Consider the following 288,358-nt stretch of genomic DNA (forward strand, 5'->3'; position numbering starts at 1 on the left):
AAAGGAAAACGGGTTAATTTAAAATAAAGAAGTGTTTTAATTTAAATAAAACGGCAACAAAACATAAGATAATAAAAATCTAAATATTTCAGCTCCACGTCCGAGAGCCTTTCTCAACAAAAGTAAAAAAATAAAAACTTTAAGTAAGAAAAACAGCTTCTTAAAATAAAACCATTTAAAAACAGAACGAGTAAAAAGCAAACAAATAAATACAACTCGCTTTATAAACAACTTCCAGAACTGTTGTTATTCCACTGACTGAACAAGGCCAAAACGAATGTCTATGGTGCAACAAATCAAGTGCATCGGGTCCGTTCGTCGTGAATACCCAGTAGTATTCCCGGTTGTAGAGCCGTGCAGGGGTAATACGTACATTGACGTGTTTGTCTAACTGTTTAAATTCATTGTTGTTATTGTTGTTATTCTTGGATCTATCCATCCATCTATCTATCTACCTAAGATTCATTTAGAGTGGTATATTAGATTGAAGTTTCAAACAGCCAAGGGTTTGTTTCGGTGGCGGATCCAGGGAGGCGTGGGGAGGGTTGAAGGGGATCCTCGTCCCTCCAGTATTTTTTCTGGTGCCCTCATTCCTTGTTTTTTTTCTGTTTTTCACTCTTTTTTTTAATAAATTTGTCAATTTGGTCAATTACTGTCGCCCTTGTCACTTTGCCCCCCCCCCCAAGATTTGGCTTATTGGTACCCTTGTCACATTGACCCCCCTCTTAAAAATTTTCTCTGGGTCTGCCCCTAGTTGGTTTACACCGTACCTCTGCAAAACACCATTTTTCTGTAACATCAACTAAATATTTCCTCGTAATTGAAGTGGATACAAGATGAGCCGTAATGTATTTATTTCATTTACGAAATGGGACCAAAACACTAAAATAAAGCTAAAGAGAAGATTTTTCTCTTCAACAGGTGAAAGACTAAAGGTCAATAATAGGTAAAGTCCTCATGCTAAGCCCAGTTTATCCGAATACACTCCGTTTAAGATTATTATGCGGTATCTTAAGAATTTGGTTTCTCCATGTCAAGGCTTAGAATTTAGCTTTAAACAACCGAGATCTGATTCTTAGTAAATCTCTGTAGAATAGCTGTGTTGTACCCTCTCTGCTACCTTTAATAATCAAATTTTTCTCTTGATTAAAGCTGTGCCATTGCAACCAAAACGTAAAAGAAATCCAATCCGTGCTCTATCTCCAAGATTTAACTCCTAGGAAATGAAGGTGACTACTTTGGGATGAAAAGGTTTTTGAAAGCTTTTTGATTTCGAGTCAAAAGAAATCGTAATGCCATTATCTCGGGTGCTTAGGGATCTTTATTTCATGAGAGATTTAGGTACTGGAGTTTATATCTGTATCCTTTCTTTGTTTAGAAAAAAATCTGAAGCACTTACATCAAAGCATCTCAAGTACATTATCAAAAAGATGATGTCCTCTTTGATTTTTAATGTATAGCTTTGAGGCCAAAATTCGGTTTTTGTTTTTTCGGAAAATCAGAAATTATTGATCTTCATGATTCATTATTCATGATTGATTCATGATTCATTATTGATCTTCGAAATACAGATTGTATCACAGCTTTTACAAAAATTCTGGGCAAAAGTTCTAAATAACGGCTTTTCAAGAACTCAAAGAATTGTTATTCTATCCTATGCTATTAAATCTTTCGGGAATTAGTTTTAAAGACCAAGATAGGGCCAGGAAGGATGAGTTACAGTTTATATAGTCAACATTTCTCCCTCTGAAAGGGTAATATCTTCGAAATGTGTAAGAATATTCTCCTAGCTATAGCTATTGCCCATTTCATAGTCAGTTCCTGCTTCATGCCCTTCCTATATATAACGCATGTGGATAGATAACTGCCGACCTAAGCATGGTATTTTGAACTCCATCCGATTATATACTAAGCGTAGATTCGCAAAAACACTCGCTACACATCGTCCTCTGATTATTTAATGTTATAAAGAATCTCAAAATCAAGACCCCTATCACATTTAGAAACTTCTAAAAAAGAAGAAACACAAAAAATCAGCTGATGTCCTGTTCTTTGCGAGTGAGTGGGTTAAATATTTTACGCACTGGTTTTTATTGCCTAATGCTGATCTGAAAAATAAATTTTCTATTGAGCTCGATGCGAGTCTTGCGGAATGTGAACGGGAAGTTCACATTCTACGCGCACTGAGGAATATGCATAGTAAATTAAAAGCGCATGTAAGAGTACCGTGTATAAATGCTTTAGCCCTATCATCTAGTCTTATACCCGTAGAGTAGGGAATACGCCAAGGGGCACTTACTTTGCCACCACTATTCAATAATAGTATTATTTCATCGCAAGAACCGGTTCAGTCTACATGTATCTTTAGAGGTCTCAATGTTTCGCTGATCGATTATGCCAACGACATTTTGAACGCGAGTAGAACAGTTGTAGGCATCGAAGAGACTTTCCGTGTTTTGAGTAAGGAGTACGGTAACATAGGTCTTTCTTTTAATCCCCAGAAGAGTGAAGTTTTCGTATATAATAGCCGCGTTAAAGATAGTGCACCAGTTGATGTTAAATTTCGGAACTTATACGATTAAGTCTTTGTCTAAGATTAAATAAAAAAAAACAAGTTTTTTAAACTGAAAGTATATTAGGGGGTTCACCCCCTAGCCAATACCTTGCTCTTTAAGCTGAAGTTCGAATTTTGCTCCAATTCTTTATAAATGACCCCTTAATCACAAAGGCCGAATAATTAAAACAAGATTTGCAGATTAATTTTACTTTTATTTGGTTAAATGGCTTTCTCGAAACTTGTTTAATTTTATTTACGAACGTTTATATTAGTAATAAATATACGTAATTTACGAATTAACTTACGTAACGAACTTCTATGTTCATATATTTTTAATACGTTTATTAGGGGGCTCGCCCCCTAGTCAATACCTCGCTCTTTAAGCTAAAGTTCGAAATTTGTTCCAATTCTTTAAAAATGACCCTTAATCACACATGCCGTTACTCAGAATACATATTTATTATGAAAGTAATAAAACATATTTGGCTTAAAAAGCGAGGTATTGAATAGGGGGTGAACCCAATCATACTTGTAATATTTTGTGTTCGTTTTAAGTTTTGATGTTACTCCTTATTTTCAGTTGGAAAACTTGTTTTTTTTATAATTAATTTCTGATCTTTTTTTAAATAATGCTGGGAAATCCGGCCCCCCTTCATAGCAATGTCCCTTCCCCCAGGAAAACTTCCTTCATGAAAAGATCCTCCCATATAGCCGCCGACCCACCCCCCACTACCAGATAAAATTTCCCCTGAAAACGCCTGTATACTTCCCAATAACCAATACTAGCCTATATGTTAACATTGGGTAAAGTTCATAACTTTTAGCCCTCCCCCTGGGGGCTTCGAGGGATTAAGTCATCCTAAAAGACATAGTTATAATATTTTCGATCATGCTGAACAAAATGGTTATCTCAAAATTTTGATTGGGTGATTTTGGGAAAAAATGAGCGTGGGAGGGGGCCTAGTTGCCCTCTATTTTTTTTGTTACTTAAAAAGGGCACTAGAACTTTTAATTTCCGTTCCAATGAGCCCTCCCACGATATTCTAGGACCACTGGGTCGATGCGATCACCCCTGGGAAAAATAAAAAAAAAAACAAAAAAAAAACAAACACACATCCGTGATATTTCTTCTGGCAAAAAATGGAAAATTCCACATTTCTGTAGATAGGAGCTTGAAACCTCTACAGTAGGGTTCTCTGATACGCTGAATATGATGGTGTGATTTTCATTAGGGTTCTATAACTTTTAGAGGGTCTTTTCCCCTATTTTCGAAAATCAGCCAAATTTTCTCAGGCGCGTAACTTTTGATGGGTAAGATTAAAATTAAGATTATATATTTGAAATCAGAATTAAAATCTGATTCTTTTGATGTATCTATTGGTATCAAAATTCCGTTTTTTTTAGTTTCGGTTACCATTGAGCCGGGTCGCTCCTCACTTACAGTTCGCTACCACGAACTGTTTGATTATGTACCTCGGCCTTCCAATATGTAACAATCTTAAAAAAAAAACTCGCGATTGCCTTCTTTCGTTGTTCGCTGTAGAGACACGCAGAGCTTATGGAATTCTCGTTTCAATGAAGTGCCACTTTAACCGTTTTCTACTCGCAAGGGTGTATAAAGCTTTTGTTTCGCCACATGTGCTAGCCCTATCTCGGAAAATATTTACTTTGTCTGATCACCGCAGTATTTGGTCTACTTTCTACAGATATGGCGAGTATCTTCTTCGTCTTCCAATTTGGATGAGGATTGAGGAATTCGAAAATATCACTGAAGTATAGTATAGCCGATCCGCTGATAGCTCTACTGAAGCGCCCTGCTCGATTTGCAAAGGTATTTGAACTAAGCCACTCTTCGTTATACGTCGCAATAACTTAAATTTTGTCAATTTTGTTTTTCGTCGTAGTAATTGTTGAATTCTTAATCTTGTTTTTCTGTAGTTGAATTTGCTTTGGATATTTTGTTGTTATTTTCTTTCTTTTTTTGTACTCCATCTACAACATTTTGTATGCTTAATAGTGGGTAATAAAATAACGATAATAATAATAATAATAATAATAAGGTTTGAAAGACTTCATAGAACATAAAATGTTCAAAAGAGAGACACTGCTATGTCTTGGTATTGTTTTACCAATTCTCCTGAGCACCGACACTAGCAATCGGGATCCCGTTTGTTACTTGCTGCCCCCGAATTCATATCCAAAGAGACCCGACCAAAAAATGAAAACCGACATTAGTTCAAAGTCAATAATTTCAGTTTTCAAGATGTCGATAAGATTCATCCTTATTTAACGTTACCTCAAGTCCTGAGAGGCTTACCGTTCAGGAAATGCACACACGAAGTTCAAATTGAATATTTGATGTATAATAATATTAATTGCTGAAAGATCCATCAGTTCAAATATTTATTTCACTGTAGTTTTATTTTTATTTTCAATGCGGTAAGGACTGGAAAAGAAAATATTTGTCATATAAATCGTTTTCAGTTGAGTGCCAATGACGCAGTAAGCTTTTGGTTTTTATTTACAGTTACGGAAGGGGGCCGTATCCAAACTCTTGTTTGTAGTGAAACTATATTCGTCTTGAACAATCTTCGAAGGAACTAATAAATTAAACTGAACATTTGATGTATAATGATATTAATTGCTGAAAGGTCATCAGTTCAAAATTTCACTTTAATTTTAATGTTTATTTTCAATATTAAGTACAAAAAAAAATCTTTGTAATATAATGGGTTTTCAGTAAAGTACCAATGACGCAGTAGTTTTTAGACTTTTACAGTCAGAGAAGGAGGCGATACTCAAACTCTTGTTTGTAGTGATTTTTGTTCGTTTCAAGCTTGATTTGCATATTCACTTTAACTTTCTCTCGTTTTAAGATATATTTGTTCATTTACATTAATATCTATTGTATATTTGTTTGCACTGATTGTTTATTTAATTTCTGTTCGTTTTAAGCTTCATTTAAACTTCAATAGCAAAATATTTTTTTTTGTTTTAAGCTTAATTTTCATATTCAATCTAAGCATTACTGGCTTTAAGATCTATTTATTCCTTTATATTATCACTTGTTGTATGTTTTTGCTATGATTGTTTATTTAATTTCTGTTCGTTTTGGGTTTTATTTATTCTTTAATAGTAATTTCTCGTCGTTTTGATTTTTTTTTTTAAATTAATTCCGAAAACAAATAAACAGTTACTTAGGATCTAATTAAAGGTAAAATTTCCTTTGTATCTAAAATTTTCTTACGCACCAACTATTGGATGGCAAAGACTGCATCCTTAGATGCTTCGTAAGATTATATTCTGTTTCTCCCACTCTTTGATAACATTCAATCTTTAATGAGCTTTGCGCATTGCTTCCACGATCTTCTTGCATTGAAGGTTAAGCAGTGGTGGATCCAAAGAGGGGGCGAGGGGGGAGCGCGTCCCCACCTAACGTAGTTTAAAGTAGTGTAATTTACTTAATTAACGCAGGTTTGTGTTAAATAAACTTGCTCCTAACGCAAATTTATCGGATTAGTCTATTTTGCGCCCCTCCCCCTAAAGAAAATCCTGGATCCGCCCCTGAGGTTTAGACGTGATTTGCCTCTACTAAATAACTATATCTGCCTATATGAGAAACAGCTTTTGATCAAGTCAACTACTCTACAGTCTTTTCTACTTTTCTGTGACTTTGCTGGGGTTTACTACATAGAAAACTCCACTACATGGAAGGAAGTTGGTTTTGTAAGCTGTCCAGACACCAACTTTGGTTGCACCAAGTTTTGCTTTCATGCTTGACTAGGGGTGAAGTTTAGAAATTCAGTTTGGCAATAACATCCGAATTGTCCCTATAGTACATATGAGCAACTAATTAACAAAAATAGGGATTATAGGTGGACTCAAAGATTGGATCGAAACTCAGGCCAGAAAGGCCCCTTGCCTACTAGAATTGTGATGGTCGGTAAGGAGCATGTCAAGCTTAAAGAAACCTCCAATATATTCAACACCAATGAATTCAAAGGATGCTTAGGCTTATGGATATAATCAAGAGGTTCTTTGAAGTAGCTGGCTATTCTGTGAAGTATTCATCAATACGAAGCTTGTAAACAGTCCCAATAACTACAGATCGATTTTGAAAGTTCATAATAATCCCGAGAACCCGAGAAGCCGATTGTTAATTTCGGTGTTCAAAAAAGTCAATCATTTAGGTTAGACAAAATAATAGGGATAGTGCATAAGAGGATAGTGATTAGTGCGGAGGATAGTGATTAGTGCAGAGGATAGTGATAAGAGGATAGAGGATATTGCATATAAGGAGATTGCATCCAAGGACACAGTATTCTAGAGGGATCATTATTTTCTAAAGCTGTTGTTGGAAAACGCAAGCCAGCCGTATAGATTGACGAGAATTGGTAACAAATCTTTGTTGATGTGCTTAGTTGACTCCTTCTCCCCAAAAACCTAAAATTTACAGTCAAGATTACTACTTTTAAAATATGTATACATAATTTATCCGTAGCTGTTATAACAAACAAAAAAGCAAAAAACCTGTTATAAACCACAAAAAAGCTGTTATAATCCAGCAATTGCATAGCATTACCGATTTTTGTCCTCTGCATGTCCCAAACGTCATTATTTTTCTAGTAAGTGATGCTAATGATCTTAAATCAAATTTCCTTTGTAGTTTTTCTTAATTTATAACAAACAATAAATAAAGAAATTCTAACCCTAATTTTATTTGTAAAAATATGCATACTTTTTCTTGCCCACCACTTCCCTTGTCCCCTTTAGAGGGAAGCATGCATTTTTATTAATGAAGCCTCTTTCCAATTTTAATCATAATTTTATGCTACTGAATTCTCTTATCAGCCAATTTCAATTTTAGATCTTGGATACAAAATAATTAAAACTGGCTGGTTCTCGTCGGAACAAAGACATTGATGATCAGCTATTCAATTTTCAAAATCTGATTTTTTTTTTTTAATGTTGTGACTCCTTCCCTGAGAAAAAGTAAAAACATGTTCTAAGAACAAACCATACACTCCAAGTTAATTGAAGCATTTACATTACATTACAAAAACTTGGATGGCAATGCTTTAATACGGAGTACTCCTCAAGATCGTTCGTCTAATACAGGCATACTACAAACTCACACGACCCTGCTTCCAAGTAAATGGGGAGCTCTCGTCTTCGTTTGATAATTACTACCAGATCTAAATGATTGGCCGATTCAAATACCTTGGTTAAATCATAGACATTAACGATGGATATAGTGATGAAATTAATGCCGGCGTATCAGGAGCCTCCTCTGTCTTTTCAGAACTGTGTGAACTGCTCAAGAAAAGAAGAGAGTTTAGTGTTAAGACGAAAACCTGAGTGTTTGAATCCCTTGCTCGTTCTATCCCCCTGTACAGACGCAAGACATAACCAATTAGAGTCTCCAAAAATCAGGCTCTGAATCCGTTCAATCACAGGTGCATAAGGCACATACTTGGACTGAATCTATGCGACTAAATCCCGAACGTAATGATAAGACAATGTTGTGGACAAAAGATTGAACTGAAATATAATCATTCACCACCATCGTCTATCCTGGTCCAGCCAAGCCTATCACTGGCCTGATAAATATTTTGTTTCTAGGAATCTTCGTTGTAAACCACTCCCATGCTTGAAACAAAAACGTGGAGGCCGGTCAAAATCTCTGATAAAAACCATCAAATCCAACCTCGAACCCGTTTGTGGGCTCAGACGACACAGCCGCCGATGTGACCCTTCCTGGGTTGAAGTCGTTGGCCCTTTAACCCTCGAAAACGCCTAATGGAATGCAACCGCCAGCCACTGTTAGTGCCGGGGAGAACTACTAACTTGTGTCCGGAATCAAGTAACTGGATTTTCTTTCCCAGAGCCACTTCATATAGAAGAGGTGGTCATGAAAACCTCGGAAGGGACTCATGCGATAGAAAACTGAAAGTTTCAGTGCCCTTTTCAAGAGTCAAAAGTTGTCGGTGAGCAACCGGCAGCCCTCCCACGTACTTTTTAGATGTATCCTCAAAAGACATCCGGTCAAAATTCTTGTTTCGTACCATTTTGTTCAAAATAGCTATACCCTCTGGGATTTCATAGCCCCCCCCCCCAAGGCCCCTGAGGCAAGGAATATAAGTTATGCAAGTTGCCCATTGTTTACATACAGGATTTGTTGTTGGGAAAAGGGAACATATTTCATCCTGGGTCCAAAAAGGCTTAGGGTGTTAAGATGAAATTTCAGCAGACGCTGAGGTGGATGTTGAACAAGCTCAAAACAGACTATATTAATATTGGTTGTCAAAACGGTATATAAGTAATATCTAAGGAACGGCTTGTGGTATTAATTTGAAATTTTCAGGGCATGCTGAGGGGAATGTTAAAGTGTAATCGGAGGGGAACCAGTCCCCTATCTGTATTAGATGCCCCCTTTACATTGGGAGAAATTTTGAAAAAATTATTTTGTTCAAATAGTGAAAATGTCTAATATCTATTACTCTAGAGATGCCAAGCACCCCACTGCCCCCGGGGATTGTAAATTATGCAATTCGCTCAATGTTTACATGCAAAATTTAGTGTTGGGAAATGGAGGAAAGTTTGAGCCAGGGTATTCCCGAACATTCAAAGTGTATTAAGGTGAAACTTCATGGAGGGTTGAGGGGTATGTTGAACGAAATCAAAAGAAACTATGTGTGTCTAGGCTATCAAAAAGGCGAATATCCAATATCTTAGGAACGGCTAAAGGTATTAATTTGAAACTTTATTTGTCATTACTTCTGCTACTTCTACTGTGACTGTGACTACGACTACTTGCGATTGTGACTACGAATACTTGTGACTGCACCTACTTGCAGCTGTGACTACTTGTGACTACAACTACTTGGCATTGTGACTACTTGAGGCAAAGGGTATTGAGGTGAAACTCCAGGGAATGTTGAGGAGGACGTTGAAGTAAATCAAAATAAGTTATATGCATTCATGCTGTTAAAATTCTGTATATAATATCTCAGGAACCGTTAAGGGTATTAAATTTAAGCTGTCAGAGAATGTTGATAGGGATGTTGAATGTCATAAAAGACAGTATTCGCATCCCGGTTGTCAAAACGGCGTATCTGCAATACCTCAGGAACGGCTAGTGGTATTTAATTTAAGCTTTCAGGGAATGTTAAGGGAGATATTGAAATAAATCAAAAGACACTATCTATATCCACGTTTCTAAAAAGGCGCATGTGAAATATCTCAAAATGGCTAGGATGTTAAGTTTGAACTTCAAGGGAATATTGAGAGGGATAATATGATTGAGTATAAGTAGGAATGGCAATAGGATTAGAGATATATATCACATTATATAATACCAGAATGATATTTTTTCCACGCCGTACCTAAGAAACTCTTACGTCCAAGTCACAAACAAAAGAGTTTTAAGAATTAGAAATAAAGAGTGCTGAGTGATGTCTCTGATGTATATTAAATGAAAAAAAAAGAAGTTTTTTTTAACTTAAAGCAAGGAGCGACATTAAAACTTAAAACTAACATAAATTATTCCGTATATGTAAGGGGCGGTCCCCTCCTCAACGCCTCTATCTTTACTATAAATTTTTTTTATTTTTTTAAAAAATAAAGTTGTAAGACAGAGTCAAACTTTAGCGTAAAGAGCGAGGCGTTGAGGAGGGGATAGCCCCTTTCATATACGGAATAATTTCTGTTCGTTTTAAGCTTTAATGTTGCTCCTTGCTTTCAGTTAAAAAAACTTGTTTTTTTTTATTTGATTTATGAACGTTTTTAAATTAATGCAGCTTTGATTTTGGCTCACCGTGCATGAATAATGAAAACGAATATCGAATATTAATTTTCCTTTTTTGGCTAAATGGCTTTCTCGAAATTTTGTTCTGACATAACTTACGAATTAATTTTCGTAACGAATTTCTTTATTAATATGTTTTTTTTTACGTATATTAGGGAGTTCGCCCCCTAGTCAATACCTCGCGCTAAAGTTCGAACTTTGTTCAAATCACAAACCCCTGAACCACAAAGGTCGATTAATTAGAATAGATAATTCTTTTGAAAGTACTAAAAAAAACTAAAGCGTAAAGAGCGAGGTATTGACTAGGGGGCACACTCCCTCATATACGTAATCATTTCTGTTCGTTTTACGTTTTAATGTTGCTCCTTACTTTCAGTTGAAAAAAACTTGTGTTTTTATTTAATTTCTGATCGCTTTTTAAATAATGCTGGGAAATCTGGCGCCCCCTTCATAGAAATCAGTGCTTCCATTCCACTAATGTGGGAATAAAGTATTTAAGTAGAATTACAGTAGGACATAATCCGGAAGTAAGTATGTTATCATGCTTACTATTTGAACAGGAATGTTAACAAAATTGATTCTTGAATGTTAACAAAATTGAAAAGTTAACAATATTGATATATTACCAGTGTTTCCCCTTCAAATTTTTTCCATCCCTAAAAGGCTGGTGGAAAATCCCTAAAAATCCCTATCTTCAATACCGAAATCCCTAAAAGTTTCTCCATTTTCTGACTTTTTTCCAAGTTACAAGGAAATACGAATACTTATTAGGCTGACTTTTAATAGCATTTGTTCAAGACGATTTATTTTACAACTCATGACCTTTTACGTGTATCAAAATATTCTTGTTTAGACGTTTAAAACAATGTTCTGTATTTATCGGCTAGTTAAATTCGGTTTTGATTTATAGACTTCGGGTCCAGATCCCAGATTCTGGACCATATGAATATATTTTATTTATTCGTTTCTCTTTGCCATTGTTTTTTCCTTCTCTACTACTACTTTTGCGACACCCTTGTTTTTGTTTGAATTGGTGCGAAGGATTGGCATGAATGATAAACAACCGGTCGCTTTTTCAAGCATTATTTTGTTTTGACTTTTTTTATATTGAGTTGTTAATTCGAAACAGAGTAGCATAGTAGCAAACATTAATCACTTAAAGCTTGATTTAAGGACAGCGCGTGCATTTTGATCTTTTGAATTATTAAATAAAAAAAAAAGTTTTTTAAACTGAAAGTAAGGACCGACATTAAAACTTAAAACGAACAGAAATTATTCCGTATATGAAAGGGGCTGTCCCCTCCTCAACGCCTCGCTGTTTACGCTAAAGTTTGACTTTCTCACAACTCTTATTTTTTTTTAAACAATGAAAACCTTGTTCCTGATATGAAAGGGGCTGTCGCCTCCTCAACGCCTTGCTCTTTACGCTAAAGTTTGACTTTCTCACAACTCTATTTTTTAAACAATAAAAAACTTTAGCGTAAACAGCGAGGCGTTGAGGAGGCGACAGCCCCTTTCATACAAGGAATAAGGTTTTCATTGTTTAAAAAAATAAGAGTTGTGAGAAAGTCAAACTTTAGCGTAAACAGCGAGGCGTTGAGGAGGGGACAGCCCCTTTCATATACGGAATAATTTCTGTTCGTTTTAAGTTTTAAGGTCGCTTCTTACTTTCAGTTTAAAAAACTTGCTTTTTTTATTTAATTTCTGATCGTTTTTTAGTTAATGCAGCTTTTATTTTGGCTCACCGTCATTGAATAAGTAAACATAATTTGCATAAAAATTTTACTTTTCTTTTGCTAAATGGCTGTCTCTAAATTTGGTTCTGACGTAATTTACAAATTAACTTACGTAACGAACTTCTATATTCCTATATTTTTCTTCTGGCAAAAAATACAGAGTTGCAGATTTTTGCAGATATGAGCTTGAAACCTATGTAATTTAGGCCTACTTCTTGTCTTTTCCTCTTTCTCTCTTTTTTCCTTTATTCCTTCATCCGATAATTTTCTTGTGTGTTGAGTAGCAAGGTATGAATGTTATTTTAATTAGCTGAGAGTGATAACCTCGCTTGCCCTTTCAAGCTTATTGTCTTTCTTGGCAGGCGAAAGGCGAATAGTGTTTGTTTTCTTTTTTAATAAATGTATATCTCATATCTCATAATAGGGTTTTCCGATACGCTGAATCTGACGGTGTGATTTTCATTAAAATTCTTTCACTTGTAGGGGATGTTTCCCCCCTCTTTAAAAAATAAGGTAAATTTTTTCAGGCTCGTAGCCTTTGATGAGTAATACTAAACTTAATAAAATTTATTTATTTAGAATCAGCATTGTAAGCCCATTCTTTTGATACATTTATTAACATCAAAATTCTGTTTTTAAAAGTTTCGATTACTATTGAGCCGTATCGCTTCTTTTTTTTTTGTTGTTTTTTTTATTACGTATATGTTATTACGTATATGAGGGGGTTCTCCCCTTTGTCAATACCACGCTCTTTACGTTAAAATTTAGAAATAAATTTTAATTCACAAACCTCTTTTGAAAGCACTAAAAAAAAATGTAGCGTAAAGAGCGAGGTTTTGAATTGGGGGAGAACCCCCCTCATATACGTAATAATTTCTGTTCATTTTAAGTTCTAATGTTGCTTCTTATTTTCAGTTTAAAAAACCTGTTTTTTTTTAATTTAATTTCTGATCGGTTTTTAAATAATGCTTGGAAATCCGGCGCCCCCTTCATAGAAATGTCCCTTACCCCAAAGAAACATCCTCCGCAGAAATATTCTCCCGAGTGAGCCCCTCCTGCCCCCCCCCCCCCCACCAGAAAAAAATTCCTCCTGAAAACGTCTGTATACTTCCCAATAATCAATACTATATGTAAACAATGGGCAAAGTTCATATCTTGCAGCCCTTTCCCCGGGAACTGTGGGGGATTAAGTCATCCTAAAAGACATATTTATTAAATTTTCGACTATGCTGAACAAAATGGCTATCTCAAAATTTTGATTGGGTGACTTTGAGAAAAAACTGAGTGTGGGAGGGGGCCTAGTTGCCCTCGTTTTTTAAACAAAAAAACTTTAGCGTAAAGAGCGAGGCGTTGAGGAGGGGACAGCCCCTTTCATATACGGAATAATTTCTGTTCGTTTTATAAAAACAGCAATCATGAAAAATATATACGCCATCATGTGTATTTGGATACTACATGATACTACATGGGTATGGCACAACTATAAAACTATTAGTTTTAATGTGGACACGGACTTTGCCAAATTATGGTGGTAAGTGCCTTTTGACATAGCAGGCAAGAAAACTGAAGAATATTTGCAAAATCAAGGAATTACAATTATGCAAAACACAAAAAGCAAAAAGTTCCTAATGTTTTAAAGAGGAAACAAATGAACAAATATTCATATATTTTTAATACGTATATTAGGGGGTTCACCCCCTAGTCAAGACCTTGCTCTTTAAGCTAAAGTTCGAATTTTGTTCCAATTCTTTAAAAATGACCCCTTAATCACAAAGGCCAAATAATTAAAACAAAATTTGCAGATTAATTTTACTTTTATTTGGTTAAATGGCTTTCTTGAAACTTGTTTAATTTTATTTACGAACGTTTTTATTAGTAATAAATATACGTAACTTACGAATTAACTTACGTAACGAACTTCTATGTTCATATATTTTTAATACGTATATTAGGGGGCTCACCTCCTAGTCAATACCTTGCTCTTTAAGCTAAAGTTCGAATTTTGTTCCGATTCTTTAAAAATGACCCTTAATCACAAAGGCCTTACTTAGAATAATTAGTTCTTATGAAAGTACTAAAATATCTTTGGCTTAAAGAGCGAGGTATTGAATAGGGGGTTAACCCAATCATACACGTAATATTTTCTGTTCGTTTTAAGTTTTGATGTTACTCCTTATTTTCAGTTGAAAAACTTGTTGTTTTTTTTTAATTAATCTCTGATCTTTTTTTAAATAATGCTGGGAAATCAGGCGCCCCCTTCATAGCAATTTCCCTTCCCCCAGGAAAACTTCCTTCATGAAAATATCCTCACATATAACCCCCGACCCACCCCACCCCCCACTACCAGAAAAAATTCCCCCTGAAAACGTCTGTATACTTCCCAATAACCAATACTATATGTTAACATTGGGTAAAGTTCATAACTTTCAGCCCTCTCCCCGGGGGCTTCGAAGGATAAAGTCATCCTAAAAGGCATGGTTATAATATTTTCGACCATGTTGAACAAAATGGCTATCTCAAAATTTTGATCCGATGACTTTGGGAAAAAAAATGAGCGTGGGAGGGGGCCTAGTTGCCCTCCATTTTTTTTTGTCAGTTAAAAAGGGAACTAGAACTTTTAATTTCCCTTCCAATGAGCCCTCCCACGATATTCTAGGACGACTGGGTCGATAAGATCACCCCTGGGGAAAAAAAAAACAAACAAACAAATAAACACGCATCCTTGATCTTTCTTCTGGCAAAAAATGGAAAATTCCACATTTTTGTAGATAGAAGCTTGAAACCTCTACAGTAGGGTTTTATGATACGCTGAATATGATGGTGTGATTTTCATTAAGTTTCTAGAATTTTTAGGGGGTCTTTCCCCCTTTTTTCCAAAATCAGCCAAATATTCTCAGGCGCGTAACTTTACGATATGTAAGATTAAACTTGATGAAAATTATATATTTGAAATCAGAACTAAAGCTGATTCTTTTGATGTATCTATTGGTATCAAAATTCCGTTTTTTAGAGTTTCTGTTACCATTGAGCCGGGTCGCTCCTTACCTACAGTTCGTTACCACGAACTGTTTGATTCGATTTTAACTAGTGAAGACTGCTACCTGCCTCCCAGTTTTCCAGAAAATGCCGAATGTAGACGCACTTTAATTTGTATTCAGAAAAATTTAATGAACATAACCAAATGATAAGCTTTAAGAGAAAACACTAAATACTAAGATTAATACCCCGAGTCAGCGTTATCGTCGCCATCCCCATCGTCTTTCCCAATGCCTAAAAAAGCGACGTATTGGGACGCAGTTGCATCGGATTTCACGGACTTCATTTTTTTCTTTAACCTCTCGGTGGACGTAGGGGGGTATTTGCACCTCATCCCATACTTGACAGAAATCGTCGCAGCCAAAGTTACATTTTTGAGCCCATTCATCTTTTCATTTTTTTCTGTTTTTAGAACGCTGAAAAGTCTTTCCACAAGGACATTTGAGCAGGGAAGTCCAAAAATAAACCGAATGACCTAAAGAACGCAAGTGAAGTTTATCACTCCACATGGCGTCTTGATGGATGTCACCCAGTTCCAAAAATCAAACCTTCAGTCCTTCCCCGTTGGTTATTTTGTTTCAAATTTCGCGGGTCTATCCAAGTCCGACAAAAACAAGAACGTTTGTCATCGCTTTTGCCGAAATCCCGCCGTTGTATCCAAAATTCCTATATCCGCAACAAAAATCCATAAGCTCGGCAAGGAAAAAAGCGGGAAATCCAAATTTAAAGTAGAAATAAAGTACTAAAGTAGGTCTAAAAATATTAGAGGACAAACATTCAAATAAAGTAGTCTACTCTAAAATATAGTAGAAACGGAAGCACTGATAGAAATTTCCCTTCCCCCAAGGAAACATCCTCCATGGAAAGATTCTCCCCTATAACCTCTACTCCGACCACCCCCCCCCCCCAGAAAAAATTCCTCCTGAAAACGCCTGTATACTTCTCAATAACCAATACTATCAGAGGCAACGTTGTAGCTTTGCCTATAGTAAAGGCCATAAGGCTCCAATGTTTTATTATTTTTTTTTTTCCCACAGGCACTTCATATGGAAGAGGTCGTCGTAGAGGCTTCAAAGGGGGCTCATTCGATTGGAAATCGAGAGTTATAGTGCCCTTTTTAATAGTTGAAAATGATCGGAAGGCAACTAGCCCCCCACCCCACGCCAACCATTCCCCCAAACCCAACCAATCAAAATGTTGAGATAGCCATTTTGTTCAGCATAGTTGATTTCAAGAGAGAAAATATATTTTTGAGGATGACACTCCCCCACAACCCTCAAGGCAAGGGTTTTAAGTTATGCCCTGGGGGCATATAAGGTTTTTATAGAAGGCATTGTCGTAGAAACTTCAAAACAGGCTCATTCGATTGGAAATTAAAGAGCTAGTGCCCTTTTTAATAGTCGAAAGCAATTGGAGTGTAACTAGCCCCCCAACCCCCCCACGCCCATCATTTCCCCAGACGCATCCAATCAAAATTTTCAGATAGCCATTTTGTTCAGCGTAGTTGATTTCCGGATAGAAAGGCAGGGGGTTTTAAGTTACGCCCTGGGGGCATACAAGGTTTTTATAGAAGGCGTTGTCATAGAAACTTCGAAAAACGCTCATTCGATTGGAAATTCAAAGTGATATCGCCCTTTTTAATAGTCAAAAGTGATTGGAGGGCAACTAGCCCCCCCCCCCAACGCCAATCATTCCCCCAAACACATCCAATCGAAATTTTGAGATAGCCATTTTGTTCAGCGTAGTTGATTTCCAGATTGAAAATATGTTTTTGAGGAAGAAACTCCCCCACAACCCTCAGGGCAAGGGTTTTAAGATATGCCCTGGGGGCATATAAGGTTTTTATAGAAGGCGTTGTCGTAGAAACTTCAAAACAGGCTCATTCGATTGGAAATTCAAAGGGCTAGTGTCCTTTTTAATAGTCGAAAGACATTGGAGGGCAACTAGCCCCCTACCCCACGCCCATCATTTCCCCAAACACATCCAATAAAAATTTTGAGATAGCCATTTTGTTCAGTATAGTTGATTTCCATATAGAAAATATGTTTTTGAGGAGGACACTCCCCCAAAACCCTCAGGGCATGAGTGTTAAGTTATGCCCTGGGGGCATATAAGGTTTTTATAGGTGTTGTCGTAAAAACTTCAAAACAGGCACATTCAATTGGAAATTTAAAGGGCTAGTGGCCTTTTTAATAGTCAAAAGTGATTGAAGGGCAACTAGCCCCCCACCCACCACACCCATCAATCCCCCAAACACATCCAATCAATATTTGGAGATAGCCATTTTGTTAAGCGTAGTTTATTTACAGATAGAAAATATATTTTTGAGGAGGACACTCCCCCACAGCCCTCAGGGCAAGTGTTTTAAGTTATGCCCTGGTGGCATATAAGGTTTTTATAGAAGGCGGTGTCGTAGAAACTTCAAAAAAGGCTCATTCGATTGGAAATTTCGAGGGATAGTGCCCTTCGTAATAGTCGAAAGTGATTTGAGGGCAACTAACCCCCCTCATACGCCCACCTTTTCCCCAAACACATCCAATCAAAATTTTAAGACAGCCATTTTATTAAACGTAGTCTTAAGTTCTGTAAATTAGGTCTTTGAGGATTACAACTCCCCCAAAGCCCTCAGGGCAAAGGATATAATTTAAGGATTTTCCCAATCCTTCATATTTTTTCTTATAGAAGGGATGCTCGTATAAACTTTAGAGAGGGCTCATTTGATTGAAAATTGAAAGTTCTTGTTCACTTTTTAAGATTCAAAAGAGATGGAAGGGCAACTAGACCCTCTCCTTCCTCCACGCCCTAAATGCATCAGATAAAAATTTTGAGATAGATATTTTGTTAAAATAGTTCAAAGTTCTGATAACAAAAAACTCCGCTGTCGACACAGCCCACCAGGGCGCAGGGGTAGGCTTTGTAAGTTATGCCCTGGGGTATAACTTATTAAGGGGGTTTTATAACTTATGGGAAGGGGTTTTGTAAGGGAAGAACACATATGAAATCTATTATAATTATCCAATTATAAGGTTAAAATACAGACTCTGTGATAGATGCAAAATTGCTTTGGCACACAAATTCCTATTAAGGTCAATTCCAAACAGTCGTGATCCCTTTGTGTCAGCAAGTAAAATGGTCTAAACCCCCATATTGGAGCTATTTTCAATCCATTCCTTGTTGTCAATCGCTGTCCACAAGTTATGCAAGCTGTCTATTGTTCATATATAAGGTTTTTATCAAAGAGGTAATCGTATAGATTTTGAAAAAAAGCCTCATTCGATTTAAATTGAAAGTTCTAGATCCGTTTTTTAAGACAAGAATAATCGGACAGTAAGCAACCCCCCCCCCCCATGCTATAAAAATTTGAAGCTTTTTGCAATCAAAAACGACCAAGAATTTATTTAAACAAAACTTTCCGAAAAACCACTTTTTCAAATAAAAGTAAAGGCCGTTTTAAACTTAAGCTGAGGATATAAAGATACATGTTCAAATTACAACTCAAAACGACCAGAAATTACTATTAAAAAATAAATGAAACCCAAAACGAACAGAAATTAAATAAACAACCATAGCAAAAAACATACAACAAGTAATAATATAAATGAATAAATAGATCTTAAAGCGAGTATTCCTTAGATTGAATATGAAAATCAAGATTAAAACGAAAACAAATATATCGCTATTAAAGGATAAATAAAACTTAAAACGAACAGAAATTAAATAAACAATCAATGCGAACAAACATACAATATATATTAATGTAAATGAATAAATAAATCTTAAAACGAGTGAAACTTAAATTGAATATGCAAATCAAGTTTGAATCGAATAAAAGTAACTACAAACAAAGTTTGGGTATCGTCTCACTGCAGAAGTCTAAAACCTACTGCGTCATTGGCGCTTTACTGAAAACGAATTATATTACAAATGTTTTCTTTTGTATTTAATATTGAAAATAAATATTAAAATTACAGTAAAATTTTGAACTGATGAGCTTTTAGCAATTAATATCATTATGCATCAGATATTCAGTTTAATTTATTAGTTCTTTTCAAGATTGATCAAGACAAATATAGTTTCACTACAAGCAAAATATGGATACTGCCCCCTTCTTTAACTGTAAAAACCTAAGGCCTTCTGCGTAATTGGTGCTTCATTGAAAACAAATTACTCATATATTACAAATTTATTATTTTCCAGTTCTTACAGCATTGAAAATGAAAATAAAATTAAAGTGAAAAAAAAATCTTGAACTGATGGATCTTTCAACAATTAATATCATTATACATCTAATATTCAATTTGATTTTGTTTATACTTTCCAAGATTGTTCAAGACTCATATAGTTTTGCCATCTTTTTTAACTCTGCCATTTTTTGTAACTAATCGTGTTAGTTTGTTATGAAAACATTCTATGGCTTCTAGGCATTTCTATTTGAGCGGAAAACTGCACCTCAAACTTTGTGGAACATGCATTTTCTTGCATGAAACACCAAAACATAATATAATGTCAAGTTTCGTAGTGTTCCACCACTCGCAAGCAAGTGCCATTGGTATTTTTGATTCCGCATGGTCAATTTAGGGGGTGGAGGGTAGGCTAATTCTTGTAGCAGCCCCATTCCGTCGTAGTATGGTTCACATTTTAAACACCTGGCGTCCGGACTATCATATAATCTACCAACCATACAACTACCCCAAATCAGTATCAATAAATAAATGAAACCCGAACCGAACAAAAATTAAAATAAATATTAGAGTCAAACTCAAAACGAGCATAAATTAATGTGAGTAGGGTTCAAACCCCTATGCTTTCTAAAAGCCAAAATATAATTTATACTTAACTGAAAAACAAAATCAAATGAGTTTACTGAAAAAAAATGTGCATTGTCAATTTAATATATATATGCTGATATTTATTCCCTAAAATCTTAATTAATTTTTGATTTCTTAAAGTTACAAAAGTGAAAATATTTCAAAGAATTGTTTTCAGTAAAGCGCCAATGACGCAGTAGGTCTTAGGCTTGTGAAGTGAGACAATACCCAAACTCTTGTTTGTAGTTATTTTTATTCGATTCAAACTTGATTTTCATATGCAATTTAAGTTTCACTCGTTTTAATATTTATTTATTCATTTACATTAATATATATTGTATGTTTGTTCGCATTGATTGTTTATTTAATTTCTGTTCGTTTTAAGTTTCATTTTTACTTTAATAGCAAAATATTTGTTTTCGTTTTAAGCTTGATTTTCATATTCAATCTAAACATTAATCGCTTTAAGATCTATTTATTCATTTATATTATTACTTGTTTTATGTTTTTGGCTATGATTGTTTATTCAATTTCTGTTCGTTTTGGGTTTCATTTATTCTTTAATAGTAATTTCTGGTCGTTTTGAGTTTGAATTTTAGCAGGTATTTGTATCTCCTGAGCTTAAGTTTAAAATGGCCTTTACTTTTCTTTGAAAAACTTATTTTTCGGAAAGTTTTTTTTAATTAATATGTAAACAATGGGCAAAGTTTATAACTTACAGCCCTTCCCCCAGGAACTGTGGGGGATTAAGTCATCCTCAAAGACATATTAATTATATTTTCGACTATGCTGAACAAAATGGCTATCTCAAAATTTTGATTGGGTGACTTTGGGAAAAAATGAGCGTGGGAGGGGGCCAAGTTGCCCTCTATATTTTTGATCACTTAAAAAGGGCACTAGAACTTTTAATTTCCGTTCGAAACCTCTCACGATATTCTAGGACTACTAGATCGATACGATCACCCCTGGGAAAATAAAACAAAAAAAAAACAAAAAATAAAAAAATAAATAAACACGAATCCGTGAGTTTACTTCTGAAAAAAAAGTATACAAGTTCACATTTTTGCAGAGAGGAGCTTGAAACTTCTTTAGTAGGGTTCTCTCATATACTGAATCTAGTGGTGTGATTTTCATTAAATCGTTCCATGACTTTTAGGGGTTGTTTCCCCTTTTTTCGAAAATAAGGCAAATTTTCTCAGGCGCGTAACTTTTGATGCATATAACTAAACTTGATGAAACATATACTTGAAATAAGCATAAAAATCTGATTCTTTTGATGTATCTATTGGTATCAAAATTCCGTTTTTTAGAATTTCGGTTACTATTAAGCCGGGTCGCTCCTTACTTACAGTTTGTTACCATGAACTGTTTGATTCCTTCTCCCATTCTGTTTATATTTATATGTCATTTTTTTTAGCATTCTTCCAGGAGAATTTATCGCGCATATTATTTATAATTTACTGTTGAATTAAAATGCTAGTTCAAGATCCTTTCCAAGCCCTTATAAATTTATGCAATAATTTTCTTGAGTACAATCACAGTAGGGGGAGGGGTTTGAATACAGGGGGGACAAGACCACACGTCCTATTTCTAGTTTTTCAGGGGGACAAGTCACAGTCAATCAGAGGGCTAGAATACTGCCTGTTGAAGATCAAGTGCCTATTTCCAGGCCAATCAGAGGGCTAGAATATGACCGGTACAAGACCACACGCTCATTGAATACGACCTGGTGTTACATCAGAATAGATTTTTGCATACTATTAGCTTGAATTTTACGTAATTTCTTTGTCGAAATAAACCTACGTATTATCTGTTATGTCACAATGCGCAACTAATATAAGGAAGGAAACAGAGTGAGACCTTGTGACTTGACCTAGCTTTACTTCTCGACTGTGTTCTGTATAATACACAAGTACCATTTAAGCAGTGTTGTCAATAGAAAATATGCTTTAGCATTCTAGTATACTAATAAGTTGATACTTATAAAGATGTGGATGCCAAGAAAAGAATTTTAATAAAGAAATTCAGAACAATCCTTAGAAATGAACTAGTGAGACATCAAGGATCGTAAGCACCATTGACTCTAACCATCAAAGACCTCAACCAGAAAGGGACCCCTCTCCCCAACCACCAAGAAGCGCCCTCCCTTTCACTTTTTTTTGAGGACACCCCCCCTAATTTTCAATATAGAGGCTCGATTAAGAGTTATAAATGTGTAAGAAAAAAGTTATCAGAACGTCATATCAGACCTCATCTTTTGAGACTTAGACAAGCAAATGCTTTGAACATTCAATTCTGACACTTTTTTGCTTAACATTATGAAAAAAGGCAATTTAGAATGATATCTTTTAAAAGTCCCCCATGGCCTAAAATGTTTCCTCATTATGACTTTTCTATTTACTAACCTTAGGCACTTCATCTATTCATGCAAACATCCAGCAATAAAATCAATATTGAAAAAAGAAATTACCACCACTATAAAAATTAAAACACTTCGAAACATCTATTTTCAAAGCACATTTTCTGATCGACTAATTTAAAAGCGGATAGTTTCAGTTTGAAAGTCGTCTACGAAACGTTGAATTGTTCTTTGTCCCTGAGTAATGTGCGAACTTCAGACGAGTTCAGAAGGACATTTTTTTCAAAATTAGCTGGTGGAAATATTAAACAATATAGGCGACTTATGAAAACTAATATTTTTTAGGGGGGTGGGGGATGGTCCTATTGTATTTTCTGAAATACTTGCATTTTAAATTTTTCCACTAAATCTACCAAATTACATGTGTACGATTTTTGGGAATCAAGCAAAGGTTTGAAGGCTCTACATAACCAATTTCCAATATTGGAAGCATGGGGCTTTCGTACATGCTATAATTGGCCTTAAGGGAATACCTTGTTTATGAAATTTCGGTAAACCGTAAAACTTTGGGCAAAAGCTACCTCGGGGGAGAAATTTATTATACAATTGTGGGGTGATTATGCCATTTGTTTTAGATTCTTTAATTTGGTTATAATTTTATTCGCAAACTTATTAGTATGGTCATGAGCCAAGGAAGTATATGTATTTGTGTCTTTTAAGTGTGAATAAATTTCGTTGTCGTAATCTAACGTGTCCATGACTACAAGTGAATTTCCCTTTTCTGCTTTTGTTATTATAATTGAAGGGTCTTTGCGCAGATTAGAGGAAATTTTATGTCATGCGAAATTTCTGGCGTCAAATTAGTGTGAGACGTAACAATTTTGGGCTGTTGGAAAGTGCATTAATAAAACAAGACCTTACTATAGCTTGGTTAAAAATGGATGTTTAGTGTTTATACAAAGAATATTGTAAGGAGGAAACATAAATCTGCAACAGAAACTTGTTTTGATGGAAAAGAGAATTTTGGACCTTTTTAAACAGTTTGGATTTCCTTAGATTCAAGAGCTCTAGAGGATTTTGTTTGTTGTCCTTAATATAGACCCTCCCACACAAACAGGATAATTTGGTTGCGGGGGCAACATTTTGATTTCTGTCTTGTCTTTTTCGCTTTGTCGATAATTTTAGTTTAATATTAACTTTCTAGTACCATTTCATAATAAGATTCGGGGGTTGAGTTGGAGTAATATCCTCTTATTGTTTACTAAAAAAATACCGAGGACAGTTAAAATAAAATCTGTTGTTCGAATGGGTTAATGTAATATTTGAATTGAGTATGCTAATGCGTTATTGAATTGGCTTTTAGCTATCCTTGTAGAAGTAAAATTACCTTTTAGGTTACCCCCTCCCTCCAACTTTTTCTCAAAATGACATGAAATATACTTGCGGCTGTACCAATCATACGCTATGCTTCCTCATAGACACGATGCAGTTTTCCCTGTGGTACTCTATGGCCGATTATCGAAATCACACGACTGTACCATTTGAGAACTAAAGTTACATCACACAACAACATAGCAGATTAAAACATGGATCAAAGTGTAGAGTTAGAAATATTTTTTTATTGTGAGTGTGTTATTTGTAATGGCTGCTATCATGACTTCAGTAATTCGTATGAGAGTAATCCAGCAAATGTAGAAATCATGGAAAATGAAATAGAAGAGGACAATCTGCGTGAAATGAGAAGAAGAATCTTTGATAAAATGGTGAAAAAACGGTAGGTTCATCATTTTCTGCAGTGGAAGAGAGGGGTCATTATCACAAGAAACAATACAGACAATGGACATCCTCACTATTACAAGGAAGATCAGGAGCACAGTAAAGCTCTCACAGAAGGAGGTTCTTTATAGCAGAAAAGAAAGATATAAAGAAGAGACAAAGACAAAATGGATATCTCTATAGAGGGCACTATCAAGAGAGAACACGATGAATTATTTTATGATGTAAATTCAGAATGTCTGAAGATGTTCAACAATGTTAATAATGCATAATAATGTATGAAACATATTTTTAAATTAATATTCTACATGTCATTACTTCACTAAAAATATACTATACATTACTTGGTTATATTTCCATTATTTTTAGAGTACGCTAGCACCACAAACGCTTAGAATATCTATTATAAAGTTGAAGATGTATGATATTAACAAACATGTAATATTTTATAAGCTAAGTTATGCAACAATTTCCATGTATCATTTGCATGAAATAGACACCGAGAGTTTTATGACTCCTCCCCACAATGAATTCTATGGGTTTTATGACTCCACACAATGAATTCAGATGGTTTTAGGACTCGTCCCTCTAGTCATAAGTCTTTCTAACCTTGAGCAAAGATATAAAAGATTAATGACGTACTTCTCTGCTCACATATTACATTAATAGCTTCCAGAATGATAGGACCATATGACACAGAATTTATTGGTTTAAAAAAATCATCTTGTGGTGTTATATTTGAATGTGCCTTTGTATTATTGTCTATGGAAATCGAAGAAATCGAGTGTTATCATTGGATAGTGCACTATTATATGTTTGAGTATGATAAAAGCTTATGGAGCACTACATTACGCCGTATAAACAGACTGGGATTTTACGATAGACTGATTACACCACATAATAAAAGTGGTCGAGAACTGAGAAATGTTCAGGAAGAAGTCAGTGAAATTTGCAGCTTTTTCGAGGTTGAAGCACCATATGTAAAGGGTAACATACCTAGAGATAAAGTTTTAATTCCAAACTGTGACCCTAGGATTCCACTTTTCAATTTAGAAGAATTTAGGTGTCCTAAATTTTAAGGGGCTTATCACCGTCCTGAAGAGGTGATTAGGTTCTTCGCGCAGTGGTTACCTAGGGACATACCTGATAGTGATAAGTGCATAAGACACGGTAAAAAGTATTCTATATCATGGGATCCTCGTTTATGGATGTTTAACAGTGAACTTCTTTTCAAGAAATCTTTTTTAATATGTTTAAGCAATAAATATCTTTCAGCTTAACCCGTCTTTATCCTTTAGAATTGTTCTATTCATTCAAATGAATAAAATTGTAATGTAATGTGTCATTATGAATAAAATTGTAAGTAAGTAACAAACTCCTTCTTGAATTCGCCTCTTGGACACAAAACACGGAAGTTTAATCCAGGAAATTATGAGAAAATTGAAAGTAAGTAACAACCTCTTTCCAGTTATCTTGATAAATATATTAAAATTTTTTACTTGAATTCACCAATTGGATACGCAATACCGAAATTTCATTAAAGAAATTATGAAAAAATTGTAAGTAACTAACAAACTCTTTCCTGAATTTGCCTCTTGGATATACAATACAGAAATTTTATTCAAAAAGTTATGAAAAATTGTGAGTAGGAATCAAACTCTTTCTTAAATTCGCCTCTTCGATACACAATACAAAAATTTCATTCAAGAAATTATGGAAAAATTGTAAGTAATTAACAAACTCTTTGTTGAATTCCCCTCTTGATACACAATACAGAAATTCACCTCAAGAAAATTTCTGTGTTGTTTATCCAAGAGGTGAATTCAAGAAACAGTTGGTTACTTACTTACAATTTTTCATTATTTTTCGATTGAACTCTCAGTATTGTCTATCCGAGAGATGAATACAAGAAAGAGTTTGATTCTTACTCGCAGTTTTTCGTAATTTCTTGAATGAAATTTCTGTATTGTTTATCCATGAGGTGAATTCAGGAAAGAGTTTGTTACTTACTTACAATTTTTCATAATTTCTTGAATATACTGTCCATATTGTTTATCCAAGAGGTGAATTCAAGAAAGAGTTTGTTACTTACTTACCATTTTTGTCATAATTTCATGAATGAAATTTTGTGTATGGTGTATGCAAGAGGTGAATTCAAGAAAAAGATTGTTACTTACAATTTTTCATAATTTCTTGAATGAAATTACCTTATTGTGTATCCGAGAGGTGAATTCAAGAAAGAGTTTTGTTCTTGCTTACAATTTTTTCATAATTTCTTGGATGAAATTTTTGTATTGTGTATCCAAGAGGTAAATTCAAAAAAGATTTTGTTACTTACTTACAATTTTTCATGATTTCTTGAATGAAATTTCTGCATTATTTATCCAAGAGATGAATTCAAGAAAGAGTTTATCACTTACTTACAATATTTTCATAGTTTCTTGATTGAAATTTCAGTATTGTGTATCCAAGAGGTGAATTCAAGAAAGAGTTGGTTACTTACTTACTATTTTTCATAATTTCTCCAAGGAAATGTCTATATTGTGCATAAAATAGGTGAATTCAAGAAAGAGTTTGTTACCTACTTACAGTTTTTTCACAATTCCTTGAATAAAATTTCTATATTGTGTATTCAAGAGGTGAATTCAAGATACAGTTGGTTACTTACTTACAATTTTTTCATAGTTTCTCGAATGAAACGTCTGTATTGTGTATCCAAGAGGCGAATTCAAGAACGAGTTTAGTACTTACTTACAATTTTTTCATAATTTCTCGAATGAAATTTCTGTATTTTGCATCCAAGAGGTGAATTTAGGAGAGTTTTTACTTACTTACAATTTTTTCATCGTTTCTTAATTGAAATTTCTGTATTGTGTATCCAAGAGGTGAATTCAAGAAACAGATGGTTACTTACTTACAATCTTTTCATAATTTCTTGAATTAAATTTCTGTATTGTGTATCCACGAGGTGAATTCACGAAGGAGTTGGTTACTTACTTACAATTGTTCATAATTTCTTGAATGTAATTTTTGTACTGTGTATCCAAGAGGTGAATTCAAGAAAGAGTTTTTTACTTACTTACAATTTTTCATAATTTCTCGAATGAAATTTCTTTATTGTGCATACATGAGGTGACTTAAAGAAAGATTTTGTTACTTACTTACAATTTTTTCATAATTTCTTGAATAAAATTTCGATATTGTATATCCAAGAGGTGAATTCAGGAAAGAATTTGTTAGTTACTTACAAATTTTTCATAATTTCTTGAGTGAAATTTCAGTATTGTGTATCCAAGTAGTGAATTCAAGAAAGAGTTTGTTACTTACTTGCAATTTTTTTTCATAATTTCATGAATGAAATTTCCGTTTCGTGCATACAAGAGGTGAGTACAAAAAAGAGTTTGTTACTTACTTACAATTTTTTCATAATTTCTCGAATGAAATGTCTGTATTTTGTGTCCAAGAGGCGAATTCAAGAAAGACTTGGTTACTTACTTACAATTTTTCATAATTTCTCATATGAAATTTCTGTATTGGGTATTCAAGAGGTTAATTCAGAAAGAGTTAGTTATTTACAATTTTTTCATAGTTTCTTGATTGAAATTTCTGTATTGTGCATCCAAGAGGGGAATTCAAGAAAGAGTTTGTTACTTATTTACATTTTTTTCATAATTTCATGAATGAAATGTCTGCATTGTGTATCCAAGAGGTGAATTCAAGAAATAGTTTGATACTTACTTACAATTTTTTCATAATAATAAGAGTTATAATATGAATATAAGAGTTAATAAGAGAATATAAATAATAAGAGTTAGTTATTTACAATTTTTTCATAGTTTCTTGATTGAAATTTCTGTATTCTGTATCCCTGAGGTGAATTCAAGAAAGAGTTAGTTACTTACTTACAATTTTTCATAATTTCTTGGATGAAATTTCTGTATTGTATATCCAAAAGGCAAATTCAGGAAAGAGTTTATTAGTTACTTACAATTTTTTCATAATATCTTGAATGGAATTTCGGTATTGTGTATCCAAGTGGTGAATTTAACAAAGAGTTTGTTACTTACTTACAATTTTATCGTAATTTCCTGGATGAAATTTCCGTGTTGTGTGTCCAAGAGGTGAATTCAACAAGGAGTTTGTTTCTTACTTACAATTTTTTTCATAAAATCTTGAATGAACAGAAGTATTCTAAAGAATAAAGTCGGGTTAAGCTTAAAGATGTTTATTGCTTAAACATATTTAAAACATTTCTTGAAAAAAAACACATATTTACATAAAAATAATGCTTAAAGTTCACTGTTAAACATCCACAAACGAGGATCCCATGATATAGAATAGTTTTTACTGTTTCATTTGCACTTATTGCGATCAGGTATGTCCCTAGGTAACCACTGCGCGAAGAACCTAACCTTCTCTTCAGGACGATGATAAGCCCCTTCAAATTTAGGACATTTAAATTCTTCTAAATTGAAAAGTGGAATCCTAGGGTCACAGTTTGGAATTAAAACTTTATCTTTAAGTACGTTACCCTTTACATATAGTGCTTCAACCTCGAAAAAGCTGCAAATTTCACTGACTTCTTCCTGAACATATCTCGGCTGTTGACCACTTTTATTGTGTGGTGTAATCACTCTATCGTATAATCCTAGTCTGTTCATACGGTGTAATATAGTACTCCATAAGCTTTTATCATACTCAAACATATTATAGTTCACTATCCAATGATAACAGACAATTTTTTCAAGTTCCATAAACAATAATAAAAATGAAAATTCAAATATAACACCACAAGATGATTTTTCAAACCAATAAATTCTGTGTTATATAGTTCCATCATTCTGGAAGCTATTAATGCAATATGTGAGCAGAGAAGTACTTCATCAAACTTTTATATCTTTGATCAAGGTTAGAAATACTTATGACTAGGGGGAGGAATCCTAAAACCATCTGAATTTATTGTGTGGAGGAGTCTTAAAACCCATAGAATTCATTGTTGGGATGATTCATAAAAGTCTCAGTGTCTTTTGCATGCAAATGAAACGTGGAAATTGTTACGTAACCTAGCTTGTAAAATATTACATGTTTGTTAATATCGTACATCTCCAACTTTTTAATAGATATTCTAAGCGTCTGTGGTGCTAGACTGTGTTGCCAGATGGGCTTGTTTTCCGCCCCGTGGGTTTGTTTTAGCCGTCAGGGGCGGGCTGAATTTTGGAGTGGGCGTGGGGGCCTTGGGGCGGGAAAATGGGGCTTTTTTGTACAAAAATGGACTTATTTTGGGCTTATTTTGACTGAGAGTTTGAAACTAGACAAAAATTCCAAAATCAGGGTGGCTCAGCCGTTGTTATGCACCAAAAAGACAAGCGCGTAGAACGCTTTCTATTCTGAAACGCTTCTCCATTAGGAATTTATTTCTGCATTGCTGAGGTGGCTCTGCGTTACGAGTCTTACAAGTTACAAGGAATTTTATTGCTGCTCAGATTAAGGCAATACTTGAATTTTATGCAGATCTATCCTTTTTTATATATTTGGCAGATCTGGCCCAATCTTTTTGTGGCCTAGGTTTAGTCTAAGATTGGGGCTGTTGCTACAAAATCATGTCAAGAAAACAATTTATACTTTGAAATATGCATAGGCCTATTTCCCTACTTGTAATAGTATATACCTAGAGAAGGAAACGCGTTAAGAAAACAATTCATACTTGATAATTAATATACAGAAATAATTGTTGCTGATATCTTGCTTTTAGCCCTCCTATACATTACCCCTAAGCCATCCCTCTTAATTTGCAAATACATGGCTGAAATTCATCCATTGTACGAGTAAATTTAATCAACTATGACAGAGCAAAACCAGAAAAACAAGTTACTGATGGGAGGCAGAATGCAATAGAAATATCTAATTTGGGTTATATATTTGCACGCTAGGGGAAGGAGTTATTGATAAAGTATAGCTGAGATACATGCAATATGTGTTATCTACAATTATTCTGCATATTATGAATTGTTTTCTTAACATGTTTCCTTCTCTACATGTCCTTCTCTAGACTGTTGTAATTAAAACTTTTTAACTGCAAGTTTATTATACTTTACCTCCCCCCCCCCCTAATGTGCAAATATAACAGGGTGCCCATCGGCTGAATTATAGGGGAGAGGCTTACCTGGTTTAATTGGCACTTCCACTGCTGTATAATTAAAATCTCAAGACAGAATATCATAGGCAGCACAATAGTGCTGCGTAAGTAAAGAGCAATGTGGGCACAATATATTGTTTTGTTTTTTAGACCAGGGTACTTCTTATAGAAAAAAACGTCACAGGAACTTCAAAAAGAGCTCATGGAGGGCAACCAGCTCCCCCTCCTCCACGTCAGTCACTTGCCCAAACACATCCAATAAAAATTTTGAGATAGCCATTTTGTTCAGCATAGTTTAAAGGTCCAGAAATTATGACTTTGAGAATGCCCCCCCCACAACCCTCAGAGCACTAATCCGAAGAGAATGTAACAACATCCTCAGTAATCAAATACAAGAAATATTTAGGCAGACATTGAACTAAATCAAAACAATATATGAGCATGTGGACTTTAAAAATGGTGACAAAGCATTATCTCAAGAAAAACTTGTATTAATAAGTTAAATCTTTAAGAGCACATTGTGGGGGATTTTGAACTAGCCAGAAGGCACAATGTGTGTACTTTTAGTACTGCAACTACAGTTACTGTAAATAATGATGCTAAGAGTACTAAGGTGAAGGTGCCCCCCCCCCACACTTGTTCCCCCTTATGGGCACCCATGCAAAAATAAAGTCTTAATTATATATGGTAAAATTATAGACAAGCTATTTGTTTCTATCTTGGGAAGGGGTTAGGTTAAAAAAAATAAAGCTTTCTGGGATAGGTTTAAAGACTAAAGTATGTCCTTGAAAGATATTTTGAAGTAGCCAACCCTTCTCTACTCCTTTCCCCAATAGAGGGCACTGACCTTTGATGACCTTTAAACACCTTTGTTTTATAAAAGTGAAACAACGTAGAACAGATATTCTGCTTAAAAAAATCACAAAAAAAGTGTTTTTAGATTTGCACCTCTTTTCAATCTAATTTTGTGTAGATTCAAAGATGAGTAAACACCCTCTAAAAATGAAGGAAAAAACCTTTTACGAGGTATAATATTTTACTCCTACTACAGGAATTTCTTTTAAAAACTTAAACCGTAGAAAAAGAAACACAGAATTAAGACAGGATACTGTTTTGTCAAAATTCCAACAGTTAAAAATCAGAAGAGGGTTAACTTAGTAGAATGGCAATACCTTCCCAGAGCATGTTTTTGGCCCTGGATTCATCACTGAAAGTTTTGTTTTCCTAACCGAACTCTTCCAAGATATCAAAAAGTAGCTTGTCCAGGATTTTACCTTACATATTTCATGCTCATTTTTACACTCACTCTTGTCTTAAAAATCTGGCCAAAAATTTAATCAATAATGACAAAATCAAGAAACAGAAAATATATTGAAAATATAGAATTTGGGCTAGGGTAGCCTATATTTTTGCACATTGGGGTGGGGGGAGGGAGTAAAGTTGAATTACAATCAAAATGTGTGATCGATAATTATTTAATTTGCATGGTTTCACAAGGATTGTTTAAGGTCATCAAAAATCAGTGCCTTCTAAAGGGAGAAGGAGGCGGAGGCAAGTTATTTCAAAATATTTTCCTAAGAGATTATTAATTATTATCTTGATGCATTCTTGAAAGATTCATTCATCTGACTCAAATATTTTCCAAGACAGCAAAAAGCCACTAAACTAGAAATTTACCAAAACAGATATAAAATTTTTTTAATGTTAAACTAGATCTACTGAATAAGAAACATATAAATAAAGCAATTCTTTCTTAAAATTACGTAGAGAAACTGTAGATAAGCTATTTTGAAGATACTTTTAGAGTAATTTACTCCTTCCCTTAATATATAAATATATAGCCCTATTCATATATTTCCCATGCATCACTCTTGTTTAAACCCTTGTTTTCTTTAAATCAAATAAATATTGATAAAGTCAAGAAACAGAAAAAACAGATGGGAAATATACAATTTGGCAACACATTTGCACATTAGAGGGGTGGGATAAAGTATAGTGGAAGCAACTTCAAAATTTTTAACTACTTTTTTGTTTCATATTGTAAAGGAACATTTGTTGTCTTAAAATAGCCCCAACTATAGGCTAATACCAAGTAAAGTAGTGTGTTCACTCATCCCTGTATCAACTTTTGAATTGTATACATCTTTTACCTAAGTTTATTGACCTGCCAAAACCATTTGATCTATATCTGATTGTAGAAGACTTTCAGATATAGTACATATAAAACATTATTTAAATAAATTTATGAATATAGATAATAATGAAGATGAACTTTATAATATGATTAATAAAAACATGTTGTATGTTGTAAAGAAAAAATTATGTGGTTTGAGTGTTTTTGTTGTCCTGTGTAAACATATGTCCTAGGCCTATATATGGGACTATAAGAGTTGAAAGATACATTTTTGAGTGAAACAAGTATTACAATTAGAAATAGTAAAAAGTATTTATTAGTGTTCCCCTTGTCCCTAGTTCTGATATAGAATCTTACATGTGTTTACCAAACGTACAATTCAATTCTTTCCAGTGGCATTTCCAAGTATAAAAATTGCATCCCAACCATCTGATGGTTGTCAGGTAGTGGTTACATTCTACGCTGCTCTCATAATTATATATGATCAATTTTGGCTAGAATGTCTTCCATATTGCCTCAGCCCTGCTCATCACTAATTTCTGTTCGTCATTTGTAAAATAATTAGTTATTTTAATTCTAGTCAGGAGTTGGGTTATACATGGGCTGAACACAATAAGTCTTAACCAAATTACCAGTCTAGTCGACCTAGATAATATCCTAGCCTCCTTTGAGTCTTAAATCCTTTAGTGCCTTATGGGTCTAAGTGCCTTTCTTTCTTGTTTTTGTTTTTTATCTGTATGTATTATTTCATCTTGGGATTAAGAAGGCTTTTGTATTAGCCCCGTTCTCACGTTTTTTTTTTGAGGCCTGACTTTAATCATAAAGTTATCAAATTTTTATGCGATAATAAACTAAAGATATTGTATGTCTTCGGCTTGTGGTTGTTACTAGCGTATTCATTGGAATGAGTCATATTAAATTTTAAAAGTTAATAAAAAGAGTTCACAGCTGTTTAACCATTATGATGCACAAAACTTCAGCTAAAAACAGATGAATTTTGGTGGATCACATAAATCGTTGTTCTTCCGTGAAAGTGCAGCCGGATGAACAAAGGGTAAACAAGCAAGGTAAAAGTAGAATTAGATTAGGGGCAAAACTTTTTCTGACTTTAGCACAGAAGAACTGTTTTAGCACTATTTCATCATATGTAGCACTGTAGCACGTGCTTCAATTTGTAGCACTTTCGTAATACAATTTTTTAATTTTGTCACTGACGAAATGATGAGGATTCTCAAAAAGGTTAAGGAATTAACAAAAAGTTTGGACCGCATTTTTCCGTATTTGTTTTGAGATATTTGTGCAAAGTTTTATTTAACCAGGACCACCTTTTTGCCGCTTTTGTATCGATTGGTGCTAAGTTTGAAATAACCGGACAAAAAAACTGATTTAGAACTAATCCAACTACACTTATCGGGCCATGCTCGTGTCGCGGCGCAAGCCGCGACACGCGCAAAATTTTTATTTGACTTTAGCACGGAAAATTGTTGAGAAGCACACAAATTTGGGCAATTTTAGAAATTTATGAACTGACCATGATGGCAGTCTTGGTTTTCAAAGGCTCGGGCATATTTTGGCTTTTTTTCAAAGGCTCGGCCTTGTTTTTTGTTTGACTTTCTGGCAACCCTGGTGCTAGCGTACTCTAAAAATAATGGAAATATAACAAAGTATGTATAGTGTATTTTTAATGAAGTAATGAAATTTAGAATATTAATTTAAAAATATGCTTCGTACATTATTATACATTATTAACATTGTTGAACAACTTTAGATGTTCTGAATCTGCATCATAAAATAATTCATCGTGTTATCTCTTGATAGTGCCCTCTGTAGAGATATCAATCTTGTCTTTGTTTCTTCTTTGTATCTTTCTTTTCTGCTATATCCACCCCCCTTTTGTAAGAGCTTTCTTCCGCTCCTGATCTCCTTTGTAATTGAGAGGATGTCCATTGTCTGTATTGCTTCTTGTGATATTGATCACTCTTCCATTAAAAAAACTTACGACCCAACCCTTTTTCTCACCATTTCATCAAGGATTCTTCTTCTCATTTCACGCAGATTGTCCTCTTTTTTTTCATTTTCCATGATTTCTAAATTTTCTGCATTACTCTCATACGAATTACTGAAGTCAAGATAGCGGCCATTACAAATAGTGCACTCACAATACAAAGATATTTCTTACTCTACACTTTGATGCTAGTTATAATCTTCTATGTTGTTGTCTGATTCAACTTTAGTTCTCAAATGGTACAGCCGTGTGGTATCAACATTCGGCCATAACGTACCACAAGAGAAACCACGTCGTGGCTTTGAGGAAGAAAAGGATATGATTGATACAGCCGTAAGCATATTTCATGTCATTTTGAGAAAAAGTTGGAGGGTAGGGGGTACCCTTAAAGACAATGTTACTTTTCCAAGGATAGCTAAAAGCCAATTCAATAACCCATTAGCATACTCAATTCAAGCATCACATTTACCCATTCGAACAACAGAGTTTATTTTCACTGTCCTCGGTACTTTAACAGTAAACAGTAAGTCATTGTGGGAGGATCTTACTCCAACTCAACCCCCGAATCTTACTATGAAGTGGTACTAGAAAGTATATATTAAACTATGACCATCGACAAAGCGAAACAAACATGACAAAAACCAAAGTGTTGCCCTCGCAATCAAATTATCCTATTTGTGTGGGAGGGTCTCTATTAAGGACAAAAAAAAAATCCTCTAGAGCTCTTGAATCTAAGGAAATCCAAACTCTTGAAAAAGGTCCAAAATTCTCTTTTCCATCAAAACAAGTTCCTGTGGCAGATATAGTTTCCTCTTTAGAATATTCTTTGCATAAACACTACATATCCATTTTTAACCCATATGAAGTGAGGTCTTGTTTTATTAATACACTTTCCGACAGCCAAAAAAAAGTTACGTCTCATACTAATTTGACGCCAGAAATTTCGCACGACATAAAAATTCGTCTAATCTTCGCAAAGGCCATTCAATTATAATAACAAAAAGCAGACAAGGAAATTCACTTGTAGTCATGGATACGATAGATTACGACAACAAAATTTATTCACACTTAAAAAACACAAATACATATACTTCCATGACTCACGACCATACTGATAAGTTTGCGAATAAAATCCTAACCGAAGTAAAGAATCTAAAACAAATGGTATAACAACCCCACAATTGTATAATAAATTTCTCGCCCGAGGTAGCTTTTGCCCAAAGTTTTACGATTTACCGAAATTACATAAGCAAGGTATTCCCTTAAGGCCAATTGCAGCATCTTCGAAAGCCCCATACTTCCAATATTGGAAAGTGGTTATGTACAGCCTTCAAACCTTTGCTTTATTCCCCAAAATCTTACATATGTAATTCGGTAGATTTAGTGGAAAACTTAAAATGCAAGCATTTCAGAAAATATAATAGGATCATTCCCCAACCCCCCCCCCACCCCACAATCCAAAAAATATTAGTTTTCATAATTCGCCTGTATTGTTTAATATTTCCACTAGCTAATTTTTCAAAATGGCCTTCTTAACTCGTCTTAAGTTCGCACATTACTTAGGGACAAAGAACAATTCAACGTTTCATTTCTAAGGATTGTTCGGAATATCTTTATTAAAATTCTTTTCTTGGCATCTACATCATTATTAGTATTAACTTTTTAGTATAATAGAATGCTAAAGCATATTTTATATTGATAACACTGCTTAAATGGTACTTGTGTATTATACAGAACACAGTCGAGAAGTAAAGCTAGGTCAAGTCACAAGGTCTCACTCTGTTTCCTTCCTTATATTAGTTGCGCATTGTGACATAACAGATAATACGTAGGTTTATTTCGACAAAGAAATTACGTAAAATTCAAGCTAATAGCTCACAGAAAACTAGTCTGATGTAACACCAGGTCGGATTCAATGAGCGTGTGGTCTTGTACCGGTCGTAGTGTAGCCCTCTGATTGGCCTAGAAATAGGCATATGATCTTGTACTGGCAGTATTCTAGTCCTCTGATTGGCTGTGATCTTGACCCCCCTGAAATTAGTAGAAATAGGACGTTTGGTCTTCTCCTTCTGTATTCAAATCCCTCCCCTTAGAAATAACAGCCGACGCTGAGATCATATTAAGCAAAGTAAAATTTAAATTAGAATCGGACATCTTAATTTTTAAGCGGAAAACCAGAAAATTCGGAGAAATATTAGTTATATTAACCTTTAATAAAACCTTTGCAATCAGAAACAAAAAAAAATTAATTAAAAAATACTTTCAAATTTAGAAGCGTTTGAAATAAAAGTAAAGAGATATATCAAACTTAAGACGAGCAGAAATGAAGTCCTATAGAAACTCAAGTTTAAATGAACCCGAATTTACTATCAAAGAATAAGCGAAACCCAAAATAAACAGAAAGTAAGTTAAATAATCATATCATTAACAGAGATGTTAGATATTCATAGAGATGAATAAATAAGTCCTAAAAATGAGTCAAAATCAAATTGAACACTAAAGTCAAACTTAAAATGAACAAAAATTACAACAAACAAGAGTTTGGCCAAAATTTGTCATAAATATATTATAATTATATTTATAAATATATAATAAATATGTTATAAACTATTTAAATATATATATTATAAACACTTTTTATATTTCTAAACATGAAAAATAAGAAAAATTAGGCTTGATTAAAATCTTGAATTTTTTGTGGTTTCCAGGAGTTGATATCATTATATATAAGTTTATGTTCATTAGTTCTTTCCAGTTATCTTGATAAATATAGTAATTTGTTTTTTACTTTTCGTTGATATTTTGGAAAATACAGTGTTCAAAATACTTATCGTTTTCCATAGAATGTATATGAAACAGTAGACTTCAGATTTTTTTTACGGTTAGGAGAGGTGAAGGGTCGGCAGGTGCAAAGCCCCAGTTTGCAGTAATATTTATTCATTTTAGGTTTGAATTGAGTATTCAATTCAAGTTTTAATAGTTTTAGGATCTATTTATTCGTCCTTATGATTCTCTATTTTCCTTATGTTTGGCATGAGTATTTTTTTAATTTGTTCGTTTCGGATTTCATTCATTATTTGATAGTAATTTCCGGTCGTTTTATGTTTCGATTTGTATCAGAATTTATTTCTGCTTGTCTTCAGTTTGATATGACTCTTTACTTTTCTTTATAAGCTTTAGAAATCCTCAATACCTGAATCAAAATTATAGCAGTGGACTTACAAACGGCTTATTTCTTTAATTAGCCACAATTCATTTGTAGAAACACTTTTCAATTAATTTCAAGTTGACCCATATTTAATTAGAATAATTGTGCTTTTCCTCTCTATTACCATATGTCACTGTCTTTCCTCCAATGTTTTACGAAAAGATATAGAAGAACTTACTTCCTGTACATAGTTGAAATGTTGAATAACTGAACCTCCTACCCCCCACTCTCCTTTTACCTTACAGTTTTTTAAGTTTATTTAGCAATTTTTTAGTTTTCTTTTTATAGCCTCTAATTTTTTACTTATTTTGTGTTTTTTTAGTCACAAGAGTGAATTTTTCCTTGTGTTTTTATTTGGTTTATTCCCTTTTAACCCTGTGAGTGCTAATTGTTTTGTTTGTTTATGTTTGTGTTCATTACTCGAAAGTGCGGGTTCGACCTATCTGAATTTATGATTCACATTTTTTTAAATAAATCTTATCATAACCTCTTTTATTTGTTGGATTTGGTTCAGGAAGAGAATGAGTTTACTATCATTCTAACATTAAATGTCCTTATGTCACGATGTTAGCAAAGAGCTACCTCGATTTCTGATTTCCATGAGCACCAGCCCGGGTATGGAAGAATCGATTTTGGTGAAAGACTTCTTGGGCATATGAAATAAGTATGGCTTACGGCACGACATTAACCCCTTATTTTCTTCTTTTCAAATATAATTATCGTTCCCAAAACTTAAGATTTTAGGAGAAATTAAACAGTCCCAAGAAATGCTTTTATCTTTACAAAAGAAGCTTGTCTTAAAATTTTCTTTGAGGGCATATCAGCTCATTTTTTTCAAGACATTGTCATCTTTTGTTGTATATTTATTGGCCACATTAAGCTCTAAGCTAATCTAAACGACAGTTTCCAAGGAAGCTAGCAAATAAAGGATGGTATTTAAGTCTGAGTCTCTATCTCTTTGAATTATGGTTATAGTTTGGAAAGTCCGCTGCATCCGGATTTGGACCCGTGGAACTTTCTAATCCGCCAGTTAGGGGATTTTAGAGTTAAGTCGAAATTGCCTTTGCTCCAGCAAAGGCAATAAACTTAATGGTGATATAAATCATGGATTAATCCTAAGTCTCTAGGGGATCAATGAACTGAATGAAGAAAGATATTTAGGGGATTTCTGAAAGTTTATTAGAAAGGCCTGATTAAGAACAGATTTTATTTATTGATGTAACACTACTTAGGGATATTCCATTACACAATTATCACAAACTTCTTTGGAATAATGATTTTATTTATATTTCCCTTATATTTTATTTTACAAGCTATGACAACTTGAACCTAAAAGCCAAATTTGTAATATAATTGGTAGACTCATGCTGCCACGTATGTGCTCAGAAACTTTATCAGACGTGGGGGTAGTATAAGACGTGGCCCGGATGATAAAAAAAACACAGCAAATAATTAGGTACAAAATAAAACACCTGAGAATTTGGAAAACTTAGTAATAATGTCTTTATTCTAGAGATTGTTTAAGCCCCCCTTCTTTGGAAATTTTTAAGCTCTTAGGTTCTACAAGGCTAACGTTTTCCCCGTCATAAGATGTTGTTTTTTGTCATAAGCTATAGGAAAAATTTAATTCTTCAAAAGCTGATGCTTTAAAAAATAAAACCAAAATCCAAAAATAACACAATGAGCTTATTTGATCAAAAATCTTAAGATCAGTATTCTAGTTAAGTAACAAAAGTGGTCACACCACAGCAAAGTTCTGATTTCTGATATTTTGTCGAGCAAAACAAAAATTTTGGCACAAAAACGGCTAAATTGTTATCAGGCAACAATTTTAAACTTCTATAAGGGCATTTACGCAGCTTCTCAGTCTCAGAGACCCAACTGGTCCATTGTACAATATACTTTTCTCAAAACATACTTTTTATAGAAGCGGTTATTGCAGAAATTTTATCTAATAAAAATATTGGTAATAGAGTGCTGCATAATTACACGCCACGTTTTAGATTAGAGACCAGAGATTTCTTAAGGGGAGGAAGAGGGCACCAACGACCTCAAAAAATCTTTTCTAGCCAAAATTTTCAAGCTTGCAATTAGAGGTGCTTTGGCTGGATTGGATGAATACTTAAATGTGTTCAAAGCCAAACTTTAGCATGAAGAGGGGGAATGACGGGGCATTTTAGCACGTCATATTCGGGGTAACTCCGGGTATGGTATTAACATGAAACAAAAATAAATATATAAAGAATTAAATATAACATTAAAACTTAAAAATGTGACTTTAAAACTTGAAGCGAACAGAGATGATCCAGTATAGAAGGAGGCTAGAGCCTCTAGCCCCTCTCCACTCTTTGCACCAAAATTTGATTTTTTTTTCAGTAATATTTCAAGAACTAATGTTCTAAGACAAAGACATTGTGAATGGGATTAAAAGTACCGTATTTTTCGAAACAGATCATAAATAGAAGGGCTTACTGAAGGGCTTACTGCTATACTTACTGCTAATAATAACATTAACTAAAAAAAAAATTTTTGTCAACGAAAGTAAAAATCGACATTAAAGCCAAAGACTCACAGAAATTTTTCCATATATGAGGGGGGATACCTCTTCTTCATCGTCATCCTTTATATAAGTTTAATTCTTATTTCTAAAATTTTCGCGTTTTTATTTTCTAATAATATTTTAATGAGGAACCAAAAAAATAGTACATTTTACACGTTTAAAATCGGCATATAGAATACATTTTGTTTTTGCTTGTCTTAATCAAAACTTTTTTTGTACTTGGGACAAAGGTTTTTGGAACTTGAGTTTCTGTTCACAAGTGTCGCTCTTCACTAACCGCTTATTACTTCGAACTGTTTGATTCAAAACAGCCTCTTCTAAACGTGAGGAATGCTACTACTACTACTACTACTACTACTACTCTTTCTTTCTTTCTCTCTCTCTCTCTTGCTCTCTCCCTCTCTTTCTTTTTCTCTCTCTCTCTCTCTTTCTTTCTCTCTCTCTCTCTCTCTCTCTCTCTCTCTCTCTCTCTCTCTCTCTCTCTCTCTCTCTCTCTCTCTCTCTCTCTCACTCTCTCACTCTCTCTAGCTCTCTCAGCCCCCTGCTGTTTGGATTCTGAGGCCTCAAGTATGATATGACTATCATCCCTGAAAAAGCGCACTTCTCGAAATAAATAGGAAGGAGGAATGGTCTGAAATTCAAAAAAATGATTTTATGATCAGCATTTCTATGAATTTTTTCATTTTAGAGGGCTTCGAGATGAACTATTTCTTTGGGACGAAATTTATGAATTCTTTCGAGATGTATTTGGTTTTCGATGTGAATTCTTTAATCATATCTTTTTGATGAAGTTGCCTACCCGGGACACCGGTAGGGGGACCAGGCGGTCAATGTGAGGCAAGAAGACATTAAAGAATGTAAATAAATAGGAAAGAGAGATATATACCCTTTTGAATTTCAGGTCCTGGTAGCACTTGCACTCCTCCTGGGAAATTTCCCAATGGTACTCATGATGCCCCCACCCCAACCTCTCCATTATTTTTTCGGTAGGCCCAATAATGTAAACCTAAATATTGCACAAAACTTTTTAATAAAAGCGGAGCAATCCCCCAGTAGCACCCATAAAAGCTTGGTCCGAAAACATTTTTCACGAATAAAGAGATTGGAGACTAATTTCGACAAAAAGAGACTAATATTACATCATTGAAGAAAATTTTATGAAAAATCAAGCGAATCAAATTAGTTATATCAAACATAAAAACAAATGTCTATATTCACCATTATCTTGTAAGGACTACATGACTTTTCAGGATTGATGGCTCCACCGTGCGGTATTATTTCCTCTGCAATTGGGAAGCTCGCTATATGGTTTTTTGATAATTTTAAATTGATCGACTATCTAAGAATTTCCAACGAATAGCAATTTGGTCCTCTTCGGGGTGAAATTGTAGTTATGTACCACAAAATGGCACAAAGCGCCATTTTCCCTTGGCACAATCTTTTATTCAATCAAAAAAGGCACTAACAAATTATTTTCTGTTCGTATAGGCCCTCTTCCGATTACTACTACTACTACTATTACTACTAACAACTCACCACTGCACCAAGCCGCCTAAGGCCAACACAGCTACGCACGGTCTTCCTCCACCCAATCTATTCAAAGCCTCCCTTTTTACACCCACCCACGAAGTTCCCATTTCCTTTAAATCTTTCTTTATGACGTCCTCCCACCCCAGACGGGGACGTCCTGCTTTCCATTTAGCCCTAGATGGTTGGCCGAAAAGTACAATCTTCAATCTGTCATCCTTCATCCGCACAATGTGCTCTAGCCACTTCAACATTTCTTTCATTATAGCTCGAGTGGGCGGTATTGAACCGCGTTTTCCATATAGCATATTGGTTGGCATACGGTCAGTCAACCGGGTACCCAGAACAATCCTTAAACCATTTCTCTGGGAAACATCTAACAACTCTTCAATCGTTTTTCGGAGGGTCCACGCTTCAGAGCCATATTTGACCACTGTCCTCACTGTAGCTTCTAATATTCTAATCTTAGTTTGCAGACTTATCTTCCTATTCTTCCAGACTTTTTTTTAACTGTGAATAAACACCCTGAGCCTTGGTTATTCTATTTTTAACATCTTCACTGCTCCCAACATCTTTACTAATAATACTAACAAGGTAAGTGAAGCTGCCCATCTGATCAATCTTTTCATTCTCCAACGTCACCTTTTCATCTTCACTTATTCCTAGCCTTAGTGACTTAGTCTTCCTATTATTAATTTTCAAACCAATTCTAGCCCCCTGAACTCGCAAAACCTCTAAAACTTCATTCATTTTGCTCACACTTTCATCTAGGATGCTTAAATCATCAGCATAATCCAAGTCCAGGAGAATTTTCCCTCCCCATTTTATTCCGTGGTCTCCCATTGCCTTTCCTGTGCTCATTAAAACAAAGTCCATCAAAATAATCCATATAAAGGGGGATAGAACAAAACCCTGCTTAACTCCTGATCTAATACAAAACCAGCTTCTAACCTCATTTCCTACCTTAATCGCAGCAGTGTTATTCTCGTACATAGCACTAATCACTTTAATGTATTTGTCTGGTATACCATACAAGGATAAAACCTTAACTAAAGCTCTTTTATCAACAGAATCAAACGCTTGCTCATAATTTATAAAACTCAGGAACAAAGGTGTTTGAAAACTCAGGCACTTCTCAATTATTAGCCTAAAAGTGAAAATTTGGTCGACACATCCTCTACCTTTTCTAAAACCGCACTGCTCTTCTCTTAAAACTTTGTCTACGGCATATCTCAGTCTAAAAAGTATCATATTACTAAGTAATTTACTACCTACAGAGACCAGACTAATGCCTCGATAATTACCACACTCACTTTTATCACCTTTCTTATAAAGTGGCTTAATTAGGGTTTTCCGAAAATCGTTAGGTACTTCCTCGTTTTCAAAAATCATATTCATAATCTCCAGTAACTTATTTCTATCCTCAGAGCCACCATATTTAAGAAACTCATTTACCACCCTATCAGCACCTGGAGCCTTATTATTCTTTAATCCTTTTAGTACTGTTTCTAATTCCTCCTCACAAAACGAATCTTCCTTCAAATCCAAGGTATCACAAACTTTTTCATTTTCCTCTATGTTTTTTCCTGCAACTCTATCTCGGTTAAGCAAATTCTCAAAAGGTTCGGCCCATCTCTCTTTAGTTTTTTCCTTATCGCTAATTGCGACCCCATTCCTATCTTTAACTGGGCCAAGTCTAGTACTGTTTCTAATTCCTCCTCACAAAACAAATCTTCCTTCAAATCCAAGGTATCACAAACTTTTTCATTTTCCTCTATGTTTTTTCCTGCAACTCTATCTTGGTTAAGCAAATTCTCAAAAGGTTCGGCCCATCTCTCTTTAGTTTTTTCCTTATCGCTAATTGTGACCCCATTCCTATCTTTAACTGCGACAAGTCCGGATAGACTACTCCCTCTCAATTTGTTAACGTGCAAGTACAATATTTTACTATTATGCCGTCTAGCTACATCTTCCAGGTCCTGGGCAATTTTATCCATGGCCTCCACTTCACACCTCCTTAGTTCATATTTGAATGCTTTCTCCACTCTCTTTACATTTCTTTTTGTTTTCATACGATCTATCACTCAGATAATTCTTGTACAAGTCCTTTCTCCTTTCTATTAAACATAAAGCTTTTTCACTAATATTCGTAGCTGCAGTGCTAGCTTTCTTCCCTAATACACCTTCAGCAACTTCACAAATTATTTTTCTAAAATTATTCCAACCATCTTCCACATTATCAAATTTTAAACTTTCAAGTTTAGTATTCAACTGTTCCTGGAAAGTTTCTCTCAAATTCTCATCTTGGAGTCTACCAACATCATAACTTCCCGGGAAGTAGTTACCTTTCCGATATTTCAGCTTTAAATTAACCCTTGACATGGTGATCTTTACTTTCAACATCAATAACAGCACTCCTATATACCCAAGTACCTTGTATTGATCCTGCCAGTCTTCGGTTTACTATAACATAATCAATAAGGTTTGCTGTCTTACCATCACGTGAATACTATGTTAACTTATGAGCCATTTTATGACCAAACACCGTATTGGTTATAACTAGATTGTTATACCTACAAAATTGCAAAAGTCTGTATCCATTACTGTTTTCTTTTCCTACACCAAATTTACCTAGGCTAGGATACCATCTATCCCTATTTCTACCGACCTGGGCGTTAAAATCTCCCAGTAAAAACATCATATCTCTACCTGGGACCCTATCTATTTGCTCGTGTAACTGTAAGTAAAATTAATCTGAGTCACTAGTATCTCCGTCAGTCGGTTCTATATGGGAGTATATTTCTATAACTGATACTCTCAGGTTTCTAGTCATAAAATGAACGATTAGTATTCTATTATTAATACCTTCCCAGCCTAAACTAGACTAAGCAGCTTCCCTATCCATTATTAGCCCTACTCCCTGTCTATATATCCCATCCTTACTGTCTGAGTAAACAAATTCTATATCACCTAATTTCATGCTTCCTACCCCTGGGATATGAGTTTCCGAAATTTCTAATAAATCCAGTTCAAATCGTCTGAATTCGTCAATCAAAAAGTCGATACGATGGTCATTTTTTAACGGTGTAACATTTAAAGTTCCAATTTTCATGTTTTTTAAATCATTGAAATTATTTTCGCCTCAGGAAAAGCAATGATCCCGGATACCAGTGTAGGACGGGGATCACATATCTTCTCAAGTCACACCGAAGTGCTTAAGCCGGCTTAGAACCGGACAGCAAGAAGTCCCTGGGACCTCCATGACTGGAGGTTTTGTGCAATCCTGGGCCCATCTTGGTCATAACATGGTGTTCAGCACTTGGCGATGCTCTTCTATCAACAAGAGTCGAAATCCTGCACAGACAGTCTCAAGCCTATTACCTCCGACTCATTATATATTCATGCCTACAAATATTATGCTACTACGCGGAGGCAACCCATAATAGATAAATTAGCTAGGAAGCGGTTTTTCAACCCAAAGACGCCCATCAAAACATACCAAGCCCAGAAGAATTGTCCATTAGTCAGAATCCCGTGCGAATGCTGTGTCGTTTACTAGGCTATAATTTCCTCAAGGGGCGCCACTCCTCAAGTGGATTATCTAGGGCCATTGATTCGATACAATCGACCCAAGGAAAAAAACGAACAATAGACACATAAACATGTATCTGTAATCTTTCTTCTCAGAAGAAAATGAAAAATTTCACAGTTTTGGAGATAGGAGCTTGAAACCACTACGGTAAAGATCTATACTAAGCCGATTCTAATAGTTTCAACTTCATTAAGATTACTTGCCTTTTTGGGCATGTTCCCCCTTTTGGAGGTGGTTCTCCTACATACATTAGGGCAAATGTTTGTCATTAAACAAACATTATTTTATTCTCACTATAATTTTTACGTTTAGATTCTTCTCAAAGAAGGTACAAATTATATTTATCCAAGACCATTACAATCATTATCCGAGAGCATCACAAGTATCCCGAGTTGTATGCTTGAAGATTATTTTTTCATATTGTTCTATGACTTTCTGATAAAGCAATTATTATCATCGAACAACTTCAGATCACTTAACAGCCTCTGTTTTAATTTTTAGAGCTGCAAGACTGTCCTAATTTTTTGTCTTTTTTTAAATATTCTTAGAACTATTGTACAGCTGGAGAATGACTAATTATTTAGTTTATCAAACAGTTCGTGGTAACGAACTGTAAGTAAGGAGCGACCCGGCTCAATGGTAACCAAAACTCTAAAAACCGGAATTTTGGTACCAATAGATACATCAAAGGAATCAGACTTTAATTTTGATTTCAAATATATAAGTTTCATCAAGTTTAATTATACCCATCAAAAGTTACGCGCCTGAGAAAATTTGGCTGATTTTCGAAAAAAGGGGGAAAGATCCCCTAAAAGTTATAGAACCTTAATGAAATTCACACCATCATATTCAGCATATCAGAGAACCCCACTGTAGAGGTTTCAAGCTCCTATCTACAAAAATGTGGATTTTTGCATTTTTTGCCAGAAGAAAGATCACGGGTGCGTGTTTATTTGTTTTTTTTTTTTTTTTTTTTTTTTCCAGGGGTAATCGTATTGACCCAGTGGTGGTATAATATCGTAAGAGGGCTCATTGGAACGGAAATTAAAAGTTCTAGTGCCCTTTTTAAGTGACAAAAAAAAATGGAGGGCAACTAGGCCCCCTCCCACGCTCATTTTTTCTCAAAGTCACTCAATTAAAATTTTGAGATAGCCATTGTGTTTAGCATAGTCGAAAATCTAATAAATATGTCTTTTACGATGACTTAATCCCCCAAAGTTCCCAGGGGAAGGGCTGCAAGTTGTGAACTTTGTCCATTGCTTGCATATTGTATTGGTTATTGGGAAGTATACAGACATTTTCAGGAAGAATTTTTTTTTGGTGGGGGGGGGTTGGGGGGCTGGAAGAAGGGGTTACTCAGGAGAATCTTTCCGTGGAGGATGTTTCTTTGGGGTAAGGGACATTTCTATGAAGGGGGCGCCGGATTTCCAAGCATTATTTAAAAAACGATCAGAAATTAAATTTAAAAAAACAAGTTTTTTCAACTGAAAGTAAGAAGCAACATTAGAACTTAAAATGAACAGAAATAATTACGTATATGAGGGTGGTCTCCCCCAAGTCATTACCTCGCTCTTTACGCTACAGTTTTTTCTAGTGCTTTCAAAAGAGCTATCTATTATAATTAAACGGCCTTTGTGATTCAGGGGTGTGTGAATTAAAATTTTTTTAACTTTTAACGTAAAGAGCGTGGTATTGACTAAGGGAGAACCCCATCATATACGTAATAACATATACGTAATAAAAAAAAACAATAAAAAAAAAACAAGCGATACGGCTCAATAGTAAGTGAAACTTTTAAAAACGGAACTTTCATGTCAATAAATGTATCAAAAGAATGGGCTTATAATGCTGATTCTAAATATATAAATTTTGTTAAGTTTAGTATTACTCATCAAAGGCTACGAGCCTGAGAAAACTTACCTGATTTTTTAAAGAGGGGGAAACATCCCCTAAAAGTGAAAAAAATTTAATGAAAATCACTGTCAGATTCAGCGTATCAGAAAACTCTATAACATAGGTTTCAAGCTCATATCTGCAAAAATCTGCAACTTTGTATTTTTTTCCAGAAGAAAAATATACGAATATAGAAGTTCGTTACGTAAGTTAATTTGTAAATTACGTCAGAACCAAATTTAGAGACAGCCATTTAGCAAAAGAAAAGTAAAATTTTTATGCAAATTTTGTTTACTTATTCAATGACGGCGAGCCAAAATAAAAGCTGCATTAACTAAAAAACGATAAGAAATTAAATAAAAAAAACAAGTTTTTTAAACTGAAAGTAAGGGGCGACATTAAAACTCAAAACAAACAGAAATTATTCTGTTTATGAAAGGGACTGTCGCCTCCTCAACGCCTCGCGCTTTACGCTAAAGTTAGACTCTTTCTTACAAATTTATTTTTTTAAACAAAAAAAAACTTTAGTGTAAAGAGTGCGGCGTTGAGGACGGAAAAGCCCCTTTCATATAGGGAATAATTTCTGTTCGTTTTAAGTTTTAATGTCGCTCCTTACTTTCAGTTTAAAAAACTTGTTTTTTTATTTAATAGTAACAGAGGGCGAAGAAGGAATTTAAATCCAGAGCTTGATTGACAGTACCGTGGTAATACTGAGAAAATTATAACTGTTTATATAGCTAAGTATTTCAGAAATAAACGACTCCTGAAACACAAGGGCCATTCAATTAGAATAAGAATCGTTTTTAAAGTACTAGAAACAATGATGTGAAGAGCAAGGTATTGAGGAGGGGGCAGCTCCCCTCATATACAGAATAATTTATGTTTGCTTTAAGTTTTAATGTAGCTCCTGACTTTCAGTCGAAAAAACTTGTTTTTTAATTTAATATCACAAGAGGGCGAAGACAAGTTTTTCTTTCAAAGCTCAATTGACAGTGCCGTGGTGGTACTGAAAAAATTAGCCTATAACTTTTTACAAAGCCAAATTCTTCAGAAATAAAAATTTTCATCATGAAACTGGTTGCCTACACTCAAAAGAACAATGTAACTTCTGTTGCACGTTTACTATACTAGCTGCAAATAACCCTTCAAATTCTTCTATCAAATCATTTTTTAGTGGATTAGTGGTAGTCAACTGGGTTGAGAAATTGTTTTTTTCCCAACACTTTTAGGTTTTAGAGTCATCTCGGATGACCTGTAAGTTCTAACATTTTGTTATTTAATTGCATAATACTGAATATATTCAGCTTATAGTACCAGAGGGCAATGAGCATCAAACGAAAAATATAAGAGCCATGGTGACTTGGAAGCACAGTTTATAGAATTATCCAGTAAGTTTATCGCAGATCATTTCTGGTCTTCATTCTCGGTACGAACAAAAAGCTCCTCCCACTTATTTCTACATTAGCGGGTTAGTCTGTTTCCGTCAATCAATGAGAAATGGTTACAAAGTGCATTATTCGTAATAGCGGGTTTCCACTTGTTTCGTGTCCAAGAGAAACCTGACTTGTCTACCCGTGAAAAGATCTAATGCCGCTTATGTTTATATCTGCAAAAGCGTTCTCTGGAGCACTCGCACCTTGGTCCGGGTTTTTATAATGGGTGAGATAGGGTATGATCATACTGCTAATTCTATAAACTGTGCTTGGAAGTCTGGCTGGAATACAGTGGTTAACAGCAGGGGCGTGCTCCGGCATTTTTATTGGGGGAGGCGGGAAAGAGGAGTCCACATCAAATGCGTTAAGGGGTATAGGCTATATAATATTTTTTCACCAAATTATTAGGGGGCAGCTGCAACCTTGCCCCCCAAACCGTGCCACTGGTTAACGGTACTATGAGTAACTATTATGTCTAACTAGGCCAAAAAGTATGAGTAACTTATATAAATTACCACTTATGTGAGTTACCCTTGCTCTTTGAACTGGGCTTCAACTTTTACTACCGTATTTTGTTTTGCTGTAGCGGGACCCTAGACCATCAATTTATTTGAAGTTATTTGATTTTTAGACTGTAAAAAAAAAAAAGAACTAAAAAGTGCAGAAAAGACAATCATGTTTATTTTTGAAACAACAATTAAAATTCGGTTCTTTTCGAGAATATAACTCTATAAAATGAACATTGAACACATAAACCATAAATACAAAAAAATAAATAACACTAAAAAAAAATAAGATAATAAATCTTAGGTTCCATATACCTTCGATATTAAACTTTATATCACGAATATATACCATCAACAAACAAGTGAATTCGCAAAGTTCTTTTGGAAGCGATAAAATAGGCAAACTACACGGAAACTACGAAAAAAATACCTGAAAATTCCTGATATTTCAGGTAGATCAGGCAGGTCCCAGTGCTACCTCTACATAAATCGTTCATAAAATTAAGTACTCAACCTGAAGCGCAGACAAACAAGCATGTTGGGCCTTGAGGTTAACTCCCATCACCCCTATTTGTCTTCATTCTTCTTTAATAGTTGCAAAACTATTACTGGTTTCAAAGAGAGAGAGAAAAAACAACAACTAGTTGTTGTATTGTCTAGGTTCTAAAAGTATCTCGATATTCTGGTCTGGGTAACCTTTTCCAAACATACATTTTCGTTTTTCACTTGTAGATTTAAAATTTGTAAGATCTTACTAAGAAAAAAGGTAAGAATTTCAAAATTTCAAAGTAATGTATGCTTCCGGCTCCTACTGACTGCTTGTAAATACAAGCCGGATATCCAAAATACAGGATTTCGAAAAAAGAATCCAATTTTTATGCCTGATTCCAAAATTGCAAATTTCACAAATTTTAAAATTGCTTGCAAAATTTATTACACTAAGCAAATTTTCGTTTTGGCAGAGATTACACAATGAAATTCAGTTTTTCAACATATATCTTAGAACATAGTTGCAGAGGTTCAAAACTCAAAAGGAGAGTCACGCATATGTGTTTATTTGTTGTTTTTTCCCCAGGGGTCATAGTATTAAACCGGTGATCCTAGTATACTGGGACACAGCTTATTCAAAATCCATCACAAAAAAATGCAAATTATTATTTTTTTGCACATATAAAACTTAAGTCAGCTTTTAATACTAAAAATTAAGCTTCATTTTTTTTCTGGCATAACAAGCCCCACCCCCGTAGCTTCATGAACGATTTTTAATCAATATTTTTGTCCTATCTTGTCCTATCCTTTGTTACTATCTTGCGTACTAAGACACTTATATAGACATAACTATCATTTAATTCCTCAAAATTGAACATTTCCCTTTACACCCCTTTCCTTACCATATTTAAAATAATTTAACCAATGATAAGACCCTCTCTACCACAGATCAGTCCAGGTTACGTCTAACGCAACAAAAATAGAAGCCAAACACACAGCAGTAGTTTTACAACAAAATGGTTAAAATGATAACATCAAAAACTAATTGAGAAGGAAATCAGCTCAACTTACAGTTTATCATACAGGATTTATAATCCGCATATAGGAACACACGCAACTGATGGGGGGAGTGGAGGGGGATATGTCTGCTGCTTACAAAACAAAAAGAGTTTTACGATTCTCCGAATAGTTCTATTATTACTTGCCTGTTTTTAAGGCTCTTTGGCTTTACCCCACCCCCCTAATTAATTGAAATATATGCGCCTGCCCATACAGTGCTATAATAAATTAAAATTCCATTTCTGTAACTGTTTTCAATCTTTTACACTTAGCTCTTCTATTTTTGAACCAAAATTGCACATTTTTCGGCTCCAATTTTGGAAATTTTTGTCTATATTGCTGCCTATTTAACTCATCAGTGAACCGAACAACCATGGAATGAGCAGGATGGGTGTTAATTGAAAACCAGTGTTCTAGCAATGGAACCTCGGAAACAGGGTCAATAAAAGTCCTGTTACGCTTCCTTCTTTCTTCTGATAAACAAGACAGTCCAGAAGCATTTTGACCCATTTGAGAAAAACTATTAATGTACGGAGGCATATACATCAGACCTCCTGTACTTATTAAAGGAGGTGGGCCGATAGGCACTTGAAAATTTGAATATCGTTCAATAATTTGACTATGTTGATCCTGTGAATATTTTTGTGGGCTCCAACTGGAACCTGACTCTGATTGATAGCTTCTTTCTTCCTTACACGACAAGTTCTCGGGACTTTCGTCGGTAGCTGCAGTAGTCTTTTTCTCATTATGATTATCAAAATCATCATATTCACTTTCTATTTCTGATTCATTACTAGCCCTAGAAACTCTATCATTTTCATCACATTCATCTTTTATAGTAACAACTATTTCCTTTCGAAGGTCGTCATCTGTGGTTGAATCATTCAAAGGCTCCTCCTCGTCGTTGTCAGTTAGGTCGTTGAGGCTTTTCGATTCTTCATTTTCACGTGATTCACTCCGTTTTTGAGCGGCACGAGCATTTTTAAACCAATAAACTATGTTTGGCATGTCCAATGGTTTTCGTCCGCGTCGAGACTCAAGGGAGTTGAGCTCTTGAACATAGTCCAAAATCTGAAATAAAATAGGTTCTGATTAAATTCACGAGCTGGACTTGGCACAAATTTTGGATTAAAAAAAAAAATCATCGTTATATTTTGACTTCTCAGGTGGTTGGATTTCATGTCCTTTAAAACAAATGTCTTATAACGATTGGTAAAAAAAAGTAATAAAAATAATACTTTTTAAGGCAACTGTTATTTCAATATTTCTATGGTCGACCTTGAGCCAATCTCCGGGTTGGGGAGACATCTTGCCCTAGATGGAGGAAGGTATAAAACTAGGAAAAATAGTGATCGATGACAAACAACATGGCTTTCAGTGTATCTGAGTAGATTTTTTAGCGAGGCTGGCGCTCCCTCGAACCTCACTTCTTTAGGATTACAATCATATTCAGAAGCTATAGGGTTCCCTTAGAAACTATCATTTCTGCAGGATAAAGGGGAGTTATCATCCCCTCGGCACTCATCTTGCACATGCAGCGCAAATATACTCCTCCAAATTAAAAGGATTAGGGGTTAAATTATCCCTATAGAATAGTGGCTCCTAAACGTATTTGGTCTACTACCCCTTTTCAAGAAACAACACTACTAGACCCCGCCCCCCCCCCCTGAAGTTAATTATTTTTAAACTTGAATGGCAAGTAAACGGAGATATATATGTGTCAATGTTTCTACTTTTTCATAAAACACGAAAAGAAAGATCCAAATTAGAAATATTGGTGTTTAAAATTATGAAACTACTTACTAAAGTCAAAATAAAAACAAGTATAATACAAAATACAAGGTAATACAAACAAGTTCAAAATCTCAAAATCCTCTTATTGGGAAGGATAAACTTGGTGTTCTGCAAAACTTTTAGTAGCCCTCGGCTCAATTTTTGTCAGAAGTAATCTTAAATTCCCACAATTCACTAATTTTAATACTTCTGTAAAGCACAATTTGCAATGACAGCAATAACGACCCCTGAAGTGCTGCAGCGTCCCCAAAGAGGACAATACATTGCATCACAAAATCCAAGTGAAGGGTTTCTTTATAGTTTTGCCTGTTTTCGGCATAGTATATTGCAACCCTCGAAAAAATGTCCATTTTCCTGCATTTCCAGCGGTGTCAATGCTTCTCTTGTGTCACATGACGATGATATCCTTAGTAACAGCCAAAGTACTGAACGACTTTTTGGTATTTCAAAGATCTGCAAGATGAATACCCAAACCTTGGTCTTGAATTTAACGCTGGGAGGTGTAAAGTACTCGTTTTCAACAGGCGTAAAAGCAGCCCCGTCCCATCTGTGATTAGTTTCTCTATGGTTCAGCCAGTTGAAAGTATCACATGTATTGGCCTCTCAGTGGGTTCAACTCTCTCTCTCAAACTCGACAACTTCAGATAAACCACAGTTCTCACAGAATTGTCGCTGCATACACATCCAAATATACTACGAACTTGAACTTCAACCGACGCATTCTTGCATTTCTTTTTAATCAATTTGACCTTCCTCACGTTCTGTATGTTGTCCAATTTTGGGAGACCAGGTCAGATAATAAAAAAAGTTCGTCCAAGTTCGTTAAATACCTGCTTCAATTTCCTCCATGGTCACGAAATGTTTAGGATAGTTCAGAGATTTGGAGTAGCTGATCCTGATTGCCAAAGATTGTAATTTTTGACCCTCCTTCTGGGACCATACAAAGAGCACGTAATCCCTGAACTCGGGGGAAAGAGGTCATAAGAAATGATTTAAAAGAAATTAGAACTTCCTGGGAGGGGAAAGAGTGAAGCTTTGAATAGATTGGGAGGAAGAGGAGCGTAAGCAGCTGTGTTTGCCTCGCCTGGCTTAGTGCTGCAGCGAGTTATTGGTCCTAGTAGGAGCAGTAGTAATAATAGGGCAAACGATAACTTTCCGGACAATCACTCTTTCAAAATGTAAAGATGAGTAGTTGAGGAAGGTGAACGGAAACTTCCAGTAATTTTCTGAGACGTTTTTGTTGATCTCTGAATGCTCTTTAACTTTCTTTAAAATATTAATGAAAGTTTGTCCGTGAAGCAATTATCTACCCTATACAGTGTCCTTGTCGTGTTCGTGAGAATTCATATTCAATAACTGCTCTCAATGAGGTACACCCATATATAAATAAAGTGTTGAGGCACCACTTGTGAAGGCACCACTCTTGCGAAGGCACCAGATATCCTAAAAATACTTTTATTTCACAAAATCTCAATGGGGTAGCACATGTTATTGTGGCTGTACCAGCAGTGACATGATGCGGTCACAGAAAAATTAGATAATATATATGGATTCTATGACGTATTAAAATCAAAACTTATTTTAAGAGGCTTCAATCTCATGTAAGTAAAGGGTTTGTACATATTTTAAGGAGGGAGGGGTACGCTGTGCAATTATTCTTTTTTTTAATAGCTGAATCTTTCCGTTTTTAGTTCTTACTCTTTCCAGATAATCACGTAATTCAACCTCATTCAATTCAACCATTTTAACTCGATCACATTGAAATCACCCCCGTTGAATTCAAAATATTCAACACAATCCCTATTCAACTCAATCGCATTTAACTAATCGGAATTCAATTCATCCCCATTAAACTTAACCCGTTCAACTTAACCAACTTACAACTCAACACCAGTTTCAACTCAATCAATCAATCAATCAAGTTTATTATTACGCCAAAATACCCAAAAGAATAGCACTGGCATTTCAAAAAAAAAGAAAAAAAAGATCTTACTGTGACATGTTATTATAATGTTTAAAAAATTATGGCACAAAGGAACGATCATATCGCACACTACAATTAGCCGGAGGTGGCTTAAAGTTTTCTTTTCTCCAGTTTGACCCCCGGGTGGGGTGTGGATTCTCAGGAACTGCCTGAAACTCTGGCAGGATACTACGAAAAAGATCCAACGACAGGCAGGACCTTCCAAAGGTCATGAACAACTCGTGTCGCCTGGCAGATAGTGTATTTAGGCTTACTTACTTACATGAATATTTTATTATCAAATCGGCATTAACTAAATAAGGAAATATACTGGTAAGTGGCTCTGAGTCAAATTGATTGGAGTTTGGCTGTATGGGATTGAGTTGGATGAGTGTTAAGGTGCACGGTATTGAACTGAATTGGAGTTGAGTTATATGAACTCTCCTCATATGATCTATATTCGTGCCCAAGGATGATTCGGCATGAGCGTTTTTGAATTCGCTCGATTTTAAGATCCTGAGCTTTGGTGAGTCCGGGGTGCCAAACCTGGCATCCATATTGCAGGGCAGGACGAACGTAGGTTTTATAGAGGTTGGTCAAGTTTTGGGGGGATAGTCCAAATCTTCGTAGCCGGGCAAATTTTCTGAGAAGACTGGTGCCTCTTTGAACCAATATGGAGGTTTGGGATTTCCAGCCAAGGTTATTGTCGATTATGATCCCAAGAATTTTCGCTGACTCCACTGCTTTAAGATCAACTTCAGATTCAATTTGTTCCGGAATATGCTTTGTAAAGTTCACTCGGAGGACCACACTTTTTTCAGTGTTGATTTGAAGTTTGGCCTCGCTTGCTTGATGCCGCAGCTCCTCAAGGGTGTGCTTGAGTGCTTGTGATTTGGAAGAGACCAATTGAAAGGTGGATAGTGGCAAGTCGTCTGCAAATTTCAGTCTATGTTTTACTCAACAATCATATAACTCAACTCCAATTCAGTTCAATACCGTGCACCTTAACACTCATCCAACTCAATCCCATACAGCCAAACTCCAATCAATTTGACTCAGAGCCACTTACCAGTATATTTCCTTATTTAGTTAATGCCGATTTGATAATAAAATATTCATGTAAAACTAAATTGTTGTCAGTGGGCGGATTTTGTTAAGGGCCTGAAAGTGTGCAGAACAATTTTAGGTGCCTCCGAACGGCTTAAAACTTACATCCTCAAGACCCTGGTCAGGAGGCATTAATACACGCCAACCCTTATCAAATTTACCTAGCCCAATAACTAATGAATCAAGACAGTTTCGTCGGATTCAGTTGTACTTTTATCACTTGTGACAAAAGATACGTATATTATTCAGTTATATGGTTGACTTATTTAGGGTTCAATTTTTTAAATAATGATAGGGTTTATTTATAAAAAAAAAATATACATATATAAATAACAATGTACAGAAACTACAGCCTGCAAGGGACTAAATACAATAAAAAAAAAATCAATTTACTTGAATTGGAGTTGAATTGCACCAGAAAGGGTTGACTTACAATGTGTTGGCTGAGAAAGAGGAGGGGGTGGGGTAAATTACAGGAGGGGGTGGGATGGATTTGAATAAGAGGTTGAATTGTATCAGAGTTGAGTCAAATGGCGTTGATTTTAAGGGGGATTAAGTTGAGTTGGGTTGAGTTAAATGGGGTGGGGCTGAATGGAGTTGAATTAAACGGAGTTGAATTAAATGAGAATTGGGTTTAATGAAGCTTGAGATATATATGGGGTGAAATGGGTTAAGTCAGAAGGAGTTGAGCTGCATGGGACTGAGTTGCAATTGAACCCTTTTTTAATTTATTGAAAGATCTTTGAATATCTGTCCAATTTCTTTTTTTTTCTGTTTTATTGACAAAAAGGTTTTAGAGCTCTGAATAAAGATAAAACATATATCATAAATATTTGTTTCTATTCGTACATAAAGAATAAGGGACCTTCATTTTCCCAGTATTAATTTCCTCAAAAGCTAATCCACCTTTTCGACTCCTACTTAAAAATGGAAATCCCTTGTCTTTTGTTGCTAATTTTAAGCTGGATTTAGAATTCGTATAAGTAGAGAAAAGGACTGTTCCTCTCTTTGCTGATTACATTCGTGCTAATTCACCCAACTCTAGCAGTAGAGATTAAAGCTTTTTCTTCCCTTTTGTATTTACATAAGAATTTTCTTCTTTCTAGTTGGGAATAAAATCCTTAATTCTTGCAGATGTAGGATTAAATACTAAGAAGGAAAGCGATTATTATAGTTTCTCGATTCTCACAGAAATTTTCCCTTGACTGATTATTTCAAGAGTGTTTTACTGGATATTAATCTTAAGAAAAGAGGCATAAAGAAATAATGAAACTCCGAATAAAGGACGTTTATTAAATAATTCAATTGAATGTATAACAGTTTTTAAGATTACCGGTTCTTTTTTGCTCAAGTACTTTCTGTTTAGAAGTGAGCAGAAATTTTTTTGTTTTATTCATTAATGAACAGACTGACTAAAAAAAAGTACTCAGAATTCATCTTTAGGGTTGGGGCTACGCCAAGGGCAGAGTATACACCACTACAACACGTCACAGTCTTGGGTGGAAACTGAATACTGAATAGACATCCTTCGTCTAACCATAGGGACTCGTGTGGAAGTGATGATTTATTTTATATACATATGCATTTTCCTCTTTTCTTTGTAGTATAAAAGCTTCTGCTGGAAGCTAAAAAAAGGTTCTTCCAAAACGTAATTTCCTTTTGTCTTTATTAATGTTGATGGTAGCTACTGGACACAGCAAAAGGGTCTATCATAAAGTACTACTTGGAAACTATTCGCAGCCCAGTTTTGAAAACAGGAGTAGTGTATGAGATTTTTCTATTGAATAACTTCAATAAGTTATTAAGTTGTATGTTCTTCACTTCCTTTTAAGAAAATAATTTTTATAATCATTGTAGAAAAAGTTTCATCTTGTAAAAATTATTTTATAAGAAAAAGACACATTAAAACTAATTCTTACGTGTTATTATTATTGAATGGAACAACCGTCATTGTATAGAGATAAAAAGAGCTAATATGAGCAAATAAAAAGATTGAACATGTAAGCTCACCTGAGACCGGGTAGGATGAGGATTTTCCAGAAACCATTTTTGGAGTCGGGGAAGTTCAAAATCAGGATCAAAGGTTGTTCTAACCCTTGTTCGCCCTGTTCCGAAACTTGACGACATAATCTAGAAATATAAAAAAAAATAATAGAAATACAATTTTTACAATTCAGAAATATAATCTTGAAATAAAACACTTATTACAAAATCCCGCGAAAAATTAGATTTGTTCTGAAAACAAAAACTGCTTCAAAATACAAATATAAATAAAAAAATCGTTAAATACCCATTCGCAGTACATTCCTACTCCTCCATTCCTTAAGAAATTTGTATAATAATAAAGACAGAGGGACAAACGTAAGTTGGACCCTAGGATTAGAAAGAGGAGGTCTGGCTGTAGCCCTAAGTTACAAGAAGATCGTCACTTTACTTAGAACTATACTTCAGCAAGACTCGTGCCTCCTACAAAACTCAGACCACTTTTTCACTTCTTCAAGGCTGGGAGGGGTTCTCAAAGTATTTTATTAGGGCATTATTTTCTATTCTTCTAGTGATACGTATACCCCCGTTGTAAAAACTTTCGTAAAAACAGCAGTAGACGATTTTTTTCCTTTTACAATGATTAAAGTTATATTCAATAGTTCCCTAGACGGTTCTTGGTTTCAATATTAATTCATTCTTCAAAACTACAATAAAGGTGCTGAATCTTCAGAAACCAAGGTTTGAATTATTTTATGAAATTCATAACCTTTTTTATATCCATAATAATAATTAGTTCTTTTGAGGATCCAAGTAATTAATCAAAATCTTGCCTACTTAACTTTTTTTTACTCACATTAATTCCAGCAGCAACGAAACTAAAATGAACCATAAAATAAGTGAAAAATTTGGTATTTTTACGTAGTTTATTGCATTGGGGGAGGTGTTCAAGTAAGGTATACAGAGTTATTTGTTGTACTGTGAAGCTTAAAGTTACTGTTCTACTTTGTACGCTTTAGTATATTGGTTCATTTTACATAGACGTCTGACTTTAAAATTGGCTAATAAATAATTCCCCCCATAATTGTACTACAATTACTCCCCTTCATTGTAATAATTTCAACCTTTGTCTTTTGAATTGTATCCGGTAGATCTGGGTCTCTTATACTCACAGTTTTCCAAGTTTTGCATCAACGTATTGTTGCTGAAATTAGCATAAAAAAAAAATCAAAAAAAAATCAGATCATTCATGCAAAGATTGTTACACACCAAGGAAGGCGTAAGAAGTTGGCTTTGGTCATACTCTAGTCGTCTTTCTGTGATTATTTTGTCTTTTATGCTTCATTTTCGCCTCAAACTTAAAATTGGCAAAAACTGGCTTCCTATGAGTATTAAATAAAAAAATAATTTTTTTGAACTGAAAGTAAGGAGCAACATTAAAACTTAAAGCGAACAGAAATTATTCCGTATATGAAAGAAGCTGTCCCCTCCTCAACGCCTCGCTCTTTACGCTAAAATTTTACTCTGTCTCACAATTTTATATTTTAAAACAATAAAAAACTTTAGCGTAAAGAGCAAGGCGTTGAGGAGGGGACAGCTCTTCACTTTTCACTGTTAATGCGTTTTCTCCCCTATGTCTAGCCGATTTGGCCACAGGACTTGTTTAGATTGAGTAGTACATTCGTCTGGGATCTGGAGGCTGGGAAAAGGGGCAAATGCCTCTCCCATAAGGTCGAAAGTTGCAATAACAACAGGGAAGGGGAGAAAATACCAATGAGTCCCAGTTTTGTTAGACGCCCCCAATACATAATTTCAGTATCCATCCCTGTATCTGTTAAGACATTAACCTTACCTGCGATGTATCTGAACTAAGAAGTGGATTGGTGAGACTAGAAATACTAGTTCTTTCAAGTTCAGGAACTCTTATACTTGCAGGCTGTGAGTTGTTGTTTTGATTTCTGAACCAGTCTTCAAAACGCCGAAACATTTCTTCTGTTGGAACTTCACAGCTTTTATCAGACCCAAGTTTTTGTAAATATTCCTATAAAGGAAAATTATATAAAACAGAGATTAAATCCACTAAAATTAACTGTAAGTGTTTCAACACATGATGGAAGATTCAACTGAAACATTTCAATTTGAAATCCCTTGACAATCAGAGACAAGGTTTGACGCATCTATATAAAACAAAAATTGAACTCATCAATTCACTGTTAGCTATTACTTTTAAGTGACCCTACCTCCCACCTGATACGCCTAGCTCTATACTCCAACAAATGAAAATTAATTGTCCGGTACTGTTTGCATGATTTACTCAGTTTTTAGCACTAAGATTTATCGTAAGTCGTTTTTCTCACATTTCACTCAATATTTTAATGAAAACGCTTTGGAAAGTATTTGGTGTTGAACTTAGTTTGTTTTATAGACTTATTACTTACTTACTTAGATGTAGTTCCTCCCATGCCAAAGTTTCAAACGGTAAAGTCTGACTGATTGTGAAAACAATAGAAAATTTTAGCGTAAAGAGAGAGGCATTGAGGAGGGGACAGCCCCTTTCATATGCGGAAAAATTTCTGTTCGTTTTAAGTTTTGATGTCACTCCTTACTTTCAGTTAAAAAAAACTTGATTTTTTTATTTAATTTCTGAACGTTTTTCAACTAATGCAGGTTCAAATTTGGCTCACTGTACACGAAAAAAAATTGCATAATAATTTTGGCAGATTTATTCCGTATTTGAATGGTTGCCCCCTCCTCAAGACCTTGCTTTTTGGGCTAAAGCTGTTAACACTTTTAAAAACGCTTCCCATTCTAATTAAACGGCCCCCGTGTTTCAGTTTTAGTAAACATTCAAACTTTAGAGTGAAGAGTAAGATATTGATGAGGTGGAAACCCTTCAAATATGGAATAATTTCTGTTCGTTTTTTCAAATAATGCTGGTAAATCTGACTCACCCTCTATGACATATACCCCTCACCTTCACGGAGAACTTTTCCGTGGAAATTTCATCCAATGTAAAGTGCACCCCCCCCCCTGTCAAATTCCCTCCAGAAAGTTTCGTCCTCACTGAAAATCCCCCTCCCTGTAAAAGTGCTTGCGTACGATTCAGCCCGAAAAATTCTCTTTACCATACTTTAACCTCTAATTCGTATCTCCGACACTCCAGAAATGTCTCCTCCTGTGGAAATTATTTCCCTATAAAGAAAAACGTGAAAAAAAGCCCCTGGATAATTTCCCCAGAACATCTCCACATGAAAAATTTGGTAGAAAATGTAAGACAATTAAAAAGAATTTCGTATAGTAATTCTGTCAAATCCCCTGGTGCAACATATCCCCTGGAATATTTACCTCCCAGAAATTTACCTCCCCAAGGAAAATTCTCCCCAAAGATATCCACCCCAAGCACCACCATCCCCGCAACAAAGAAAACAAACTTCTGTACTTCCCAATAACAAATACTATACGTAAACAATGGGCAAATTTCAGAACTTAAATGCCTCTCCCCATAGACTGTGGGAGGTCATTTTACACCTAAAGACATAATTTTTTGATCTTTCAACTATACTGAACAAAATGGCTATCTCAAAATACTGATCAGATAATGTTGGGAAAAAATGGGCGTGGGAGGGGGCCCAGTTGCCCTCCAATCTTTTTGGTCACTTAAAAGGGCACTAGAACTTTTACTTTCCGTTCAAATGAGCCCTCTCCCGATATTCTAGGAGGACTGGGTCATTAGGATCACCCCTGGAAAAAAAAAAAAAAAAAATAAATATACATGCATCCGAAATCTTTTTTGTGGCAAAAAATACAATATTCCACATTTTTGCAGATAGGAGCTTGAAACCTCTAAAGTAGGATTCTATGATACACTGAATCCGGCGGCGTGGTTTTCATTAAGATTCTTTGACTTTCAAGGGGTATTTCCCCCTTTTTTCGAAAATAAGGCACATTTTCTCAGATTTGTAACCTTTGATGGGTAAGACTAAAGTTAATGAAACTTATATATTTGAAATCAACATAAAAATCCGATTCTTTTGATACATCTATTGGTATCAAAGTTCCTGTTTTTAAAGTTTAGGTTACTATTGAGGAGGGTCGCTCCTTACTTACAGTTCGTTACCGCGAACTGTTTGATATTATGTATATGGCCCCGAATTTGCTTCTTGCAACAAATGTATTAGCTCGACATCCTCAAACTTAAAACCAAATTTCTACTTTTATCACTTCCCTATTTTCACGTCTATCACTATTCTATTTGCACTTTTTCTTCCAGTAGCCTATTCGTGTTTGAATTTACCTGAGGATAAGGCTCATAAATTCCTTCAAATTGAAAACTTAGGGATCAAATGAAAAGCCATGACTGGAGAGTTAAACGTCTTAGTCAAAATCGCAAAATCGCAAAAACGTCTTAGTCAAAATGTCAGCGAAATCGCACCAATATTTTTCAAGTATTTATGAACTTCAGTATTTCCAGTTCACAATTATTCCTCTTCACAATATTTCCAGTTCGCATTTATAGTTTTGGTTCTTATATCCGCATTATGAAATTTTAAAGTTTAATATGTTTGAAGATTTATTTGAAATTGATACTAATAATGTAATTTGTTTATTGACTCTGCAACGGTCATAATTTGTGCAGAACTATTACTTACAAACTACTATTCACTACAGAGGAGACTGAAAGGGCAAAGTAGTGACTGAAAGGGATAAACGCTATGATTGAAACTTGCCCATAACTTAGGCTGTCTTCATAGATGGAAACATGTGTTTTTTTTTCCATCCTTAAAATTTTATACCATTCTCTAATTGAATCATATCTTAAATATTGCCCTGTAATCTATCTTAACACATTTATGGTCCATCTGCAACTTCTTCAGATAATTCAAAATGAGGCAATTAGAAAATTCTGGGCACTTTTGTTCATCGCCCTGTGAGGCTTAAACATCTCTCGGAAACTCAAACTTTATGTTTTTCTCAATATACTTAATCTCAAACAACTGAAAGACCTGCATACAGCAATGTGGTATTGTGATATCCAATCTTCAACAAATTATTTCCAGGATTTGGGTATAATTGAGACTTTCACTTCCACTGCCCACCACGTTTGCTCCAAGAAGCATCGCCTTCCCCCAATTAAATCAGAAAGAGCTAGATTCTCAATCAGATACCAGATTCTTCATATTTTAAATAAACTTAATTTAGTAGAAATGTTCCCAAGGTTCAAGACCCGATTTTCTTTGAAAAAACGTATTTCAAAAATAGTTCTTTGTCTAGATGTTGTGATTGATGAATGTTAGATATTTATATGAATTTTGTTGTGGTGTTCTCGTGCTGGGGTAGCCTCCTCTGTTATCTCCTACCTTGTATGTTTTTTTATTGATACCCTTTATATGTTATTGTGGCATTTTCTCATCACTGTTTATGGCCGAAACAACGTGCCCTCCTCCTTTCTACCTCCTTTTTAGAAAATTATTTATCATGTAATTTGTAAATAAAAGATCTTGTCTTCTCTACTCTATAATATCCCCCTCTACTCTATCGCGGAATGACGTTATTTTAATGTCATCAATTGGTGTTATTTTAAAATTTCCAGTCGATATTAAATATTGGTGTCATAGTATATGTATTATATTAAAATATATGTATTATATATGTATTATCATAATATATGTATTATATATGAGTGTATATAAAAAATACCATCTTTGACAAGTTTACTTTCTTAAGAAAATCCTTTACCTCATCCAAGGGACATCCTAAACTACTTAGCATCTTCCTCGATTGGGGTAACAGAATTTTTAGTAGCTTTTCTTTGAGCTCTCTGGCAACTTTTTCGCAATTCCTGAAAAATTGAAAGTAATACAACTTAGAAAGTATGTCTTGGAACTGAATGTTTTTTTTTTTTTGGGTACGAACAGAAATAACTAGAATAAAACTCACTATTAAATCAGTAAAAACGCACTATCACGAGAAAATGTGAAATATCATAAATGTAAAATGTCAAAAGAATTATCGAACGAAATTACCGAAAAATTACACAAAAAATTACCGAAAAATTACCGAAAATCATTTCTGATTTTCTTCCTTCTTACATCTTTCATTAAATTATTTTTTATCATCTAATAAGGTTTTGCTATATTAAAGCGCTTTTTAGCATTCTTATGATTCATCAATTTAATGCTACTTTTCTGCAGAGGGGAAAACCTTTTACCTATTTTAAAATTGAAGAAATTTATTTAGAACAATAGAATTTATTTCATTTCAGTGTAATATTTAAAATTAAAGTAAAGTCATTCTAACGATTAAATACAATAATAAATCATTTTATTTAATACTGCTTTGTTTTGCAGAATTAAAGCATTTACCTTTTGTAAAACTGAAGAACTTATTTCAAATGTATTGTAAATTATTTCAACTTAAGTAATTATTTAGAATTAAAGTAAAGTCATTCTAGCCACTGACCGCCATTCTAACCATTCAGTCATTCTAACCATTTCATGCCATAAAATGTCAATATAAATTTAGTTCGGTTTCTTTGTTTAGAGAGAAAGCACTTAGTTATTGTAAAAATTGCAGAAACTAATTTAGAGAAATAGGATTTATATCTTTATATTCTTTTATTTTCATTTATGAAAATAAATGAATATAATAAACGAAACTATTCATTTATTTTAAAGTAAAAAAGTCGTTCTAACCAGTGACATTTTGTTTCAACTTATCTTATATGTAACTAAAAGAATGAAAACAAATATTTTATTTTTAAGAATACTTGAGTAACTGAGTAATTTCTTAGATTATTGCTTGTTTACAGATTTCAAAATAAAAGAGGAAAAAGACTTGGTAAGACTGCTTTCTTAGGTAAATATTACAGAGTGCTTTTCCGAGCAAGGGTAAGGGCACCGAAATGTGCCCTCCCCTCCCACCGATTTTGAAAGTTCCGCAAATATTGAAAAAATAGAGCAAAAGAAAATGAAAATTCTTGACCTAGATTTAAAAAGCTTGGTTGCATTTTGGGATAGTGTTATATTTCTTTACTGAAATAGGTTTTTAAATTTTGAACATCAGGTTTTAGGGGCATATTTTACAATTCCATGTTATAAAACACTAAAATTTTGACTCTCCCCTCCTCTCAAGACCTTATCTTTAATTTGAGTCGCCGCATCTTTTCTTTGCCTAGCAGGATATCATTGGCCACTGTTTTCAGGCTGCTTACTTACAAAATGGAAGAAGCAAGAGGTGGAAAGACCTGAAAAGGTTGTTTTCCATACATAAACTATAACGTAGGGCCTTCCTGTGTTTGGAAATGGCAAAACCAACAAAATTATGCCTCCTTCATTGGCGTCTAAATGACTAGATAGTAACATCCAATGGTTATTAATTGCCCCCCCCCCTCCATCCGTTTTTGAAGGCAAGACAATTTAGAAAAATATTCCTCTTATGCAAAAGTATGATGAGATAATTTTTCGAGGCACTATTCACAGCTCCCTATTGCGAAACAGTTGAAATTTTGATGAGCTATATACCGTAATCCCCCTTTCTTTGCTTTGGAACGAAATATTTTGGATTTTCGGAAAGACAAAAAATAAATTACCCGAAAAAATTGTAATACGACATATTCCAGTTAAAAGTCGCTATTTCATTAGTTTGCTTAATAGAAAGTAAAATATTTTTTTTTTCTTTTATATATTTGTTCATTTTTGACGAGATTAAGCAACAAGGAAAAACAAGATTAAAAGATAATGTCATAAGTTCAAACTGATAAATCTGGTGTCTAATCCTTAATTTGCTAAATGAATTTATCAAGACTGACTACTAAAATCAACAAAGTGTCAAACGATGACAACTAATTTGTTGTTGAAAACTATTTTAGTAAATTATACATACCAACAAAGGAACTGGTTATCTTGACTAATTCGATGAGAAATTGGGAAATTCGTGTACATTTTTGTTGTGTAATCAGGCTATCATTCCTTCTGATATTTTAAGCCAGTAAAAAAATTAAATCACCTGATTGGCTCTTGTGTGTGAAATTTTAAGCCAATGAAAAAAACGGAAATTTTTGCAAGTAGTCCCTACGTGGTAAAATTGTCAACCAGTGACATTCAATTTGCAATTGAAGATTACTTTAGCAAAAGGATATGTATTAAAAGGAATTGTTTTTATGATCGAACTATGTTGATTGAATATTAATATTAGTGGGAAATTAAGACACAGCAAAATTAAAAGATTACACATTCCAAATTAGTAGAATTCTAAAGTTAGATTATTTTTTTAGTGTCACATTTTATTTAAATTTCTACGAACTCCACGAAGATTTTTAATGATAAAGGGAATAAAGAAATATTTTGAGAAAATTACTTTTGAGATAGCTGTGATTAAGGAAACCTGAATATTTTCGGGATAGGAACGAGATGGCCAAACCCTAGAGAAATTCCTTTCTCATAGTTCCGTGGTAAAAATTTAATTCCATTGATTTACTTCTTTGACTCAGTTCCGAGATCTAATCACATTATTCTTTAAGCGTACATAAGAAATGAGGGAAAATTTAAATCACCTGAAAGCCGCCCCACAACTAATTTGTCATTGAAAATTCAAATAATAAACAAATATATTAACATAAAACAAAGGAGCCATCTGTATTATCGAGTAATCTTGTTAATAACCACTTTTGTTTACAGTTTTTTTCTGTTGAAACGCCTAACTTATCATCCCTACCATTCGTGTAACGCCTAACTTATCATCCCTACCATTCGTGTACGTGACTATGTTCGTGACTAATGTTCTACTATCGGGTTATCATTATTTAGAAAAATTTCAAGGTTATATTTAGCCTTTCCTTACAATTTAAATATGATAGTACTGATTAAAAATTTATATTTACAAAGGTTTTTTTCTGCTGAAGTAACTAACTTATCATCCATACCGTTCGTGCACTTGCGGTATTTTTTGCTAATTTTGTATTATCGGGTTATCTTATTTAAAATAATTTCAAGGTTTATATTTAGCTTTTCCCTATTCTTAAAATAAGACATTATTGATTAGAATAGTGTGTTTGCAAAGTTTTCTTTTTTTTCTGCTAAAGTGACATGACTTTGCCATTCATATAATCCATGTACACGAGAATTTTTTTTTCTCTTTTGACACTGAAGAGAGAGATAGTCTTAGGTAGAAAACTACAAAATTGCTTTGAATCCAGAAAAATGTATACACAAGTGAGAATGTTAACAAATTTAATAATTTATCGGTGAAATACAAAACCAAAACAAACCACATTAACCAAAGATCAGCCGACGGCAGGCCAGGTTGTGATCAGTAAGTGCCGAATATCGAAGAAAAAAATTCGCACCATTTACAAAATAATACTCCATTTAACAAAAAAAAAAACAAGGAGAGTGAAAACCAAATAACACCAAATCTAAATAAACCAAATTGGTTCTGTATTCTCTTTCCAAGCAGTTCTCCTTTTCTAGTTGCGTTTTTAGGGGGTTGTAGGATCAAGAAACAAGGGTTTTTCCAAGATTTTATCGAGTTTCATGATCTACCTCGAAAATGTCGATCTCAATTGGTAAAAATGGCTAACCAGCCGGTAGATTTCTTTGCCACAGTTTCTGTACTCAAAGAAAGCTATTAAACTGGTCACGCTTCTGAACCAGAAAAGGTTAAATTTTCAGTTTTTTACTAAATTCCATTAAGAATGATCTGTTTAAAGGTTTAGTTTAATTCTAATTCACCTTTTCATTTCCAGCGACCCACTCACTCCCGCTCACTTCCGCTCACTTCATTTTCACTCCCAAAATACAGGCCCTGCAAAATAAGCTGTTGTATACGTACCTTGCTGAGGCTATTAAAAACCATAAATTTGATTTTTTTAATAAACGTGAGCAATTATACAGATTGTTGTTGATTAACACTTTCTGTGATTTGAAATAATTAATAATATTAAGCATTGCCTTATCAAACGTTCCCCCAATTCCCTTCTTTTTTTTGTGTCTGAAGGGCAAAGAAAGGGTGCGAGTAAAGAAATGGGGGAAACTTGAAACTACCCAGAAGTTTATAAAATTTATAAAGATTTATAGGCAATAGTGTTGAAATTTTTTTCATGGAATGGGAAGTCCATTAGGCCAATTTCAGGGGAGAGGATTTCCTCCTAGCTCTTCCCCTTATTTTCAGGACGTTTGGAGTCTATTCTAGTTTTAAAATTTTACGTGTACACTAAAAGACATTTAAATTTAATTGTGGCATTAATATTATTGTATTTATTTAATTAATTTATACTAATTTAAATTTAGGAGACCACAGCACAGGACTGATGTTCATGAAACCATTCTTTGAATACGCGTTTCATGGCAGCGACTGCCTGAAGATGGCATCCGTGCCAGCGAATGCGCAAAATTAAGCTGGCTCATACTTATGTGTTTTGATTTGTGAATCTGGTAATGACAAGGCTTTGTTTGACAGTATAGTAGTATATGCAATTATAATCTTAAAAAACAAAAAAAATATCTCACCTTTTAATATTAATCTTCAATGTTGCAATATTTGTCATTTCTCCCAAGATCCGTCCAACATTATCGGTGGGAAAAGCTATTTGATCCAAGTGCAACGGTTTCCAATTCTTGACAACGAGTTTTGCTATAAAAGGAATAGAAAATAAAAAACTAAATAAAACATTTTAGACCAAAGTTTATTTATAAATAAAAAAATTCTTACCGTTTCACACGAAGTGCTGCCCACTTCCGAAAATCATGTACGCCACGTGCCACGCGTGGTTTAAGTGTTCTGCAAGTGATGCAAGGAGACACAGCGGGGCAAAATTACGCCTATGCGTAGCGGAGAGTGTATCAAGCGTGGCGCAACAACTGACACGCTAGGATGTACACTCAGCTGTCGAGAGTGGATAACCCTCACCGCTTTACAACTAACAAGAATAGTGAAACCCAGAACAAAATCATAGCTATAGGTTATCAAGCCATTCTTGATGAGGGGGGCTTAACAGTGATGAAGGTTTTTATATGGTCTGGTTTACCTGTTCTTAATACGCTTATTGTTTTTGTGGATTTCTACGGTTTAGTGTTTTTATTTAATCCAGAATTTACAGATTCTGGATTAGATTATAGGGTTATAGATTTTGTTCATAGATTCTGTTTTTTTTTAACTATTTTTGAAGTTTTCATTCATTAGTTTATATATACAAGAGAATCGCAAATTTTCAAAAGTTCTTACTTTTAATTCATAAAATCACATGGTTATCCATTAGAGTTTTCACTAACTTCAGTTTTGTTAAAGCAGTTTAAATCATAAAAAGAATATTTTTATTCTCCAGAAATTATGAGACAGAATATACGCGATGAAAAGTTGGACGCTTTTAATAATGGCGGGCTCAAAGCCTCCTCCCAAAAAGTCCCAAATAGCTGTCCCCATACTTTTCCACACTGTTGATTCTATAGCTGTGAATAATTGTGCGCTGATTAAATGTAAAGTAACTTTCAACTATGCAAAGTTGTCAAATTTCCAACCTAACAAAAAGGCCATTTTCTCAACTTTTACCGTCAAAATCTCTCACTCTTAATTCTCGAAAGTTTTAGGGTTTCCAAGCAAAGTGTCGTTACATTTACTTACTTGAATTCTGTTTAAATTAAATAAAAAAAACAAGTTTTTTTTTAACTGAAAGTAAGGAGCAACATTAAAACTGAAAAGGAATAGAAATTATTGCGTATATGAAAGGGGCTGTCCCCTCCTCAACGCCACGCTCTTTACGCTAAAGCTTTTTTTTGTTTTAAAAATTATATTTGTGAGAAATAGTCTAACTTGAGCGTAAAGAGCGAGGCGTTGAGGAGGGGAGAGTCCCTTTCATATACGGAATAATTTCTATTCCTTTTCAGTTTTAATGTTGCTCCTTACTTTCAGTAAAAAAAAAACTTGTTTTTTTTACTTAATTTTTGAACGTTTTTGAATTAATGGACGTTTTGATTTTGGCTCACCGTACATGAATAATTAAAACAAATTTGCATATTAATTTTACTTTTATTTGGTTAAATGGCTTTTTCGAATGTTGTTTAATTTTATTTACGAACATTTTTATTAGTAATATATACGTTACTTACGAATTAACTTACGTAACTAACTTCTATATCCATATATTTTTAATACGTATATTAGGGGGTTCGCCCCCTAGTCAATACCTCGCTCTTTAAGCTGAAGTTCGAATTTTGTTCCAATTCTTTAAAAATGACCCCTTAATTACAAAGGCCGTTAATTAGAATAAATAGCTTTTATGAAATTACTAAAAAAATCATTGGCTTTAAGAGCGAGGTATTGACTAGGGGGCGAACCCAATCCTATATTTAATAATTTCTGTTCGTTTTAAGTTTTGATGTTGCTCCTTACTTTCAGTTGAAAAATTTGTTTATTTTTTATTTAATTTCTGATCGTTGTTTTAAATTATGCTAGGAAATCTGGCGCCCCCTTCATAGAAATGTCCCTTCCCCCATGGAAACTTCTTCCATGGAAATATCCTCCCAAATAACCCCCACCCCTCCCTCCAATACCAGAAAAAAATACCCCTTGAAAACGTCTGTATACTTCCCAATAACCAATACTATATGTAAACATTGGGTAAAGTTCATAACTTTCAGCCCTCCCCCCGGGGACTTTGGGGGATTAAGTCATCTTAAAAGACATGGTTTTCATATTTTCGACCATGCTGAACAAAATTGTTATCTCAAAATTTTGATCGGGTGATTTTGGGAAAAATTAAGCGTGGAAGGGGGACTAGTTGCCCTCCATTTTTATTTGTTCACTTAAAAAGGGCACTAAAACTTTCAGTTTCCGTTTGAATGAGCCCTCCCACGATATTCTTGGACCACTGGGTCGATACGATCACCCCTGGGAAAAAACAAAAAACAAATAACACGCGTTCGTGATCTTTCTTCTGGCAAAAAAAATACAAAATTCACATTTTTGCAGATAGGAGCTTGAAACCTCTACAGTAGGGTTCTCTGATACGCTGAATCTGATGGTGCGATTTTCATTAAGGTTCTATAGCTTTTAAAGGGTCTTTCCCCCTTTTTTCGAAAATCAGGCAAATTTCTCAGGCACGTAACTTTTGATGGGTAGGACTAAACTTGATAAAACTTATATATTTGAAATCAGTATTAAAATCTGATTGTTTTGATGTATCTATTGGTGTCAAAATTCCGTTTTTAGAGTTTCGTTTACAATTGAGCTGGGTCGCTCCTTACTTACAGTACATTACCACGAACTGTTTGACTAGTTTAAATCATAAAAAGAACATTCTTTTAAGAGTTACAATGTCAGAAATTATGTAGCAGGATGTCATTTGGAGAAGAAGAGCGGGAATGTGAACGGAACTAAGTGAACGGAACTAAGTGATGAGTGTAAGCAGGAGTCAATGAATTTCTATTTTATAACTGGGAGCCATTCTTTCTCTCTTAAGTTTTATATTTTTCTGTATAAAAAGGGTTGGAAAGAAAAAAGAAAAATAATCACTCCCATATTATATTGCATACAATCATCGACTCCTGCACACACTACCCTTCAAGAGATCGATATTTAAGTAGGTAAAAACCCAAAAGTCCTGGCAATAATTATCTTAATTATCTTATTAAATTAATATTATTATTGCCAGGACTTTTGGGTTTTTACCTACTTAAATATCGATCTCTTGAAGGGTAGTGTGTGCAGGAGTCGATGATTGTATGCAATATAATATGGGAGTGATTATTTTTCTTTTTTCTTTCCAACCCATTTTTCTATTTTTTTTTTTTTAATATTATAATTTCAACGACTCATACCTCTTTGCAGAGCTAAATACAGATTAGTTCATGACTAGGCTTATTATAATAATTTTACTCCATTTTCTGTTCCTCTTTCCGCTTTATTTTCCTATTTCTTTTCTTCGTTTCAATATTGTCGAGATGAAGGATTCTCACGCCAATCTTAATATTTGAGCTTATCTCCTCTTCTCCCCATTGTTACTACTTGCGCGTATTATCGGGGTGGTATTTAGAACCAGCCACAGGCAGGGGCGGTTTTAGGAGGAATAGAGGGGGCACTTGCCTAAGGCACAGAAATTTTAAGGGCGCGAAAATAGATCAACTATGGGCCAGTGGCGACTAAATGATTTTGCGTTAATGAGTAATGAACGCGAAGAGTTACAAGCTTTCAATCGGGACGAGATAATTAATAATTTTACAGAGAGTAAAGTAAGAAAACCCAGATTTCTATAAATGGAGAATTTTGTCAATAAAGGAAAATTTTAATAAAACTTGGTCTAAAAATTTTTGGGGGACAGGGGGGGAGTTAATCAAAGTTTTTCCCCTGGCGCAAGAGAGGTCAGAAGCGCCACTGAGCACAGCCTTGTTCTATACAATAACAGGACACTTAAACGTATAAAAAAAGCAGAGAAAGAAAATATGCAAAAAAGCTCAAACAAAAGAAAAGTAATACGAAAAGCACATCCAAAAACTACAAACAAAATATGAAAAGATTGCAATTTATTCTCTCGCCAAAGACATAAATTAAGAAATCCTAGTGACATATTTATCAAACGAGGCCTTAGAAAAGCTATCCGATTACTCGCTTAAGAAAGAAATGCCTAAAAACATGTCACAAATAATAGAAAACTAATCACAGCTATATATTATTTCTTTAACAAGATTGGAACTTTGTATCGTCACCTGAGAGAAGACATATAAATGGAACAAAACTCCACTAATGTAATTAATATCACAGCTCAGGATTTTGGTTCATCGTAGGAAGTTAGGGTAAAAGTTCCAATTAACACCACAATGTTAATCGATTATTAGTATCACTAAGTTTCAAATGTGTTATTCGATAGAACGCGGCTATTGATGTTGCTTGCCCTAAATCTTAGCAAGTATTCCTGTAGGTAGGACAAATAGGTGGGGAGGGGAATTGGATCGAACCAATTTGTTTATAAAGAGATTTGATAAGAAAATCTCATCTCCGAGTTCTATACACTGGCGGTTTTAGGCCTGGACTGAGGAGGTACAGCTGCCCCCCTATTATTTCTGACATCTGACATTAAATTAATTTTATCTTATAATGCACTTTTGTGACATACCTTGCCCCCCTCCCCAGATTATGAGGGCAAAAACCACTACTGGATTTATATTAAAACCGATTTTAAATAATTTCTCTGAAAAGAAAGTACAAAGAAATATACAGAAAGAAATATACAAAGTACAAAGAAAGTACAAAAGAAATATACAAAGAAAGTATACTTTCTTTCTCTGAAAGAAAGTATGTTTATTTCGAGGTAAATGTATTGAAGGACCAAAGAAATTAAAATAACATATTTATAACATATATTGCCCCTTAAACATATTTATAACATATTTTGCCCCTTAAACATGTTTTGCCCCTTAAACATATTTATAACATATTTTGCCCCTTAACCATATTAATAACATATTTTGCCCCTTAAACATATTTATAACATATGTTGCCCCTTAACCATATCTATAACATATTTTGCCCCTTAAACATATTTAATAACATATTTTGCCCCTTAAACTCATGTTAGGTATATGCATACCTGAAACTCGCGATTTCCTATGATTTTTCACTGGGTTGTTTCAAAATTAAGGAAGCAGGACAGAATCGCATTTAAATCAGTGTTCGCAAAAACTAATAATTTAAATTTGACAAATCTTTTCGTCCGTGAAAATTCAATTATAACAATCTGACGATTCCCAAAAGACAGTTACAACTTCAAAGAAAAGCTACCCATTTTTAAGCTGCTGGGTGCTATATGTTTTTATTTATTTTATTTTTATTTTTGCAGATTTTTCGTCCATCTTTCTTTCTTTCTTTTAAATTTAGCAGCCGCTACTATAAAAAAATGCACTGTATACGGAGCTCTTTTCAATCAAACTTGAATTCCTGATTTTTTCCGTTTTTTAAAGAAATATTTGGATGTGTAAGTTCCCACTTAACCCATTAAAAAATTCCGATTTCATTGTCACTGTCCCTGGTATTTTAAAGTAATTAGCAAATGCCTATGCAAATATAAAAGAAATAATGGTAGCCTAAGGAGTGGAAATTGAAAAATTGCAAGGAGACTGGTGCGAAATTGGGTAACACCCTTTACATTTATAAGGAAAAAATAACAACAAAAAAGTAAGATAGGTTTTTTACCTTTAGCTTAGCAAGATTTTGATTTTTTTTTTTTTTCAGTCACAATCTTCATTGTCTATATTTTTTTAATACTTAAAACAGCTCTACTCGAGTCTTCTGAAATCAGGGCAGCAAAAAAAGGTGATACTCAACGGCCTGATTGGTTTGAAACTTAGTATGTTGAAGAACTCTACAGGCGTAGGAGTCGTCTGTAACAGGGACAAAATTTGGGAGCGAATCAGCGACATTACCACCTCGTACGCAGGAAAAAAAAATTTAAGAAAGCCTAGACAAAGGCTGTCTTGAAAGGCTTTACGTCTGCCATATTTTTAAGACCAAAAAAGAGACGAAAGAAAAAGATGATGTTTGTCTTTGGTCACTGCAAGATATTAAAAAGACATTTACTTTTTAAATTAGCCCAATCTGGACTTAACCAATCCTCTATTTAATTTACCTTAATTGAATCATCTTTATTTTTAGCCTAATGCGTTACAAATGTCAAAGATCACTTATTCGACAAGAAGGATAAATTATCCCTGCCGTTTCTTGGCAAACAGGATCGATTCGGATCAATCCTTGATAATACCTGAATCCTCAAGAAAACGATAATTTATCCCATTGATTATCCAAAAAGGTTGGATAGACTAAGGATCGATATAGATAAGTAATCTTTTGAGCCCGGGGACAGATGCTAATATCGGCTTAAACATGCCTGGGATAGAGCAATATTATAATAGGCTACTAATGGTTGGAGATAACTTAAATGTAAATTTCTCGAATTAGCAAAAAAATTTAAGATAATAAAAAAATAAATAGATAAATCAAACAAAATTTGCGTGCGCGTGGCTTCCGCCGCGCGCTTGGTCCGTTTCACTATTCTGAGCACTCATATGTCGTTTACAAATAATAATAAGTTACAGGTTAAGACCTGTAGAGAAAATACACTCAGCTTTCACTCTCAGCAAATACTGTCATGCATACCATCTTCTAAGTCCAAGAAGAAAGAAGAGGGTAGACGTAGTAGCTCAGCAATACCTTTGCAGGGTATATTTTTGGTCCCAGATTTATTCTTAAAAGTTTTATTTGCCTAAATCAACTACTTAGCAAATTTCTAAGAAGCCTCTAAACTAGAATTTTACCCCATATTCATAATTTAAATATTTCTGTCATTTTGATAGTATGGGCCACATCCAAACAAATTCTTGCTGTTAAGATATTTGTTTTTGAAAATTGGCTATCACAAGCAGAGCAGGACCAAATTCGCACTTTAAAATGGTGCATAAAGTTTTTGCAGAATTTTATCAGTTTGAGAGTAGACATTGAAAAGGTTGGTCTTGGTCGTTGCTTTTCCATCACCTTTCTGCATACTCAGTTTTCCATTCCCAAAAAGAATTTTTGGGAATGCAAATTCCCAAATTCCCAAATTCCCAAATTCTCTCTCTCTCTCTCTCTCTCTCTCTCTCTCTCTCTCTCTCTCTCTCTCTCTCTCTCTCTCTCTCTCTCTCTCTCTCTCTCTCTCTCTCTCTCTCTCTCTCTCTCTCTCTCTCTCTCTCTCTCTCTCTCTCTCTCTCTCTCTCTCTCTCTCTCTCTCTCTCTCTCTCTCTCTCTCTCTCTCTCTCTCTCTCTCTCTCTCTCTCTCTCTCTCTCTCTCTCTCTCTCTCTCTCTCTCTCTCTCTCTCTCTCTCTCTCTCTCTCTCTCTCTCTCTCTCTCTCTCTCTCTCTCAACACTATTCACAAAAAAGAGGCACAAGGCATGACTATACTAATGCTGATTTACGCTTAGCACGGAGCTCAATACTATCCAAATGATGGAAAGAATCCCGGACATGGAAATTCTGAATTATTTTTGAATTACTGTGCCTAGAAGGAAGATATAGGAAATATTTACAATAAATAAAGTAATTTTTTTTTCTAAGACGCGACATATATCTTCCTGTCGGGAGAAGGAGCACTCCCGACAAACACGAAACGTGGGGCGCTACACAAGACGAAAAAATCTTTCCAAGATCTTTCCAGCAAAATCTATCCCGATTTGGTACAATCGAACCGTAACTAGACCGGAAACGTTCCACTATTTAACAGCATATTGCCTCTCTTGTCTGATGTAACCACTGTATATATAATTAGGTTATATATAACCTATTATATATACAGTGGATGTAACGTACAAGCGAACCATACTCCTAGATACAAAAATGAATCAACGGGAGAAATAGCACAAGTACCGATAAAAACAGAAACTGGATAACCACAGTTAAAAGCTAAAAATTCACACTTTGAGCTATTAATTCGCAGACCACTACTAGAAAAGCCATGCAAGAGCCTATCAAGATTAGATTGAAGAGCTTCGCGCGTTCTACTAATCAGTAATACATCGTCAGCATACGCGAGATACGTTATCTCCACACCGTTAAGAAACGAAGTAGGCAAAAGGCCATCAAGAACATCAGCAATAGCCGACTTAAATATGCTGGGCGAAAGCACACTCCCTTGGTGGACCCCACTTTTTATTTGAATTGGAGCATTCTGCCTCGAATTCCATTTAGCAAAAACAACACAATTACAATACCAATAAAGAAGCGTCACTCATACATTTTTATTAATTCCCGTTTTAATCAAAGAAGCAATTGCTTGATGATGATTCACAGAATCAAACGCCTTCGAAATATCAACTGTACTAAGGAACACTGAATCATTATTGGATTGCGTGTCAACAGGGATGTTAGACAGAATTTGATGGGCCTGTTGACAGGCAAGACCCTTCGAGAAACCGATTTGATTTGCACCGCAATCTTCAACAGAGGTATTTGGCTATATTACACACTCGATCACTTTAGTCACATTACAAGCAACTGTGATTTTTGATTCACAAAAACCTGCAGATATACCTCTGTTTAGCACAGACGTTATATGATGGCCAACTAGAAAACCATTTGGAACGATTCGATTGCATGAAATCATTTGAAAAATCAACTGGAGGTGAGAATAAAGTTCATTCGGTGCTCTAACAAGGTGTTCGGAGCTTTTGAGATATCGTCACAAACTTTAGAGAATCGGGTAAAAGAAATAGCCGTGTGGTATTCAGCGGGGAATATAAACATTCACAAGAACCATTTTGCAAATATAGCTAGACCATCGGAGGGGGGCCCGCTCGTCTTCATAGCTGCAACAAGAAATACTTCGTTGAGGATGAATCTTCGGAGAAAATTTAAATTGTCCTTTGTCAAGTGGTGCTCCGGAATACAAATGACGTCATATACACTTAATAAATCGTCAATTACTGTGTCCTAGTCTTTGGTGCCATTAATATTTAACGAAATAATAAATAACTGGGCGAGAGAGGGAGTTAGGCTCGTCATTTCTGGTTCTTCATTACATTTTACAGAACAGGGCATTTGAAACTGAAGCTGGCATGGTCCTTACCACAGTTTGCACATTTAATGCTGTTCGAACAAGGCGCGTGGGTATTAGCCCTATGATGTATTCTATAACTGTTTTTCCCCTGTGCATTTCAAGATTTTCCTAGAGTATCGATATATCGATTCTATACCGCTGATTATCAATACTTGAGGTATTATGAATGGTCCAGAATGGTTAATAAATTATATACCCAAAGTTTGGTACTTGTCTGTTATCAAACAGTTCGAGGTAACGAACTGTAAGTAAGGAGCGACCCGGCTCAATGGTAACCGAAACTGTAAAAAACGGAATTTTGATACCAATAGATACAAGTACCATACAAGTACCATACATCAAAACTAATCAAAAGGAAATGTACAGTAATCGATAATGGGGTGTAACATTTCCATGGCAAAACTGATCAGCAATAATCAGTTTTTCCATGGGTAGTAAATTTCACATATACTTGCTACTCCATTCATCCCTGTACCTCCTCGTATCAAACAGTTCGTAGTAACGAACTGTAAGCAAGGAACGACCCGTCTTAACAGTAACCAAAACTCCAAAGATCAAGAATCAGATTTTTATGCTGATTTCAAAAAGACAAGTTTCAAAAGTTTAGTCTTACCCGTCAAAAGTTATGCGCCTGAGAAAATTTTGCTGATTTTCGAAAAAAGGGGGAAAGACCCCCTAAAAGTTATAGCACCTTAATGAAAATCACACCATCATATTCAGCGTATCAGAAAACCTTACTGAAGAGGTTTTAAGCTCCTATCTACAAAAATGTGGAATTTTGTATTTTTGCCAGAAGAAAGATCACGGATGCGTGTTTATTTATTTTTTTTTTTTTTTCAGGGGTGATCAGGGGTTTCAGGGGATATAAAAACTTTATATGCCCCTAGGGCATAACTTACAACCCTTGTCCTGAGGGCTGCGAGGAGGTTGTCATCCTCAAAGACCTAACTTCCAGAACTTAAAACTACGTTGAACAAAATGGCTATCTAAAAATTTTGAGTGGATGTGTTCGGGGTAATGATGGGCGGGGGGGGGGCTAGTTGCCCTCCAATCACTTTCGACCATTAAAAAGGGTACTAGCCCTTTGAATTTCCAATCGAATGAGCCTGTTTTGAAGTTTCTACGACAACGCCTTCTATAAAAACCTTATATGCCCCCAGGGCATAACTTAAAACCCTTGCCCTGAGGGTAGTGGGGGAGTGTTTTCCTCAAAACCATATTTTCTATCTGGAAATCAACTACGCTGAACAAAATGGCTATCTCAAAATTTTGATTGGATGTATTTGGGAGAATGATAGGCGTTGGGGGGGGGAGTTAGTTGCCCTCCTATCACTTTCGACTATTAAAAAGGGTACTAGCCCTTTGAATTTCCAATCAAATGAGCCTGTTTTGAAGCTTCTACGACAACGCCTTCTATAAAAAAACCTTATATGCCCCCAGGGCAAAACTTAAAACCCTTGCCCTGAGGGTTGTGGGGGAGTATCTTCCTCAAAAATATATTTTCTATCTGGAAATCAATTACGCTGGACAAAATGGCTATCTAAAAATTTTAAATGGATGTATCTGGGGGAATGATGGGCGTGGAGGGGAAGCTAGTTGCCCTCCAATCACTTTCGACTATTAAAAAGGGAACTAGCCACTCCAATTTCCAATCGAATGAGCCCTATTCGAAGTTTCTACGACAACTTCTTCGATACGAAGTGCCCGGGTATGGAGAAACCAAAAACACATTGTGCCCACATCGTTCTTTACTTAGGCAGCGCTAGCGCGCTGTCTATGATATCAGCATAATTAGCACTGTCATACACAAAACACGCGTCCATGGAAAATACCTTCTTCAAACATAAAAATCTATTGTCAGACAAAAAGTCAAAAAGAATCAAAACCAATGCAAGTCACATATGAAATAATAAATACAGTTACCATATGGTCAAGTCTAATACAAACAATTTAGAGCATAATCGATTTATTCTTGTAACAAAGGCAACATTTTCTAACCATTCATAGAAAAAACATCTCAAAATACTAGGTGGCAATATTTAAGTTTATTCCAGACTGCCAAGTGCTCTGTGACATTTTGAAGACTCTAATAATACTGATCCTTTGTTTTAGCACTTTGTTTTGTCTTAGTACTGAAATTGCTCATACATTTTACTTCGTAAAAACTGTTTTGTACAGAGTAGTATTATGATTTGAGTTTTTGATTTCAGATTTAAGTTTTCAAGATAACTTAATAGTGAATAAGCCAAATGAGAAAGTTTATTGAATGATAAACCTAAACTAGTGTTGTTTTATCGAAGTTCAATTTTTTAATTTTCTCTTGTTTTATTTTTGAAAGCTTTTATGTAAGTTCGTCAATTTAGGTCAAAGTATAAGAAAAGAATGGTAATCTATTTTTCATCTGCTTCACCACTAACAATGTGTTGCTGTATTTTCATCCGAACCCTTTGAGGGTTTTGAACAAGAGGTGCACGCCAAAGCGAAAAAGTGAGATTACTATCCCGTACTTATGTTTTACAAAAGTTGTTTTAACTCAATTGGCTTACTTTTGCGACGTCAAACATCACATTTTTAAACAAATCAGATTATTTCTGTTCCAGTCTTAAATCTAGTGACCGAAATTGATTGCAAGAATTGTGAAAGGCGATCTTTACATTTTATAGGTTTAAATGTTTAAATTATCCAGTTTATAATAAGTTTCAGAATAGGAATAATAAAAATGACGAAACTCTAGAAGAGTAAAATAAGAATAGTAAAAACCGTTTCATCTAAAATGTGCTAAAAAACTAAAAACAAAATTGTTTCATGCCACCAAGACAAATCCAAAATTTTGAAGACTCAAAACGAAATCACGGAATGATCACCCATGTTTCCATTTTTAATCTTAATTTTTAGTTTTTAGTAACATTGAAAATTAGAGCTTAAAAAAAAAAAAATTGGGTTTCATTATCTTTTGCTTGTTTATATACAACTGAATTTATATATCTAGACATATTGTATCAAAGAACTTTCATCCAGGGTCATTGAAAACAAAAACGAGGATATCCCATTCGAAAAACCAAAAGACCGATAAAGCTTAGCGATGTGTTGTACTTAAGTTATCTGCTTCCAGTGTTAGAGCAGATTCAAAAGAATTATTGTTCTTAGCGTGAAAAAAAAAAAATTTAAGGTCACTAGCTTTCCTGGCGGGAGGGGGTGCTCATTGAACCAATCTTTGAGTTTGTTTTTTAAAGATAAGCACCTTCTCTAGTGTGTCGGGAAACCTACTTAGGATTAATTTGACATCCAATTTCCAGTTAATATTTACCTGTTGCTTCATCAAGGCCAGCTTCATACCTGAGTTTTCCAAAGAGGGGCCTTGAGGCCATTAACCCCCTCAAAAACCCTTCTTATTCTAATTATCAAATATTTTTTTTGCCCCCCCCCAATAAAGATTCCTGCGCACGTGCCTAAAAATATGATTCTGAGCACGGGGACTATTATTTTTTGCGTAGAAAAAACTTTACCTTTAGTTTACTAATTTTTCTGAGGGGGGGGGATCAGACCGATCTTTTTATCTTCTTCTCTTGCGGGTATACCAATTCTCTAGTGTGTCAGGAGACCTAGTTATGAATAATTTATCATCCAATTTCCAGCCGATATTTACCTGTCGCTTCACCAATATCGTCCTCATATCCAAGTTTTCCCATAGCTACTGGAATGATATCTGAAAATGAAGTAGTTGCCGGAACCATCACATAACTATCCGCTTCAAGAGTCGGTAGAACATCACAAGAACTATTGATTCTTGTTTCGATTTCCACGACGCAATGAACTGGTATTAGTTTACCTGAAAGGATGCAGAATTGATTTTTTGAGCAACTAAAGGTCATACGCTGGAAATGTACAGAGAAGGCAAGACCAAGCGGGGTTTAGCCCACCCAAAAACTGAAAAGTTATATCAAACATACTTACTTTTCCATTATAGAATATCCATGAAGACGTAAAAAGTGGCGTTTGAAATACTTGAGACCCGCCTCCCCTCTCTTCTTCTAAATGGAGGTGCTGGGTATAGTCCTGGCCGATTTAAATAGGAAATTATTGGGGAAGGATCTAGAAAAATAAAAGACCGAAAATAGGCAGTAATACGCAGAATAGGCATTAATATAAAAAGTCAAATATGTACGTAGACTTTCGGAAAATCATAAGAATCTTGATATTCACGGAGGAGCATGCCCTACCCCATCATCTTCTGCGTAAATGTGAAGCTCTGGCTACAAACTTGGAATTTAACAGAAGATAATTTCTACTCCAAAAAAGCATTCTTGAGCATTTAGATCCAAAAAAAACGTTGAGTACAGAAAAAAAGAACACTGCAGAGGTCTCGGGCATAGGTCCACAAAAAACTACGCTTTTTTCGAAGGAGGGACAGGAGGGCCCTTCTCCTGTGAACAGGAGAAGGAGATCAGCATCACCAGCAAAATAATCTCAATTGCAAGAAAGCGCGAGGAACGGCAAAAAATTGCTTTCGGAGAACAGCACTGATAGGCAAGGTATGGCTCTATCGATATAATGCTTAATGAACAAACGGGGGGTTTCCGTCTTGGAGAAATTACAAATAAAAAAAAATGCAGAAAGAACAAATGAGCCATTTTTCAAAAATATAGGAAATTTCAAAACAAAAATAATACAATCTTGAGAATTGAAGGAAAGCCAAGCGTTCGTTAGAATCCAAACATTAACGATCTGTTGATTGCCAAAGACAACTACAGCTTCTTAAATTCTTTAGTAACACATGTTGGCTTATCTTTTGATAATTTTTTACCACCTTTTCGTTTTTTAAGAGGATTCGGTACCTTAATCATTATTTTTTTAGCCTCAACGTCGGCTGACTGTCTCAACGGCAAAGGATTCGTTAGCGAATTCCCCCAGGGGACTACTTATCATTGAAACCTATTGAGAGTTTGTGATTTGATTATGAAAATTGATTGAAAAGACAATGGAATTGTGTCAATCAAAGCGGGTTGCAGTTTTCAATCAAAGCGGGTTGCACCATAGAAAATTCGAAGAACTGTCAAATTGATCAAATGGCTTTTCCTTTGAGGTGATTTTTGGCATTTTTCTAGCAGGTATATTAGACCGTTTTTAAGGGCAATCCTTTCCTGAAATTTATAAAGAAAAATCTGTTCCGTTTGATCAGAAAAACAAAAATTTACACTCTCTAATGATATCAGCTTCACTAAAACTAAATATATCTATCTCTGGCACAAAACAAGTGTAGTTATAAAGTTTTTCTAAGATTTAGCGGAAAGTAGATGTCGGCATTTAGTTTTCTGCCGCTTATTCGGATCGCTTATCCATGCTCTACAGGTTATAGCAAGATCGCCCAAACATTGCTGACTGGTTCGACTACACATACTAAAAAGTTTATAATTGAGGAGATATTTTGAAGATATAGATAGTTGTAACTAGTTTCCACTTAAGCAATCCTAATAATAAGACTTCATTTTTACTGTCCTTGGTACTTTACGGTTTGATCTGTTCCGGATGTATTCAGGAGCCACATCAACCATGATATGGCAGAGGGAGTTCTGAAATGAACATCAAGACATTCAGTACTCAGCCAAGGAATTAAATGTTTAAAATATGGCTGGTCCTGTTCAAAGGTTGGTCCATATTTTTTTCCTATGTGTGGAGGTTTGAATGAAAGTATAAATCACTTGATGAACGAATGTGAAGAACTGACTGATTGGAGAATTGAAGTGTTTGGTAGGGAGGATTTTGATTCTGAGCGGTTGGTGACAGTGATCATGGTTGGTTGGTGAGAGTGATCTTGCGATGGATCATGGAGCTAGGTTTCTGTAAGAATATGTTAGGGTTTTGCTAATTTCTGTGTAATGTTTTGTGTTTTATGTCTTTTGCCATGGTCTATGGGCTTTCAGCGCATATAAATTATAATCTATCCTATGGATTTTTTTTACGAACTATTTACCATATTTAAGGGAATTCGGTCCCTCTCCCGTTGCCATCTACGAATTTATTTTGCATATTCCTTAAAAGACCCTTCCACCCCGAATGAAATACACCATATCCCAAAAGGATCCAATGGAAATATCGGTGCATCTATGGGTCAGATCGTACTTAATGGATTACTAGCCTCATTTATTTTAATTACGCCTTTTGGTATATCTGGCCCTCATTATTCAACAATAAAATAAAAATTCAAAAAATCGCATGTTCTATCGAAACGCTTACCTCACATTTCACAATTATTTACATTGCAGACTTCTAAAGTTAACAGAACTATCATAATAATGATAACTATTGATCTTTGTTCAATCAAATAAGTATAAAGAGACCAACAGATAATCGTAAAAGCGCCTAATAAAATCTTATCTTTTTAAAGTCATGTTTACTTTTTGTAACTAAAAAAGGATAAACTTCCTTAAAAGCCATAGTAAATTGCAAAAATTTCATAATCTTAATAAATGTAAAAAACTTATTACAAACCTACTGACTTCATGTATAATGAGAAATACCTACTTAGCTTCAGGTACCCATTGTATACAGCTATGCGTTTGTTTTCGGAGCTGTAGACTAATGATTGGATGGGAATTATGGACACTTACCATATACATTGGTAAATTTTCCTTTTAAAATGTATTTAAATTCAACAACGAGTTAGACTTTAGATAGTTTCAGAAACCATATTTTTCAAACGCTATTCTAACAGTATTCTAATATTCCCAAGTCGAAATCAGTATTTTCTCTATAAAACTAGCCTGTATTTTACAAATTAAACCATTTTGTCTAGATGACTTAACTACAGCAAGGAGATGAGTTAAAACCTTAAGACAATTTCCTCATTTATATTGGCATCTCTTCCACGTTTTATCTCATCAAGAGTTTTAGGCGATAATCCAAAATGATTTGGATTTACTTTGAATTACGTCATGGAAAACATTAGAAACTGGGGTTTATATTTTTAGAAAAATAAAAGCAAGGACGCGTTGAAACCAATTGGGGTTTAAAATTTAGACAGGGTTCATATAGTGTATAGCAACATTTTTACTATTTACGGAATTGTCAACAAAAAGTTTTGGACTGTCTGTTGTCGGAATACAAAATCTTTTACCCCAATAAAGAATGCCACCAACATATTTTCTCAGGGTGGGGGAGAGTAAAAATTTCGCTTTTACCAGGATTTAAACTGGAGCATTTCCAAATTTCCTCATTTGATACATTTTTAAATGTTACGTTTCCCAGGGGGAAGGACTCCATGGCGGCGTATATGCCTTCAGTCCAACACTAAAATCTACTTTTGCGGCTAAAATCCTTCTCTGGTGTGTAAAATAGTTTAATATGTAACACCAATGTTCGAATAGGATGTAAGAAACCAACGTCTAAAGCATTTTGTTTCCATTATGCCAACGTTCAATGTTCTTTTCTTCCGATACGCCAACCGTTCATTCTCATTTAAAAGAAATGGGGGAATTTAACCCATTAAAAATGTCAAAAAAAAACATAACTAAAAGATAAGTTCGTTTTTAGAAAGATTGGGAGCATATTCAATACTACAGACAAAGTGTACTCAGAAGCTACTATTTTTTATTTTTCTATTGAACGCCTTCAAGAAAATAATATATCCAATCAAAAAACCAACTTTTTTAGAAATCACGGAAAATAATCAATGCAGGCATTGATCTTTATATGCTTGCTCTGAATGGTCATTTATTTATTTATTTATTTATTTTTTTTTGCATTGGGACTGTCACTGATAAAACCGTAGACAAAATAAATACTATTTTATATAACATTACAACAAAAACAATTTAAAATATTGCTCTTGTTAATACTTCTTGTTTACAAAATTATAACAACTATAATTTTTTTCAGTGTTTGGAATTTCAAAAGATTGTAAGATAACACAGAATATTTCTACGTAGGCTACTATTATAAATTCCCGACAGCATTAAACTTAAGAGGTCGTAATGGTGTCGACCCCTTCTTCTACATCCAATTCTACTACGAGTTTTTGCTTTGGCCAACTCCCCCAAATTTGGAAATAAATTTATTCGGTCCAGCATTTCTCGTGGGATTTCATTTTACCCTTCTGCCCGTATAGAGAATTTTAGGCAGACTTTTAAGACTAGATTATAGACTACAAATAGTATATTATCTAAATATATAGCTTTAATCTTTATCAGTAGGCTATATTAGGTCGATTTGCTTTTGCAGCAGCCGAAGGTGGTCTATTGCCTAGTAAACGACATATTTTCAAGTGGAACTGACAACAGTAAAAATTGCACCATCACGAATCTGAGTTTCTTGTCTTTAATTTAGGAGAGCCAGAAATAATCTTTAAGCACAGTTTTGTGCAGAATTATTTAGATTTTTTGCCAAATTCCCCTACATTTCCTTATTAAAAAGTCGTTTCAACAATTCCAAATCTATTTATCACAAAACTAATATTCTGTAAACCAAGCTGAATTTCGTTCATAATCTTACAAATCTATCATTCTCATTCTCATAATAATTCTTTCTCGTTATCCAAAAAATTAAACAACAGTTTCAAAATTTTTATGATGTTTCCACAATTGCAAAGTAAGTAATCCTAACTTTAGTTCTTTCTTAATTACAATGCTCCTTCTGAGTTTTCTATGGATTAGGACCCCCAACAGCTTCTAAATGTAATCCCAAACTTGACGTAGCCATAGCAACGATTATCCCTAGCATCCGAGGGGATTATCGGCAAGCATTATTCTTCCCATATTGAACGCCTTCCAACTCCCCCAAATAGATTATTCACTAATCCGGATTATCTCGATGGAGAAATATTGATCCATACTTCCCCAAACAGAGTGGATGAAGCGAAGATTTTCTTTTGAAATTGAAGAATGAAATTGAGGGATTTCCGTACTCTCCCCTTTTACATAATAATAAAGGCAACTAAATCCCCAAATTTGATACGTTCTTTTGGGGATATTTGTCATTTAAGCAGTATTTATTTAACCCTTTTCGCTTGAAAATACGGCTTATAGTCCGAAAAAGGAAGAAAAATCTCAAAGCATCTCAGAATTAATCTAAAAAATAAATTTCTATCAGTTGCTAGTACTCAACTAGAGGGTTATTCTAAAGGGTGTCATCAAATCTTCCCCTTGCTCACCCCCAGCCCCCAATAAATCTTTGCTTTGGAATATTTTCGATTCATACTTGTATTTTGCGAAACGATCAGTCTCTGATGGCACATAGTGATAACGTAAGGAAAATGATGGAGGGTATCGGAATATCTCTTTGGGAGGGGGGAGTCTTATTAGTCTTATTGAGTCGTATTAATGCTGAGGGAGTCGTAAAATTATTACTTTTTGCCTAAATATTCCAATTTTCCAAAGTGAGATGTTTTAAATCGGCATTAAAAGAGTAATTCCCGAGTCCATCCTATACAGGTATGGATTAATAAGCTACTATATTTCCTAATCGTCCTATTTGTGTGGCACTATAGATCAAGCCCTATCTAGGGGGAGGGATTAACGTAACAAAAAAATTAATACAAGGATTTTTGATGTTTTTTTAAGTTTTTGTAACCCCCTTCCCAAAATGAAATCCTGGATACGGCCCAATTTTTTTTTTATTTAAACAAATATATATTTAAAAACTCTCTAATCTGTAGATTAACTAAAACAAAAATACCTTTCAAAAAAAGACGTAATACTTTAATTTGAAGAGTCTCATTTATAAAATATTATATCAAGACCACATCTTCTTCTCTTTCAAACAACCCATAGCCATAGGACCACCTATATATGATGAATACTGTAACATTAGAATCAAAATATATAAATTTTAAATATTAAAAATAGAGTGGATGAAGCGAAGATCTTCTTTTGATATTGAAGAACTTCATAAGAAATATAAAGCTTTTCATTAAAAGAAAAAAAATACTTGAAAACGCTTTAATCTGCAAATGAACTAAAAATAAAGATATTTTCTTTCCATGCTTAATTGCAACGAGTTATGCTTTGAACTGTAGAATCTTGGATGAAAAACTTTATATCCAGACCTCAGCTGCTTCTCCTTCAAACAACCCATTGCCGTATGACATAGAAGAATTGATCGTCGAAATATCTGAACTTAAATAAAATCTTTTAAAAAGAAAATTGGTTCACAGCCTATTGACATGCCAGCGCGCACGCGAAATGTGGGGGATTCTTCCTTAGCATCCGTTAGAAGATGTTTTTGAACAATCGGATCCAGCCAGGAGTACCAAATCACAAAAATACTGGAGGGTTGGGGAATGGATTTAAAAAATTCTAGAGGGGGCAAGTTTGTTGCTTTGTCTTCGATTTTTTCGACGAAAATATTAAAAAAGATATCATTTATGAAATAGAAAGAAACACGTATTTTTCAATATTTAGGGGACAGGGTAAAGAAATATAGGGGGCAATACCTACATATCCCCCAATTAGCACCCCTGTCATATTTACCAATAGCCCTAGTAGGCCACTGGCCTATGGCTACCAATATCTCAGGACCCACTGAGGCTTATCTGCCGCACCATATAGCAGACACGTAAAACTCATTCATTACGAAGGGCTGAATCAACTATCTAATGAAGTAGCAAGTCACACTACGAGACATTAAATGAACTATTTGTCATTTAGATTATAGTCGAAAATAAACTTCAGCACACACAACTCCTTACCATGGTCAAAAACAACCTAGAACCAAAAGAGTAAAATTTCCCCCCTTTTTTTCTTTGTAATGTTTATTTAATGTAAAATTTTTATTCCATTATATCAAACAGTTCGTGGTAACGAACTGTAAGTAAGGAGCGACCCGGCTCAATGGTAACCGAAACTCGAGAAAACGGAATTTTGATACCAATAGATGCATCAAAAGAATCAGATTTTAATGCTGATTTCAAATATATAAATTTCATCAAATTTAGTGCTACCAATCAAAAGTTAAGCACCTGAGAAAATTTGGGTGATTTTCGAAAAAAGAAGGAAAGACCCCATAAAAGCTATAGAACCTTAATGAAAATCACACCATCATATTCAGCGTATCAGAGATCCCTACTTTAGAGGTTTCAAGCTCCTATCTACAAAATGTGGAATTTTGCAATTTTTGCCAGAAGAAAGATCACGGATGCGTGTTTATTTGTTTTTTGGTTGTTGTTTTTTCCAGGGATGATCGTATCGACCCAGTGGTCCTAGAATATCGTGGAACGGCTCATTGGAACGGAAATTAAAAGTTCTAGTGCCCTTTCTAAGTGACCAAAAAATGGAGTGGAACTAGGCCCCCTCCCACGCTCATTTTTTTCCAGAGTCACTCGATCAAAATATTGAGATAGCCATTTTGTTCAGCATGGTCGAAAGTATGATAACTATGTCTTTTAGGATGACTTAATCCCCCGAAGTCCCCGGGGGAAAGGCTGAAAGTTATGAACTTTACCCATTGTTAACATATAGTATTGGTTATTGAGAAGTCTACAGACGTTTTCAGGGGGGATTTTTTCTGGTAGTGGGGAGGGGGTCGGGGGTTATGTGGGAGGATCTTTCCATAAAGGAAGTTTTCATGGGAAAAGGGACATTGCTATGAGGGGGCACCGGATTTCCCAATATTATTTAAAAAAAGATCAGTAATTATATATAAAAAAAACAAGTTTTTCAACTCAAATTAAGGAGCAAAATAAAAACTTAAAACGACAGAAAACATTACGTATATGATTAGGTTCACCCCCTAGTCAATATCTAGCTCTTTAAGCCAAAGAGTTTTTAGTACTTTCATAAGAGCTATTTATTCTAATTAACGGCATTTGTGATTAAGGGGTCATTTTTAAAGAATTGGAACAAAATTCGAACTTTAGCTTACAGAGGAAGGTATTGACTAGAGGGCAAACCCTCCAATATACGTATTAAAAAATGTATGAATATAGAATTTCGTTACGTAAGTTAATTCGTTGGCTACGTATATTTAATACTAATAAAAACATTCGTAAATAAAATTAAACAAGTTTCGAGAAAGCCATTTAACCAAATAAAAGTAAAATTATTATTGAAATTTTGTTTTAATTATTCATGTACGGTGAGCCAAAATCAAAACCTGCATTAATTCAAAAACGTTCAAAAATTAAATGAAAAAAATAGGTTTTTTTAACTGAAAGTAAGGAACGACGTTGAAACTTAAAACGAACAGAAATTATTCCGTATATGAAAGGGGCTGTCCACTCCTAAACGACTCGCTCTTTACGCTAAAGTTTTACTTTCTCACAACTCTTTTTTTTAAACAATGAAAAACTTAAGCGTAAAGAGCGAGGCGTTGAGGAGGGGACAGCCCCTTTCATATACGGAATAATTTCTTGTCGTTTTAAGTTTCAACGTCGTTCCTTACTTTCAGTTAAAAAAAAACTTGTTTTTTTATTTAATTTCTGAAAAACTTGATATTTTTTTATATAAAAAATACATTTCATAATTGGCTGAACTTGTTACGCGCCTTCTATTTAATTTAATCTAAGTGCACTGCTTACGTATATTGACACAAATGTAGAAAAGTGAAGAAAAAAAACACACATAAACAATTACTGAGCCAATATCGGTCAATCATTTTGATCAAAAGCTTCCATCAATCAATTGATTAAAGCATGATTGACCGTCTAGGAACCGATTGAGTCATTCAAACTTTCTATCAATCACCGTCAACGCTTGACTCAAGTGTTAAACAGGTTCTTAGATCGTCAATCATGCTTTAATCAATTGATTGACGGAAGCTTTTGATCAAAATGATTGACCGCCTAGGGTGTCCTTAACAGAATTCTTCACAGGCAAAAAAAAATATCTGGTACTTGTTAATAATATAGAACACTCCCAAGAAGTGAAGTTAGGTTAATCCTAATGGAATATAACCTTCATATAACCTATAGTTTGTATAATAACATAATTTGAGCTATATATTTGCACATTAAGGGGGAATTGTTTGGACAGCGCCCATAACCTAACCTAACCCCCCCTCCCTAAATGTACAAATATATAACCCAAATTATATAAGGTCCAATGCATTGTATGACCCGTCACTCGTCTTCGTGGCTATGAAGCTGGTTTCCTGAGATCTAACCTAGGCGTAATTCTTGAGTGTGTTCCGTATAGTTAACAAGTACCAAAGATCTTTTTTACAGTTTATAACCCGTCTCGGCATGTAAAACCATATCTGGAACAGGGCTAACTTTCAACTTTCAACAGTCAGGCTTTATAAATCATAAAGCCACTCAACGCCTAAGATCTATCCCACGCATCATCCCTGAATGATCTTTGGAGCTTTTCAAAAGATTAAGTTGATTTGTCTCATGTAAGCAAAAAAAGCTTGACTTGTAATCGGCCAATAAGCCTTCGAAAACCTATAAAGGCACCTTAGCAGAAACCAACTGTTTAGCTGCATCGAAAGAAGAAAATATATCCTGCTTCCTTCTTAGCTTGCCATGACTGAATCTATTGGTTACTCAAAATGTTTTTGAAGTTTCTTTCCACATCCAAATCTTTATCTTCATTCCAAACCCCCCCCCCCCCCCAGACAACAACTCCAAAATATTTATAATTCTAGGAGTATTTCTAAGCCTTCCTTTACTTCTGTGGAGCACAAGTAAAAAAAAGAACATATTGTGTTCGTCTCATGCGATCTTTAGGGACATTCTACAAGTTTGGAGAACCCTGGTTAAGACACTCATCCCCCCCCCCGAAAAAAAGATGCCATAGTTCTAAAAAAAATGACTGTATATACATCGTGAGGTTCTAAACGTACACTAATTATTGATTACATGAAACAAAGATTGTGGGGGCCAAAATGGCACTAATAAAAGTATAAAAAATTGCCAAAAGCTCCTTTTTTGGTCCTCGACCTAGGGCCGAATGAAGAACAAGATGTCCTCAAATGTAGCTGGAAGATTTAAACAAGAATTGAAAATCAGTGCGAGGGAGCAAAAAGTGAAACTTTGAAAAGATTGGGGTGAAGAAGGAGCGTGCACAGCTGCTTTGGCCCCAGGCTGTTTAATAAATCAAACGGTACTAAACAATGTTATTAAATATGTTGAAAGAGAAAACTAAAACTTCGGCATAATATATATGAGACTATCGAACAACCAAACTCAAAATAACACTGGAACAAATTTTTAAATATTGGAATATTTCAAAGAAACTAAGTGAACTATTACGACTAACCAAAAATATCGAGACGACTATTTCATCCACCATCCTGGATAGGCCCCCCCCCCCCCACAAAGAAGATTTAAATTTGGCTCGAAGAACTTCTTCAGGAAAATCACCACTTTTTGGGTCTAAAAATGCGCTCTTAGGCTCTTCAATCAACATAAGAACATATCTGAATTTTCGAAAGAACTGACAATGAGCAGAAAATCGTCCTTTTTTATCTTATTTTTCTTTAGCCAATCATACCTATCGTATGTCAGAAAGGTAAACCAATTATCCCGTCTTTAAACACGTTGTTGTATTTACCTATTGTTTTTCTGAGCCAGTAAAAAGAAGTTAAAACCTTTTTTTTTTTTTTTTTTTTTTTTTAATATATAATTTTAAGCAAGTAAAAAGGACTTAAGTCTTTGAATGACATCATCTTTTACAAGTAAATTCTCTGTTTTTCTGTGCTGACATCTTTAACCTCTTTGAAAATCTTCGGTGACAAATAAAATAAATAAGTGATTTTAACCATGAAAGATTTATATGAAGTGTTCAAATTTGAAGGGTCGTTTAAACTTCAAGGGTCAGGATCATAGCAGTACCTTAGAACAAATTTAAACTTTAATAATTCAAGCAGAAAGGGCTTTTGAATTCCAAGCCCGTTCACCAAGACAAAGCGACTTCTTCTTCCGAGATCTCACACAAAATCTTGTTCCACAAAATAGAGTTTAGCATCCCATTCATTATATCCCCAAATGTATTGTTGTCGAGGAGGATAGGATAAGCAGTGAAGTCTCTAAAACAATGGGAATATGATAGAAGGTTGTTTATTGAGGATAATCTGCACTTGGAATTAAGGTAAGTTCATAGCTAGGAAACTCCTTTGGACTTTAAAGTACTTTTGGATGGTATAGATTATAGCATGTCATCCGAAAAAGTATGCTCAAAATGACCTGAGTGGATTTAAGGTGTATTCGAACATCCTTCCAAACAGTATTGGTAACTTATAAGATTGGGAAGTGGTGCTAGTGTTGAAAAATTACCAACGCCATCTAGTGCTTGGCATTTCTTAGATATAAGGGCGAAATTTCCTTCAAAAAATTACTTTGATACTAGCAGCTGGTTTTCCTGTTACAGAAAGAAAGCTGATCGTTTCTGTAAGTATTTACGCGTTTCTGTATAAGTACTTACATATAAGTATTTTTGCAAGAACATATTAACTTTATACACATTTGAATTTAGGTTAAACTGGTGAAAAAATGTTTTGCTGAAAAGTCTATACGAGTATGATACTATAAATAGTTTTGCCAGGAGTCAATTTCACGGCTTAAGACAAAAAAATAGTATATTGAAAAATATTACTTAAGTTACTAGCGGCTGGTTTTCCTCGTAGAGGAAGAAAACTAATAGTTTTTGTATAAGTATTTGCGCTGTACTTCTTTTTCTTTTTTCCTTAGTACGGTACTCATCAAGTTAATATTTCCTTGTATGCCAGAAGTCTGAACGGAGCAGTAAATACGCTGAAAATTACTGGAGGTAAAAATTATCCGTGGGTGAAAAAGTAACCTTTCGTAAAGTATATGCACATGCTCTGATAGCCCGCATATGTGTATTATTGTTGGAAATTCTGCAGTAAGCTGAAGGCTTTTCACAAAGCGTTGCGTGTTACACGAAAGTCATAGCCTATAATCCGCCTCTAACTTTGCAATCTGTTACTTTTGTTATGTTTCAGACTGAAATAGAAAAAAAAAGACAAGTGGAGGCCTTAAGAGAATACAGCACAAATAAGGTTTCAGAAAGAACCCAGTTTACCTCATTCGAAAGAAAGAAAGCACTTAAGTGAGGGTGGGAGTGTTGGCTTGGAGGAGTAGATGTGCTGACGACAACTGTGTTTCCAAACCTGGCAATCGATGTGATACAAGCCATGCGTGCTGAACGTACTTATGTTGTAAATTTCATACCATTAAAAAGAAAACTGCAGTAAGCCCAAGGCTTGTCATAAAGGACAGAAAAGCCTTGACTCTTTATGCTCCACGGCTTTTAGTTTCTAATTTGCTACTTTTATTTATATTATTATTTTATTATTTTATATTATTTATATTATTTATATTATTAAATATATTATTTAATTATATCATTATTATTATATCATTATTTCTTATCATTATTAGTCTAAACCATCAGGCTTCTTTAGAAGCAAAACTGTAGCAAGTCCATGGTTTAACGTTAAGGGCAGAAAAGCCTTAACTCTTTATGCTCTAGGGCTTTTAGTTTCTAATTTGCTACTTTGTTTTATACTAGAAATGTCAGAATGAGCAGTAGATACCTTAAAAGAGCTTGGTACAAATAAGGTTTCTGGAAATAAAATCTAAATTTACCTTATTTGTAACATTCTATCTTATTAAACAAACAGCAATTGTATGCACGTATATTTATTTATTTATCTGTAATTTTTTTCTCTAAAACGGCACAATATTTTTTTATGATTATTAGCATACTACCATTCTCCTATATGAAACAACAATCTAGATAGGTAACAACTTTGGGAAAATTCTTTTAGGACCCTAGTTTTGGAAACAACTTGACATGTCAATGACGTCACATATACTTGGAATAGTTATAATAAATTTTGCTGAAGATGATTTTAAAAAGATGGTTTCTAAGCATCTTAAAAAGCACATTACAATTTAATTTATTATATAATAATACCCCCATCCCAATCAAAATTTTATTTTAGGAGCCTCATTAATCGTATGCCCTGTATTAAACTGAGCGGTGTCATTACCAATATATTGATTTTTCTTTAGGTCTATATTGTATTTTAAATTCAAATTAAAATAAATAAAAAAGTTTTATTTTAACTGAAAGTAAGGATCAGCATTAAAACTAAAACGAATAGAAATTACTCCGTTTATGAAAGAGGTTGTCCCCTCCTCAAGACCTCGCTCTTTGCGCTAAAGTTTTTTATTGTTCTTAAAATTAGAGTTCTGAGAAAAAGCCAAATTTAAGCGTAAAGAATGAGGCTCTTAGGAGGAGACAGCCCCTTTCACATACAGAGTAATTTCTATTCGTTTTAAGTTTTAATGTTGCTCCTTACTTTCAGTTAAAACAAAACTTGTTTTTTATTGAATTTCTGAACGTTCTTATAGTAATGCAGGTTTTGATTTTGGCTCACCGTATATAAATAATTAACACAAAATTTGCATATTAATTTTGCTTTTTTTTTGCTAAATGGCTTTCTCGAAAGTTGTTTAATTATATTTACGAACGTTTTTATTAGTAATAAATATATGTAAATTAAGAATTAACTTACGTAACGAGCTTCTATATTCGTATATTCTTATTACGTATATTAGGGGGGTTCACCCCCTAGTCAATACCTCGCTCTTTAACGCTAAAAAAAAAAAAAAAAATCCAATTCCTTAAGAATGACCCTTAATTACAAAGGCCGTTAATTAGAATAAATAGCTCTTATGAAAGTACTAAAAAAAACTTTAGCGTAAAGAGCGAGGTATTGACTAGGAGGCAAACCCAATCATAAACGTAATAGTTTCTGTTCATTTTAAGTTTTGATGTTGAAAAGTTTTTAGTTGAAAAGTTTTTCAGTTGAAAACTTTTTTTTTCATTTAATTTCTGATCGTTTTTTAAACAAAGCTGGGAAATCAGGCGCCCCCTTCATAGCAATGTTCCTTCCCCCATGAAAACTTCTTCCATGGAAAGATCCTCCCACGTAACCCCCGATCCCTCCACTACCAGAAAAATTCCCCCTGAAAACGTCTATATACTTTCCAAAAATCAATGTAAACATTGGGCAAAGTTCATAACTTGCATCCCTTCCCCCGGGGACTGTGGGGGATTAAGTCATACTCAAAGACATAGTTACTATATTTTTCGACCATGCTGAACAAAATGGATATCTCAAAATTTTGATCGGGTGAATTTGGGACAAAAATAAGCGTGGGAGGGGGCCAAGTTGCCCTCAATTTTTTGGTCAGTTAAAAAGAGAACTAAAACTTTTAATTTCCGTTTGAATCAACCCTCCTGCAATATTATAGGACCACTGGGTCGATACGATCACCCCTGGAAAAAAAAAATAAACACGCATCCGTGATCTTTCTTCTGACAAAAATTACAAAATTCCACATTTTTGCGGATAGGAGCTTGAAACGTCTACAGTAGGGTTCTTTGATACGCTGAATCTGATGGTGTGATTTTCATTAAGGTTCTATGACTTTCGGGGGTTTTCACCCTTTTTTCGAAAATAAGGCAAATTTTCTCAGGCGCGCAACTTTTGATGAGTAAGACTAAACTTGATGAAATTTATATATTTGAAATAATCATAAAAACCTGATTCTTTTGATGTATCTATTGGTATCAAATTTCTGTTTTTTAGAGTTTCGGCTACTATCGAGCCGGGTCGCTCCTTACTTACAGTTCGTTACCACGAACTGTTTGATGCGCTTCGTAGTCAAGGTTGAAATTCAAAAATGCAAAATACAAACCCTGCCGTATAATCCTCGCAATGATGGCGGGGAGAGGACAACGATTAATTAATTGGTTGTTTTTTTTTATTTATTATATTTGGTTGGGGAAAGGTGGTGCCACGGGATTTTTTTTATATTACTGATATTTATTTTATTTATCTATCATTATTTTCATGTATATATAATTTTTATTCATTTTGTCTTTTTGTTGGTTGAGAGTAATTGTAAATAAAGAGGTTTTACAAAGCGTTGTCTTTTTAACAATTTTAACTTCTGCCAGTATGCTAAATGTGTTTCAATTATTAACTTACATAAAATATTGACTTAAATCTAGAATTGACCTCGGCTGGCAATTCCGAAGCAAGGTTTTGATGGAAATTGACAGTTTTGCACCAACACAGAAGAGATAAAGATGCCTCGATACTGGTACATTATATGGGCCTTTCTAAAAAGTCAAGTTTGGTTGATGCTAATGAAATGAAATAAAATAGGATGAATATATAATAGTTTATAAACAAATTTGGGCTATACATTTGCACATTAGGGGGGGGGTGATAAAGCATAGCATATAATAAATACGTAGCCTAACCTATTCTTGGTACCTACCCCCCCCCCCTAAACCCAAAAAAAAACAGTTTAATTATTGTAAACGCAATGAAAACCACGCTTTGCCTTGCATTACTCTATAGCGATCAATTGATTTAACCCGTCTGGCGGGTTTTTCGTGACTGGTTTCCTTTTAAAGGCCCATATAACGCATCAGTGCCGATGCCTCTAACCCACTTTTGATCTTGTACAAATTGAAATCCATTCCTTAATTCGTTTTCAAAATGGTGTCATGACTGCCTTTTCGCTGAAAAAGCGGGTCTTTTTTTCCTCCAGATTATTTTTGCATCGAGTCAGGTCTTGCATGTTTTTGACCAAAGCTATAATCTTACACTCTTAGAGGAGTCCTAGTTCTACTAAAACCTGGGTTTTGTTCGATAAATACAATGATTTTTACCGACTGGACATAAAATAAGGGGGTTTCCCAATCTTCTCCGCATGGTGTATTTCTCGGAGCGCCAGTTGTTACACTCCACAACACAAATAGGCACAATTTCACCCACATGTAGCACATGTAGCACACTTTCCATAGGCGTGTCAAGCTTAACGGGATGTACACCCTTATTAAAATTTGGTTATCCCTCGATGATGGCATAACCCTATTCTATTTTGATACAAACACACAACATTTTGTTATCAATTACATTTCGTTTTAGAAATGTTCCGTGCCTTAGTACATTTTCTGTATTTCGAGAAGATTTGGCATAAAGATTAAAATCTAAACAAAAAATATGAGCCAGATTTTAATCAGGCCCAATAAGCAGCTGTTCTGAAATTTATCAAAGTTGCAACATAATCCGCTTAAGGCTTTAAAATGGAATTAAGTTGAGAATGGATTAAGTTCGGCTAATGAATAGGACCTAGGATAAAAAAAATGCTACTAAAATGTCCTTTTAAGCTATCTTTGCAGTCGCATATTATTCACGGATAATGAGGGGGGATTAAGTACAAGCATAGATTAATAAATCAATAAGGAATAGAACCTCAGGCCAAGATGAAAAGTAAACATACTGTTTTGGTCCAAGCATCAACATTTGTCAGAATTGTCATTTATAGCAAGAGTTGTTTAAGTATTTAAATCATCTTTTTTTTTCTATAAAAATAGGAATTATTGTAGGGATCGGACACTTCAGAAACATATACTTAGGTGGGGGAGGGGTGGCCCACAAGTCTGAAAAGTTATATGGAAAATGCAACCTTTTATATAAGCAAACGTAGAAATATAGATAAAAATGTAAGCTTTTTATACCCCCTTCTAAGAAATATCCCCCCGTAGGTCACCTAAGGCTCATGTCTATATGTACCTATAAAACAAAGGGAATTGCAGTTTTATAGATTCGTTACACAAAAAAAGCAGAAAACCAGAGACATAATTTCGAGGGGAGCCTTGGGAGTGGAGCAAGGGGAGCCTTTCGACATCAAAAAGGGAAAAAATAAAGTGGATGTGTGGAAGATTAGCTTTTGCCAGCCCAGGCAGAGGCGTCACAAGCCATTATTCTTCTCTCTTTCTTTTTTTTTGGGGGGGGGGGGGGATTTTACCGACTGGCTGGTCATTTTTACCAACTGATTTGGGTGATGTTGCTATTAAAATTGGTTCTTTTTTTACCGATGGAGACTGATCTTTTTTCATGGATTTAACGCCATATGTTTCTATCAGCCCATTTCCCATATTAGAAAAAAATTCAGCAAGTAAAATTGTGGCACTTCACGCCACTATTTTACTGATTGGGATTTGTTTACCGGATGACTCAGGCCATTGGGGGGAATCCCCCTCCCCTCGGTTCGTGACGTCCCTGATCCCAAGTAGCTGTTTTGGTATGTGAATGGAACTCTCAGGACACGCTCAACGTCTGAAATTAAAATCCAAGTATATGTTCCTAAGCTCCTACCTTTTCCCTCCCGCCGTCCTTCAGAACACTAACTTCTCACAAGCTTTGAAAATATTTGTGCTAGATGAATGATACTTTTAGGACCAATCTATGGTCCTAATAAGGATTTGGGACCTCCACTCCTTGTCTATATGTAAGGCTAGAAACAGCCAAAAGACACCGGTCCTAACTTTGGAAAAAAAAATCGGCTCAAATTTCGGTTCAAACCATGGGAACCAAATCAAGGCAAGACCAGTGCGATCCTGTATTCACAGAAACTTCCAAGCGTAAAAGTGGGGAGGATTGAAGTTAGGAACGAACACCTTTTCAACCACCTAATTTGGTGTATTTTCATTCCCGTAAGTATTATCCATGCATCATTGCAACTTCCTGAGCTAGGAAAATGCTACTCATCAATGCTATTACCTTTTTCAAATACAACCAAAACACCCTTTGGAGAGGTAATGACAATTTCTTAATTTTTATAGATGAAGTTAGATCGCTTGAAAAATACTTTGCTAGCAATTAATAAATCAACAAGCATTATAGGTCGCTCGCCTTCACCCTGTACTATCTTAAAATCAGTAAATAAATGTCAGAAACATTTTTATGTGATTAGAAGGGAGATATAAAATGTTTCAATACACAGAAACAGGAGGTCTCACGAAAATGTGTACATATATAGGAAAACAGAAACATTAAAGTTTAAAATTGCAGCAACCAAAACTCCTAGTGACACTAGCCAACCCCACACCCTCCCCCCCCCCAAGAAGTTTCCCGATGAAGCTTATAATGCCCTACCTCACCTTTTCCGCTTCTTTGTCGGTAGACATGTGAATGTAATATTTTATGCTCCATAGATAAGGAGTGTCACAAAGTGAAGGGCTATTACTCCCCTCCATAGCACCAATAATAACGGCGTAGACCAAATACTCCCAGGAATTGAGGGATTAAATATCAGGGTCTACCTCCCACCTCCCTTCCCCAAAACTCATTCTATATTTATCTAAAGGCTCGATGAGAGTAAGGATTGGGCATTAAAATACACTTTTTGAGGCATATTCCTCCTCCCCTGACTACATTATGGCCCACCGCCTCTCTTATATAACAGCTGAAGCGCACTTAAACATTATTGTATATTAATTTGTTAAATGTGAAGCAAATACATTTAGTTAAATGAAGCTTTTAAACAAATGCCAGAAACATTTTCTCAATAAGAAGAAATATAGCGCATATCTGCACAGAGTAAGCTAAGAAAGTTGATGAAAAGCAGATAAATCAATCAACGTCATCCCATTTCTTGATGAAACTTTGAATTTGCTAAATAGGCCTAATAGATGATAATTTGAATAAAAAGCATGGAGGATTAGAGGAAATTTAGATTTTCGCGGAGAGTAGGCCACCCCCTTCCTCGGCGTACGTCCCTGGTTCAAGATTTTATTGCAAGGTTGATAAAGCCATATTCCCCCAATCGCCTAGCGTTAGAATCTCATTTCTTCATGTGTTAATTTTGAATAAGTTGTGCCCCTTTTAATTAATGTCAGTATAAAATGACAAATCTGGCAAACAAAGGAAAGAACGCTAAAATAGAGCAAAGGAAACAATTTCATTCTTGTAAGTGCATTAAACATACCACAATTAATTCGGTTTTCTCCTTCTTTCATATCCATAGTAGGCGTTTGACTTTTCTTAGTCATATCAAAAGGCTCGTCCTTTTTTAAGTCATTTGGTGCCACGTAAGGTTCAGCACACTTTTCGGCCAGTGATGTTGCCAATCTCTCCTAAAACACAAATAATTTTAGACCCATGAATGTCAAAGAAAGTAGAAAGTTTAGTGGAATTACTGCATTAGAAGGCAATGGCCGTGACGGGACAACCAACAATGACTAAAAAACTAGGCTCTTTAATAGAAAGTAAAAAATGGGCAAAAACATAGAAGGTATAAATTTTTAATTTTCCAAATAAAATGCAGATCTAAAAGACAGAACTAAAGGTAACGTAAAAAAAACAAGGCAGAACTTTTTTTTTATCAACACATGCAAGAAAATAGAAGAACAGAAGGAGAAACCAATGCGAGGAGACTAGAGAAATCAACCAAAATATAGCTCTATCTACTTATAAATAAAAAGAAAGTTTTTTTCAACTGTAAGTAAAGAGCAATATTCAAACTTAAAAGCGAAAAGATATTCTACCGTGGACGAGGCGATCTGCCCCCTTCTCAGCCCCTCGCTCGTTACGCTAAAGTTTTTAATGCTTTAAAATACTTGTTATTCTAACCCGATGACCCTTGTGTTTCAGGAGTCGTTCTTAAAGAATTAGGACAAAAAATAAATTTTCGTGCAAGGACCGAGGGGTTGAGGAGAGGGCAACCCCCTCATCAAGGGAATAATTTATGGTTGTTTTAAGTTTTAATGTTCCTCCTTACTTTCTGTAAGAAATATCTTCTCAACACTCTTTCCCCTGATGTGAGACACCCTCTTGAAATAGAGTATGCTATGCTTGATAAGGAAGAGCGCAATATAAAGAAGAGCGTCCGTGCTGATAAACGCCGTAGCCTTGAACAGAAGGCTCAGAAGGCTGAAGAAGCTGCTAGATAGGGAGACTCTCGGTCAGTGTACCGCATCACCAATGAGATAGTAGGATAAGTCAAAAGACAGATGGACCCGTCAAAGATGAGCTTGGACGATTTATGACTGACCCTGACAAAGTGAGCGAAGCCTGGGTGTCGCATTTCGAAAAACTTTTAAATAGACAACCACCTGCTAATCCTCCAGATATACCAAACACACCATTTCTAAATCTAGCAGTCGATATTAAAGTACCCTCTGGTGGGGAGACACTAAACGCGGCTAAGAAGCTGAAGTATCGAAAGTCCCCTGAGGAAGGCCAATTTGCGGCTGAAATGATTAAATGCTCAGTAGCTGCAAGCATAACTGTGTGGACCACTTTTTTCTCTATAATTTGGAGAACAGAAGAAATTCCTAAGGATTGGACAAAAACTACTCTCGTCAAAATATTCAAAAAGGCGACGCTGCAAAGTGCTAAAACTGGAGAGGTATCAGCTTTGTATCAACATCTAGCAAACTATTGGCGACTATACTCCTTAACAGAACCCAACCGGCTTTGAACAAACATCTCCGAGAGGAGCAGCATAGATTCCGGCCAAACTCATCATGCGCTGATCTTGTATTTACTCTTAGAATGCTGCTAGAAGAAGCGAATAAATGGCGTAATAAGCTTTACACGGTCTTTATAGACTTCGAGAAAGCTTTCGACTCGGTTGATCGCCAAACGCATTGGAAGGTTCTCCAATACTACGGTATTCCTGATAAGCTCATTCGAATCATTGAAGACTTCTACAAAGACACAGAATGATGCGTGAAGACAAGTAATGGGAGTACCCGTTACTTTCGTATCATGACAGGGTGAAACAACGCTGTGTGCTATCATCACTGCTATTTACTCATATCATTGATTGTATTCTCCGGACCTGCGATGGACATGGGATTCAGTTGGATAATAAGAGACTCGGAGATGTTGATTTCGCTGATGATATCAGCCTCCTAAAGTCCTGCCAAATAAAGCTCCAGAATTACCTTAACCAAGTCAGAGACGCTGCCGAACCTTTTGGGATTAAGATAAATACCAACAAAACAAAAAGTATGGCGAACACTGGACCTCCGCTTGACCTACGATGCAATAGCCTGACGATAGAGCATGTCATAGAGTTCAAGTACTTAGGAAGCACCATCCACAATTCAGGATCCTGTCAGCGAGAAGTCAACTTAAAAATCAGCGGGGCTAATGCATCTTTCAGGAAACTGTCTCAAATTTGGCGCAGCCAGAAGTACTCTCTCCGACTCAAGCTGAGACTGTTCAACAGCAACATCCTCTCAACGCTTTGCTATGGTTCTGAAACTTGGCACATAAATCAAATGCTTGAAAAAAAATCTTCTTACGTTCGAAAACATTTGCTTAAGGCGTATTCTAAATATCCACTGATCCCAAAAAGAAATAAACGCTACTGTACGACAGAAGACATCTCTACCACTGATAACCAAAGTGATCAAACATAGGAAGCGGAGATACCTCGGTCATGTAATCCGCATGTCCAAAACTCAACTACTGAATGTCGTCCTTAAGTGGGTGCCACGTGGTATCAGAAGAAGAGGACGCCTCAAAAATACCCTACGACGCAGCTACCGGGCTGACCTCGCAAACCTCAATCCAACCTGAATGGGAAGATATATGGGCGGCCGCAGCAATGAGAGATGACTGGCGACTCTTCTTACATGCTCTAAGCGCCTCTGGAGGCACACGAGGATCTAAAATCTAAGGTAAGGTTACTTTCTGTTAAAACCTTGTTTTCATTGATTAAAAAAAAACATTTGAACAAGAAGAAACGTGGGTGAAAGATCGACCAAAAAAAAAGTAAGAACATATGGCGCCAGCGGCGGATCCAGGGGGGCCGGGGGGGGGGCCTGCCCCCCCCCCCAAGATTTTCTGGCGCCCTCTCATCCATCGTGCAAACGACCCTTTTTTGTGAATGATTCAACTAAGGCCGACGCTAAAAAAAAAAATCGGATACGCCGTCATTTTTTACTTTCTTTTTATCACATTATCTAAAGTTCAAATCCGACACTGCACGAATCATGATTATTGGGTTTATTTTTGGGACGTGCTAAACGAGCAAAACATTTTGTGAATGCTTACGAGAAACGCATGTCTTTGGGGAGTTGCGTGGGTGGTTAGATCCAACCGGCGGGAGGCTAGGCGCGAGCGACCCTGCCACTGCCTTCGGAGTATTTTTGCTCCGTGTGTTAGACCAGTTATACGGAAACGCATTTAAAATGGATCGGAAAAAAAAATCAGGGCATGAATCAGTGCTTCCACTTTGTCGGATTTTTCCGACATTGTCAGATTTTCGGCCCTCTTGTCGGACAAAAAAACAACGTGTCGGACTTCGGAATTTTGTCGGATTTTCAGTAAAAAACGGATATTTTTCAGATTTGTGTATTTTTCTAGACTACTGGAGTCTCCAACTCCAATAAAAAAGGATTTTCAAACTAGTAAAATTAGAAGGCCAATTCTGTTAGGGATTTTCAGAAAGTCATTAGTGTTAGCGGCGACAGTTTGACAAGGCACAATTTTTGAAAATTTACACCTGCTGTGCTTCAATCTGCTCTGATATTTCAGTTAATTTCAAGATCTGAGGAAAGTTAAGGTGAGAATTTTTTCCAATGCCAGTATAAGATTAGAAAGTCTAATGCCAACATAGTAGCCTACAGGAGAGCTAGGCCAACATGGTTTAGTGACACCATGTGCTTCACAGGTTCAGAATGTTTTAAAATCTCAAAATAGCCTACTCAAAAGAAGAATGCAAGTTGGTTCTGGGTCAAGGTATGTAGATCGGTAAAAGACTGGTAATTCTGGCAATCTTCTTGAAGTCAAGTTTAATTCTAACAGAGAAATTACCCAGAATTTGTCCAGAACTGATCTGCAAAGCACACTTGAACCATCGTAGCTATCCTGAGCAGCACTATGGCCACTCAGGACAGAATAAATGGATTCTGCATCAAGCAGGATAGCCTACATCTAGCCTACGTGTACCCTGCATGGGCTGCATTTGTCTGGAACTGGGGTATGGAAGGAGAAAAAAAAAGAGTTTCTCTGAGCAGTAGGCTATAGCTAACCGGTCAGGAACTCTACGATTTTGCGATCACCACCCGACCTAGGAAACTTCCTCTAATGAGAAAATCTGTCTCTTGTCAGTAATGCCCAAAGTGAAATTATTCCCAAGCACAGCTAACTTCCACTTAGGAGAAAAATCGGTAGATCTTCTCCTGAGTGGAAATTAGCTCTCTCGGGACTGTATCTCGTTTTGGGCATTCACTAAGTAGTAGCATATCCACTTATCAGGCAAAGTTGGCTCTATTGCGCAATAGTCTCAAAAGAGTAGAGTTCCTGACTGACTATAGCTAGGGTATCCTACAAGGAAGGTTTAAAAGGTCAAGAGGGTTTCAATTTCGTTTAAAGCTACTCTCACTATCGTACAGTAGATTTACGCTGTTTTTTTTTCAGGTTGGGGCAGCCTGTGTGATAGATTAGTTTTGTTCTAATATATCAAAAAGCGTCATATGCTGTTTAATTCACATTCGTTTTTCTTTTCTTTTTTTTTACTATTGAGATTAAGAAAGCTACAATTATTCAGTCAAACTGTATTGAAAACAGCAAACTTATCATCTACAAGATTAATTCAATATCATCTATACAATTATTTAATGTGCTTCACAGGTTCATCTTTTGCTAATATCTCTGTTAATATCAAATTCTGATTTAAGAGGACCAGCTTTCAACAGTGAAGAGACAGTGAATTTCTTTCTTTTTGAAGTAAAGCATACTTTATAGATCCTTTGCTGTAATACACTTATTACGTTTTACTTATCAAGTCTGCTTGCAGGAAGTACCATCATGTCGGACAGCTCGTCATCTTCTGAAACTGACATTGAATATCTTAGTGGGGAAGAAAGGCGGAAAAGAAAAGGAGAAGAAAAAATTCTTCCCAAGAAAGAAGGCTAAGAAGAAAAAAAGCCAAATTCAGACACAGCTGGCTGAACGTCCCTGAATTTAAAGGGTGGCTTGCAAAGGACAAGTCTTCTGATGAGAAGGCTTTCTGTTCGCACTGCAGTCAGTCCTCGTGTTGTGGTAAATTCAAACTCCGAAAATAAGCAAAGAGTGCGAAGCACAGTGAAAGTGTAAGGAAATTAGAGGCTTCAAGAAAGCTCACTACAAGGATTGATCATATCTTTACTACAGACAAAAACGAAGAAGAAAGCCTAAAGGCCAAGTTGGCTGCTTTCATTGTCGAAAACAATCTGTCTTTATCATTTATAGAAACTCTTGTACCTTTTCTGAAAACTTTGCCACACAAGGCTGTTGTTGAAAAAATTAGGCTGGGCAAGCTTTGACATTTTGTGACAAATGTGATCAGACAGGCATTAGGACCGCACTACAATGAAGTACTGTGTGACCAGTTGAGATTGACACCTTTTTCTGTCAGTATTGATGAAACAACTGATGTGGCAGTAAAAAAACAACTTGCAATTGCAGTTTTGTTCTGCAATAAGGATTTCGAAGTAGAAGTCGAATTTCTAGATATGGTTGAGTGTTCCGACGGGAAGGCGAAAACTATTTTCAATCTGCTATGCAAAGTATTTGAAGATAAAAAGATACCTACGGAGAACTGGTTTGGGTTCTGTGCAGACACTTGCAATACTATGTTTGGGTGTGAGAACTCCGTTGTCAGCAGAATCAAAGAAAAATTCCCATCTGTGATGTTGTGTCAAGTGCAGCAGCCATTCCATTCATTTGGTGGCTTCTTATGCTTGCAAACAATTGCCAAAGCAACTGGAAGATCTACATCGGACTGTATACAATCACTTCAACATCAGTGCCAAAAGGCGCTCTGAGTTTGAACTATATCGGCTATTTACTGACACCCCCGTCCTGAATGTGCTTGCCCCAGGTCAGACACGTTGGCTATCACTTCGGATGTGCGTTCAGCGACTATTGCAGAATTGGGATGCACTTTGTAGCTACTTTTTGTTAGTTGTAGCTGAAGATCCCACCCACGCAAACGACTGGGCATGGCAAGCCCTAAAGAATCCACTGCTTCGGATTCAGCTTGAGTTCCAGCTCTATGTACTGGAGCTGTTTACAAATTTCAATCTTCTTTTCATTCCAAAAAATAAAATTATAAGTGGAGATACTCTTGAGAAAACTGGCCATGAAATTCATGAAGACCAGCTACGTCAGATCAACCTCGCCTTTGAATCTTGACCCTGACAACGCAATTGAATACCTTGCAGTGGAAAATGTGTACTTGGGAGTTGCAGCTCACGAGTCTCTTCAGACCTTGCAATCAGACCCGAGTAAAAAAGCAGATGAGCGTGAAGTGAAAGTCATCTATGAATGTGCTCAGAAGTTGTATGTAGAGGCGGTGAAGCAAATCAAGCAGTGATTTTCATTTGAAGATGAACTGTTTACATTGTGAGAAATACTTGACCCTGTGAAAGCTTTATATATCAGTGCTGTCACTTTTCTCCAAAAGAACCTTTAGCGGTGTAAGGCACCATCGTGGGTTGCACGAAAAATTATAGAAGAATGGCGGAGTCTACTGATCTTTGATCTTCCAGATGTAACAGACGTCTGTGATTTCTGGCTTAATGTGGCTTCTTTGAAAACTCCAAATGGTACACAGAGATTCTCAAACATAGTTGTGATTGTGCAGTATCTTTTGACCTTGCCGTTTTCGAACGCAGTTGTCGAGCAGTTCTTTTCTACGTTGAAAGACGTGAAAACAGATCATTGGAATTCGCTCAAAAGTGTTACCCTTACCTCTATCATGCAGGACAAGTCTGGCATGAAAGTAAAGAAACTTGTGGCCCGAGACTTCGAGATCTATGCTCCCCTCTTAACACGACTCATGTGTGTTAGAGCAAACACGACGGCAGACAAGTGCGTTCAGTCGAGTGGAACTACAGCTTTAGTGTAAGTTAGGTGCAGATGAACGACGTAAGAGGGTATTGAGCATAAATGAATGTTTAAGCTGCAAGTTTCTCTCCTAAAAGAAAACAGAAATCGAAAACCCTGTTTTGCATTACTTTTCCACTATTTTGGATGTCTCGTACACGGCGAAAATCGCCGGGCTGATCTTGAGAGCAGAAAACAGATACATTTTCTTATGCTTCTACAATCAGGCTTACATCGCTCGTTTGGGCATATTCCTATGAACTTGTGCAATCTACACGGCAGCAGCAACAGCGTTTTTTTTGGTTTTTTTTTATTCTTTTGAATATGCAAAACTATGGCCAAAGACTGCCATACTTGTTTACGTTAATAGTCTGATTTGTGATACCAGTTTTCTAATAAATGAATACTCATGAGTAGCTAAGCATTTTTGAAATCGTCACCGCGTTCGTCACCTTCGTAGAGAGCTTGTACTGGACTGGACCATTAGGCCCATAAGGTATAACACTGTCTAAAACGTGGTCAATATCGCCACACAGCAGCCCAAGAAGAAGTAGAAGTTGCTCTTGGCCATTTGATCTGATGGAAAAATAGGCAAAGCAGAAGGTAAAATAGTATGGAAAACAAAATAAACAGGCTTTTTTTACGCCCAGAAGAGGGATTTTGGTTCACAATTTCGGTTTTTCGGTGCAACAAATTCGGTGCAACTTCATTTTCTTCTTGAAGCGGTTGACGGCGTTTTGAAAACATAGTGTCTTGGCTAATGGTCCACGACGTCTGAACTGCAAATAGCTGCGTCGTCAGCGCAAGGAATTTCTAGCACGGCTGCGTGCTAAAAGAAGAGCCAAAAGGATGAAAGCGGGAGTAGTGGGATCGGATAATTAAAAGGCGACTCACTGCATCCTTTTCAGCTTAACACAACAGCAAGCTGAAATTGCCAAAATCATTTGCAGAAGAAGACGTTTGAGAAACCATTTTGAGCCGTTCTGAAGGTCTATAAATAGTGTAGAAAATGAGAAGCTTCATTCTTGAAGTCGGACTTTTGTCAGATTTTTCGGTTCGAGTCGGACATTTGTCGGATTTCGGACTACCATAGTGTCGGAAAAATAGTCGGATTTTCTATGGTCGGGTGTCAGAATTTTCAGGATTTTCAAAAGGACGGAACAGAAATCTAGTAGGAACAAAGTGGAAGCACTGGCATGAATATAGAACAGAGAAGAAACAAAGAATGATGGCGGAAAGCCGTAAAGGATCGAGGGACATCTCTGATTATTTTGCCAAGAAAGATCAGATTAAAGGTAAGCTTTTAAAGATAGAACAATAAGGAAGGAGTGTCGTTTAAAGTGGGTATCAACACTTCTAATTTCTATCTTTAGCCCATTGTCGGATAGCTTTCCTGATAAGGCTCATTCGTCAAGCTTCATCGCTTACCAGCTGCTGTTGTTGTTATATATTTCATACGGTCCCTCTTGTACAGTGTTCTTCGTATGCAATTTGTCCGAAGCGTTTGACCTGATTTTTACCAGCCCACTCGTCTCGCCTGACGGTTATGATATTGGCTTAAAGCAGTATTTTTACCGACACACTGTGTCAGCTCTGAAATTATCTTTCAATTTCTTGCAGTTAAAGCTCTCTCTTTAGCCTTGTAAACTTCGGTGATAATTGTTTCGGGTTTCAGCTCTTGAAAAATATTTGTTAGCATATGTCGGGGATCGGTTCTTGGGGTTGCAAATTAAATTAGTGATGTTTAGGGTGGTATTTTATTTTAAAGTCCGGGTTTCCTAGAAATAGTTTTGGAGTATGAAAGTTCAAGATTGTTGGGGGAGTTTAAAGTTAATGTTGCTGATTCAGTTTATTTTCAAATTTAGTTCCAATTCTGCCTTCACCATGTTGAGAGTTAAATCTACTAAAGCAAGCCATTATACAAAGTGTATATACGTTTACAATAAATGTCTTGTGCAAACTTTAACAGAGAAACTTTTTTTTGTTAGATGTTGAGACGACGGCAACTTCTGATGCCCACTCTGATTCGACGGTCGGAATGCACAAAAACGCATTCAGCCAGGAGAACGAACTGTCACCAACAACTCCGTCCACTTCACAGACGGCCTTCATAACAAACTTCGGCGAAACGACACACACTGATCAGCCGACTGAAGGATCAAGAAGCAGTACTCAAACCTTGGTGGTACATAGCCCAACACTGATTTCACAGTCCCCGCACCCGCAGCAGAATCAAAGCGCTATTTCTTCACCTGAAACTGACTTCACGCCGTCGAATGACTTTGGTATTGCAGTAGCGCTGAAAGAGCGAAATCAGTTGTCTTCTGGCGAAATTATGTTTTTTATGAACGAAAGGTGGAAGCCGAAGAACCAATCTGATCTTCCAGTCTCGACACAAAAGAGAAAAGGTGGCGAAGTCAAGCGTCGCTTGAATACCGAACATCTTGCCCGGTATCCTTGGCTCGCAGTGAGTCGTCATCCAGACCACGAAGGCCTTTGGTGCAGTGTTTGTGTTTTGATGAGGACCAACGAAAGCGGAGGAGGATGGTCGGCTTTATCTGGAGGCGGCGGAGGGCAAGAAATGGAAAAGTTGGTCTTGAAACCGCTAAAAGACTATTCGAAACTTACCGGGAAAGATGGTGCGCTGACAAACCATGCTGAAGCACAGTTTCACAAACACTGCCAGGAAAAAGCTGCCGCGCTGCTAACAACGTTTCAGCGCGGTAGTCAAGATCAAGATATCAGGAATGCTCTAGACTGTGAAAGGGTCAAGCAAATACAGCAGAACCGTGCACTCTTGAGAAGCGTTGTTGAAACTGTCAAGCTTTGCGGGGCACTGAATATCCCCCTTCGTGGCCACCGTGATGATGGCAAACTGGATATCCAAGACTCTGATGTCATTACAGCAGTAAACGACGGGAATTTCCGCCACCTACTTCGGTATCGGATTCAGAGTGGAGACTCGCAACTTAAAAATTTACTTGAAAATGCACCGAGCAACGCCAAATATACGAGTAAACAGATCCAGAATGAACTGATTGGAACAATTGGGGAAATGATAAAAACCGAAGTAGTGAGAAAAGCAAACAAAGCAACGGTTTGGTGTCTTCTTGCGGACGAGTCAACAGACAGGCAGACCAGGGAGCTGCTGGTCATTGTTTGTCGTTATGTGTGTAAAACCGAGCAGGGATACGTGATTCGAGAAGATCCTTTTGCAGTTGTCGATGCCTTTCAAACCCTGTCAAGACTCGCTGGAGATGAGGAAAGTGACGACGGTAGAAGCATCGAAGAGAAGCTAGACGGCAAGAGCCTCGGGAAGCTGCTGTTGAGTGAGGTCAGGAAGTCAAATCTGGATTTGTCAAAGTGCGTTGGTCAAGGATACGACAAAGCTGCTAGCATGGCAAGCTTGACAAATGGTGCTGCTGCTGAAGTTAAACGCCAGTGTGAACTGGCAGATTACTTCCACTGTGTGAGCCATGCCACAAATCTCTCATGTTCAAAGATAGTTTCAGTTCCCATTCTGCGCAATGCCCAAGACGTTGTTCGAGACACAATTTCTCACTTCAGCTCAAGTGCCAAGAGAACAAGACTTCTAAAAAGCATCTTATCGCGGACAAAGCTAAAACAGAGACACTCGTCAGTCTTTGTACCACGAGATTTGTAGAGAGACACGAAGCAATCAGCAGGTTTTGGGACTCCCTTCCGTCGATCGTTTCTGCTCTGCAGGAGATGGAAGGATGGCACGATCGAGAGGCAAGTAGCAGAGCTTATGCATTACGATCCTGCATTGAAAAATCAGATACACTCGTAGGACTGGTTTGCCTGAATTCGTTTTCGTCGATCATGAAACCTTTGGCCGAGTCACTACAACAGAAGGATGGTGACCTCGTGAGAGCCTTGTCCCTCATTAGCAGCGTGAAGGCAATGCTGGAAGATATGCGATCACATGCCGAAACCAAATTCAGACTGCTTTACGAAGATCTTCTGAAAATGGCCGAAAAGATTGATGCTACCATCAAGGTAACGCAGCCACGCATAGCTTCACGTTCTACATACCGGGCAGGGGTACCCAAGATGGATCCAGAAAGTCATTATAGGATGGCGGCATTTATTCCAGCCCTGGACGCCATGCTGCTTGATTTTACGGAGCGGTTCAGCTGCCATTTTACGAATGCTGCAAAACTTTCAGCTTTGATCCCGGCTGTGGTTAATGGCAAACGCTGGGAGGACGTTCAGCCAGGGTACGAAAAGTACAAGGAGCTGCTCGTGGGTACGGAGATAGACGTTAAAACCGAGTTCGAGATTTGGAACAAGTATTGGTCTAAGGAAACCGTGCAAAAACCGAAAACAGCTATTTCAGCGCTGAACAGTTGTCAGGAAAATGTATTTCCCAACATCTTCGCATTGTTGACAATTCTCGCGACGCTTCCTGTGTCAACCTGTGAAGCAGAACGAATGTTTTCAAAGGTTGACAGGACATGTTCATCAATACGAAGCACGATGACTGAAGAGAGGTTGGAGGCTCTACTACTCATGCAGACTTACAGAGACGAACTGCCGAAAACAGACGATGCTATCGATATGTTCGCTCTCAGAAAAGCTCGCCGATTGAGTTTAGTTGTGTAGTGTGGTACTGTTTTTATTTTATTTTGCTACGTTTTACCTTAATGAGCATATTTGGCAGTGTTTTCATATAAATAAAGAGCTATCAAATTAGTCCTGTATAATCAGTTTTTGGCACCCTGTGTCCGGCGCGGCCCCCCCCCCCCCAAGATTTTCCTCTAGATCCGCCGGTGTATGGCGCAAAACAGCTTCAGAAGGTCTAGCTTTTCTTTGTTGGTGTCTTTGTCTATGGGAATCAACAGTTCATTAAATTGAATTTTACGGACGAAAAGCATTGTGAACTTTATCGATTAGTGTTGCTTATTCATTTTCAGGGATCAAAGTGGCGCCACTGACGGAAATGTGATACTATCCCAAAAACTTCAGAATTTTGAAATAGCCAAAATGAACACATTAGAAAATCCCAGTCTTCAGGCATGAATAACCTAAGGTGGGTCCAGAGGGGGGGGGGACGAAAATTGTTGTAGTTTGATTTCGTTGGTACTTTAAGAAAGTACTCTAGATATGTTGCCACAGCAGCCTATTTGCATAAAAGATTATGCTGAAGTCCGCTTTAGCAAGGTTCAATTTAGTTCAAAGACATAATTTGAAAAAGATCTACAGATAGATGGGCCTAAACGAATGGTCAATGGTTCTTAACTAGCACCAAACGCAGTATAAGGAAAAAGAGAATTTGATGAAATAGAGGATGTAACTATAATTTGGACACAGCCAACGTTCCAAAGATAGTTGGAAGATCTTTCCAGTGATACGAGTCTGGTAATTTTAAGCAAGGTTCAGTATTTGACTGAGAAATTTGACTTGGAAATACTGAGGTCTTTACACATTCTGCTACTATTTCGTAAATTCTTATTGTAGAAGGAGAATAATTAAGATTTAGAGTGTATTCCTCTCATACAATTTCATGTAAGTATTCCTTAACTTGGCAGAGTCAAACCCTTCAAACAAACTTGTATACTTGAATTGGAAGGACTGAATCTTTTTAATACTGAAGCAATCGACCAAAGCTGATTTAAAGGGGCATTGAGTTAAACATAAGTTCAGTTGAACGGGGGTTGACCAGACGGATTCTAAATGAAAAGGTTTAACAGGGCCAGTGGATCTGCTAACCATAGCATAGAAGGAGATTAGAAGATTGTTTCTCTTCATTAAATGGGGAGGAAAACCGACACATGTACTGCAGGTCTGACATCTTTCAGCTTTAAAAGACTTTCGTAGTAGATTCTTTGCCTTTCATCTTCTTCTTATCAAACAAAACTAAATAAAGTGAAGCGGGTCCTCGGGTTAGTTTGATCATATTAAACTACATTATTACGCCTCAATAAGAGGGTAATCTCAGGGAATAATCTTCTTTCTTTTATTGTTGGCTACTTGATATTCAGTAAACCACTCATATCTGGCTTTAACTTCAATCTTGAGAAAATCTTCCTTGTGAAGTCTGGGGTGAACACAAGGAATATGAAGGTGAAGGAAGAAAGGTAAAGAGTTTCTAGCAGAGTAGACATTTGGTTGAAGTTGATGTCCTTCACCTTGTGGAATGATCCAACGGTACAACTATTTCGATATTTTTAAATACAAAGAAACACATGAAACAAGAAAGTTCCCACAAAAACTGTACACGTTTCTGTTCAGATAATACAGTAATCGATAATGGGGTGTAACAATTTCATGGCAAAACTGATCAGCAATAATCAGTTTTTCCATGGGTAGTAATTTTCACATATACTTGCTACTCCATTCATCCCTGTACCTCCTCGTATCAAACAGTTCGTGGTAACGAACTGTAAGTAAGGAGCGACCCGTCTCAACCGTAACCGAAACTCCAATAAATGGAATTTTGACACCAATAGATACATCAAAAGAAACAGATTTTTATGCTGATTTCAAAAATACAAGTTTGATCAAGTTTAGTCTTACCCGTCAAAAGTTTAGCGCCTAAGAAAATTTGCCTTATTTTCAAAAAAAGGAGGAAACACCTTCTAAAAGTCATAGTCCGTTAATGAAAATCATAAAATTAGATTCAGCGCATCAGATAACCCTACTGGAGAGGTTTCAAGCTCCTATCTGTAAAAATGTAGAATTTTGTATTTTTTGCAAGAAGGAAGATCACGGATGCGTGTTTATTTTTTTTTGTTTTTTTTTTTTTTTTTTTTTTTTTTCCAGGGTGGTTGTATCGAGCCAGTGTTCCTAGAATATCGCAGGAGGGCTCTTTCGAACAGAATTTAAAAGTTCTAGTGCCCATTTTAAGTGACCAGAAAATGGAGGGCAACTAGGCCCCCTCCCACACTCATTTTGTCCCCAAATTCTCCTGATCAAAATTTTGAGATAGCAATTTTGTTCAGCATTGTCGAAAAATTTAATAACTATGTCTTTGAGGATGATTTATCTCCGACAGTCCCCGGGGGAAGGGCTGCAAGTTATGAGCTTTGTCCAATGTTTACATAGTATTGGTTATTGTGAAGCATACAGACGTTTTCAGGGGGGAATTTTTTCTGGTAGTGGGGGGAGGGGATGGGTCGGGGTTGATTTGGAGGATCTTTCCATGAAGGAAGTTTCCATGGGGGAAGGGACATTGATATGACGGGGGCACCGGATTTCCCAGAATTATTTAAAAAAAACGACCAAAAATTAAATAAAAAAAAAGTCTTTCAACTGAAAGTAAGAAGAAAAAAAAACTTAAAAGAACCAAAATTATTGCGTAAATGATTGGGTTCGCCCCCTAGTCAATACCTCACTCTTTACGCTAAAGTTTTTGTTAGTACTTTCATAAGAGCTATTTATTCTAATTAACGCATTTGTGATTAAGGGGCCATTCTTAAAGAATTGGAAAAAAAAATGAACTTTAGCGTAAAGAGCGAGATATTAACTAGGGAGCGAACCCCCTAATATACGTAATAAGAATATACGAATATAGAAGTTCGTTACGTAAGTTAATTCGTAAGTTACGTATATTTATTACTAATAAAAACGTTCGTAAATAAAATTAAACAACTTTCGAGAAAGCCATTTAACCAAAAAAATAAAATTAATATGCAAATTTAGTTTTAATTATTCATGTATGGTGAGCCAAAATCAAAACCTGCATTAATTCAAAAACTTTCAAAAATTAAATAAAAAAGTTTTTTTAACTGAAAATAAGGAGCGACATTAAAACTTAAAACGAACAGAAATTATTCCGTATATGAAAGGGATGTCTCCTCCTCGACGCCTCGCTCTTTACGCTAAAGTGTGACTCTTTCTCGCAACTCTATTTTTTAAAACAATAAAAAACTTTAGCGTAAAGAGCGAGGCGTCGAGGAGGGGACAGCCCCTTTCATATACGGAATAATTTCTGTAAGTTTTAAGTTTTAATGTCGCTCCTTACTTTCAGTTAAAAAACTTGTTTTTTTGTATTTACCGTTAGTAAAAAGCTGATGGACTTACATTGCTTGTAAAAAAAGAAAAAAGAAAAAAAAGTAGAGTAGTTGCCTCTTACATGCCCGATTTTAAAACAAAAACCCCATCTCATTTACCAAAATCACAAAATATTCACTAAACATAATGTAAATTCGTATTGTTTTAGGCACAGGCTCAGTTTTTACGAGGACATGAAAAGAAAATATAATTTGACTGCAGTTTTACAAGTTTTCCAAGAGATAAAGTTTTCTTTTCCGGTCAAAGGAGCCTTTTCTCCCGATATTCACTGGTTAGATATCAGGACCACTGGGAACACAATAATCAAACAGTTCGTGGTGAGGAACTGTAAGTAAGGAGCGACACGGCTCAATGGTAACCGAAACTCTAGAAAACAGGATTTGATACCAATAGAAACATCAAAAGAATCAGATTTTAATGCTGATTTCAAATGTATAAGTTTTAATCAAGTTTAATCCCACCCATTTAAAGTTAGGCGCCTGAGAAAATTTGCTGATTTTCGAAAAAAGGGGGAAAGACCCCCTAAAAGTTATAGACCCCTAATGAAAATCATACCATCAGATTCAGCGTATCAGAAAACCCTACTGTAGAGGTTTCAAGCTCCCATCTGCAAAAATGCGAAATTCTCCATTTTTGGCTAGAAGAAAGATCATTGATGCGTGTTTTATTTGTTTTTTTTTCCAGGGGTGATCGTGTCGATCCAGGGGTCCTAGAATATCGCGGGAGGTTTCATTCAATCGAAATCTGAAAGTTTTTGTTCCCTTTTTAGGTCACCCAAAAAGTGGAGGGCAACTAGGCCCCCTCCCACGCTCATTTTTTCCTGAACTGAAAGTAAGGAGCGACATTAAAAATTAAAACGAACACAAATTATTCCGTATATGAAAGGGGCTGTCCCCTCCTCAACGCCTCGCTCTTTACGCTAAAGTTTGACTCTGTCTCACAACTTTATCTTTTAAAACAATAAAAAACTTTAGCGTAAAGAGCGAGGCATTGAGGAGGGGACAGCCCCTTTCATATACGGAGTAATTTCTATTCGTTTTAAGTTTTAATGTTGATCCTTACTTTCAGTTAAAAAAAAACCTTTTTTTTTATTTTAATTTGAATTTAAAATACAATATAGACCTAAAGAAAATAGAAACACGTCGGTAACAAGGATTTGCTATAATAAAGTACAGCTTAAAGTTTACTGCTTACTTTTTGGTTTATTTTTAAATCAATATATTGGTAATGACACTGCTCAGTTTAATACAGGGCATACGATTAATGAGGCTCCTAAAATAAAATTTTGATTGGGATGGGGGTATTATTATATAATAAATTAAATTGTAATGTGCTTTTTAAGATGCTTAGAAACCATCTTTTTAAAATCATCTTCAGCAAAATTTATTATAACTATTCCAAGTATATGTGACGTCATTGACATGTCAAGTTGTTTCCAAAACTAGGGTCCTAAAAGAATTTTCCCAAAGTTGTTACCTATCTAGATTGTTGTTTCATATAGGAGAATGGTAGTATGCTAATAATCATAAAAAAATATTGTGCCGTTTTAGAGAAAAAAATTACAGATAAATAAATAAATATACGTGCATACAATTGCTGTTTGTTTAATAAGATAGAATGTTACAAATAAGGTAAATTTAGATTTTATTTCCAGAAACCTTATTTGTACCAAGCTCTTTTAAGGCATCTACTGCTCATTCTGACATTTCTAGTATAAAACAAAGTAGCAAATTAGAAACTAAAAGCCCTAGAGCATAAAGAGTTAAGGCTTTTCTGCCCTTAACGTTAAACCATGGACTTGCTACAGTTTTGCTTCTAAAGAAGCCTGATGGTTTAGACTAATAATGATAAGAAATAATGATATAATAATAATATAAAATAATAATATATTTAATAATATAAATAATATAAATAATATAAAATAATAAAATAATAATATAAATAAAAGTAGCAAATTAGAAACTAAAAGCCGTGGAGCATAAAGAGTCAAGGCTTTTCTGTCCTTTATGACAAGCCTTGGGCTTACTGCGGTTTTCTTTTTAACGGTATGAAATTTACAACATAGTACGTTCAGCACGCATGGCTTGTATCACATCGATTGCCAGGTTTGGAAACACAGTTGTCGTCAGCACATCTACTCCTCCAAGCCAACACTCCCACCCTCACTTAAGTGCTTTCTTTCTTTCGAATGAGGTAAACTGGGTTCTTTCTGAAACCTTATTTGTGCTGTATTCTCTTAAGGCCTCCACTTGTCTTTTTTTTTCTATTTCAGTCTGAAACATAACAAATGGCTCACCGTCATTGAATAAGTAAACAAAATTTGCATAAAATTTTTACTTTTCTTTTGCTAAATGGCTGTCTCTAAATTTGGTTCTGACGTAATTTACAAGTTAACTTACGTAACGAACTTCTATATTCGTATATTTTTCTTCTGGCAAAAAATACGAAGTCCAAGAGAAATCTGACTTGTCTACCCGTGAAAAGATCTAATGCCGCTTATGTTTATATCTGCAAAAACGTTCTCTGGAGCACTCGCACCTCGGTCCGGGTTTTTATATTGGGTGAGATAGGGAATGATCATACTGCTAATTCTATAAACTGTGTTCCTGATATTCTAAAACCATAGTATTTTTTTCTCATAAGATATTTTGAAAAAGATAAATAAGCTTATTACAAAGAGTAGCCCTGATTCATAATCTAATATGAGAGAAAGGGGTCAGTAAACACCAGGATAAAATACTAAAAATGACTATCGGATAACTTTTGTTCTTATAATTTGAATCACCAGAGGAAAGAGCTGTCTTAATTCCATTTGGTTCTTGGTATAAAACTCATATCAGCCACTTGTATTATGCTACGCAAAACAATTACTTCTTTGTCTCGAGTTTTATCTCGTTTTATTTGTATATCTCCTAAATCTATATCTTGATTCGGGGGTGGGGCCACTATCTCTACTTTATGTAAGCCCCATGTGATCAAAAGTACAATTGTTTGGCTTGGGACCCCTCTCTGCGATTCTGTTTCAAGGTTGATGGTGGGTAAAACTGTACCTGATATTGAAGAGAAATTAAAAAATCGCTTATGCTAAGATTGCCACAAACCGTGGCCATTAGAATAGGTGGGGTCACGCAAAAATTTATTTGACATTGTGTGGCTACGCTATATCTTTGTGTCTGGGCTTTACCATTTGTTTCGCAAGAGTGATCTTGTCTAATTCGTGTTTGTGATTTTCGGTAGTCCATGTTTCTTCTTTTTTTGCCACACTCTTCTCAGAGTAGGAAAATCATTTTCAGTTTGGAATATTGATATGCCTGTTTTGTATCCTCATCAACATAAACTTATTTCTGATTCCTGCATAAGGCTGGGCCCACATTACTGCCTTAGTCGGTCATTTGATGCTGTTTAATTTTGTTATAGCGGTTGTTAAGCCGCTGTTATGTCATTAATTTGTTATTTTTGCGACGTGTTTTTTTTCTTTTATTCTCTTTTTATATTAATCTACTGTCTTCAGTTATGTCAGAGGGTTAATCTTTTAGTTAACCCCATCAGATGCCTCATGGTATGTAAAGGAGTCATATTTCGATCACTTCCAAATGTTCAATTACTAATAAATTTTGTCAGTATATGCACTTCTGATGACAGTGTAACAAAACTGCATCAATTTTACTCCTTTTACATACCCCTCCTGGTATGAATAAAACAACATAAACGGGTGACTGGGCATAGTAGAAAGCATGAAACGCTGTTGTATTTGTACAGGACTTGATAACGCATCGGTAACAGTAGTTACATGTGGCTGTGGTGCTTTGGTTCAAACCTTGCATAAGACAAATTACTACTACTGCTACTAACAACTCACCGCAGCACCAAGCCGCTTGAGGCCAACACAGCTACGCACGCTCCTCCTCCATCCCAATCTATTTAAAGCCTCCCTTTTTACACCCGCCCACGAAGTTCCCATTTCCTTTAAATCTTTCTTTATGACGTCCTTCCACCCCAGACGAGGACGGCCTACTTTCCGTTTAGCCCTAGTCGGCTGGCCAAAAAGAACAATCTTTGGCAATCTGTCATCCTTCAACCGCAGAACGTGCCCTAGCCACCTCAACCCTTCTTTCATTATAGCCCTAGAGAGCGGTGTTGAACCACATTTTTCGTACAGCATATTGTTTCAAATACGGTCAGTCAGTCGGGTACCCAGAACAATTCTTAAGCAATTTCTCTGGAAAACATCTAGAAAATCTTCATCCGCTTTTCTTAGCACCCATGCTTCAGAGCCATATTTGACCACTGTCATCACCGTAGCCTCTAATATTCTAATCTTGGTTTGCAGACTTATCTTCCTATTCTTCCAAACTTTTTTTAACTGTGAGAAAACACCCTGAGCCTTGGCTATTCTACTTTTAATATCTCCACTGCTCCCACCATCTTTACTAATAATACTACCAAGGTAAGTGAAGCTGCCGACCTGATCATCCTTATCATTATCCAGCGTCTCCTTTTAATCTTTACTTATTCCTAGCATCTGTGACTTAGTCGTTATAACATAAACTTTAAAACCTATTCAAGCACCCTGAACTCGCAAAACCTTTAAAACTTCATTCATTTTGCTCACACTTTCATCTAGGATGCTTAAATCACCGGCATAATCTAAGTCCAGGAAACTTTTTCTTCCTTGTTTGATTCCGTGGTCTCCCATTGCCTTTCCTGTGCTCCTTAAGGCAAAGTCCATCAAAATGATCCACATAAATGGGGATCGACCACAACCCTGCTTAACTCCTGATTTAACACAAAACCAGCTGCTAACCTCATTTCCGACCTTAACCGCAGCAGTGTAATTCTCGTACATAGCACTAGTCACTCTAATGTATTTGTCTGGTATACCATACAGGGATAAAACCTTTGCTAAAGCTCTTTTATCAACAGAATCGAACGCTTGCTCACAATCAATAAAACTGGGGACCAAAGGTGTTTGACAACTCAGCCACTTCTCAGTTATTAGCCTAAGAGTGAAAATTTGGTCGACACATCCTCTACCTTTTCTAAAACCACACTGTTCTTCTCTTAAAACTTTGTCTACGGCATCTCTCAGTCTAAAAAGTATCATATTACTAAGTAATTTACTACCAACAGAGACCAGACTAATGCCTCGATAATTACCACACTCATTTTTATCACCTTTCTTATAAAATGGTTTAATGAAGGTTTTCCTAAAATCGTTAGGTACTTGCCCTTTTTCAAAAATCATATTCATAATCCTCAGTAACTTATTTCTAACCTCAGAACCATCGCATTTAAGAAATTCATTTACCACCCTATCAGTACCTGGAGCCCTGTTATTTTTAAATCCTTTTGGTACTATTGTTGGTTTTTCCTCACAAAACAAATCTTCCTTCAGATCCAAGGTATCACAAACAATTTCATTTTCCTCTATATCTTTTCCTGCAACTGTACCTCGGTTTAGCAAATTCTTAAAATGTTCGGCCCATCTCTCTTTAGTTCTTTCCTTATCACTAATTGTGGCCCTATTCCTATCTTTTACTGGGCTAAGTCCAGATTGACTACTCTCTCTGAATTTATTAACATGCCAGTACAATATTTTACTATTATACCATCTAGCTGAATCTTCCAGCTCGTTGGCAATTTTATCCATGGCCTCCACTTCATACCTCCTTAGTCCATATTTTAATGCTTTCTTCTCTTTCCTTTCATTCCTTTTGTTTTCTTATTATCTATCACTCAGATAATTCTTGTGCAAGTCCTTTCTCCTTTCTACTAAACATAAAGGTTTTTCACTGATATTCTTAGCTGCAGTTCTAGCTTTCTTCCTTAAGACACCTTCAGTAACTTCACAAATTATTTTTCTAAAATTATTCCAACCATCTTCCACATTATCAAATTTTAAACTCTGAAGTTTAGTAGTCAACTGTTCCAGGAAAGTTTCCCTCAAATTCTCATCCTGGAGTCTTCCAACATCATAACCCGGGAGGTAGTTACCCTTCCGATACTTCAGCTTTAAATTAACCCTCGACATTACCAGATGGTGATCTTTACTTTTAAAATCAACGACAGCACTCCTATATACCCTAGTATCTTGTATTGATCCTGCCAGTCTTCGGTTTACAATAGCAAAATCAATAAGGTTTGCTGTCTTACCATCACGTGAATACCATGTTAAATTATGAGCAATTTTATGACCAAAGACCGTATTGGTTATAACTATATTGTTATACCTACAAAATTGCAAATGTCTGTATCAATTACTGTTCTCATTTCCTACACAAAATTTACCTAGGCTAGGATACCATCTATCCCTATTTCTACCAACCTGGGCATTAAAATCTCCTAGTAGAAACATCATACTTCTACCGGGGATACTCTCTATTTGCTCCTGTAAGTAAAATTCAATCGAGTCAGTTGTATGTCTAACAGCTGCTTTTATATGAGTAGATACAACCATAACAGATGTCCTGAAATTTACTGTCATAAAATGAATAATTACTTCTCAATTCTTAATACCTCATTAGCCAAGACAGAACTTGTCAACTTCATGATTCATTATGAATCCTACTCCCTATTTATAGGCACCCATCATTCCTACCTCAATAAACAAATTCTATATCACCTAATTCCATGCTTCCTACCCCTGGCATATGAGTTTCTGAAACTCCTAATAAGTCCAATTCAAATCGCCTGAATTCGTCAGTCAAAATGTCGATACGATGGTCATTTTTTAACGTCGTAACATTCCAAGTTCCAATTGTCATGTTCTTTAAATCACTGAAATTATTTTCACATCAAGTAAAGCTATGATCCCGGATACCAGTGCAGGACGGAGTTCACATATATCTTCACGTATACAACGAAGTGCTAAAACCGGCTTATAACTGGACAGCAATAAGTCTCTGGGACCTCTATAAATGGGGGCTGTGTGCAGTTCTGGCCCCATCTTGGTCAAAACATGGTTTTCAGCACTTGGCGATGATCTTCTATCAACAAGAGTCGATATCCTGCACAGACAGTTTCAAGTCTATTACCTCCGACTCATTATATATATTCATGCCTACAAATATTATGCTACTACGGGGAGCAGCCCATAATAGATAAATCAGCTAGGAAGAGGTTTTTCAGCCCGAAGACATTCGTCAAAACATACCAAGCCCAGAAGAATTGTCCATTAATCAGAATGCCGTGCGAATGCTGTGTCGTTTACCAGGCTATAATTTCCTCGAGGGGTGCCACTCCTCAAGTGGGAATAGAGTTGACCGCAAGGGTCGAGTCTTTCAGGTACCCCGGAAGGGCCGAAACATCCCTTTACAGAGGCTGTTGTCCGTAGACTCTGATCTTACGCCCTGCCGAAGTTGTCCACATATAGAGGATCCTTCCTCGATGAGTATCTTCATTACCATGCAATTTAACCCATTACTGGGAGAAGGTTTGTAACTCATGGGACTTGTGGAAAAAACCAGCGGGCCATTTTTAGTGTACATTCAAGTACAGTCAATCTAAGGTTTAACCTGAAACAAATTGCAATAGTTTTGATATTGGTACCATTCGGACTGGAAAAGAATTCTTTACAACATATAAAAAACTGGTGAAAATCAGACGAGGCGAAATTCACCGTTTTCGTCTTTTCTTCTACATTTGCGACATCTTAAAAAAAAACTTGATTTGCACATATAGAAAGTAGGTAATTGTTAAATCTGGTACATAGATCACGAATATGCACTTTTTTTGTTTTGAACACTCATGTTCAGCCCTCCCACCCCTCCCGCCATAAATCAAGCATCGACATAGGTGTAAGAGCAACATTACACGAAGTTGACTTCATACACTACGAAACAGGAATACAGGAGGAAAACATTATGTTTTAAACATTCAGCTTATATTTATTGGATCGTTCCAGTGATCTTATTATGGTGACTTATAATGCACCAGTTTTCAATAAAACAGACACAATAGTCTTTAGTAATTTCTGTTGGCTTTAAATTGTGCTTAATTATTCATTTTAATTTCTACTCGCTTTGTGCTTATTTATTTATTCATCTTCATCATTATCCGTTATCGTTATGTTTGAAGTGATTATTTAGTTTAAGTTCTGTTCGTTTTGGGTTTCATATTTTCTTTAGTTGTAGTTTCTGGTCGTTTTGAGTTTGAATCATCATAGGACTTTTTTCTACCGGTAATAAGTTTGACATGGCTCTTCACATGACTTTGAAAAATATATTTTTACATTTTTTGAAAAATTGTTTTAAATCAATTCCTGTTTATTTTTTATTCCCAAAGTTTGTCATTGGTTAGCATAATGAATATTTCTCCAGTTTCACGTCTTTGGCTTAAAGAATATAATATTTTATTCTAATCTATTAGTTCTAATTGGCGTCTTCTGCTAATGGAGAAAAGAAGTCTCGTCCATATTAATCCCCCCACCCTCCACCCTAAACGTGATCCCCCCGAATTCTTAGAATCCAATCAGCAACTTCTCACAGCTAGCTAAATCATTGATTTTAATTTGACCAGAACATTTGAACAGAATTAATCACATTTCTTCTTCATCTTCGATTTTGATTTGAGTGTTAGAGCAACAAGTTCCTTTGCAAAATTTGCAAGCAATGTCGTATTCGATGCCATTTTGATGACAGCTGCTTCGATCACTACCACAGTATCCCTTACAACCACACTTCACAACGGTGAGAATTTTTTTGGTGTCGCTGGAAGATCCGTGAGCATAGGGTATAACATGCCGTTCTGGAGGCATGTTGACAAAGTTCCAATATCGGTCCAAGATCTCCGAATATGTTTCTTTCTTGGCCCAGGGAATCCTGTAAAGCAAAGCGACCCCGTCTAAGACGTAGGTGCAATTCAGATTATTCTTTTCCCCAATAGTAAGTCACTTGATAGCTTTTGTTATTTCTGGTTTATTTGGCTTTCGGAACGTGTCAGGATCATCAAAAAGTGACGCAGCATAAGGGTAAAGTTCATATTTAAATGAAGATTCTTCACCCATAGTCAGTCTTTTGGATATAGTTCAAAGATCTTAAAACAGCAATGAAGGGTCTAAGCGGTGGATTCCCCCCCCCCCCATTTTTTTGCTTCGCCGTCATAAGAACTGCCTGATCCTTTTGTCTGACAGAATGTTCCTTCAGAGATTTCTCTAATATTCTGTCAAGAATCTTCTTCCCGACTTCCACTGCTTTGTTGGCGTTCAAGTTTTCTGCAGCAGGCATGCCAGTAGCAAGTCTTCGAAGTTATAGCGGATAACCCTTGAAAGGAGACGACTGCTTGACAAAGTCTTATACAAGACATCTTCAGTCCTTGCATCAGAAGATTAACGTGAGCACAGGCTAGACGTCCGATTACCGACTGAGGTCTCTGCAGTTCTGCCATTCCTCTACTTCTAGTCAATCTGGTTGCAGTTTTCAGACTTTTCATCAGTTCTTGTTCTATGACCAAATCTGTACATAAATCGGCCTAAAATCTGTCCGATCTTTTCACGAGTAAGCCTTTTTCGAAAGACCGGAAGTGTTGGACTTGTATGTTCAAGTCTGTTCATCAGCTGTAGGTACAGCCTCGCTGACATCGTGCAGGTAATGTGACCAGCTTCTCCGAGGTAAGGCAAGCATGTCGGAAATTGTTTGCAAATGAAGTTTCCAAACACCAATGTTCGAGGTGCCAGAAAAAAATTGACCTACCTAAAACAGTTATTGCAGTTTAACTTTTGAAAGGATCAATCAACCAAACTAGAATTATTCCTTGAGGCATGAAGGCTAGATGGCATTCTTACTATTTCTTGTAGAATTTTCCACCAAATGGTGTCTGAATAATTGAGAGTGTCCGGTTCAACCCCGACCTCCACTATGTAAAACTGGGTTTCATGTGCATTAGAATCTGATCGCTTTAGAGAATGCGTAACACCAATCTCTTCAGATGCTTTTAACAGCTCGCGCATCACCGCATACCGCATCTGAATAATTTATCACCGAGAGTGTTGAAGAACATTAAAGATGCGGGACAATTTTATAATGTGTGCAAAACCATTTATTTGATTGGGTGTGCATGGGGGGGGGGGAATATGCAAGATCATAGGACACGGCGTATCCCTAGCATTTCAGCATAGGAAGTGTAAATTTTCTCTGCGTGGATCTGACTTCGTGTAACATCCAACATGTATTAATGCACGCTTTATTTCGCGCGTGTGTGTTTGTGGGGAGGGGGGAAAACGACTCAGGGATGACCAAAACACAAAAGCGAGTCATTATTCGTTATGTATGCACCAGGTTTTCTTATCACCGACTTTTTAGAAGTGGAAATTATTTTATTTTAAGTCGTTATTTTGGAAGAAAAGACGAAATAACGTCAATTTCGCCTCCACTGATTTTTTATATGTTGTAGATATTATTTTCCTGTTCAAATGATACCAAAATCAAAACTATTGCAATTTGTTTGGGATAACCCCTAAAATTAATTTAGATTGACTGTACTAATTGTCTGTCTTGAAGAAGAGTAAAAAGACAAAATTAATAAATATAAATTATATTTTTCTTAGATCGTTTCCAAAAATGGATTATAAAAAAAATAGTTTTTTTTTCGATCGAGAATCTATGAATATAAGTGAAAACATAAAAAGGATTTGGCTTTACATAACATGTTTCTTTAATTCGTTTTCCTCAACTCGCTGAGTTGTTTGTTTTTTTTTCGTTTTTTTTTATTTATGCGTTTATAGCTTATTAGATCACTTTGATATCTATGTTACGTAAAGCCCAGCCCGTTTTATACCAATTCTTTCATTTATATTAATAGATTTTCGAGAAAAAAATATTTTCTATTCTTTAGTCCATTTTGAAAACGAAGTTTGTTTTATTTGATTATCAGTCTCATATTCGGTTTAATAAGGAATTTTTGAACAAGGTCAGTTTGTTCACTCCAATATCAACGAATAAAAGTAAATCTGATGCAGTGACAAGGGAGCCAGATATTAGCGCAGGGATTTACCTATTCAAGGCCGTATCCAAAGAGGGGGTACCGGGTTTGAGCCTTCCCCCTCCTAAAATTTTGTCCGACTCGTAAACATGCATACAAAAAAATTTTTCGATGTGTTTCGTAAAGTTTAATGTAAACCCCACTCCCAAAAAAATCATGGATACGGCCCTGCAGCCTACCTAAGGGCATGAAATTTTGGACGCGGTGACAAAATATAAAATACAAAAAAGGTTAAGTATATGAAAAATACATACGGGAAAAATTATAGAAAAAATGGTAAAGTTCCTGAGTGCCATTGATCCAAGTGCCCAGTACGCAAATGCCATTGGGACACACATGTTATAAAAAGTACCCCCCCCCCAGTCATATACGGACCTGGAAGGACTCAAAATCAGACGCAAGGGAGCCTATGGATTCTGAACAATCTAAATCCAAACTTTTACGATTTCAAACAGCTTCTATGTTTTTCAACTTTAGCCTACATGTTTTAGTACTCACATTGATGGGATCGTATTTTCTTAAAAGTTCCTCCTTCGTCTTTAGAATATCCAAAAATGCGCTTCTTGGAACTCGAAATTTATTAGCCATATTTACCATTCTTGTGCCTTTTTCATCTTTTCGATAATCAAAACCTGTTTCTTAATAATATACCATTTTTTTACCAAATGGATAACTAAACAATATCACTGAATAATTTCTTGGGAAGTCTGTTTCAAAGTCAAAATTCATTTGAATTAGGCTAATTGGGTACAAGATTGTGTCAATGAATGAGGCACTTTTTCTGATTTGATCCAAAATTTGATAAGCGATTATAGTAATAAAAGGTGAGCCAAAGATGACTCAAAGATGTTTTTAAGACTGGTGGCTTGTCAATGTTTTTTTTTATTTTAATTATTCGATTTTACACATTCTCATAGCCAGGGTTGTACGCAGGGGGCCTTATGGCCCATCCCCCAAGACACTTTTCAAGAATGATCGAGAAATCACAAACAGTCCTTGGAACTGAAGAAAAATTGCAAACAGGCCTCCTCGCCCTCCCTACTTGGGAAAGATTGACCATTTTTTTTTTTTTATTGTGAATATAGTTAAAAAATTGTAGCTGCTAAATTCACTGCATTCACGTTTTCAGGACGGGGTGTTTACAAAAAAAAACTTTAAAAAACGGATCAAAAATTTGTTTATACACATTTTTGCTATGTTTTTACGAGTCGGACAAATATTTCAGTGGGGGGGGGGTCAAACCTCCTAATCCCTCCGCTGGATACGGCCTTGATACTTCTGCCAAGTGATTGCAAGACTTTCACAATTAATGAGGCATATTTACTGTTTCGATCCAAAATTTGACAAACAATTAAGATTTGTTACATGTCATCCGGGAACGAGCCCTAGATGGTTTAAGACAAATTCCTTGTCAATATGTTTTATTAAGTAACTAATTTTACATGTTCTTAGGGCCAGGCCCGTAGGCACGGAGGTCTTTGGGCCTATCCCCCTAAATATTTTCTAAGACTGCAAGCAGTTTTGCAAACTTAAAAAAAAGACTAATATATTTACAGTAGTGCAATACAAAATTAAAATGAAATTCTTAGTTCACTTAAGAAAACACAATAATCTGAACAAAGGGTTTACAGTTTTGGGTTCAGGAGTAAGCATGGGCACTGTTCTGTTTTTCTGAAGAAACAGGAAAAAAATAAACAGGGCTTGAATGAAACAGAACAGAAACAGAACAGGTCAACAAAAAAACAGAAGACCTGTTTCACTTTCTGTTCTGTTTTTTGATAAAAACAGAAAACAGCTGTTTTCGTTCAAAATACAGCTGCTTAAACAGCTGTTTTTCGGACACCTAGAGCTTAAAGAAGAATAAAAATTTGTCAATTATAAGTTTTGGTTTATTAGCATTTTCTGCCAAAAGACCAGTTTTTCAATAAAGGGGCGAAAAACTGTCTGTGCATACAACATCGCCATCCTTTTTTATGGTTATTTTCTTCCATTTTCCCATTCCTTTTTTCCAAAAATGCGCTTTTATGTTTGTACAGAATCTCCTCGAATTTCCCGGAGATGCATACTAATTATTTGAGACGTTTTGAAAATAAAATAATTTCCGTCGTCAAATTGCGCAGTCAGCTCAAAGTGTTTAAGCAGAGCCCATAGTTACTTTGGCGGGGGACAGTCTCCCCTTCCAGACCAAGCTTTCCCCTTCCCCCATCCTGATGTTTGGAAGCCATCTGAAACAATGCATAAAAGAAGAATAATGCGCCGAAAAATGACACTTCTTACCACCAAATCAAAAATTTTCGTTGCCTCGCATCTTAAAACATCTTTTTAAGATTAATTATTTTCTAGCCAATTTGTGTGACAGACAAATCAAAAGGAAAATTCATGGTTTAAGGGTACTTTGTACATTTTTACGGCGCTTTGCGCTAGAAAACAATGTTCTTCACCGAATTCATTCTTAAGTAAATATGTAAAATGAAATTTCTCAGATTCTGAATTTCAAAGAAACTTAGACCCTTTGCTATACAGTACTTTCTTTGAGCACTCTCTTCTCTTAAAATTATTTGAAAAAAACTACGTTTTCTAAAGAGTTAAAGAGGCTGAGTTACCTTACAAGGTCGAACCTTAAAACGTACAGGGATTAGGAGGCACAGTTGGGGGCTGCCGCCCCAAACCCCGCTTTCGCAGCCTTTAAATAAAAAAAAAAGTTTTTTAAACTGAAAGTAAGGAGCGACATTAAATCTTAGAACGAACAGAAATTATTCCGTATATGAAAGAGGCTGTGCCCTCCTCAACGCCTCGCTCTTTACGCTAAAGTTTTTTATTGTTTTAAAAAATAAAGTTGTGAGACATAGTCAAACTTTAGCGTAAAGAGCGAGGCGTTGAGGAGGGCACAGCCTCTTTCATATACGGAATAATCTCTGTTCGTTTTAAGATTTAATGTCGCTCCTTACTTTCAGTTTAAAAAACTTTTTGTTTTTTATTTAAAGGCTGCGAAAGCGGGGGTTTGGGGGCGGCAGCCCCCAACTGTGCCTCCTAATCCCTGTACGTTTTAAGGTTCGACCTTGTAACTCAGCCTCTTTAACTCTTTAGAAAACGTAGTTTTTTTCAAATAATTTCTGCACGTTTTTGTACAGTTTATTACTTATTATTGCTTGACTAACTGTTAGCTGATCGTGTCAGGAGTTAAAGATGGGGGCTGCCGCCCCCCAAACCCCCGCTCTTGAACATTCTTGTGTTAAGGCTTTTAATTCCTGAATACTCAAATCACGTCGTACAGGGTGCCTCCTAATCCCTGTGCGTTTTAAGGTTCGAACTTGTGACTCAGCCTCTTTAACAGCCCCCCAACTGTGCCTCCTAATCCCTGTACGTTTTAAGGGTCGACCTTGTAACTCAGCCTCTTTAACTCTTTAGAAAACGTAATTTTTTTCAAATAATTTAAAAAAAAAACTGAGTTTATTTTTTAAAGTTTAAATTCAGTATATAAAAAATTTGCTCTGACGGTGAATCGAACCCGGGTTTTCCACCTGACAGTCTGGAGTATCAACCGCTGGACTAAAGAGACACAATTGTACTTGTTTTTTAGTAAATGGAAGCTATTTTCGACGCAAGCAAATTCCCACGAAACTTGATATTTGGTTTTTGGAAAACAGGGAAGGAGTGATCAGATTTCGAGGATAAGCTCCCAGGCCCCAGGAAAGCTTATCCTCTAAATTTCAGCCCGATCAGACAACGTTAAAGGGGGGGTTGTGGTGGGAAAAATTAACATGGGCTATTATAGGAAAACGAGGTTTTTCATAAATGTAAATTCGGGGGATAATTTTTTCGGTCTGAAAATATCAAAAGGCCCTAACAGGTCGAATTCTGCTTCGAATGAGTCCTCATTCACCCGGATCAGTTGCCAACTGTGGCCTGTAGGCGTGGCTAAGAAAAAAAAGAAATGATGATGAATTTTAAGTGGCTATATTTGGTTTTTTGAAAACAGGGAAGGAGTAATCGGATTGAGCTGAAATTTCGTGGATAAGCTCCCGGGTCCTAGGAAAGCTTAACCTCTAAAATTCAGCCTAATCGGACAACGTTAAAGGGGGGCTGTGGTGGGAGGGTCGAAACTTCCGGCCCAGTTTACCCCATGAAGATAAAGTCGGAGGAGGATGAAATTTTGCAAGCTTCTTAGTTTGAGCTTGGGCTACAAAATGCGATTACCGCCGTCTCTCTGCGACCTCTAGGACCTGAAATCGCTTAACATTGTGGTGGGTCGCCTCTTTATAGAGGCACAAGTGTGCCTCCTTGATAGGTTTTCAAAGGGATGCAATATAATAAAACTTGCACTTTTGATAACTTACTTCGAAAATATATTCTATTTTGTGACAGAAAAATACTTTCTCCAACACATGTACTTGTTTATATTAGAAAATAATTTAACTTCGATATATCGTTTTAAGAATACGAGTCGACATAATTCGTATTATTTAGATACGTTTTCGTGGTCCATTCCCAAAGCAAAAGGGATAGCGATATCCTTGACTATCAATGTTTGATCAAGTGTAGCTTGTCTTCGGATCGGATAGCCTGTGTTGCAACCTCATTTTTTGACTCCCAGCTCCCCACTCTTTTTCTCTATTACTTTCACCGCCCTCTTCTTTAGACACTGCATCGGTTTATTCAGATTCTTCAGCAAGTGTATCTTCATTTCCGGAGTTTTCAGAACAAGGAACAGAAAGACTGTCTCAATCGTTTTCAACAGTTGGATCGACATCTTCGACTTCATCAAAGGATTCCAAGCAATCTTCTTCAGGGATGCTTCGAGTGGACAAAATCTAAGAATGCGTGCAAAAGATGAATGAAGACAATGTTAAAAACCTGAAGTTCAGGAAAGGGCTCATATCCTACAGGCTTCGGTGACATTGTTCCCAGAATCAGTCACAACGCGGAACATCTTATCTGTCATTGAAAACTTTCTGATTGTAACTTCAATTGTTGAAAGGATGTTAGTGGTTGTATGAGTATGCTTATGCCTCTTGAAATGTGAAAGATAGTGGTGCAACCTCTGTTTATTTTTCATCTTTCTGGGGTAATAGGCAGTGATACCTGTAAAGCCAGATCCTTTTGCAAAGCAGCAGAGAAAAGTCAAGCTAGTCTGAGTGGCAGATCTTAAAGCAGCCTTCTGAACTTCTTTTTTTCTTGCAGCAAAACTTATGTGACGATGGACGGTTCCCCCAAATGGTGCTTCAAGCCCCCTGTTGTTTTTTTTAATAAGCTGTTTCATATCTGGCTTATCAAACGTAGAAAGTGGCAATTTGTCCTTAAACAAGGTTTTGCAGCAGAACATCCGCAGACCAGCTTGTTTTGATCGATTAGAAATAAAAATTGTCGTATCTCTGCTCTTCTTATTCCAAATTTCACTAATCCATTGCCCTATGTTTCACTTGCTTTACTATCTGGAGCTCTCTCAAGGGAAGTAGCCTGACTTGATATATTTTTTTAGTTGGTTTGGTTTTGTTATTTTCTGCATCAGCCGCGTATACTTTATCTTTGTGCATATCAATTGTGTGCTTCCTTTTAAGATAATGTATAAATATCATGGCAGAAATTCCCTTAAGTAGAATGCTAATAATAAATTCGCGGCCTTTACGTTCCTTCCAGTTTTTCTGGTAGGTAATTCTATTCTACAGGGGCATTACACCCTTTCAAAGAGATTTACGCAATTTAAGGACAAATTTTTCTGACGTAGATGTCTAGTTCCTGATATACAAGTTTTTTTTTAGGTTAAATCCGTGGTCATTCATCTGTAAGGTGATTAGTAGGGTGTTTTGTTTTTTTTTAAAATTGGCTAATAGGTTTTTTAAACCTATTACTACGAACGCTACATGCATTCCATTTTTGGAACTTGGAGCGAGATTGTGTAATGCAATAAGACTGATTTCGTTTCATGGGTTCGTTAATTGAAGGACTAATGTTTTTGAAAAGGGCAATTACTTCTTTAGTTTACGAGATTTCCGAATTTTTTGCAAAAAGGTATTTGCGTAAAGGTATTGCGATGGTTAAGAATTCCTCACGGGTAATTAAAGAATGAGAAATGGGATGCTATAATTAGAATGGTTTTAAGTTGAAAATTGTGACGTAAAAATAACTCAGTTATTTGCTTGCGTGTATAGGAATTCCCATGGTATTTGCTTGCCTGTATTTTGTGTTAAATAAGTAGTTTTTGTATCTTTTAAAAGAGCTTTAAGGGGTTTGAGAGACTCAGTTGCCTGATTCCGCTTGGTTTTTCTTTACTTAGTGCCCATTAAAAACGAAATTTTTATGTTAAATAAGTAGTTTTTGTATCTTTTAAAAGAGCTTTAAGGGGTTTGAGAGACTCAGTTGCCTAATTCCGTGTGGTTTTTCTTTACTTAGTGCTCATTAAAAACGAATTTTTTGTGTTAAATAAGTAGTTTTTGTATCTTTTAAAAGAGCTTTAAGGGAATTGAGAGACTCAGTTGCCTGATTCCTTGTGGTTGTTCTTTACTTAGTGCTCATTAAAAACGAAATTTTTGTGTTAAATAATTAGTTTTTGTATCTTTTAAAGGAGCTTTACAAGGTTTGAGAGACTCAGTTGCCTAATTCCGTGTGGTTTTCCTTTACTTGGTGGTCATTAAAAACGAAATTTTTGTGTTAAATCAGTAGTTTTTGTATCTTTTAAAAGAGCTTTAAGGGGTTTGAGAGACTCAGTTGCCTGATTTCTTGTGGTTTTTCTTTACTTGGCTGTGATTTGTTTTTTAATTTAATAGTTCTTTAAAGTGTGTTTGATAATAATTTTACTTATTCATTGTTATTTTTCTTTAATTGGTGGACATTAAAAAATAAATTTGTGTGTTAAATAAGTAGTTTTTGTATCTTTTAAAAGAGCTTTAAGGGGTTTGAGAGACTCAATTGCCTGATTTCGTGTAATTTGTCTTTACTTAGTGCTCATTCGAAACGAAATTTTGTGTTAAATAAGTAATTTTTGTATCTTTTTAAAAGAGCTTTAAGGGGATTGAGAGAATAAGTTGCCGGATTCCATGTGGTTTTTCTTTACTTGGTGGTCATTAAAAACGAAACTTTTGTGTTAAATAAGTAGTTTTTGTATATTTTAAAACAGCTTTACGGGGATTGAGAGACTCAGTTGCCGGATTCCGTGTGGTTTTTCTTTACTTGGTGGTCATTAAAAACAAAATTTTTGTGTTAAATAAGTAGTTTTTGTATCTTTTAAAAGAGCTTTACAGGGTTTGAGAGACTCAGTTGCCTAATTCCGTGTGGTTTTCCTTTAATTGGTGGTCATTAAAAAAGAAATTTTTGTGTTAAATCAGTAGTTTTTGTATCTTTTAAAAGAGATTTAAGGGGTTTGAGAGACTCAGTTGCCTGATTCCGTGTGGTTTTTCTTTACTTGGTGGTCATTAAAAAAGAAATTTATGTGTTAAATAAGTAGTTTTTGTATCTTTTAAAAGAGCTTTACAGGGATTGAGAGACTCAGTTGCCTAAGTCCGTGTGGTTTTCCTTTACTTGGTGGTCATTAAAAACGAATTATTTGTGTTAAATCAGTAGTTTTTGTATCTTTTAAAAGAGCTTTAAGGGGTTTGAGAGACTCAGTTGCCTGATTCTGTGTGGTTTTTCTTTACTTGGTGGTCATTTGTTGTATCTTTTAAAAGAGCTTTACAGGGTTTGAGAGACTCAGTTGCCTAATTCCGTGTTGTTTTACTTTACTTGGTGGTAATTAAAAACGAAATTTTGTGTTAAATCAGTAGTTTTTGTATCTTTTAAAAGAGCTTTACAGGGTTTGAGAGACTCAGTTGCATAATTCTGTGTGGTTCTTCTTTACTTGGTGGTCATTAAAAAATAAGTTTTTGTGTTAAATAAGTAGTGTTTGTATCTTTTAAAAGAGCTTTACGGGGATTGAGAGACTCAGTTGCCTAATTCCATATGGTTTTTCTTTACTTGGTGGTAATTAAAACCGAAATTTGTGTGTTAAATCAGTAGTTTCTGTATCTTTTAAAAGAGCTTTAAGGGGTTTGAGAGACTCAGTTGCCTGATTCCGTGTGGTTTTTCTTTACTTGTTGGTCATGTGTTGTATCTTTTAAAAGAGCTTTACAGAGTTTGAGAGACTCAGTTGCCTGATTCCATGTGTTTTTACTTTACTTGTCGGTAATTAAAAACTAAAATTTAGTGTTAAATAAGGAGTTTTTGTATCTTTTAAAAGAGCTTTACAGGGTTTGAGAGACTCAGTTGCCTAATTCCGTGTGGTTTTCCTTTACTTGGTGGTCATTAAAAACGAAATTTTTGTGTTAAATCAGTAGTTTTTGTATCTTTTAAAAGAGCTTTAAGTGGTTTGAGAGACTCAGTTGCCTGATTCCGTGTGGTTTTTCTTTACTTGGGGGTCATTTGTTGTATCTTTTAAAAGAGCATTAAAGAGTTTGAGAGACTCAGTTGCCTAATTCCGTGTGGTTTTACTTTACTTGTTGGTCATTAAAAAAGAAATTTTTGTGTTAAATCAGTATTTTTTTTATCTTTTAAAAGAGATTTACAGTGATTGAGAGACTCAGTCGCATAAGTTTGTGTGATTTTCCTTTACGTGGTGGTCATTAAAAACGAAATTTTTGTGTTAAATTAGTAGTTTTTGTATCTTCTAAAAGAGCTTTACAGAGCTTGAGAGACTCAGTTGCCGGATTCCGTGTGGTTTTTGTTTAATTTGTTGTAATTAAAAACTAAAATTATTTTTTATTTCATTATTTTTTTTATCTTTTAAAAGAGCTTTAATGTGTTTTATAGACTCAGTTGACTGATTACGTGTTGTTTTTCTTTAGTTGGTTGTCATTTGTTGTATCTTTTAAAAGAGCTTTACAGAGTTTGAGAGACTCAGTTGCCTAATTCCGTGTGGTTTTCCTTTACTAGGTGGTCATTAAAAACGAAATTTTTGTGTTAAATCAGTAGTTTTTGTATCTTTTAAAAGAGCTTTAAGGGGTTTGAGAGACTCAGTTGCCAGATTCCATGTGATTTTACTGTACTTGATGTTCATTATTTGTATATTTTAAAAGAGCATTACAGTGTTTGAGAGACTCAGTGTCCTAATTCCGTGTGATTTTTATTTAATTTTTGGTCATTAAAAACGAAATTTTTTTGTTAAATAAATAGTTTTTGTATCTTTTAAAAGAGCTTTAAGGGGTTTGATAGACTCAGTTGCCTGATTCCGTGTGGTTTTTCTTTACTTGGTGGTCATTAAAAACGAAATTTGTGTGTTAAATAAGTAGTTTTTGTATCTTTTAAAAGACCTTTACGGGGATTGAGAGACTCAGTTTTACCTTGTCACAGTTACATTTTCTTGATTTTTCAAAGTTCATTTTGAATTTCTTTCGTTGAAATGCAAGAGTTGGAATATTTCAGTAGTGTTTTGTTGTGGTTTACCTTGTCACAGTTACATTTTCTTGATTTTTCAAAGTTCATTTTGAATTTCTTTCGCTGAAATGCAAGAGTTGGAGTATTTCAGTAGTGTTTGGTTGTGGTTTATCTTGTCACAGTTACATTTTCTTGATTTTTCAAAGTTCATTTTGAATTTCTTTCGCTTAAAGGCAAGAGTTGGAATATTTCAGTAGTGTTTTATGGTGGTTTACCTTGTCAGAGTTACATTTTCTTGATTTTTCAAAGTTCTTTTTGAATTTCTTTCGCTTAAATGCAAGAGTTGGAATATTTCAGTAGTGTTTGGTTGTGGTTTACCTTGTCACAGTTACATTTTCTTGATTTTTCAAAGTTCATTTTGAATTTCTTTCGTTGAAATGCAAGAGTTGGAATATTTAAGTAGTGTTTGGTTGTGGTTTACCTTGTCACAGTTACATTTTCTTGATTTTTCAAAGTTCATTTTGAATTTCTTTCACTAAAATGCAAGAGTTGGAATAGTTCAGTAGTGTTTGGTTGTGGTTTACCTTGTCACAGTTACATTTTCTTGATTTTTCAGAGTTCATTTTGAATTTCTTTCATTGAAATGCAAGAGTTGGAATATTTCAGTAGTGTTTGGTTGTGGTTTACCTTGTCACAGTTACATTTTCTTGATTTTTCAAAGTTCATTTTGAATTTCTTTCGCTGAAATGCAAGAGTTGGAATATTTCAGTAGTGTTTGGTTGTGGTTTACCTTGTCACAGTTACATTTTCTTGATTTTTCAAAGTTCATTTTGAATTTCTTTCGTTGAAATGCAAGAGTTGGAATATTTCAGTAGTGTTTGGTTGTGGTTTACCTTGTCACAGTTACATTTTCTTGATTTTTCAAAGTTCATTTTGAATTTCTTTCGTTGAAATGCAAGAGTTGGAATATTTCAGTAGTGTTTGGTTGTGGTTTACCTTGTCACAGTTACATTTTCTTGATTTTTCAAAGTTCATTTTGAATTTCTTTCGTTGAAATGCAAGAGTTGGAATATTTCAGTAGTGTTTGGTTGTGGTTTACCTTGTCACAGTTACATTTTCTTGATTTTTCAAAGTTCATTTTGAATTTCTTTCGTTGAAATGCAAGAGTTGGAATATTTCAGTAGTGTTTGGTTGTGGTTTACCTTGTCACAGTTACATTTTCTTGATTTTTCAAAGTTCATTTTGAATTTCTTTCGTTGAAATGCAAGAGTTGGAATATTTCAGTAGTGTTTGGTTATGGTTTACCTTGTCACAGTTACATTTTCTTGATTTTTCAAAGTTCATTTTGAATTTCTTTCGCTGAAATGCAAGAGTTGGAATATTTCAGTAGTGTTTTGTTGTGGTTTACCTTGTCACAGTTACATTTTCTTGATTTTTCAAAGTTCATTTTGAATTTCTTTCATTGAAATGCAAGAGTTGGAATATTTCAGTAGTGTTTGATTGTGGTTTACCATGTCACAGTTACATTTTCTTGATTTTTCAAAGTTCATTTTGAATTTCTTTCTTTGAAATGAAAGATTTGGATTTTTTCAGTCGTGTTTGGTTGTGGTTTACCTCGTCACAGTTACATTTTCTTGATTTTTTAAAGTTCATTTTGAATTTCTTTCGTTGAAATGCAAGAGTTGGAATATTTCAGTAGTGTTTGGTTGTGGTTTACCTTGTCACAGTTACATTTTCTTGATTTTTCAAAGTTCATTTTGAATTTCTTTCGTTGAAATGCAAGAGTTGGAATATTTCAGTAGTGTTTGGTTGTGGTTTACCTTGTCACAGTTACATTTTCTTGATTTTTCAAAGTTCATTTTGAATTTCTTTCGTTGAAATGCAAGAGTTGGAATATTTCAGTAGTGTTTGGTTGTGGTTTACCTTGTCACAGTTACATTTTCTTGATTTTTCAAAGTTCTTTTTGAATCATTCAAGAAACGTGATTATACACGTTTTTCAACTACATGCTACTTGCTTGCCTTTCCGTGACACTTGTTCAAACGAACGGAGCTTCCCCACTGGTTTTTACACTTTGGAAAAAAGTGAGCTATACGACAACTCTAATTTTTTAACCCAACTCGTTTTTTTAGACAACACACACAACGAGCTAGCCTGACACGGGTAGGACCCTCACCACCAAGGTCAGGTTAGGTTAGATTAGGTTAAGTTAAGTTACCTAACATTTCTAGGTTAACTTACATCAGGTTAAGTGGCGCGCCACTTAACCTGATGTAAGTTAACCTAGAAATGTTAGGTAACTTAACCTAATCTAACCTAATCTGACCTTGGTGGTGAGGGTCCTACCCGTGTCAGGCTTGCTCTGTGGGTTTGTTGTCTAAAAAACCAGTCTGGTTGAAAACGTGGAGTTTTCGTACTGCTCACTTTTTTGCAATGGGTAGAAACCAGCGGGGAATACCCGCTCGTTTGGAAAGGTGCCAAGAAAAGGCATGCAAATAGCATGTAGTTTAAAAACGTTTTTAATCACGTTTCTTGAATGATTCAAAATGAACTTTTAAAAATAAATAAAATTTAACTGTTACAGGGTAAAACACAAGCAAACAATAATTTAATATTCCAAATCTTTCATTTAAACTAAAGAAATTCAAAATTAACTTTTAAAAATAATGAAAATGTAACTGTTACAAGGTAAACCACAAGCACACACTACTGAAATATTCCAACTCTTGCATTTCAACGAAAGAAATTCAAAATGAACTTTGAAAAATCAAGAAAATGTAACTGTGACACGGTAAACCACAACCAAACACTACTGAAATATTCCAACTCATGCATTTCAACGAAAGAAATTCAAAATGAACTTTGAAAAATCAAGAAAATGTAACTGTGACAAGGTAAACCACAACCAAACACTACTGAAATATTCCAACTCTTGCATTTCAACGAAAGAAATTCAAAATGAACTTTGAAAAATCAAGAAAATGTAACTGTGACAAGGTAAACCACAACCAAACACTACTGAAATATTCCAACTCTTGCATTTCAACGAAAGAAATTCAAAATGAACTTTGAAAAATCAAGAAAATGTAACTGTGACAAGGTAAACCACAACCAAACACTACTGAAATATTCCAACTCTTGCATTTCAACGAAAGAAATTCAAAATGAACTTTGAAAAATCAAGAAAATGTAACTGTGACAAGGTAAACCACAACCAAACACTACTGAAATATTACAACTCTTGCATTTCAATGAATAAAATTCAAAATGAACTTTGAAAAATCAAGAAAATGTAACTGTGACAATGTTAACCACAACCAAACACTACTGAAATATTCCAACTCTTGCATTTCAACGAAAGAAATTCAAAATGAACTTTGAAAAATCAAGAAAATGTAACTGTGACGAGGTAAACCATAACAAAACACTACTGACAGAGACCACCTCGATCAGTAATAGAAAAGAAATTCAAAAGGAACTTTGAAAAATCAAGAAAATGTAACTGTGACAAGGTAAACCACAACCAAACACTACTGAAATATTCCAACTCTTGCATTTCAACGAAAGAAATTCAAAATGAACTTTGAAAAATCAAGAAAATGTAACTGTGACAAGGTAAACCACAACCAAACACTACTGAAATATTCCAACTCTTGCATTTCAACGAAAGAAATTCAAAATGAACTTTGAAAAATCAAGAAAATGTAACTGTGACAAGGTAAACCACAACCAAACACTACTGAAATATTCCAACTCTTGCATTTCAACGAAAGAAATTCAAAATGAACTTTGAAAAATCAAGAAAATGTAACTGTGAAATTTTACAAAAAAACAACAAACTTATTAAATATTACATATATTTATTTAAAAATTAATTTAGACTATATGTTCTTTGTTAAATAAATATAATGTAAATGTTACATTGTAAAACACAATCAAACACTTATGAAATATTACAACTCTTGCATTTCAGCGAAAGAAATTCAAAATGAACTTTGAAAAATCAAGAAAATGTAACTGTGACAAGGTAAACCACAACCAAACACTACTGAAATATTCCAACTCTTGCATTTCAACGAAAGAAATTCAAAATGAACTTTGAAAAATCAAGAAAATGTAACTGTGACAAGGTAAACCACAACCAAACACTACTGGAATATTCCAACTCTTTCTTTTCAACGAATTAAATTCAAATTGAACCTTGAAAAATAACGAAAATGTAACTGTGACAAGGTAAACCACAACCAAACACTTCTGAAATAGTTCAATTCTTGCATTTCAACGAAAGAAATTCAAAATGAACTTTGAAAAATCACGAAAATGTAACTGTGACAAGGTAAACCACAACCAAACACTACTGAAATATTCCAACTCTTGCATTTCAACGAAAGAAATTCAAAATGAACTTTGAAAAATCAAGAAAATGTAACTGTGACAAGGTAAACCACAACCAAACACTACTGAAATATTCCAACTCTTGCATTTCAACGAAAGAAATTCAAAATGAACTTTGAAAAATCAAGAAAATGTAACTGTGACAAGTTCAACCACAACCAAACACTACTGAAATATTCCAACTCTTGCATTTCAACGAAAGAAATTCAAAATGAACTTTGTAAAATCAAGAAAAAGAAACTCTTACAAGGTAAACCACAACCAAACACTACTAAAATATTCCAACTCTTGCATTTCAATGAATGAAATTCAAAATGAACTTTGAAAAATCAAGAAAATGTAACTGTGACACGGTAAACCACAACCAAACACTACTGAAATATTCCAACTCTTGCATTTCAATGGAAGAAATTCAAAATGAACTTTTAAAAATCAAGAAAATGTAACTGTGACGAGGTAAACCAAAACCAAACACTACTGAAATATTCCAACTCTTGCATTTCAACGAAAGAAATTCAAAATGAACTTTGAAAAATCAAGAAAATGTAACTGTGACAAGGTAAACCACAACCAAACACTACTGAAATATTCCAACTCTTGCATTTCAACGAAAGAAATTCAAAATGAACTTTGAAAAATCAAGAAAATGTACCTCTGATAAGGTAAACCACAACCAAACACTACCGAAATATTCCAACTCTTGCATTTCAAGGAAAGAAATTCAAAATGAACTTTGAAAAATCAAGAAAATGTAACTGTGATAAGGTAAACCACACCCAAACACTACTGAAATATTACAACTCTTGCATTTCATATAAAGAAATTCAAAATGAACTTTGAAAAATAGATACAAAGTAGCTGGGGCACTTTATAACACAGCAAAAAACTACTGAAATATTCCAAATCTTGCATTTCAACGAAAGAAATTCAAAATGAACTTTGAAAAATCAAGAAAATGTAACTGTGACAAGGTAAACCACAACCAAACACTACTGAAATATTCCAACTCTTGCATTTCAGCGAAAGAAATTCAAAATGAACTTTGAAAAATCAAGAAAATGTAACTGTGACAAGGTAAACCACAACCAAACACTACTGAAATATTCCAACTCTTGCATTTCAACGAAAGAAATTCAAAATGAACTTTGAAAAATCAAGAAAATGTAACTGTGACAAGGTAAACCACAACCAAACACTACTGAAATATTCCAACTCTTGCATTTCAGCGAAAGAAATTCAAAATGAACTTTGAAAAATCAAGAAAATGTAACTGTGACAAGGTAAACCACAACCAAACACTACTGAAATATTCCAACTCTTGCATTTCAACGAAAGAAATTCAAAATGAACTTTGAAAAATCAAGAAAATGTAACTGTGACAAGGTAAACCACAATCAAACACTACTGAAATATTCCAACTCTTGCATTTAAGCGAAAGAAATTCAAAATGAACTTTGAAAAATCAAGAAAATGTAACTGTGACAAGGTAAACCACAATCAAACACTACTGAAATATTCCAACTCTTGCCTTTCATCGAAAGAAATTCAAAATGAACTTTGAAAAATCAAGAAAATGTAACTGTGACAAGGTAAACCACAACCAAACACTACTGAACTATTCCAACTCTTGCATTTCAGCGAAAGAAATTCAAAATGAACTTTGAAAAATCAAGAAAATGTAACTGTGACAATTTAAACCAAAACCAAACAATAATTAACGATACAACCTATATAATTTCAGCTATATAAATTCATAATTAAATTTTAAAAATAAATAAAATTTAACTGTGAAAATTTAAAACTGAGTCTCTCAATCCCCTTAAAGCTCTTTTAAAATATAAAAAAGCTACTTATCTAACTAAAATAATTCATTTTAAATTAACACCAAGTAAAGAAATACCACTCTTATTACGTAACCTTTGTCACTATCAAAAAGTAAATATAAATTAAAACAAAAAACAAAAACATAAATTTAAAAAAAATATCGATTTTATTTAGAATATATTTCTTATCCATAACACTGAATTTGGATACTTATTCTATAAAACCAATTCTAGATCTTTTAAAATTTACAAAAACTGACCACCAAGTAAAGAAAAACCACACGGAATCAGGCAACTGAGTCTCTCAAACCCCTTAAAGTTCTTTTAAAAGATACAAAAACTACTGATTTAACACAAAAATTTCGTTTTTAATGACCACCAAGTAAAGGAAAACCACACGGAATTAGGCAACTGAGTCTCTCAAACTCTGTAATGCTCTTTTAAAAGATACAACAAATGACCACCAAGTAAAGAAAAACCACACGGAATCAGGCAACTGAGTCTCTCAACCCCCTTAAAGCTCTTTTAAAAGATACAAAAACTACTGATTTAACACAAAAATTTCGTTTTTAATGGCCACCAAGTAAAGAAAAACCACATGGAATCAGGCAACTGAGTCTCTCAATCCCCGTAAAGCTCTTTTAAAAGATACAAAAACTACTTATTTCACACAAAAATTTTGTTTTTAATGACCACCAAGTAAAGAAGAACCACATGGAATTAGGCAACAGAGTCTCTTAAACCCTGTAAAGCTCTTTTAAAAGATACAAAAACTACTGATTTAACACAAAATTTCGTTTTTAATGACCACCAAATAAAGGACAACCACACGGAATGAGGCAACTGAGTCTCTCAAACACTGTAAAGCTCTTTTAAAAGATACAAAAAATTACCACCAGGGAAAGAAAAACCACACGTAATCAGGCAACTGAGTCTCTCAATCCCCTTAAATCTCTTTTAAAATATAAAAAATCTACTTATTGAACACTATCATTTCTTTTTTTATTTCCACACATTAAAGGAAAAACATAAGTAATTAGGCAACTGAGTCTCTCAAACCCTTTAAAGCTCTTTTAAAAGATACAAAAACTACTTATTTAACACAAAAATTTCGTTTTTAATGACCACCAAGTAAAGGAAAACCACACGGAATTAGGCAACTGAATCTCTCAAACTCTGTAAAGCTCTTTTAAAAGATACAACAAATGACCACCAAGTAAAGAAAAACCACACAGAATCAGGCAACTGAGTCTCTCAAACCCCTTAAAGCTATTTTAAAAGATACAAAAACTACTGATTTAACACAAAAATTTCGTTTTTAATGACCACCAAGTAAAGAAAAACCACATGGAATCAGGCAACTGAGTCTCTCAATCCCCGTCACACTCTTTTAAAAGATACAAAAACTACTTATTTAACAAAAAAATTTCGATTTTAATGACCATCCATTAACGAAGAAACACCCAGAATTAGGCAACAGAGTCTCTCAAACCCTGTCAAGCTCTTTTGAAAGATACAAAAACTACTGATTTAACACACACAAATTTCGTTTTTAATGACCACCAAGTAAAGAAAAACACACGGAATTAGGCAACTGAGTCTCTCAAACCCTGTAAAGCTCTTTTAAAAGATACAACAAATGACCACCAAGTAAAGAAAAACCACACGGAATCAGGCAACTGAGTCTCTCAAACCCCTTAAAGCTCTTTTAAAAGATACAAAAACTACTGGTTTAACACAAAAATTTCGTTTTTAATGACAACCAAGTAAAGGACAACCACACGGACTTAGGCAACTGAGTCTCTCAAACCCTGTAAAGCTCTTTTATAAGATACTAAAACTAATTATTTAACAAAAAAATTTTTTTTTTAATGACCATCAAGTAAAGAAAAACCACACGGAATCAGGCAACTGAGTCTCTCAAACCCCTTAAAGCTCTATTAATAGATACAAAAACTAATGATTTAACACAAAAATTTAGTTTTTAATGACCACCCATTAAAGGAAAATCGCACTTAATTAGGCAACTGAGTCTCTCAAACCCATTAACGCTCATTTAAACGTAACTAAAAATACTTATTTAACACACTAAAATAGTTTTTTAATGAACACTAATGAAAGGAAAAACACATTGACTTAGGCACCTGAGTCTCTCAAACCCTGTAAAGCTCTTTTAAAAGATACAAAAACTACTTATTTAACACAAAAATTTCGTTTTTAATGAGCACCAAGTAAAGAACAACCACACGGAATCCGGCAACTGAGTCTCTCAATCCCCGTAAAGCTCTTTTAAAAGATACAAAAACTACTTATTTAACACAAAAATTTCGTTTTTAATGAGCACTAAGTAAAGAAAACCACACGGAATTAGGCAACTGAGTCTCTCAAACCCTTTAAAGCTCTTTTTAAAATATACAAAAACTACTTATTTAAAACAAAAACTTCGTTTTTAATGAGCACAAAGTAAAGAAAAACCACACGGAATCAGGCAACTGAGTCTCTCAAACCCCTTAAAGCTCTTTTAAAAGATACAAAAACTACTTATTTAACACAAAATACAGTCAAGCAAATAACATGGGAATTTCTATACACGCAAGCAAATAACTGAGTTATTTTTACGTCACAATTTTCAACTTAAAACCATTCTAATTATAGCATCCCATTTCTCATTCTTTAATTACCTGTGAGGCATTCTTAACCATCGCAATACCTTTACGCAAATACCTTTTCGCAAAAAATTCGCAAATCTCGTAAACTAAATAAGTAATTACACTTTTCAAAAACATTAGTCATTATATTAATTAACCCATGAAACGAAACCACTCTGATAGCATCACCCAATCTCGCTCCTAGTTCAAAAAATGGAATGAATGTAGCGTTCGTAGTAATAGGTTTAAAAACCTATTAGCCAAGTTAAAAAAAAAAAAAAACCTTCAATCAACTTACAGATGAATGACCACGGATTTAACCTAAAAAAAAACTTGTATATCATGAACTAGACATCTACGTCAGAAAAACTTGTCCTTAAATTGCGTAAATCTCTTTGAAAGGGTGTAATGCCCCTGTAGAATAGAATTACCTACCAGAAAAACCGGAAGGAACATAAAGGCCGCGAATTCATTATTAGCATTCTACTCCCTTAGCCTTTAGAGACGCTCTTCAGAAGTTGCACCGAATACTTCCTTTGCTTCCTTTTTTCCGTAGGGTACCTAGAGAGATGTCTTGGAACATCCAAGTCGTCATCAGAAAATGACATCATGCTTGTCTTACAAAGGCTGATTTTAGGATTTTTCACAAAATTAGAAGCACCTTCCAGTAGCCTACTATTTTGAAAATTACACCTCCAGCCAAATATCCGACCTATTCCACCTCAGTGGCGTAATTAAGGGGAAAGGGGCCAATTTCCCCCTGAGCGGTTTCGTCTGCGCAATGAGCCAAGAAAACCTGTCGGCAAACAAAAGCTGTCGGCAAAATAATAAAGGCTGTCGGCAAGCTCCTAACTACGGTTTCCTAAAAACTTAGACAATTTGCAGCACAGTATTATAATATACAGTATTATAAGGTTATTTTCATTTATTATTTTTAAAGTGTATTGTGTATTAACCATGGCCCAATAGGGCTTTTAGTGTTAATAAATCATATAATATCATATTAATTTTTACGGGAATTTACTTGTTTATAATAGGTATTTAAGAGACAGATACAAGAAATAATATACTGCTTAGTGGCATTTTTTTTTAATTTATTGTGCTGTATGGCAAAAATTACCGTGTTCACCGGAAGATGTGTTATTCTACAGAATGAGAAAATTGTATCAGCATTTTATAAGACTTTGGCCAGCTAGGCCAGAATCAGCTAGCTAAGCCACTGTTTCAACTCTAGGCTTTTCCCTGAAAGGGTTTCCATTGATTATATTTAGAGATGGTAGAAAAAGTATATTTGGCATCTTGAAAACGTATATGTTGTTATGATGATGCAATAAAAAGTGCCAGAAAAAACATATATTTCTACTGGACAAGGCTTCAATACACTTACTTTCCTCTCTGACTAAACATTTAAGAAAATTTGCAATTAATAATCGGTATTTATCATGTATAGGCTAGTATGGTAATCATAGCAAATCACTGTTATCTAGCAGCATAAATTCCATAAAAACCATTGAACTGAAATTTTCCTGGTTAAAGATGCAGATTACTTCCCATGTAATGTAGAATACAGAGGCCCTAACAATAGAACCAGAATATACAGTAATAAGTGATTTGTTTGAATCCTGCTTCACCTAGACAGTATCTATGCAACTTTGCTGCTCAATTGACTGAATAATATACACTAAAAAATAAATGGTTTTAGTGGAACAAAACTGCACCTTTACCGTTCTCCCATTTACACACCTTCCTACTCTCATCTGACTCCTAAGCCCTAATTTTGCCTAGCTTAAACAATCTAGCAGCATATTTGATATGTTAGACACACTGAGTTCCATCATTTTACTTACTTCTACTTTATATTAATGCTCAAATTCCACAAACTGTATGGGGCGTAACGACGCTTCTTCAAAATATCAAATTACAATTTAAAACACTATTTTGAAGGTTCGAAATTTCTTGATATCTCATTTTCGAATCAATAAAGTAAAATCAAGAACAGAATAAAAACAGTTAGAAAAAAAAACAAAAACAGGGCAAAATAACTATTATAAAAACAGAAACAGAACAGAACAGGTAAATAAAAAACAGTTCATCTGTTTCTGTTCTGTTTCTGTTTTTTGTAAGAACAGAACAGAAACAGGTACTTTAAAAACAGAGCAGAAACAGAAAACAGAAACAGTGCCCATGCTTATTCAGGAGAGATTAGGGGTACGTATCTGAAGTCCTTTGCCTAAGATATTATGTGGGTACTTTTTCCAGTCTCCAATAAGTGAAAATGGCAACTATTTCTGATTTCCATTTCTTTTTTACTTGATATAGCCAAGGAAAAATCGTTGATCTGTCCCTCAACCCAAGCAAAGGGAGGAGGGATTTTGACAGATTCTAAAACTATAGGGCCAACTACTCATACTAACAACTCACTGCAGAACCCAGCTGCCTGAGGCCCACACCGCTACGTACGCTCCTCCTCCCTGGCACCTACGCAGGGGGTGGACCTCCGGACCCGCCCCCCCCCCGAAATCTCATGATTTTTTTATTTCCCCATAATTTTCTAATACTTCTCACAGAATAGGAGATTTGAAGGATTTGGGCCCCCCGAAACAAATTCCTACGTACGTGCCTGCCTCCTCCTTCCCAACCTATTCAAAGCCTACCTCTTTATACATTCCCAGAAAGCTTCCATTTCCCTTAGATCTTTTCTTCCAACATCCTCCCACCCCAATCGGGAACGACCTGTTTTTCGTTTGGCCTTAGACGTGCTCTAGCCATCTCAACCTTTCTCTCTTTATAGCCCTAGAAAGCGGGATTGAATCACACTTTTCACACAGTCTACTGTTTGAGGTACGGTCCAGGGCTTCCACTATCCCCGAATTTTCGGGGATTTCCCCGAAAATCTATGTGTCTCCCCGAAAAAATTTATTTTTCCCCGAATCCCCGAAATTTCCCCGAAAATCATTCAATCATGGTGTGAACCCCTAGTGACTATCCCTAGCAAACATTACTTTACATACCATAGTTTTTCACTACTCTCTTGTTCGTTAATTTTCGTCTCTTGTGTTACTTTGCCAGGCCGATACAATTTAATTATAGACGGTTCTTTATATTTTCACAAAAGTGTCATTTTCTTCTATTTAAATTAAATAATTTCGAATGCAGGATTCCAAATGCTATAAGATTCTTACATTTACATCATTCGTGGTCAAGTATCTGGACAGAAATTAGCCAAGAATTATACTTGAACCCTACCTCAAGTTGAGTCTTGACTGAAACGATTTTATATCTAAAACCTTGGCGAGAATTAATCTTGGGTGTATAAAATATCGTTTTTGCTGAAAACAATTTTGCGACCAAACTTATTCTAGGGGGCGCCCCCTAGAATAGTCTAAAGTAGTGTAATTTACTTAATTAACGCAAGTTTGCGTGAATTAAACTTGTTCCTAACGCAAGTTTATCGGATCAACCTATTTTGCCCCCCCCCCCTGGATCCGCCACTTGCAACCACTACTACAAGTAGGCTATATCGTTTTGGACATGGGATAATTTCTATCGAAGACCACTAAGAATTAAAATGGTTCCATTCAGTGGTAAGAAGTCCATCCTCCACCACTAGCATAAGGCCATTTTAAATTCATCTGTCAATATAGCTTAATAAACAGGTTGTAATAATTTAACCAAATTAAATACTAGCAATGCTATTCTGATGGATGCATAATTGTCACTAAACCCTTTTTTTGCAACGCAGGGTTACAGCGTAATATTTCTGACCACCAACCTCTTAATTTTTATTTATTTTAAATAGGCGGGTTATTCTTGAAACCAATAAAAAATAAATAAACGAGTGATAAGAATAATTTTGGTACCTAATATGATATCATTGTACTCAAAGAAAATTTCTTGTACCTTAATTAAATAATAACATAAAGTACAAATAGCTAATGCAGTCACGTACGCCTGTATGTGAAGCCATTTCCTCACACCGATGCCTCATGATCCTTACAGTTTTTATATAATTTCTGTATTAATTAACATTTTTTTTATTTCGAAAATGTTGCCTCTCACCCCACCCCCCCCTCCAACCAAATCCTGTACATGCATCCGACTTAACTTCATTATTTCAAAAACTCTTACTATCATGGCCGTATCCAGGATTTTTTTCGGGGGTGAGGGGGGGATACCAAAAAAGCATCAACAATTTGTTTATATTCATTTTTGTTACTTTTTTGTAAGTCGGACAAACATTTCAGGGGGGTATGGGGTTTGCCTTGCCTACTATATTGATTCATGACCTCATTGAACCTGGAATTAATTTAGCATCAAAATAAAATATTTAAGGAAATTGTGTAATCATGTGTTAATTCAGGCCATTTAAATTACGCAAATTATTAGGACATTTAGATTATCAGGCATTTAGATTATGCACATGAGGTGGGTCTCTTTGGGAAAACCTTGCTGAAATGAATGAATTTTCTGGGGTTTTCAGAATCCAGGACAAATAACAGGATACTAAACTACCCATTTTCTGCATTCGAATTCGGCCCTTTGAGTTTGTGATAGAAATTCTTTTCAATAAACATCTTATCTTTATCTCTGCCATCCGTTTTACATCTTAGTTGCACATCAGCGTGGCATACGCCATCTTGTGTGTGCATATTTTGAAACTGGGCAATAAAGGTATTTTGAAACTTGCAAATAAAGGTAAATAGGACTCGGTCGCTTGGAACAGGAATAAATGAGAATTAAAAGTGATGTAAGGTTATGAGAACATTTAACAGGTGGATAGTTTTACCTGCACAGGTGTACTAGGATTTCTTAGTAAAGAATAAAGTGAAATTTAAAAAGTAAGACAGCCAAGACTTGGGGTACGTGTTGCAGCTGAAAAAATGTTGAAATAGAAAGATAGGTCTTAGAGCTATGTTTCTAGAAGCCATGTTAATGAGGATTGTTTAACATGGGTGCCGCAAAAAGGATGGAGCATTTCTAGTAGATATGTTTTAGGTGAATATGCAAGCAGGCTATGTTAAATATTTTTATGTTACTTTTCAATTAGCTGGTACCCACGCGATATATTGTATAGGGAAGACACTAAAGGAAAATAGTCAAACGGGTATCTGTCAATAGAGAACTGGATTGCAAACCGTGGTTTGTCATTGTGTTTACAATATTTACACTATTTTTTGGGGGGGTAAATTTTCGGTAGTTCATATTATTAACTTACGAGTAAAGTAAACATACCACTCAATGCCTTTTTTATGCTCTTTCCAAATATAACAATCATTTTTGTCAGAAATAAATTTTGCCCCCAACCCTATATATACCAATGCAGGGTATATATTTGCACATTAGGGGGGTGGGGGTAAAGTTTATTTCTGATGTAAATGAGAGTTAAGTTTAAACTTTACCCCCCCCCCCCTTCTAAATTGAGAATATATACCCTGAATTGGTAAATATAGGTTTGGGGTTAAAATTCATTTCTAACAAAAATGATTATTATATTTTTAAAGAGCATAAAAAAGGCATTGAGTAGTATGTTCACTTTATTCATAAGTCAATAATATGAACTGCCAAACATTTACCGTTTTTTGGGGGTTTAGGGGGGAAAAGGTACATAGGTTAGGTTACGTATTTAATATATGCTATGCTTTACCCCCCCCCCCCACCCCCTAGTGTGAAAATATAGTCCTAATTTGTTTCTAAACTATTATATTTTCACGGTGCTTTGGTTTATTCATTAGCATTAGCTTGACTTCTCGCGTGGGTACCAGCTAATTGAAAAGTACCAGAATTTGTCCCCAACCACGCATCGCTCTCCCGGCCGGAGAATCAGGATTCAGGAAAAAAGTACCTGCGGCACATGGACCATTGGTGAGCATGCGATAAGTTCACGTTTAACTGGCTATGTGCCCAGACTACTCCGATGAAGGAAGCCCTAAAACAACACAAAGAGTGGTGCCATTTTATCCCCCATTTCACACTTTCCTAACAAACTTATCGCTACTATAACGATTCCCCCCGCCCCCACCTCACATTAGGGTGGGAGTGAGAATACGTTTTATGGAATTCTCATCAAAAGAATCGAAAAAAACTAAATCTTCCCCTTCCTATACTTTGAAAAATGCCTCTTTAGTATCTTTATTTATTTATTTTTTTAATAATGGAAAATCCGTGCTGACCCCTACAGTTTCTTGAATTACCCCCTCCCCTGTCCCAACTTCTCCCTAACAGGGTCAGATAGAACCTTAAGCTATAGGAAAAAATCTTCATATAGAAAACAAGAAAAGTACTATATAATAAAATTCTTACCTTATTCTGAAAAGGTATAATTGCTATGAACAATAATTGTAGGGTTCCTTCCTTTTTAATCCACGTTTCCTCATGTTCTAAATATACCCTAGGACTGTAGCTGACCCCATTAGAGAGCAGGGGCACCAGTAAGAGAGGGAGCCATACTTTTATATACAGTTAGGGGGGCAAAAAATGTTTCCTCCTTTTACTTTCGTGAATTATCGCCCCCCTGTTAGGGGGGGGGGGAGGAGTGGGACACAATTCTTACTATAGCAAACATCATCAGCTATTTAGAAAGTGTTGAAAAGGCAATATAATGGTGCTACTTCTTTGTTATTATGGTGTTTAATTTACAGAAGGAATCTTGGTGCATAATTAGCCTACTAAGGTTTCATTTAAAAATAGGGTAAATTTTTCGCAGTTCATATTATTGACTTACAAATAAAGTAAACATACCACTCGATGCCTTTTTTTATGCTCTTTCGAAATATAATAATCATTTTTGTCGGAAGTGAATTTTACCCCCCACCCAAATATATACCAATTCAGGGTATATATTTTCACATTAGGGGGGGGGGGTAAATTTTATTTCTGATGTAAATGAAAGGTAAGTTTAAACTTTACCCCTCCCCCACCCCCTAATGTGCAAATATATACCCTGTATTGCCATATATAGGGGTGGGGGTAAAATTCATTTCGGGCAAAAATGATTATTATATTTGGAAAGAGCATAAAAAAAGGCATCGAGTGGTATGTTTACCTTATTCGTAAATCAATAATATGTAATGCGAAAAATTTACCGCTAACATTAGCCTAACTAAATTCTTACAAGCTATCATCCAATACAAAACATCTAATCTGAATAAAATACTGAACCGCTCAAAAAAAATCCACACCAAAACTAATCACACTGAAGTACAAATCCTTCAAAATTAATCAAAGAAAAAAGAAAAAATTATAAAATACCCAATAGACAAAATGTGAAAAATCCTAATCCACGAAACGTTTCCAACTCGATCACTCTTTGTACACTAGACAGCAGCTATTTGAAGCTTAGCATGGGACGGATAAGCCTTGGGGATTAGAGAAAATTGCATGGCGCAGATACCTGTCTCTGCCCGGATTATGAACAGGATTTCAGCTTATCAACAATCCTATTGCCAAGGCAATCTGGCAAAAGCACAAAACTAATTAAAGGAATTAATCACTGTTGAAAATGTCTAACTCTTGCTATGCACCTGGATTTGGGATTTGTGTTGATTATTGTGGTGAAACCTGAAACTATTCAGTTTCTGATCAAGGGTGGCCGGTGAACGATGTGGATACAGGGGTGCCAATTGTGGGGGAGGGGATAGGTAGGTACTTTTGTCTTATATCCACCACACTCAAGATCTTGTATGGCGAACATGAGCCAATAACCGGTTTTCATGGCCTTTATACCAGACAATATTAGCTTCGGCTCAGTGGGAAACTAAATTGTAGCTATATTTTAATTGAATATTTAGTTGGTATTTTAGGTAGGTTAGGTTCATGGGCGTCTGAAGGGGGGCAGCTGCCCCCTAGAAATCCAAGTGTACACTAGATATGGCGGAAAAAGCAGATGGTTGAAAAAACAGTTGAAAAAGATAGACGGCTAAAAAAGCAGTTGATAGAAGGTAGATGGTTGGAAAAGCTGGAAATAAACAGCTGGAATGGCAGAATTAAAGTTAAACAAGAAGCAATTATCCATAATGTCTTTTAAGGACTTAGCTCTAATCCAAGAAGATTGATTAATGCTGAAGCTTATTGATGATTGATGATTTTTGGTGATTACTTATTAATAAAGATTTCATAGGTATGATAGAGCTTGCTGGCAATGTAAGCTTTTGTGAACTGCCAATATAACTTCAGCCCCCAGCCCTTCATCACAGAATCAGCTGCCCCCAAGGCCGTACCCAGAGGGGGGGGGGTTTGAACCCCCCTGAAATGTTGTTTTGACTTGTAGAAACGTAACAAATATGGATATAAACAAATTTTGTATGCGTTTTTTGAGGTTTTTTGTGTAAGCCCCCCCCCCAAAAAAAAAGATCTTTGAGTATAACCCCCTCCAAAAAAAATCTTTGGTACGGCCTTGGCTGCCCCCCCCCCTAGAGAAAAAGCTACGTACACCCATGGTTAGGTTAGGTTAGTTTAGGTTATGTATTTAATAAAATGCGGTCTGGGCGGCCCCCCTTCCATAAGTATGTGTTGTAGTTGTCATAATTTTGTTGATTTCATCATTTTTTATTTTATTTCTTTAGCATTAACCAACCTTCACTTCTCGACAGAACTTGAGTGTGGTGGCTGTAAGACACAAGTACCGATGGGGAAAGTATCCCTCTAAATTTGCTGCCTCCTAGATTCTGAAAAACATATTTTGTCCCTCACCTTTCATTTTTGTTAACTGGCACAATAGTGTGGAGATTGGATCAAACTTATTATAGAGGAGGGTACTTTTTATAATTAGGGGATTTTCTACTCTAATAAGAGCAGGGAGTTCAATTTGGAAGGGGAATTCTACCCCCTCCCCCTCTTAGATACCTTTTCGGGTGTATTTTCATTAAATAATGCTTTTTTGTATTTCAGGTGATCGAAAAATTTTGCCTCCATATGTTTCTGTGAATTGATGCTACTGTTTAAGAGGAGGACTACAGTCACAAGACCGCAAGGATGTAGGGTGCCGATGGGAAGAAGGATAAAGATACCAGAGGAGGAGGATTGGGGAAATATTCCACTAAATTTTTTACTAAATTTATCTAAATTTATCTCACTAAATTTCATGAGTTGCCCACAACTGTGTGGAGAATGAAGCAAATTCATTGAAGAGTTTGTATCTTTTCTATGTGGCTTTTAAACTTTGTCAAGAGAAGTGGCGTAAATGGGGGTGGGTGGGTAACCTCCCCTTCTTATATTTTAAAATTTGGGTTTTTGGGGGTATATTGATCGAATAATGCCTTTTCTTGTATTTTAATTGACAAAACTGAAAAAATTGTGTGGTGAAGAGAAGAACTACAGTCACCAAGACCGTAAGCAGGTGCAAGAGGTCTGTTGGTGAAATACAATGTCGAATGTTTAAAAAGTTGAAAAGTTGCAAATTACCACCGACTGATTGCTAAGGGAAATCTTGACTGAGTTAAGAACCACATAAGATGGGCCCTGGTAGGCCTCTACCCTGTACAGTGGCGGCCCGGGGAGGGGGGGGGGGCGAGGGGGCGCACCCCCCTAACATAGTCTAAAGGAGTATAATTTACATAATTAACGCTAGTTTGCGTTAACTAAACTTGCTCCTAAGTAGTAAGTATCTATTGAATTTGCTCGGAGGTATAGCAATTCCCATGCTATGATTACCAGACTGGTTATTTGGCAGTGTATAATGTGGTCAAACAGGTTTTTTTTTCTGTTATTGTTGTCAATTGCACAATGAATGTACGTCATGAGTTCACATGCACATTCTTAAGAAACTGGTAAATTTAAAAAGAGGTAATGAGATTTGCGAATTGGAGTGTAGAATTACCGAATTTGATCCTACTAAGGTGGAGAAAAAAAGAAAAGAGTTTAGCATTTGCAAATGCTTCAATATGTTGTCAATTTAAAATAGTTTGGAAATGAAAAAATTTAACAAGAAATGGCTGAGAACTGTTTTGGGGGAGATGGGGTGATTGTGTACTGTATAATACACATGTGATGTTTGGACTGTGTTGCCAATTTAAAATAGTTTAATTTTCCCTCGTGCTTCCATTTCTGTGATCAGGGGAGAGAGGGGGGTCAATTTGGGAAGGAAAACCAAAAATACTCAGAGTCGAAAATAAATGTGATCTGCCTCAAGGGGAAGGCTCAGAGGCCCTTAGTTCCCCCATTTCTAAGGGCAGGGGAGGGGGGGGTCAATTTTGGAGGGAAAACCAAAAATACACAGAATCGAAAATAAACGGGATCTGCATCAAGAGGAAGGCTCAGAGGCCCTTCGTTCCCCCATTTCTGTGGGCAGGGGAGAGAGGGGGGTCAATTTTGGAGGGAAAACCAAAAATACTCAGAGTCGAAAATAAATGGGATTTGGCTCAAGGGGAAGGCTCAGAGGCCCTTTGTTCCCCCATTTCGGAGGGCTGGGGAGGGGGGGTCAATTTTGGAGGGCAAACCAAAAATACTCAGAATCCAAAATAAAAGGGATCTGCCTCAAGGGGACGGCTCAGAGGCCCTTTGGTCCCCCACTTCTGAGGGCAGGGGAGGGGGGGGTTAATTTTGGAGGGAAAACCAAAAATACTCAGAATCGAAAATAAATCGGATCAGCCTCAAGGGAAAGGCTCAGAGGCCCTTCGTGTCCCCATTTCTGAGGGCCGGGGAGGGGGAGCAATTTTGGAGGGAAAACCAAAGATACTCAGAATCGAAAATAAACGGGATCTGCCTCAAGAGGAAGGCTCAGAGGCCCTTCGTTCCCCCATTTCTGAGCGCAGGGGAGGGGAGGTTCAATTTTGGAGGGAAAACCAAAAATACTCAGAATCGAAAATAAACGGGATCTGCCTCAAGGGGCACGCTCAGAGGCCCTTCCTTCCCCCATTTCTGAGGGCAGGGTAGGGGGGGGGTCAATTTTGGAGGGAAAACCAAAAATACCCAGAATCGAAAATAAACGGGAATCTGCCTCAAGGGGGAAGGCTCAGAAGCCCTTCGTTCCCCCCCCCCATTTATGAGGGCAGGGGAGGGGGGGGGTCAATTTTGGAGGGGAAACTAAAAATACTCAGAATCAAATATAAACGGGATCTGCCTCAAGAGGAAGGCTCAGAGGCCCTTCGTTCCTCCCTTTTCTGAGGGCAGGGGAGGGGTGGGGCAATTTTAGAGGGGAAACAAAAATGCTCAGAATCGAAGATAATTTCCATTCGTCTTAGTTTTTTAACGATGCTCCTTATTTCTAGTTGAAAATGCTTATTTTTTAATTTAATTGGGAATGAAAGGTCAAACTCTAACATAAAGAACAAGATATTTCGGAGGGGGGTAGCTCATTTCATATACGGGATAATTTCCATTCGTCTTAGTTTTTAACGATGCTCCTTATTTCTAGTTGAAAATGCTTATTTTTTAATTTAATTGGGAATGAAAAGTCGAACTCTAACATAAAGAACAAGGTTTTTTGGAGGGGGTAGCTAACTTCATATACGGGATAATTTCCATTCGTCTTAGTTTTTATCGATGCTCCTTATTTCTAGTTGAAAATGCTTATTTTTTAATTTAATTGGGAATGAATAGTCAAAGTCTAACATAAAGAACAAGGTATTTCGGAGGGGGTAGCTAACTTCATATACGGGATAATTTCCATTCGTCTTAGTTTTTAACGATGCTCCTTATTTCTAATTGAAAATGCTTATTTTTTAATTTAATTGGGAATGAAGAGTCAAAGTCTAACATAAAGAACATGGTATTTCGGAGGGGGTAGCTAACTTCATATACGGGATAATTTCCATTCGTCTTAGTTTTTAACGATGCTCCTTATTTCTAGTTGAAAATTCTTATTTTTTAATTTAATTGGGAATGAAAAGTCAAAGTCTAACATAATGAACAAGGTATTTCTGAGGGGGTAGCTAACTTCATATACGAGATAATTTCCATTCGTCTTAGTTTTTAACGATGCTCCTTATTTCTAGTTGAAAATGCTTATTTTTTAATTTAATTGGGGTGAAAAGTCAAAGTCCAACATAAAGAACAAGGTATTTCGGAGGGGGCAGCTCAATTCATATACGGGGTAATTTCCATTCGTCTTAGTTTTTTAGCGATGCTCCTTATTTCTAGTTGAAAATGCTTAGTTTTTAATTTAATTGTGATGAAAAGTCAAAAGTCTAACATAAAAGAACAAGGTATTTCGGAGGGAGGCTCGTTAGTGATATTGATTTTAGTGCGTAAACTACAAACTGACAAAAATATCCAGAACTTTTTTTTCTTATAGCCTCGACTTTGAAGACATTTCTTCATCTTAATTGGCTTTAGAAATATCATGCAAAATAAACTAGCCTAACAGTCATTGCTTTGTCGAATTTTGAGCAAAAACAAAAGGATTGTAACACCTGATTGCCCCGTTTTCCAACTTTTACTTTTAGAATCGATATTGTTAGCAGAATTTCAAAAGGATCGTTTATTAGTGCTGGCGTATCTGATGACGATGCTCCTTATTTCTAGTTGAAAATGCTGATTTTTTAGTTTAATTGTGATGAAAAGTCAAAAGTCTAACATAAAAGAACAAGGTATTTTGGAGGGGGGCTCGTTACTGATATTGATATTAGTGCGTAAACTACAAACTGACAAAAATATCCAGAACTTTTTTTTTCTTATAGCCTTGACTTTGAAGACATTTCTTCATCTTAATTGGCTTTAGAAATATCATGCAAAATAAACTAGCCTAACAGTCATTGCATTGCCGAATTTTTAGCAAAAACAAAAAGATTGTAACACCTGATTGCCCCGTTTTCCAACTTTTACCTTGAGAATAGATGTTGTTAGCAGAATTTCAGAAGGATCGTTTATTAGTGCTGGCGTATCTGATGACGATGCTCCTTATTTCTAGTTGAAAATACTTATTTTTTAATTTAATTGTAATGAAAAGTCAAAGTCTAACATAAAGAACAAGGTATTTCGGAGAGGGGCTCGTTACTGATATTGATATTAGTGCGTAAACTACAAACTGACAAAAATATCCAGAACTTTTTTTTTTCTTATTGCCTTGACTTTGAAGACATTTCTTCATCTTAATTGGCTTTAGAAAAATCATGCAAAATAAACTAGCCTAACAGTCATTGCTTTGCATGTAAAATAAAAAAACTAACCTAACAGTCATTGCTTTCTCGAATTTTGAGCAAAAACAAAAGGATTGTAACACCTGATTGGCCCGTTTTCCAACTTTTACCTTGAGACTCGATGTTGTTAGCAGAATTTCATAAGGATCGCTTATGAGTGCTGGCGTATCTGATGAAATAATTTAGGTCGTATGATCAATTTAATTTATTTTTTTTTAATTCAGTAGTTTTTCAGTAAGGACACTTACTGAAAACTACGTTTTTCGGTAGTTCACTTAGAGTGGCGTACCACTCTAAGTGAACCTAGATCAACCCAACTTTTTGGATATATCTCTCACTATGACTCTGTTCGTGTGTCGTGTCTGTGCGTGTGTCGTCTCTATGTGTGTGTCATCTCTGGATGTGTCGTCTCTGTTTTTGTTGTGGACTCTGTGTGTGTGTGTCGTCACTGTGCGTGTGTCGTCTCTTTGTGTGTTTTGTATCTGTGTGTTGTGCGTCGTCTCTTTGCGTATGTGTTGTCTCTGTGTGTTTGTCGTCTCTGTGTGTGTGTGTGTCATCTCTCTTTGTGTGTCGTCTCTGTGTGTTTGTTGTCTCTGTGTGTGTGTCTTGTCTATGTGTATGTCATCCTTTTCGAGTGTGTCGTCTCTCTATGTGTGTCGTCTCTCTGAGTGCGTTGTCTCTGTATGGGTGTTGTCTCTGTGTGTGTGTTGTATCTATGTGTGTGTCGTCTGTATGTGTGTTTCGTATCTGTGTGTGTATGTCGTGTCTTTGTGTGTTTTTGTCATTTCTTGTCTATGTGTCTCGTCTCTCTGTGTGTGTGTTGACTCTGTGTGTGTATCGTCTCTGTGCGTTTGTTGTCTCTATGGGTGTTTCGTCTCCTAATGTGTGTATCATCTCTGTGTGTGTGTGTGTGCCGTCTCTGTGTGTGTCGTCTCTGCGCGTGTGTCTTCTCTCTGTGTGTGTGTGTCGTCTCTGTGTGTGTGTGTCGTCGCTATGTGTGTGTGTCGTCGTCACTGTGTGTGTTTTTTCTCTGTGTGTGTATCGTCCCTGTGCTTGTGTCGTCTCTATGTGTGTGTTTCGTCTCTGTGTGTGTGTGTAATCTCTGTGTGTGTTTCGTCTCTCTGTGTGTGTGTGTGTGTGTGTTTCGTCTCTGTGCGTGTGTCTTCTCTCTGTGTGTTGTCGTCTCTGTGTGTGTCGTCGCTATGTGCGTGTCGTCTCTGTGAGTGAGTGTGTGTGTGTGTGTATGTGCTGTTTTCTGTGTGAGTGTCGTCTCTGTGCGTGTTTCGTCGCTCTGTGTTGTCGTCTCTGTGTGTGTGTGTCGTCTCTGTGCGTGTTTCGTCGCTATATGTGTGTCGTCTCTGTGTGTGTGTGTGTTGTCTCTGTGTGCGTGTTGTCTCTGTGCTTGTTGTCTTTGTGTGTGTCGTCTCTGTGCGTGTGTCGTCTCTGTGCGTGTGTTGTCTCCGTGTTTGTTGTCTTCGTGTGTGTGTGTGTGGTCTCTATGTAAGTTTTTAGTCTATGTTTTTGTATCTTCTCTGTATGTTTGTCGTCTCTGTGTCTGTGTTGTCTATATTTGTGTGTGTGTGTGTGTCGTCTCTGTGTGTGTGTGTCGTCTCTTTGTGTGTTTCGTATCTGTGTGTGTGTGTGTGTGTCGTCTCTTTGTGTGTGTGTGTTGTCTCTGTGTGTTTTTGTCGTCTCTCTGTGTGTGTGTGTCGTCTCTCTATGTTTCTCGTCTCTGTGTGTTTGTCGTCTGTGTGTATGTGTGTGTTTGTGTGTCGTCTCTATATGTAAGTCGTCACTTTGAGTATGGCGTCTCTGTGTGTGTGTGTCATCTCTCTGTGTGTGTGTGTGTGTGTCTTCTCTGTGTGGGTATCGTCTCTGTGTGTGTGTGTGTGTGTTGTCTCTATGCATGTGTCGTCTCTATGTGTGTTTCGTATCTGTGTGTGTGTGTTCTCTCTGTGTGCGTGTTGTCTCGAGTGTCCTTACTAAAACAAAAATACTGCATTAAAAAAAAAAATTATCATACGACTTAAATTATTTCATTAGATAAGCCAGCACTGGTAAACAATACTTTTGAAGTTGTTTTAAAAACATCGATGCTAAAGGTAATAGTTTGAATTAAACACTTTTAGTATTTCGGGTGTACTTACTGAAAAAATTATTAATTAAAAAAAAATTAAATTGATAATACGACATAAATTATTTCATCAGATATGTCAGCACTCGTAAGTGATCCTTTTGAAATTCTGTTAACAACATCGATGCTCAAGGTAAAAGTTGGAAAACGGGGCAATAAGGTGTTACAATCCTTTTGTTTTTGCTCAACATTCGGCAAAGCAATGACTGTTAGGCTAGTTTATTTTACATGATATTTCTAAAGCCAATTAAGATGAAGAAATGTATTCAAAGTCAAGACTCTGATAAAAAAAAAGTTCTGGATATTTTCGATAGTTTGTAGTTTATGCACTAACTTCAATGTCAGAAACGAGCCCCCCTCCGAAATACTTTATTATTCTATGTTAGAAATTTGAATTTTCACTAAAATTAAATTTAAAAAAAAGCATTTTCAACTTGCAATAAGGATCATCGTCATCAGATACGCCAGCACTAATAAACGATCCTTTTGAAATTCTGCTAACAACATCGATTCTCAAGGTAAAAGTTGGAAAATGGGGCAATCAGGTGTTACAATCCTTTTGTTTTTGCTCAAAATTCGGCAAAGCAATGACTGTTAGGCTAATTTATTTTACATGATATTTCTAACTCCAATTAAGATGAAGAAATGTCTTCAAAGTCAAGGCTATAAGAAAAAAAAATTCTGGATATTTTCGTCAGTTTGTAGTTTACGCACTAATATCAATATCAGTAACGAGCCCCCCTCCGAAATACCTTGTTCTTTTATGTTAGACTTTTGACTTTTCATCACAATTAAATTAAAAAATTAGCATTTTCAACTAGAAATAAGGAGCATCGTTAAAAACTAAGACGAATGGAAATTATCCCGTATATGACGTGAGCTGCCCCCTCCGAAATACCTTGTTCTTTATGTTAGACTTTGACTTTTCACCCCAATTAAATTAAAAAATGAACATTTTCAACTAGAAATAAGGAGCATCGTTAAAAACTAAGACGAATGGAAATTACCCCGTATATGAAGTGAGCTGCCCCCTCCGAAATACCTTGTTCTTTATGTTAGACTTTGACTTTTCACCCCAATTAAATTAAAAAATAAGCATTTTCAACTAGAAATAAGGAGCATCGTTAAAAACTAAGACGAATGGAAATTATCTCGTATATGAAGTTAGCTACCCCCTCCGAAATACCTTGTTCTTTATGTTAGACTTTGACTTTTCATTCCCAATTAAATTAAGAAATAAGCATTTTCAACTAGAAATAAGGAGCATCGTTAAAAACTAAGACGAATGGAAATTATCCCGTATATGAAGTTAGCTACCCCCTCCGAAATACCTTGTTCGTTATGTTAGACTTTGACTTTTCATTCCCAATTATATTAAAAAATAAGCATTTTCAACTAGAAATAAGGAGCATCGTTAAAAACTAAGACGAATGGAAATTATCCCGTATATGAAGTTAGCTACCCCCTCCGAAGTACCTTGTTCTTTATGTTAGACTTTGACTTTTCATTCCCAATTAAATTAAAAAATAAATATTTTGAACTAGAAATAAGGAGCATCATTAAAAACTAAGACGAATGGAAATTATCCCGTATATGAAGTGAGCTACCCCCCTCCGAAATACCTTGTTCTTTATGTTAGAGTTTTACTTTTCATTCCCAATTAAATTGAAAAATAAGCATTTTCAACTAGAAATAAGGAGCATCGTTAAAAAAACTAAGACGAATGGAAATTATCTTCGATTCTGAGCATTTTTGTTTCCCCTCCAAAATGACTCCAGAAATGGGGGAACGAAGGGCCTCTGAGCCTTCCCCTTGAGGCAGATCCCGTTTATTTTCGATTCTGAGTATTTTTGGTTTTCCCTCCAAAATTGACCCCCCCACCCCTGACCTCAGAAATGGGGGAACGAAGGTCCTCTGAGCCTTCCCCTTGAGGCACATCCCATTTATTTTCGATTCTGAGTATTTTTGGTTTTCCCCCCAAAATTAACCCCCCCTCCTCCCCTGCCCGCAGAAATGGGGGAAAGAAGGGCCTCTGAGCCTTCCCCTTGAGGCAGATCCCGTTTATTTCTGATTCTGAGTATTTTTGGTTTTCCCTCCAAAATTGACCCCCCCCTACCCTGCCCTCAGAAATGGGGGCACGAAGGGCCTCAGAGCCTTGCCCGTGAGGCAGGTCCCATTTATTTTCGATTCTGAGTATTTTTCGTTTTCCCTCCCAAATTGACCCCCTCCCCTACCCTCAGAAATGGTGGAACGAAGGGCCTCTGAGCCTTGCACTTGAGGTAGATCCCATTGATTTTCGATTCTGAGTATTTTTGGTTTTCCCTCCAAAATTGACTCCCTCCTCCCCTGCGCTCAGAGATGGGAGAATGAAGAGTCTCTAAGCCTTCCCCTTGAGGCAGATCCCATTTATTTTTGATTCTGAGTATTTTTGATTTTCCCTCCAAAATTGACCCCCCTCCCTCCCCTGCCCTCAGAAATGGGGGAACGAAGGGCCTCTGAGCCTTACCCTTGAGGCAGATCCCATTTATTTTCGATTCTGAGTATTTTTGGTTTTCCCTCCAAAATTGACACCCCCTCCCCTACCTTCAGAAATAGGGGAACGAAGGGCCTCTGAGCCCTCCCCTTGAGGCCGAACCCTTTTATTTTAGATTATTAGTATTTTTTATTTTCCCTCCAAAATTGACCCCCCCCTCCCCTGCCCTCAGAAATTGGGGAAGGAGGGAACGTTAAGCTATTTTAAATTGACAACACTATCCAAACATAACTTGTGTATTATACAGTAGACAATCACCCCATCACCCCCAAAACACTTTTCAGCCATTTCTTGTTAATTTTTTTTTATTTCTAAACTATTTTAAATTGACAACACATGCTAAACCCTTTTCTTTTTTTCTCCACCTTAATAGGATCAAATTCGCAAATCCTACACTCCAATTCGCAAATCTCATTACCCCTTTTTAAATATACCAGTTTTTTAAGAATGTGCACGTGAACTCATGACGTACATTCATTGTGCAATTGACAACAAAAACATAAAAAAACCTGTTTGACCACATTATACACTGCCAAATAACCAGTCTGGTAATCATAGCATGGGAATTGCTAAACCTCCGAGCAAATTCAATAGATACTTACTACTCTCCTAACCCAAGTTTATCGGATCAACCTACTTTGCCCCCCCCCCCCCTAAAATAAAATCCTGGATCCGCCATGATCCTGCAGGAGGCCTCCCGGTTGATCCTTGAAATCTCAAGATTTTACGATGTTCCGCTTTACGATTTTTCATTTTTTTTTATTTTGCTTTAAAATTTTAATTTTTGATTTGAGAGAAGTTTTAACATTAGAAGTTTATATGTTCTGCGCAAATGTGCAAAATTTCTCTTAAAGAAGAGGGCTACATCATTTCTAGCCCAGCCTAAATGCTAAGCTTAGTAGATTTGAAGGCTAAATATGCCCATGATTGGGGTAATAGGGGCAATTCTCTGCCCATTCTTGGCTGAAGAAGCCCTCTTCTGAAATAATTTGAGCTTTAAAGTACACTCTCTGAAGCAATCAGACATCTTCCTAGACCTAATCTTCTGATCACCCTTAAAAGTCTGTACCTTGATTGTCCATGCAAGCAAGCGAAGCTCCTCCTCTGGCCTATATGTCGGTTTAAAAACTTATAGGTATGACAGAGGACGCAGTTCCATAGAGACCATTCGCGCTAGGGAATAAGGCATATAATTTATAAAATCATGCCCCCTTAACAAGAAAATCTGTGATAAATTTTTACACGCTTCTCACAGTGTGTTAAAAATTAATACAACGAGTCCTATTTTCTGTGCTAAAAATTGTACTTGGGCTATTTGGTCCCAATAGGCCACCGACTTTCGTGTCATGTGTATTTAAGAACGAAAGGAAGAAAAGTCCAATATTTTATTTTGCCAAAAATGAGTTACTGAAATGGAAAACCAATGGAATTTTGTGAGTTTTTTTTTTAATTGACACTATAAGAAAGAGAGAGATTTCACTGTGATCTATGTGCAAGCACCAACAACTTTAAACTGGCTGTGATAATTGAAAACAGGGTGTACAAATTTTTCCAACTATATGAACAGGCGCGGAAAACAAGGATTATGCACGCACAGGTGTTGTTTTTTTTGTACGTAAGCCTGGCTGGTCCATTGGGTAAGACATATACATGGACATGGAGCTCTGGTCCCTCACTTTCCCGAAACTCTCTGGAAGTTTTCCAAAATTTGGAATAGGCTTGTTTTCTTCGGACTGGGAGAAGGCTTCGGGCTATTAATTTTCATTTGATAATGCAATGGCATAAGGGTAGGCTAATGGTATCTAATAGTCGTTTACCTTAGAATGCAGGAAAAGCATTCAAACGGAAATTAAAGTTTTATTGCATATTGTTTCCAACCCGTTTCAGGGCGCAAACCAAAATGATTAGCCCAAACAGGACCCATATTCCAATGAGATAGAATATTTTTTCAAAATGTTTTGATGTAGTTAATATACTTTTGCTAAGAAACGTTGTTATATAGCTGTTTCACTATATTGTTATATTTTCTAGGAGACAACATGTTTTCTGACTATACATCTAAAGGAAAATATCCAAAATGATTCTCTGGGGAAATTGCTAAATTCAAATCCTGATGTTTTGAGATTCAGTTACGACGTTCAAGCCGATTGAACTTCAACGTAAGGCACCTTACATTTCTCCCCTGAGAATATTCCATCAATAAAGAACTAGAAGCAGAAGTGGAGTATATTCTATAATATTTGTGACAGACCTTACAGGCTTCGCTCCTCCTCAAAGAGTTCTGTTGCAACAGCCTTTATGAAGGCTCGCATGTTCTTTAACAATAAAGAAGGTCTATAAATCAAATAATGGCTCTATTTAGTACCAAGATATTTTTTTTTGGCAAAGATTTTAAAAATAATAATGGAAAAAGGTGAAGTTGTTTAATGTTAGGTGTGCAATTTGCTCATAGCTTTCAGGGTGCGCTCTCTCCGTAGAAAGGATAGCACATTTTGTTCTGATAGGACGGAGGCCTAGGAAGGGGATAAAATACTTGTTATCCCTGCTCAGTTTCAAACTTAAGGCCATAATGTCTTGGCTAAGAGGGCCAAGACCGAAAAAGTTGTTCTGAGGCATGGTCTCCACCAAAAGGGGCCCGAAAAAGGACCAACAGACATTTTACCCAATTGGCTCAAAACTTGCATTGTCAAGTACTTGACATAAGGGGACCCCTCTGGAGAAGGAAAATTAGAAAGAAATGTTGATTGCCTCAAAAAAAGGAAAAAATCTTTCTTCTTTCACTTTTATAGAAAAGTTTGGTCGTAGGAGCTTTGAAGGGATTATTTAATTGGATATTGCAATGTCTAAATTCGTTTTTTTAACGCCAAAAATTATGAGAGATAATTAGAGAGAGAAGTCTCCATCTCGCCCCTTCCTGCTATCCAGTCCTATCGTAACTCCCATGATGTTAGATCGAAATTTTGGGATAGTCAGTTTGTTCAGCAGGGTAGAAAGTTTTGCTAACTTTGCATCCTGGGTCGAAACAACCCCGCGCCCCCCAGGGGCAATTACCCTAAATTATGTAAAGTACTCATTCTTCACAGATAGGTTTTAGCAGGATAGGCGGCCATGTTTGGTCTTAATCGTCCAATCAGCTGGGAGACCGTAGGGATCGTTCATTAGTTCAAGACTTTCTAGGGTTTCCCAAGGGTATAGTCTGGAAACGAAGCACGTACTTGAGTAAATCCAAAGACCCAATGTGCCCCGAGCTAAAAAAAAAAAAATTTATCCTCAACCGCTCGGAAAGGACTCAGTGGACTGATTTATTGAGACCTTAAAATATCTTGAGAATGGTCAAAATGATGTTGTTGAATTTTTCTGAGGGTGGTGGGGGTGGGTCAAGATGGGCCTTGAATTTTGACTTGGGATACATGACAGAGGTAAATAGAGAGACATTGTCTCTATCCAGGCAATTGAAATAGTGTATCTGGAATACCTCAAGAATGGCCCGGGGGATACATTTGCAACTTATAGACACTTCTTGGGGAAGGAAGGGAGAGGGTTGGACAAGAGGACTTGGAACTATTAACTTGGCGAGGGGGAAGGCTTGAGCAATTTTGTCTTTTATCTACTAAAATGTTTTAGGAGTATAAGCTCCTATGGGACTTACAATCTAAGCACATTTTAGTAGCGGGGTAAATTAAACGTGTTGCCAGTTTTTATAAATGTGTATATGTAATGTCTCGAGAACAGCTATGGTGTATCGAGTTAACTCTTGGGACATTTTTTGGGGATGCGGGGGCAAATGGATCTTAAATTTTAACTTTAGGGGGGCGTAAAAATGGGCTTAACATATTTGATCTCAAAGCTGCCAAGAGGTTTTGACCCTTTAAGCCTCCACAGAACTACAATATATTCATTATAAGGTCTTCACGTGCAATTTCTCAAATTTTCCTGAAACTTTTGGTACTTTTGAGCCCTTGTGGCACTAAAAAGTTAATTTATTTTTTGCATTACACAGTTGGTATTGACTTGCTTGCCTTATGCCCCGGACAACCTCATGGGTCACGTTTGGGCCATCTCCGTTATACGTTCAGAGATCAGTTTCGTATATGATGCTCGGTTGTCAGCATGTTTGAGAAGGTATATGAGGTGACTTCCTAAGTTGTCTTGCCATCTCTTCTTAGGTCTTCCAGGTTGGCGACTCCATTGGACCCTTCCTTCAAAGTAACTTTTGTCAGATCTTAATTTTCCATTCGGTGTATGTGACCCAGCCGCTTGAGTTGCTGTAATCGCAGTTTCTGGAGAATCGTGGTTTCCCGGTCCAGTTACCTTCGAAGGTCTTCGTTGGAAAATTCCGTCTAGAGACGTTACACCGGCTGTAGACGTTTAGTCTCAAAGGCCGAAATTCTGCGTTCGTTCTCGACTTTTAGTGTCCACGTTTAACAGGCGTACATGACAGCAGAGATGATTAGCGAGTCGAAGAATCGAAGCTTCAGTTGTGTTGATAGGTGCAATACAGTTCATATTGCAGAGCTTTAATAAGGAGTTAGTCATACTAATAGTAACTAAAACTCTACAAATAAAGGTTTTGATAACAATATGTGCATTAAAAAAAAATTATTTTTCATGGTGAGTCCCAATATATAAAGTCCAATAAGTTTAAAGTTGCCTATACAAGATTACAACCCTGAGAAAGTTTGCACCCTTTTCAATAAAGACGGAAAACACCCCCAACAACACGAGTGATTTTGATGAGAATTACACCATCGAATTCAGCATATAAGGAAACTAATTTCTAGGGGGTTTCAAGTCCTTATCTACAGAAATGTAAAATTATTTATTTCTTCGAGAAGGAGGGTAACGGATGTGTGTTAATTTTTTTTTCTCGGGAATAATTCTTTCAGGATTATCGGAAAACTGTATATTGAGCTTTCCAGTTTCAGAAACAGTAGTACCGAGCTGTGGCGTATTTGTTCCTAAAGGTGCACGTAGTCAATACAAAATAAACGGTTAATATAAAATTTTTAATTAAACCTGAATTTGAATTTGACCTGAAGTTTATTTTAGACTTGATAAAATTATGCACAGTTGTACATAACTGCGCATCAGCCATTATTCAGGAAGGCTAGTTGATCATTGCGTAGAGGGAAGGAGTGAGGGAGTTTGCCTAAAGCCCCCCCAAAAATGAGCTTTTATGCTGAAATATCCTAACTTTCAGTGAGCCTTAAGACTACTTTAGAAAGAGGTTTAAGGGGAGGGAGCTAGAAATTGACCTGTAATATCTCTTGGTCTACACCTTTAGTATTAGTGCTAGAGACGGAGTGACAGTACCCTTCTTATTGTAGACAGTATTTTACTATGTAACATTCACAAGTCTACCAGCACAGAGGAGGAAAGTTAGGGGGCGTCACGAGGAAATGTCTTGGGGGGGGGCAACTGCTACCAGGTAATCTGTTTCAACCGAGTTTAAATGGTAGGCTAATATTTTTTTATATTGACATTCAATGTCTAACGTCTTCTTGTTTCCCCGGGGGGCTGCCCCTCCCCTATGGCCGTCCATGGAGGACATCCCTAAAAAAAGTTTTTTTTTCCCAAGAATTCAACTTTCAAACCGTGGAAAGAATGACCCTGGTGTTAATGTTTCAGAATCAAACACCTCCTCCTAATAGATACTTGATACAGAGATGCATCTTTTCAGAGATAAAACTTATTCTCGAAGCACTGTTTTACGAATATAAAAATGGAGGCTGAGGGATGGAGTACTAACCTTCTAACATTTAACACAGCCTTGGGTCAAACAGCTCGTAGCTGCAGACTGTAAGCAAATATCGACCCTTATCAATAAAGCCTACACTATAAAATAGTTTGTATTACAATATATAAAAACAACAAAATTTATTATTCATGCTCACTCTGAATATGCGAGATCTAATAATCTTAAAGTTGCTCATTACAAGCTATAAAAAAAAGCTTTCTCCATTGAAAGTAAAAAATGATACTAATAGGTAAAACAAATAGAAATTGATCTGTATATAAAGGTACCTAACCCCTCCTCAGCCCCCCTCTTTATGCTAAAGTTTTATAGTGCTTTAAAATATTTCTTATTCCAGTTAGACACCTTTTTGTTTGAGCTGTTGTTATTAAATATTGGACAAAAAGCCTAACTTTAGCGCAAAGAGCATGGGGTTGAGAAGGAACCAGCCCCACTGACATACGGAATAACTTCTGCTAGTTTGGAATTTTAATGTCGCTCTTTACGTTATTGGAGAAAACATGTCATATTTCAAAATTTATGTTCGTTTTGCATAGCATGCCCAAGAGTTTTCATAGGACTACCATAAATACAAGGTGGGTACCACCACTAAAACCCAATTATTTTAGATAAAATATATATAATATATATATATATATATATATATATATATATATATATATATATATATATATATAATAATATATATAATTTATATATATATATATATATATATATATATATATATATATATATATATATATATATATATATATATATATATATATATATATATATATATATATATATATATATATCAATACTTGTGTATATGTGTATATGTATTTTCTCGAAAATGGCTGCATATTTTTATGGAAAAATTGGTAACTTGGGATGTTCTCGCATACAAAAACGATCTAGATAGGTCAGAAGTCTGAGAAAATTCATTAAGAGCCTTAATTTTGGTTTTATGCAAATGACGTCATGTACTATGTTAGTACATCATATAAACATTTCTTATGACATCATATAAGCATTTTCTCGTACGAAATCATGCATAGCATAAATAAGATTGTTGAGTTTCCAACGCAACAGTTATTTATATAATATAATTTCTGTTGGAAGGCCCTAAAAACGGAAATTTGCAGTTGCAGTTACTATAAATGTTGATTCTTTGAAACCAACACCTGAACTATCAAACCTGATAAGATGTGATAGTCGACAACCTGGACCATCAATTGCGACGACACCATTACAGGTAGCTAAAGCAAAGGCCATTGCTAAATTGTCTGAAATAATCAAAATCCAGAAACGTGTCAAAAATGGAAATGAAGAGCAAAGACACGGGCGGTTAGAAGATTTTTGGGAAAATTGGCATTCTGGTATGTTCTGGGCTAAAAAAACGACTTACATAGGTCAAAAGTTTGAGAAAATTCTTTATGAGCCTTAGTTTTGGTTTTTGCAAATGACTTCATGTAGTAAAAATTGCAATGACGTCATGACACTTGTCACACTTATGTGGAAAAATTAAAGATTTTCATGTATGTAGAAGTTTATATTAAATTGCTTAAAGAGAAAAAATTAGAAGTTGCAAAAATACTTGCATGTATTTTGACAAGGGACTACAACAATTCAAAAGCCTTAAAAGAGAAAACAAAAAGTTTGAAGCTTAGTAGAAATCGTTGTTAGAAAAACATCATTACCGAATTTCTTTTCTTATAAGTATATCGTTTTACAACTCGACGTCTCTTTAGAGCTGCTGCTTTCTCATCCTGCTTATATCTGTTTTTGGCGCTCAATTTGAGGACGTCCATTCATCAAATTTGTAAATACAAATGCAGTTATTTTGTAAAAAGTGATTCTATTTTAAAAACTTTTTGTTTTTTTATTTTAAAAGGCACTAGAACTTTTCATTTCTATTAGATGCTCTCTCGCACCATTCTAGGACCAGTGGGTCGATACGATCATCCTTGGGAAAAATAAAAACAAATAAACACGCATCCCTAATCTTTCTTCTCGCAAAAAATACCAAACTCCACATTTTTGCAGATAAAAGCTTGAAACCTCTACAGTAAGGTTCTCTGATACGCTGAATCTGATGGTGCGATAACTCCCCCTTTTCTGAAAATAAGTTAGTATAAAAATCCGATTCTTTTTATGTATCTATTGGCATCAAAATTCCGTTTTTTAGAGTTTCGGTTACTATTGAGCCAGGTCGCCTCTTACTTACAGTTTGTTACCACGAACTGTTTGATAAGCAATGTATATTTAAGACATGAAAAAAGTGAAAAAAATTTTAAGTTCAGTTCAGAATCTCTAAATTTATTATATAAACTGCAAAAATATTTACGGTGCCTGAGCAATCTTCTTGATATTTCGATTCTAATCAGAAAAATGCCTGAAAGTTTTAAAATTAGTTCGTTTTTTTGTAAGATAAAATCCACTCGCTTCGTGATTAAATTTGCAGACTTTAACGAAACCACCTATATAATATCAGTAAGAAGGCCCTAAAAACAGAAATTTGCATTTTATATGCATCAGTATTGCAATGACGCTGTCCTGCTTGTCATACTTATATGGAAAAATTGAAGATTTTTATGTATGGAGAAATTTACATTAAATTAATTAAAGAGTAAGAAACTGGTAATTGCAAAAATATTCCCATATATTTTGACAAGGGATTACAACAAAACAAAAACCTTAAAAAAGAAAACAAAAATTATGAAGCCTAGTAGAAACCCTTGTTAGAAATCGGACTTGCGGTAATAATAAAATATCTTTGAATAGCATCAGCATGAGAAGACATTAAAATTCGTAAAGAGCAAAAAACTCGTAGTTGCAAAAATATTTGTATATATTTTAACGAGAGATTACAACAATTCAAAAATGTTGAAAAATAAAACCAAAAGTTTGATGCTTAGTAGATATCGTTATTAGAAAAACATCATTACCGAATTTCTTTTCTTATCAAACAGTTCGTGGTAACGAACTGTAAGTAAGGAGCGACCCGGCTCAATGGTATCCGAAACTCTAGAAAGCGGTATTTTGATACAAATAGATACATCGAAAGAATTAGATTTTAAGGCTGATTTCAAATATATAAGTTTCATCAAGTTTATTCCTACCTATCAAAAGTTACGCGCCTGAGAAAATTTGGCTGATTTTCGAAAAAAGGGGGAAAGACCCCCTAAAGAATATAGAACCTTAATGAAAATCACACCCTCATATTCAGCGTATCAGAGAACCCTACTGTAGAGGTTTCAAGCACCTGTCTACAAAAATGTGGAATTTTGCATTTTTTGCCGGAAGAAAGATCACGGGTGCGTGTTTATTTTTTTTTTTTTTTCCCAGGGGAGATTGTATTGACCCAGTGGTCCTAGAATGTCACTGGAGGGCTCATTGGAACGGAAATTAAAAGTTCTAGTGCCCTTTTTAAGTGACCAAAAAATTCGGAGGGCAATTAGGCCCCCTCCCCCGCTACTTTCCCCCCAAAGTCACCCGATCAAAATTTTGAAATAGACATTTTGTTCAGCATATTCGAAAATATTATAAGTATGTCTTTTAGCATGCCTTAATACCCCAAAGCTCCTGGGGGGAGGGCTGAAAGTTATGAACTTTACCCAATGTTAACATATAGTATTGGTTATTGGGAAGTATACAGACGTTTTCAGGGGAGATTTTTTCTGGTAGGGGTAGGGGGGTCGAGGGGTATGTGGGAGGGTCTTTCCATGAAGGAAGTTTTCATGGGGGAAGGGACATTGCTATGAAGGGGATGCCGGATTTCCCAGTATTATTTAAAAAAAGATCAGAACTTAAATAAAAAAAAACAAGTTTTTCAACTGCAACAGCAGCAACATCAAAACTCGAACAAAAAATATTACATATATGATTGGGTTCACCCCCTAGTCAATACCTAGCCTTTTAAGCCAAATATCTTTAAGTACTTTCATAAGAGCTACTTATTCTAATTAACAGCCTTTGTGATTAAGCGGTCATTTTTAAAGAATTGGAACAAAATTTGAACTTTAGCTTAAAGAGCAAAGTATTGACTAGGGGGCGAACCACCAAATATACGTATTAAAAATATATGAATATAGAAGGTCGTTGCGTAAGTTAGTTCGTAAGTTACGTATATTTATTACTAATAAAAACGTTCGTAAATAAAATTAAACAAGTTTCGAGAAAGCCATTTAACCAAATAAAAGTAAATTAATATGCGAATTTTGTTTTAATTATTCATGTACGGTGAGCCAAGATCAAAACCTGCACTAATTCAAAAATGTTCAAAAATTAAATAAAAAAAAGTTTTTTTTAACTGAAAGTAAGGAAAGATGTTAAAACTTAAAACGAACAGAAATTATTCCGTATATGAAAGGGGCTGTCCCCTCCTCAACGCCTCGCTCTTTACGATAAAGTTTGACTCTGTCTTACAACTTTATTATTTTAAAACAATATGAACAGTGTGAAGCTTTTTTAAAGCACTTAAAAACTTTAGTGCTTTACCAAAGGGATCGTGGACCAAATTACGAAAAAAAATTGGTGTATCGTGTTTAGTGGTGTATATGTGTATCGATTTTGGTGGGCTGGAGACCATTTTTGTCGATAAATGGTACGGCTAAGCTGAAGAAGCTGAAACAATTTCAAATATTCCTGACATACTTAAAACTTTTAAATTCAAAGCTTTTATTGCTACAAATTCATTTAGTTCCAAGTACGTTCAGAGGGAAACCCTGCAGTAAGAACTAATCCAGACAAAGAAGCCTATAAGACGACTGTTAAAACCGTCGCTAAAAACGGTTTAAACTATAATTGGATTATAAATAAATCCACTATTTTAGTGTTTAAAGTGACCACAGTCTACTGAATTTCTGCTGAACGATTTTAGTAGGATGCATGTGACTAATTGACTGAAACCAAACCTTGAAAATTGTAATCCTGTCCATTGATGATTGTCTGTTTATCTGGGTTCAAAAATGTTATATATATTCTGGTTAAGGCGCGGCGCCAAAGGGTTTGGTGAAAAAGGAGGTTCAAAGTAAAAGCAATCCCGTGAAAGATTGGTTGAAAGACAGATTACGACTTAAATAATTCAGAAGTCCTTCCTGCCTCTCCAGTACAGCAAATACAGTTTTGTGACGATTAAAATATGTTGTAAAAAAAATAAATATGTGCCTAGTTGAAATATTATTATTTCTTTAATTTAGTCTAAATTAATAGCCACAAAAAAATCCTATAATAATCCAAAAATTTATTGTTGATTAACTTTAGACATTAAAATTCTTAGCATAAATTTCAAATTCCTCTCGTAGATTCCCTTTTTTTCCCACCCTCTCTCTTTTATTTTTTTTTCCTCTCGCTATATTTTTCTTTGAGATTTTTCTACCTCTGTCCTTTTCTCTCTCTCTCTTTCTCTTTCTCTTTCTCTCTTTCTCTTTCTCTCTCTCTCTCTCTCTCTCTCTCTCTCTCTCTCTCTCTCTCTCTCTCTCTCTCTCTCTCTCTCTCTCTCTCTCTCTCTCTCTCTCTCTCTTCGAAATTTGTATCTTATACAACTTGAAATAAAAGATTTTCAGAATAATAATTCATAGAGGTTCATAGACACTATATGTGCCAAGATTGTCAAAAATATGTCTCTGCAATATCTCAGGAACTACTAAGGGCATAAATAGGAAAGTTCCAAGAAATGTTGAGGGAGGTTTTGAACTAAATCAGGAGACACTATGTGCATCCTAGTTGTCGAAATTGACGTAGCTGCAACAGTTGAGGAGTAGTTAATGGTTTGGTTATAAAATTGTGTATCAGCAATACCTTAGGAACGGCTTAGGGTGTTAAGTTGAAACTTTAGTGGCTATGCAAAAGATACTATGTTGGGATGCCTACAATGTCCCTAAAACAGAAACCGATCATTGAAATACGTGATTCGAACTTCCAGTGCCCTTTTAGAAGTTAAACGTGATTGGAAGGCAATCAGTCCCACTCCTGTACCTTTTTTCGTACTAACCCCCTATGAACCCAAATAATTTAGTTTTCACTGAAGTTCTCATTTAGTTTTCTCAAGGGCTAGTTTTCTCATCTCTTGATTATTCATGTAGGGTGAGCCAAAATCAAAACCTGCATTAATTCAAAAACGTTCAAAAATTAAATGGAAAAAACAAGTTTTTTTAACTGAAAGTAAGGAGCGACGTCAAAACTTAAAACGAACAGAAATTATTCCGTATATAATAGGGTGCGATAAGTGCGTGTTTTTTTTTTTTTTTTTTTTTTTTTTTTTTTTTCCAGGGGTGATTGTATTGACCCAGTGGTCCTAGAATATCTTGGGAGGGCTTATTGGAACGGAAATTAAAAGTTCTAGTGCCCTTTTTAAGTGACCAAAAAAAATGGAGGGCAACTAGGCCCCCTCCCACGCTCATTTTTTTCCCAAAGTCACCCGATCAAAATTTTGAGATAGCCATTTTTTTCGGCGTGTTCAAAATTATTATAAGTATGTCTTTTAGGATTACTTAATCCCCCAAAGTTCCCGTAGGGAGGGCTGAAAGTTATGCACTTTACCCAATGTTAACATATAGTATTGGTTATTGGGAATTATAAACACGTTTTCAGGGTAGATTTTTCCTCGTAGTGGGGGGGGGGGGGCCGCGGGTTATGTGGGAGGACCTTTCCATGAAGGAAGTTTTCATGGGGGAAGGGACATTGCTATGAAGGGGACGCCGGACTTTCCAGCATTATTTAAAAAAAGATCAGAAATTAAATATAAAAAAACAAGTTTTTCAACTGCAACAGCAGCAACATCAAAACTTTAAAGGAACAGAAAATATTACATATATGACTGGGTTCACCCCCTAGTCAATACCTCGCTCTTTAAGCCAAAGATTTTTTAGTACCTTCATAAGAGCTATTAATTCTAATTAACGGCCTTTGTGATTAAGCGGTCATTTTTAAAGAATTGGAACAAAATTCGAACTTTAGCTTAAAGAGCAAGGTATTAACTAGGGGGCGAACCCCCTAATATACGTATTAAAATATATGAATATAGAAGTTCGTTACGTAAGTTAATTCGTAAGTTACGTATATTTATTACTAATAAAAACGTTCGTAAATAAAATTAAACAAGTTTCGAGAAAGCCATTTAACCACATAAAATTAAATTAATATGCAATTTTTTTTTTAATTCTTCATGTACGGTGAGCCAAGATCAAAAACTGCATTTTTTCAAAAACGTTGAAAAATTAAATAAAAAAAACAAGTTTTTTTTAACTGAAAGTAACGAGCGACATTAAAACTTAAAACGAACAGAAATTATTCCGTATATGAAAGAGGCTGTCCCCTCCTCAACGCTTTCTCTTTACGCTAAAGTTTGAATTTCTCACAACTCTATTTTTTTTTTTAAAAATGAAAAACTTTAGCGTAAAGAGCGAGGCGTTGAGGAGGGGACAGCCTATATACGCTTCATATACTTTTCGTTCTAACTTTCAATTGCCCTCTAATCTTTCTTAGCAATCTATAAAAGAAGATTTTTAAAATATAATTTCATAAAATGGCAAAGACTTCCTTTCATTTTTAACGCCTTTGATGATGTTTATTTTTCCCTGTAACTCTAACTTTTAAAATTAATAATAGTCACCCCCCCCCAAAGATCTCGGGCTAAGCTTTTTTTTAGTTTTTAAACCCAGCTATGATTTTTAACCTTATTTAAATGTCTTTTTGCAATTAATAATTGTACCTCACGCTTCCAAAAGCCCTTACTCGGCTATACAGACTCCCTTTAACTCTTTTTTTTTTTACCTCCTATAGATTGCATATTTATTTTCATCTCTAGTTGCAAATAATAAAAACAACTTTTCCAAACAACTAGCCCTAATATAGATATGTAGCTTCCTGTACGAACTCCCTATGTTCTTTCTTTACTTTTAGTAATAATACCTTATCTAAGCAAGAGGTCTATCACACTTAACCAGCCTCACCCCCAAGAAAAACTCTTTCCTTCTTTTTCTATGATTTTTTCTTAATACTAATGATATACAAATAAACCAAGACCCCTAATGTATTTAACCATGATCCATCTATCTCTTTAATCCCCTATCTCTTTAATCCTATGATTTTTGTCTTTATTCTTGCATTCTCGTCTTACATCAAACAGTTTGTGATAACGAACAGTAAGTAAGGAGCGACCCAAAACTGAAAATAAAAACGGAAATTTCATACCAGTAGATGCATCAAAATAATCGGATCTTTGTGCTGATTTCAAATATATAAGTTTCATCAAATTTAGTCTTACCCATGAATAGTTACGAGTCTGAAAAATTTGCCTTATTTTTGAAAAAAAGGAGAAACACACCCTAAAAGTGATAGAATCTTAATGAAAATCAGACCATCAGATTCACCGTAAACGAAAATCCCACTGTAAATGTTTCAAGCTCCTATCTGCAAAAATGTGAAATTTTGTATTTTTGCCAGAAGAAAGATCACGGATGTGTGTTTATTTGTTGTTTGTTTCCCAGGGGCGATCATACCGATTCAGTAGTCTTAGAATATTTTGAGAGGGCTCATTCGAACGGAAATTAAAAGTTCTAATGCCCTTTTTAAGTGACCAAAAAAATTGGAGGCAACTTGGCCCCTCCCATGCTCATCTTTTTCCCGAAGTCACTCAATCAAAATTTTGAGATAGCCATTTTGTTCAAGTAGTCGAAAATTTAATAAATATGTCAGTAGTAATAGTGGTAAAGGTCCGACGAGTGATTGCGTAATATGACTTACCACGAGGCAGTCACCTATGGATCCGACGAGTGATTGCGTAATTTGTCTTACCACTCGCCTGAGGCATGAATATACAGTGTAGTCTAACCGGTGCTTCAGAGTGAGGCTTTTTGATATAAAGGAATAGGAATTTTTAAGGGGTATTGCTTCAGAGTGATGCTTTTTGATATAAAGGAAATTGATTTTTCAATGTGTATAGTTTTTTGAGATAAAGGAGATTGAATTTTTAAGGGGTATTGCTTCAGAGTGAAGCTTTTTGATATAAAGGAAATTGAATTTTTCAAGGGGTATAGCTTTTTGATATAAATGATATTGAATTTTTAAGGGGTATTGATTCAGAGTGAAGCTTTTTGACATAAAGGAAATTGAATTTTTAAGGGGTATTGCTTCAAAGTGAAGCTTTTTGATGTAAAGGTAAGTGAATTTTTAAGGGGTACTGCTTCAGAGTGAAGATTTGTGATATAAAGGAAATTTAATTTTTAAGGTTTATTGCTTTAGAGTGAAGATTTTTGTTATAAAGGAAATTTAATTTTTTATTGACATTGCTTCAGATTGAAGCTATATGGTATAAAGTAAATTGAAATTTTAAGGGGTATTGCTTTAAATTGAAGCGTTTTGATATAAAGGAAAAGGAATTTTTAAGGGGTATTGCTTCAGAGTGATGCTTTTTGATATACATGAAATTGATTTTTCAAGGGGTATAGCTTTTTGATATAAAGGAAATTAAATTTTTAAGGGGTATTGCTTCAGAGTGAAGCTTTTTGGCCCTTAATTTAGGGGTCTGGCTATCTCATAATAGCTAAGAACTGCTAAGAATCTTGATATCTGCTATTAAAAACACTTCATTCTAAACAAATGGTAGGTACAAAAAGATTTATAGGCCCTTAATTTAGGTGTCTGTCTATCTCGTAATGGCTAAGAACTGCTAAGAATCTTGATATCTTCTATAAAAAACACTTCGTTCTAAACAAATTGTAGGTACAAAAGGATTTATAGGCCCTTAATTTAGGTATCTGACTATCTCGTAAGAGCGACGAACTGATAAAAATCTTGATATCTGCTCTAAAAAACAATTCATTCTAAACAAATTGTAAATACAAAATGATTTATAGGCACCTAATTTAGGGGTCTGGCTATCTTATAATAGCTAAGAACTGCTAAGAATCTTGATATCTGCTATTAAAAACACTTAATTCTAAACAAATTGTAGGTACAAAAATATTTATAGGCCCTTAATTTAGGTTTCTGACTATCTCGTAATTGCTAAAAACTGCTAATAATCTTGATAACTGCTATAAAAAAAACTTCATTATAAAAAAATAGTAGGTGCAAAAAGATTTATAGGCCCTTAATTTAGTTATCTGACTATCTCGTAATGGCTATGAACTGCTAAGAATCTTGATATCTGCTATAAAAAACACTTCATTTTAAACAAATTGTAGGTACAAAATGATTTATAGGCCCTTAATTTAGGTATCTGACTATCTCGTAATGGCTACAAACTCCTAAAAATCTTTATATCGTTCATAAAAAAACACTTAATTCTAAACAAATTGTAGGTGCAAAAGATTTATAGGCCCTAAATTTAGGTGTCTGACTATCTCGTAATGGCTACGAACTGCTAAAAATCTTGATATGTGCTATAAAATACATTTCATTCTAAACAAATTGTATTTGCAAAATGATTTATAGGCCCTTAATTTAGGTATCTGACTATCTCGTAATGGCTAAGAACTGCTAAGAATCTTGATATCTGCTATAAAAAACACTTCATTCTAAACAAATTGTAGGTACAAAAAGATTTATAGGCCCTTATTTTCTTAAATTCAATTCCGACCTTTCTCAAAGAGATGAAAAAATTTAAAGTTCTGCTCCAAATATTTTTCCGAAAAAGAAAAGTTCAACTTCGATTCTGAATTTTCTCAATGAAAAATGAAATAAGTTATTGTTCAATTCTATTTACATAAAATAATAAAAAATTTTACACTAAAATTCAGATTTTTCTCAAAGAGATGACAAAATTCAAAGTATTGTTCCAAATTTTTCATAGAAGATAGAAAAAGTTATACTTCGATATAATTCTAAATTTTCTTAAATTCAATTCTGACCTTTCTCAAAGAAATGAAAAAATTTAAAGTTCTGTTCCAAATATTTTTCCGGAAAAGAAAAGTTCAACTTCGATTCTGAATTTTCTCAATGAAAATGAAATAAGTTATTGATCAATTCTATTTTCCTAAAATAATATAAAATTTTCCAATTCAATTCAGATTTTTCTCAAAGAGATGACAAAATTTAAAGTTCTCTTCCAATTCAGAGTGAAGCTTTTTGATATAAATGAAATTGATTTTTCAAGGGGTATAGCTTTTTTGTTATACAGGAAATTAAATTTTTAAGGGGTATTGCTTCAGAGTGAAGCTTTTTGGCCCTTAATTTAGGGGTCTGGCTATCTCATAATCGATAAGAACTGCTAAGAATCTTGATATCTGCTATTAAAAACACTTCATTCTAAACAAATGGTAGGTACAAAAAGATTTATAGGCCCTTAATTTAGGTATCTGACTATCTCGTAATGGCTAAGAACTGCTAAAAATTTTGATATCTGCTATAAAAAACACTTCATTCTAAACAAATTTTAGCTACAAAAAGATTTATAGGCCCTTAATTTAGGTATCTGACTATCTCGTAATGGCTACGAACTGCTAAGAATCTTGATATGTGCTATAAAAAACACTTCATTCTAAACAAATTGTAAATACAAAAAGATTTATAGGCCCTTAATTTAGGTGTCTGGCTATCTCATAATAGCTAAGAACTGCTAAGAATCTTGATATCTGCTATAAAAAACACTTCATTCTAAACAGATTGTATGTACAAAAAAAGATTTATAGGCCCTTAATTTAGGTGTCTGACTATCTCATAATGCCTACAAACTGCTAAGAATCTTGATATCTGCTATAAAAAAAACTTCATTCTAAACAAATTGTAGGTGCAAAAAGATTTATAGGCCCTTAATTTAGGTATCTGACTATCTCGTAATGGCTACGAACTGCTAAGAATCTTGATATCTGCTATAAAAAAAAAACACTTCATTCTAAACAAATTGTAGGTACAAAATGATATATAGGCCCTTAATTTAGATATCTGACTATCTCGTAATGGCTACGAACTGCTAAGAATCTTGATATGTGCTATAAAAAACACTTCATTCTAAACAAATTGTAGGTACAAAAGGATTTATAGGCCCTTACTTTAGGTATCTGACTATCTCGTAATGGCTACGACCTGCTAAGAATCTCGATATCTGCTATAAAAAACACTTCATTCTAAACAAATTGTAGGTACAAAAAGATTTATAGGCCCTTAATTTAGGTATCTGACTATCTCGTAATGGCTAGGAACTGCTAAAAATCTTGATATCTGCTATAAAAAACACTTCATTCTAAACAAATTGTAGGTACAAAAAGATTTATAGGCCCTTAATTTAGGTATCTGACTATCTCGTAATGGCTAAGAACTGCTAAGAATCTTGATATCTGCTATAAAAAACACTTCATTCTAAACAAATTGTAGGTACAAAAAGATTTATAGGCCCTTATTTTCTTAAATTCAATTCCGACCTTTCTCAAAGAGATGAAAAAATTTAAAGTTCTGTTCCAAATATTTTCCCGGAAAAGAAAAGTTCAACTTCGATTCTGAATCTTCTCAAAGAAAATGAAATAAGTTATTAATCAATTCTATTTTCATAAAATAATATAAAATTTTCCACTACAATTCAGATTTTTCTCAAAGAGATGACAAAATTTAAAATATTGTTCCAAATTTTTCATAGAAGATAGAAAAAGTTATACTTTGAAATAATTCTAAATTTTCTTAAATTCAATTCCGACCTTTCTCAAAGAGATGAAAAAATTTAAAGTTCTGTTCCAAATATTTTCCCGGAAAAAAAAAGTTCAACTTCGATTCTGAATTTTCTCATTGAAAATGAAATAAGTTATTGATCAATTCTATTTTCCTAAAATAATATAAAATTGTCCACTTCAATTCAGATTTTACTCAAAGAGATGAAAAAATTTAAAGTTCCGTTCCAAATATTTTCCCGGAATAAGAAAAGTTCAACTTCGATTCTGAATTTTCGTAATAAAAATGAAATAAGTTATTGATCAATTCTATTTTCCCAAAATAATATCAAAATTCATAATATCAAAATTCAATATAATATCAAAATTCATGGTTCATTTAGACGAGGTTACGTGCACGCACGTAACCTCGTCTATTTGAACCTTAAAAAATGAAATAAAGCTACGTCGACTTTGCTTGTTGATATAAAATATATCCCTAAAATAACTTATGGAGTTACCATACGAAGGTCAAAACTATGGCTCGTGAGGGGATCGAACCCTCGACCTTCGCGTTATTAACATGACGCTCTAACAAACTGAGCTAATCACAATCAAAGTATAACTTTTTCTATCTTCTATGAAAAATTTGGAACAATATCTTAAATTTTGTCATCTCTTTGAGAAAAATCTGAATTGAAGTGGAAAATTTTATATTATTTTATGAAAATAGAATTAATCAATAAATTATTTCATTTTCATTGAGAAAATTCAGAATCGAAGTTGAACTTTTCTTTTCCAGGAAAATAATTGGAACAGAACTTTAAATTTTTTCATCTCTTTGAGAAAGGTCGGAATTGAATTTAAGAAAATTTGGAATTAAAGTGAAACTTTTTATCTTTATGGAAAATAATCACAATCATAGTATAACTTTTGTCTGAACTGAAGTGGAAAATTTTTATATTATTTTGGGAAAATAGAAATGATCAATAACTTATTTCATTTTCATTGAGAAAATTCAGAATCGAAGTTGAACTTTTCTTCACTTCTTTGAGAAAAATTAAAAATTGAAGTGAAACTTTTAATCTTCATAGGAAATAATCACAATCATAGTATAACTTTTCCTATCTTCTAAGTGAAAATTTAGAACTGAACTTTAAATTTTTTATGTCATGGTGAACTTAAAACTGAAGTGGAAGCTTTTTATTTTCTCTGGAGAAATTAGAATTGAATTGTGTTCTTTGGTAAAATTCAGAAGAGAACTTGAACTTTTCTATCTTCTAAGAAAAATTTGGAAGTATTTTAAATTTTTTCATCTCTTTGAGAAAAATCTGAACTGAAGAGGAAAATTTTGATATTATTTTGGGAAAATAGAATTGATCAATAACTTATTTCATTTTCATTAAGAAAATTCAGAATCGAAGTTGAACTTTTCTTCTTCCGGGGAAATATTTGGAACAGAACTTTCAATTATTTCATCTCTTTGAGAAATATCTGAATTGAAGTGGAAAATTTTATATTATTTTATGAAAATAGAATTGATCAATAACTGATTTCATTTTCATTGAGAAAATTCAGAATCGAAGTTGAACTTTTCTTTTCAGGAAAAATATTTGGAACAGAACTTTAAATTTTTTCATCTCTTTGAGAAAGGTCGGAATTGAATTTAAGAAAATTTAGAATTATATCAAAGTATTACTTTTTCTATCTTCTATGAAAAATTTGGAACAGTATTTTAAATTTTGTCATCTCTTTGAGAAAAATCTGAATTGTAGTGGAAAATTTTATATTATTTTATGAAAATAGAATTTTCTATGTAAAAATTTAGAACTGAGCTTTAAATTTTTTATGTCATGGTGAACTTAAAACTGAAGTGGAAGCTTTTTATTTTCTCTTGAGAAATTAGAATTGAATTGTGTTCGTTGGTAAAATTCAGAAGAGAACTTGAACTTTTCTATCTTCTATGAAAAATTAGGAAGTATTTTAAATTTTTTCATCTCTTTGAGAAAAATCTGAACTGAAGTGGAAAATTTTGATATTATTTTGGGAAAATAGAATTGATCAATAACTTATTTCATTTTCATTAAGAAAATTCAGAATCGAAGTTGAACTTTTCTTCTTCCGGGAAAGTATTTGGAACAGAACTTTAAATTTTTTCATCTCTTTGAGAAAAATATGAATTGAAGTGGAAAATTTTATATTATTTTAGGAAAATAGAATTGATCAATAACTTATTTCATTTTCAATGAGAAAATTCAGAATCGAAGTTGAACTTTTCTTTTCCGGGAAAATATTTGGAACAGAACTTTAAATTCTTTCATCTCTTTGAGAAAGGTCGGAATTGAATTTAAGAAAATTTAGAATTATATCAAAGTATAACTTTTTCTATCTTCTACGAAAAAATTGGAACAATATTTTAAATTATGTCATCTCTTTGAGAAAAATCTGAATTTAAGTGAAAAATTTTATATTATTTTATGAAAATAGAATTGATTAATAACTTATTTCATTTTCTTTGAGAAAATTCAGAATCGAAGTTGAACTTTTCTTTTCCGGGAAAATATTTGGAACAGAACTTTAAATTTTTTCATCTCTTTGAGAAAGGTCGGAATTGACTTTAAGAAAATAAGGGCCTATATATCTTTTTGTACCTACAATTTGTTTAGAATGAAGTGTTTTTTATAGCAGATATCAAGATTCTTAGCAGTTCGTAGCCATTACGAGATAGTCAGATACCTAAATTAAGGGCCTATAAATCTTTTTGTACCTACAATTTGTTTAGAATGAAGAGTTTTTTATAGCAGATATCAAGAATTTTAGCAGTTCGTAGCCATTACGAGATAGTCAGATACCTAAATTAAGGGCCTATAAATCTTTTTGTACCTACAATTTGTTTAGAATGAAGTGTTTTTTATAGCAGATATCAAGATTCTTAGCAGTTCGTAGCCATTACGAGATAGCCAGATACCTAAAGTAAGGGCCTATAAATCCTTTTCTACCTACAATTTGTTTTGAATGAAGTGTTTTTTATAGCACATATCAAGATTCTTAGCAGTTCGTAGCCATTACGAGATAGTCAGATATCTAAATTAAGGGCCTATAAATCTTTTTGTACCTACAATTTGTTTAGAATGAAGTGTTTTTTAATAGCAGATATCAAGATTCTTAGCAGTTCGTAGCCATTACGAGATAGTCAGATACCTAAATTAAGGGCCTATAAATCTTTTTGTACCTACAATTTGTTAGAATGAAGTGTTTTTTTTATAGCAGATATCAAGATTCTTAGCAGTTTGTAGGCATTACGAGATAGTCAGACACCTAAATTAAGGGCCTATAAATCTTTTTGTACCTACAATCTGTTTAAAATTAAGTGTTTTTTATATCACATATCAAGATTCTTAGCAGTTCTTAGTTATTATGATATAGCCAGACCCCTAAATTAAGGGCCTATAAATCTTTTTGTATTTACAATTTGTTTAGAATGAAGTGTTTTTTATAGCAGATATCAAGATTCTTTGCAGTTCATAGCCATTACGAGATAGTCAGATACCTAAATTAAGGGCCTATAAATCTTTTTGTATCTACAATTTGTTTAGAATTAAGTGTTTTTTATAGCAGATATCAAGATTTTTAGCAGTTCTTAGACATTAAAAGATAGTCAGAACCCTAAATTCCTATGAATCTTTTTGTAGCTACCATTTGTTTAGAATGAAGTGTTTTAATAGCAGATATCAAGATTTTTAGCAGTTCTTAGCTATTTTGAGATAGTCAGACCCCAATATTAAGGGCCTAAAAGCTTCACTCTGAAGCAATACCCCTTAAAAATTTAATTTCCTTTATATCAAAAAAGCCATACCCCTTGAAAAATCAATTTCATTTATATCAAAAAGCTTCACTCTGAATTGGAACAGAACTTTACATTTGTTCATCTCTTTGAGAAAAATCTGAATTGAAGTGGAAAATTTTATATTATTTTAGGAAAATAGAATTGAACAATAACTTATTTCATTTTCATTGAGAAAATTCAGAATCGAAGTTGAACTTTTATTTTTCGGAAAAATCTTTGGAACAGAACTTTAAATTTTTTCATCTCTTTGAGAAAGGTCGGAATTTAATTAAAGAAAATTTAGAATTATATCAAAATGTAACTTTTTCTATATTTTACGAAAAATTTGGAACAATACTTTAAATTATGTCATCTCTTTGAGAAAAATCTGAATTTTAGTGGAAAATTTTATAATATTTTTAGAAAATAGAATTGATCAATAGCTTATTTCATTTTCATTGAGAAAATTCAGAATCGAAGTTGAACTTTTCTTTTCCGGGAAAATATTTGGAACAGAACTTTAAATTTTTTCATCTCTTTGAGAAAGGTCGGAATTGAATTTAAGAAAATAAGGGCCTATAAATCTTTTTGTACCTACAATTTGTTTAAAATGAAGTGTTTTTTATAGCAGATATCAAGATTCTTAGCAGTTCATAGCCATTACGAGATAGTCAGATATCTAAATTAAGGGCCTATAAATCTTTTTGTACCTACAATTTGTTTTGAATTAAGTGTTTTTTTTTATAGCAGATATCAAGATTCTTAGTAGTTCGTAGCCATTACGAGATAGTCAGATACCTAAATTAAGGGCCTATAAATCTTTTTGTACCTACAATTTGTTTAGAATGAAGTGCTTCATATAGCAGATATCAAGATTCTTAGCAGTTTGTAGGCATTACGAGATAGTCAGACACATAAATTAAGGGCCTATAAATCTTTTTGTACCTACAATTTGTTTAGAATGAAGTGTTTTTTATAGCAGATATCAAGATTCTTAGCAGTTCGTAGCCATTACGAGATAGTCAGATACCTAAATTAAGGGCCTATAAATCTTTTTGTACCTACAATTTGTTTAGAATGAAGTGTTTTTTATAGCAGATATCAAGATTTTTAGCAGTTCTTAGCCATTACAAGATAGTCAGAAACCTAAATTAAGGGCCTATAAATCTTTTTGTACCTACCATTTGTTTAGAATGAAGTGTTTTAATAGCAGATATCAAGATTCTTAGCAGTTCTTAGCTATTATGAGATAGCCAGACCCCTAAATTAAGGGCCAAAAAGCTTCACTCTGAAGCAATACCCCTTAAAAATTCAATTTCCTTTATATCAAAAAGCTATATCCCTTTAAAATTAAATTTCCTGTATATCACATATCATCACTCTGAAGCAATACCCCTTTAAAATAAATTTTGCTCTATGTAAAAGAGCTTCACTTTGAAGCAATACACCATTAAAATTCGATTTACTATATATCACAACGCTTAAAACTGAAGCAGTACCCATTAAAAATTCCTATTCCTTTACATCAACAAGCTTCACTCTGAAGCAATACCCCTTAAAAATTCAATTTCCTTTATGTCAAAAAGCTACACTCTGAAGAAATACCCCTTAAAAATTCAATTTCCTTTATATCAAAAAGCTATACCCCTTGAAAAATTCAATTTCCTTTATATCAAAAAGCTTCACTCTGAAGCAATACCCCTTAAAAATTCAATCTCCTTTATCTCAAAAAACTATACACATTGAAAAATCAATTTCCTTTATATCAAAAAGCTTCACTCTGAAGCAATACCCCTTAAAAATTCCTATTCCTTTATATCAAAAAGCCTCACTCTGAAGCACCGGTTAGACTACACTGTATATTCATGCCTCAGGCGAGTGGTAAGACAAATTACGCAATCACTCGTCGGATCCATAGGTGACTGCCTCGTGGTAAGTCATATTACGCAATCACTCGTCGGACCTTTACCACTATTACTACTTATGTCTTTGAGGATAACTTAAGCCCCCACAGTTTCCGGGGGAAGGGCTGCAAGTTATGAACTTTGCCCGTTGTTTACATATACATTGGTTATTGGGAAGTATACAGACGTTTTCAGGAGGGAGTTTCTTCTGGGGGCGGGAGAGGGTTGGAGGAGAGGGTTACGTGGGAGGATCTTTCCATGGAGGATGTTTTCATGGGGGAAGGGACATTTCTATGAAGGGGGCGTTAGATTTCCCAGCACTATTTATAAAACGATAAGAAATTAAATTTCAAAAAACAAGTTTTTTCAACTGAAAGTAAGGAGCAACATTAAAACTTAAAACGACAGAAATTATTACGTATATGAGGGGGTTCTTCCCCATAGTCAATACCTCGCTCTTTACGCTAAAGTTTTCTTCGTACTTTCAAAAGAGCTATCTATTCTAATTAAACGGCCTTTGTGATTCAGGGGTTTGTGATTCAAACAAAATTCAAACTTTAGCGTAAAGAGCGAGGTATTGACTAGGGGGCGAACCCCCTTATATACGTAATAACATATACGTAATACAAAGAAATTAAAAAAACAAGCGATACGGCTCAATAGTAATCGAAACATTAAAAAACGGAATTTGATGTCAATAAACATATATCAAAAGAATGGGCTTATAATGCTGGTTCAGAATTGTAATGAAAAAAGCTTCTCATTGTTCTAATTAGACGAAGATAGTGTTTCAGAAATCGTTATTAAAGAATTGGGAGAAAATTCGTAAGTTACGTATACTTATTATTAATAAAAACGTTCGTGAATAATATTAAAAGTTTTAGTGCCCTTTTTAAGGAACCCAGAAATTGGAGGGCAACTAGGCACCCTCCCCCGCCCTTTTTTCTCAAAATGTTACCATCAAAATTTTCAGAAAGCCATTTAGCCAAAAAAAAGTAAAATTAATATACAAATTTCGTTTTAGTTATTCATATACGGTTAGCTAGTTTCAAAACCTGCATTAATTCAAAAACGCTCAGAAATTAATTTAAAAAAATATTTTTTTTTAAAGAAAGTAAGGAGCGACATTAAAACTTAAAACGTACAAGAATTATTCCGTATATGAAGGGAGTTGCTCCCTCCTCAACACCTCGCTCTTAATGCTAAAGTTTAAATTTTCTCCCAATTCTTTAAGAACGACTTCTGAAACACTATGTTCGGTTAATTGGAACAATGAGAAGTTTTTTTCAAAAGTACTAATTTTTTTCAAAAGTAATTTTTAATCAGAAACACTCCTCTGCAAAAGGGCTGATTATATTCATTCTTTGTTTTCAAGTCTAATTTTAAAGAATGCTTAAACATCATCTCCAATATCACTAACACCCTCAAAATACTTTAATCTCCCTTTTTTAGCTCCCAAAAACTAAAGATAAAGTATTCATAGCAACAAGGGCGATGTTTGCGCATACTCTAACTGTTGACCTCGTATCAGCTCCTATTTACTTTGAACTTTATTAAGTCTATTTTTAGTATTCAAATTTTAATTCGTTGCAATGATACTGCCAACACCGAGAGAGGGAACGATCTAAGACTTTCATTTTTATATGTTAAAAATAAAACCTTCACAATTTCAGTGTTTAATTTTAAGACTTTGACAACTAAGCTCTTTATGAAAACTGAAATTGAAGAGTTTTCACAATTTCTGAGTTCCAAGACTTTTAATTTTCCAATCTTGACAATTAAAATTTTGCGTTTCAAGAAATCCTACCTTTTATTAAGGCTGCTATTAAGGCTGTACCCTTAGCTCCAATAATGCTAGTATCATAGTAGTAGTGGTTGTAGTAGGAGCAGTAGTAGCAGTAATAATGCTGTTTAAGTAGTAGCCTACTACTAACTGTAATAGTATTAGTATTAATAGCGCTAGTAGCATGTACATGTTGCCTTTCGGTTAGTTGAACACCCCCTCATAATGTCCCGAAGTTTCATTTTAATCCGGTAAGCCGTTCCAAAAATATTGCTGATACGCCCTTTTGACAATCTGTATGCACTTACTATGTTTTGACTTAGTTTAACCTGCCCCTCAACATTTCCTCATATGTTCATTTGAGTATCTTCAGCCTTGGTAGTACTCGCTAAAGAAACAGCAGTTTTAGTGGTAGTAGTAATAGCAGTGGTAGTTTTAGTAGTAGTAGCAGCAGTAGTAGTAGTAGTAGTAGTAGTAGTAGTAGTAGTACTAGTGACATCCCAAAGGATAGTTACTGGACCTTTGAACTATGCTGAAAAAATGTATATCTCGAAATTTTTGTGGGATGGTTCTGGACAAGTGATGGGCGTGGGGGGGGGGGGGGAGGTGGCTGCCCTTCAATCACTTTTGACTCTTTAAAAGGGCACTAGAAGCTTCAATTTCCAATTGAATGAGCTCGTTTCAAACTTTCTACGATAACTCCTTTTATACGAAGTCCCTTGGTGAAAAAAAAAACAATAATACAGTTTGTCCACATTGCTCCTTACTTTGGCAGTGCTATTGCGCTGACTATATTCAGAAGCAAGACTCAGGTGTTGCCAAAGCCATAAGGCTCCAACGTATTATTTGTTTAATTTATTTCCTAGAGCCACTTTATATGGAAGGGGTGGTCGTAGAAACTTCGGAGGGACTTATTTGATAGGATATCCAAAGTTCTACTGCCCTTTTTATGGGTCAAAAGTAATTGTAGGGCAACCAACCTCCTTTCCACGCCTTTTCTCGCTGCCCTTCCCCCAAAGACATCTAATCAAAATTTTGAGATCAAATCACTATGCTCAAGCTATGCAAGTTGCTCATTACTTAAATACGGAGTTTCATTTTGGGAAAGGGAGGGGGCATTTTTGATTATAGGTGTCCAAAACGGCTTAGGGTATTAAGGTGAAACTTTCAGGAAGTGTTGAGAGGGATGTTGAACAAAATCACAACACAATATGTGCATGCTGGTTGTCAGAAGGGCGTATCAACACTATCTAAAGAAGCAGCTAAGGGTATTAATTTGAAACATTTAACGCATGCCGAAGGGGATGTTGAAAAGTGACGGGAGGGCAACTAGTGCCCCTCACCCATTTTGAATACTCTCCCTCAACATTGGTCACAAATTTTGGGATAGCCATTTTCCATAAAAAAAAAAAAAAATCAAAAGGCCCTATAACTATGCCTCCAAGGATGCCATGACCCCAAAATCATCAGGGCAAGGGTTGTAAGTTATGCAATCTGCCCATTGTTTACATCTGGGATCTATCACTGGGAAACGGGTGAGTGTCTGATACTGGATGTGATAAAAGACGCTAAAAGTATACAGATAATATTTCATAGAATGTTGAGGGGGATGTTGAAAATCAAAAGACGCCACATGCATCCAGGTTATGAAATATCCTAGGAACGGCTAAGGAACTAACGTGAAACTTTCATCGCCACTATTACTTCTGCTACTGTAACTGTGACTACTTGCGATTGTTACAACAAGTAGCTATGACTGCTTGCGACTGCGACTAAGACTTCTTGCGATTGGGACCGTGACTAATTGCAACAACGAGTGCTTGCGACTACAGTTACTTGCAACTTCCACTACTTACGATTGTGACTCTTTGCGACTGTGACTACTTGCTACTGCGACTGCAATTACTTGCAACTGCAACCACCTGTAACTGCGGCTGTGACTAAAACTACTGGTGATTGTGACTATAACTAATTGCGGCTATGACCACAGGCGACTGCGACAATGGGCGACTGTCATGGCGATTACCCGCGACTGTGACAGCTTGTGATTGCAACTAATTGCGACTGCGATTACTTGTGAATGTGACTATGACTACTTGGTGACTGTGACTACTTGTGACTCTGACTATTTGCAATTGTGACTACTTGTGAATGCGACTACTTGTGACTCTGACTGCAACTACTTAAGACTGCAAAGAGGACTATTTACAACTGCGACTGCAACTACTTGCGGCTGCAACTGCATGTGACTGCGTATGCGACTAATTTGGTTTGCAATTGCTACTACTTGTGACCGTGACTGCGACTACTTACTACTTACTGCGACTGCTGACTGTAAGTGCTACTACTACTTCTACTCCTGCTACTATTACTACTACTACTAATAAAAGCTCCAAATTTTAAATGCCAAGTAATTGTATGTTACATTTTTAGGTGAGTCTATTTTAGTTTTATGTATATTTTTTAGTTTTAATTTTTTTTTTTTCTCTCTACATTGAAAACGCCTTGTTAGTGTTAGATACGGGCGAAATATTCGTTTTTGTCTTTTTCTTCGTTTTCTGGCCATAGACCCGTTTGTCGTATTTATATTTTTTATGTTTACTACTATTAATACTACTATTACTTCTACTACGACTAAAACTACTACTACTACTACTACTACTACTACTACTCCTGAACTAAATCAAAAGAGTTTAAATGCATAGATTTTGTCAAAAGGAATTACCTACAACATTTCAGGAATGGTAAAGATGATTAAGTTGAAAATTCAGGGAATGTTGAGGAGGAAGTTGAACTCAATCAAACGGATCTATGTGCATCCAGGTGCTCAAAATTGTATATCTGCAATATAGCAGAAATGGCTTAGAGTATTAAGTTGAAACTTCCAGAGAATACCATGGAGGATGATGCGTTGAATCGAAAGACATTGCGAGCGTCCAAATTCTCAAAAGGGCATATCTGGTAGTGTCTATATTAATCTCAGGAACGGCTAAGAATATTAAATGCTATAGGTATTAAGTTTGAATTTTCAGTGAATACTAAGGGAGAGGCTAAACTAAATCAAAAGACACTATATGCAACAGAATCACATTGAATTGCAAACGAAAATTTTGCAAAAATAAATCTGCAGTAAGAAGACTAATTTAAATTACAATGGAATAAAGGAACGTTTTGGAGAATGTAAATCCTATAAAACGTACCATTCTGTGAAGGATAACAAGAAGAAGGATTTAAAACGATGATTAACGAAATCTTTGGTTAGAAGACAAGCGAAATCGAGGATGAGATCGAATCATAAGCGAAATTTATGGTTAGAAGAGAAGTAACAGTGAGTATCACAATAGATCCATGGAGAATACAAATCCTTTAAAACATATGATTCTATGAAGAACAAACAGGAAAGAGGAAATAACATGATAATTATGCCCATGCGTAATTTGAGATTCTAATATATACAAGCCTTCAACATATACAAGAGCTGAGGACCTGATGACTCCGAACGGGTAAAGTAAATGGTATAGAACAAGCGACTGTGAGAATCGAATTGATATGCAAACGAAAGTTCTGCGCCGCAAAATCTGTGGTTAGAAGCTGGAAAAGAAGTTTCCAAGCCTATTACCTAATGCGAAATTATATAAGATGATGAATGAATCCAAACAGCTAAAATAAATGGGTTCCAATTAAGCAATGGACCATGACCTCTGCAAAGGGCTGCCTCGACCCTTTCGGGGTACCTGCAAGACTGGGACTTTGCGGTAACTCTATTCCCACTTGAGGAGTGGCGTCCCTCGAGGAAATTGTAGCCTAGTAAATGACACAACATTCGCACGGGATTCTGATCAAAGGATAGTTTTTTTGGACTTGGTCTGATTTGAAGTTCGTTTTCGGGCTGAAAAACCTCTTCTTAGCTAATTTATCTACTATGGGTTGCCTCCCCGTAGTAGCATAATATTTGTAGGCATGAATATATAATGAGTCGGAGGTAATAAGCTTGAGATTGTCTGTGGAGGATTTCGACTCTTGTTGGTAGAAGAGCATCGCGAAGTGCTAAAAACCATGCTGTGACTAAGTTCAGTACTGAACTAGCGCTCGTTAAGGCAAGACATAATTTTTACTTCGTGATAGTTCTCAACTGTGATATCCTGTTTTATTTCAATTATTGCACTGTTGATTCTGGGGCCCCTTATATTTGGATTTTAGAAGAAAGGGGCCCACGCTCGTAAGTTTTCTTGAAATGTCATTTTGATGAGTTGAGGAAAGAAGCGAGCGTACTGTATATTTAGCGATTTATTAATTACCGATACAATATAATTAGCGATGTCTCTCACGAAAAATTATTTTGATGAACTTATGGACAACTTAAAACAACTGGTAGAAAATTTTCGTACAGAAAATGCAGCGTCGACACAAAAGAACACTAAATTGAAATCAGCACTCGTGATAGTTAAAAACAAGGTCTTAAGAGCAGGATTGTATCTTAAAGGCAAAATTCTTCTCTTCCATTGAACTCATAACGAGGAAAATGAAAACACTGAAGAGACCGTTAATAATTTTGTATCAGAAATGTCGGTACGGAAGTACACGGATAATAAGTTCACGGCCATCTATAGACTTAGAAGCAAGGCTAAAAGTCCCAGGAAACAAAAGTCACATCCGGCATCGGACCCTATTCTTGTATCTGTTATAAATCTTCGACATGAGGTAAATATTATGGCCTGTGCTGGCAATTTAAGAAATACGGGGGTAAGTGTCAGTATTAACCTTCCATCCGAGCTGGATAAACGTCTCGGAAAACTTTTGAGTACGGCTTTTTAATTAAGAAATTTTAAAGTTGCTTCCAATAAACTGTCTCATACCAAAGGGGTTTCAGAAGGGGACTATGTTATGCCTAGAATCTAAAAAGACTTCTAGTTCTATCTGGATCTAGTTTGATGACGCATGCTACGACCCACTTACCCTAGTTTTCCCCTCGGTCAATTCTGATTTCGATTCTGACGCATGATTATTAGTGAGTGCTCGCTTCCGCTTAATATATTATATCTTCAAAAAATGTGCTGTTCGTTAATGTTATTTGTCTTTTTGTATTTTTCCCTTTTATTTGTGTTTCTCTACCCTCAGTATTTACACCTTCCTGTGCTATTTTACTTGTTATTTTTTTTTGTTTCAGAGCAAAATAATCAAGTTCATATCATAGCCTTTTTAATTCGGATTAAGAGGTTGACGTCACTGGTGTTCACGCGACTACAGCATGGCTCTCTGTCACCTGCATGGGTAAGTAATTATGGTTGACACTAATTCTCTATTGGGGATTAACGCTAACATAACACTAGTGAAATTAAATGATTATGAATGTGGGAGAGTTAATTTTAATAAAACTAGAAATAATCTGGTTGGTAAAGCCCCTAATATGATTTTCTATGAAAATTTTGAGAATATTATTGATAGTGTGTTTGTGGAGGAGCTGAGATTTTGGGAATCCGGAGCTCGGTGGGGTGATGCATTCCCGGTTGTGCATCTAAACGTTTAGGGCCTAAATTCCTCGTTTGATGATATTCAATTATTATGTAGGAATTCGTGCCCTGCAATTATCGGTCTATGTGAAACATTTTTGAGCGAAAAAAATCAGGTGCTTTTGGATATTCCCGGTTATATGTCGATATTTCTTAACCGCAAGACGGCCCAAAAAGGTGGACTCGGATTTTACATCCGAAATAATTTTCAGGCTGTACTAAGACATGATTTATGTACAAATAATGAAAAGGTATTTGAGTCACTTTTTATAGAAGTCCCAATCAACGTTAAGGAAAGGATAATAATAGGCGAAGTATATCGTTCTCCAAGTGGGTCTATAACCCAATTTATGGAAACATTAGAAGATGTTCTTGGAAAAGTTTTTTCTGAAAAATCCGAAGTTGTATTAATGGGCGACTTTAACCTCGACCTTGCGGATCCGACATCTAGACAGGCTTCTGATCTTTTGTCTTTACTAATTTCGTATGGATTAGCTCCTTGTATAAACATACCGACAAGGATTTCTAACCAGACAGCAACATTAATTGACAATATTTTTTCATCACTACACTCCATTAAGAACGAAGTACTGCTTTCTGATACTTCCGACCATTTGCCAGTTGCAGCCTTGTTTCCAATCCTCCAAAATCCACAAAGATTAGTCCCCCAAGATACACCGAGATTATGTTGCTCACCAGTGGAGCTGGATAAACTGAAAGAAGATCTGAGTTCATCTTCATGGGACTTTTCATTACCAGAAAATATTAATTTGGGCAATTATAACGATATATTTGGCCAGTTTTATGACACTGTTAAGGAAAAATTCGCGGCTTATTGTCTAAAAGCTCCTTTAAGGAATCCTCGATCAAGAAGATCAACACCCATAGCTCCCTGGCTAACACCGGGAGTCCTCAAGTCAATAAATAGAAAGCAGAACCTTTGGAAAGAGTACAAAAACAGACCAAGTGATGCTAAATTAGAAGCATTTAAGTTGTACCGTAATATGCTGAAATCAATTATTCGGAGAACAAAAACAGTGTATTATACTAAGAGATTTGATGATTGAGGTAGAAATATAAAGAAGACGTGGGACGTAATTAAGGAATTTAGTCGGCCATCGAAAAAACTAGAAGGTCTCCCTAAGTCTCTTATGGTAGACGATCAACTCATCACAGAAAAAGGCCAAGTACGACATCATATGAACAAATTCTTCGCGGAGATAGGGAAATCAACTGCTAATAGTGTTTCTCACTGCTCGGTGTCTCAGACTTGGAAGCAGTTCCTAGGCCCCCCGTGCTTGAAATCAATGGCTCTTGAGGACGTTACAGTGCAGGAAATTACAAATATTGTTTTGTCCTTAAAGAATTCTTCAACAGGTTTTGACAAAATTTCTGCTAATGTAATTAAACATATCCTTCCGTCGATTATCACCCCACTTTGCCATTTGATTAATAGGTCATTTCAACTAGGAGTATTTCCTCAACGTCTTTAATTGTCGCGTGTGATAGCTCTCTTTAAAGGAGGTGACCGTGAGGATCCTGGGAATTATAGGCCGATCTCTCTTTTGTCAGTGTTCTCTAAGATATTTGAAAGGCCAATGCTCAAACGTCTGGTAAGGTTTCTTGAAGCTAAATCTTTTTTACATAAGCATCAGTTTGGGTTTCGCGCAAAGTACTCTACAGAACATGCTTGTAATAAACTTCTTCAGTTTATACGACAATCCTTAGACTCTAATCTTATTCCTGCAGCCATTTTTCTTGATGTAAAGAAAGCTTTTGACAGCCTTACACACAAGATTCTCATTGGTAAACTTTCTCATCATGGTGTGCGTGGGGAAGCATTGTCTTGGCTCTCTTCATACCTTACTGACAGATCTATTGCCATGGAAAATACAGACAAGGAAGTTCCAATTGAATACGGAGTACCCCAAGGTTCTATTCTTGGGCCAACCCTATTCCTGATGTATGTGAACGACCTCTACCGACTTCTAAACACCCCAATTCCCAATGTCTGCTGTGGATTGTGTCACAAATGTTACTCTCAGACTATGTCGGCGTCCACATCTGATAGTCGAGAAGAACTGGTATCATTTGCAGATGACACTACTCTAGGTGCTGCAGCTCCGGATGAGTCATCCCTTATTCTAAAGCTTCAAGCAATGACTGAAAAGATACTCAATTGGTTTGACATAAATCAACTAGCTTTAAATGTAAAAAAGTCGTACCTTCTTATTTTTTCCCGTACAGGTGTGAGCTGCCCCACAATTACTGAGCTTCCTACACCAAGACGCTTAATAAGTCGCCCCCCAGATCGATATGTGCGATTCCTGGGAGTTCTTTTGGATGAAAATTTATCGTTTAAGTTGCACGTTCAAGTAATAAGAGTGAAAATTTCCCGTGGACTTGGAATCATCCGTAAACTAAAGCGTTTATTTCCTTTTCCTATACTCCGTCTTTTATATTTCTCTCTCATATTCCCTTATATATGTTACTGTTCGTCTGTGTGGATGTCTACATTATCTTCTGTACTTGCTCCTGTTCATATTCTTCATGAGAAAGCGATAACAGTTCTCCAGTCGACTACACACTCTCCTGTTAATCTCCTTAAGATTAGAGATATTTATGTTATATCTCTAGCTTCGTTGGCATATCAATTCTTCCACGGAGATCTCCCATTTTGTTTTTCTGGACTACTTAAGCCAGTAGGGGAAGTAAATTTTTACGCAGTTCGAAACAGGGAGGATGTTATGATTCCGGCTACTCCCTCGGTTCGTTCAGACTTTGGTCTGGTCGTGACTGTGGGACGTGCTTGGAACTTGGTTCCTGCTGAGATTCGTCAGTCACAAACACTTGGCTCCTTTAAAAGACAGATGAAAAGTTTCTTATTAAAGCCAAATATTAATTAGTTTATAGTTGTTGTATTGTTTTTTTGTTGGCGTTGGATCCTCGATGATGTAGAGAATTTTTCATTTTTGATTTATTTTTTTATTGTCGGGTGACAGGAGGGTCGCTGTTTCGTGTGGACTGTCGGTGAGTTGACTTATTTTCCTTATATATTTATAAGTTAAACACTGTTTAGTATTTTTTATGCCAAGTTTTAATATTAGTAATTTATTCTGTGTCGTTTACCAAATAACGGGCCATTGAGCCCTTTGGGATATTGTTTTTGTTATTGTTATTTATGGAAATAAATGGAACTTGAACTTGAACTTGAACTAAGGTGGGACCAGGATTGCACAAAGCCTCTATTCATACTGGAGATCCCAGGGACTTCTCTCTGTCCGGTTCTAAGCTGGCTTAATCGCTTCGGTGTATCAAGGCCGTATCCAGGGGGGGGATGTACCCGATTTGAACCCCCCCTCCCCCCGAAATGTTTGTTTGCCTCGTAAAAACGTAACAAAAATGGACATAAAAAAATTTTGTATGCATTTTTTGAGGTTTTTTATGTAACCCCCCCCCCTAAAAAAATTAGCAACCCTTCCCCCCGAACAAAAATCCTGGATGCGCTTCTGCGGTGTACACTTGAGAAGATATGTTTATCCCCGTCCTGCTCTGGTATCCGGGATCATTGCTTTTCCTGAGACCAAAATAATTTCGTTGATTTAAAGAACATAAAAATTGGAACTTGGAATGTTACGACGTTAAAAAATGACTATCGTCTCGACATTTTGACTGACGAATTCGGACGAGGAATGTCAGAAACTCATGTAACAGGGGTAGTAAGCATGAAATTAGGTGATTTAGCATTTGTTTACTCAGGCAGGAAGGGTGGGGTACATAGAACGGGAGTAGGGCTCATGATGAATTAGAAAGCCGCTAAGTGTTGTTTAGGGTAGGAAGGTATTAATAATAGAATACTAATTGCTCATTTTATGACTAAAAAGTTCAGGGTATCAGTTATAGAAGTATATGCACTTGTTGAACCGACTGCCGGAGATGCTAGTGACTCAGATGAATTTTACTTACAGTTACAGGAGCAAATAGACAGGGTCCCAGGTAGGAATATGGTTTTTCACTAGGAGATTTTAACGCCCAGGTCGGTAGAAATAAGGATTGATGGTATCCTAGCCTAGGTAAATTTGGTATAGGAAAAGAAAACGATGGCTACAGACGTTTGTAGTTTTGTAGATATAACAATCTAGTTACAATATTCCCGCGATGGTAAGAAAGTAAACCTTATTGATTATGTTATAATAAACCAAAGACTGGCAGGATCAATACAAGATACTAGGGTATATAGGAGTGCTGTTATTGATGTTAAAAGTATCAGTTTTGATGGTAAGATCACCATCTATTGGTGTCTAGGGTTAATTTAAAGCTGAAATTTCAGAAGGGTAACTACTTCCCGGGAAGTTAAAATGTTAGTAGAATCCAGGATGAGAATTTGAGAGAAACTTTCCAGGAACATCTGAATACTAAAATTGAGAGTTTAAAATTTGACAATGTGGAAGATGACTGGATTAATTTTAGAAAAACAATTTGTGAAGTTGCTGATGGTGTCTTAGGGAAGAAAGTTAAGACTGCAGCTAGGAATATTAGTGAAAAACCTTTATGTTTAATAAAGAACAAAAGGGGCTTGTACAAGAATTATCTGAGTGATAGATCATATGAAAACAACAGGAATGTAAAGAAAGTGGAGAAAGCATTAAAATATGAACTAAAGAGGTGTGAAGTGGAGGCCATGGATAAAGTTGCAAGGATGCGATAGTCAATCCGGGCTTGTCCCAGTTAAAGATAGGAACGGGACCACAATTAGTGAAAAGGAAAGGGTTAAAAAGAGATGGGCGGAGCATCTTGAGAATGTGCCAAACCGAGACCCAGTTGCAGGAACAGATATAGAGGAAAATGAAACAGTTTGTGATACCTTGAATGTGAAGGAATATTTTTTTTGTGAGGAAGAATTAGCGACAGTACCAAAAGGATTAAAAAATAATAAGGACCCAGCTGTTGATGGGGTGGTAAATGAGTTTATTAAATACGGTGGTTTCTGAGGTTAGAAATAAGTTACTGAAGATTATGATTATGAATATGGTTATTGAAAAGGGGCAGTATCTAACTATTTTAGGAAAATCTTAATTGAACCACTGTATAAGAAAGGTGATAAGAGTTAGTCTCGTAATTATCGAGGCATTAGTCTGGTCTCTGTAGGCCTAAGTGGCAAATTACTTAGTAATAAGATACTTTTAAGACTGAGTAGACAAAGTTTTAAGAGAAGAATAGTGCGGTTTTAGAAAAGGTAGAGGATGTGTTTACCAAGTTTACACTCTTAGGTTAATAATTGAGAAGTGCCTTAGTTCTCAAACACCTTTGGTCCTCAGTTTCATAGATTATGAGCAAGCGTTCAATTCTGTTGATAGAAGAGCTTTGGTAAAGGTCTTATCCTTGTATGGTATACCAGACAAATACATTAAAGTGATTAGTGCTGTGTACGAGAATAACACTACTGTGGTTACGGTAGGAAATGAGGTTAGCAACTGATTTTGTATTAAATCCAGAGTTAAGCAGGATTGTGTTTTATCCCCCTTTATATAGATCATTTTGATGGACTTTGTCTTAAGGACCACAGGGAAGGCAATGGGAGACCACGGAATCCAATGGGGAGGAAAAACTCTCCTAGACTTCGATTATACTGATGATTCAAGCATCCTAGATGAAAGTGTGAGCAAATTGAATGAACCTTTAGACGTTTTGCGAGTTCAGAGTCCTAGTATAGGATTGGAAATTAATGTTAAGAAGACTAAGTCACTAAGGCTAGGAAAAATAAAGATGAAAAGGTGAGCTTGGGTAACGAAAACATTGATCAGGTGGACAGCTTCACTTACCTTGTTAGTACTATTAGTAAAGACAGTGGGAGCAGTCAAGATGTTAAAAGTAGAAAAGCCAAGGCTCAGGGTGTTCACAGTTAATAAAAGTTTGAAAGAATAGGAAGATAAGTCTGCAAACCAATATTAGAATATCGGAAGGTACAGTGATTACAGTGGTCAAATACGGCTCTGAAGCATGGGCGCTCCGATGAAGATTTACTAGAAGTTTTCCATAGAAATTGCCTACGGATTGTTTGCTGACTGACCGTATTTCAAACAGTAGGCTGTGCGAAAAATTTGATTATATCCCGCTTTCTGGGACTATAATAAAAGAAAGGTTGATATGGCTAGGGCAAGTCCCGTGGATGAAGGATGACAGATTGCCGAAGATTTTCCTTTTCGGCCAACCGTCTAGGGCTAAAAGGAAAGCAGGTCGTCCTCGTCTGGAGTGGGAGAATGTCATAAAGAAAAATTTAAAGGAAATGGAAACTTCCTGGGAGGGTGTAAAGAGGGAGGCTTTGAATAGATTGGGATGGAGGAGGAGTGTCCGTAGCTGTGTTGGCCTCAGGTGGCTTCTTGCTGCGGGGAGTTGCTAGTAGTAGTAGTAGTAATAGAGTTCTCTGATATGCTGACTTTGATGGTGTAATTTTCATCAAAGTCACTCGTGCTTTTGGGAGTGTTTACCCTATTATTTTTAAAATTGGGCACTAGGCTCTTAACTTTTGGTGAATTGTGGATTTATTTTTTTGGAATCACAGGCAGCGTGATAGCGCTGCCTAAGTAAACAACGATGTGGGCACAATGTATTATTTATTTTTATTTTTTCTTCTCCATACCCGGGCACTTCGTATCGAAGGAGTTGTCTTTGAAACTTCGAAAGGGCTCATTCAATTAGAAATTGTAGTGGCTAGTGCCCTTTTTCATAGTCGGCAAAGGTTTTAAGTTAAGCCCTGGGGGCATATAAGGTTTTTATAGAAGGCTTTGTCGTAGAAACTTCAAAAAAGGCTCATTCGATTGGAAATTCAAAGAAGTAGTGCCCTTTTTGATAGTTGAAAGAGATTGGAGGGCAAATAGGCCCCCCCCCCTACGCCTATCATTCCCCCAAACACATCCAATCAACATTTTGAGATAGTCATTTTGTCCAGCGTAGTTGATTTCAGATAGAAATTATGTTTTTGAGGAGGACACTCCAACACAGCCTTCAGGACAAGGGTTGTAAGTTATGCCCTGGGGGCATGTAAGGTTTTTATAGAGGGCGTTGTCGTACAAACTTCAAAAAAGGTTCATTCGATTGAAAATTCAAAGGGCTAGTGCCCTTTTTAATAGTCGAAAGTGATTGGAGGGTAACTCGCCCCCCCCCCACGCCCATCATTCCCCCCAACACATCCACTCTAAATTTTGAGATAGGCATTTTGTTCAGCGTAGTGTATTTCCAGATAGAAATTATATTTTGGGAGAAGGACACTCCCCCACGGCCTTCAGGGCAACGGTTGTAAGTTATGCCCTGGGGGTATATAAGGTTTTTATAGAAGGTGTTGTCGTAGAAACTTCAAAAAAGGCTCATTCGATGGGAAATTCCAAGGGCTAGTGCCCTTTTTAATAGTCGAAAGTGATTAGAGGGCAAATAACGGCCCTCTCACGCCCACCTTTTCCCCAAAGACATCCAATCAAAAGTTCGAGACATCCATTTTATTCAACGTAGTTTTAAGTTCTGTATATTAGGTCTTTGAGGATGACAACCCTCTCACAGCCCTCAGGACAAGGGTTGTAAGTTATGCCCTGGGGGCATATAAAGTGTTTATAGAATGCGTTGTCGTAGGAACTCCAAAAGGGGCTTATTCGATAAGAAATTGAAATGGCTAGTGCCCTTTTAACTAGTCAAAAGTAATTGGAAGGCAACTAATACCCCTTCCACGCCAACCAGTTCCCCAAACACATTAAATCAAAATTTTGAGATAGCCATTTTGTACCAAGCAGTTAAAGTTCAAAAAATTATACCTTTGAGCAGGACACTCTCCCCACAGTCTTTAGGGCAAGGGTTATAAGTTATGCCCTGGGGGCATATAAGTTTTTATTGAAATCTTGGTCCTTGAAACTTGAAAAAGGGCTCATTCAATTGGAAAATCAAAGGTCTAGTGCCCTTTTTAATAGTCGAAAGTGATTTGAGGGCAACTAGCCCCCCTCTCTCGCCCACCTTTTCCCCAAACACATCCAATGAAAACTTTTAGATAGCTTTTTTTTTCAGGGTTGTGGATTTCCAGATAGAAATTATGTTTTTGAGAAGTAAACTCCCCACAGCCCTCAGGGCAAGAGTTGTAAGTTATGCCCTGGGGGCATATAAGGTTTTTATAGAACGCGTCGTCGTAGAAACTTCAAAAAGGGCTCATTCGATTGGAAATTGAAATGGCGAGTGCCCTTTTTAATAGTCGAAAGTGATTGGAAGGCAACTAACACCCCTTCCACTTCCATCATTTCCCCAAACATATCCAATCAAAATTTTTAGATAGACATTTTGTTCTACGCAGTTTCAAGTTCAGGAAATTATACCTTTGAGCAGGACACTCCCCCACAGTCTTCAGGGCAAGGGTTATAAATTATACCCTGGGGGCATATAGTTTTTATTTAGATTGTTTGTCATAGAAACTTAAAAAGGGCTCATTCGATTGGAAATTCAAAGGGCTAGTGCCCTTTTTAATAGTCGAAAGTGATTTGAGGGTAACTAACCCTCCTCTCACGCCCACCTTTTCCCCAAACACATCCAATCCAAATTTTTAGGTAGCCATTTTATTCAACGCATTAGAAAGTTTTGGAAATTAGGTCCTTAAGAATGACAACCCATCCCCCCAACAACCCTCAGGGCAAGGGTTGTAAGTTATGCCCTTGGAGCTTGCAAGGTTTCTATAGAAGGTGATGTTGTAAGAACATCAAAAAGGGCTTATCCAATTGAAAATTGAAAGGGCTGGTGCCCTTTTAATAGTCGAAATTGATTGAAGGGCAACTAACCCCCCTCTCACGCCCACCATTTTCCCAAACACATCCAATCAAAATTTTGAGATATCCATTTTGTTCAGGGTAGTCGAAAGTTTTGGAAATTAGGTCTTTTAGGATGATAACCCTATCAGAGCCCTCAGTGCATGGGTTTTAAGTTATGCCCTAGGGGCATATAAGGTTTATATAGAAAGTTGTTGTAGAAATTTCAAAAGGGGCTCAATTGATTGGAAATTGAGATTGCCCTTTTTAATAGTTGAAAGTGAGTGGAGAGTAATTAACCCCCCTCTCACGCCCACCATTTCCCCAAACGCATTCAATCAAAGTTTAGAGATAACCATTTTTTTTAGAGATAACCAAAGTTTAGAGATAACCTGGGTAATATAAGGTTTTCAATGGTAGAGTTGTCGTAAAAACTTCAAAAGGGGCTCATTCAATTGGAAATTGAGAGGGCTAGTGTACTTTTTAATAGTTGAAAGTGATTGGACGGTAACTAATCCCCTCTCAGGCACACCACTACCCCAAACACATCCTATCAAAATTTTCAGATAGTCATTTTGTTCAACGTAGTAGAAAGTTCTGGAAATTAGGTATGTGAGGATGAATATCCCCCCCAGCCCTCAGAGCGAGGCATTGTAAGTTATCCCCTGGGGGTACATAAGGATTTTATTGAAAGGGTTGTCGTAGAAACTTCAAAAGGGCTCATTTGATTGGAAATTGAAAGGACTAATGCCATTTGTTGTTGTTGAAAATGATGGAAGAACGATTAACGCCCCTCTTAAGTTAACCATTTCCCTAAACACATCCAATAAAAATTTTGAAACATCTATTTTGTTCGACGTAGTCGAAAATTCTGGAAATTAGATCTTAGAGGATGACAACCCCCTAACAGCCCTTAGAGTAAGGGTTGTAATTTATGCCCTGGGGGCATATAAGGTGTTTATAGGAAGTGTTGCCTTAGAAACTCAAAAAGGGCTCATTCGATTGGAAATCGAAAGGCCTAGTGCCCTTTTTAATAGTCAAAAGTGATTGGAAGGCTTGACATTTTTATAGTTAAGATCGATGTGGGTATAACGTATTATTTTTTTCTTGTTGTTGTTTAGGCCAGGGCACTTTGTATGAAAGGAGGTGTCGTAGGAACTTCGGAAAGGGTTCATTCGATTGAAAATAGAAAGAGGGCAACTAGCCCCGCCACGCCCATCATTGTTCATAGCCATAATGTCCAGCGTAGTTGATTTCCGGATAGAAAATATGCTTTTGAGGAGGACACTCCCCCACAACCCTCAGGGCAAGGGTTTTAAGTTATACCTTGGGGGCAAATAAGGTTTTTATAGAAGGCGTTGTCATAAAAACTTCCAAACAGGCTCATTCGATTGGAAATTCAAAGGGCTAGTGCCCTCTTTAATAGTCAAAAGTGATTGGGGGGCAAATAGCCCCCCCTGACACCCATCATTCCCCCAAACACATCCAATCAAAATTTTGTTATAGCCATTTTGTTCAGAGTAGTTGATTTCCAAGGGCTACTACCCTTTTTAATAGTCTAAACTGATTTGAGGGCAACTAATCCCCCTCTCACGCCCAACTTTTCCCCAAACACATCCAATCAAAATTTTTAGATAGCCATTTTATTCAACGTAGTTGAAAGTTTTAGAAATTAGGTCTTTAAGGATGACAACCTCTTCCCCCAGAGCCCTCAGCACAAGGGTTGTAAGTTATGCCCTGGGGGCATATAAAATTTTATTGAAAGCGTTATCGTAGAAACTTCAAAAGGGCTCATTCAATTGGAAATTGAAAGGGTTAGTGCCTTTTTAATAGTTCAGTGTGATTGGATAGCGACTAACGCTCCTCTCACGCTCACCATTTTCCCAAACACATCCAATCAAAATTTTGAAATATCAATTTTCTTCAACGGAGTTGAACGTTCTGGAAATTAGGTCTTTTAGGATGATAACCCCCCCAGAGCCCTCACTACAAGGGTTGTAAGTTATGCCCTGGGGGCATATAAGGTTTATATAGAAAGTTGTTGTATAAATCATAGGCAACGTGATCGCGCTGCCTAAGTAAAGAACGGGGACACTCGAGAACGAGACAAGAAACGGGGACTAAGTAAAGAGGAGGGCACTCCCCCACAACCCTCAGGGCAAGGTTTAAAGTTATGCCCTGGGGAAATATAAGAACGATGTTGGCACAATGTATTATTTACTAATTTTTTCCTTTAGAGGAGGGCACTTTGTATCGAAGAAGTTGTCGTAGTTGTCTTGGAGTGGCTTGTGCCGTTTTTAATAGTCGAAAGTGATTGGAAGGCGACTAACACCCCTTCCACGCCCACCATTTCCCAAAACAAATCCAATCAATATTTTGAGATTGCCATTTTTTTCAGCGTGAATGATTCCCAGATAGAAATTATGTTTTTGAGGACAATCCCCCACAGCCCTTAGTGCAAGAGTTGTAAGTTATGCCCTGGGAGCATATAAGGTTTTTAAAGAAGGCGTTGTCGTAGAAACTTCAAAAAGGGCTCATTCGATTGGAAATTTAAAGGGCTAGTGCCAATTTTAATAGTAGAAAGTGATTAGATGGCAACTAACCCGCCTCTCACGCCCATTTTATTCAACGTAGTTTTAAGTTCTGGAAATTCAGTCTTTGAGGATGACACCCCCCCCCCACAGCCCTCAGGGAAAGGGTTGTAAATTATGCCCAGGGGCATATAAGGTTTTTATATAAAGCGTTGTCGTAGAAACTTCAAAAAGGGCTCATTCGATTGGAAATTGAAATGGCTAATGCCCTTTTTAATTGTCGAAACTAATTGAAAAGAAACTAACATCCCTTCCACGCCCACCATTTCCCCAAACACATCCAATAAAGATTTTGAAATACCCATTTTGTTCCACACAGTTCAAAATTCAGGAAGTTATACCTTTGAGCAGGACACTCCCCCCACAGCCCTCAGGGCAAGGGTTGTAAGTTATGCCCTGGGGGCGTATAATGTTTTTATTGAAATCTTTGTCGTAGAAACTTGAAAAAGGGCTCATTCGATTGGAAATTCAAAGGGCTAGTGCTCTTTCTAATAGTAGAAAGTGATTTGAGGGCAACTAACCCCCCTCTCACGCCCATCTTTTCTCCAAACACATCCAATCAATATTTTAGATAGCCATTTTACTCAACGTAGTTGAAAGTTTTGCAAATTAGGTCTTTAAGGAAGACAGCCCCCCCCCCCAGCCATCAGTGCAAGGTTTGTAAGTTATGCCCTGGGGGCATATAAGGTTTTTATTGAAAGCGTCGAAACTTCAAAAGGACTCATTCAATTGGAAATTGAAAGGGCTAGTGCCTTTTGTAATAGTTGAAAGTGATTGGAGAGTCACTAACGTCCCTATCACGCCAACCATTTTCCCAAACACATATAATCAAAATTTTGAGATATCCATTTTGTTCAACGTAGTTCAAAGTTCTTGAAATTAGGTCTTTTAGGATTATAACCCCCTCAGAGCCCTCATTACAGTGGTTGTAAGTCATGTCCTGGGGTCATATAAAATTTATATAGAAAGCTGTTATAGAAATTTCAAAAAGGGCTCATTTGATTGGAAATTAAAATTGCTCTTTTTAATAGTCGAAAGTGAGTGGAGAGTAAGTAACCCCCCTCTTACGCCCACCATTTCCCCAAAAACATCCAATCAAACTTTAGAGATAGCCATTTTCTTCAACGTAGTTGAAAGTTCTGGAAATTATGTATTTAAGGATGACAATCCCCCCAAAGCCCCAAGGGCAAAGGTTGTAAGTTCTGCCCTGGGGGCATATATGGTTTTTAGAGATAGAGTTGTCGTAAAACTTCAAAAGGGGCTTATTCAATTCGAAATTGAGACGGGTAGTGCCCTTTGTAATAGTCGAAAGTGATCAGAGGGTAACTAACCCCCCTCTCACGCCCACCACTGCTCAAAATACATCCAATCAAAATTTTCAGATACCTATTTTGTTCAACGTAGTAGAAAGTTCAGGAAAATAGGTCTTTCAGAATGACACCCTCCCCCAGCACTCAGGGCAAGGGTTGTAAGTTATGCCCTGGGGGCATATAAGATTTTTATTGAAAGTTTTGTCGTAGAAACTTCAAAAGGGGTCATTTGATTGGAAATTGAAAGGGCTAGGGCCATTTTTAATAGTTGAAAGTGATTGGAGAGCAACTACTCTCCCTCTCACGCCCACCATTTCCCCAAACACATCCAATCAAAATTTTGTGACAGTCATTTTGTTTAACGTAGTTGAAAGTTCTGGAAATTTGGTCTTAGAGGATGACAACCACCCTTACAGACCTTAGGGTAAGGGTTGTGATTTATGCACTGGGGGCATATAAGGTGTTTACAGAAAGCGTATTCGTTTCCAAAAGGGCTAATTCGATTGGAAATCGAAAGGCCTAGTGCCCTTTTAATAGTCGAAAATGATTGGAAGGCTTGACATTTTAATAGTAAAGATCAATGTGGGTATAATGTATTATTTTTTGTTGTTGTTGTTGTTTAGACCAGAGCACTTCGTAACGAAGAAGTTGTCGTGGGAACTTCGAAAAGGGCTCATTTGATTTAAAATAGAAAGGGCCAATGCCTTTTTAATAGTCGAAAGTGATTGGAAGGTAACTAATCCCCCTCCCACGCCCACCCTCCCATTTGCCCATTATGTTTAAAAACTAAATGTTTCCTTAAGATTAAATCAAAATGCACTGTGATAATGCTAATTACCAATAAGGCATCTCAGCAGTATCCCAAGAACGACTGAGGGTATTATGTTCAAACTTTTGGGGCTACTTCTGCTCTTAAAATTTAACCAAATCAAAATAGCTTAAGTGTATCCAAGCTATCAAAGAAAGTAAACAGTTTTTTTTGCGAGTAATATGAAGTTTTCCATTTCAGATCAACTAGAGGAGGTCTGAAACTAAATTAAACAGCATTATTTGTGTCCAGATTTTTAAAAGGGTGTATGTTGTTAAAAATTGCTGAAAATTTTTCTCCAGCATACAAATACCAGGCCAAACTATACAGTCTTAAAAAACAAAAACATTTAAAGTATTATTTTCTTTTTCCCTGAAAAGACTATGCCAATATAAAACGAACAGAAATTAATTTAAAAAACTTTTTCCACAAAATAAGATTTTCAAAGAAAAGTAGTTAACTCCATTAAACAAAAAATGAGCAAAATAAAATCAAATAATCTACCAAGTACGAAACTACAATAAATCAGTATTGATAAATAAATGAAAATCAAAACCAACAGACATCACATCAAATAACCGAGTCAAACTCAAAACGAGCAGAAATTAACATAAGTTGGGCGCAAAACCCTTATGCCTTCCCAAGGCCAGAACAAAATTTACACTTTACCGAAAAAATACAAATAAATGTGCATTGTCAGTTTAATATACATATACTGATATTTAGTAATCAAAATGTTAATATTAGGCTATTTGATTTATTAAAATTATAAAAGTAAAAATTTATATTTTTTCAGTAAAGTGCAAATTTGTTCATTTAATGATCGATGCTGATTTGTGGTAGTTTCTCACTTGGTAGATTATTTGATTTTATTTTTGCTCATTTTTTGTTTAATGGAGTTCTTTACTTATCTTTGAAAAACTTATTTTGTGGAAAAAGTTTTTTTAATTAATAAAATAATAACGGCATGAGATTGCAATAAGCACTTTGAGACACAGTTCAATAATTGCATTTCTTTATTGAACCCCGAAGACAACAAAAAATAATTGCAACGGACACTATTAAACACAGAAAATAACCAGAGACAAAGCTTGAGTGAATTTCATTTCCTGATTTTCCCTAGCCACTTTGCATCTAGTAGGAAACACAGTTTAATAGGTAGTATTATTATTATTATTATAATTTATATTCATGTTATTGTAAAGTTTTTATGACAGATGTTTTTCTTTTTCTGTTGTCTGTTTACATATTATATTTATCTATGGGTACCAGGTTTATAAATGCATAATTTATTTAGTCCAAAAGCTCGAATTTTTTTTATGAATTGTGCCCTGAAAAGAGGTCGACCAAGATACACCTGACGACGGCAGAAAGAACAGAATCCGAGTAGATAAGAGATGTCTCTTCAACCACGGTGGGAGGACGTCAGAGGTGCAGCTTACCTCATTGATGTCTGGCGAGGCTTCGTAGACGCCCTATTGGCCATTCCTGGGTCTGAAGGATCTAAGGTCTAAGGTAAGATCCAGAAGCTGTTTTTATAGCATCTAAAGGTAAATTCATAAACACTTTCACAAGAGTCTTTCGGCATGCGAAAATGGCTATGGAAGAACAGCGTTATGTCTCTAGATGATGGAGCAGTGAGTGCCAAGTGGTACAGAACAGCAAAGTGGTGCCACAAGATGAACAAATAATTGACATAAGATTAGCATCTTTAAAGAGGTAGTTTGCAATGCAAATATGAGAATTATGATAGCCAAGCAGTTGATAAAAAAAAAAAAAAAAATGATGGTCCTAGATTTTATTCTTGAGTGATGACCTTGAAATAATACCCAAATATGATTCCTTTTATAGGTTGCTTACATGAAAAGACCCGTTAACATAAATGCAAAAACAGGAGGGAAAACTGGCCAGCTGGGCTTCTCTAATTATGCAAATCTTCAATAGTGAAAGCTTTTCCAGGCCAAGGAACCCTTTTCCCAGGCAGGGATGTTAGTTTCCCACTTTCAAACTTATCATGAATGACACAGATTAAAAAAAATACATCTAAATTAAATAATTAAACAATTCCCATTCTTAAATTGACAAAATTTATTATAAGAACGTACCTTTTGATACTGCTTGATTTGCTCCGTCATTATTAGTTGGGAAATTGAAAAAGCTCCTGGGGCTCTTGACGCATAGAGAGCAGGCCAGAAGTCACGTGGATTCTGGGCCAGCGCAGACACTCCAAGCTGTAAGTCAGCCATCGGGCTTGACTTCTAGATGTAAAAATTTATTTTTAATTAAGTTTGTTTTCTTAAGCGTAGGCTTAAAAATTCAGAAACAAAACCATAGACAGGAATGAAAACTAACAAGTGATAATAAATATAAGAAAACCATTTATTGTAGTCAATGAGAAATGGTTTTTATTAGCTACATATTTATCCCTTTCTCTTAATAAGGCTCAAAAGGTAAAAGGGGTCTGCTGACTTGAACCGATTGATCTTGATGTTTTTTATTTGGATAAATTAAAGCTACCTCATCGAAATCGGCTTAAACACTTGTTGCCCCCCCCCCCCATTTCACGAGTCAAGGGCTCCTTGCTTTTCTTAGCAGTTTTTTATTCTTTTACAATTCGCCTAGTGGTAGCTAGGGCGATTGCGAAATGTGCTTTTAACGCATTAACTTAAAAAACAAAATCACAAAAGGTTTTTAAAAGAAAAGTAAAGAGCAACATTAAACCAAAATGAACAACAAAATGAGATAAATAATTTTCTAGCTTAGAACTACCACAAATAACCATAAATAAATAAATGAAACCCAAAATAAACAGAAATTACAATAAAAAACCAAATCAAGCTCAAAACGAGCAGAAACGAAGCTGATTAGGGCTGACGCCCCCAACACCTTCTAAAGATAAGCACATAATTTGAATTTCCTCAAGCTTTCATCTCAGTATCCTCAGCCATAGAAGTAGTCGCAACAGTAGTAGGAGGGGTGGTAGTAGTAGCAGCAGTAGTAGGGGTAGTAGTGGTTGCAGTATTCGTAATAATAGTAGTAGTGGTGATAGCCTGCAAATATTGCATTTTTGGTTAATTGATTACCCCCCTCATCATTCCCTGAAAGTTCCGACTTAGTACCCTCAGTCAATCCTAAATTACGTCCTTTTGACAACCTGCATGCACATAATGTGTTTTGATTTAGTTCAACGATCCTCTCGATAGTTTCTGAAAACTTCACCTGAATGCCCTTGACCCTTTTGAACCCCAAAAGCCTAAATGCCCTCCTTTCCCAATAATAAGTATTGTGTCTAATCAATGGGTTAATCGTATAACTTACAACCCTTGCTTCTAGGGCTCTAAGGGGCTGACATTCCCAGAGACATAGTTGTTGGACCTTTCAACTCGGCTGAACGAAATAGCTGTCTCAAAATTTGTGTTGGATATTTTTGAGGATAAGAGGGATTGAGAGGGGGGATGATTTTCTCAGATTACTTTTGATTCTTAAAAGGGACACTAGAACTTTCAGTTTCCAATCAAATGAGCTCCTTCCAAAATTTATACGACAACTCCTTCTATGTGAAGTGCTTTGGTAAAAAAATTCTTTTTGGACACTTTGCTCTATTTTGGTCACGTTTTTGTTAGTTAAGCATCCCCATAGCAAGTCCTGACAGTTTTAAGTTCATACTACAAGCCATTCCGAAGATAATGCTGATATGCACTTTTGACAACATACATGCACAAAGTATGTTTTGATTCTTTTAAACTTCTCCCTCAATATTCACTGAAATATTCACCTTTATAACCTTAGTCTTAGCTTTAGTAGCAGTTACAGAAGTGGTAGTAGAAGTACTAGTATAGTAGTAATGGTAGTAGGATTAGTACTAGTAGAACTTGCTTAATAATAGTAGCCGTAGTAGTAGGAGTAGTATGCACATTTTGCCTTTTGGTCAGTTGAACACCCCCCTCATAAAGTTCTGGAAGTTTCAACTTCATAGAGTAAGCCGTTGCTATGATGTTTTCAGTATGCCCGAGTGGTGGATCCAGGGGTGCGAGGGGGGTGTCCCCCCTAACGTAGCCTAAAGTAGTGTAATTTACTTAATTAACGCAAGTTTGCGTTAATTAAACTTGCTCCTACTGCAAGTTTATCGGTTCAACCTATTTTGCGCCCCCCTCAAAAAAATCTTGGATCCGCCCCTGGTATGCCCTTTTGTTAATCTGCAACTTATTTACGTAAAAAGTTCCTGGGCATTGCTATGTGCTTTTGACAACCTGCATGCACAGAGTGTGTTTTAATTTAGTTTAGTTTCTCCCGCAATATTTTTTGAAGTTCAACAATTCCCTCAACATTATCTGCAAGCTTCACCTGAATGCCCTTGGTATTTTTGAACATTAAAGGTCAAGCATGCCCTATTTCTCCATAACAAATAGAATATATAACAACGGGCGAACTGCATAACTTACGGCCCTTGCCCTGGGGGGTATGGGGAGAGTTGTAAATAAAGAGTGACTTGTGCTAAGGCATCATGAGTGCCATTGGAAATTTCCAATGATGAGAAGGGAAAAGTGCTACCATGAGCTTACTTTTATCGAATTTTGAAATGGCATATTGCTCATTTTATTAATTATATACATTTTAACTCTCTTAATGCTGCTAAGGAGAAATTATGCCCTCTATTGATTTCCATGGGTGACATCCTTAAAAATAAAAGAAAGAAAAAACAGCTCACCTTGAAACCCCTTGAATTAATGACCTATATTTCATTTTTGATTGTTCAGATACTCCTTCCCCAAACACATATTTGAAGAGCGGCACTTTTTCAGAGATGGTTATAATTTTCGCTACATTGCTCTACGAATATTAAACTTAAACGTAAAAAACGGAGTTGGAGGAGGGGCAGTAGCGTCTTTGAAATTTAAGAGAACCTTGGACTAAAACTAAACAGTTCGTAGAAAAAAACTGTTGGTGAAGAGGGACCATTTTTGACAGAAACCGAAACTAAATTGAAATGAATGCAACAACAAAATCTATTATTTATGCTGAGTTTAAATAGGTAAAATGTATTAATTTTCAATTGCACATTAAAAGCTGATAGCTCATCAAAATATATATAGTTTTAGAAATAAGAGTTGAACTCCCCCAAAAAGGGCCATTGTCTTAATGGGAATTACGCGAGAAAATTTAACACTGTGCGAGCCCTAATTCGACAAAATAGTTTTTTTTTTATCAAAACAGGTGACCTAAAACTAAAAAAAAAGAGAATTCTGGTCAAATATATCATCAAAAGAATTAAATTTTTATGATGATTTCAAACACATGAAGCTCATTAAGTTTAAGTTTCCTATCGAAACTCACGAGCCCGAGAAAATTTGCAAGATTTTTTAAACAGAGAGAAAACATGACCAAAGATTGAGTGATCTCTATGAAAATTAAATAAAAAAAACAAGTTTTTTTTAACTGAAAGTAAGGGTCGACATTAAAACTTAAAACGAACAGAAATTATTCCGTATATGAAAGAGGCTGTCCCCTCCTCAACGCCTCGCTCTTTACGCTAAAGTTTTTCATTGTTTAAAAAAAATAGAGTTGTGAGAAAGTCAAACTTTATCGTAAATAGCGAGGCGTTGAGGAGGGGACAGCCCCTTTAATATAAGGAATAATTTATGTTCGTTTTAAGTTTTAATGTCGAGTTGTCGACCCTTACTTTCAGTTAAAAAAAACTTGTTTTTTTTATTTAATTTTTGAACGTTTTTGAAAAAATGCAGGTTTTGATCTTGGCTCACGGTACATGAATAATTAAAACAAAATTTGCATATTAATTTACTTTTATTTGGTTAAATGGCTATCTCGAAACTTGTTCAATTTTATTTACGAACGTTTTTATTAGTAATAAATATACGTAACTTAAGAAATAACTTACGTAACGAGCTTCTATATTCATATATTTTTAACACGTATATTAGGGGGTTCGTCCCCTAGTTATTACCTTGCTCTTTAAGCGAAAGTTCGAATTTTGTTCCAATTCTTTAAAAATGACCGCTTAATCACAAAGGCCATTCATTAGAATAAATAGCTCTTATGAAAGTACTAAAAAATCTTTGGCTTAAAGAGTGAGGTATTGACTAAGGGGTGAACCCAATCATATATGTAATATTTTCTGTTTGTTTAAAGTTTTGATGTTGCTGCTGTTGCAGTTGAAAAACTTGTTTTTTTATATTTAATTTCTGATCTTTTTTTTAAATAATGCTGGGAAGCCCGGCGTCCCCTACATAGCAATTTCCCTTCCCCCATGAAAACTTCCTTCATGGAAAGATCCTCCCACATAACCCCTGACCAACCCCCCCCCCCCTCACTACCAGGAAACATCTCCCCTGAAAACGTCTGTATACTTCCCAATAACCAATACTATATGTTAACATTGGGTAAAGCTCATAACTTTCAGCCCTCCCTCCGGGAACTTGGGGGGATTAAGTCATCCTAAAAGACATACTTATAATATTTTCGAACATGCTGAACAAAATGGCTATCTCAAAATTTTGATCGGGTGACTTTGGAAAAAAAATGAGCGTGGGAGGGGGCCTAGTTGCCCTCCATTTTTTTTGTCACTTAAAAACGGCACTAGAACTTTTAATTTACAGTCCAATGAGCCCTCCCACGATAGTCAAGGACCACTTGGTCGATACGATGACCCCTGGGGAAAAAAAAACAAACAAATAAACCCGCACCCGTGATCTTTCTTCTGGCAAAAAATGTAAAATTCCACATTTTTGTAGATAGGAGCTTGAAACCTCTACAGTAGGGTTCTCTGATACGCTGAATATGATGGTGTGATTTTCATTAAGGTTCTATAACTTTTAGGGGGTCTTTCCCCATTTTTTCGAAAATCAGCCAAATTTTCTCTGGCGCGTAACTTTTGATGGGTAGGACTAAACTTGATGAAACTTACATATTAGAAATCAACATTAAAATTTGATTCTTTTGGTGTTCGTTTGTATCAAAACACCGTTTTCTAGAGTTTCGGTTACCATTGAGCCGGGTCGCTCCTTACTTACAGTTCGTTACCACGAACTGTTTGATTATACCATCAAATTCAACACATCAGAAAACACTTTTTACGGGTTCAAGTTCATATCTACAAAAATGGACAGAGCCTGTAATATGTGAGCTGTGGGGTGATAGTGCTCCTGTTATTGAGGACAGTATTTCCCTGTGTAACATAAAAAAAATGTATCCTTCCCAGTCATCCCTAAAAAAAAGATTTGGTCGAAGAATTCGCCTTGAAAATCATGGTAATAATGGCAACATAGTTGGTAATAACCAACTATAATTGTAATACAGTTGGTAATAAGACCATGTTGATAGCCTTATAGTTAAGACCCGACCGTCTGCTAATAGATACTTTGAGAGGTGCACTTTATCAGAGATGATTATCATTCTCGAAGCATTAAACTTGAATGTAAAAACCGGGGGTTGAGAAGGGATATAAGCCTCCTTCCCATTTAAGTGAGCCTTGGATCAAATAGCTCGTAGTAACAAACTGAAAGTGAAAAACAATCTTTGTCATTAGAAACCTAAACTCTAATTCAACGGCCCTTGAGCAGTCACTCTTACAAAATCTGGACAAAAAGTCAAAGCTTAGATTAGAGCACGCTCATCCTCTATTCCAATTTATTAAAAGCCTCCCTCTTTACACCCTTCCAAGAATTTTCAACATCCTTCCTTACGACATCCTCCACCCCATTCGGGGACGACTTGCTTTTCGATAGCCCTAGATGGTTGAAGAAAAAGGACGATCTTTGGCACTGTACCATCCTTCATTCACAGAACGTGTTGAAGCCATCTCAACCTATCTCTCATTATTGCCCTAAAAAGGAAGATAGAACCACATTTTTCCATACAGCTTACTGTTTGACATACGGACAGTCAGACGGTTACTCAAAAGAATCCGTAAACGATTCCTGTCGAAAATATTTAACAAGTCCTCCCCCGTCTTTTGGAGCGCCCATGCTTCAGAACTATACTCAACCAACGTCATCACTGTAACTTCTAATATTCTAAACTTGGTTCGTGAACTTATTTTCATAATCTTCGCAAACTTTTCCAAACTGTGAAAAAAACACCCTGGACCTTGGCTATTCTACTTTTAAAAACTTCACTGAATCCACCATCTGTACTAATAATACTACATAGTTCAGTGAAGCTATCCACTTAATCCATCTTCTCATAAGCCAACATCACCTTTCCACCTTCACCTATTCCCAGTTTAGGTGACTTAGTCCTCTGAACATTAATTTTCAAGGCTTTTCGTGTGCCCCTAATTTTCAAAACATCCAAGAAATCGTTCCTTTTGGTAATGTTTTCATCTAGGACACTCAAACCATCAGCATAAACTAAGTATTGGAGGGTTTTACTTTCCCACTTCATTCCATGCCCTTCCATAGCCTCTGCCGTGCTCCTTAGGGCAAAGTCCATCAAAATGATCCATATAAATGGGGATAGAACACAACCATTCTTAACTTCTGATTCAATACAAAACCAACTACTAAGCTCATTTCCTACCTTAATCGCAGGAATGGTATTCTAGTACATAGCACTAGTCACATTAGAGTATGCATTGGTATCATAGGCAGCGCGATAGCGCTGCCTAAGTAAAAAGTGACGTGGGCATAATGTATCATTTATTTATTTTATTTCTCGTTGTTGTTTTGTTTTTTAGAACAGGACACTTCGTATAGAAGGAGTTGTCGTAAAAAACTTTGAAAGGGGATCATTCGATAGGGAATTGAAAGGGCTAGTGCCCTTTTTAATAGTCGAAAATGATTGGGGGCATCCAGCCTCCCCCACAACTATCATTTCCCCAAACACATCCAATCAGATTTTGATATAGTTAGTTGGTTCAGTGTAGTTGAAAGGTCCAGAAATTATGTCTTTGAGGATGACATCCTCCCAAAACACTCAGGGCATGGGTTGAAAGTCATGCCCTGGGGGCATATCATGTTTTTATAGAGAGGGTGGTCTTATAAACTCTGGAGGGGGCTCAATGGATTGGTAATCACAAATTCTACGGTCTTTTTTAAGAGCCAAAATGATCGGAAAGCATAATACCCCCCCCCCCCCGAACTTCGTATTTTCCCGAAATGCATCTGATTGAAATTTTAAGATATCCATTTATTCAAAACATTCCAAAGATCACATAACTTGGCCTTTTGGGTTGACACAACACCCAAGAGTCCGGGGGCAAGGGTTGTTAGTTATGCCCCGGGGGTATATAAAGAATTTATGGAAGGATTGGTCGTGTGAACTTTAGAGAAGGCTCATTTGATTGGAAATGTATAGTTCTAGTTCAGTGAAAAAATTCAAAAGTAATGGAGGACATCTAACACCCCCCGTCCTTGACATCATCTGTTTCCCAAACGCGTCCGATCGAAATTGTGAGATAACTATTTCAATCGCAATAGTCCAAAGAACATATAACAATGTCTTCAGGGTGGGTTGTGAGTTATACCACCGGACATATAAGGTGTTTATGGAACGGGTGGTTGTAAAAACTTCGGATCGGTTGTGGCTTATTTGATTGGAAATCGGAAGTTCTAGTGACTTTTTTAAAGAGTCAAAAGTGAATGGAGGGCAACCCCCCCCCCCCCCCTAAGCCTATAATTCCCCAAAACGCCTTTGATCAAAATTTTAAGAGAGCCGTTTCGTTCAGTTTTGTTGAAAGATCCAGTATTTATCTATTTGAAGATGTCAACCTACCCACAGTCCTCAGGGCAATTGGTTCATTGTTTACATATAGTATATGTTATTGAGAAAAGGTATGCATTTTGAACTTTAATTTCTATAGAGAAGAAGGGCATGCAGGTGAGCCTTTGAGAGAATGTTGAGTAGTGTGTTTAACTAAAACAAAACATTGTGTGTATATGGATTGTCAAAAGGGCGTAACTCAGGAATGACTGAGTATATTAATTTGGAACTTTCAGGAAATATTAAGGGAGATGGTTAAAAAGACAATATTTGAATGCTAACACTACTACTATAAGGACCACAACTACTACTGCTACCACTACTACTACCAATTTGAGCTAAATCTTAAGACGCTATATGCATGTACATTGTCGAAATAGCTTATCTCAAGAATCGATTTGAGTATTAAGTTGGAACTTTCAGAGAATACTTAAAGGCGAAGATCATCTAACCAAAAGGCGATATGTGCACGCTACTACTAATACTACTTCAACTACTATTTCTATTGCAACCACTAGAAGGGCTAAGAGCATTGAGGTGAAAATTTCGAGAGATATATAAAAATATAGTTGATTAAAAGGACATATCAGCAATGTCTGATCATTGGAGAATTTCATTTCGTTCAAATTTCCTGAACTTTATGAGAGCGAAGTTCTACTGACCAAAAGGCATTACGTTAATGCTGCTAGGATTACTTCTATTACATTTAACTAATACTAGTAATACCAATACTACTACTGTGACTTCTATTACAAGTATGCCAAAAGAATATGAAGGTGAAATTTCCAAGGAATTTTTGTTCTTTGGAGGGGGGAGACAAAATTAATAACAAGACGCCATCTGTTAGCAGGTTGTCAAAAGGGCGTAACAGCAATATCTTAAGAACAGTTTGATGTGTGAAGTTGAAACTAACAGGGGTTCTTGTGGGGATGTTAAACTGACCAAAAGCAAATATTTGCATCATAATGCTACTGCTTATTCTCATGCTACCACTGCTACTATTAATAGTGCTTGTGTTACTACTACTGTTACGAAATATAAGGCTCCTACTATTGATTCTACTGCTACCGCTACTGCTACTGTTAATAAAACCAAGGGTATTAAGGTGAAAAATTTGGAACGTATTGAAACTGTATGAAATTAAATCTAAACACACTATGTCTACAGAGGTTGTCAAGAGAACGTATCAAAAATGCATCAGAAATGGCTGTTGGTATTAAGTTGAAGCTTTCATTGTGTATTGATGGGGATGTTGAAGAAACCAAAGGTGCTACGCAATGCAGCTACTATTGCTATTACGACCATTGCTACTATTCAAGCTAAGGGTATTAAGGTCATACTATGAATCAAATAAACTATCAAAATAAACTATGAGCATATAGATTTTTAAAAAAGGTGACAAAACCAATATCTAAAGAACAGCTGACATTATTAAGTTAGACCTTTACGGGTAATATGTGGCGAATTATGGTAAAGACTGGCGAATTAAGGGTAGGACTCGCCAGAAGGTACGATCTGTTTACTGCTGATACTGCCACTACAGCTACTGCAACTCATGACGCCATGGGTATTAAGGTGAAACTTTAGGGAACGTTTAAGGGAAATTTCAATTAAACAAAACAATTATATACATATTTAAAAAAGGCATATAAACAGTATCATAGGCATTGCCGCTCTATAGTAGCTAGAAAAATCATTGAAACTATTATAGGAGCTAATTTGATTCAAAATTAAAGCTCTAGACCCCTTTTAAGAGTAAAAAGAAGATTGGAGGGCAAGCAGCCCGTTTTAATTTTTTTTTTCTCGTTTTGAGCCAGACTCGGTTATCTATTGTAGTTTTTGTTCGAGTTTAATTTATTTATTGATGTTGATTTGTTGTAGTTTTACGCTTGGGAGATTATTTGACTTTTTTTCTGCGCATATTTAGCTTAATGGAACCCTTTCCCTTCTTTGAAAAACTTATTTTATGGAAAAAAAAGTTTTTTGATTTAATACCATACAAAGATATAAACTTCGTTGAAGATCTTCTATTGGCTGAATCACACCCTTTCTCATAATCTACAAAACTGAAGAATAATGGGATTTGATGGATAAGGTACTTCTAAGTTACTAATCTAGCAATAATCTCTCCCCTTGCTAAAATCACTCTGTTCTTCTCTTAAATTTTAATCTACAGTATTTCTAAGTCTAGAAAGTGTCATCATTCCAAGTAATTTGCTTCTTATGGGAGTCAAGCTAAGGCCTCGATAAATACCATATTCACTCTTATCACCTTTCTTAAAAAGGAGTTTAATTAGAGTTATCCGAAAATCGCATATCCCCTATTTCAAAAATCCCCTTTCCCCCCTCCCCTATTTCAAATCCCGTTATCCCCTATAGACATTGTCTATGTTTATTTAATGTCTATATTAATAAATTGAATTTAATTGTAAAATTGGTTTTTATTATACATTTGATTGGGTTGGGCGTACCCAAGAAATGGAGGTAAGGATGCCACTGATTTATAGAACAAATCTGCAGAGATAAAAAAACAAACAAGCAAATCAGAAGGCAATTTAAACATATCTTAGCAAAATTAAGAATACAAAAGACAGTAAATTCCGAAGAACCTGAAGCATAGTTTTTGGAATTGGTTGTGTGAAAACTGCCAAACATGAGTCAAAATTTGAAATTAAGTTTTTTATTAAAAAAAAGCGGTATACCAAAAAAACAGATCTTTCTATGCAGTGCAGGAATTTTCGCTTCTATGGGCGTCTAGTTAAAACAAAAAGGAAAGGTGGGTTAAAAACCAGCTAAAGATAAGTTAAAAACAAATAGTATGAAACAACTTGCGAAGGTGTAGTTTTCTTTTAAAGGTTAAGCTGTCTTTGCAAGTCAACAGAATGATAATGTTTATGCATTTTTATGGACAAAAGGTGGTGTCAAAGTTAACGACTTAGTTTTGCTTATCACGATTTTGCATTTTCACGGTTAACCTTCGATGAACACCAATTCGAGTTTCCAGGGAAGGATAGACCGAGGAAAGGTCCGTGGGTTAATTCTTTTACTTTGGTGACCTCGATGCTTTAAGAAGTTGATGCTTTGAAAAAACGCGAAATTGAGACAGCCATTGTCTCTTTGATAACTGTTTTGGTATTCATCTGTTATATCGCCTATCTTAAGTTCTTCATCTAAGTAGAACCTGTTTCTCTGACTAATCATAATGAAATGTCACAAAATATGATGAAAATAAAATACCTTCTAAACAAATTTAGGGATATATATTTGCACATTCGGGGGGGGGGGGTGTAAAGTACAGCGGGTCTGCATGCAAAATGTGTTAAATATAATTATTTTGCATATTATGAAGTAAGAATTTTTTTCTAACTCCACACTGTCCAAATACCTTAACCCCACCCCCGAATGTGCAAATATACAGCCCGAATTATATATTTCCCATCTATTCTGTCACTTGTCTTTGTCTTGTCTCACGCTAAGCTGAAAGAAACTAACGAAGAAACTGGTTCTACAGCGCGTCAATGAATGAAGAGCTTAACATAGGCGCAATAAGAGATTAGTACCCTATTTTGATTTATGGATATTTTTTAGGTTGTTTTATTGGAGTCCAAGAAGGGTTCTTCAAAACGTGACAACTTTGTATAAACACCCAGGGGCTCTAAATGAGAAGAGGTAGAAAATAAAGTAAAGAGTAAGCCGAACATATTATAGGACATAAAATAGAATATAAAACGTTGCTGAAAGGGACTTCATCAATGACTATTAGAAACAAATGACTAAAGATATGACCTGAAAAATCCTAAAATATACACCTCTAAATCACCATTATTCTTAAATAACAACTGGGCAATGCGGAGCGACTCTATGACGTGAGTTTAATAACGTTTTGGATAAATTTTAGAACGACACAAAACAAAAGTTTAGTGAAGTTTTGAAACACTAGAATATTTTAGGGCTGCGGCTTCTTCATTTCTATTCTTTTCGCGGTAAAACTATGTTTAAGAAAGAAAATACAAAGAAAGAAGAAATAAACGCTCTAATAGTTTCTAGGGCCGAAGCTTGAGACCCATTTTACTTAAAAATAAAATCTAGAAGGTTCACCGACAGGTGGAAAATACAGACCAGGAAAATCCTCAGAAGACCAGCTACCGCCTTAGCTCAGCGAGGGCTATTTGCTAGGGCCGTAGGTCGGAGCTGCTTACTATCTTGTACGAGCGAAAAGGGTGCCATAAAAAGTATACAGAATTGTCAGACAAGCGGGCAATTTTGTCTAATTGCATCTAAATGAAATTAAATATGAAGCAGAGTGGGATGACAAAAGTCTTATACAGTTTCTGATAAAGTATATAAAGTTAAAGAAAAAACATTTCTAAAATTTCTAAGATGACCTATATAAGTGTCGTCGAATTAGTCCGTTAACTCGGTAAAATCTCAACCAAGCTCTTCTTGGAGAATAAAATTTTCTGGATTTTCTAATGAAATTTCAAAATACAAAGATATTTGAGTGTTACGGCCTCCTATTAAGGATTTATATGCATATGAAATCACATGGTAATAACGCCAATTTGAGATTGAACCAGCTTTCATTTCTTGTTTGCGGTCAATACGAAAGTAAGGCGAAGTTCGTCTGCCAGTAGGAATTCTAAAGACGGAATCCTCATAATCTGTATGGAAGGTAAAAGACTCAAAAATTTGTTTTTTGGTTTTTTACTAGTTTGGGTAAGTGGTGTCTTTCTAAAAGAAAAATTTACTTGCTCCTCGGAGATATGGAAACTAGATTTTGAGACCAAAAGCTTGACTTTATAACTACTTTTTTAAATGAAAAACAGGATCTAAACAATTTTGGAAAAAAGGTAAACTTTTAAACACCTTAAAAACCAATTAATTTAGGAGCAAGGCCGTACCCAGGGAGGAGGGGGGGGTTTAGGGGGTCTGAATCCCCCCCCCCCCCCTCGAAATGTTTGTCTGCCTCGTGAAAATGTAACAAAACGGTTATAAATATATCTTTATGCTTTTTTGAGGTTTTTTTTCTGTAAACTCCCTCTCGCCCCATCAAAAATCCTTGTGTAAAACACCCCCCGAAAAGAAATCCTGAATACCCCCTTGTTTATGAGAAATATAAAAACCCTGAAAACTAAAAACCCCCAAAAAATGTTTGACTCGGTTTACTAGACGATAATTTTAGGGGATTTTGAATTTCCCAAAAGTTTTTGTTTGTAAGACCAAGCTTTTAGAAAAGGACCCTTCAAAGCTGCATTAACACTGGGGATTCCTTTCCCTTACAAAACATCTAATTTTCCCATCTTAGATCAGACCTATGTACACAAAATATCTAAAAAGAATATAACATTCATTAATAAAAACTTACTTAATTTTAATTGGTGTCCACTAGGTTACAAACTATAAAAAAAATAGGAAACTATTTGAATTTTCACAACCTTCTTCACCTGTCGTTGAGACAACTCTGGAAATTTAATTACCTATCATTGAAATTAATATACCCTTAGAAATGTACAAGCGCATTCAAAAGTAACTGGAAAAAGTTTCCGACTTGATCTCTATCACTGATTTGCTCTAAATCTGATTGAAGGCGGGACCGACAGAGATAAGTTACTGATCAAGCGCCCAAGCGCTGCTTTAAAGTCGGCTTAATTCCTGTGAAACCAGGATAGTAGGACTCCTTTCGGGTTGATCGCTAAGCACGGTTCTGACAGTGCGAAATCTACTTATGGAGTCGGATTTTCTTATTAGACTATGAAAAACCAGCCGTTTGTATGAAATTCTGATTCATCCAAAAAGTATATTTTCAGTTTTTTTTCTTTTCTAATTCAACCGGATCATCTACAATAAATGTGGAGCTAAAAACAAAGGAGGCTATTCATTAAACTAAGTTTTCTTATTTCGTTATCAAATTACCTATATACCAAAATAACTAAAAATAAACATTTGTGCTTAATTTTAATTTTTATTTATTAATATTTACTTCTAATATTTAATCAAAAGTCATAAAATAAATCACTTGAGGTTCCCACGTCCATCCAAGGTTCGAAATTTATAAAATATGTGCCAAACCGAAAGAAAAGGAACACATCCTAGAAATGGAACTAAAGAAGAGCTTTGCACAGTCTCCCCCCCCCCTTCTCTTAGAAATATACTTTGTTCTTGGCCAATGAAGTCTACAGAAGAAACGAGGACCAGGCCCCATGAGTTTTTCGGTTTTATTGGTACTTCTTATTAAAATTATCATTTTTTCTTATTGTTAATATTATGACCCCATCCCAAATAAACAAGTTAACGTGCGTGTCTTTTCTAAGTAGCTCCCATAAAAAAACTAATAATGGTATATGCAGACCCTTTACATATTTCTAACTGCAAGTTGATCTAGCAATTTTTTACTGGTCTTACGAAATCATCAACCTAAAATAGGCGATTTACCTGTTTTACCATTGCATCGAGAGCACATAAATTAAATTAAACTTAAAATCAAACAGTTCGCGGTAACGAACTGTAAGTAAGAGCGACCCGGCTCAATAGTAACCGAAACTCTAAAAAGCGGAATTTTGATACCAATAGATACATCAAAAGAATCGAATTTTTCTGATTTCAAATATATATATTTCATCAATTTTAGTCCTACCCATCAAAAGTTACTCGCATGAGAAAATTTGCCTGATTTTTGAAAAAAGGGGGAAACACCCCCTTAGAGCTAAAACTTCCCCCTTAGAGCTAAAATTTCTAATGTCGTTTTTAAGAGACCCAAAGAATGGAGGGCAACTAGACCGCCTCCCATGCTCATTTTTTCCCAAAGTCACCCGATCAAATTTTGCGAAAGCCATTTTGTTCAGCATGGTAGAAAAATTAATAACTATGTCTTTGAGGACGAATTAATCCCCCACAGTCCCCAGGGGAAGGGCTGCAAGTTATAAACTTTGCCCATTGTTTACACATAGTATTAGTTATTGGGAAGTCTACAGACATTTTCAGGGGGATTTTTTTCTGGTAGTGGGGGAGATGAAGGGTTAAGTGGGAGGATCTTTCTATGAAGGAAGTTTTCATGGGGGAAGGGACATTGCTATAAAAGGGGTGCCGGATTTCCCAGCATTATTTAAAAAAACGATCAGAAACTAAATAAAAAAAACAAGGTTTTCGACTTAAGGTAAGGAGCAACATCAAAAATTAAAACGAACAGAAATTATTACTTATATGATTGGGTTCACCCCCTAGTCAATACCTCGCTCTTTACGCTAAAGTTTTATAAAACTAAACAACTTTCGAGAAAGCGATTTAACCAAAAAAAAGTAAAATTAATATGCAAATTTCGCTTTAATTATTCATTTACGGTGAGAAAAAATCCAAACCTGCATTAATTCAAAAATGTTCAGAAATTAAATAAAAAAAAAACAAGTTTTTTTAACTGACAGCAAGGAGCAACATTAAAACTTAAAAAGAAAAGAAATTATTCTGTATATGAAAGGGGCTGTTCCCTCCTAAACCCCTCTCTCTTTAGGCTAAATTTTTTACTCTTTCTCACAGCTCTATTTTTTAAAACAATAAAAAAAACTTTAGTGTAAAAAGCGAGGCGTTGAGGAGGGGACAGTCCCTTTCATATACAGAATAATTTCTGTTCGTTTTAGGTTTTAATGTTGCTTCTTACTTTCAGTTAAAAAAAAACTTGTTTTTTTTTATTTAATTAAATTTAGCAACCGAGTTAAATACTATTAAAAAGAATATAAAATCTATAGCAAAAACATCAGGCGAACCTGGGACGAATTTTAAAGAAAAAAAGTAGAATATCGCGCTTTTCAAACAGTTAAATAAACATTCATCAGCAGACACATTTCAGGAACCGTTCATGAATATTTAGATGATATAAGCGTTACCCCATCTTAAAATTTACTTATTCTGCTAAATGTGTAAAGAAAGCTTTCAAGGTTATTTTCAAAATTCAAAATAAAATAACTTCAAATATTCCATAGCCAGGTTTTGAGAAAAGGGGAAAAAAGGTGTTTTTCCGTGTTCCGTGAAAAAAAGTTCCGTGTTTTTTTTTTTTTTTTTTTTTTTTTTTTTTTTTTTTTTTTGTACGTGTTTCATCCTTTGTGCAATGAAAATGAGATTAACCTACTTTACAATAGTTCTGTGTTTTTTATGTTTTTTTTGTGTTTTGAATAAAAAGACAGAGGAGGTTAATTTCCAATAGTTCCGTGTTCTTTTTTGTGTTTTATTGTGGTTTTAATGTTTTGGGAAAAAGAGAAAAACAGATTACTTTCCAATAGTTCCGCGGTTTTGTCCTTTTTTCTATTTTGATCAAAAATAAAAAAAATTACTTTCCAATAGTTCCGTGTTTTTTGTGTGTGTGTTTTTATGTTTTTTCTTATTTTGAGCAAAAAGAAAAGATTACAAAAAAGAAAAGAAAAGATACAAAAAGAAAAGAGAGATTAATTTCCAATAGTTTAATTTTTTGTGCTTTGTTTGTGTGTTTTAGACATTGAGAAAAAAAGAGGCTGTTTTCCTATAGCTCCGTGTTTTTTTGTGTGTGTGTTTTTTTTGTTTTTTTTTCATGTTTTGAGAAAAGAGATTACTTTCCAATTTTTTAGTTTTTCTTTAGAAAGAGATATGTTTTTTTTAGCGAGCAAAAAACAACTACAACTTAAAGACCACCCCTAGAAGTAAAAAATTTGTCCGAGGGGTGGCATAAAATACACTAAAAAAAAAAAAAAAAAACTAACAGCCAGTTTACAACACAGTACCTAGTCGGCCTCACAGTCCTTAATAACAACCAATTTCATCAAATGTGCTATTTTAGTCATACCCCGAGAGGCCATAATTACTCATTTATTGATTTATTTATTTTCCACCACCGTCCATAAAAAGAAAAAAAAACTAAATTTCATACTTACTAAAAGTCATTTCTTGAATTGCACTCTTAAATAAAGAAATTTCACCAATATTTTTGATATTCTAATCAAGATGTTCCCAACTCCTAATCCCCCTGTGGAGCACAGAAACCGTTCACCGGGCCAAGACAACCGGTCGGGTATTAATCTCCGTAGAAGATTGAGTGTCATAATCGTGGACCGAGGATCTCAAGTTTGCTAAATTGTAAAACATTGCCAAAATGTGTGCGCTTTTTCTCTCTCTCTGTGTATGTGTGTGTGTGTGTATCTGTGTTCGTTTGTTTGTGTGTGTTTGTGTGCTTATGTTGAACAAAGAGGAAGAAAGAGATTACTTTCTAATAGTTCCGTCTTTTTTTTGTGTTTTTGTATGTTTGGAACAAAGAGAAAAAAAGAGATTACTTTCCAATAGTTCCGTGGTAGTGTGATTTCTTATTTCGTACCCCTGTGACGTAATTTCTTAAACTAACGAGAGCATTGTTACAAAATCATCTTTTTTAAGATTTATTTGTTTTATCATTCCATATTATTCCATTGCTTCTTTTTTATTAGTATCCGTTCTGACATCTAACTGTTAGTTAACACTCATTTTGCAAGACCCCAATTTTGTCAATATTGCATGTCAGTGATGTAAGGCAGCACATTTAGTTTTTAATCGAATAAAAAAAACAATTTTTCTCAACTGAAAGTAAGGAGCAACATTAAAGCTTAAAACGAACAGAAATAATTACGTTTATGAGAGGGTTTCCCCTCCTCAGTACCTTGCTCCTTACGCTAAAGTTCAAATTCTGATCCAATTCTTAAAGAATGACCACCCTGAATCACAAAGGCCGTTTAATCAGAATAAATAGCTCTTTTGAAACTACTAAACACTTAAGTGTAAAGAGCGAGGTATTGACGAGGGGGCAAACCCCCTCATATACGCAATAATTTCTGTTCGTTTTAAGTTTTAATGTTGCTCCTTACTTTCAGTTGAAAAAACTTGTTTTTTTATTTAATTTCTGATCGTTTTTTAAGTAATGATGGGAAATCCGGAACCCTTCATGGAAAATTCTCTTCCCCTATGAAAAATCTCTTTCTTTATGAAAAATCCTCCCATGTAGCCCCCTCTCTGCGCCCCCCCCCACCAGACAAAAATCCTCCTGCGAATTTCTGTATACTTCCCAATATCCATTACTATATGGAAACAGTGGACAAAGTTCATAACTTGCAGCCCTTCCCGCGGGGACTGTGGGGGATTAAGTCGTCCTCAAAGGCATAGTTATTAAACTTTTTGAGTATGCTGAACAAAATGATTGTCGCAAAATTTTGATCCAGTAACCTTGGGAAAAAATGAGCGTGGGAGGGGGCCTAGTTGCCCTTCAATTTTTGGTCACTTAAATAGGGCACTAGAATTTTTAATTTTCGTCTGAATGAACCCTCTCGCGACATTCTAGGACCACTGGGTCAATACGATCATCCCTAAAAAAAACAACAAATAAACACACATCCGTGATCTTTCTTCTGGCAAAAAATACAAAATTCCACATTTTGCAGACAGGAACTTGAAACCTCTACTGTAAGGTTCTCTGATACGCTGAATCTAATGGTGTGATTTTCATTAAGGCTCGTAACTTTTGATAGTAAGACTAAACTTGATGAAACTTATATATTTGAAATCAAAATTAATTCCGATTCGTTTGATGTATCCATTGGTATCAAAACTCCGATTTTTAGAGTTTCGGTTACTATTGAGCTGGGTTGCTCCTTACTTACAGTTCGTTAGCACGAACTGTTTGATATTTGCCACTGAAACGGTTCAGTTTGCCTGAGTATGTCAGAACAGCTTTTGATTTTTTTAAATGATTATCAAACAATTCGTGGTAACAACCTCGATGCAAGGAGCGACTCGGGCCAATAGTAACCGAAACCCTAAAAAACAGAGTGTTGATTGGAATTGATACACCAAAAGAATTGTTTTTATTTTATGTTGATTCCAAACATATAAAGTTCATCAAGTTTATTTTTACCCAGCAAATGCTACGAGCCTGAATAAATTTGCCTAATTTTTGAAAAAAGGGAGGAGGAAACACCCCAAAAAAAGCAAGTGTTCTTAACGAAAGTCATACCATTAGATTCAGCCTGTCAGATAACCCGACTTTTTAGTTTTCAAGCTCCTTTCTGCAGAAACGTGTAATTTTGCTTTTCTGACAGAAAAAAATCGCAGGTCCGTGTTTATTTGTATTGTTTTTTTCCCCTGGGGTGACCATATCGAATCATACCATAAATTATAAGTCCTAGTATCTTTTTTAAGTGGCCAAAGAAAGTGCGCCCCAGGAAAGTGGCGTTTCTTGCTATTTCGTGGCACCAAACTACGTATATGCCCCAAAGAGGACCAAGTTGCTATCGATTGAAAATTCCGAGATAGCCACGCCATCTAAAAGTATGAAAAAAATTGTATATTGAGCTTCCCATATGCAGAGGAAGTAGGTCCACATGGTGGGGCATTCGCTCCTGAAAAGTTACGTAGTCCATACAAGATAAATGGTTCATACGGATATTCAGATGGATAAGTGAACCTATTCGGTTCACTTTATTTTTCCTGAAATTATGTTTAGTGATGTGTAATTGAGCATCAGCTACTATGGAGGAGTGGGCGATGGACCATTTTGTCTTGCGGGGGGCGGGAGAGGGGGGACATATGCTTCAAAGATTGCATTTTAACGCCCATTTATTTTTGAAAATCTTGACTAAATTTTCAAGTTTTGTCTAAAGTTTTAATTACAGTCGAAGATTTCATTATTTGGGTTCTTAAGCACAAAAACTGAAATAGTGAGGCACTACCAATCAATTTACTTTCATTGATATGTACAATTTAACGGCAAGAAATGGAGGGGGGGGGGGGTTATAGGGTGGGTACCCCTCCAAATCTAGGTTTGGCCTGGGCATGATCTAAAAACGATCAGAAATTAAATAGAACACATGAGGGGCTATCCCCTCCTGAAACCTTTGCTCTTTAGACTTAAGTTTGAATTTTTGTCAAAATTCTTGAAGAACAACTGCTGAAAGACAAGGGCCGTTGAATTGGAATAAGACATTTTTTAAAGTAGTAAAAAAGAACAAGCGTAACGAACAGGGATTTGAGGAGAGGGTATCCCGCCCTTAAATAAGAAAAAAATCATGTTCGTCTTAAGTTTAATGTTGCTCCTTACTTTCAGTTGAAAAAATTGTTTGTTTTCTATTAAATTTATAAATGAATTGGGATTTCTTTTATTCCTGTTCTGTTGTATATCAAAGTGAAGATACTGAACTAAACGCATTTTTAACTCAGTATCTTCATGCATTCAATATCTTCAATGAATATTAAATGAATATTAAAACATTATTTTTGTGGGATTAACTGTTATATTTTACTTTGGGTGGTTGGGCGGGTGGGTGAAGAAGGGTTGCTAGGGGAGGTAAAGGTGGATTAAGAGGCAGTGCTGAGGATTTGGATATTGATAAGTGATGGAGATTGAATTTGTTATCATTACTTTTTGTTAGATTGATCTAATTATTAGATGAAAGTGTGAGCAAAATGAATGAAGTTTTAGAGGTTATGCGAGTTCAGGGTGCTGGAATAGGGTTGAAAATTAATGTTAAGAAGACTAAGTCACTAATGCTATGAATAAGTGAAGATGAAAAGGTGAAGTTGGGTAATGAAAAGATTGACCAGGTGGAGAGCTTCATTTAACTTGGTAGTATTATTAGTAAAGATGGTGGGAGCAGTGAAGATGTCAAAAGTAGAATAGGAAGAATAGGAAGATAAGTCTGCAAACCAAGATTAGAATATTAGAAGCTACAGTGATGACAGTGGTCAAATATGGCTCTGAAGCATGGACGCTCCGGAAACCAGATGAAGATTTGCTAGAGTTTTTTCAGAGAAATTGCTTATAGATTGTTTTGGGTACCCGGCTGACTGACCGTATTTCAAACAATAGGCTATACGAAAAATGTGGTTCAATGCCGCTCTCTAGGGCTATAATGCAAGAAAGGTTGAGGTGGCTGGGGCACGTTGTGCGGATGAAGGATGACTGGTTGCCGAAGGTTGTTCTTTTCGGCCAACCGCATAGGGCTAAACGGAAAGCAGGTCGTCCTCGTCTGGGGTGGAAGGACGTCATAAAAAAAGATTTAAACGAAATGAGAGCTTCATGAGCGGGTGTAAAAAGGGAGGCTTTGAATCGATTGGGATGGAGGAGGAGTGTGTGTAGCTGTGTTGGCCTCAGGCGGCTTGGTGCTGCGGTGAGTGGTTTGTAGTAGTAGTAGGCCTAGTAGTAGTATTCGATTTATTAGGTAAGTAGTTATGTTGTCTTTTGCGCGACCGTCAACCCTCATAGAATTTCTTCATTGCGAAAGTGTTGTTTTTTTAGTTCGTTCATTTGTGAGTGTTAAAAATAGTTGAACTTTAACTTGAACTATCAAGCTAGCCTACAGCTCTGATTCTGAAAAGGAGACACCTATTAATAAAAAGCATTCCTTAAGCGTATATCAGAAAGGAAAGTTAAATAGTGCTCTGTGTTCTTGTTGGATATTTTATACCAGTAAAAAGAGAGCAAATTTTAATTCAACTGATTGGCTCCCCAGTGTGAAATTTTCACTCAGTGAAAAGAACAAACATTTTTTATTCCCAGTTTTTTTTTTTTTTACAAACAGTACCTTAGTTTCACTTGGTTTAAAATTTTGGTGGGAAATTTTGTTTCCCACCGTTTCTGAGCCGTTGTGGAAAATTTCCCCAAGGAGAATTATTCCTGGTGATATTTTTTCCCGGGTCCCCCATGGACAATTTCTCCCGCGGGAATGAATAAATTTTGTATATGAATTCTGGAAATTTCTCCCATGTAAAATTCCCTCTGAAAAATTTACCCCCTGAAACTTCTCTCCCAACCGAACTTTCCCCGAAAAAAATACCCCTTCCCTATGGAAAATCTCCCCATGTAAGATATTTGTGTACTTCCCAATAACCAATGGTATATGTAAACAATGGGCGAAGTTCATAGCTTGCAGCCCTTCCTTCGGAGTTTTGGGGGTCATGTCGTCCTGAAAGACATAGTTTTCAGATATTTCGACTATGCTGAACAAAACAGCCATCTTTAAATTTTGATCAGGCGATTTTGAGGAAAAAAGGGGAGGGGAGGGGTTTACCTGTCCTCCAGTATTTTTGGTTACTTTAAAAGAGCAGTAGAACTTTTGATTTTTAATAAAATAAGCTATCACAATCTTCTAGAATCACTCGTTCAATACGACCACCCCTGGGACAAGCAAACAAACAAATACACACGCATCCGTGATCTTTCTTCCAGCAAAAAATGCAAAAGTCCACATTTTTGTACTAAGGAGCTTGAAAACTCTACAGCAGGGTTCGCTGATATGCAGAATCTGATGGTGTGGTTTAACACCCTCCCAAAATTGGGAAAGTTTCCTCGGGCTCGTAACTTTTGATGCGTAGCATTAAACTTGATGAATTTGATAAATTTTGAATAAATATAAAAATTCTATTCTTTTGATATGTCTATCAAACAGTTCGTGGTAACGAACTGTAAGTAAGGAGCGACCCGGCTCAATGGTAACCGAAACTCTAGAAAACGGTATTTTGATACAAATAGATACATCAAAAGAATCAGATTTTAATTCTGATTTCAAATATATAAGTTTTATTAAGTTTAATTGTATAAGTTTTAAATATATAAGTTTTATTAAGTTTAAGTTTAATTACCACTCAAAAGTTAGGCGCCTGAGAAAATTTGGCTGATTTTTGAAAAAAGGAGGAAAGACCCCCTAAAAGTTATAGAACCTTAATGAAAATCACACCATCATATTCAGCGTATCAGAGAACCCGACTGTAGAGGTTTCAAGCTCCCATATACAAAAATGTGGAATTTTGAATTTTTTGCCAGAATAAAGATCACGGATGCGTTTTTATTTTTTTTTTTTTTTGTTTTTTTTTTTCCCAGGGGTGATAGTATCGACCCAGTGGCACTAGAATATAGCGTGAGAGCTCATTAGAATGGAAAATAAAAGTTCTAGTGCCCTTTTAAGTAACCAACAAAAATGGAGGGCAACTAGGCCCTCTCCCACGCTCATTTTTTTCCCAAAGTCACCTGATCAAAATTTGAGATAGCCATTTTGTTCAGCATGTTCGAAAATATAATAAGTATGTCTTTTAGAATGACTTAATCCCCCGAAATTCCCGGGGGAGGGCTGAAAGTTATGAACTTTACCCAATGTTAACATATAGTATTGGTTATTTGGAAGTATACAGACGTTTTCAGGGAGATTTTTCCTGGTAGTGGGGGGGGGGGTGTTTCGGGGGTGATGGGGGAGGATGTTTCCATGAAGGAAGTTTTCCTGGGGGAAGGGATATTGCTATGAAGGGGACGCCGGACTTCCCAGTATTATTTAAGGCAAGATCAGAAATTTAATATAAAAAAACAACTATTTCAACTGCAATAGCAGCAACATTGAAACTTCAAACGAACAGAAAATATTACATATATGATTGGGTTCACCCCGTAGTCAATACCTCGCTCTTTAAGCCAAAGATTTTTTAGTACTTTCATACGAGCTATTTATTCTAATTAACGGCCGTTGTTATTAAGGGGCCATTTTTAAAGATTTGGAACAAAATTTGGACTTTAGCTTAAAGAGCAAGGTATTGACTAGGGTGTGAATCCCCTAATAAACAAATTAAAAATTTATGAATATAAAAGCTCGTTACGTAAGTTAATTTGTAAGCTACGTATATTTATTACTAATAAAAACGTTCGTAAATATAATTAAACAAGTTTCGAGAAAGCCATTTAACTAAATAAAAGTAAATTAATATGAAAATTTTTTTTAGTTATTCATTTACTGTTAGCAAAGATCAAAAACTTCATTTATTAAAAAACGTTAAAAAATTAAATAAAAAAAAACTAGTTTTTTAAACTGAAAGTAAGGAGTGACAATAAAACTTAAAACGAACAGTAGTTATTCTGTATATGAAAGGGGCTTTCCCCTCCTCAACGCCTCGCTCTTTACGCTAAAGTTTGACTCTGTCTCACAAATTTATTTTTTAAAAAAATAAAAAACTTTAGCGTAAAGATCGAGGCATTGAGGAGGGGACAATCCCTTTCATATACGGAATAATTTCTGTTCGTTTTAAGTTTTATTGTCGCTCCTTACTTTCAGTTTAAAAAACTTGTTTTTTTTTATTTAATTGTTATCAAGACTGTTTCTTTAGATATTCGATTACTATTGAGCTGCATTGCTCCTTACCTACAGTTCGTTACCACGAGCTGTTTGAAAAGAATCATCTTTCTATTGTGCTAGACTTACTTTTAATGCAAGTTTAGCTTGCTTTAGAAGAAAAAAACTATGTCATGGCTATTGCGCTTGCTATATCTTCACTGTATCCAATCTCTTTACTGATAAAATAAAAAAAAACAAGTTTTTTCAACTGAAAGCAAGGAGCAAGTAGAGTAGTACCTTATACTTCTAGCCGATTATGTTCCTTACTGTGCTATTTGGGGAGATTAACTTCCATGGCACCTTTCCAGAGCATATATCTATGGTCAAGGCTGTATAAGAGAATTAGACTGGATAGTGCTGATTTCAACTATACAAAACCTACCAGACACCTTTCTTGGCCAACCAGACAGGTTTCTGGGCCAACCAGACAGGTCTCTGGGCCAACCAGACAGGTTTCTGGGCTAACCACACAGGTTTCTGGGCTAATAGGTGTATGGTAATACTGAGGGTACACCACATACGGCAACCTAAATGGAATTTGAGGCTCGATAAAGTGAAATTATGTCACTATTCTAGTTTTTCTAAACCAGTACTGCCTATAACTTAATATATTCAAATATTTTTTTGATAACTTATTTGGTGATTGGCTTTGAGTAAAAGAAATTTAAATATTTAGCCTAGAAAATAGACTGTCGTGTTGTAGCATTTCACAGTTTGAATAACTCGTTCAAGGAGTAAAATAGATTATTTGTTCTGGATATTCAAATATGGAGAATTTTAAGAGAGTACATGTGAGTATATATTTTTTTTATGTTATATTAATTTGCCTATAAAATAGACTGTCGTGTTGTAGCATTTCACAGTTTGAATAACTTGTTCAAAGAGTAAAATAGATTATTTGCTCTGAATACTCAAATATGGAGAATTTTAAGAGAGTACATGTGAGTATATTTTTTTTATATGGTATGTATAAAGAATCTATTTTGCGTTGCATCAAGTTTTCACTGGCCATTTTGAACAAATGTGTAAATTTGCTCTTATCAGATAGTGGAGAAACACCCTTTTCAGGTATGAGAATGTGAAGCGATTTGAATATTTTATGGTGAACCTGCCTGCCCTATTTGAATATTTACTAAAATTTAAAAAAAACAGGGACTTTTTAATTAGAATAGGAAGCTTTTTTTGAAAGTGCTAACAGCTTTAGCGTAAAGAACAAGGTATTCATGAGGGGGGGGGGGCAACCCTTCATCTCCGGAATAAATCTGCCAAAATTAATATGCAAATTCTGTTTTAATTTTTCATGCATGATGAGCCAAAATTGAAGTGAACCTGCCTCTCTTTTTTGAATATTTACTAAAATTGAAACATATGGACTGTTTAATTAGCATAGGAAGCTTTTTAAATATTTGTAAAGCGCTAAGACATAGAGTGCTACAAACATCATAATCAACTTTAGAGGACAAATTATGTTAGGGGAAGATGTTTTTGAAATCCCCCTCCCCCCCCCCCTCCTAACTCAAAATTTTCCAAAATTTTACTTTAGAAGCTTTTTTTTAAATATTTGTAAAGCGCTAAGACATAGAGCGCTACAAACATCAGAATAAACTTTAGAGGGCAATTTATCTGTAAAAGAGGGATTATTATTTCTTCTTTTTTAAGGAGGAGGAGATGGATTCATACAATTACTCCCCCCGGAAAAGAGAACTAAGGCTAACGGCATTACTCCAATGCAACAAGTGGAGATAGATAGCCCATCGGGAGCCACTCACATCCATTCCAGACCGGTGCTGCCTGCCCAAGACCCACCCGTGCCAACCCCTATGCAGCCGGGTAGAAAGCTGACAAGAGAGTGGATGATAGCTCATAACGTTACTGCTGCACAAGATTGTGAAGTCACCCCCGAGCCCTTCACGACCAATGCAAGGTGGGAATGATGTGGCCCCTATAGTCCTCAACATGCAAGGTGCAAATCTAAATGTGAGTTTTCAAATAATATTTCTCGCTAATGATTTTTTTCCAAAGTCAATTTGAAGGACTGAGAATTGTACCGCTAGACATAATTCCAGATTCTAATTTGCATAATATCTTGAAATTAAAAGTCGAATAGTTCTTATCAATGTTCAGCCAATGCAGCCTTTATAGGGCTATGACTATGATAGAGCAGTGTATTATATTTTACTAGAACTTTTGCAACATGGGGATTAACAAATTCACTACCACGATCCGTTTGAATTTTTTTATATGAATCCTGTTCAAGAAATCTTTCGATAGCCTGAGCAGCTTCAACAGTTATCTTCAACCGCAATGGAATGGCATTTACAGAGCGACTAAAGAAACCGAATAAAATTAGAATGTAGTTTTACGGTGGATTGTAACGTCTTTGAATCGCACATACAGCTAAGAAATCTGTTTTAATGTTACGCAATGAGTAAAAGGCTTTAGTTTTTCTATAATGATCAGCACAAAGCCTATGATTTTTATGCACAGTGTACCTTGATTTATTTTGTAGATAGTGGTGCATACTTTTAGCGTGAACATCAGTGACTTTGGAAAGAGTGGTGGGGGAACTTAAAATCCCCACTTCACCAAAATTTTCATAAACACGTTTCAGAACTTCAACCATTTTGAATGTAAACGTGTAGTGTAGCGTCCGCTATCCTTTTGTATACTGGTGGTTGGCGATGGGGGTGACGTTGACTTGATACGTCATCGCTTTTGTCTAGCTATCAGTGGTTTGCTGCTGCTCGCCACCATTGTCAAGTTTCCACTAGGTGTGCTAGTATTTTCCAAATTTGATTTAAAATCTTCTTTTTCTTCTTCATCATGTTCTTATTTTGATGCTGTTGACTAGAGCACAAGTTTATTTAAATTTTTTAGAATTTGCCTATTGCTAATAAGGCTTTTTGGGGAGGTTAATGTATTTAAAAAATTTTATATATGACTGTCAAAGGCTAATAGTCCCGTATAATTTGTAACCATTTCATAGATTAAATCGAGTAGATTATAGTTCTTACCCTGAATTATAATCCCTTTCACATTGCCATCAACTTAAACATGATCTTGACGACTTTCCATGAGATAGGTTAGGAGTCGTTTACGTTGTTCACGATATGAGGGGGTATTAGATTTCCAATTTTAGATAAAAATGAATCCAATTCCTCCTTCTTTAATTGTGTTCCAGCAGCAGCAGACTCCTGAGGAGATGATTCTTTTTTGTGATCAATACCACTGGCCTTCGCACGATTAGGGCTTATGTTTATCCACTCGGTGAAGTACATCTTGAAGTAAAAGCAGTTTTTTATCATCCTCAATATTCTCGTTGTCAATGAATTTTCCCAGATTGTCCTCAAAGTGCTCCACGGGTGAGAGAGCGAGTTCTATTGGAGTCAATTTGTAGGGTTTTGCCATCTAGAGAAAACTGTTTACAAGTCCTACAATTATCGGTAGTAAAAGTGTGAAAAATCTACCGCCCGCCTTAAGAAGTCATTTCCTTTTAAATTTCTTTCCTTTGTTTTTAGAGGCCAATGTACGTACAATGGAACGATGTTGCTTTGCCTGTTGCTTAACAACTTCTGGCAGTTGAACATTACCCTTGGTTAAATTTAAAAAAAATTCAAATATTAGATTAATTAAGTTATTATCATTACCATTTTTAATTATGGCTTTCCTAATTGGGTGTTTTGAAGTGTTTAGACCGGAAAATAATTGTCTATTTTCATGTAGTTTCTTCAGTGTCATGATAGCGACTAATAGCCTTTTTTAGTGTTCACGGGGAGATATACTGTAATTTCATTGTCAAATATATCTGTGACTACACGCAAATCCTCGGGTGTATTTTGATTAAGATCAAATAGGATATAGCCGTAGGGTTTATTAGTTGCATGATTGTACGCTGAGAGCAGAAATTTGGAAACGCCTGGATAGATTTGTTTATTGAGAGTTATTAGGGAGCTATCACGAACAACTCTGTAGATGATATAGTAGGTGCAGTTCAATGCAAGTGTTCGCATACATTTGCTCTGATGAAATAAATTGTGTAGAACCAGTGTAACGGAAATCTGTTCATGATGAGAGCGAACGGTGAACAATTGCAGCATTTCCTGGGACCATTGTTCAATAGATTCTGCCAGATCGTCAATGATCAGCCAAGATTTTGGTTCAATAATGTTGAAAACATCAAGTCCCTGTATGAATTGTATCTGCACCAATCCCGTCGTGGCAATTGCTTTTATTTTATCGTATGACTCCTGCCAAATACTATAACAATAGTAGATTCCTTGTTTTTTTTTATTTAATTAAATTTAGCAACCGAGTTAAATACTATTAAAAAGAATATAAAATCTATAGCAAAAACATCAGGCGAACCTGGGACGAATTTTAAAGAAAAAAGGCAGAATATCGTGCTTTTCAAACAGTTCAATAAACATTCATCAGCAGACACATTTCAGGAACCGTTCACGAATATTTAGATGATATAAGCGTTACCCCATCTTAAAATTTACTTATTCTGCTAAATAGTCCCCGAAGCCGCGCCACGCCGACATGACGGCGGCGAATGTGTGATTCAGAATTGGGGGCGGGGCGCCGCCAGACACGCCGAATTTGTTTTGGCGCCGCGCCGATTTTTCTGATTAAAAATAATAATAAAATTCCACTTCACCAAGCATGTTCAACCTCAATTTTAGTAAGGATTTTTAAATGGTTGGCTAAAAACATACAAGAACAATATGACAAAACAGGAATTTGTTGGGCCGTGCGGAAAGTGTTTATGTTCACCGTCGATCAGACCAAGTAGAATTTTCATTTTTAGCCACTAGACCCAGGGAAACCTATGTTGTGTTTATGTTTAACATCGCATTGTTCCTATAAAATCCCGTTTTTAGTCATTTCCGTGTTTTGTTGTATGAGCCCTTCGTATCGAAGGGCTCATTCGATTGAAAATAGAAAGGGCTGATGTCCTTTTTAATAGTCGAAAGTGATTGAAGGGAAACTAATTTCCCTCCCACACCCACCCACCCACTTGCCTTTATGTTTAAAAAGTAAATGTTGCTTTAAGATTAAATAAAAATGCACTGTGTTAATGCTAATTCCTAAAAAGGCATCTCAGCAGTATCCCAAGAACGACTGAGGGTATTATTTTCAAACTTTCGGTGCTTCTTCTGCTCTTAAAATTTGACTAAATCAAAATAGCGTAAGTGTATCCAAGTTATCAAAGAAAGTAAACAAATTTTTTTTCAAATGTTATCAACTTTTCCATTTCAGATCAACTAGAGGAGGTATGAAATTAAATTAAACACTACTATGAGTCCAGATTTTTAAAAGGGTCTATGTTGTTAAAAATTGCTGAAATTTTTTTTCCAGCATACAAATAGCAGGCCAAACTATAAATTCTTAAAACAACGAAAAGATTTAAAGTATTATTTTCTTTTTCCCATAAAATTCTATGTCAATATAAAACGAACAGAAATGAATTAAAAAAACTGTTTCCACAAAATAAGTTTTTTAAAGAAAAGTAAAGAACTCCATTAAACAAAAAAAAGGAAAATTAAAATCAAATAATCTACCAAGCGGGAAACTACCACAAATCAGCATCGATAAATAAATGAAACCCAAAACGAACAGAAATTACAGTAATTAACGGAGTCAAACTCAAAACGAGCAGAAATTAACATAAGTTGGGCCAAAACCCTATGCCTTCCCAAGGCCAGAAAAAAATTTGCACTTTACTGAAAAAAATACAAATGAATGTTCATTGTCAGTTTAATAAACATATACTGATATTTAGTAATTAAAATGTTAATATTATTTGATTATTAAAGCTATATAAGTAAAAACATTTATTTTTTTTAAGGAAAGTGCAAATCATGTTCTGGCCTTGGAAAGCCATAGAGATTTTGAGCCCAAGTTGTGTTAGTTTCTGCTCGCTAATTTATTATGTTAATTTCGGTGAGTTTGACTCGGTTATTTATTGTAATTTCTCTTCGTTTTGAGCTTCATTTATTTATCGATGTTGAGTTGTGGTAGTTTCCCGCTTGGTAGATTATCTAGAGCTAGTATAGAAATATATCTATAGAAATGAATTACATTTTTTGTTTGTACACTTAGCAGAGCACACTGAAGTTGAAGTAGCACACTTGAAACGTCATAACTTGACCACTTCTTTCAGAAAAGAATTTTGGAGGGTTATTCCCTGTTGATAAGAAAAGAGGGTAGAGGTGCAGTTTAGTTCCTCCTGTAGTGTAGAGCGCAGGAGCCCTATGGTAAAGGTGCAGGTGTCTTCTCCCTTATAAAAACCTCTACTGTAAGGTTCTCTGATACGCTGAATCTGATGGTGTGATTTGTATTAAGGCCCGTAACTTTTGATAGTAAGACTAAACTTGATGAAACTTATATATTTGAAATCAAAATTAAATCCGATTCGTTTGATGTATCCATTGGTATCAAAACTCCGATTTTTAGAGTTTCGGTTACTTTTGAGCTGGGTTGCTCCTTACTTACAGTTTGTTAGCACGAACTGTTTGTTATTTGCCACTGAAACGGTTCAGTTTGCCTGATTATGTCAGAACAGCTTTTGATTTTTTTAAATGATTATCAAACAATTTGTGGTAACAACCTCGATGCAAGGAGCGACTCGGGCCAATAGTAACCGAAACCCTAAAAAACAGAGTGTTGATAGGAATTGATACACCAAAAGAATTGTTTTTATTTTATGTTGATTCCAAACATATAAAGTTCATCAAGTTTATTTTTACCCAGCAAATGCTACGAGCCTGAATAAATTTGCCTAATTTTTGAAAAAAGGGAGGAGGAAACACCCCAAAAAAAGCAAGTGTTCTTAACGAAAGTCATACCATTAGATTCAGCCTGTCAGATAACCCGACTTTTTAGTTTTCAAGCTCCTTTCTGCAGAAACGTGTAATTTTGCTTTTCTGACAGAAAAAAATCGCAGGTCCGTGTTTATTTGTATTGTTTTTTTTCCCCTGGGGTGACCATATCGAATCATACCATAAATTATAAGTCCTAGTATCTTTTTTAAGTGGCCAAAGAAAGTGCGCCCCAGGAAAGTGGCGTTTCCCAAGGAAACTTTCCCAATTTTGGGAGGGTGTTAAACCACACCATCAGATTCTGCATATCAGCGAACCCTGCTGTAGAGTTTTCAAGCTCCTTAGTACAAAAATGTGGACTTTTGCATTTTTTGCTGGAAGAAAGATCACGGATGCGTGTGTATTTGTTTGTTTGCTTGTCCCAGGGGTGGTCGTATTGAACGAGTGATTCTAGAAGATTGTGATAGCTTATTTTATTAAAAATCAAAAGTTCTACTGCTCTTTTAAAGTAACCAAAAATACTGGAGGACAGGTAAACCCCTCCCCTCCCCTTTTTTCCTCAAAATCGCCTGATCAAAATTTAAAGATGGCTGTTTTGTTCAGCATAGTCGAAATATCTGAAAACTATGTCTTTCAGGACGACATGACCCCCAAAACTCCGAAGGAAGTTTACATGTTTACATATACCATTGGTTATTGGGAAGTACACAAATATCTTACATGGGGAGATTTTCCATAGGGAAGGGGTATTTTTTTCGGGGAAAGTTCGGTTGGGAGAGAAGTTTCAGGGGGTAAATTTTTCAGAGGGAATTTTACATGGGAGAAATTTCCAGAATTCATATACAAAATTTATTCATTCCCGCGGGAGAAATTGTCCATGGGGGACCCGGGAAAAAATATCACCAGGAATAATTCTCCTTGGGGAAATTTTCCACAACGGCTCAGAAACGGTGGGAAACAAAATTTCCCACCAAAATTTTAAACCAAGTGAAACTAAGGTACTGTTTGTAAAAAAAAAAAAACTGGGAATAAAAAATGTTTGTTCTTTTCACTGAGTGAAAATTTCACACTGGGGAGCCAATCAGTTGAATTAAAATTTGCTCTCTTTTTACTGGTATAAAATATCCAACAAGAACACAGAGCACTATTTAACTTTCCTTTCTGATATACGCTTAAGGAATGCTTTTTATTAATAGCTGTCTCCTTTTCAGAATCAGAGCTGTAGGCTAGCTTGATAGTTCAAGTTAAAGTTCAACTATTTTTAACACTCACAAATGAACGAACTAAAAAAACAACACTTTCGCAATGAAGAAATTCTATGAGGGTTGACGGTCGCGCAAAAGACAACATAACTACTTACCTAATAAATCGAATACTACTACTAGGCCTACTACTACTACAAACCACTCACCGCAGCACCAAGCCGCCTGAGGCCAACACAGCTACACACACTCCTCCTCCATCCCAATCGATTCAAAGCCTCCCTTTTTACACCCGCTCATGAAGTTCTCATTTCGTTTAAATCTTTTCTTATGACGTCCTTCCACCCCAGACGAGGACGACCTGCTTTCCGTTTAGCCCTATGCGGTTGGCCGAAAAGAACAACCTTCGGCAACCAGTCATCCTTCATCCGCACAACGTGCCCCAGCCACCTCAACCTTTCTTGCATTATAGCCCTAGAGAGCGGCATTGAACCACATTTTTCGTATAGCCTATTGTTTGAAATACGGTCAGTCAGCCGGGTACCCAAAACAATCTATAAGCAATTTCTCTGAAAAAACTCTAGCAAATCTTCATCTGGTTTCCGGAGCGTCCATGCTTCAGAGCCATATTTGACCACTGTCATCACTGTAGCTTCTAATATTCTAATCTTGGTTTGCAGACTTATCTTCCTATTCTTCCTATTCTACTTTTGACATCTTCACTGCTCCCACCATCTTTACTAATAATACTACCAAGTTAAATGAAGCTCTCCACCTGGTCAATCTTTTCATTACCCAACTTCACCTTTTCATCTTCACTTATTCATAGCATTAGTGACTTAGTCTTCTTAACATTAATTTTCAACCCTATTCCAGCACCCTGAACTCGCATAACCTCTAAAACTTCATTCATTTTGCTCACACTTTCATCTAATAATTAGATCAATCTAACAAAAAGTAATGATAACAAATTCAATCTCCATCACTTATCAATATCCAAATCCTCAGCACTGCCTCTTAATCCACCTTTACCTCCCCTAGCCACCCTTCTTCACCCACCCGCCCTACCCCCCAAAGTAAAAAAAAAATGTTATTACCAAAAAAATAATTTTTTAATATTCAATTAATATGCATTTAAGATATTGAATGCATGAAGATACTGAGTTAAATATGCGTTTAGTTCAGTATCTTCACTTTGATATACAACAGAACAGGAATAAAAGAAATCCCAATTCATTTATAAATTTAATAGAAAACAAACAATTTTTTCAACTGAAAGTAAGGAGCAACATTAAACTTAAGACGAACATGATTTTTTTCTTATTTAAGGGCGGGATACCCTCTCCTCAAATCCCTGTTCGTTACGCTTGTTCTTTTTTACTACTTTAAAAAATGTCTTATTCCAATTCAACGGCCCTTGTCTTTCAGCAGTTGTTCTTCAAGAATTTTGACAAAAATTCAAACTTAAGTCTAAAGAGCAAAGGTTTCAGGAGGGGATAGCCCCTCATGTGTTCCCAAGCACGTTCAACCTCAATTTTAGTAAGAATTTTTAAATGGTTGGCTAAAAACATACAAGAACAATATGACAAAACAGGAATTTGTTGGGCCGTGCGGAAAGTGTTTATGTTCACCGTCGATCAGACCAAGTAGAATTTTCATTTTTAGCCACTAGACCCAGGGAAACCTAGGTTGTGTTTCTGTTTAACATCGCATTGTTCCTATAAAATCCCGTTTTTAGTCATTTCCGTGTTTTGTTGTATGAGCCCTTCGTATCGAAGGGCTCATTCGATTGAAAATAGAAAGGGCTGATGTCCTTTTTAATAGTCGAAAGTGATTGAAGGGAAACTAATTTCCCTCCCACGCCCACCCACCCACTTGCCTTTATGTTTAAAAAGTAAATGTTGCTTTAAGATTAAATAAAAATGCACTGTGTTAATGCTAATTCCTAATAAGGCATCTCAACAGTATCCCAAGAACGACTGAGGGTATTATGTTCAAACTTTTGGTGCTTCTTCTGCTAGTAAAATTTGACCAAATCAAAATAGCGTAAGTTTATACAAGCTATTAAAGAAATTAAACAAATTTTTTTGCGGATGTTATCAAGTTTTTCATTTCAGATCAACTAGAAAATGTATGAAACTAAATTAAACACTACTATTTGAGTCCAGATTTTTAAAAGGGTCTATGTTGTTAAAAATTGCTGAAATTTTTTTTCCAGCATACAAATAGCAGGCCAAACTATAAATTCTTAAAACAACGAAAAGATTTAAAGTATTATTTTCTTTTTCCCATAAAAGACTATGTCAATATAAAACGAACAGAAATGAATTAAAAAAACTGTTTCCACAAAATAAGTTTTTTAAAGAAAAGTAAAGAACTCCATTAAACAAAAAAAAGGAAAATTAAAATCAAATAATCTACCAAGCGGAAAACTACCACAAATCAGCATCAATAAATAAATGAAACCCAAAACGAACAGAAATTACAATAAATAACGGAGTCAAACTCAAAACGAGCAGAAATTAACATAAGTTGGGCTCAAAACCCCTATGCCTTCCCAAGGCCAGAACATAATTTGCACTTTACTGAAAAAAATACAAATGAATGTGCATTGTCAGTTTAATAAACATATACTGATATTTAGTAATTAAAATGTTAATATTATTTAATTATTAAAGCTATATAAGTAAAAACATTTTTTTTTTTTTGTAAAGTGCAAATCATGTTCTGGCCTTGGAAAGCCATAGGGGTTTTGAGTCCAACTTATGTTAGTTTCTGCTCGTTAATTTCTTATGTTAATTTCTGTGAGTTTGACTCGGTTATTTATTGTAATTTCTGTTCGTTTTGGGCTTCATTTATTTATCGATGCTGATTTGTGGTAGTTTCCCGCTTGGGAGATTATCTAGAGCTAGTATAGAAATATATCTATAGAAATGAATTACATTTTTTGTTTGTACACTTAGCAGAGCACACTGAAGTTGAAGTAGCACACTTGAAACGTCATAACTTGACCACTTCTTTCAGAAAAGAATTTTGGAGGGTTATTCCCTGTTGATAAGAAAAGAGGGTAGAGGTGCAGTTTAGTTCCTCCTGTAGTGTAGAGCGCAGGAGCCCTATGGTAAAGGTGCAGGTGTCTTCTCCCTTATAAAAACCTCTACTGTAAGGTTCTCTGATACGCTGAATCTGATGGTGTGATTTTCATTAAGGCCCGTAACTTTTGATAGTAAGACTAAACTTGATGAAACTTATATATTTGAAATCAAAATTAAATCCGATTCGTTTGATGTATCCATTGGTATCAAAACTCCGATTTTTAGAGTTTCGGTTACTTTTGAGCTGGGTTGCTCCTTACTTACAGTTTGTTAGCACGAACTGTTTGTTATTTGCCACTGAAACGGTTCAGTTTGCCTGATTATGTCAGAACAGCTTTTGATTTTTTTAAATGATTATCAAACAATTTGTGGTAACAACCTCGATGCAAGGAGCGACTCAGGCCAATAGTAACCGAAACTCTAAAAACAGAGTGTTGATAGGAATTGATACACCAAAAGAATTGTTTTTATTTTATGTTGATTCCAAACATATAAAGTTCATCAAGTTTAGTTTTACCCAGCAAATGCTACGAGCCTGAAAAAATTTGCCTAATTTTTGAAAAAAGGGAGGAGGAAACACCCCAAAAAAAGCAAGTGTTCTTAACGAAAGTCATACCATTAGATTCAGCCTGTCAGATAACCCGACTTTTTAGTTTTCAAGCTCCTTTCTGCAGAAACGTGTAATTTTGCTTTTCTGACAGAAAAAAATCGCAGGTCCGTGTTTATTTGTATTGTTTTTTTTCCCCTGGGGTGACCATATCGAATCATACCATAAATTATAAGTCCTAGTATCTTTTTTAAGTGGCCAAAGAAAGTGCGCCCCAGGAAAGTGGCGTTTCTTGCTATTTCGTGGCACCAAACTACGTATATGCCCCAAAGAGGACCAAGTTGCTATCGATTGAAAATTCCGAGATAGCCACGCCATCTAAAAGTATGAAAAAAATTGTATATTGAGCTTCCCATATGCAGAGGAAGTAGGTCCACATGGTGGGGCATTCGCTCCTGAAAAGTTACGTAGTCCATACAAGATAAATGGTTCATACGGATATTCAGATGGATAAGTGAACCTATTCGGTTCACTTTATTTTTCCTGAAATTATGTTTAGTGATGTGTAATTGAGCATCAGCTACTATGGAGGAGTGGGCGATGGACCATTTTGTCTTGCGGGGGAGGGGGAGGGGGTCATATGCTTCAAAGATTGCATTTTAACGCCCATTTATTTTTGAAAATCTTGACTAAATTTTCAAGTTTTGTCTAAAGTTTTAATTACAGTCGAAGATTTCATTATTTGGGTTCTTAAGCACAAAAACTGAAATAGTGAGGCACTACCAATCAATTTACTTTCATTGATATGTACAATTTAACGGCAAGAAATGGGGGGGGGGGTTATAGGGCGGGTACCCCTCCAAATCTAGGTTTGGCCTGGGCATGATCTAAAAACGATCAGAAATTAAATAGAACACATGAGGGGCTATCCCCTCCTGAAACCTTTGCTCTTTAGACTTAAGTTTGAATTTTTGTCAAAATTCTTGAAGAACAACTGCTGAAAGACAAGGGCCGTTGAATTGGAATAAGACATTTTTTAAAGCAGTAAAAAAAACAAGCGTAACGAACAGGGATTTGAGGAGAGGGTATCCCGCCCTTAAATAAGAAAAAAATCATGTTCGTCTTAAGTTTAATGTTGCTCCTTACTTTCAGTTGAAAAAATTGTTTGTTTTCTATTAAATTTATAAATGAATTGGGATTTCTTTTATTCCTGTTCTGTTGTATATCAAAGTGAAGATACTGAACTAAACGCATTTTTAACTCAGTATCTTCATGCATTCAATATTTTAAATGCATTTTAATTGCATATTAAAACATTTTTTTTGTGGTAATAACTGTTATATTTTAATATGGGTGTTAGGGCGGGTGGGTGAAGAAGGGTTGCTAGGGGAGGTAAAGGTGGATTAAGAGGCAGTGCTGAGGATTTGGATATTGATAAGTGATGGAGATTGAATTTGTTATCATTACTTTTTGTTAGATTGATCTAATTATTAGATGAAAGTGTGAGCAAAATGAATGAAGTTTTAGAGGTTATGCGAGTTCAGGGTGCTGGAATAGGGTTGAAAATTAATGTTAAGAAGACTAAGTCACTAATGCTATGAATAAGTGAAGATGAAAAGGTGAAGTTGGGTAATGAAAAGATTGACCAGTGGACAGCTTCACTTAACTTGGTAGTATTATTAGTAAAGATGGTGGGAGCAGTGAAGATGTCAAAAGTAGAATAGGAAGAATAGGAAGATAAGTCTGCAAACCAAGATTAGAATATTAGAAGCTACAGTGATGACAGTGGTCAAATATGGCTCTGAAGCATGGGCGCTCCGAAAACCAGATGAAGATTTGCTAGAGTTTTTTCAGAGAAATTGCTTAAGGATTGTTCTGGGTACCCGGCTGACTGACCGTATTTCAAACAATAGGCTATACGAAAAATGTGGTTCAATGCCGCTCTCTAGGGCTATAATGAAAGAAAGGTTGAGGTGGCTAGGGCACGTTGTGCGGATGAAGGATGACTGGTTGCCGAAGGTTGTTCTTTTCGGCCAACCGCATAGGGCTAAACGGAAAGCAGGTTGTTCTCGTCTGGGGTGGGAGGACGTCATAAGAAAAGATTTAAAGGAAATAAGAACTTCCTGAGAGGGTGTAAAAAGAAAGGTTTTGAATAGATTGGGATGGAGGAGGAGCGTGTGTAGCTGTGTTGGCCTCAGGCGGCTTGGTGCTGCGATGAGTGGTTTGTAGTAGTAGTAGGCCTAGTAGTAGTATTCGATTTATTAGGTAAGTAGTTATGTTGTCTTTTGCGCGACCGTCAACCCTCATAGAATTTCATCAATGTTGCTCTCGAAAAAAGTGTACTGGTACTTTCAGTATTTATAGACTTTGGAAATGCTTTTGACAAGGTGGTTCATAAAATTTTGTTAAATAGGCTAAGCCGCTTGGGGATCCAAGGGGTTATTCTGAAATGGTTTAAATCTTATCTTAACCAGCGTATTATTCGAGTCTCTATTAAAAATTCTATTTCAAAAACTTTTATCGTTAATTCTGGTGTGCCTCAGGGTTCAGTGCTTGGCCCACTTCTTTATCTAATTTACGTTGATACCATGCGTTTTTATATATCAGATGCACTTATAACGTCTTTTGCTGATGACACGGTGTTTACGATTATAGCTACTAGTCTGAACCAATTAATTGAGAAGACAAATAAGGCCCTCGCCTAATTGATAAATTTTAATAATTCTATGTATTCGGTAGTGAATATTTCCAAAATAAATTTCGTGAGATTTTGTAGAAATGAAGTTTCATGTGTTTTAGATAATGATATTGTCTTTAATGGTGGTTTTTTAAAGCATGTAAATAGTGTTAAATATTTGGGCTTGAGTCTTAATTTTAATTTAAGTTGGAAATCACATTGCGATCTTGTGGCAGTTAAGATTTCAAGAGGGTTGGGTGTGATAAGAAGACTGAAAAATCAACTACCGTCCAATGTTTTACTTTTACTTTATCATTCTATTGTTAGACCTTATTTATCATATGGTTGTATGCTATGGACTAGTAGTTTTATTTCAAGTTTTAGAAAGGTCCAAATTTTACAGAATAAAATAGTTCGTATTTTAGGTAATTATATTCAGTTTGAAAATAGCACATTGAATTGCTTTACAAGTTTGAAAATTTTAAATATTTATCAGTCACGGGATTAACAGTTACTAATTTTTATTTATCAATGTTTGAATAAGTGTTCAATGGAGGTATTTTGGGAAATTTTTAAAGATAATTCATCTTATCACTGTTATGAGACTAGAAATACGAATGACCTTACATCGGAGCTCCGGAATACTCAACTTGCTGCATTTCTGCCTCGTTTTGCGGAACCGGGGGTGTGGAATTCCCTCCCGGATGTTATTAGACAAGTTGATAATGTAGGCCAGCTCAAGAGTAGATTGAAGCGTTACCTTTTGGGTTATAATCTGAATGATTAGATTTTTGAATTTGATTAATGTATGGTATGAAAATTATTTGGACAGATAATGGTCGCATTTTCGTGAAATTACCCAGCCAAAGCCAACGGAGTCGGCTCTATAGCCTAGCTGATACTTTTTGATTTTGTCATAGTTGATTTAGTTAGATGTCTCTCTCTTTTTTTTTTTTTTTTTTTTTTTTTTTTTTTTTTTTCGAGTGTATGTTTTAAGGATGATATGTGATATTTCTCACTTGCGATTTCTAGAGTGTAATCCTTTTAGAGTAGGAGATGTTCTTTATGTTGATTCAGTTCAAGTGCTGATTTTTCCCCGTAAAGAGATAGTTTTTATATGGATGTAGAGCTTTATAATAATGGATTTGCAGCCATCGTAAACAAACCTTCGGGTTTTTATAGATGGCCGCTGTAAATTTGTTTGTATTTTTTTATGTTAAATAAATTAATTTGAATTTGAATTTTGAATTTGAATTTGAATCATTGCGAAAGTGTTGTTTTTTTAGTTCGTTCATTTGTGAGTGTTAAAAATAGTTGAACTTTAACTTGAACTATCAAGCTAGCCTACAGCTCTGATTCTGAAAAGGAGACACCTATTAATAAAAAGCATTCCTTAAGCGTATATCAGAAAGGAAAGTTAAATAGTGCTCTGTGTTCTTGTTGGATATTTTATACCAGTAAAAAAAGAGCAAATTTTAATTCAACTGATTGGCTCCCCTGTGTGAAATTTTCACTCAGTGAAAAGAACAAACATTTTTTATTCCCAGTTTTTTTTTTTTTACAAATAGTACCTCAGTTTCACTTGGTTTAAAATTTTGGTTGGAAATTTTGTTTCCCACCGTTTCTGAGCCGTTGTGGAAAATTTCCCCAAGGAGAATTATTCCTGGTGATATTTTTTCCCGGGTCCCCCATGGACAATTTCTCCCGCGGGAATGAATAAATTTTGTATATGAATTCTGGAAATTTCTCCCATGTAAAATTCCCTCTGAAAAATTTACCCCCTGAAACTTCTCTCCCAACCGAACTTTCCCCGAAAAAAATACCCCTTCCCTATGGAAAATCTCCCCATGTAAGATATTTGTGTATTTCCCAATAACCAATGGTATATGTAAATAATGGGCGAAGTTCATAGCTTGCAGCCCTTCCTTCGGAGTTTTGGGGGTCATGTCGTCCTGAAAGACATAGTTTTCAGATATTTCGACTATGCTGAACAAAACAGCCATCTTTAAATTTTGATCAGGCGATTTTGAGGAAAAAAGGGGAGGGGAGGGGTTTACCTGTCCTCCAGTATTTTTGGTTACTTTAAAAGAGCAGTAGAACTTTTGATTTTCAATAAAATAATCTATCACAATCTTCTAGAATCGCTCGTTCAATACGACCACCCCTGGGACAAGCAAACAAACAAATACACACGCATCCGTGATCTTTTTTCTAGCAAAGAATGCAAAAGTCCACATTTTTGTACTAAGGAGCTTGAAAACTCTACAGCAGGGTTCGCTGATATGCAGAATCTGATGGTGTGGTTTAACACCCTCCCAAAATTGGGGAAGTTTCCTCGGGCTCGTAACTTTTGATGCGTAGCATCAAACTTGATGAATTTGATAAATTTTGAATAAATATAAAAATTCTATTCTTTTGATATGTCTATTGTTATCAAGACTGTTTCTTTAGAGCTTCGATTACTATTGAGCTGCATTGCTCCTTACCTACAGTTCATTACCATGAGCTGTTTGAAAAGAATCATCTTTCTATTGTGCTAGACTTACTTTTAATGCAAGTTTAGCTTGCTTTAGAAGAAAAAAACTATGTCATGGCTATTGCGCTTGCTATATCTTCACTGTATCCAATCTCTTTACTGATAAAATAAAAAAAAACAAGTTTTTTCAACTGAAAGCAAGGAGCAAGTAGAGTAGTACCTTATACTTCTAGCCGATTATGTTCCTTCCTGTGTTATTTGGGGAGATTACGTTCCATGGCACCTTTCCAGAGCATGTATCTATGGTCAAGGTTGTATAAGAGAATTAGACTGGATAGTGCTGATTTCAACTATACAAAACCTACCAGACAGCTTTCTTGGCCAACCAGACAGGTTTCTGGGCCAACCAGACAGGTTTCTGGGCCAACCAGACAGGTTTCTGGGCCAACCAGACAGGTTTCTGGGCTAAAAGGTGTATGGTAATACTGAGGGTGCACCACATACGGCAACCTAAATGGAATTTGAGGCACGATAAAGTGAAATTATGTCACTATTCTAGTTTTTCTAAACTAGTATTGCCTATAACTTAATATATTCAAATATTTTTTGATAACTTGATTGGTGATTGGATTTGAGTAAAAGAAATTCAAATATTTTGCCTAGAAAATAGACTTTCGTGTAGTAGTATTTCACAGTTTGAATAACTCATGCAAGGAGTAAAATAGATTATTTGCTCTGAATATTCAAATAAGGAGAATTTTAAGAGAGTACATGTGAGTATATATTTTTTTTTATGTTATATTAATTTGCCTATAAAATAGACTGTCGTATTGTAGCATTTCATAGTTTGAATAACTTGTTCAAAGAGTAAAATAGATTATTTGCTCTGAATATTCAAATATGGAGAATTTTAAGAGAGTACATGTGTATATATTTTTTTATGTTATATATAAAGAATTTGTTTTGTGGTACATCAAGTTTTCACTGACCTTTATTGAACTAATGTGTAAACTTTCTATTATAAAATAGTGGAAAAACACCCTTTTCAAGTATGAGAATGTAAAGCGCATTGATTCTTTTATGGTGAAACTGTATCCCCTGTTTTAATATTTAACATAATTTGAAAAAAACAGGGACTTTTTAATTAGAATAAGAAGCTTTTTTTGGAAGTGCTAACAGCTTTTGAGTAAAGAGCATAGTATTGAGGAGGGGGGCGACCCTTCAAATCCGGAATAAATGTGCCGAAACTAATATGCAAATTCTGTTTTAATTTTTCATGCATGATGAGCCAAAATCGAAGTGAACCTGCCTCTCTTTTTTGAATATTTACTAAAATTGAAACATATGGACTGTTTAATTAGCATAGGAAGCTTTTTAAATATTTGTAAAGCGCTAAGACATAGAGTGCTACAAACATCATAATCAACTGTAGAGGACAAATTATGTTAGGGAAAGATGTTTTTGAAATCCCCCTCCCCCCCCCAAACTCAAAATTTTCCAAAATTTTACTTTAGAAGCTTTTTTTTAAATATTTCTAAAGAGCTAAGACATAGAGCGATACAAATATCAGAATCAACTTTAGAGGGCAATTTATCTGTAAAAGAGGGATTATTATTTCTTCTTTTCTAAGGAGGAGGAGATGGATTCATACACTTACTCCCCCCCGGAAAAGAGAGCTAAGGCTAACGGCATTGCTCCAATGCAATAAGTGGAGATAGATAGCCCATCGGGGACCACCCACATCAATTCCAGACCAGTGCTGACTGCCCAAGACCCACCCATGCCAACCCCTATGCAGCCGGGTAGAAAGCTGACAAGAGAGTGGATGATAGCTCATAACGTTACTGCTGCACAAGATTGTGAAGTCACCCCCGAGCCCTTCACGACCAATGCAAGGTGGGAATGATGTGACCCCTACAGTCCTCAACATGCAAGGTGCAAATCTAAATGTGAGTTTTCAAATATTATTTCTCACTAATGATTTTTTTTCCCAAGTCAATTTGAAGGATTGAGAATTGTACCGCTAGACATAATTCCAGATTCTAATTTGCATAATATCTTGAAATTAAAAGTCGAATAGTTCTTATCAATCGTTCAGCCAATGCAGCCTTTATAGGGCTATGACTATGATAGAGCAGTGTATTATATTTTGCTAGAACTTTTGCAACATGGGGATTAAAAAATTCACTACCGCGATCCGTTTGAATTTTTTTATACGAATCCTGTTCGAGAATACTTTCAATAGCCTGAGCAACTTCAACACCTCTCTTCGAGCGCAATGGAATGGCATATGCATAGCGACTAAAAACACTGATTGCAAGTAGAATGTACTTGTACGGTGTATTTTGACGTCTTTGAATCTCATCTAGAGTTAGGAGATCTGCTTTCATTATATGCACTGGTAAAAGGTCTTTAGTTTTTCTATAATGATTAGCACGAAGCCTATGATTTCTATGCAGAGTGTAACTTGATTCATTTTGTTGATAATCTTGTGCACTTTTAACGTGAAAAACAGTGACATTGGAAGCAGTGGTGGCGAAATCTAAACTTCCCATTTCAACAATAATTTGATAAACATGTTTCCGGACTTTAACCATTTTGAAGGTAAACGTGTAGTGTAACGTCCGCTATCCTTTTGTATACTGGTGGTTGGCGATGGGGGTGACGTTGACTTGATACGTCTTCGCTTTTGTCTAGCTATCAGTGGTGTGCTGCTCCTCCTCACCATTGTCAAGTTTCCACTAGGTGTGCTAGTATTTTCCAAAATTGATTTAAAATCTTCTTCTTCTTCTTCTTCATGTTCATATTTTAATGGTGTTGACAATGGCGCATGTTCATTTAATTTTTTTAGAATTTGCTTATTGCTAATAAGGCTTTTGGGGGAGTTTAATGTATTTAGAAAGTTGTATAGATGAGCGTCAAATAATAATAATCCTTTACGATTTGTAACCATATCATAGATTAAATCAATAAGATTAAAGCTCTTGTCCTGAATTATAATGTCTTTCACATTGCCATCAACTTAAACATAATTTTGACGACTTTTCATGAGATAAGTTTGGAATCGTGTACTTGTTCACGATATGAGTCGGGCATTAGATTAACAAATTTAGAGACAATTTTATCCAATTCCTCCTTCTTTAATTGTGTTCCAACAGCAGCAGAATCCTGAGGAGATGATTCTTTTTTGTGATCAATACCACTGGCCTTCAAGCGATAGGGATTATGTTTGTCCACTCGGCGAAGTGTATCTTGAAGTAAAAGCAGTTTTTTATCATCCTCAATATTCTCTTTGTCAATGAATTTACTCAGATTGTCCTCAAAGTGTTCCACGGGTGAGAGAGCGAGTTCTATTGGAGTCAATTTATAGGGTTTAGCCGTCTAGAGAAAACTGTTTACAAGTCCTGCAATTATTGGCAGTAAAAGTTTGAAAAAGCTACCGCCCGCTTGAAGAAGACGTTTCCTTTTAAAATTCTTTCCTTTGTTTTTAGAGGCCAATGTACGTACAATGGAACGATGTTGCTTTACCTTTTGCTTAACTACTTCTGGCAGTTGAACATTGCCCTCGGTCAAATATAAACAAAGTTCAGATATTAGATTAATTAAATCATTATCATGAACAGGCTTGAGTATGGATTTCGTAAGTGGGGGTTTTGAATCGCTTAGAACTGAAAATAAATGTCTTTTTTCGTGTAGTTTCCTCAGTGTCATGATAGCAACTAATAGCCTTTTTTACTGTTCACGGGGAGATATACTGTAATTTCATTGTCAAAAATATCTGTGACTACACGCAAATCCTCGGGTGTATTTTGATTAAGATCAAATAGGATGTAGCCGTAGGGTTTATTAGTTGCCTGATTGTACGCTGAGAGTAGAAATTTGGGAGCGCCTGGATAGATTTGTTTATTGAGAGTTATTAGGGAGCTAGAATCACGAACAACTCTGTAGATGATATAGTAGGTGCAGTTCAATGCAAGTGTTCGCATACATTTGCTCTGATGAAATAGATTGTTTAGAACTAGAGTAACGGAAATCTGCTCATGATGAGAGCGAACGGTGAACAATTGCAGCATTTCCTGGGACCATTGTTCAATAGATTCTGCCAGATCGCCAATAATCAGCCAAGAGTTTGGTTCAATAATGTTTAAAACATCAAGGCCCCTGTATGAAATGTATCTGCACCAATCTCGTCGTGGCAATCGCTTTTATTTTATCGTATGACTCCTGCCAAATACTATAACAATAGTAGATTCCTTGTTTTTTTTTATTTAATTAAATTTAGCAACCGAGTTAAATACTATTAAAAAGAATATAAAATCTATAGCAAAAACATCAGGCGAACCTGGGACGAATTTTAAAGAAAAAAGGCAGAATATCGCACTTTTCAAACAGTTAAATAAACATTCATCAGCAGACACATTTCAGGAACCGTTCACGAATATTTAGATGATATAAGCGTTACCTGATAATGGTAATAAGCTTACCTAAGCTATGGATGTCAGGTATTGTGTTATCTTGGAACGATAATTTCGACAGGACCTGTGCCTGTCATCATCAGGTTCAAATTCAAAACTCTTGCCAGAATATAAAATCACTAAATAAAATAAAACTAAAATCACTGAACAACACTAATAATAAGTCGAACCTGGAATTATTGTTGTAATATGGCTCGGATTTTGGTAGAGGCATTGATGGCCGCTATCCTAGTGGATCTCAAAAAGGTTGGGTCTTTAGAAGTATGGTGGAGTTTTTTGCGAGTTCTTAGCCTATGTGTAATGGGTTCCCAAATTTCACTGATGCGGAACTCTCCATTGTCTTTAGTCATGGCTGGTTTGTTTTTAGCAATTTCCAGAGCTTCTCTGATTTTCTGCTTTAAGAGTTGTGGAACAATAGCAATAAGTTGAGCCTGGTAAAAATTAATGGAGTGAGAAGGATTTTCAAAAATATGATGGACCAGTACAGAAAAATTATCTTCCTCCGTAAGCTTTGTCTTTTTAAGGCAGGCATCAATGGAATCAGCATGTTTTTTTAATCGGTGATGTAGAGATCTCTTGGTACGACCTATATATGTATCACCACAACTGCAAGGAATCGCATGTACTCCTGGTGGATCTGAAGTGATCTTATCTTTGCCTTTGTTTAAGAAGGAGGAGACGGTCATTCCAGAAGGAAAAAACACCTTAAAGCCAAGCTTAGTGAATTTGGAGCTTAAAATGTCAGTAATCCCCTTAATACAAGGTAATGACAAAAAGGGTTTATCTTCTTCACTCTTAGGGGAGCTCTTGGTTTTTGTGCTAATCTTTCTCCTGGACATAACCTTATCAATGAAGTGTTGGGGGTAGCCATTGCCTATAAGAACATCTTTTATATGATCAAGTTCAGCCTTCATCTCCAAATCAGAGGAACACACTACAAACACTCTATCAACCAGCGAATAGACTACAGAATTTTTAATTATTGGGTGGTTATAAGAGTCATATCTCAGATATCTATCACTATGAGTTGGCTTTCTATATACACTCAAGTCAAACCTAGTTTCCCGTTTGGTAATCAGAACATCTAAGAAGGGTAAACTGTGGTTATTTTCAAGTTCAATGGTGAACTTGATATCTGGATCCTGCTGGTTAATAGTATTGAGAAAGGATCTTAATTTGTCTTCTGTCCCATTCCAAATTATTAGGCAATCATCTACATATCTCATGTAGAGTTGGAGATCCTTGAAGTCCTGCTTGAAGATATTATTTTCGATATATTGTAGAAACACCTCACTAAGAACTGGTGCCAAGGCTGATCCCATTGGTATGCCCCACTTCTGTTTGTAGGTTTGATGCCTGAAGGTGAAGTAAGCATTGTTCAGACATAAAGACGTGAGAATAATGATGTCTATGGTGTCTAAGCTGGTCAGTTCTTTCCAGGAATCATCTTTTTCCAAAGCTGATTGTAAAGCTGGTATAAGTCGGGGCAAGGGTATGCTAGTAAACAGAGATACAACATCGAAACTGCACATTGTGGTATTCTCCAAGATGTTGATGCTTTTTAGCCTTTCAACTGCTTCTTTGGTCTTTCTTGTTGTGTGTTGGCTGCTAAGAGTTATGGATCTTAAAATACCAGCCAAATACCTTTCCAACTTTTGTGTAGCTGAACCTATTGTTGACACAATAGGTCTAAGGGGAATATCTGGCTTGTGAATTTTGGGTGCACCATAAAATCTAGGACTGACCTGGTCTGACAGGAATAAGTTTCCGATAAAGTTGATCATTAATCCTATTTGTGAGACTAAGATTATCCAAAGCTCTTTTTATATTATCATAAGCAACCTTTACAGCATTGACAGTAAATTTTTAATATACCTTGTAGTTATTCAGGAGGCTTAATGATTTGCTGACGTACTCGGTCTCATTGAGGATTACTATTGTATTACCTTTATCAGCTTTGGTAATTATGATGTTGGTATCTTTCTTGAGATCTGTGAGGATCTCATTAAACCTCCTGAATAACAAAAAAGTATATGAAAAAGTTAATGTCAATGCTGTAAAGGTTGCTTATGATAATGTCAAAAAAGCTTTGGATAATCTTAGTCTCACAAATAGGATTAATGATCAACTTTATCGGAAACTTAGTCCTGTCAGACCGGTCAGTCCTAGATTTTATGGTGCACCCAAAAGTCACAAACCAGATATTCCCCTTAGACCTATTGTTTCAACAATAGGTTCAGCTACACAAAAGTTGGAAAGGTATTTGGCTGGTATTTTAAGATCCATAACTCTTAGCAGCCAACACACAATAAGAAATACCAAAGAAGCAGTTGAAAGGCTAAATAGCATCAACATCTTGGAGAATACCACAATGTGCAGTTTCGATGTTGTATCTCTGTTTACTAGCATACCCTTGCTCAGACTTATACCAGCTTTACAATCAGATTTGGAAATGATGATTCCTGGAAAGAACTGACCAGCATAGACACCACAGACATCATTATTCTCACGTCTTTATGTCTGAACAATGCTTACTTCACTTTCAGGCATCAAACCTACAAACAGAAGTGGGGCATACCAATGGGATCAGCCTTGGCACCAGTTCTTAGTGAGGTGTTTCTACAATATATCGAAAATAATATCTTCAAGTAGGACTTCAAGGATCTCCAACTCTACATGAGATATGTAGATGATTGCCTAATAATTTGGAATGGGACAGAAGACAAATTAAGATCCTTTCTCAATACTTTTAACCAGCAGGATCCAGATATCAAGTTCACCATTGAACTTGAAAATAACCACAGTTTACCCTTCTTAGATGTTCTCATTACCAAACGGGAAACTAGGTTTGACTTGAGTGTATATAGAAAGCCAACTCATAGTGATAGATATCTGAGATATGACTCTTATAACCACCCAATAATTAAAAATTCTGTAGTCTATTCGCTGGTTGATAGAGCGTTTGTAGTGTGTTCCTCTGATTTGGATCTGAAGGCTGAACTTGATCATATAAAAGATGTTCTTATAGGCAATGGCTACCCCCAACAAGTCATTGATAAGGTTATCTCCAGGAGAAAGATTAGCACAAAAACCAAGAGCTCCCCTAAGACTGAAGAAGATAAAACCTTTTTGTCATTACATTATATTAAGGGGATTACTGACGTTTTAAGCTCCAAACTCACTAAGCTAGGCTTTAAGGTGTTTTTTCCTTCTGGAATGACCGTCTCCTCCTTCTTAAACAAAGGTAAAGATAAGATCACTTCAGATCCACCAGGAGTATATGAGATTCCTTGCAGTTGTGGTGATACCTATATAGGTCGTACCATGAGATCTCTACATCACCGATTAAAAGAACATGCTGATTCCATTGATGCCTGCCTTAAAAAGACAAAGCTTAAGGAGAAAGATACTTTTTCTGCACTGGCCCATCATATTTTTGAAAACCCTTCTCAATCCATTAATTTTCACCATGCTCAACTTATTGCTATTGTTCCACAACTCTTAAAGCAGAAAATCAGAGAAGCTCTGGAAATTGCTAAAAACAAACCAGCCATTAATAAAGACAATGGAGAGTTCCGCATCAGTGAAATTTGGGAACCCATTACACATAGGCTAAGAACTCGCAAAAAACTCCACCATACTTCTAAAGACCCAATCTTTTTGAGATCTACTAGGATAGCGGCCATCAATGCCTCTACCAAAATCCGAGCCATATTACAACAATAATTCCAGGTTCGACTTATTATTAGTGTTGTTCAGTGATTTTAGTTTTATTTTATTTAGTGATTTTATATTCTGGCAAGAGTTTTGAATTTGAACCTGATGATGACAGGCACAGGTCCTGTCGAAATTATCGTTCCAAGATAACACAATACCTGACATCCATAGCTTAGGTAAGCTTATTACCATTATCATGTACAAGAGTCAGGTTGGCCTCAGAGAATATATAAGCGTTACCCCATCTTAAAATTTACTTATTCTGCTAAATAGTCCCCGAAGCCGCGCCACGCCGACATGACGGCGGCGAATGTGTGATTTAGTATCGGCGGCGGGGCGCCGCCAGGCGCGCCGAAATTTTTTTGGCGGCGCTCCAATTTTTCTGATTAAAAATAATAATAAAAATTCAACTTCACCAAGCACGTTCAACCTCAATTTTAGTAAGAATTTTTAAATGGTTGGCTAAAAACATACAAGAACAATATGACAAAACAGGAATTTGTTGGGCCGTGCGGAAAGTGTTTATGTTCACCGTGGGTCAGACCAAGTAGAATTCTCATTTTTAGCCACTAGACCCAGGGAAACCTATGTTGTGTTTATGTTTAACATCGCATTGTTCCTATAAAATCCCGTGTTTAGTCATTTCCGTGTTTTGTTGTATGAGCCCTTCGTATCGAAGGGCTCATTCGATTGAAAATAGAAAGGGCTGATGTCCTTTTTAATAGTCGAAAGTGATTGAAGGGAAACTAATTCCCCTCCCACGCCCACCCACCCACTTGCCTTTATGTTTAAAAGTAAATGTTGCTTTAAGATTAAATAAAAATGCACTGTGTTAATGCTAATTCCCAATAAGGCATCTCAACAGTATCCCAAGAACGACTGAGGGTATTATGTTCAAACTTTCGGGGCTTCTTCTGCTCTTAAAATTTGACCAAATCAAAATAGCGTAAGTGTATCCAAGCTATCAAAGAAAGTAAACAAATTTTTTTTGCGAATGTTATCAAGTTTTCCATTTCAGATCAACTAGAGGAGGTATGAAACTAAATTAAACACTACTATTTGATTCCAGATTTTTAAAAGGGTCTATGTTGTTAAAAATTGCTGAAATTTTTTTCCAGCATACAAATAGCAGTCCGAACTATAAATTCTTCAAAAAACGAAAAGATTTAAAGTATTATTTTCTTTTTCCCATAAAAGACTATGTCAATATAAATCGAACAGAAATTAATTAAAAAAAACTGTTTCCACAAAATAAGTTTTTCAAAGAAAAGTAAAGAACTCCATTAAACAAAAAAATGAGCAAAATTAAAATCAAATAATCTACCAGACGAGAAACTACCACAAATCAGCATCGATAAATAAATGAAACCCAAAACGAACAGAAATTACAATAAATAACCGAGTCAAACTCAAAACGAGGAGAAATTAACATAAGTTGGGCTCAAAACCCTTATGCCTTCCAAAGGTCAGAACATAATATGCACTTTACTGAAAAAAATACAAATGAATGTTCATTGTCAGTTTAATAAACATATACTGATATTTTGTAATTAAAATGTTAATATTATCTAATTATTAAAGCTATATAAGTAAAAACATTTTTTTTTTTTAGTAAAGTGCAAATTATGTTCTGGCCTTGGGAAGCCATAGGGGTTTTGAGCCCAACTTATGTTAGTTTCTGCTCGTTAATTTCTTAATTTAATTTCTGTGAGTTTGACCCGGTTATTCATTGTAATTTCTGTTCGTTTTGGGTTTCATTTATTTATCGATGCTGATTTGTGGTAGTTTCCCGCTTGGTAGATTATCTAGAGCTAGTATAGAAATATATCTATAGAAATGAATTACATTTTTTGTTTGCACACTTAGCAGAGCACACTGAAGTTGAAGTAGCACACTTGAAACGTCATAACTTGACCATTTCTTTCAGAAAAGAATTTTGGAGGGTTATTCCGTGTCGATAAGAAAAGAGGGTAAAGGTGCAGTTTAGTTCCTCCTGTAGTGTAGAGCGCAGGAGCCCTATGGTAAAGGTGCAGGTGTGTTCTCCCTTATAAAAACCTCTGCTGTAAGGTTCTCTGATACGCTGAATCTGATGGTGTGATTTTCATTAAGGCCCGTAACTTTTGATAGTAAGACTAAACTTGATGAAACTTATATATTTGAAATCAAAATTAAATCCGATTCGTTTGATGTATCCATTGGTATCAAAACTCCGATTTTTAGAGTTTCGGTTACTATTGAGCTGGGTTGCTCCTTACTTACAGTTCGTTAGCACGAACTGTTTGATATTTGCCACTGAAACGGTTCAGTTTGCCTGGTATTTTTTGATAACTTGATAGGTGATTTGAATAAAAGGAATTCAAATATTTTGTCTATGAAATAGAAGCTAACTCAATTTGTGAAAGAAAATGTTTGATTAACATTTGCAAAAAAGGGGTAATGGTATTTTTTGATAACTTGATAGGTGATTTGAATAAAAGGAATTCAAATATTTTGTCTATGAAATAGAAGCTAACTCAATTTGCGAAAGAAACGTTTGATTAACATTTGCAAAAAAAGGGGTAATGGTATTTTTTGATAACTTGATAGGTGATTTGAATAAAAGGAATTCAAATATTTTGTCTATGAAATAGAAGCTAACTCAATTTGCTAAAGAAAATGTTTGATTAACATTTGCAAAAAAGGGGTAATGGTATTTTTTTGATAACTTGATAAGTGATTTGAATAAAAGGAATTCAAATCGAAGTGGTGAAGTATGATTTGCACTAAAACATGAAACTGTTTCTGCTTGAAAAAAAGGCTAGATTTTTTCTATAGTTATGTATATTTTTAGCCATAATAATTAACAAATTGAATTATTGGTGTGAAATTGCTAGTTTAAGGTTTGCAAACTTCAGAATACTATAAAGTGAATGGGCCCAAAACCCAAACTTCCACCACTTGTGGATATTCTAGCAGGGACGCCAATTCACAGTAAAATAAGGGGGCGAGAATTTTTTTCATTTTATATGAAGCTGCAAAAGAAGATCTTTTTAAAAATCTAGGTTGAGGGCAATTTGGATTCCTTCGAGTTTTATTAAATGAAAATACAAGAAAGTGGGTATTTTGTAAAATATAGGAGGGGCAATGTCCCACTCTAACTTCCTCTCCCTAATTTCCACTGACTAGTAATTTTTATAGTAAAGAAATAATTTATTTTAGTAAAGTAATTATTTATTTATTTTAGTAAAGTAATTATTTATGACGTTACGTCTGCTTTACAAAAATATTGGATGAAGTGTTTTATTATAATACTTCAACAGAATTAAAATGAATATTAATAAATTAATGAAATTAATAAATAGGAGTTCAGTAATGATAAACTCGCTTTTAGTACCTTGGGTTATCGAAAAAGATTGAAAACTCGGTACTTGTATATTATACGGTAAACACTCAAGAAGTGAAATTAAAGCAGATAATGGGAAAGTGGAAGAGTTGTAGCCTAAGACAGCCATCCTACAATAAGATGGAGGGAAAAAACCCCGTCGCTACCCTCCCCCCATCAATTATGGTTAAAATAATTTTGGAATAAATAATTTTGAAAATTAGAATTTTGACTTTTTCTGCTCTATTTACGAGATTTCAGACATTTGAGTTCTTCTTCCAGCAGCGTTGGATATCACAGAATTGTCAATACTTAGCAGCATCACCCTCTTTGAGGTAAAATCATGGTTTAGTATGACAAACGAATATAGAACCATGTTATTCTGAGACCGCCATTGGATGAAGCGTTTTATTATAATACTTCAACAGAATTAAAATGAATATTAATAAATTAATGAAATTAATAAATAGGAGTTCAGTAATGATAAACTCGCACGGTTTAGTACCTTGGGTTATCGAAAAAGATTGAAAACTCGGTACTTGTATATTATACGGCAAACACTCAAGAAGTGAAGTTAAAGCAGAAACTTGGAAAGTGGAAGAGTTGTAGCCTAAAACAGCCATTATTGTAATTTCGGTTCATTTTGGGTTTCATTTATTTATCGATGCTGATTTGTGGCAGTTTCATGATTGGTAGATTATTTGATGTTATTTTTGCTAATTTTTTGTTTATCATTACGTTTAATATCTACCCATCAAATGCTCCAAGCCTCAGAAGAAAAAGGGATTTTGAAAACCGGGAGCCTGATTTTCGAAAAGGGGGAAACACCCTCCAAAAAAAAGTTAATAAGTTGGGGCGTGAAACTCCATATGCCTTCTCCAGACCAGAAGTACTGTCCCCCCCCCCCTGGCGACCCGTGAAGCTTAAGTCATCCTCAATGACATAATTATTCGATATATCGACTCTGCTGAACAAAATGGCTTGTTAAAAATTTGGATTGTGTAACTTTTGGGAAATTGAACATTGAATGGAGCACAATTGCCCCTTCAGTTTTTTTTGGTCACTTAAACAGGGCACTAGAACTTTTAATTGTCATTCAAATGAGCCCTACAGTAGGATGTCCGCTACTATCCTAAGCTTCAGCTGAAGCTAGCTTCAAACATTGAACCTAAAAGATTCATATTACCATAGTTACGAAGTGTTTATAGTATTGGTGGTCTTTAAAAAGACCATTGGCTAGTCATGAGCGTGATGACTATTGTAAAAATTCATCATTGCTTGTCATCCACTCAGTATGATTCCAATCTATATTAGGGATTTGTTTGTTCTTCTTGTTCTTCTTAGGATATCTCACACACATATTCCGAGAAGGAATATGTATTGGTACCCATTTACTAAAAACTCGAAATTCGTCCTCTGGGTTGTGTATCTTACCCGGAAATTTCTCACAACCAAAATCTTCCAGGTTGAATAATGGTATATCTGACTTGCATTTCTCAATTAAAAGTTTGTCAGAGGGTACATTCTCTTTTGTGTGCAGTGCTGTTACGCCAAAAAAACCGCATATCTCTCTAACTTCCTTCTGTACGTAGGATAAATCCTTCTCTTTGTTATAGGATGGATTAATCATTCTATTATATAAACACATTTTGTTTATAAAGTACAGTGTACTCCGCCACCTCTCTTCATTGTACGCATACATATTATAGTTTATAAACCAGTGATAACAAGAGACCTCTTGAAGATCAGTAGTCAACAGTAGAAATGCACATTCAAAAATCACACCACACGCTGATTTTTTCACGCCAATGTACTCACAGTCAAAAACACCATACATCTTTGAACTTATATTGATAGAATGGATATTCAAAACTGTTTAAAAATCCAAATTGAAACTACATTATATACTAAAGAAACTTAATATATTAACATCTAAAACAAGAATTTTTATTCTTATCAGATTCAAAACGCCTAATATCTCAAGCATATGCGACTCAAATTTCATCTTTAAAGCGCTAAGATATCTGATCAAGTAATTTAAGGCTTAGAATCAATTCCACAGAAAACACTCGATACCCTTAAGATGTCCGATTCAAATTATTAAAACTATGGAAATTCATGATTATGTAATTCAGTCACTTTTAAAGAAAACTGTACATATTTGTTACCAAATTCGGGTCTAGATTTCATTTTTACAGAAACTGTACATCTTTCTTACCAAATTCTAGTCTAGATTTACCTTCGATTCGAACTGTAAGTAAGGAGCGACACGGCTCAATAGTATCCGAAACTCTAAAAGCCAATTTTTTTTTTTTTTTAGTGCTTTGAAAATTTTTTTTTTCAATTGCAAATTTTCTTTTAAAATTTGGACAAAAAAAGCCAGACTTCACAGTAGAGTAAGGAGCTAAGGAGGAAACAGCTTCCTTCATTTAAAGAATAATCTGTTCAAAAATGTTTCAAAACTGTTCTTACTTTTGGTTCAAAAACTCTTTTTTTATTCAATTTCTGATAGGCTACCTAACATTTCTAGGTTAACTTACATCAGGTTAAGTGGCGCGCCACTTAACCTGATGTAAGATAACCTAGCAATGTTAGGTAACCTAACCTAATCTAACCTAACCTGACCTTGGTGGTGAGGGTCCCACCCGTGTCAGGCTTTCGGCTCCGTGGCCCTGGGGGTGGGGGGGGGTCTAGTTGTCCTCCAATTATTTTTTGTTACTTAAAAGGGTCACTAGAATCTTTTTAATCCATCTCCCTCTAAACACTTTTCAGTCATTTCTCGTTAAAATCGCAAATCCCCCCCCCCTCATTCAACTGAATCCCTCCATGTAAGTGAACTCCTCTATAATCGAAACCCTGTACAACTGAACCCTCATGCAACTGAACCCTCGTGCTACTGAACCCCCATGCAACTCGACCCCATTTAACCAAACCTCCGTGTAACTCTACACCCCTTTAACTGAACTCTCATGCAACTCAACCCTCCATGCAACCCATCTCTCTCAAAACACTTTTCAGTCATTTTTCGTTAAATTGACAATGCGCTCCAAAACATCACTTGTGTATTATACAGTAAACTATCATCCCATCTCCTCCAAATCGCAAATCCCCCCCCCTCGTTCAACTGAATCCCTCCATGTAAGTGAACCCCTGTATAACCAAAACCCTGTACAACTGAACTCCCATGCAACTGAACCCTCATGCTACTGAACCCTCATGCAATTCGACCCCATTTAACTAAACCTCCGTTTAACTGTACCCCCTTTAACTGAACTCTCATGCAACTCAACTCTCCATTCAACCCATCTCCCTCAAAACACTTTTCAGTCATTTCTCGTTAAATTGACAATGCTCTCCAAAACATCACTTGTGTATTATGCAGTACCCAACTGAAATTCTTTAGTAAGAATATTAACAAGTTATCCCAAAGTTAGAATTCCATTTTTTTCCAAAGTTATTCCAAACTTAGAATTTTGAAAGTTATTCCAAAGAATTCCAAAGTTACTATTCATCACGAATTTTTTACGTATATTCAAATTTTATCCAAAATTGAAATTGCAAATTTAAACATAGGATGTAATAATCAAAATGCAATTGTTGATTTAAACATTTTAAAAAGCAATTAATCAAGGATTTAAGGGACCGATACTTCAAACAATATCTTAGTTAGACCTGGGTATGATTTGGAAAACAATCAGAAATTGAATAAAAAAAGAGTTTTTTAACCAAAAGTGAGAACAGTTTTGAAACCTATTTGAACGGATTATTCTTTAAATGAAGGAAGCTGTTTCCTCCTTAGCTCCTTACTCTCTACTGTGAAGTATGGCTTTTTTGTCAAAATTTTCAAATAAAATTTGCAATTGGAAAAAAAAAATTCAAAGCACAAAAAAAAAAATTGGCTTTTAGAGTTTCGGATACTATTGAGCCGTGTCGCTCCTTACTTACAGTTCGAATCAAAGGTAAATCTAGACCAGAATTTGGTAAGAAAGATGTACAGTTTCTGTAAAAATGAAATCTAGACCCGAATTTGGTAACAAATATGTACAGTTTCTTTAAAAGTGACTGAATTACATAATCATGAATTTCCATAGGTTTAATAATTTGAATCGGACATCTTAAGGGTATCGAATGTTTTCTGTGGAATTGATTCGAAGCCTTAAATTACTTGATCAGATATCTTAGCGCTTTAAAGATGAAATTTGAGTGGCATATGCTTGAGATATTAGGCGTTTTGAATCTGATAAGAATAAAAATTCTTGTTTTAGATGTTAATTTATTAAGTTTCTTTAGTATATAATGTAGTTTCAATTTGTATTTTTAAACAGTTTTGATTATTCATTCTATCAATATAAGTTCAAAGATGTATGGCGTTTTTGACTGTGAGTACATTGGGGTGAAGAAATCAGCGTGTGGTGTGATTTTTGAATGTGCATTTCTACTGTTGACTACTGATCTTCAAGAGGTCTCTTGTTATCACTGGTTTATAAACTATAATATGTATGCGTACAATGAAGAGAGGTGGCGGAGTACACTGTACTTTATAAACAAAATGGGTTTTCTATAATAGAATGATTAATCCATCCTATAACAAAGGGAAGGATTTATCCTACGTACAGGAGGAAGTTAGAGAGATATGCGGTTTTTTTGGCGTAACAGCACTGCACACAAAAGGGAATGTACCCTCTGACAAACTTTTAATTGAGAAATGCAAATCAGATATACCATTATTCAACCTGGAAGATTTTGGTTGTGAGAAATTTCCGGGTAAGATACACAACCCAGAGGACGAAGTTCGATTTTTTTAGTAAATGGGTACCAATAGATATTCCTTCTCGGAATATGTGTGTCAGATATCCTAAGAAGAACAAGAAGAACAAACAAATCCCTAATATAGATTGGAATCATACTGAGTGGATGACAAGCAATGATGAATTTTTACAATAGTCATCACGCTCATGACTAGCCAATGGTCTTTTTAAAGACCACCAATACTATAAACACTTCGTAATCATGGTAATATGAATCTTTTAGGTTCAATGTTTGAAGCTAGCTTTAGCTGAAGCTTAAGATAGTAGCGGACATCCTACTGTAGGGCTCATTTGAATGACAATTAAAAGTTCTAGTGCCCTGTTTAAGTGACCAAAAAAAAACTGAAGGGGCAACTATGCTCCATTCAATGTTGAATTTCCCCAAAGTTACACAATCCAAATTTTTAGAAAGCCATTTTGTTCAGCATAGTCGAAAAATCTAATAACTATGTCATTGAGGATGACTTAATCCCCCACAGTCTCCAGGGGGAGGGACTGCAATTCTGGTCTTGGGAAGGCATATGGAGTTTCACGCCCCAACTTATTGACTTTTTTTGGAGGGTGTTTCCCCCTTTTTCGAAAATCAGGCTCCCGGTTTTCAAAATCCCTTTTTCTTCTGAGGCTTGGAGCATTTGATGGGTAGATATTAAACGTAATGATAAACAAAAAATTAGCAAAAATAACATCAAATAATCTACCAATCATGAAACTGCCACAAATCAGCATCGATAAATAAATGAAACCCAAAATGAACCGAAATTACAATAATGGCTGTTTTAGGCTACAACTCTTCCACTTTCCCATTATCTGCTTTAACTTCACTTCTTGAGTGTTTGCCGTATAATATACAAGTACCGAGTTTTCAATCTTTTTCGATAACCCAAGGTACTAAACCTTGCGAGTTTATCATTACTGAACTCCTATTTATTAATTTCATTAATTTATTAATATTCATTTTAATTCTGTTGAAGTATTATAATAAAACGCTTCATCCAATGGCGGTCTCAGAATAACATGGTTCTATATTCGTTTGTCATACTAAACCATGATTTTACCTCAAAGAGGGTGATGTTGCTAAGTATTGACAATTCTGTGATATCCAACGCTGCTGGAAGAAGAATTCAAATGTCTGAAATCTCATAAATAGAGCAGAAAAAGTCAAAATTCTAATTTTCAAAATTATTTATTCCAAAATTATTTTAACCATAATTGATGGGGGGAGGGGAGCGACGGGGTTTTTTCCCTCCATCTTATTGTAGGATGGCTGTCTTAGGCTACAACTCTTCCACTTTCCCATTATCTGCTTTAATTTCACTTCTTGAGTGTTTACCGTATAATATACAAGTACCGAGTTTTCAATCTTTTTCGATAACCCAAGGTACTAAAAGCGAGTTTATCATTACTGAACTCCTATTTATTAATTTCATTAATTTATTAATATTCATTTTAATTCTGTTGAAGTATTATAATAAAACGCTTCATCCAATATTTTTGTAAAGCAGACATAACGTCATAAATAATTACTTTACTAAAATAAATAAATAATTACTTTACTAAAATAAATTATTTCTTTACTATAAAAATTACTAGTCAGTGGAAATTAGGGAGAGAAAGTTAGAGTGGGACATTGCCCCTCCTATATTTTACAAAATACCCACTTTCTTGTATTTTCATTTAATAAAACTCGAAGGAATCCAAATTGCCCTCAACCTAGATTTTTAAAAAGATTTTCTTTTGCAGCTTCATATAAAATGAAAAAATTCTCGCCCCCTTATTTTACTGTGAATTGGCGTCCCTGCTAGAATATCCACAAGTGGTGGAAGTTTGGGTTTTGGGCCCATTCACTTTATAGTATTCTGAAGTTTGCAAACCTTAAACTAGCAATTTCACACCAATAATTCAATTTGTTAATTATTATGGATAAAAATATACATAACTATAGAAAAAATATAGCTTTTTTTTCAAGCATAAACAGTTTCATTTTTTAGTGCAAATCATACTTCACCGCATCTAACATAGTATGTTCAATCGCTTTGTTCAATCCACTCTCCATTATTTATTCCGTTATCAAGATAATTAGAGGTTCATATTTTTTTTACCAACGCTTTAGGGTACATTCCCTTCTCTCAAGTGAAGAAACTATTGGGATTTTGAGACTTCTATATCAAATGTTCTTTGCATTCTCCTAAGCCGGAAAGAACAGAAGTCTCCCTCGCAGGGTTGCCTACTGCAGGGTTGCGCGCAAATTTTCTATCGCAAATTTAGTTAGCTAATATTTCATAGAAAAATTATTTGAATCCCTTTTATTCAAATCGCCTATCAAGTTATAAAAAAATACCGTTACCCCTTTTTTGCAAATGTTAATCAAACATTTTCTTTTGCAAATTGAGTTAGCCTCTATTTCATAGACACAATATTTGAATTCCTTTTATTCAAATCACCTATCAAGTTATAAAAAAATACCATTACCCCTTTTTTTTGCAAATGTTAAACAAACGTTTCTTGCGCAAATTGAGTTAGCTTCTATTTCATAGACAAAATATTTGAATTCCTTTTAATAAAATATCCTAACAATTTATCAAAAAAATACCGGGAATCAGTTGTTCACAATTTTAATAAAAAATTTTACTTTAAACAGTTAGTTCGATAATCTTTAAAATACAAAAAATTTGAATTACTGTTATTAAAATCACTTATAAATTTATATAAAAACAAATTTACAACTTTTTTGCAAATGTTAATCAAACTTTTATATCGAAAATTGAGTTAGCTTCTATTTCATAGACAAAATATTTGAATTCCTTAAACATCTCCGATTGTAAAAGCATTAAAAAATTTTCCAATCACTAATTACCCCTTTTTTACAAATAAAAAAAAAAAACCTGTCTCTACGTCAGAAAAACTTGTCCTTAATCCCTTGAACTAGAAATTGCATAAATCTCTTGGCAAAGATGTAAGGACCTCTAGAATAGGACTACCAGAAAAACCTGTTTGGTACGGGGGCCTATGCAAAGTATAAGGTAACAAAAAAATAATTGCATAACAGCGAAACAAGACTAGCTGGTTTTGGTTTATAACTAAAAAAACAGACATCTATATACTTTGAATTAGATAGTGTATAAATCTCTTGGCAAAGGTGTAAGGACCTGTAGAATAGGACCACGAGACAAACCTGTTTGGCAAGGAGGCGTATGCAAAGTATAAGGTAACAAAAAACATAATTGCATAACAGCGAAACAAGACATGCTGGTTTTGGTTTATCACTAAAAAAAAGACATGTATATACCTTGAACTAGAAATTGCGTGAATCTCTTGGCAAAGATTTTTTTTTGTTTAAAATTTGTAAAAAAGGGGTAATTAGTGATTGGAAAATTTTTTAATGCTTTTACAATCGGAGATGTTTAAGGAATTCAAATATTTTGTATATTAAATAGAAGATAACTCAATTTGAGAAATAAAATTTTTGATTAACATTGTCAAAAACGGGGTAATGGTATTTTTTGATAACTTCATAAGTGATTTGAATAAAAGGAATTCAAATATTTTGTCTATGAAATAGAAGCTAACTCAATTTGTGAAAGAAAATGTTTGATTAACATTTGCAACAAAGGAGTAATGGTATTTTTTGATAACTTGATAAGTGATTTGAATAAAAGTAATTCAAATATTTTGTCTATGAAATAGAAGCTAACTCAATTTGCGAAAGAAACGTTTTATTAACATTTGCACAATAAAGGTGTAATGGTATTTTTTGATAACTTGATAGGTGATTTGAATAAAAGGAATTAAAATATTTTGTCTATGAAATATAAGCTAACTCAATTTGCAAAAGAAAATGTTTGATTAACATTTGCAAAAAAGGGGTAATGGTATTTTTTTGATAACTTGATAAGTGATTTGAATAAAAGGAATTCAAATATTTTGTCTATGAAATAGAAGCTAACTCAATTTGCGAAAGAAACGTTTGATTAAAATTTGCAAAAATGGGGTAATGGTATTTTTTTATAACTTGTTAAGTGATTTGAATAAAAGTAATTCAAATATTTTGTCTATGAAATAGAAGCTAACTCAATTTGCTAAATAAAATGTTTGATTAGAATTTGCAAAAAAGGGGTAACGTCATTTTTTTGATAACTTGATAAGCGATTTGAATAAAAGGAATTCAAATATTTTGTCTATGAAATAGAAGCTAACTCAATTTGCGAAAGAAACGTTGCGCGCAACCCTGCAGTAGGCAACCCTGTGAGGGAGACTTCTGTTCTTTCCGGTTTAGGTTCAAATCACCTATCAAGTTATCAAAAAATACCATTACCCCTTTTTTTGCAAATGTTAATCAAACATTTTCTTTCACAAATTGAGTTAGCTTCTATTTCATAGACAAAATATTTGAATTCCTTTTATTCAAATCACTTATCAAGTTATCAAAAAAAACCATTACCCCTTTTTTGCAAATGTTAATCAAACATTTTCTTTCACAAATTGAGTTAGCTTCTATTTCATAGACAAAATATTTGAATTCCTTTTATTCAAATCACCTATCAAGTTATCAAAAAATACCATTACCCCTTTTTTGCAAATGTTAATCAAACGTTTCTTTCGCAAATTGAGTTAGCTTCTATTTCATAGACAAAATATTTGAATTCCTTAAACATCTCCGATTGTAAAAGCATTAAAAAATTTTCCAATGACTAATTACCCCTTTTTTACAAATTTTAAACAAAAAAAAAAAAAAACCTGTCTCTACGTCAGAAAAACTTGTCCTTAATCCCTTGAACTAGAAATTGCGTAAATCTCTTGGCAAAGATGTAAGGACCTGTAGAATAGGACTACCAGAAAAACCTGTTTGGTACAGGGGCGTATGCAAAGTATAAGGTAATCAAAAAAAAATTGCATAACAGCGAAACATGACATGCTGGTTTTGGTTTATCACTAAAAAAAAGACATGTATATGCCATGAACCAGAAACTACATAAATCTCTTTGCAAAGATGTAATGACCTGTAGAATAGAATACCAGAAATACCTATTTGGTACGGGGGGGGGTAAGCAAAATGGTAGTTCCTACTGTACTTCTGTTGTATATCAAAGTGAAGATACTGAACTAAACGCATATTTAACTCAGTATCTTCATGCATTCAATATCTTCAATGCATATTAAATGCATATTAAAACATTCTTTTTGAGGGAATACCAGTTATATTTTACTATGGGTGGTAGGGCGGGGGGGTGAAGAAGGGTGGCTAGGGGAGGTAAAGTTGGATTAAGAGGCAGTGCTGAGGATTTGGATCAAACAGTTCGTGGTAACGAACTGTAAGTAAGGAGCGACCCGGCTCAATGGTAACCGAAACTCTAAAAAACGGAATTTTGATACATCAAAAGAATCAAATTTTAATTCTGATTTCAAATATATAAGTTTCATCAAGTTTAATCCTACCCACCAGAAGTTACGCGCCTGAGAAAATTTGGCTGATTTTCGAGAAAAGGGGGAAAGACCCCCTAAAAGTTACAGAAACTTAATGAAAATCACACCATCATATTCAATGTATCAGAGATCCCTACTGTAGAGGTTTCGAGCTCCTATCTGCAAAATTGTGGAATTTTGTATTTTTTGCCAGAAGAAAGATAATGGATGCGTGTTTATGTGTTGTTTTTTCCCCAGGGGTGATCGTATAGACCCAGTGGTCCTAGAATATTGTAGTAGGGCTCATTGGAACGAAAATTACAAGTTCTAGTTCCCTTTTTAAGTGACCAAAAAAAAATGGAGGGCAACTAGGCCCCCTCCCAAGCTCATTTTTTTTTTTAAAAGTCACCCGATCAAAATTTTGAGATAGCCATTTTGTTCAGCATAGTTGAAAATCTAATAAATTGTCTTTTACGATGACTTAATCCCCCACAGTTCCCAGGGGAATGGCTGCAAGTTATGAACTTTGCCCATTGCTTACATATTGTATTGGTTATTGGGAAGTATACAGATATTTTCAGGAAGAATTTTTTCAGGTAGGGGGGGGGGGCTGAAAGAGGGGCTTACTCGGGAGAATCTGTCCGTGGAGGATGTTTATGTGGGGCAAGGGACATTTCTATAAAGAGGGCGCCGGATTTCAAAGCATTATTTAAAAAACGATCAGAAATTAAATTTTAAAAAACAAGTTTTTTCAACTGAAAGTAAGAAGCAACATTAGAATTTAAAATGAACAGCAATTATTGCGTATATGAGGGGGTTCTCCCCCAAGTCAATACACTGCTATTTACGATATACTTTTTTTTAGTGCTTTCAAAAGAAATATTTATTCTACTTAACGGCTTTTGTGATTAAGGGGTCATTTTTAAAGAATTGGAACAGAATTCGAGCTTTAGCTTAAAGAGTAAGGTATTAAAAAGAGAGCAAGTCTCTCAAAATACGTATTATAAATATATGAATATAGAAGTTCGTTACGTAAGTTAATTCGTAAGTTACGTATATTTATTACTAATAAAACGGTTCGTAAATAAAATTCAACAAGTTTCGAAAAAAGCCATTTAACCAAATAAAAGTAAAATTAATATGCAAATTTCGTTTGAATTATTCATGCACGGTGAGCCAAAATCAAAACCTGCATTAATTAAAAAATGTTCACAAATTAAATAAAAAAAACAAGTTTTTTAAACTGAAAGTAAGGAGCGACATTAAAACTTAAAACGAACAGAAATTATTCCGTATATGGAAGGGGCTTTCCCCTCCTCAACGCCTCGCTCTTTACGCTAAAGTTTTACTCTGTATAAAAACTTTTTTTTTTAAAACAAAAAAAAAATTTTGCGTAAATAGCGCAGCGTTGAGGAGGGGACAGCCCCTTCCATATACGGAATAATTTCTGTTCGTTTTAAGTTTTAATGTCGCTCCTTACTTTCAGTTTAAAAAACTTGTTTTTTTATTTAATATTGATAAGTGATGGAGATTGAATTTGTTATCATTACTTTTTGTTAGATTGATCTAATTATTAGATGAAAGTGTGAGCAAAATGAATGAAGTTTTAGAGGTTATGCGAGTTCAGGGTGCTGGAATAGGGTTGAAAATTAATGTTAAGAAGACTAAGTCACTAATGCTATGAATAAGTGAAGATGAAAAGGTGAAGTTGGGTAATGAAAAGATTGAACAGGTGGACAGCTTCACTTAACTTGGTAGTATTATTAGTAAAGATGGTGGGAGCAGTGAAGATGTCAAAAGTAGAATAGGAAGAATAGGAAGATAAGTCTGCAAACCAAGATTAGAATATTAGAAGCTACAGTGATGACAGTGGTCAAATATGGCTCTGAAGCATGGGCGCTCCGAAAACCAGATGAAGATTTGCTAGAGTTTTTTCAGAGAAATTGCTTAAGGATTGTTCTGGGTACCCGGCTGACTGACCGTATTTCAAACAATAGGCTATATGAAAAATGTGGTACAATACCGCTCTCTAGGGCTATAATGAAAGAAAGGTTGAGGTGGCTAGGGCCCGTTGTGTGGATGAAGGATGACTGGTTGCCGAAGATTGTTCTTTTCGGCCAACCGCATAGGGCTAAACGGAAAGCAGGTCGTCCTCGTCTGGGGTGGAAGGACGTCATAAGAAAAGATTTAAAGGAAATGAGAACTTCATGAGCGGGTGTAAAAAGGGAGGCTTTGAATAGATTGGGATGGAGGAGGAGTGTGTGTAGCTGTGTTGGCCTCAGGCGGCTTGGTGCTGCGGTGAGTGATTTGTAGTAGTAGTAGGCCTAGTAGTAGTATTCGATTTATTAGGTAAGTAGTTATGTTGTCTTTTGCGCGACCGTCAACCCTCATAGAATTTCTTCATTGCGAAAGAGTTGTTTTTTTAGTTCGTTCATTTGTGAGTGTTAAAAATAGTTGAACTTTAACTTGAATTATCAAGCTAGCCTACAGCTCTGATTCTGAAAAGGAGACACCCATTAATAAAAAGCATTCCTTAAGTGTATATCAGAAAGGAAAGTTAAATAGTGCTCTGTGTTCTTGTTGGATATTTTATACCAGTAAAAAAAAGAGCAAATTTAAATTCAACTGATTGGCTCTCCTGTGTGAAATTTTCACTCAGTGAAAAGAACAAACATTTTTTATTCCCAGGTTTTTTTTTACAAATAGTACCTCAGTTTCACTCGGTTTAAAATTTTGGTGGGACATTTTGTTTCCCACCGTTTCTGAGCCGTTGTGGAAAATTTCCCCAAGGAGAATTATTCCTGGTGATATTTTTTCTCGGGTCCCCCATGGACAATTTCTCCCGCGGGAATGAATAAATTTTGTATATGAATTCTGGAAATTTCTCCCATGTAAAATTCCCTCTGGAAAATTTACCCCCTGAAACTTCTCTCCCAACCGAATTTTCCCCGTAAAAAATACCCCTTCCCTATGGAAAATCTCCCCATGTAAGATATATGTGTACTTCCCAATAACCAATGCTATACGTAAACAATGGGCGAAGTTCATAGCTTGCAGCCCTTCCTTTGGAGTTTTGGGGGTCATGTCGTCCTGAAAGACATAGTTTTCAGATATTTCGACTATGCTGAACAAAACAGCCGTCTTTAAATTTTGATCACGCGATTTTGAGGAAAAAAGGGGATGAGAGGGGTTTACCTGTCCTCCAGTATTTTTGGTTACTTTAAAAGAGCAGTAGAACTTTTGATTTTCAATAAAATAAGCCATCACAATCTTCTAGAATCACTCGTTCAATACGACCGCCCCTGGGACAAGCAAACAAACAAATACACACTCATCCGTGATCTTTCTTCTAGCAAAAAATGTAAAAGTCCACATTTTTGTACTAAGGAGCTTGAAAACTCTACAGCAGGGTTCGCTGATATGCAGAATCTGATGGTGTGGTTTAACACCCTCCCAAAATTGGGGAAGTTTCCTCGTTTGATGCGTAGCATTAAACTTGATGAATCTGATAAATTTAGAATAAATATAAAAATTCTATTCTTTTGATATGTCTATTGTTATCAAGACTGTTTCTTTAGAGCTTCGATTACTATTGAGCTGCATCGCTCCTTACCTACAGTTCGTTACCACGAGCTGTTTGAAAAGAATTATCTTTCTATTGTGCTAGACTTACTTTTAATGCAAGTTTAGCTTGCTTTAGAAGAAAAAAACTATGTCATGGCTATTGCGCTTGCTATATCTTCACTGTATCCAATCTCTTTACTGATAAAAAAAACAAAACAAGTTTTTTCAACTGAAAGCAAGGAGCAATATTAAAACCGAAAACTTGTTTGTGTGACAAAACTTGTTTTTTTTTTATATTTAATATCCGATCGCTTTTTAGATAACGCCAGGATTTCTGGCCCCACCAACATGGAGAAATCCCCCTCCCTGTAGAAATATCCTCTAGACAATTCAATCACGGTGAAAATTAACCCCGGATGATTACCCTTAACAACTCCATGCGTAAAATTGAAACAAAAAGAAAAACCAAGACCCATGCATAAAAAGAATTTTGTATAGGACTTCTAAAAAGTTCTCCTAGTGTACAGTTTCCCCTGAGGAGTTCACCCCGTGTAAATGTCCCTCCCCAAGGAAAATTCTTCCGTGGTAAAACCCCAACAGAAAATTCTACCCCCCCCCCCACCCGAGAATTTATTCATACTTCCCAACAACAAATACCATGCGTAAACAATGGGCAAATTTTATAACTTAAAGACCTTTCCCCTGGAGCTGTGGGGGTTATGTTATGCCAAAAGGAATAGTTATTGGGCCTTTCAACTATGATGAACCAAATGTCTATCTCAAAATTTTGACTGGACAATTTTGGTTAAAAGGGGCGGGGAGGGGGCCTAGTTGCCCTCCAATATTTTTGGTCAGGTAAAAAGGGCACTAGAGCTTTTAATTTCCGTTCGGATGAGCCCTCTCACGGTTTCTTAGGACCACTGGGTCAATACGATTACTTTGGAAAAAAAAATAACAAATAAAGACGCATCCTGATCTTTCTTCTGGCAAAAAATACAAGATTCGATATTTTTGCAGATAGGAGCTTGAAACCTCTACAGTAGGGTTATCTAATACGCTGAAGCTGATTGTGCGATTTTCATTAAGATTCTTTGACTTCTAGGGAGTGTTTCCTCCTTTTTTTCGAAAATCGGGCAAATTTTCTCAGGCTCGTAGCCTTTAATGGGTAAGACTAAACTTAATAAAGCTTACATAATAGTAAAAATAATAATAATTTATTATAAGCCCAAAAAAAAACAGACCATAAAGAACAGTATTCTTAATTACACTCAACAAGAAAAATAACATAAATATCAAGTTTCACTCATTGATGTCAACGCTTCATTTACATATTTTCATAACTGCCTGATTGTCCTTTTTACAGTCGTTTTCAGGATCCCCGGGAACTCCAAGTTACCACCCTCAAAATACTTTCCCCTTAATAGAGAAAGTTGCTGACTTTCTCTATTAAGGTAATATGGGCCACACCCTCAATACCTAGGCTACATCTGGGGCAAGAGTAATCCGCATCTGCATCTGGGGCCACCCTTTTTCTTTCAAATACTCTTTTTCTATTGTTTAGTGGCAGGCAATTTGCTCTGATCCAAAGCCAAGTCCTCAATGTCTCCCCCTGTAATTCTAGTTTAAAATAATATTCAAATCCAAATATCTCTTTTACTTGGGAATAAAACTTCAATGTTTCAGATGTTTTAACTGCCTGGGTCCACATTTGGACTTCCTGGTCTTTTGTTCTTTCTATAATCATAGCCAAAAACGGCTCACTCTGATCTGAGGGTCCTAGCCCTTCATTCCAAATATAGGATAATCCTAATCCATCTAAAACAATTTTCATTTGATATGGCCACGATCTTTTACGTTTCGACCGTAGCATCTCCACATAAGCTGCTTTTGCTAACCTATCTTCTGGCAGACTTAGAACTTTTAGCCAGTACCGGATCATCTGTGCTAATCTACTCATTCCCAGCGAAAATATTCCTAAGTCACCTTTTATTGACTGGTTGTGGGTCGTTACGTGAAGACCAATTAATCTTTTAAAGTGTTGCAGCTGAATTAATTCCAATTGTGCTGCCGGGTCATGCCCCCAGAGTTCAGCTCCGTAATGTATAGTAGGTAAAACTTTAGAATTAAAAACATATTTATGCATTTTTAGATCTTTTATACTTGAAAGCCTTGAATTACTTAAAATGGCAGCTGAAACTGCTTTCCCTCTCTTAATCATCTCTTTTACATGATCTTTCCATCCTCCCTTTGCTGAAAGTGTTACTCCCAAATATTCAAAAGTTTCGCTCTCTTTTACTTTTTCACCTTTATAATAAAATTCTACTTTTTGATCATCATTATTCACAAGAATTCCTCTAAAAAACACAATCTCAGTCTTTTTTATATTCAACACTAGTTTCTTTTTATTACTAGTTTCTTTTTAGTTTCTTTTAATCATATTTGAGATCAGCATGACAAGCCAATTTTTTTTTATATATCTATTGGTGTTAAAATTTCGTGTTTTATAGTTTCGGTTGCTATTGAGGTGGGTCGCTCCTTACAGTTCGTTACCACGAACTGATCGATGAATATGAGCGTGCATTTAAAGTCAAAGAACCATAATAGATTATTGTGTCAATCAGTTCATCCTAGCGAACTGTAAATAAGGAGTGCTTCTACCCAACAGTTAACGAATTTGTAAAAAAAAAAAAAAAAAAAACAATTTGGTTACAATTAATAAATCAAAATAATTGATTTTGTACTGATCCCAAACATATAAAATTCATTATGTTTCATTATACCTATCAATAGCTAAGGGCCTGTGAAAATTTGCCTGATTTTTAAAAAAGGGGGTAGGATCTTAAAAGTCAAATTTCAAATACGACACATGTTTCGCATGGCTAAAACCGCACCCTAATATCGTTCTTCAGTGGCGGCTGCAAAAAGAGAGAACGTCCTAAAAACACGCTAAGACACATCTACCAAACGGATCTGTCAAATTTAAACGTCACGCTTTAGCCAGATTGGGAAGACAATCTGAGTGGCCACATTGACAGGTGATTACTGACAGCACTTCCTGGATATTCCAAGGGTCTTAGGAGGCACATGGGGATTTAAGGTATAGTTTTATTACCAACATCCTTTATTCTTTACTGAATGTTTGATGGCTGTTTACGTTCTCGCGCATTGGAATACTTTTTCAATTTTTCTGGTATTTGTTTAGGTAATAAATGTATGGTGAAATTCATTTTGTGAAAAAATAAATTTGTTAATAGATTTATAGTTCGTTTTTGTAAATACTTACAAAGCTTCATGAATATATTTAAATGAATTTCCTTCCGTCTTCAGAGAGATTAATTTGGAATAAAATTAAAGAAACCTGCAAAATGCCAAACAATTCAAGCTTTAAAAAACTTAATTATAATTCTAAGGGATTTGCCTTAGCCAAACTAGGTCGTTAATATGCAGAGGTTTTAACAGTTAAGGTTTCATGAAAAACAAGCTAATAGCCAGTGACATCAACTGGGCGAGGGAGGGAGGAGGCCGGTGCTCCCTACCTTTAGTTTTGTCCCTCCCTGACTTCGAAAAAATTCCTTTTTTCGGGTATTTTCATTTAAAATGTCCTTCTTTATTCATTTAAAAACTGAAAAAAATTGCTGCCCTAGATATTCATAAGTACACTTTACCCCCATCCCCAAAATTTTTGAATTGGCGCCAATAATCTCTAATGTCACGTAATAATGTCAGAGCTTACTTTAAGACACCCCCACATTGTATAAGGGGGACTTTGGATACCGCTCCCCAAACTCTCCCAAACATTGCAGATAGTTTATGTATTTAAAAAAAAACTCTCTAATTTCTTCTTCCAGCCCCAGAATGAATGCTTACCAGAGACACATTTCTTTTTTGCTTTTGTCTTATATAAAAATTAATATTGTGTTGTAAAAGTCACTGGTATAAGATTATATATTTATCCCCTATTATCAAACAAGGAAGGGGCCTGCACTAGCAGATACGTTATTTCAGTCACTTTTACCTATAGTGGTAAGCGGGCTGGAATCCAGGCAAGTATAAAAAGAAAAGTGCAAAAAGTATTTGCCAATATTTTGCCAATTGCCAACAAAATAAGGATTGAACATGAATTCATAAAACTATACCATTGATTTAGGTGAAAAAGGGGATGAATCTCAAGTTTGGAATGAGGAAATTAGCCTCATTTTGGAAAAAGGAAGAAAACACTCCCATAAGGGCAAATAATTTTGATGGAGATTACACCATAGAATTCAGGTTATCAAAGAATTCAGTTGTAGAGGGTGCAAGCACCTATCTAAAAAATGTAAAATTTTGAATTTTTTCTGAGGACTACCATGATGCGTATGGTTATTTATTTATTTCTAGTTCTTTTTTTTGCGTTCAGGAGTGATCAAACCAATAGTCCTAGTACGTCGGTAGAAGGCTCATTAGAGAGGAAATTGGAAGTTCTATTTACCTTTTTCAGTTAGCAAAAAGATTGAGTCGCAACAAATTGTCGTTTTCCGCCATTTTGTGACACAAAACGAAATTGTGGCCCTAAAGATGCTGAAAGGTCATCAAGCGAAAAGGTAGCCAATGGATTTAGAATTATCGATAAACTATGTTTTGAGCTTCCTATGTGTTCAGAGACGCTAACACCGCGTGGTGGAGCATTCATTCCTAAAAGATGCATTTGGTTACATACAAAATAAAACGGCATTTATTTTAAAGTTTCATTTAACTAAGTTCATTCATTTGAGGCTTGATAAAAGTGTCGACAGCGGTGCAAAATTGCAAATCAACCATTACGGTAGAAGGCCGGTGGACCTTTTGGCAGGTGGAGTGTTGTATTTAAATCCAGCCAGAAGGGCTTTTATGCCTAAATATCCTAACTCTCAGAAAACCTTCAAATAAATATAGAAGTAGAACGGGAGGATCTACTTTTATATCTATATCTATTTCTAGGTCTGGAGGATAGGAAGAGGGTAGAAACTGATCTATAATCCGCCTTTTATACATTCCTATAGATTATTATAGATTATAGATTCCTCCGTCTATAGATTCCAGGGAATATTTGTTGAACACGCTGGCAATACTCATATCAGAGCTGCAGGATGATAACGCCCCTTTCATTACACACAATTTGTTTTTATATAGAATAAAATATTAAATTCACATGTCTATACATCGAAAATACATCGTTTTGAAACAGGACAATGCGAAAGGAAAAAAAAAACATGAAAAGCCTAACCAAGGGATAAAATATGAGCAATTATATGCATAAATTAAAGAAGGGTGGGAGGAGAGGGGCCCAAGCAAATAGTTCCAGAGGAGAGGTGCCTTTAATAGTAGAGTTAAATTTATGCTATATTAAGATCTTTTTTTAACAAAATGCATCTTTTCTTAGACAGAGATGTTAGATTTCACTCCCCCTCTACCGAAAATTCATTTAACACTTCCCACCTTATCTTTAAGCTCTAGAGTATACTATTCCTAGGCAATGCATACCACCTTGGTAAACTATGGATGGCATACAACACCCTTCTAACATCGTCACATCTCTTTCAAGACATCTTTCAGGTATTTCTTACTAAAAATTATGCCTTTAAATCCCGCGATTCTAGTTTTCGCAAGCAAAGACCATGTTTATAACTGTGCAATTGAGCCCGTTTAACTTAACCCTTATTCAACAGATCCAGAATTTTTGCATAACCTCCTTTTGTCTCAGCCCTCACGCATCCCAGGGAGAGTTTTTCAGCAAAAATATCAAAACGCGCAAAGGGGAAAGTTTATTTCGAAAAATTATTCTTCACATGGCAAATATTCAATTAGGGAAATTATGAAAATACAATGTTTTGAGACAGGACTTTGCGAATAGAAAAATAAAACATGAAAGGGATAAAACTTACAAAGGGATACTAGGGATAAGCTTACAAAGGGATAAAATATAAACAATAACATGCATAAATTAAAGAAGGATGGAAGGAGAGGAGTCAAAGCAAGTAGTTCCAGAAGAGGGGCGCCTTGATAATAGAGTTAAATTTATGCTATATTAAGAGCTTTTTTAACGAAATGGATCATATCTTCGATAGGAATTTTGTATGTCTGTCCCCCTCTACCGAGAAATTCAGTTAACGCCTCCCGCCTTATCTTTAAGCTCTTGAGTGTACTAGTCCAAGGCAACGCATGCAACACCGCCGCACTATTACTGCTCTGCGGAACCCCTCCGACATAACGTCATCATTCCTAAGACATTTTTCAGTCATTTCATAGTAAAAATTATGCTTCAACCATTGATTCCTGGTTTTCACCAGCCAAGCCTATCATAATAGCCTCCAAAACACTCCACACTGCTGTGACATTACGGACCAGCCCCCCTCCATCATCCACACTGGCATCATCCCCCCGCACCCTAAGACATCTCCAACCTTTTTGCTCCGAAAATAAGCTAGTGAATCTCAATAAACAGTGTTTTTTACTTGAGCACCGAGAAGTCGCCCATTTCTTTGCTTGAGAGTGATACTCCAAACAATTCATCCCACAATGGCACACTATTACTGGTCTGTGTCACCGCTTCTTGCATCACCCCGTCTCCCCCAAGACGTCTTTCAGGGATTTCTTATTAAAAATTATGTCTTTAAATCCCGTGATTCAAGTTTTCACAAGCCAAGCCCATGTTTATAACCGTGCAACTGAACCCGTTTAACTGAACCATCATTAAAAAAAAAAAACAATTTTGCACAACCTCCCTTTGTCTCAGCCCTCACGCAGCCCAGGGAGGTGTTCTTTCAGCAAAAATATCAAAACGTAAAGAGGGGAAATTCTATTTCGAGAATTTTTTTCCCACCCACCCCTGGCAGGCTTCCCCGGATTCCAGGTGTTCTAATATTTCTTCAGTATTGGCAAGATTCCCAACATTTTTGGCACCATGTTTTCTGAAAGATTCCCAGGATGTCCGTGACCAGGCCATATATGGATGACGCCATCGTATGTCACAAGCTAGACTCTAAGAGTCCATGGGGAATCCCCGATTGTAACCGAGCACGGAACACTCGTGGGTACAGCGTAAAAATAGTGCTCATCTTACGCAATGACGCCTAATGGAAGAGGTTAAAAGATAAGTGGGCCATCTTGCGAGAAGAGTAGGTACCCTAACCGTTAAAAAGAATACTTGTGGGCCAGCGTGGAATGGTACGGCGAAACTTTTTTCACACACATCTGAGGGCAATTTTGACTAAGGATATGTTAGCATTCGAGGATTCTTTAATCAATTATTTACTATATTTTAGGAGTTTGACTCAGCATATTGAAAGCATCAGGAATTAGAGTCGAAATTGACTATAAATTACAAATCTATTTAAACGAAACTTTTAAACAACACTCTTAAGTTAGAGCTCTACGGGTGTCCCCTCCACCTCTTGCCCCTCCTAACAATCATTTTCGGAGGACGGACTGATATTAAAGCCAATTTAGAGCTAAATTCATTTAGTGCAAGTTTGATTGTTTTTTCTTTCTTCCCCCCCCCCCGATTCCCTCCACCGAAAAAAGTTCCTTTAACACCTCCACATTTGGTGGGAGTCCTAGCATGCAATTCCAGAGGAGGGGGATGTTATCAGAGGTACGTTTTTTTACGCTCTTTTGATTTATTTCCGAGAGTCTTTAACGGAATACAGTGTTTTTGATACAGGACTACGCGAAAGTAAAAAAAACAAAACAAGAAAATGCTTATAAAAGGATAAGTTATGAACAAAAACATGCGTAAATTAAAGACAGCTGGGGGGAAGGTCACAACAAGAAATTCAATCAGGACCCAATCACCCAATTCAACCAATACCATAGGGAGTAATTCCAACGGAGGACCCTAACTTAACTATCGGAGGACCCTAGCAAGTATTTCCAACGAGACCCCCAGCAAGGAATTTGACAGACAAGACGTTTTAAGACGTTTCAAAGTATTTCAACGGACTACATGAAATATGACTTAATTCCATAATTTATCAATTTATTTTTCTAGATATTATTTTGTCACAGTTTCAAGCCAACGACAAATTTTAGAAACGAACGCGCCTCATACGGCATTGCCACCACTGAAACCTGAGGCATAAAATGAGAACATATTTTCGAATGGAATAAATATCTCATCAATACCACGCAATAGCTTTATAAGCTTTATTTTAGCAAGATTTGTTGTTTCGTATCACAAATTGCTTGAAAACAACACTTTACTGAGGGACAGACTTTTTGGCTATAAATAAATGTATACGTTAAACCTTATTTTATAGGACTACCTGCACCATTAAAAATGAACGCACCTCATACGGCATTACCACCTCTGAAACTTGAGGCAAAAAGTTTTTAGCTAAAATTGTTGTTTCGTACCACAAATTGCCTGAAAATTCCTCTTTACTGAGGGAGATACTTTTTGGCTGAAAGATAATACATATGTTAACCCTGGTTTTACAGGACTACCTGCACCTTTAGAAACGAATAGTCCTGTTTTCTGTGGTTAGATCTAGATTTTTAGGATCGGGCCAGATTTCTACAGTTTGCTCTAGGTTCTCTTATGAATTTGTCAGGCTTTCTTTGTTCTGGTAATGATTTTTAGAGGTTGACCATGATTTCTACATTCTACCCATGATTTCTACGGAGATCTTGATTTCTAGGGCTGCCCCTGGTTTCTACAGTTTACAACCTTATATTCTATGCTTATATTTTTATATTCTAAATTTTTTATTCTATGCGTGAGTCGTCTTTCTCTCTTCATGCTTTGTAAGAACGTCAGGGATAATGATATTTTTCCTGGAATACCAGCCTTTCTTGGGTTTGATATTTCTTGACAATAAACCTTAATCGCGTTTTGTAAAGGTAAAAGAAGACTAAAACTTATATTCTTTAAGCGAGCTGATTTCTTCTAGGACTGGTAAGTTTTTTTAACACTAACAAATTTCATCTTCGAAGTAACAACTTTTTTCGTTAATACCAAAAAACTTTAATTAACACTATCAAATATTTCTTGGAAGTAACAGGTTTTTATTAATAGTAACAAATTTTTTTTAATAGCAGCAAGTTTTCCATCAAAGATAACAAATTTATCTTAGAAGTAGCTATTTTTTCGTCAGTGATAACAAGTTTCCTGTTAGAAGTAGCAAGTTTTCTGTCAAGGATAACAAATGTTTCTTAGAAGTAAAATTTTCTGCTTATGATAACAAGTTTTCTATCAGAAGTAGCAAGTTTTCTTAATACTAACACAATTTCTCTTCGGAGTAACAACTTTTTCCCTAATACTAACAAACTTTTACTTAACACTACCACATTTCTCTTGGAAGTGATAGGTTTTTTCTTAACAGTAACAAATTTTTTCTAATAGCACCAAGTTTTCCGTCAAAGATAACTAATTTCTCTTAGAAGTTACATTTTTTTCGTCTACGATAACAAGTTTTCTGTTAGAAGTAGCAAGTTTTTCTTAAAACTAACAAATTTTCTCTTCGAGGTAACAACTTTTTCCTTAATACTCACAAAAATTTACTTAATACTAACAAATGTTTCTTGGAAGTAACAGGTTTTCTCGTAATAATAACAATTTTGTTCTAATAGCACCAGGTTTTCCGTCAAAGATAACAAATTTCTCTCAGAAGTAACAATTTGTTGTTTATGATAACAAGTTTTCTGTCAGAAGTAGCAAGTTTTTTTTTAACACTAACAAATTTTCTCTTCGAGTAACAACTTTTTCCTTAATACTAACACATATGTTCTTCATATGATATTAACTCTTACTTAATATCATCAAGTGTAAACGCTACTGAAAAGTTTGGGAGAAGATAAGAGAAGATCAGTTTTATTACTGATAAACAGCTAACACAGCCAAAACTGGGCCGAATTCACACTTTGGCGTCAATAAAACTAAGAAAAACCGAAAAGAAACAACAACGAAAAATTTATAAAAGGCTAAATTTCAAATAAGTAAAAATGTCAAAAACGCTTGAAACTAAAAAATTAAAAAGCTAATGTCAAAACAAAGAAAAACTCGTAAAATAATAAAGGAATAAAAAATTAGAGCAACAACAATTCAGTTATGCGAACAAAAAGTAAAAAGCTCGAAATTTAAAAAATTAAAATTAAAATTATATGGTAAAAAGGGAGATAAGGGGGGGGGATTTACTGATTGAATATGTCAACTATGCAAGGGATGAGTTTTTTTTCTATATCTTTTTATCAACACTTGTATTGGGGCAAGCAGGGGGATTTTTGTTGAAGCAGAACGAGGGAGGCTGGGTCGAAGGGGTGAAAATTGACTAGGGAAAAGACTAGTTGTCCAAGAATTGTGAAGGGCATTGTTTGCGAAAGGCAAGGATTGTTTCGATCTCCTGTCCTTAAGGGTATATAAATTGGCTCTCCAAATAAGGAAAATATAAAGCACTTTACCCTTATTAAAGATAATTCTTAGGCACCTTTTTTGGACGGCCTCCATTCTGTCCGACAATTAATTGGAGATGCCAGGATGCCAAAAAAGACAGTCGTACTCGAGGATTGGGCATACAAATGAGAGGAAAATTCTCAAACAATGTGATTTAGGACATTTAAATTTTTTAAGGAACTTTGAGGAGGGAAAATGTGGCATTTGCAAGTTTTAAAATATTATTGATATGGAAATCCCATTTTAAGTCACTTGAGATGGTGACACCCAGTAATTTCATAGTGGTGACAAACATTTCAGGGGTATTTGGGAGGAGAAATAAAGGGGAGTTTTAAGGAAATTAAGAGTTAAAACCGTTGACTTTAAGGGGTCGACTTTCATATCATTACTGACAGCTTCGTCTGATATCGATTCCAAGTTGTCCATTGGGCTATTTTTAAAATTTTTCAACATGTCTCTAAGATAGTTAGATCATCAACACATTTCCATCTATCCGGGAAATCGACACCAAGGCTGTTTATCGTTGCAAGAAATAAAATGGGCCTAAGAGGGTTCCCTGGGGTAAGCCATTACAGATTGGTAGGGTATCAGAGCATACAACTTACGTTCTATTAGAAATGAGATACCAAATTATTCTAATTAAATAGGGGTCACCTTGAAATTCAGTGGATATTTTTTCTACCAATGTATTGTGGTTGATTAAACCAGAAGTCCACTGCAATAATATTGAGCCAGGTATTCGGTTTTTCAAGTGTGTTACTTATTGTGTCCATAAGGTGAACAAGATAGTTGGTGGTAGATGTAGAGCATAAGTTTCTGAAAAACACGAATAAGACTTACCAGTAAAGGTGATTTCATTAAAAAGTAAGGACAAAGATTCTGAAAAACTGTCAGCGAAGGCTTTAATTATTACAATCGGGATCTCTAGCGGACAAGTACTGCATTTTATAATATTCTTAAATTTTGTTTCTAATTCTGGGGGCAAAATAACAGGGAAACGGTGAGTGCACAAATCATAAGGAGTGTCAAAAGAGAGGGGAGGAGGCCGTGAACTATGGAGGCAAAAAATTTGTTCAAATCCTTGGCTGTAACTGAGGGCTTCGTACGGGGACTTGATGTTTTCGACATTATTGAAACAACCTCTTGGCTGATTGTTCATGATTTAGCTGAATCCATCGAATAATGGTCTCAGGAAATGTTACAATTGCTTATTGTTCGCTCATATCATGAATAGATTTCCGTTACTCCTGTTCTACAAATCTCTTTCATCAGAGCAAATATATGAGAACACTTGCTTTCAACTCTTGCTTTATAGAGTTGTTCGTGATTCAAGTTCTCTAATAACTCTCAATAAACAAATGTATCCCGTTGCTCCAAAATTTTTGCTTTTAGGGTACATTCAGGCAACAAATAAACCCTATGGTTACGTTCTACTGGATCTTAATAAAAATATAACCGAGGAATTCCATGTAGTCACAGATATTTTTGACAATGAAATTACGGTATATCTTCCAGTAAACAGCACAAAAGGTTATTAGGTGCCATCATGATACTGAAGAAACTACATGAAAATAGACATTTATTTTCCGTTCCAAGCTCTTCAAAACCACAACTTAGGAAAGCCATACTCAAACATGGTATTGGCACAGAATTCATTAAACTAATATCTGAACTTTGTTTAAATTTAACCGGGGGCAATGTTCAACTGCCAAAAGTAGTTAAGCAGCAGACGAGGCAACATCGTTCCATTGTGCATGGCTTGGCTTACTAAAAGAAAGGAAAATATTTTAAGCCGGTGGTAGCTTTTTTACACTTTTACAGTTAATAATTTTATTACTAGTAAACAATATTCTCTAGATGACTAAACCCTACATATTGACCCCAATAGAACTCACCCTTTCACCAATGGGACACTTTGAGGACAATCTAAGTTAATTGATTAATAATGAGAATATTGCCGATGGTAAAAAACTACTTTTACTTCATGATGCACTTTGACGAAGGGACAAACATAAACTTTATCATGTAAGACCAGTCAATGAAAAAGTCATTGATCACAAAAAGGAAATATCTCTTAAAAATTCTGGAACAACAACACAATCAAAGGAGGAAGACGAATTTAATGCCATAGTGTCAAGTATTGGAAATCTACTGCCACAATTGTATCGTGAAGAAAGTAAAAGAGTCTTAACATACCTTATGGAAAGTGACCATGATCAGATTAAAGTTGATAGCAATGGGAAACAACTTATAGTTCAAGGGAAGAGTTATAATCTATTTGATTTAATTTATGATATGGTTAATAATCTTATAGGACTTCTATCATTTGATAATCATCTATAAAACTGTTTAAATACATTAAACTTCATAGAAAGTCTTATTACCAATAAGAAAATTCTAAAAAAATTAAAAGAACATAGTACCAGTCCACCACCACCACAAATATTAACTAAAGAAGACGATGATTTTAAATAAATCTTGACAAATACTAACACACCTAGTACCAGTAGAAACATTGATTTGAGGACACCGGTGGTATCTATTGCTATAAAAAGTGAAGACGTATTGATATCAACTCATCCCACCAATCATCACCCACTAATATGCAAAAGCGTAGCGGACATTACACTACGTATTTGGTTTCAGAATGGTTGAGGTTTTGAAACATGTTTATGAAATATCGGTAAAGTGTGAAGTTTAAGTTCACCCACCACATTTTCTAAAGTTATTGGTATTGGCAGCAAAAGTGCTAAAGAGTATCTACAAAATAAAACAACTTACACTATTTATCGAAATCATAGGGTTCGTGGTAATCATTACCTACAAACTAAAGCGTGTTTACCATTGCATATAATGCAAGCAGATCTTTTAACTCTAGATGAGATTCAAAGGTGTCACAATACACCCTACAAATATATTCTTCTTGCAATCAGTGTCCTTAGTAGTTATGCATATGCTATTCCATTGCAGACAAAGAGATGTTCTGAAGCTGGTCAGGCTATAGAAAGTAATCTTGAAAAAGATTGTTATAGGAAAATTCAAACGGATCGTGGTAGTGAATTTGTTAATACACATGTAGAAAAGGTATTATTGAAATATAATTCAATGCTCCACCAAGTCATAGTCCAATAAAGGCTGCATTATCCGAACGATTGATAAGAACTATTCGACTGTTAATTTCAAGATATTGTACATCCAAAACTACGGTTGCTTTTATTCAAGATTTAGATAAAATCATGCAAATTTATAATCAACGACCCTATTGATCTCTGTCCAAGTTTATCCATCAGGTAGTTCATCGAGGTGATCATAATACACTTGACACTTTTCTTAAGCAATATTCCAATTCCAGTTCCAGTGAAAATGTTGTGAAGACAAAATTCAATGCTTGTGATATTGTTCGAATAAGTATAACAACTAATATTTTTGAAAAGAAAAATTACTTGTGGTCCACTGAACTTTTTAAAGTGTCAAAAAAC

The 288,358-nt window shown here is 35.5% G+C and overlaps 1 protein-coding gene across 4 annotated transcripts; it reads right to left on the reverse strand.

Moving 5' to 3' along the window:
* Positions 1 to 49,240: 49,240 nt before the first annotated feature.
* Positions 49,241 to 221,694, reverse strand: dve (SATB1_N and homeodomain domain-containing protein dve). 4 transcript variants are annotated; one of them, XM_089089048.1, is made up of 9 exons: positions 221,676 to 221,694; positions 208,587 to 208,739; positions 99,794 to 99,941; positions 80,687 to 80,869; positions 67,974 to 68,097; positions 63,205 to 63,307; positions 59,321 to 59,509; positions 57,496 to 57,615; positions 49,241 to 51,692 (listed from the first exon to the last, which is right to left on the reverse strand). In XM_089089048.1, the coding sequence occupies exons 2-9, from the start codon at positions 208,725 to 208,727 to the stop codon at positions 50,850 to 50,852; spliced, it is 1,851 nt and encodes a 616-aa protein (XP_088945174.1). In that variant the 5' UTR covers positions 208,728 to 208,739; positions 221,676 to 221,694; the 3' UTR covers positions 49,241 to 50,849. The 4 variants fall into 4 exon arrangements, with proteins under 4 accessions (XP_088945174.1, XP_088945173.1, XP_088945175.1 ...); XM_089089047.1 differs by having other exon boundaries at positions 221,564 to 221,687; XM_089089049.1 differs by lacking the exon at positions 221,676 to 221,694 and adding an exon at positions 219,436 to 219,454.
* Between the last annotated feature and the right edge of the window lie 66,664 nt (positions 221,695 to 288,358).

The sequence above is a fragment of the Artemia sp. Qi Xiang Cuo genome, chromosome 5 (assembly GCF_049724085.1).
Source record: "Artemia sp. Qi Xiang Cuo chromosome 5, ASM4972408v1, whole genome shotgun sequence".
In the NCBI taxonomy this organism is placed as follows: domain Eukaryota; kingdom Metazoa; phylum Arthropoda; class Branchiopoda; order Anostraca; family Artemiidae; genus Artemia; species Artemia sp. Qi Xiang Cuo.

Bases quoted from the DNA above. Each gene is read 5' to 3' on its own strand.
- dve (XM_089089048.1), bottom strand. From the start codon at position 208,727: ATGGCTGACTTACAGCTTGGAGTGTCTGCGCTGGCCCAGAATCCACGT. The intron at 80,870-99,793 runs GTATGTTTAATG...GCATCCTTTCAG, and splicing joins AGAAAACCGAATTAATTGTG to GTAAACTAATACCAGTTCAT. The intron at 59,510-63,204 runs GTAAAGGATTTT...TTTCCTTTATAG, and splicing joins TAGGATGTCCCTTGGATGAG to GAATATTTACAAAAACTTGG.